The sequence below is a fragment of the Podarcis pityusensis genome (genome assembly GCF_964106645.2).
Source record: "Podarcis pityusensis genome assembly, chromosome: 7".
Taxonomy (NCBI): Eukaryota; Metazoa; Chordata; class Lepidosauria; order Squamata; family Lacertidae; genus Podarcis; species Podarcis pityusensis.
The window spans coordinates 88,663,161-88,897,020 of NC_138031.1; the positions used below are offsets into that span (position 1 = coordinate 88,663,161).

Below are 233,860 nucleotides of genomic sequence, written 5' to 3' on the forward strand. Positions count from 1 at the left end.
GTGCTGTTGAACCAACTGCAAACAGTGGCCACAAGGTTATCCAATTAAACTGATATGCAGGTAGACAATCATGAATAAGGTCCAGTATAGTTACGTTTTAACTTTAAAAGAGGAAACAAAAGGGGAATTGACCAAAAATAAAAAAATAAAGGGGAAGTTGAAAGGCAAAACTGAGTCAAATTCTCAGAAATGCTTTTATTCAAAAGAACAATATTAGTGGATCAGCTAGACAGAATGGCACAGATCAGGAAAGATACCACTAAGTCCAAGAGGACACTGGTGTGATTAATAAGGAAAGTAAATGAAGGTTTTAGAGACACAAAGCTTTCCTGCAAAAATTGGAAGCTTTGCCCCTGTTAAAAGAACAGAAAATAACACACAATTTGACAAAAGAAAAGCAAGCAGCCCACAGTAAGGGATGCACAACATCTTTTGAAGGAGCACATTACCAAAAATGCAAAGATAAACAACAAGTGTTTAAATACTGTATATTGGAAACAGGGAACCAGCTTGGGAAGCTGGGTGACAAGGGAGTCAAATGTGTGCTGAAGGAGGAAAAGGAAATTGCAGAGAAGCAGAATTAATTCTTTGCCTCTGCCAGTGTCTCCACAGTGGAAGTTGTAGGGCAGATCCCTGTGCCTGAGCTAAATTTCACAGAAAGGAAGTCTGAGGCACTGAGGCAAATGTTGGTGACAACAGACATTTTGGTGACAATAGACAATTTGTCAGTAAAGCTCTAGGCATTACTGACAAATTAAAAAGGAACAAATCACTGGCTTGAGATGGCTTCCACATATGTGGAATTGCTAATCATCTAACAAAAATGTTATAACTTGTCCCTAAGATCAGCTTCTGTACCTGAAGATTGCAAAGTGGCCATTGAAACATAACATTTTTAAAAGGTATCTAGGAAGGAGGTTGCAAAATTACAAATCAGTAAGTTCTAGATGAATTGTTGGAAAGTGTTATTAAAGATCAAATTATTGAGCATATAGAAGAGCATGTTCTCCTGAAAAAGAATAAGCATACTTTCTGCAAATGTAGTTTGAGTTTCGCTAACATTTTATAGTTTGTTGATAGTGTAAAGGAGCGTGTCAACAGAGATGTTCCAGCTGACATTTGCTTGGACTTACAAAAAGCCTTGAAATCCTGACCAGAAACTAGAAACCGCTGAACAAATTAGACATGGCATAAGAGAACAGAGCCTCTTTGGGCTTGGTATATGGTTAAAGAACGGGAAGTAGAACAGAAATAAATTGATAGCTCACAGTAGGGAAGTATTGGGACTAGAATTTTTTAACTTTTTCATATTTGATGTGGATTTAGGGGTGCATACAGATGTAGCCAAGTTTAGTTATGACACCCAAATGTTCAGGCTAGTAAAAGCTGGGGAAATGGACATTAAAATGTCAACTGTGGATTAATGTAAGTGTAAAGTGATGCATACTGAGGCGAAAAAAAATGCTGAACACCAATGGGGTCTGAGCTGGTGACTGTCCAGGAATGGGACTGACCAAAAAAAAAGGTGAATTCTGTACTAGGGATATAAGGGACATATAAGGGATTGGGGGTGGGAGTGGGGGTGGATGCCAGTATCATCTTGTTATACAAATCAGTGGTGCAACTGTGCAGAGTCTTCTACACACTTCAGAGGGAATATTGTACAGCTGAAGAAAGTTCAGAAAAGGCCCACCAAAACGCTCAAGGGGACAGAGCAACTTCCGCATGACAAGAAGTTGTGACATTTGGTGGCTTATTAGCTTAGAAAAAATGTAAGAGGCCGAGAGGGGGAGATATGAAAAAGGTGCATTATATCCTGCATAATATATGCGTGATACAGGGGAAGAAGGTGAAAGCTTTTTCTTCCTCCTAATTCTGAAGCCAGGGGTCATGGGGACACCCGTGTATTATCACGGCTACCAGGCTATGTATTTCCTCCAGAAGACTAGTTGCTGGGCAGCGAGAGTGGGCAAGCCGTTCATGCCCCACCTGGGCAACTCGTGGGGGAGCAGGATGCTGGAGGGAAGGAGCCTGGCGGGGAGGCGCCACGTCGCGCACACGAACCCGCTGGCAAAGACTCCTGTGCATTTTTGTGCTTTTATATCGTCAGCCGCCCTGATGAAGGGCGGTATAGAAATTTAATGAATAACTGACGTGATTGCGTGTCAGTTCCTCGTTTCTAAACTGCACAAACTGCCGGCCATCCGCCGAGTGTCTTGGGGGGGGGCTCAAGAGCGTCCTCCGTGGCGCCCCCGCCCCCCCCCGCCGCCTGGCTCTTGTTGTCGCTTCCATGTCCCCCCCATTCTTTTGTATGTAATTATTTAAACGGGAGATCCATGGCAGCTTTATGCTAATGCGGCAGGACAAAGCCGGGCGGGCTGCGAGGCGAGGGGGAGGGAGGCCGCTCGCGTGTCTCTCGCGTGTCCCTCAGGCAGACACAACAAGCGCTAATCCCCGCGAACACAAAGGCCTCCCTCCCGAGGACCCGCGCGGCCCGGGTCAAACACGGCGAGAGCCAGGCGCCCATTGTCTCCGCGGAAGAGGCGACGAGAGCCGCCAGGAGGCCGCGGAGGGAGGAGGCCCGGCGAAGCGGCAGCCGGGGAGGCGCAGGCCGCAGGCTCCTCGGGGCCCTGCTCGCCCGCCCGCCCGCCCGCCCGGGCCCCCACATGCCGCCGCCGCCGCCGCTTCGGGCGAGGACGCGCGTCTGTCCCCTCATCCCCACGATCACCGAAGGAGGCCTTCTGCGCGCGCTCTACACGGGTCGAGCGCCAACTCCCTTCGCGTTTCGCCAGGCAGACGCCGGGCCCCGTTCGGCCCCTCGCAGCCGCCTGGCGTGGCAAGTGTCGGCCCCGCTCTGGATCCGGGCCCGCGGCGAAGAAAAAGTTCCCGCCTTCCTTTCCTCAGAGGAGAAGTCGCCAGTCTCGCTGGGCTCCGTCCTCGGCCTCACGCCAGACCGCTGCCCCGCTTGCCGGTGGCCCTGGTTCACACGTGGCGGGTTTGAAGGCGGCGAGGGAGAGCCCTGATCCGCGATGGGAATTCCAGAGGCTCGGGTGGCTTTGCGAGTTTCTCTCCCTCCTGCGCTTTTCCACTAGTTGTGCGAATGCGAGAGTTTGCTGAGGAAGCGCGTTTGATGCAGGTCAGCGCGACGGGTGGCTTCCTTTGGCCCAGGTGGAAAGTGGAGCAGCTCCGGATTCACACTCCGATCGTGAGGATGATCTTAAATTTAGACACAACGCCCTTCAGGCTCGGGCCTGGGAAATGCAAAAAGGAAATAAGAGGAAGGGAAGGATTGGCTTGAGGGTGCTAGCAGGAGAAGCCCCAGTGAATCTGTTTTTGCTGGAACCTCAGATGCTGCTGGATCTTTGATCTGATCTGTTATATTCTATGCCATTTTTCATTTAAAGGAATCCCAAAGCAGCTTACAAACGATAAATAAGAACAACATGATAGAACATAATGGAATATCACAAATGCAGCAAATCCTCAGTGAAACAATTACAATCTATAAAACGCTAACAAAACAACAACTAAAAAATCAGCTAAACATCACAATTTTAAAGCAGTAGTCATAGTACGTGATTAGCACATCAATACAGTATTTATAACCTAAAAAACAACATTAGCAAAATAGCAAAAAATAAACTAAGCACTGTAAAGTTCATACACACTCTTCCCACCTGTGACTCATAAACGTTCACTCTCTTCAACACATCCACATAATGTCTGTGGCAGCACCTCCCTTCTGAAGGGCTGGAAGTGGGGCAGCAGAGGTGAAAACAACCACCCTAGAGGTGGCAAACACCCCCTAGGTCTGGTCCCTTCTGCCTCTGCGCAATGTTTCCTGCATGGTCCTGGAAGAGGCATCCCATTGCCCTCCTGAGGCACTTTGAACTTGCCCTGGAGCCATTTTTTATTGCCAGGGAGGCAGGCAGGAGGAGGGAGGGCATTTGTCAGCATCCCTGCCAGCCTGGTTCTTGCAGTTCTTGGGCATCTTTTCAAGGCTCCCCCTCCATTGTGGGAATGTTAAGGAAGGTAGGAGAGGATATATTGTTTTGATATTATCCTTCCTCACGCTAGTGAGCAGAGCACACTCCCTTTGCAACTTATTGGAAGCAAGTTGATGATTCGTTAGAATCCTTTAATTAAGCTATCCAGTGTTTCCCCTTTATTTCCCTCTTAAAATAATAATAACACAACACAGTCTTCTTTAAAAGTAAGAACAAAGTTTTACTCACATTCAGTAATCTGAAGGCAGGCTTTATTTTGTGGTTACAGTGAAAAGAAGTCTGAGCTACACCTCAAGACTTTCTGCTTGTGGGCTCCATCCTGTGTGAAGCTATGTTGAGCCATGGAGAGCGAGAGTCCAAGAGTGAGAGCAGTGTTTTTTTTCTGGAGGGACGCAGGGGTACACATACCCCTAAACATTTTGTGAATCTGTACTTTGGTCCATTTACTGTATTTTTCCCAATTTGAACTATAAAATGGTGATTTTCTTGAGTCAAAATGAGAGTACCCCTAAACATTTTTTGAGGGGGGAAAGCACTGAGAGTAAGAGTCCAAGAGAGAGATGGTTGTGTGGCCAGTCCTTTTATCTGGTCATCTTGGGTCACACCCATCTACCTGGTCATGCACAGGGGGAAGAAGCTCCAGAGCAGGTATGACAGGAAGTCCTTCCTGTCGAGCCACATTCCCCTATGTGTCCATTCTAGGCAACAGGAAAGTGTTGTACTTGACTGCTCCCACAAAGCCCTTCTCAGGCAATACAACATACATTTATATAAATAAAATTTATTCAAGCACCCAGAGTCCCAACTTGACATGAAGGTTCTGGAAACTCTCCATTGGTAGGGGCTTCGTCATGATGTCTGCAATCAATCTCCTTGGTATGGCAATAAGATAGTTCCACAAGTCCCTCTTGAATGGCCTCAGATCCATAGTGGTATCTCACCCCAATGTGCTTTGTCCTTGTGTGAAATTTCTCACTCTGGAAGAGCTTTAGGTAACTCTGGTTGTCCTCCATCAGACTAACAGGCCCCTTTCTCGCCAACCTAAAGTCCTTGGTTAGTTTATCGAGCCAGGCCATCTATCTGCATGCTTTTGGGGCTGCAATGTATTAAGACTCTGTGGAATATATTAAGAGTCTGTGGAAGCTGTACAATTCTGTATATAACTGCCCTATGAAACAGGACCATTTCCAAACATAAATACATATCCACCTGTGGATTTATAATCAGTCATACATGCAGCCCAATCTGCATCAGGATTACTAACAGCTGGTAATCTTAATTTACAGTTTATCGTACCCCATAAGTACCAAACCACCCTTTTCACACCCACCCAGTCATATTCAGTGGGAGCATTTAACTTTCTACTTAGAATTCCCACAGCACTGGCTAAGTCAGGCATACATGTATTAGTAACAAGATACAAAAGCTTTCCAATCTGTACTCAATGTTATCTGGCAACTGCTTTGAATCATCTTGATTCCTTAAAAAGTCGGTAGTCATGGGTGTGGCAACTGGGTACGCTTCTTGCATCTGCATGCTTTGGATCAGTTCAGAAATCTTTTGCTTTTGGCTAAGAAGAAATTAACCGCTTTCTTTTTCCACTTGAATTCCAAGTTAGTACTGGATCTTTCCCAGTTCCTTGACTTCTACATCTTTGCTTAAATGCTTCACAACCTGTGTGCAGTCTCTGTCATTTACTATGGCAATGGTCAAATCATCAGCGATGGCAAGAATATAAGAAAATTGTCCATTGTTAGACTTGGTGTACAAGCATTTGTCTGCGTGCTTTTGCTTGTGCCCAAGTTGTGTTAGCATTTTATGTAGCTTCTGATTCCAGGCTGATTCCAGCCTGTTTTAAGTCCATAAAGTCCTTTTTGCAGCTTGCACACTAAATGTGCCACATGTGGTTTAACAAAACTTTTAGGCTGCTTTATGTATATTTCCTCAAAAATTTCTCCATGCAAGAAAGCAGTCTTTCTGTGCCTCATGACCATTTGTTTAGAGGCTACTATGTTTAAAAGTATTCTTACGTTGCTATATCTGATGGAGCGAATTATGGAGTCCTTTGGGTGCCAAAAATGTCTTGGGCCAGTCCTGGGTGGTTTTCCCTTGGGTCCTCACCTCCCCTTTCTTAGCTGAAGGACAGGGCAGCCCTCGCTCGGGCCCTGCTCAAATGGGCTGGTAGAGGGAAATGCGAGGTTGATGGCAAGGAAGAAGGACCTGCCTCAAGCAGCAGCAACTGTGCCCCGTCCCAGGTGCAGCCAGGCCTGGCTTCCGGCTTTGAGCTTCCTAGGCCTCATATCCAACAAGAAGCCACTCCTTTCTCAATGTTGTGCATGCAGCTGGGCACCTGAAAAAACCTGCAGGGACAGTGGGACCTCCACTAGGCTTTCCGGGCTACAGCCAGGTCTCTGAGCCTGTAACCTGTGTGGAGAGGTAGCCCCCCTTCCCCACAGGAGCCTCTCCCGAGCAGGTGCCCTCCTTGTGGCCTTGGACTCTTTTCATTGTCTTATTTGTACCCTACCCTTTTCTCTAAAAAGAGACTCGAGGAAAGAATAGGAACAGCTAAAAACATAAAAGGGTGAGAAGGGGAAATAATCGTTTTTTAAAATCAATTAAACGTTTATAGAATTAAAATGATAAAAGCTACGTTTAGGGGAATACGACTCCCATAATCCCCGAGCACTGGCCTTTTTGCCCGGGGTTGACGGGAGCTGGAGTCCAAAATACCTGGAAGGCGCCGGACTGGGGAAAGCTGCCCTGGGAAGGATATGGTGAATCAGTGCAGAACGCGCAGAAGCGAAGCTCGGGCAGCCTAATATGCTTGACAGTATTAACAGTGCTGCGTTAAGAAAAACGCCTCCTAGGTCTGTGCCTTCTGCTTGTCTGGGATCCTGCCCCTCTGCAGACTTCGGCCCGGAACACTGGAAAGGCAGGAGCTGAGCGCTGATGTCTGGCTGAGCAATTGGGTCGAATACTGCCGGCAGGCTTTCCTGCCTCTTTCTTCAGCTGTCAAAGCCGGAGTCTAGCTTTTTATTGATAAAAAGTAGTGGCTGACCATCGGAGGAAGGGCTTGGATATTCCCTCGTGGCCACAGCCTTTATCTCCTCGCGGCACAAGAATCCTATTTGCTCCCGTCCCGCACGAAGTGCACACTTTGCAGTACTCGGGAGCTGTGTAAAGACAAGTTTTTATTTCTTTAAAAGTATTTGGTCCTAATAAAGTAGACCTTGTCAACGTCAGACCCCTCAAAGCAGTATGTATATGAAGGGAAGCAGCTCCTTGCGCAAATCCTTCCATATTCTCAGAGGCGCCCCCTCTTCCTCTATGGCACCCCGGCACTGGAGCGAGGCTAGACTTTGTCTGCTTTTAAAACTTTCCCTCATTGTGGCATAGTTCCTGTTGGTTTTTTAAAAACGTGAACACTCAAATCATACTCCACGACCCCCCCCCCCCTTTTATTCAGAAGCTGTCGTCTAGGCTTTAAGAGGGTCACGAAGCGCAGCCTCCAACTATTACTTCCTTCCCGGCTCTTAGGCTGCCACGACCCAGCGCCGAAGTTTAAGGACTTTAATATCCTCTCGATTTAGATGGGGTGTGCTGAAAGCTTTCCCCTTGGAGCTGACCAGTTTGTAATTTGGGTTGGATCCACTCTTTGCTATTCTCGAGGTTACAGGATTAGCGTTAAGGGATGGAAGAGAGATGCTCTCTGCATCCTAAATATCTTTTGGGCAGGTTAGGGGAGCAGCACCTTCCTCGCCCAGCGCAAACGGAGTCATTGGACTTCGGCCCGCTGTTTCCCAGCGCGGCAATTAACAAGTGCATTGATTCCGAAGCGCCTCTGCTCCTTCTGTTTGATCAGGAAAAGCGGGGCAAGCAGGAGGCAACGGGGCTTCTGCAGAGCAGGAACCGCTCCAGGTGCCCCCGCCACGCGCCCCTAACCCCCACCCGCCTGCTTTAGCTAGTTGCAAATTGAGGCCGCCACTGCTTGCACCTGCTCTGCAAAGAGGGTGCTCGGGAGCGTGCTTTCTTCCTTCCCCTGTTGTTGCGAAAATGCGTTTCGAGTCCTTGTACCAGTTTCAAGTGTTAATGCATTTTTACTGTATGCGACTGAAAAGCAACGAGCCCCGCCATCCCCCCAATTTCAGCTGGCCACGTGGAGCGGGTTGAAGGGGAGAATCAGCAGCACGACCACTACACAAAAAGAAAAGGGTCTTTTGAATCCAAGCGCCTCAATAGCTTTCAATAGATTCCCTTTGGTAAATACATGGCACTCGCTGTTTGAACCTGCTGCCTCCAAAGATGAATTCCTTGTGTTTTATGTGGGGTGGCGTTTCCCCCCTTCTTCTACATTTAGAAAGATGAGGGGCTTAAATAACAACAGCACCCTAATGCTTTAGCCCTCTTATCTGCAGTCTACACTATTTAAAAGGATCGTGTTTTTATGTTATTTTTAAATATAGCTGAAAATGGTAGAAGAGGCCACGGACATAGAATTATAAGTGGGGCAAGAACAGCGTTGTGCGGTGGGCATTCCAGAGGGCTCCTTAATCCGAATTAGGTTGCTGATCCGTCATATTCAAATTAGAGGGAAGGATATGCAGGGGGAAGGCCATGGAAGGGAACATGTTGGGAGAATATATATGGACTTCACATCAGAATCACGATTCACTGTCCTCAGCACCTGAATTTATTGCGGACTCCGAATTCAGCGACCTTTGATTCCTGCTGACGCAACAAACGGAGACCTGAAAGATCCGCTTTCCCATCTTTCATTCCTTTTAATCAGCTACTAAAACCATAGGCACAAATCCAGGGAGAACAAGTTCTGGGTAAACTCCGCGGAAATGAACGGAGTGCACAAACTGTTCCGGTCATCTTAACTGGGTTTGTGCAAAAGAAGGTCCGGCTGGAGTGTGTTCTGTTCCTGCGGGTTAGATTTTTATTAAAAGGAGCTCGGAAAGACTGAAATTCGCTAACAGCTGAGAGGTTTCAAAGCCCCCCCCCCCCATCTTGCTGTTACCACTGCTACAGGATAAACTAGGAGGCATAGACCAGTGTTACGTTTTCTGTGGGATGGGGAAAAAGCCCCGTCTCCTTGCCTGTCGGCGGCTCTGTCAAACCAAAGCACATTGGTGTTCTTGCTAACTTCAGCACCAGGGAGAAAAACAGCTCTGGGCTCGGGATGCTGCGAACACACCGGCAGGCAGGCAGGAGGGCCAGGAGGACTCCCCCTCGATCTTTCTTCTGTTTTAAGGAGCTGCTGAGAAAAAGCTGGAGAAAGTTGAGTCCTCGGTCCCGGCTGCTTCCTTGGCCTGTTGATCAGGATTGGCGGAGCCCCAGTTCCACCCCCCAACCCCCCAGGCAGGATCAGCTATGGCTTTGCTGCTGCGTCAACGGAAGGAAGCCTCTCGATAGCTCCTGCAGGCGTTGTCTTGTCTGGAGAGGGAGGGCACAGCTCCCCTCTCCCCTTCTCCCCCCTCCATGGTGGGCCCCCCAGCAACACGTGCCTCTTGCTCTTCCAGATTGGCCGCGGTTCCCTTTCAATAGCAAGAGGTTAATTTCCTTGACAAAGGTGACAGGGAGGCAGGGGCGGGGGGAGAGGAGAAGCACAGGGAGACAGGCAGACTCTTTTCTTTCGCCCCTTTTGGCTACTTGATTAGACCCCTTGATTTAGCATCAGATGTCAAACAGCAAAGTGCACGGGCTGGATTAAAATGTATGAGCCTCCTCCGGCCCCATCCTCTCCCTGTCTTTCGCTCGCTCCCTGCCAGAGCCACCGAGGGCGCCTTCATCAACTTTAAAGAAACTGTCAGAACGGCCCGTCCACCAGGAGCCTACTTAAACCAAATTAGCTGGGTTTTGAACCAGCTGATGCCCGAAACCCAAACGCGCTGGGCATAATCCAGGAGGAGCAGGAGGAGTTGGATTCTTCTGCATGAGCTCCTTTGACACGAAGCCCCTGGCACACTGAAGCGAGGTTTGCGGAGGAGACCTTCTTGCCGGGTTAGGCCTGTACTGTGGAAGAGCGCGAGTTTCGCCAAAAGAATGAAATTTGTTGCAGGAAGCTCACTTGTGCCAGGCGGGAAAACCTCTGATCGAAGAAGAACAAAAAAGCGCACTGCGGCCACTTCAGGCTGATGCTGCTTAGGCGGAAATATGGATCGCTTTGCGCGTCTGAGTGCGCATTGCAATACTGGCGAGCAAGTGTCACCTCGTAGCTCCTGGTGTGGAAAGAAATCTGTTAAGCACGGGACCTCCCTTGCAGGATCCTTTACCATAAACATCTTGAGGAAGTGGGAACGGGGAAGAAAAAAAGAAAAAAACCCCATCACATCCTTTTATTCAATAAAGGCTTTTTTGCGCTTGCCTACCCTACAATTCTGATGTGTATTCACCCCTTGCAGCGTAATCCTATGCATAGTTACTAACAGTGTTTTTTCCCCCTTTAAACATGTTTAGGGGTACTCTCACTTTGACTCCAGAAAATCACCATTTTTATAGTGCAGATCGGGACCAAAATACAAAGATTCACAAAATGTTTAGGGGTATGCGTCCCCCTCAGAAAAAAGCCCTGGTTACTAAGAAGTTAGCCCCACGGTGTTCAGTAAGCGCGTTCCAGATCCCAGCCTCCGGCGCGGAAAGGCGCGTGCCAAACAGGCCTGCCCCCCTCGGGCGCGAGGGACTCCCTGTTGCGCGTGGGGCCGGGTCCTGCAAGGCCTCGCACCTTGCCCGTGGGCGAGGCGCCGAGAAGATGAAGGCGGGGGGGGGGAGCAGGGCCGAGAGAGGCCGCAGGAGGAGGAGGAGGAGGCCCAGCGCGGCGCTGACCCGCTTTCTGCCGCGGACAAAGAAAGAGCCCGGCAGCCCCACGCAACACGGCGCGCGCGCCTGCGCACCTTGGCCCTCTCCGGGGCTGCTTCGCCTCGGCGCCTTCGCCTCGCCCCCCCCTCTCGGCGCATCTTTCCTCGGGATTTTCCTTGTCCGAAGCCCCCGAAACAATCAGCCCCCCCCTCAATTTTCGCCGCTCCCTCTCCTGCATTTTAAACACTCTCCTTGACATATTTCGGCTCCATTCTTCCCCTTTGTTGCTGTTTCGCTCCCGGAGCCGCGCTCCATTCTCTCCCCCCGACTCGGGCGCCCTCGCTCCCCCGGGGGGGCGGCATTGTCATGCTGATGGCTCTTTCGCTCCGGAGCCCCCCCGCCCGGGAGACACAAAGGCCCGGCACGTGCGCCTGCCCATAGAGGAGCAGCAGACCGTGGCGGGAGGCGGAGCTGGGCGTGTGCCGGGGGGGAGGGGAGGGAGGGGGCGCCAGAAAGGGAAGAAAGAAAGAAAGAAAGAGAGAGAGAGAGGGAAGCGCCCCAGCCCGCAGGTACATCTGCTGCCCTCCACCTCCGCCAGGCGCCCGCCCGCCCGCCCGCCCAGCGCGCCGCCTCAAAGCCCAGGGAGAGGCCGCGGGAAGCGCTGATTGGCTCCGGGCGGAGCAGGAGGCGCGAACAATGCTGTCCTCCCCCCTTAAAAAGCGGGCGGCCAGGCTGGGCGACTGGGGGGGCAGCGCGGCCAGGAGGAGGCGGCGGCGGCGGCGGCGGCGAGCGAGCGAGCCAGGAAGGCGGGAAGGAGGCGCGGGCGAGGCGCCCCTCTGCGGAGGGAGCGCGGGCGACGAGCGGGAGGAGACCCGGCTTGGGGCGCCGGCGCCGCTCCCGGGCTGAGGCAGGCAGGCGCCTTGGCACCTCCCGGAGCCGCCCGAGGATGCCCCGCGGTTTCCTGGTGAAGAGGAGCCGCAGACCCACGCCCATCTCCTACCGGACCCGCTGCTGCTGCCCGGCGTCGGCGGCCGCCGAGGGAGGCGACCCGGCGCAGCTCCTGGTGCCCCCGCCGATCCCCGCGCCGCTCTCGGCCTCGCAGCCCGCCGAGGCGCCTCTCCTGCTGGCGCCCGCGGCGCCGCACTTCGGGACGCCCGACGGCCCCGCAGCCCCGGCGCAGCCCCTGCGCAGCCCCGCGCGGGCCGTCAGCGAGGAGCGCAGCCTGCCCCTGGGCTCGCCGCTCTCGGCCGAGTCCTTTCCGGCGCCCGAGCCTCTGCTCCTGGGCCCCGGGGCCGAGCTCAAGCTCTGGGCGGTCGCGGCCATCGCCGCCGCCCCGCCGCCTTCCCCGGCTCCGGCGGTGGCCCCGCAGCGCAGCCATGGCCCGAGCCCCGGCGCGTCCAAGCGGCCTCAGGGCCGGAAGGCCAAGGCGGCGCGCAAGCTGCACTTCGAGGATGAGGTGACGACGTCGCCGGTGCTGGGGCTGCGCATCAAAGAGGGCCCCCCCGAGCCCGCCGCGACGGCTCCGCAGCAGCAGCAGCACCAGGCGGGCGCCGGCGGAGGATCGCGCGCGGGCGGCGCGCAGCCGCTGGGCGAGTTCATCTGCCAGCTGTGCAAGGAGCGCTACCCCGACCCGCTGGCCCTGGCGCAGCACAAGTGCTCGCGCATCGTGCGCGTCGAGTACCGCTGCCCGGAGTGCGACAAGCTCTTCAGCTGCCCGGCCAACCTGGCCTCGCACCGCCGCTGGCACAAGCCGCGGCCTCCCAGCGCCGCCAAGCCCAAGGCTGCGGCCGACGAGCCACCCGCCAAGGGAGGAGGCGGCAGCGGCAGCGGCAGCGAGAGGGACACGCCGAGCCCCGGCAGCGGAGGAGAGCCCGACGGCGGCGGCGGCGGCGGCGAGGAGTTCGCGTGCCCACGCTGTGCCAAGCGCTTCCGCCGCCAGAGCGCCCTGCGCAAGCACCTGCCCCTGCACCACGAGCCGCTGGACGGGCCGGCCTCGGCGCGGGAGCCCCCGGACGCCTGCCCGCCCGAGGAGGCGGGCGCCCGCCCCAGCCCGCTGAGCTTGCCCGGGGAGTGCCACCCGTGCCCCGTGTGCGGCGAGCCCTTCGCCGGCAAGAGCGCCCAGGAGCGCCACCTGCGCCTGCTCCACGCCGCCCAGGCCTTTCCCTGCAAGTACTGCCCGGCCACCTTCTACAGCTCGCCGGGCCTGACCCGCCACATCAACAAGTGCCACCCGTCGGAGAACCGCCAGGTCATCTTGCTGCAGGTGCCCGTGCGCCCGGCCTGCTAGAGGGAGCCCAGCCGTGCCTTCCCCCGCAGGGCCTGCGGCGGGGCAACCGCGGGACTTCGACGCCCGCCACGGGGGCAGCGCGCACCGTCTCGTAGAACCGCCGGCCTTTTTGCCCCGGAGCATCTCTGCGATGGTGCTTCGGGCTTCTCTCCGCCGCCCCCCTGGAGCGCTGGCTCCGGAGCAGCTCCCTCCTCTACGCCCCCACTGCACTCGCGGGGGCTGCTCCAGGGGCCAGAGCTTCAGGGTTGGCTTCAACTTAAGATTTCCCTTTTCTCTCCCCCCCCACCCGAAGTCAATCTTGAGAAATGATGGATGCCTTTACACTTCACAGGCTGTGAACTGAACCTTTCCCCCACTTGATTAGCTTTATTATGGCTTGTGAACCGCTGGGATCTGGCTTTACCTTTTCGCTGTGTGCTTTCTTCTCTTTTTTTAAATTTTCGATGTGAACAAAATCAATCTGCTTAAAGATATAACTTTGGTTAGTATAGCCACAAATGCCTTGACTTTAATCGTTGTTTGTCTCCCAAAAAATGTTGTAGAAGCTGCCTTAATACAATGACATGCCAATCTTTTTATGTTTGTTCCTTTTCGAAGTAGATCTCTATGTTGACGCTTATCTGTATATGTTGATTTATGCGTAATTGTTATTTATTCGTTATTTATTAATTATGGTGTTTATTTCTGACGTGCTTTGCCTCTCCCCCACCACCTCCTCCAGTTCGCCCCCTCCTGCCATTTCACTGTGCATTTTTAAGTCTTTTTTAAAGGGATCTGTTGAAAAGGGTTTAATTTTTATACCTAGAATAAACATACAACTGTAACCCTTCTCTTCTTGCTTCGAGGGCTCGCGGATAGCTCAGCTTCCTTTTAGATGCAATCTCTTTTCTACACAATTATTTTCTTAACTGTTAGCTATTTATAGAACGCTTCAATAGAACTGTTTTAACTGTCTAACTATTTACTATTCAAATAAAAGTATTTTCAAATTCAGATACACTTTATTCATTTCTGTTTTCATTTTACATTCATTTTGTACCGTAACCCTATCTACATTTCCTAGGAAGTAAGTCCCATGAGGTTTAAGGAGGCTTCTTTCTAACCGCATATGCATAGGATTGCAGCCTTATTTCCTATTAAAAATTCCTGGTTTTCGATTCATGGTTTGTCTGTTTTTAAAATAGCAAAAGCCAATCAAAGTTAATAATCCTTAAACTGGTGGGTCTGAATTGACTCCGTAATTATTTATTGTTCAGAGATTACCTTTTGATAAAGCGTCCAGATTTTAAAAAGCTTAGTAGGTAGGTTACAAGGTTCACAGAGCCTCAGCACTGACGCATCTCTTCATTGCCACGGCTCAACCTTGGAGTCACGCATTAAGGCAGTGAATGGAGGCGCCCCCACCCCAAGGGCTGGGGGGGGGGGCATCTTTCAGATCAGAGTGCGGGTGTTTTCGGGCAAAGGAGAAATTAAGAACCGCTAATGGCAGCCTGCGAGTTGGATTAGTTTTGCAAGCATCCTTCGGAGTTTCGAGCTCGCGATGCTGGGGCGGGAAGCGTCCTCCGGAGAAACGCCCCGCTGCGCTGCGGCTCATCCGAGCTTTTCCAAGGATGCTTTCGAGTGTTCAAAGTGGCGAAAGTTCGCCCAATGCCTCCTTCCTCTTGCCCTTGCCCTCGGGAGAAGGGCAGCGTCGAGGTGTCGCTGGGCGCCCCGGTCCCTTCCGCGGGGAGAAGCGCAGGGAGGTCCCTCTCCGCAGGCGCTTCGCCGCCGGAGCTCCGGGGTCAGCCCTGGACGGGAGGAAAGGGGCGATGCCCAGCGGTGCTTGTTCGCCACGGCGCCTCGCTTCTTTCGCGGGGCAAGAGGAAGGAAAGCCGCGAACCTCCTCCCCGCGGCAGCCCGGCTTCGCTCCTTTCGCCGAACTCCCGCCCCTCCGCCAATCTCGCGCAGCGCCCCCTCCCACCCCGGGCCATGGGGGGAGCGGGGGGGCCAGCCGAGCCCTCGGACCCCAGCGGGCCAAGTGCTTTCGCTTCTGGCTGCCCCACGGGCCAGGGAGACGCTCGCGGCGCTTCTCGTGGGCAGCCCGCTCAAGCTTCCTCAGAAGGCCTGCTCCAGATATGTGAAGTTGAGGAGGGGCGCGCCTGGCAAAGGTCACCAGAACGGGCTTCAAAATCGAACCCCCCCCCGCCTCCTCAAAATGGCCACCGCCGCCCTCCGAGGGGAGCAGCAGGCCTACGAGCCCGGCCGCAGGGGCGCCTCAGCAGCGCGGAATGGCGGGAAGCCGAGAGGCCTCTTCCCTCAGGCTTGGGAGGCGGAGTAGGCCCAGGCCAAGGGAGCAGCAGCAGCAGCGCGGGCCCAATATATTTTGTCGCCTGAGGAGAACCACAAAATGGCGCCCCCCTCCCTGCCGGGCAAAGAGAGGTGAGGAAAGATTACATCAGGAACAAGGGAGGGAGGTACTAAGGAGCGAGGATTCTGTGAGTCTACCTTGGGATCTGCTACCACCAGCGTGGATTTTGCTCCCTGAGGCTGCGGCCTCCCCTTGCCTCTCGGGGGGCCCTGAGGAGCCAGGGCTGGCTGCAAGGCGGGCGGGCTCTCCCTTGCCCTCTGAGCCTTCCTTTCGGGGCGAGAACAGAGGGACCCTCTTCCTCCTTCACAGGTGGGCTGGGAATGGAGCAGAGAAACGTAGCCAACGGGCATAAGAGAAGAGAATCCGCATTAGCTCTGTCTTCTCAACCTCATTCCTTTCAGGTTTGGCCATATTGTTGGTTCGGCACTCCAGGCAGGGAAAGGAGGATCCGACAGCCGTGGTGAGCAGGGAGGCCCCAAAGGAGAAGGGCCTTTGTAGCCAGGGGGGATTTGGACCCAGGGTCCAAGGCTTGCTCTTAGATATTTAATTTTTTTAAGAGGGGGACATCTGGAGTCTAACATGGAGAGGACAAACAGGTTGGCTACTATCCCTTTCTAGTAACATTTCTTGTACTTATTTATTTATGCCAAGTAATAGGTGATTTATTCTTCAAGAGCACCTGTGATCTGAAATTGGGGCAGGGTGGAGGGGGAAGGGAAGGAATGGGATTGTCCTCCTTAAATAGTGATTTTGTGAGCCTTTGTAAGCACATGAAATGAGCACAGGTGTTGGGCCCAATCCAGCAGAAGATTGTTCTTCAAAGTGAATAGAAGCTGCCTAGGCAGTGATATCTTGTGCCCATTGGGTTGAGAGTTGCTCAATTGGCATTTGCCACTTTAAAGCTGAGGATCATTATTTGTTCAACCTGTACAGTTTCCTGCTCAGTGCCACTTCATTGCTCGTTTGCAGTGGAGGACTAGGCTCACCGAAAGGAAGAGAAGATGAATTTTAGAACAGTTTCTCCCAAGGTTATTCCCTGGTTTGCAAAATAATGAACCTTTCAACCTTTTCTGAGACGCCCTTTCCTTTAGCATCATAGGGAGAAATTTCATGTCATCTGCATTGTTTTCCCCATAGAGTCAGCCCACAAATTCAGCTGCCAATGAACCACTGAGCCTAAAGTGATAGGCAGGCATATGTGTTCCTGACCTCAGCCACACATTGCAACTGTGCCTTCAAAGTACTCTAAAACCAATAATGGCAAAAATATTAATTTTTCCCTAACCAAAAGATGGAAATATCTCAGGGTGCTTTCAAGAGTTTTCACCTAGGACACCCCCTCTCTTTTAAAGAAGACCAGATGTAAACACGCAGTAGTCTGCTTTTCTCACCTCTGCAGCAGAAACTGTGCCTGCTTGAATTCCTTCTTCTAGTGCATACTTTAAAAATTTACAGGAAACCTTTCTTCCTTTGCAACATCAGAAACTGGAACCTACAAGAAGAGTGGAACTTAATGGTGGGGGAAATAGGATAATCTTTTATTGATTTAAAATATTTATCCCCTGCTTTTCGTAAACAAAGCTTAAGGTGGCTAACAACAATAAATTAAAGCAATTATAAAATAACAGTAAAATAGTAAAAGCAGCAAAATTAAAAGTACAAACTGCAATTAAGTAAGTGAACTTCTAGCAAATCAAGACCAAATCATGGAGAATGCAACCACTCATGGTCCAGAAGCCTTATCCTAAAAGAAAAGTGTTCAACAACCTAGTGCTAAAAGGGGGGCAAGATAAGTCTAGGGAGGGAGTTACGGAACCTGGGCACAGCAGGTTCTGACACACTGTCTCAGCTGAACATACTTTTTGGGACAATGACACACATTAGGAAGGTCTGAGATCAGCAGAGAAAATAATTGAAATCCATTGCTTTTAAAAACTTTTTTATTGTGGGGATTAACCTTAGAATGTGACACTTGTTTTGAGGTTTAGTTCTTGGGGATGTTTTCTTCACTTGGGGGCTTTAGCTGTGCAATTTCAGCAGCATAATGTGTGATGTGCTATACAGTGGCATCTCAGGTTAAGAACTTAATTTGTTCTGGAGGTCTGTTCTTAACCTGAAACTGTTCTTAACCTGAAGCACCACTTTAGCTAATGGGGCCTCCTCCCACCGTGCCGCCGGAGCATGATTTCTGTTCTCATCCTGAAGCAAAGTTCTTAACCTGAGGTAATATTTCTGGGTTAGCCGAGTCTGTAACCTGAAGCATATATAACCTGAAGCGTATGTAACCCGAGTTACCACTGTAGTGCTTCATAGTTTCTGATCAACAGTGTTAAAATTGCCACTATTAAGTTTTTTTGTTGCAATTCTATATATACACAGTTACCTGAGAGTAAGTTCTATTGAAATCAGTTGTGTACAATTGCTTTGAGGGATAGATTGAACAACACAGGTCAGTTTACTTCCAAATAAGCATGCATAGGATTGCACTGCCTATGGGGGAGGAAGCTGACTTAGGAGACTTGGTAGACACAGGGGAATTGCTAACTTCTGTTGTAATGACATGTCATGGTTGTGATGAACTGAATGCTTCTAAATATATGCAGGGGACTGTGTGCATTTTGAATTCACCTTTCAGGCACTTAGTTAATATACATGGAATAGTGCTTTAATAAGTTTACTTATCAAAGAAGTTACCTGTTGGCATGGAATATTTGTGTTCAGGATGGAAGAGAAGGACCTGCTCTGCTGATGTGCATTTACACACAGCATGGAGAGGCATATGGACTGAGGCTATATAAGGCTATGCCACTTCCTCCCCACCTCTTCAGTTTCCAGCAACCACCTTACCCTCCTAGGACTCAGTGTAGGAACTTTGCAGGTTGCCCAAGGGACCAAGTAGGAGCTTTTTGCCTGCATGCATATTGGCCTGGTGAGTGGTCTTCTACTGCTTTATTCTATACTGTATTTGGGAGACTGGTTAGTTGGTGGTGCCATTCAATTGGTTAATTTGGTCACTTATGGAGGCAGTGACATCACGGCAAGGCATGATGGAATTCATTTTGTGCTGATGGAATAGGACTAAAAGACTGGAATTACGATGATGCTTAATAGATCTATTGCCTGGTATATACTGTAGGGCTGGGTGATATTGCCAGCTAAACTTTGCTATATCAGATGTTGGATGTTGGAAGGAGGTGGGAAGGAAGAAGGCAGTTAATGTAACCGTGTGCAGCTTCTGCCTCTTCCTGGTGAGGCTGGGCGGACAGCACTGCTCTGGGTGGAGCGCAGCACCCAGAGTGCTGCATGGCATGGTAAAGGTAAAAAAAGACAAAGGACTCCTGGATGGTTAAGTCCAGTCAAAGGCGACCATGGGATTGCGGCGCTCATCTTGCTTTCAGGCTGCGGGAGCTGGCGTTTGTCTACAGACAGCTTTCCGTGTCATGACTAAACTGCTTCTGGTGCAATGGAACACCGTGACAGAAACCAGAGCGCATGGGTGGTGCTGTGGTCTAAACCACTGAGCCTCTTGGGCTTGCTGATCAGAAGGTTGGTGGTTCGAATCCCCACGACGAAGTGAGCTCCCGTTGCTCTGTCCCAGCTCTTGCCAACCTAGCAATTCGAAAGCATTCCAGTGCAATTAGATAAAAAGGGACCGCTGCGGCAGGAAGGTAAATGGCATGGCATGGTACTACAGAGCCGCTGGCCTCCCCTGAACTGCCAGCTGCGGCTCACCCCAATGATAGTCTTGCTGCACAAGTGGCAGCTGCTGGGAGCCACCATTCCACGGGGTGAGGAGGAACAGAGGGAGAAGGCAGCCTGCCAATGCTAACGCAGCCGGGGGGAAAAACGAACACACTGGAAGGCTGGCTGGCAGGCAGGCAGGCAGGCAGGCAGGCAGGCAGGCAGGCAAGCCCCACTCTCAAGGCCAGCAACTGGGCTAAGGAGGGAAGGAGGGAGGGAGTGGGTGAGCATCAGGCAGCCTGACTGAAGGGCGTGATGTTGGCTGCAAGCAGGCCGGGGGATTCGCGATACATTGCCTGATTGGAAATTCTGAAATCACTCTTGTGATTTTACATCTAAAATAAATGTATTGATACGTCGCCCAGGCCTAATATGCTCCATAATTTTAAATTAATCTTCTAATGCCACAATTAACTGCAGTAACTTGGAGTGTAAATGGCCTGGGTACAACAATTAAAAGAATAAGGTTTGCTTTAAAGCAAGATAACCCAGACCTTATTTTTTAAAAAAGAGACATTTTTTAAAAAAAGGAAACACAATATTGCTACAAAATCCTTCCAAGTGGAGGTGGAGATTGGTACGCCTTACAAGGTACTTCCAAAAGTAGAGGGTCAGCAATCTAGAATTCACCCAAACTTGAGTTTCAGTTAAAAGTTATACTAAGTGACACTAATGGAAGATTTAGCTTCTTCAAATGTCAGTTAGATAACTCCTGGCTGACACTGTGTTCTATTTACGTACCTAATACCCAACAAAAACAGTTTCTGGATGAAGCTTTTATATTACTGCATAACATAAATCCTCACACAATTGGCTGCTTTTCCTCTTACAGTGGTGCCTCGCAAGACGAAATTAATCCGTTCCACGACGTCTAGCGGTTTTTTGTCTTGCGAAGCAACCCTATTAGCGGCTTAGCGGTTTAGCGGCTATTAAAGGCTTAGCGGCTTAGCGGCTAAAAGGCTATTAGCGGCTTAGAAAAAGGGGGGGGGAAAGCGAAAAAAATCTCAAGACTCGCAAGACATTTTCGTCTTGCGAAGCAAGCCCATAGGGAAATTCGTCCTGCGAAGCGCATTGAAAAACGGAAAACCCTTTCGTCTAGCGGGTTTTTCGTCTTGCGAGGCATTCGTCTTGCGGGGCACCACTGTACTTCATTAAGACTAAAATGGGGAAAATACTTTGGGGAAGAATCAGAGGAACAGCTCTGGGAACATATTTGGGATAATAATAATATTTTTATTATTTATACCCTGCCCATCTGGCTGAGTTGTCCCATAAACTACCTTCAGATCCATCTCAATAAGAACTTGAGATAATGCTTTAAAGATGGCACATCACTGGTACATGTGCCCCAACAGATTATACAGAATTAATCATAACACATCAAATCTTTGCTGGTGGGAATGCAATTTACCTGGCTCTCTAGTACACATGTGGTCATTTTTGGGGTAGCCCTTAATTAGCAAAGGATTTTAGGTATACAAAAAACAGATTAGGGCTGAGCAATATCTGCTTTTCAACATCAGTGGCTAAACATCGGTCCTGTATACCTGAAGGAGCGTCTCTGCCCCCATCATTCAGCCCGGACACTGAGGTCCAGCGCCGATGGCCTTCTGGCAGTTCCCTCACTGCGAGAAGTGAGGTTACAGGGAACCAGGCAGAGGGCCTTCTCGGTAGTGGTGCCTGCCCTGTGGAACGCTCTCCCATCAGGTGTCAAGGCAATAAGCAACTATCTTACTTTTAAAAGACATCTGAAGGCAGCCCTGTTTAGGGAAGTTTTTAATGTTTAATGCTGTGTTGTGTTTTAATATTCGGTTGGGAGCCGCCCAGAGTGGCTGGGGAAACCCAGCCAGATGGGCGGGGTATTAATAATAATAATAATAATAATAATAATAATAATATTCCAATACTGCATATCACAATGTCTGAAATTGGAGATCAGGCGTGGGGATGAGCGAAGGAGCAGCCATGGAGATCAGATGGAGGTGGGAGGCGAGGAAGGGGAGTCACTTCCACTGCATGGTTTGAGTGGGAGGAGATAGGGATGGGGGGTGCATCAAGTCACGATCAGCGGGGCAGCCAGGGAAGATGCACATCCACTGTGGCTGCTGCTGCTTTCCTGCTGACTGAGAAAAGCCGCTCTGCCTCAGTGCCAGGGGAAGGTGCCACAGTTCCTTCAAGTGAGGGCGATTAGCTGCCCTGTTCTCCAACAGCGTGAGGGAAGGCAGCTCAGATCAGCAGTGTTATCGGCTGAGATCATCATGTGATATTGACGACACCTTGAAATTGGCTGCTCTGCTCTCTCTCACGCGAGGAGTGATATATTGCTGTGTATTGCCGGGTCAAAATTGTTACTGCGGTGTGATTTCAAAACTGGTTTGGGCCAATACATTGAAAAATTGCAAAGCGCTAGAACAGACCATAAAATTTGTGATATTACCATGCAAAAATGACAAATATTTAGTTGGGGGGAGGCAAGGGATGGGGCTGTGGGTGTTTTTGGACTGCTAATTGGGAACCACTGTCATAGGGTGTTTACTCTAACCCTGGGGTCAGCAACCTTTTTCAGCCGTGGGCTGGTCCACCGTCCCTCAGACCATGAGGTGGGCCGGACTATATTTTGAAGACAAAAAATGAATGAATTCCTATGCCCGACAAATAACCCAGAGATGCATTTTAAATAAAAGCACACATTCTACTCATGTAAAAACACGCTGATTCTGGAACCGTTCATGGGCCAGATTGAGAAGGCGGTTGGGCCACGGACCTTAGGTTGCCTACCCCTGCTCTAACCAGATCTAATGTGTTGCCTTCTCAATTGCTTTGGGGGAGATTTGTTGGTGTTTTTCTCTTGAGGTTTTGTGCTACTAAGAACCAAGAGGTGGAATCTGTGGAATGTATGCCTTTGTTTTGTAATTTTTATGTTGGAACTTGTTAGCAAATGATTGCCAATTTACTGGCCAAACAAGCAGGCAGGTAGCTCAATGTAGTGTTAATTAATTGGAGATAAAATACCATAGGTATCATAGAAAGTGGCCAAATTTTTATTTGTGACAGTGAGGACAAAGAGATGAATAACCACCCAAAGTTGGAAAGAAAATTTTCAGGGGCTACTTAGGTTATCTTCTATATATGAAACTTTAGCCAATACCATTTAAATTACGTTTTGCATTGCATTTTGCTCCGCCCTTAAGGCTGTATGCTTTTATTTTTGGTCTTATTGCTGATCTGTTGAAAATAATAAACTGATGATGAAGCAGAGGTGCTGACTCAGGAATGAGATGGGGGCCTGGCTGCACATGCACAACATAACATCCGGGCATCACATGTGACGCTGTGACATGCACAGCGCCGGATGTCAGAGGCGACGCTGTCACACACAATGTCCAGTCGTTGCACAGCAGCCTTGCTTCCATGGCATGTGGCTCCCCCCCTTCTTCCTGCCACCACCATGGTTTGGGGGCTGCTTCCCTTCCGTGGCAGGAGGAGGAGCTGAGCTGCCCCCGTGTTCCTGGCTCCTTCAATCTTGTGTGACCATGCGATGCCTGGACGTTGGCTGTGAGGCTGTTGTGTGTTATAGCTCAGCTTCTATTGACAGCAGCTCCTCCTCTCCCTCCTCCTGCCCATGTCATGGGCTGGGGGCTGCTTCTCCTGTGTGGCAGGAGGAGGAGCTAAGCTGCCACTGCTCAATGCCTGGACATTGTGTGTGATGGCGTTGTGTCTGGGCATTGCGTCCAATGTCTGGGTGTCACACAAGACTTTGTGATGTCATGCATGCTGTCTGGCAAACACCCCACAAACAAATATGGCCCCCCCCAAGGATTCATTACCCCCCCCATGGATTCATTACCCCAAGGTAACCCCCCCAGCAGTTGGCATGCCTGTGATGAAGTAATATTTTTACAGTAACAAGCATAGCAAGAATTGGGCACAAACAAAGTAATTTAAGTCCAGATGACTGATCCTCTTCACTAGCTGGTGTGATTATTAAAGCAGTAATGATCAGAACAGCAGTGGGAACAAGATAAATTAAACGAACAGAGTGCCAGGTGACCAGCTAATCTTGAATAAACAGAGCACCCACTTCACATTAAAATGGGGCAGCTTTGCTAACAGAATCCTTTGTCCAATGCTTTCAGCCATATTAGAGTTCTGTTGGATGGAAGTAATGGATGGAAGTAGAATGGATGGAAGTAAAAGGTCTGATCAAGCCACATTAACTACACCAAACTTCTAAGATCAGAAATTTTGCTTTGGCGTAGGGGTGACCCAAGGCACGGATATGGAGGCTCAGGACACAGGGAATTGTGGGGGAGAAAGAGATGGGAAGCTGTACCCTCTGTACTTGAGCACAGGAACTCTTGCTTCAGACTCCTTGCAAGTGAGGATTTACCCCCTCACTATTGTGATGTCAGTAGTTAATAGCTATAGAAAAAGGAACAACCATTCTAGTGATTAAAGGTTTCATAAAATAATTCAGGAACTCCATTTTACTCCCACAATTTCTGTTGCATTTGATACACATAGTCTAAATGATGTACGGTAAAAAACAGATGGATTAGGGATGGGGAACTTTAGGCAGTCCAAATGTTGCTGGACTGATGGCCATTCACAGTGGGGCTGGCAAGACGTGCCCAACAACTTCTAGAGGACCACTCCCCATCCCTGTGCTAGATTATGTGAGGTGGGAGTAGAAAGTGAGGCTTGATGGTGGATAATAGCAGCTATTCAGATCCTGTTGTGTTCTGTGAGCTGGAAGCCAAAAAGCTGGTTTGGGTGGAAAACAGAGACATAATTGGGGCCTCTGTTTTCCATCTGAACCAGCCTTTTGGCTTCCAAAAACATTTTAGCCTAACTCAGGTAGACTTGGGCTACCCAGACCCTAAAGTAATCTGCAGGTAAAGCTAAGAAACAGAATCGGGGCTGCAATTATCTAGGTCCCCGCCACCACCATCATAATAACTGCCACTACAAGATGGGGAAATGAAAGTCAAAACAGGCAAAAAATGTCTTTGCTTTTTTGTGTGTCCAAGGTGGAGGATGACCAATCAGCATTCTTTGGCCCCTGATCAAACTTAGTCATCACTGGGCTGTTTTTGGAGTTCCCTCAACAATATCTTGTTCTTCTGTAAGCCTCAGGTTATTTCCCAAACTGCTAAAACTTCTCTCCTGTGAGTGTGTGGTGCTTTTTTTGTTACATAAACATCGGCACCCACAGCCTGAACACTGGAAATAGAGGAAACGAAAGATTGCAGTCTATTCCTGCATGCATATGTTATCTGAGCCTATGGTTAGGGGGTTGAAAACCTCTCAGAGTCAGGAGTTTCTACCTAGCTAAGTCTTACTTTATGTGCATTAAAATACCCCAACTACTTTAAACCCCTGTGCATTCACCATCCATGTATAAGACAACACCCAATTTTTGACTTTTTTTAAAGCAAAAAACATTGTCTTATACATGGAAAAATAAAGTTAATCACAATTGGACATATTATCATCATGCTGCTTGCCTACATTTCCCAGAAGCGTGTGAATTTCATGCTAACAGAACGAAGTTCAGTGTTTAATTTGGAGGGTTTAATTTACTGTTTGCACCTCAAACAGTAAATTCCTTGGTAATCAAACAGTAACTTGATTCTAGTTCATTATTTCCTTGATTTTATTATTAGTTTTGTGTTTTAACTACTATAAAATATTGCCATCAGTAGCTTTCAAACAATTTTTACTAAGAATAAATAAATAATTGCAGACATGAAAATAGGTAGACTGTAAATTAATATATTCACAAGGTTTAAGTAAAATAACACCACCACCAAACTGTTGCCACTGGGGCATACAGTCTGAGTTGTAGTCAGGGGGGTGTCCCTTCCGATTAAAATACACATAGGGACATCACATTTTGAGATTGCATTTCAGTGTTAAACAGAGAAAAATAAACAAATTCTACATCAGATATACAGATTGTTTAAAGCAGACCTAACAAATCAAAGAAGTCACAGGGACTGGATGCACCCCCCCCCCTTTTTTTACTGGCCAAGGAAATCAATCTCACAGTCTAATGTATCTCAAAACTCTTAAGAAATACTTAAGAACCACCAAAGAGGACATAATTTTCATCTCAGTGAATAGCAGTAGTTGACTGAAGTCAGCTAAATAACTATGGCGGTGGGCTCAAAGTAAGCCTATGAAAGTTTCCGGATACATGCACCTTAGTAGTCAGAAATAGGGCTGCTGTATTCATTTCAGTGTCAAGAAATGCTTTGCATTTGCTGCAGGTGGTACTGATGCCACGCCGGATTGAGGTTGCTGACTTCAAAAGAGCAAGAATTCCACACACCACCAGTTCCTAACAATGTTGTTCCTGAAAGGTGTTACTTTTACTGCAAAGTTTAATGTATATTGCAGGCCTGGGAGAAAATGGCTTCAAGCTATTTCAATCTAATTTACTCTCAGGGGGCAATTTTTAAATGTATTTTTCATCCTTAAACCTTTATCACTGAGTGCTTTGGGTTGTGCAAAATTTTCAGTTTGTCACTAAAAGATATGTAGCTCTCAAAGTCTCCAGGTCACATATGAAATTAAGAATACTTTCAATCTGAAAGCATAGCTATAAGCAGTAGTATTTGGAAATATGTTATATAAGACACTACTGTTTTTTTCCTTCCACGCCAATGGAAAAAGAGGTTAGCTATTAGCTATAATAACTAGAAGCACTGTCTAGTGAACAGTTTTCCCCAACATGAAAATATGTGCAACAAAACAAAATTCATGACAAAATAACAAAGAAGAAAAATCAAGCTATCCACATCTAATCTGCAGCAAAGTGACAACTTGGTAAAAATGCCTAATGACAGAGAGCACCATAATTTGGTACTGCAATGAGTGAGGAGCCTCCAAATCCACAGCAATTAATGTTGCGGTTGGGGATGGGATGGTCACACGAGTATTTTCTACACAAAGTGTCTGGGCAAGAATTGGATAGGAAAGACCAGTGTGATTTGCATAACATGAAAATAATGATGGTTTGCACTAGCACAGCTCAGATACAGCTAGGTCAGATTGCTTAGTTGGATAAACATTTCCTTAGATCATCCTGGAAGTCCTAAGCAAGAAGGTGAGAGGGTACATGACCCTGAACTGCTGCACATTTCAAGACTGCATGAACCAGCTTTATCTTCATAATGTATGCGGATGGTCTGGATTGATTTCACGATAAACGTTATATTGATCCACATTTTTCCAGAAGGTCAACCAAGCAGTCTTTCTATACTGATCAAGTAGCAAGTGCTTCTAGACATGATTAAATCACACCACGCTAATCATGTGGAGTAAGAAAGTATTTAACTTTGGTCCAATTTTATCATGAATGATATTAAGAAACAGAAAGTGAGTTGGCATATGCCATATTTAACTTACCCAAAGTGAGATTTAAATGACCTAGTAATGTATGTCTTGTATATAAAACAACATTTCTGTTTTTTATTTTTACTACCAGTGTTTATATTATAACAGTTACTCAGAACAGTTATTGTTGAAGTGTACTTAGTTATGCACAGAAGAATGGTCTTTGGAAAGAAATAGTGGGAAAGAAATAGTGTGTATGAAGATATATTGAAAAGCAGAATCATCTATCCATATTTTGGGCACATTCCAACCAAAGTGAAGCTCTTTGCAAAGTTCCATTGATTTCAAAAGAAGAGAATTAGTAAACCATGCTCTCATCTCCCCATTGGCATCACTGGGACTTAAAAAGTACATCACTTGGCTAAATTGGCATTTCATCAGCAAACTAAAAATTCCACCTACTAAATTTCAAATTATAATGCAATTTAAATGTCACAACCAAGAAATTCATTGGTTTTCAGTTCTACAATCTCTACTAGTAAAACAAGAAAATAGGGTTACAGTTAAATGGTAAACTTGCCAAAAGAGCTCTTGACTTCATAGAATCATAGAGTTGGAAGAGACCACAAGGGCCATCGAGTCCAACCCCCTGCCAAGCAGGAAACATTGCTTCCAGTGGCAGAAATTATCAAGTGAAAAGCATGTTGCATAATTCAGATGATCCACATGAAAATGTTAAGTTTGAAACTTCAGGAATCATAATTTTATATGAAAATGTAGTTCATTAGGCGGTATCCAAATATTACCAGTTCCAGGAATATAGTTAATGAAAGGAGACTTAAAGTACCGTATTTTTTGCACCATAACACTCACTTTTTTCCTCCTAGAAAGTAAGGGGAAGTCTGTGTGTGTTATGGAGGGAATGCCTACGGATGGCATGCCTACGGATTTTCCTCCTCTAAAAACTACGTGCGTGTTATGGTCGGGTGCGTGTTATAGAGCGAAAAATACGGTATATGTCTCCTTACATTGTTTTCAGCTGTGAAAGTGCTTTAACTTGAAGATTTACTGAGAGTGCTCGCAGATCGGCGCAGCTTCCCAGAGAGCTTGTTTTTTGTGGCACTTGACAGTGTTGGTGGCATCTGCTCTGCTGGCTCTGTCCCCACAGATGTGGCAAGATCAGCACTCAGACTTGTAGTGAGACAGCCTAAAAATAAGGAAAATCCTATTAGAATCGAAAGGGTTTAAAAAAACAACATATATTTCACTGGTTGAGAACAATGTAAGAAGCATAATCCTTAGAGAAGTCCAAGAAATCCACGTAGAAACCATACAATACTTGCAAACGGCCAACTTATCTTCTTGGGCCTTCCTGCACTCCAGGTTCCAGCTTTTCTCTTTACAAGAAAGGGCAAGGATTTCCCATATATACAGGACCATGGCACAAGACCAGCCTGCACTGACATTGTCATCAGGATGATGGGGTGCTTGCTGGTATGCTGACACTATAATTACAATCCTCTCCAGAAAATTGGTATGGATTTTGATTGTCTGTATGTGAGAGTATCCAGAAAAGGTGCGTGTAAACAAACAGATTTAAGCTGTATCGAAGAAAAAGAAATCGTTTATTTTGTGTGTGTGCTAACAAAACATTTGTTATTCTTAGATGCAGGTTAAATACACATTCAGAAATATCACATATAGTCCTTTTAGGATTGTACCACTTCAGAGTGCAGGTGGGGACTGTATGTCTCTATGTCCATTGAATTAAAAACAATGCACATACGTAAGAGTGGAATTCAACATAATGCTAGAGAGATCATTCCATCAGCACAATAATATCTGCTTGCTGAACAGAACAGTCTCCCCTTTCCTCCCCTGCACAATGCTATGGGGGTTCACCTGCCTACCAGAGTGGTTTTGAGGGTGGTGTGCCAGGGGCTTCCTTCATTCTCTTCTTGGAATAGAGGCTTCCTTCTGCAGGCTTCCTTTATTCCCTTCTTATATCAAGCCTGTGGCATGGTTGGCCAAATCCAGTAGCTCTGGCTACTGAAGAGTGCACTGACATTTTGATGCATAGCTTTCATGAGGACTGCAAATCATTGTCAGGGAAGTCCAAAATTTGGCTGTGGCGTTGTAATGATTAAAATGCATCTTGTATTATTTAAACATGCTTACAGTAAGTTGCCAACCATAATAAAGCAGAAAAACTATGGCCAACATGTGTATTTGGCAACCTACAGCCTTTATGCTTATGAGATATTAATTTTTTACTACATATAATGCTTTAACAACACATATCCTTGTAGTAAACCACTTGTTCCTAATATTAACTCTTAACTTTTAAATGTTTAAGCTGTTAGTAAACTAATGAAGCTTTTTGCAGAAGAAATCTAGCCTTGAGAAAGCAGTTCAAGCCCTAGTAACCACAAGGCAACAGCATAGCAGGAAGGATACATTTGTGTGTGTGGTTATGACTGTCTTTTGCTTACAGTGGCTAAAAAGCAAATAAGTGAGGCTGGGGCTAGCGGATGTGAGGTGTGAAGATGCAAGCAATCTGGGCTGTACTACTTTGCAATATTGTGGCATTCTGGATCCTGAGGGATAGGACTTTGCTCCATCCTGTATCTCTATAAAGGTAGTTCTCTCTCCAGGCCAAGTTTGGAGAAGGCTACACAGCAAAACCCAAACAGGCAGCATCTCCTCTCACATCTCACCCTTTTCCTATTTTTCCTTGTGGGCTGGGATTTTTAGTGGAATAGGGTTAGTCTGCTTCGGTAGGATAATTCTTTCACTCTATTTCCCTTTCCCCAAGGGTAACCTCCCATCAGACAGAAGATGCCCTAGCTGTGTAAAACTAACTTAGGAAATAAAGCTTTTAAACTTCCATTGTGGGCTGGTTATTTGTCCACATATTCCATTGCAAAGATAGACCCCAGTTGTGGTTGTTCGTTACATTTCCCTGTCAAGAAAGATCCTGGGCTGTGTGTCTCAGGGCCCATCACTGTGGGCACACACAGCAAGGTGGTTGTTTGAAAATTATAATCTAGCTCTAATCCCCAAACTAGGTTGTACTACTGATGTCCCTTGTGCAGAGGCTGTGCTGTTAGATTATTTTTTCTTGTTTTAAAGCCGCTGAAAAAGAACTAGGGTGGGCACCTATATAAAATGTATTGTCTGCTTTAGGCTGCTAACAGGTAGGGTGATGAATTTTTGGCTGCTGTCACACGATGCAATTCCTAGACGATCAGCATGCACACACATCCATATAACAAAGGCAACATAACCAATGGAAGTGTTTCTGTGAAAAGGTTGGGCATGTCTATGTTATCTTGTATGTCTACACAAGCTGTACACTAATTCTGTTAAAGTAGTAAGCTGATGCCCTTTGAACAGATGCTTTTGCAAGCTGAAATTCAGGAAAATGTAAAAAAAGATACTGATGCCCTGGAGACAGCCACAACATAAGCCTCCTAGCTTTCATTCTTATTTCAACATTAGAAGTTCAAGGTATCCACTGTATAATTCACATGGTACCCTGACTTGGAATGCAAAACAAGCTCTTTCCACTGACTAATCTTTCAATATGTAAGCAAGTTCAAGTTATGAGACAGTTGAAGACAAATGTAATAATGTAAACTTGTGTTTGAGGCTGGTCTTTCTTTTTCATCCCCTGAATATTCTGAAGTGCCTTCTTCAAGGAATTTAATTAAGACCCCATCCCCAAATCTCCTCCTCACATTTCATTTCAGAATGTTGTGTGACACTCTGATTCCTTGAAGGACTTAAGACAATGTCTGTTTAAAATTACCTGCACGGATTTCACTGCCACTTATGAATTTTAGTCATATAGCCTTTTGGAGGATGACTGCCTGGGAACGTACACAAAATGGCAATATATAAACTTTAAATGTTTTTCATAAGCTCCAAGTCACTCATCCTCCAAAGGCCCATGTGACTTATATTCAGAACTTGCAGTGAAATCCTATGCCTGTTTACTCAGCAGTATATTCCCCCCTGTGCTCAAGAGGGCTTATTCTCTAATAAGTATGTTTAGATTGCAGCCTAAATCTCATCTTATCTCACTGAAAAGAGAAGCAGCATCTTTGCTCAACTCAAAAGCTAGAACACATTTAAGGAGGGTGCATATTATGTACGCAGTAGAGGGTAAGCATGCAACTTCTGTACTTAGTTCCCTGGCACAATTATAATCAATGCTCCAAGGAACATTAAAATGCATGCTGCAATCGAGCACAGTTGTTGCTACTGTGGCTTTGACAAGTCCCAGGAGACTTATGCAAATGCAAATGCCATTTCATCACCTCTCTCCTAGTAAAGAGCTTTTAAACAACGTTGTCCATCTCCTGCAACTCTCTCACATAAATATTTTTATTAATACTGAGTCAAACTCCTATATAGCAATTCCCCTGAGAGTGAAGAGGCAAAGCAAGAATCCCATCAACAGCAGATAACACTTCTGTGTAGGAGCCTAAAAGCCTCCAAACTCCCCACCCCCATTTACAGGAACAGATGAATGCAGCATTATATGTGTTGAAAATTAATGTTTTCAACTTTGTATAATTTTTCATCTTGATGGAATGCCAGGATGATTCACAGCCCAACCACATAGAATCATAGAATCATAGAGTTGGAAGAGACCACAAGGGCCATCGAGTGCAACCCCCTGCCAAGCAGGAAACACCATCAGAGCACTCCTGACATATGGTTGTCAAGCCTCTGCTTAAAGACCTCCAAAGAAGGAGACTCCACCACACTCCTTGGCAGCAAATTCCACTGTCGAACAGCTCTTACTGTCAGGAAGTTCTTCCTAATGTTTAGGTGGAATCTTCTTTCTTGTAGTTTGGATCCATTGCTCCGTGTCCGCTTCTCTGGAGCAGCAGAAAACAACCTTTCTCCCTCCTCTATGTGACATCCTTTTCTATATTTGAACATGGCTAACCTCCTCTTCTCCAGGCTAAACATGCCCAGCTCCATGATTTGTTTGTGTGACAGCACACTTCCCATGTGCTTTATCATCATGCCAGTTTACTACGAGAGGCAGCTTGGGATGAGATAACAGAAAGATCTTTGGACAGTGGGTCTGCCATAATGGTGTCACACAATTGGGCAACAGTTACAGTAGTGGCTATTTATCATAAGGAAAAATAAAAACAAACATGATATGATTCAACAGTCAGTATACATAGATAGCCAAATATTTCATTTTTGGGGATGAAAACTGTGTCCCAACCAACTGCATACAGATCATATGGAACCTTAAGCATTTTTTAACTCATGGTGAAATATTAAAACGGGCCTGCTCTTAGCTTGGCAATCCCACGGCATGTTTTCCTCACACCATTTCCATATATCTGTTTGCAAGCCAACTGGAAACACTCTCCCTCATGCTGTGGCCCTAGTTAACCTCTTTCCCACCCATGCTGACAGGTAGCTTAAGGCCTGCTCACTGGCTATTTTCCTAGGAGAGGTCCCATGTAAAGTAAGTGCCACTCACACTAAGCTCCAGGCATAGTACTTGTCTAGTACTCCGTTTCAGGGTTTGGTTTCAGGAAACAGAAGGCCAAAACAAAAATGATGGTGATACACAATTAGTAATTGTAGAAATGCTGTTTTAAAAGAAAGTAAATAGTGGGCAGGGCAGGGTGGGAGGGATGCAGATAGGGATGTGATGGAGTTAAAGGGTTAAAAATGGCTGCCAGTGGATCAATGATAAAGCATCCTAGTTTGTGTGCTCAGGTTGGTAAGATTTTAACCAGTCCCCAGGAGCAGAGCCATTCTCAGTCAATGGAAGTGCTGCAGTTTTAACTAGCGAAGACTGGATTCTTGGGATGGATTCCATTTCTAGTCGATTTATTCATGAGTACTGGACCATAAAGAAGGCTGATTGCCGAAGAATTGATGCTTTTGAATTATGGTGCTGGAGGAGACTCTTGAGAGTCCCATGGACTGCAAGAAGATCAAACCTCTCCATTCTGAAGGAAATCAGCCCTGAGTGCTCACTGGAAGGACAGATCCTGAAGCTGAGGCTCCAATACTTTGGCCACCTCATGAGAAGAGAAGACTCCCTGGAAAAGACCCTGATGTTGGGAAAGATGGAGGGCACAAGAAGAAGGGGACGACAGAGGACGAGATGGTTGGACAGTGTTCTCGAAGCTACAAACATGAGTCTGACCAAACTGCGGGAGGGAGTGGAAGACAGGAGTGCCTGGCGTGCTCTGGTCCAGGGGGTCACGAAGAGTCGGACACGACTAAACAACTAAACAACAACAACAACAAAGCATCACCAAACTACTCAAAAGGTGCCAGAGACAACAGAAAGCATTATCAGGGGCTGCTTTTCTTACCATACTACTCATTGTGAGAAGACAGCCAAAATTCTCCCTTCCGTGCAAAAGCATAGGAACCCAGCCTGTATGCCATCTGCTAGCTGGAATGATGTACTTTCATAGAATGGTTTGTGCCACTGTGACTGTGAATGGGTGCCTAATATTTCCATGTATGCGCCTGTCCCTCTGTCATAGCTTTTCATGCTGTCTACCCTGAGATGACTCTCAATGTTCATTTATCCTACAAAGATGTGCTTACAAGCTGCAACGGGTAATACTATACTACTACTACTACTGTTTATACCCCGCTCATTAAAAACTTGCCGATACAGGACTTCCCTTCAGATATCTTCTAAAGGTTATGTAGTTCTTTATCTCCTTGACATATGAAGGGCGTTCCACAGGGAGGGTGCCACCATTGAGAAGGCCTTGGTACCAATTCCTTCTCTTTCAAAAACCTTTTCCAGACAATGATCCTTTCCCATGTCCTGCAAGGCAACAAACTGCTAGCCTTTTTCAGTTCGGTGAGTGTGAATTTTGGAGTGTTCAGTATGTTTGGGGGAAAAATGAAAGGAGGCTAATGCCCTGGAGGCATCACACTGAAAACAAGGATTAAAGGCTACTGTAGTATGAAAAGGAGACACTTAACAATGAGAGGCAATTCTGTAAGAACAGGGAAAGCTGCCTTACACCAAGTCAGACCAGTCGGTTCACCTAACTCAGTATTGTCTACACTGACTGACTCTCCAAGGTTTCAGATAGGAGTCTTTCCCATCCCTACCTGGAGATGCCAAGGATTGAACTTGTGACCTTCAGCATGCAAAACATTTGCTCCACCACTGTGTGATGCCCCTTCCGAAAAAGAAATAGCACTCTGGAAGGCTAGTAAGTACACTAAGGCCCCAAATTAATGCAAATGTATACCATGGTAGCCTGTTGGCCCATGTAGAATACGGAACCTTGAAAATCAAACAGAAAAAAAGAGAAAGTGGGAATGCATGCCACTCTACAAACTTCCTTCTTCAACACTCTACTTTTTTGAGGTGGTGGTGGAAGGTAACCACCCTTATCACTTCATGACAAGAGAGGCAGTGAGTAGAGTTGCCACCTTTGGTCGGGCAAAATAAGGGACGTGGGGAGGAATTGGGGGACTAAAAATTACTTTACCTCGTGCAGAATGAAATCACTTCAAAGCAATCCATTGCAATGGGTTGTTTCCAATGCTGGTCATACTCATAGGGTAGAGCCAATGACCCAATGCACATTCATTTCAATGAGTCACATGCTCCCCACTTGATGAATGGCCAGCCAAAGAAAGAAAGAAAGAGGTGGAGATAGCAACAAATTCTCTTCCTCACAAAGCTTTGTCTCCAATAGGGTTGCCATATTTCAAAAAGTAAAAACCAGGATACCCTGAAAGTTGTTGAACTTTTTTTAGGAAGACCCCAAAATTGTTGAGCTGTAAGCATTCATAGAATCATAGAATTGAGGGTACCCTGAAGGTCATCTAGTCCAACCCCCAGCAATGCAGGAATTTTAACTAATGCATCATTTAAGGCACTCTTATACCACATTAACAGTCATGGAGTCCCCCAAATACCTCCAGTTTGTTTAGAGATATCTCTCTCCCAGAAATATAATCCTTGGAGTCCTCTGGGGAGAAGGACTGCTTGCTATCCCATGGTTCTTTCTCAGGTAGCAAAATGTCTTGGGCTAACCCAATCCTAACAGTCAGGAATGGTTTCCCTGAGCAGATCACCATTTGAAGTTTCAGCATTTGCCTGAAGTCACTAAGTTCTAGCAATTCTGTTGTCTCTGCTCCCTCCCTCTGCATTTGTGATAGAAGGGCTAACCAGGCTGGTCTGCAATACAGGGGTGTAAGAAGTGCTGGAAAAAGGCTGATTTTTGAAAAACCCCACAGCCAATTCTAACAATTGCAGGTGACATGTGCCATCATAAAATATGCATTTAGTTCTGTGTATGGGAAGGGGGAGAAAGTATATTTCAAAAACAATTAGTTGGTAGGACTCCTTACTGAACTCCCTGCCTCTGCTCTGCCAAACAAACTGTTTCTCAAGGCTGCTGCTCCATTATTGGCTAGCCTGGAGCATCAATCAGCCAGCTTTGGAGGGTAGGGCAGGCTCAACTTCCTAAGCAGCTAGCAAGTTAAGTTGCGAACAAGGCAAGCAGGTTTGGGTGAGCACACAAACGCCAATTTTTATATCTTCAAAAATGGGACAAATTGGGAGCCAAATGGGGTAGGGGACTCTGCACCCCCAAAACGGGAAAGTTTATTTCATAAGATTTATATACTACTGAACTTACTTTTATTCATCACGTTTTGTAATATCTCGTGGGAGAAACTGACACAAGTCTACTAGCAAGTCAAGAAGAGCCGTTGGCTGTTTGGAGGACAATATATCAGCAGTTCTGTAGTTTTTCTGCAGCTTTTATTTATTTATGAGGCCTACTTCACAGAAGTCAGGTTTGGAACATAGTTTTGCCCCAGGAGCAGCTCATGTTTGGAGCAAGTCATTGAAGGAAAATAAATTCAAGTAGCTTAGGCAATTTTAATATCTTATAACATGGTTCAGCTAAATTTTCACCTAGGAGTTTGTTTCAAACCTTTTAAACATTTATATACTCATACATTGTACTTAAATAATGAAAGTGAAAAAGTTTAAAGCAAGCAAAACATAGGCTGGATATGCAAATAGTTTTGTGCAAAATATGTAGATATTTGTAGAACTGGGGAGGTGCTTTGGTTTTTCCTTGGGGAGAAAAAAAGGGAGGGTGCAGTGTTTTACATTCCTGAAGCCAAGCAGTGACAGATGGTCAAAATAGCACAATTTCCCTCAAATGAGTAAGTTCAAGTAACAGTCATGCAATCACACAACAAGAGCACTCCTGTGCATATGAAAAGCTGTACAGTGCAAACAGGCAAGCATGTGCAGGAAAGGGCAGCTGCAACTTGTGATCACTTGCATAACATTCCATCAGCCTTTCAAAGTTGCACATTCCTTCAGTCAAACCTTTCTTCTGCCAATTGCTTAACTATGCAACCAGTCTCATTGCTCCCCTTAAACAGGTCTTGATTGATGGGGAGAAAACAGCTGCACAATGAGCAAATAACTGCAAAAGATAAAGTCTTTTATAAAAATATTATAATCCACCTGCAAGCCATCTGGCACAAATTTGACTTGAGCCTGCTTCTCCCCAGAAGTACGGAACTTCATATTCCAGTTCACTTTAGAGAAAGAAACAGAGCAGCCCCTCAGCCTCAGCAAAATAAACAGTGTATAAACATAAAAGTTACAGTGAGAAAGTGCTCAGTACAAAGCCCATTTATGCCTTCATCTCAATCAACAGAAAGCATCTCTACAATTCTATGCTCTAAAAAGAACACATTGGCAAAAAGGTGTTTTACAACACAGGTCACCCTCTGAGAATAATAAAATGCACAACCTGACTCAAAAACATAGTCCTAGGAAGCAATAGCTGCTGATTTCACGGGAACGACTTCCAAATAATGTGTTTAAGATCAAAGAATAAATGAGTTAAATTTGTATTACTAATGAACACATATTCCCCTCTGATACACAAATGCTTTGCTTCCCTTAGGGATATCAGTTAAGCGCCAAATCTTACAAAAAGATAATCTAACCCTGAAAAGTGTTTCAGCTGATGTATGATTGCAATGAGGAATCATCCATTAACCTGATGAGCTGGCCGTTTGACAGGTTATTCTGTAAGCCTCCTCATTTATTTGTGAGCTAGCTTTGTAAGAGTTAATTCAGCGCCTCAGCAACCCAGCCAGCCACTGAGCCTATCCAGCCAGCAATGCTCTGCTGCTGGGCAGCTTCCTTCCTTTTCAGGACTGCACTGGAAATTACCCAAACAAGCAGAACCAAGCAGACTGCAAAGGTCACACCTGGCGTGTGGCCAGCTCCGAAACCGCACCCCCAATTGCCAGGTTCAGGGCAGCCTGTGTTTTCCTTCCTTTGTTTCTTTTTTCCTCCCCCAGCTGTTCCATTCATAGGCCCAAGCTCAGCAATCTGCCCTTCCCAGAAAAAGAGCCCCTTATTAAGCTGAGCTAACTCAAAGGGCCAGCACAGCACGTGCCGCTCCTTATCTGCACCATCTCAAGATCCTATTCCATGGTGCTTAGGCAACAAAAAAAGTAAATGGACCTAACTCCCATTGGCTCCCCTGCAGCAATTCAAACAGAAGTGCAAAGCAACAAAGACATTTTCCACCATGGCAGGTGTTGGTGTCAGATTCCGCCTGAAGCAAGCAGGAGCAGAAGGGGGGGGGGTTTCCAGTGAAGCTTTAGACATGCAGGGGCAAAGAGAGCTGGATATGGGATTCTTCGTATTGCTGCTCGGGGTGGGGGGATACGAAGGGTCCCTTGTTGCTAGCACAGCACCCAGTGAAAAAGGAAGAGACCAACCCAGATAAATGAGAGATGTTTCAGTTTTATACAAGCAACAGAAAGAATCTGGTTAGTAAATTGAGCATGACGCCATGTGAGCAACCTCTTACCTTTCTCAATTACTGTAATGAGATCTTTACATATTTTAATCTAAAGGGAAAGAACACAAAATCATGTAAATATGGGAATAGAGCACCTGCTGCTCTAATGACAGCCTTGTACACATTACTTACACAGTTATTAATGGGAAAAAACACAAGTTGTGTGAACTATACTTTCAAGCGCCTATCATTTGGAAATGGAACTAATGAACATTAGCACTATTACTGAGTGAGAGGTAGGTGGTAAATTACTTCCACGGACAGATCCCACCACTGCTGGTTGAAAAACAATGAGACAGAAAATTACGATAGGAGAAATAAAAAAAGCCATCCCCTTCCTTCACAATGTATATATTATTTGCATATTACTGTACCATATAAATTATATTACAAAAATCTTCCATCATTTGACACTAATCAATTTTACATCCTCTATCAGCTTGAGTCTTTGCCAGGCAGCTATAAGGAACTTCATGCTAAATAGTCTAGTTATCAAACACAGACTTACATTTCAAGGAAAAACTATACATAGAATCATTAGCTTTCCATTTTCATACAATTCCAAAAACAGAGTAAAAAGTATTTTATGTACCAGCATACACAGCCTCGTTTATGTGCAAAATTGTAGCAATTTCCTAATTTTGTGCTTTCAAGGGTTAAGGATGTGTTTGATTGGTGAGATGCTGACTAGGCAATGACAAATTCTGTTTGATTTCATTATATCCAGGATCCTCATCTTATTGGGCCACAGACCAACCAGTTAAATTTGGCAACTAGGGAGAAACAGCATTCAAAAAAGTCATATATTTCATCCACAAAGCTTTTGTTTAACCCAAATACTTGCCTCTAGAGATTTGTGATGGGATTTTTGCTCTCAACACAAACCAGTATGTAAAGATGAATAAGCCCATGGGCCAGTTCATAACTGCTTTTTCCTAATCTTGATTTTAATTTGTTTTAGAATACATGATTGTAAGATGCACCAAGTATATCTTCTGTTGGAGCCAGAAGTTGGGGCATAAAGCAGGGGGAGGGGGTAAAAAAGGAAATAGAAAAGTAGGCAATAACAACAACACAAAAGTAGCATAACCTCTTCCACTATAGATAAACTGATTGGGCAGCTGCCACCTGTAATTGCACTTAACTCTCTATAAAAAGGAGCTCTCTATTGAAAAGCTAAGACACTGACAACTTTCTACACTCTACCTGCTGGAAGCACTTTGAGGAATTAAAAAAACAAACTAGTTTGTTTTTTTAATACCCCGCCCAACTGGCTGGGTATCCCCAGCCACTCTGGGTGGCTTCCAACACATATAAAAACATAATAAAACATCAAACATTAATAGTAACAATCTGATCTAATATAAAAAGTCCCAACTTTAAAATAAACAGCATATTAAACAATGCAACATTCAACAATCCATAAGAATCTAATAGTAAACAGTAAAATTAAGCATCACCAAATAATAATTAAACAGTTTACACTCGCCCCCTCCACTATGTTTTGGTGGATTTTCTGAGGGCAGGAGGTGCACGTGGGGAGGATTAGGAGGGGGAAACACCATTGCTGACAGGACTGGTTAGGTGAAACACAACCCGTATTTTTAATGTTTCTATAAACTGTCCAAAGAACTTATGGGTGGTATTGTTGGTATCCATTTGTCTCAAGAGACAATGGAGTGTGCCTCTGGGGGTGAAGTCAAAGTGACCTCCCTGGGGCGCAAGCCTGGGCAGTGTGTATGGAGGTCCTGGGCTGCCCAGGAAAGCAGAGCAATATGTTTGGCACCAGCGTGGCTGCTGAAATTGCCAGAAGAAGGCATACAAGGCACCACCCAAACATCTTAGGGACTCTACTCCCAGTTTATGTAGGGTTTACTCCTTAGCCTTTTCTCCCCCCAAAGATATCCCACAAGGCAGCAGAGGTTTAGGGTCAGAGTTTTCCTTCTCCTAGATTTGGCTCCCTTCCCAGGTTGATGAGCCCATCTGCCCCTCACTTCTCTCTACAGTATGTGCAGAAGCCCCCTTCTTGAACATTGGACCCACTATTGGCCTTCTCCCCTGAATCTACTGGAGCCTGTCTTCACATGCAGGGTAAATCCCTAACTCATGGAGGGTTTGAGACCCATCAGCTACCCTCACTTGGTTTAGCCAGCCAGCCAAAGCTGTTTCCCAGGGTGTGGCTGCTGTCACATGCTGACAGCTTCTAGGAACCACAGATGAGAATGGAGTACAGGGTGGGGACTAAAGGTGGATAAACTACCCCAGAAGGAGCACAAAGTATTCCCCACCAGAGGAACTACCCCTCCCCTAACACTCCATACACCCCTTGGATGGCATACAAATGGAATAAATAAACAAAATAATAAACACCCCTTCATTCCATGGCACAGGGACATAGATCATATTATGGAATCATGGTACTAGAATGAATAAAGCACTAAGAAAAGTGCAGGGTTTTTATTGCTGGGAAAGACCCAAATACATTTTTTCCTCTTTGAGCAGCTGCTTCTTGGTCCTTTAGAAGTCATAATTCTGTTTGTAATCAGTCTGTTGCCATAGAAATGAATGTGATAACATACATCCAGCTTTATGGACCTAGAAGATGGATAAGAATTACCATGGGGAGGTGATAGTATCTGATTGAACAGAATCAATTGAACTGGAGGAAAACAACTTTGCCTTTTATCTGGTTAAGCAAACATATTTTCTCCACTGAACCACTGAATTTGCTCCTACATATACAATAGGCAAAGAGTCTATTGTGTATTTGTGTAGCTTTTTCAAAAGATGCAACCAGTATATTACATCTGCAGCTAAATAATTTGGTTGTGGTTACTTCTGATAGGATATCCATAATACTCTGGCTTTGTTACATGGTGGAAAACATGACCCTGGAAGTATCAAGCAGTTGCAACAAAATATTGGCTCAGATTGGTAGTCAAAGCAAAGATTTATGGCAGGATAGTTAATAGAGCAGATTTCTACCCCTTTCTTACTTTAATAAAAAACATTCTCTCCCCACCCCGATGCATAGAATAAGAACATGGGGTGGATTCCCCTAATGAACCCCACTTGCACAATGAAGCTTACTCCCCTCTCCTTCTCTCACACCTCCAGAAATCATCTCAGGTGGGGGGGGGGGGCGTTCAGAAGAACCCACAGAACAGTATTGGGGAGGAAAGGGGTGGTTCCATCTGGCAAGTTGCAATGCTTGTACAGACAGAATGTGTCTAATAGCACAGAGTTCCATTCCACCCATGCATATGAATACTCTGAAGACTAAACTGCCAGTGGGATGTCATAACTTCATGGATGGAATTTAGTTCAGGCTGTCTTAAAAAGTTATGGGTGCCTTCAAACATCACACAATGGTCCTTCTCGTCCCTCTTCATTCCTTGCAGCCCCTCTTCCTTCCCCAATTCAGCTCCAGCCCCCATGCCTCCTCTTACTTGCCTCTCCTCCAAGCTAAAAAGACCCAAACGTTGCAACCTTATCTCAAAAGGGAGTTGCTTCAGTCCCATGAACATTTTTGTTGTGCTTTTCCAGCTCTACAATATCCTTTTTAAAGGGAGGTGACCAGAACTGAACACAGATTTGTATTTCAATTCCTTCCTGAATGATCCCTAGCATGGGATACACAATTTTCACAACACTGGATTGAGAACTTCAATTTTTTAGTTATTTATGTATGGTAATATTTATACCCCCATCCTTAAGTATGACTACTATCAGTGTTTGTTAACAAGAAAATAGTGATTTTTAAATACAGTAGATATACGCTTAGAATGTCAGTTAAAATCAATCTCAGTTAATTTCAGCTTTAAAAATGGAGCAAAAAAAGGTTTTTGCCTGACACCAAACAGATACTAAAGTTGGCACCAATGAACCTTCTGGGTGAACTCCATAACCAAAGGGCCTTTTTTCTTGGTGCCCCTGCTATCAGATATTAAATGGGCGGCAACTAGGAAAGGCTTTGGACAAAGAGGTCACTGATCAGGCAGGCACATACAGAAGGAGCTGGTTCTGAAGGTACTCAGATTCTTATGTAGAATTGGGCTCAGGAACAGACGGGTAGCCAGTGAAGATTTTTCAAACCTGACTGAATGGGTTTCAAAGTTGTCCCTGGTTAGCAGTCTAGCAGCAGCATTCTGAACTAAGTGAAATTTCCAGAAAGTCTCCAAGGGCAGCTTCATGTGTAACACATAGTAGTAATCTGTTCTGGGTGCAGCTCAGCTACCTCTGTGCAGTGGCAGAGTGTGCCCCGTGGGCGCCTGGGGCAGGTGGGGGCGTGCTGCACTGTGGGGGCAGGAAACACCGCCGGAGCAACTGTGACCTTGGGTTCCCTCCAGCTGGAGGGAGGCTGAGGGGGATCCGGTGGGTGGGCACTGCCCTGCGCCATCCTTCTCTATGATATAATACCAATGGAGAGGTGGGATTTATGAATAGACCCCGCTGCAAATTTTGAGATATCCCACTTGCATGAGAAGACTGCACCATGCCATAAACAGCACATTTGAGTTGGCACATTGGCTGCTTGCAGGGATGGGGGAGAAATCTGATTCAGTTTACATTTAAAACTGAGTTTTTCAAACTTGTTGCTGTTTAGTCGTGTCCGACTCTTCGTGACCCCATGGACCAGAGCACGCCAGGCACTCCTGTCTTCCACTGCCTCCCGCAGTTTGGTTGGTCAGACTCATGTTTGTAGCTTTGAGAACACTGCCCAACCATCTCGTCCTCTGTTGTCCCCTTCTCCTTGTGCCCTCCATCTTTCCCAACATCAGGGTCTTTTCCAGGGAGTCTTATCTTCTCATGAGGTGGCCAAAGTATTGGAGCCTCAGCTTCAGGATCTGTCCTTCCAGTGAGCACTCAGGGCTGATTTCCTTAAGAATGGATACGCTTGATCTTCTTGCAGTCCATGGGACTCTCAAGAGTCTCCTCCAGTACCATAATTCAAAAGCATCAATTCTTCGGCGATCAGCCTTCTTTATGGTCCAGCTCTCACTTCCATACATCATTACTGGGAAAATCATGGCTTTAACTATACGGACCTTTGTTGGTAAGGTGATGTCTCTGCTTTTTAAGATGCTGTCTAGGTTTGCCATCGCCTTTCTCCCAAGGAGCAGGCGTCTTTTAATTTCATGACTGCTGTCACCATCTGCAGTGATCATTTTCAAACTTACACTTTCCAAAACAATATGAGAACCAAAACACACCTATCCTTCAACATCCACACTTATCTAAATTTTGTGATGCAGTTTTCCAACCAATGTTTATAAAAATGCATATAAAAGGATGAGATGTGCATAAAAATAAAAATACATAATATTTAATTATTTTGGCTCCATGGAGAATTGCTCTTACAGAATAAAGACTGAGTGTTGTGACCTTCGCTTTTCTGGATGGCCAATAGAGGGAACTGCACTTGGAACAGTGTTTCTGTGTATTTTGTAAAACAGCTATAGAGGATGTTGTTCACATTATTACCTCTATATAAGGTTCCCCATGAAAAATATTTGAGTTTAGCCACAAAAAGAATTTCTGTGAGTTTCTGTGTGAGTTTCTGTGCTTTTTGCTGTTAGACAAGAAAAAATGTGTTTCTGTATTTGTGTTGGTAGAAATTAAGAGCACAATTCTGAATGTCTTTTTACTACTACTACTACTACTACTACTAATGAAAGTAGAATAAAAATGCATTATATAGTAGAAATTGCTTGCAAAAATGTGCACACTACTCAAAAATGCATACAAATATGCATTTGTATTAGGAGAAATTCTCATGAATTTGTATTAGGTATAATTAGGAGAAATTCTCATGAAAATGGTGTAATTCTCATGAGAATTAAAAATAAATAAATCACAAATTGCTGCAGAAATGTGAACTGAATTTAATGTTGGAAAAATGAGAAACAGGGAGAATGAAATTAATGCCTAGCTTCTTGTATGAATATACCTTCCAGCTTTAGGAAGACCTGATCCTTCAAGCATTTAACTCTAAGTTCTTTTCGCAAGGTAACCTCCATGCATAGGCTAAATCAAGGTGAGCCAATGCAGTGCCCTCCATGCTGGCTAGGACTGATGGGAGTTGGTGTCCAACAACATCTGAAGGGCATCATGTTGGCTACATGTAGAACTGAATGCATGGAAGAGGAATGGCACCTGCTGGCCCCATACCTGTGCTCTAAAAAGTGGAACTTACAAAAGCACAGCTGCCTATGGGAGAGCCAACGCATACACAGACTTCCTTTCAGATGTCACACTGACATGCAGGCCATGGCATCCAACATCAGCAGCAGGGCCAGTGGGCACATTATCACTCCCCATCAACATGCTTAGTTTATAGGTAAAGGGACCCCTGACCATTAGGTCCAGTCGTGACCGACTCTGGGGTTGTGGCGCTCATCTTGCTTTATTGGCTGAGGGAGCGGGCGTGCAGCTTCCGGGTCATGTGCTTCTGGCGAACCAGAGCAGCGCACGGAAATGCTGTTTACCTTCCCGCCGGAGCAGTAGCTATTTATCTACTTGCACTTTGCCGTGCTTTCGAACTGCTAGGTTGGCAGGAGCAGGGACCGAGCAACGGGAGCTCACACCGTCGCAGGGATTCGAACCTCCAACCTTCTGATCAGCAACCCCTAGGCTCTGTGGTTTAACCCACAGCGCCACCCGCGTCCCATACCTGCGTTTATACAAAGAGCTTGTCTTGGGAAACAAGTGCTTGTGAATGTATTGTAGTACAGGCAGCCCCCCCCCCTTTACATGGGGATTATGTTCTGAGGCACAGCGGGGGCAGGGGCAGAGAAATTGCATATCATTCTAAAAGCCTGAAAACACCTCATTCTGCCCCACTCCACCCTTTTAGTGGCATTTTAGTGACCTCTTTATGACATTTCCAGGTCACTTCCAGGTTTGGCCCAATATACATGGTCGCACACATACCGAACACGTGTAAACGAGGGGCTGCCTATATTATATGTTTTGTTCAAGTAATATTATGCTTGCATTTTTATAGAATTTGGTTTTCTGTATCATTCAGTAGCTGAATTACTGGATGGTGGAGGGGGAGACAGACCCATTAACTATTGATATGGAAGCCGTGGGGCACAAATTGCCTACTTTGGAGGAGTCAGAAGATGAAATTGTGTTTTTCATTAAGGGCCTCCTTACCTTTCCCCATAATTTGAGCGTTGTTTGGTAGCAATCCACAAAGCAGCAGCAGGGAAGCCTCCAGAATATCACTATTTTCCAGGTCAGATTCAAGCATATATTTCTGCATCTAAAGTGGATTAAATAATTATGTTGCCCTAGCTCAATAAATCAACTTTTAAACAAAATCTGGATTTTTTGCAGTTTGGAAAGTGATGGAGAAATGTGCTGAGAAGTGTGGGCTGAACAATGACTTACAGGAATACCTGTACACACATCAAATCAGGATAAAGGCAGGACAAATGCTCATTGTAGTATAACTGATCCATATAGAAATCAGAATGAATGCTGAATAACCTCTCTACATAAGCTTTGTGCTAGCGAATCAGGATGAATGCTAAGTAAATAGGTTGTCTGGACGGGCAACAAATGTATCATCCAAAACCAGCAGTCAGTATTGCACCTAGCCTACAAGCTGAAAAGCAGCCATTTTGTTAGGAGAAAGCTTATTTAGATTTATAAACTGTGCTGTGCAAAAACACTATCAAATTACTCAGTCAGCTTGAAGCTGCACGAGCTAAATTAACACCTGCCTGGTTAAGAGTATAGCTGAGAGAAGGGGGGGAAAACTTAGAATTTAAATTAATTACAAACTCCAACAACAATATTTAGAATCGGCTATATTCCTTTAAAACAAGTGATGTTTGCTGTGCTATAATTAAGTATCACAAGAATAGAGCTAATTATTATGTAGGATATACTTAAATAAGTTTGTTTTGCTTTAATGGATTAGAAATAGGGGAATATACTTTTATTATTTTAAGCAAAAACAACCTAGCATTCTGGACAATCAAATTTGCATTTAACGTAAGTCTTATGAACGTTGTGTGTGATATCCATAGATCCACAAAACAGCTATGCTATTCAATTATTCTGTAATAGTAAACAAATTATCAGCAAATTACAGTGAATTCCACAGTTTCTTCTTAAGTTTGGTGACAGCAGTCAGAGCGTGTATCTTGCTTCTGCAACTGGCAAAAGAGTTGCATTAGCTTTATTTTTTCTGAACATTATTCTTTATTTTTCAAATCATTAGCATGCACGTGAATGACCTCATGATGAACAGATGCACTTGGATATGACTGTGATTAGATCAGTCCTCTCAGCAGTCAAGTGTGCCCATTTCAGTTAACCCTCTGAAGGACCAACTACAATTTACATATTAAAAATGTGTTTTTGGATATGGATTTTCAGATGCCACATAACTTTGGCACATGAATTTTAGGTTAAAATGTTGTATTATGTAGCTCTGCATCAAGTTATTTCAGGAGTAGCCAACATCGTGCCTTACCGTGCTATATTGTTATTCCTTCCTAAGGTTCCAGGGCAGGTTACAACAATGTGAAATACAATATTAAAAACAGTATACAGCAACTTACAATCACAAAAATAGGGCGGGTTCTAAAAAAAATACACCTCAGGTGCCAAAGGTTGGCTTAAAGAGGTGTATCTTTGGCATTTACCAAAAACAGTATAGTGGAGGTGCCAGAGACGCCTCTGAGGAGTTCCACTTCCGAGGGCTACCAGAGCATGCCCTCTTCCCTGAGCTTCTGAAGGCAGGGGAACTCCGAAGACCGGAGAGGGTCTGTAGGGAAGGATATCTTTCAGATATGTGAGGCCTGAGACGCAGAGTTTTAAACATGGACATGAGCACCTTGAATTAGGCCCTGAAACAAACTGGAAAGCATTGTTGTTTTAAAACATGGTTCATATCTTATCTAAATGGAACCCCAGCCAGTATTCTGGTGGCTGCATTTTGGACCTACTCATTTTCCAGGGCAGCCCCACATACAGCGCACTGCAAAAATCCAATCTAACTGGAGCAAGGAGCGCAGTGGCAAAATCATTCCTGTCCAAAAGGGGCTATAGGTGGCAGACCTGATGTAGCTGGAAAAAGGCATTCCTAGCCATTGAGGCCACCTGAGCCTCCAGGAGCATCTACAGTGGTACCTCAGGTTATGAACGCTTCAACTTACTTTTTTCAGGTTATGAACGATTGTAACCCAGAAAGAGGTTGTCTGAGCTCTCAGAGGCCTCGCCGCTGCCTGGAGCCAAGCCCGGGCATCTGCGGGGCCTACGGAGCTCTCTGAGGCCTCCGTGAATGCCGGGAGCCAAGCTGATTGTGACTGAATCACATTTTCATTTTGTACTGTTTTATTGATTTCATTTTATAGATCAATGGCCTCGTCAGATAGTAAAATTCATGTAAAATTGCTGTTTTAGGGGTCGCTTTTCATCGTCTGGTTCCTTTTTGCATTTTAGTTTGTGTGGCTTTTTCGGTTTTTTGACTGTGACTTGTTCTTCATCTTATGGGACCGACTTGTGACTTCGCTTTTGTGACTGTGTGGAACCTAGTTCAACTACTGGTTGTGTGACTTCAGAAATGGATAAAAGCCCCCCATCCAAACTGACTATCATCAGTGCACATAAGAAAAAATATAAATGTTGATTTTTTTCATCTAAAATACTGTCTTATTTATTTTATAGTACAGTACATTGATTACTGCCTTCATTTTATGGATCAATGGTCTTGTTAGACAGTAATATTCGTGTTAAATTGCTGTTTTAGGGAGTGTTTTTCATCGTCTGGAACGGATCAATTCATTACTTTCAATGGGAAAGTCCACTTCAGGTTAAGAATGCTTCAGGTTAAGAACAGACTTCCGGAACCAATTAAGCACTTAACCTGAGGTACCACTGTATATCCAGAACAGGCTGTCCCACCATCTTGCAGACAAGAGAAACTCCTGTGTCTTTTCAGCATTCAGCTTCAATTTATTGGCCTATATGCAGCCCATCGCCTGATCCAAACACCAGCCTAACACCTCAACCACTTCTCCCAATTCAGATAGAAGAGAGATATGGAGTCTGGTATCATCTGCATCTTGACAACACTTCAATCTGGATTACAATTCAGATATTGTTGGATTACATTCAGCATCCCTGACAATTGGACATACTTAGATTACAAACTCCATAAACTCCAGCTAACAACATCTGGTTACTGTTGAGTTACTTGAACTTTTATGGAACATTGTTTCTGTTACTAAGGCTTACCACAACTACACAATTATGCATGTGTGTATTAGCTGCCTCTTTTCCCCTTCCCAGGCTTGACTCAGGGGATGGAGGAGCTGCAGCTAGGAGCATTGTGCCCGCAGCCTCTCTCCGCCCCTCAGGTCAGGCTGGGCGCATTGTATTTAGCCCACCAAGCACTGAACACTCTTACAAAATGAAGTTAAATGAAGGCACACATATGGATTAGAATTTTATAGGATTAAATTTAACTGCTCAACTGAATTTCTTCTTTATACTTTCAGAACTTGGGTTCAGAAAAAAAAGCTTATGACTTCTGTTATAAAATAGCTTCTTATCTAGATGCAGCTAACCTTCTGCATTTGAACACCCCCCTTTTTAATACTCTGCTGCTCTAGAAACCCTGAGATTTAGGATCTGGTTATGACTTAGGATCTGCGTATCTAAACGATCCTCTAATGCCATAGGAATCCGCCTGAATATTGAAGGCATTGTCAATCCTGTGTTCTCCAACTCTGCCTTTGGAGATGAGAAATGCCAACTGGGGAAACTGGCCTTTTCAGTGGTGCATCCCATTTCTGGAATTTGTTCCCTAACTAGGTTCATGCAGAGCCAAATCCTTATGTCTTTCTGGTGCCAGACTTCTAATCTTCTTTAAATCTGTTTAATGCTGTTGGCTTGTGCTGCTATTTTAGTTATCTTTTTATAACATTGTTGCACTTTGAATTATTTTAAAATATAAATTGCAAGTTGTTGTAAAGTTTTGATTTGGTGGGATATTAAACATTTAAGGCTTTTTAAAAAGTTAAATGCACAAAAATAGTAGTAGTGCTGGATCAATGATTTTCTAACTCGTGTAGGCAGTTCAGCCTCACTCCATAAGGATCAGCTATTTAAACCTCAGAATAGCAAAAGGGAATTATACAAAACACACAGGTGTGTTATTTAACATCTTGTATTAATCTGAAGCGGGACGTGGGTGGCGCTGTGGGTTAAACCACAGAGCCTAGGGCTTGCCAATCAGAAGGTCGGTGGTTCGAATTCCCGTGACAGGGTGAGCTCCTGTTGCTCTGTCCCAGCTCCTGCTAACCTAGCAGTTTGAAAGCATGTCAAAGTGCAAGTAGATAAATAGGTACCGCTCTGGCGGGAAGGTAAACAGTGTTTCCGTGCGCTGCTCTGGTTCGCCAGAAGTGGCTTAGTCATGCTGGCCACATGACCCAGAAGCTGTACACCGACTCTCTCGGCCAATAAAGCGAGATGAGCGCCGCAACCCCAGTCGGTCACGACTGGACCTAATGGTCAGGGGTCCCTTTACCTTTACCTATTAATCTGAAGAAGGATGCAAGACTGGTTCTTAGTTCACTGACCCCAATGCATCTAATTTTATTATTTCACAATGTCCAATACATACTAGAACTACACAAAGGTAGCTATGATAAGTGACTTAAAGTAGGTGATTTTTTAAAAAAAATTAGAGCTTTCTGTTGTTATTTTCAATTGTGTAACCAGCTAAATTTCTTGATAATATCCAAATTAGTATAAGAATTATACTTTTATGCAACAAATGACACAATTTTGTCTCAAGAGTATTTATGTGTGTGGTTTATTTCATAGCTGTTCCACATTTTTAATAAAGAAAATATTAATCAAAGCTTTACTTATAAGCTTTTCTAATGTTGTTTAGTATTCCAGTTCAACAAAGATCAATAGAGGCCATTCCTGTCTCTTGACGCCTCTCCAGGAAGCAGAGGTGTGATTATGTAAATAGCACTGGTTCCTCTTTGCTTCTGCCAGCTTGCTTATCTCCAAAGCCTTCTGCCTGCTGCTATTGGCGACCAGTACAAGTACACGCAAATACCTCTTATCTCTTAACAAAGCTCGAAAAGCTCAAGGACTGAAGCCAGTAATGTTAAACAGTGATGCGTGTCTGATTCTATTTGTCAAGTGATTCATTTCAGTAAATTTAATTTCTGTTATATTTCTTAGTTCAGATATAAAGATCAGTTAGAATGAGAGAAAGAAAACAGACACGCAGAACATTCACCAGGGTTTGAGATAATCCATCAACAATCCAATGCAGCATCGTAATATAATTAGAAAGAGTCAGTTTCACAAAATGGGTATAAACAGGGAATAAAGGAATTTATGTTTAGAAATCCATCTGGTTAACCTTGTGTTCTCCTTGTACATGAGAGCAATGGATTATGAAATGAACCATCAAAACAAAAGGTCTCTTTAAAAAGCACACATGTAAATATAATTAAAATAAACTCATTTAACTAACTTTGAAAGCTTTGTGATGTGTAGAACGCACACATACTGGCACTATGATTGTCTGACAAAACACTGCCCTTACACCCCACCCCCACCAGTGTTAATCCTTGGTCCAAGCATTGCAGAAGCATAATCCCCATTTAGCATTAGTAGCAATGGCTTCTACTGTGAGGAACTATTTTTCGATTAGTATGCACTGATTCACGAATAGCTTTTCCACAACATATTCTCAGCTCAGCAAGAAGCCCACACTCCTGAATGAACCAGAACACATTAGTGAGAGAAAGTTCATTAACCTTGCTAGATTCAGGGGTTAACAGGATAGCTGAAGAAAGGAACTGAGTGAACAGCTCTGATGCAAAACAAATTAAAATGAATGTCATCATTTCTTTTGATATTCATTAGCTAATTCAGAGGGAGAAAGCTCTTCTTAAATTTGCAACCATTTATCAGCGAAAAGCAGGTGTACATCTGCTGCTCAAGTGCTTCTCAGCGGTTAAAATAATAATAATAAAAACAACAACATGATGAGACTTACCACATCCACTAAGGGAGTAACTGGGAGAGGGAGAGAAGACCTGAGCAGCAAAATCCTCAAATGTCATTGCTTCTTTGTGGTTGTGGATTATTGCTTCAAGGTACAGAGCTCTTTCCTCATAACTGTTGGAAGCAGGTTAAGGAAATGCACTCTTACAGATACAAAGCCAAAGAAACGTATATTCAACTTATGCATTTTCCAATTAAAATCAAGCCACAGTTGTCAGAGTTTTGACAAAGCTACAAGATTCTAGGGACTTCAATAAAATGTATTTCTTAAAAAAAACAAAAAAACCCAAACATTTTTCTGACAGCTAAATATAAGCACTATATGAATGTAGTGTTTTTTCATTCTTCATTAAAAAGGCTGATGGACAAAATAAATTTGAGACCTTTATAAATGAGAAATGAAAATAATTATGTGACCATGAGGAAAATTGCCATAGCCAATAAACTCAACAGAAGCCCCACATATATTTTTCCTATATAATAGATCATTTTTTCAAAATGTAAATATATTTAAACTTGAGCTACAGATTATAGAAAAGAAAAGGATAAGAAAAATTAAAGTATGAAAACACCTATTATTCATAAGAATATCAAAATATACTAAAGTATAATAAAGTCATACTTAAAGCTTTTTCAGAAGATTCATTTGACGCATCTGAAATTTCTTATTTCTTGATGGATTCAATTCTCTCTTTTTAAAAAAAACAGAGCATGTATACACTTCAGTCTTAATTATGCTAACAACAAAGCATCTAAAACCAACAGTATTGCCTTTTAATTAAAACGCGGCAACCTGGAACACGCGCCATTCAAATGCATAATCAAAAACCAGTCACCAATAAAACTTACAAGCGTAACAAGCTGAAGCAACTTTCCAGCTGTCTTAATAGGACCCCCGCTTGTGATCGCTTTTCGAAGGGGGGAGTGCAAATCTCTCTCTTTGTGTGCAGCTTCTGTTTTCTTTGAAGGTGAATCATGCACTTCAAACAACAGGGTAACATTTTGAAAAAAAAAATCTACAACAGATTGAAGTATCTCACATACAACTTTGTGAATTAAACAATCAAACAGCCAGTATGAAATGTCATTCCCTGTCACTCAGTTTAAAAACAAGTTTCCAGAGTTTCCTAGTATTTTTAAATATGAGAAAAGAGCTTAGTTTTATGTGACTCCTACCATCTGAACTGAAAATTTCGTCATTATCGTTGTTTGAAAGGTATGTCCTTGAGGACAATCCCAGCAGTCCTTTTCAGTTATACAGTGTAGTATCCAAGTTAACTGATCACCACATTAAGGAACCTGACATGGAAGGGCCCCAAAATGAAAACATATTTCAAATAACTTTGTGTCTTTAGGAATGAAAGTGAGCATGGCATTTTGCAAAATATACCTGATGACATTTTTATTTGCTTTCTGCTTTCAAAACCCATTCCAGACAGTACAAGCAACTAGCCTCAGTGTATCTGGGGTTGCTTCACTGTTAGAGGCTGAACTCCTGGTGACTCTTGTTAATGAAAGGCTCCCAAACTTCCTATGAGAGGAGGCACACGCCTAGCACCTCTTCTAAAGGGACTGACTGATGCCATTCACATCTCATTATGAACATGCTTATTCTGCACAGCACTTGGCTGTTGCCAGGGCTCTCTACTCCACAGTGACACAGCAAGCCGCTGGTCCTGAACAGCAGGATGTTCGGCCTGAGTGGCCGTCTGGTGCACAGACTTTCTGTCTCTAAGCTGGCACGTGCTAGCGCAGCAGGAGAAGACCAAGGCGTGACAAATTACTGGAAGAGCTAAGCTAAACTTATGGCTGTAAACCACCTGAGCCTGTGGACCTCTGTGGACCTGCCATCCACTCTCAATTCCTCTTTGGCCCTTGTAGTATGCAGTCTGCTCATGGGCTCAGTTCAACGGAGGCAGATAAACTGGAAATTCTTTTCATGCTGCGCCTAATAAAATCCCATGAAAAAGACTTCATATCCAGCATAATAAATGGAGGAAATGCTCATGTATAATTTAAACACTGCACCCTAAGGCAGCAAGACTGGCAAATTAATTCAAGTTGTAATAAAATTAATAATGTTAAAGTATATAAAAATGTTCATGAGTAAAAAAATGATGAGCAACTGCATCCCTTCCTGACAATATTTGGAAATCAACAAATTTGCTGAATACCTAGATGTTTGCTTACATTGGTCCGTTTCTTTTACCATAAAGCAGAGATATTTTCCAATCAAAAAGCAATTTGAATAAAGCCTTTCTGCACACCCACAAGGTAGGGAGCAACATGCAACAGCAGTGCTCCCCAATTCCTCTTATTCCTCCTTTCTTTAACATGTTAACGTTTTATCCTGGTTTCTGTCCATTCTGTGCCAGATAACTAGTCTTGTAGACATTTAGTAACTAAGAACACAGATAGTTTTATAGTGTTTTCTGTAACAGAGAGACAAACTAAGGTCTACTCTTTGCTAACTTTATTGATAATCATCACCCAATGAATACTACCCATGGTACTCACAGCAGTAATTTTTTTAGGTGGGTTGATGTCTGCTGGAATAAGAATAGCAACTATTTTCTCCACTAAGCCACATGATGCCTAGAGGCACCCTTGTGATGAATACATTATTTTTTTACAGATTAGTGAGAAGAAAGTGAGACAAGGGTAATGGAAAGAGGAGAAAGTCATGCTGTGTGAGACAAAATGAACTTTGGTCTACCCTTTAGTCTACCCTACCTGCCATTTAGATATGAATACTGGAATTAACAAATCTGTTTAACACAGGTAGTTTAAATACGTGATTGCAGTCACAAACTTCACAAAACTATGGTGGTTATATGAAAGGCAGAAAACTCAAAGAAGAATGATACCACATTAACCTGTAAAAATTAACATGATTTAAACAAAAGGTATTGGAGAGACTGTGGACATTATTTCAACATAATTTTACAGCAATCAGAAGACTGCATCAAGCACTGTAAATAAATTCACCGTGTCATATTCTTAAAAAGTATCCTTCACAGGTTATTTAGATGTGAAACTTTGAATGCAAAGTACACAACCTTGGTTATGGTCCAGTAGCAACCACAACTGTGTAGTTTTAACTGAAAATCTTTTGGGGGAATTCTGTATGCACTTGGGATAAGTGCAATTCGATAGTGCTTAACAGATAACAGAATAGCTTAATAACAACGCAAGAAGTAATGACTTGCTCTCTTTGTACCACATAATCATTCCGCAGTTTACATAAAGGAAAAATAAGATGGCTCTGCAATAGTTTTAGATTTGTCTTCTTTAGTTGCTTAATATTTTTCTAAGAAACTACCAACACAATCACTCTTTAGCTGTAACTTTAGATAACTTATCTGAAATAGGAAATTAAGAATGAGTTTGAGAGGTAAAGGTCACTCCCCCCAAATCCCCCCCCCCCTGCTCCATTCACACTTTCAGGTTTGGGTCAAAGTATATTAATGTCCTATATAGCATGCATTAAATTATTGCTAATAAACATCTTTGCCCACCCTTTCACTCACCCAAAGATCTCCATCTGATGACCAAAGAAGACACGATACGGGATATCAGTGATTACTGCTTCAGTAGGCTGCTGTGAATATAGAGGAGTGGGACTCACAGAAGATATTTAACTATTCCTTTTATCTAAACTGTGCTGCTCAGGTGAAGCTGCTATTTACTATAGAGGGGGGAAAGATAGAGGGGGGAACCTGTGGCTCTATCTTTCCTATTCCTAGTGGAGCAAACAGCAACTTGGAGAAGGAGCAATTTAGATCAGGCAAACAATAAGGGAGCTAAAGGAACATTCTCTCCCTTTGTTTCTCTGGTCTTTACATCAGCATTATTGCATAGCTGCTTATTCTTATTCTTATTATTTAAAGCAGAATATCTTGATCATGGATCTTCCACACAACTGCCAGTTTGGATCCAACCAACTTAATTTCCCAGAAATATGAGCACTCAGGAACCTGGGTGCCTTTGGTTATGTACTAATAAGTCTTTAGATTTGTCATCTGGGCAGCCCAGGACCTCCATCCACATTGCCCAGCATGGGTGTAACCGAGGGGGGGGGAGGTAGGGGTGCAGCTGCCCCCCAAATCAATAATAATACTTAACTGAGGTTCTGCCCCCCCACAAAAATCCTGGCTACACCCATTCTGCCCGGGCTTGCACCATGGGGAGGTCACTTGGGTGCTGCTAACACAATAGTTTGACTTCACACCTGGAAGCTCACTCCATTTTCTCTCAAGACAGACAGATACCAACAACTGCTCAAAAGCATGCTGCACTAATACAGGATTTTCCCCAAGCTCCCCTTGTTCTTCAGTTGAAACAGCAAAAAGCTATTAGGGTTTTCCCCAGTGGTTCCCGGCCCAAAGAACTGCACCAGACAAGGTCTCTGCATAACTTTCACCAACAATTTTTTGGGGGTGAAAGCTTCCCTTGATACTAATTATCTACAGTGGGTATTTGCTTTTATCTAATTTTGGTGTAGTTTGTGTTCTATTTTGTCTAATTTTAATATACGTTTATGTGATGGATATGTTTTATATTCAAATATTATCAATTTTAAAATGACTGGACTAATACAATAGTAATGTATTTGCTTTAGAAACTAAACCTTAACTGAACATGGAGGTGTGCTGCTGTACACCAGATACTTCAGAGATGACTATTTTTCACTTCTGGCATCTCTCTTGAACAGTTTGTCCACTTGCACGATGGTCTATTTTGAAATGCAAGAGAGGCCACATTACAGTAAAGCTTCCTCAACCAAGGGGGAAAAATATATATAGTCGTACCTTGGAAGTCAAACATTTTGGCTCCCGAGCACTGCAAACCCAGAAGTGAGTGTTCTGGTTTGTGAAAATTCTTTGGAACCCAAATGTCCAATGCAGCTTACGCGGCTTCTGATTGGCTGCAGGAGCTTCCTGCAGCCAATCGGTAGCTGCACCTTGGTTTCTGAACATTTTGTAAGTCGAACAGACTTCCGGAACGAATTCCATTCGACTTCCAAGGTACAACTGTAGCTGCAATTGGGGACAGAAGTGAAGTCCTATTGCTTCGGTTATATAACAACTGTAAAAAGGGAGCAGGTGGCGCTGTGGTCTAAACCACTGAGCCACTTGGGCTTGCCAATCAGAAGGTCGGCAGTTTGAGTCCACGCAACGGGGTGAACTCCCGTTGCTCTGTCCCAGCTCCTGCCAACCTAGCAGTTCGAAAGCTTACCAGCACAAGTAGATAAATAGGTACCGCTGTGGCAGGAAGGAAAACATCATGGTGTTCCGTTGTGCCAGAAGCGGTTAAGTCATGCTGGCCACATGACCTGGAAAACTGTCTGCAGACAAATGCCGTCTCCCTCTGCCTAAAAGCAAGATGAGCGCTGCAACCCCATAGTCAAGTTTGACTGGACTTACCCGTCCATTTTGTGGTAGGAAGGAAGGACAAAGACCCACAGAGGCCATAGGTACAAACCTCTATTTAATACTGAATAAAATACACATAGTCCAACAATTTATGGAGTTGCCCCAAACAGTCCATGAGTGTGAAAAAGAGAAGACTGGACTCCGTAATGCTCCTATGATATACCCTCAATAAATATAATAGTTAAGTAGCCGATGGGGAGAGGTGTTCTTGAAAAAGCTGAGAATCACAAATCACTTGCCTGTTCTGCTGCCACACAAGCCTCCTGAAAAAAGCACTTGTGTATACCCACCCTCTAAATCTGAAGGGGGGACTTTCTTTTGATGGCATTAATATCTCATAAACAACAGCTTGTTAAATTAAGCTTTGCTAAGATGCAACAGGAAATAATGAGTTTTCCAACACGTAAGGCGTATCAAGTGAGATCTTAATGTGACTTACAGTTTTCAATTAGGTAGCATGATTGTGAAGTCTGCCATGGTAACTTCCCAGATATACAAGTACTAAGGGGGTTTGGCACCTGTAATCTTTGCCTATGTGCAAAGCAGGTGTCGATTCTCATGCAAGGCTGAAAGGACACCATTGTCAGAAAAAGGCTGCATGCTCATTCCAAAGGTCCAGAATTAAAGCAAACTGAAGATAAATCAGTGCATGTACAGCTACTGCTGGTCATGTTCTGCAATTATATAGTTTGTTATTTAATAACCTGCTAGGTGATAACTGAATGATAATTAATACATATAACAGAAACCAAACCTTACATCTTTGACTTTTATTTTTTGAAATTAAAAAAATCCTTCCAGTAGCACCTTTAAGACCAACTAAGTTAGTTCTTGGTATGAGCTTTCGTGTGCAAGCACACTTCTTCTTTTATTTTTTGAACAGCCTTGCTGAAATACATATTTTTCAAAATTCGCTAGCAAGTTAATGACCTTTCTAACAAGTTGATTATGTTTCATGCAGTTGCTTATTTGTCATTTGGAAGCATTACCAATATATTTTTCTTGACAGACTCCTGAGAAGAAAATATACTCCTCTATCCCAAAATACATCATTTGATTTTTAAAGGTGAACGAAACTGCTTTGTGGGCCAGAAAGGGCCAATGGACTCGCCATCTGTGAACTAGACAGTAACCAATTCAGGTTTGAAATCAAAGGATACCTTTTAACCATTAGAAGGGCAAATATAAGAATGCTACTAGGTTAAAGCCAGTTGGAGAAATTTGAGAGACCCTTGATTTTATATTTGAGTGCCACTGTTGTGACTCACTGTGAGTTGCCACCTCCCACTTCTCGTTTTTAAATATTTGATTGATCATATCTGGGACCATGAAGGAATGTGCTCCCAGCTCAATCAACCTTAAGATTTTCTCTTCACCAGCAATAGCAGCAGAAAGCCTATATGCCAGACCTAACCTATTAGCAATTACACAAATATAAATATTGATGTAATGGGGTGTGTGAGATACTTGTGGTTTCTAGACTGCTACCTAAAAATAAAACAGCTCTTGAGAATACAGACGTTCGCCAGCACAAGCTTGGAACACTTGGCTCACCTATCTAAGCCATTTGGAGCTACTGATCTGTTGATGTTCTGTATAGCTTTTTCTGTTCGAATGTTGCTTTCTTTTACATTGCCTGGCTTGCATGGCTCACCAAGCTAAACGATGACTTAGTGTGGGTTTCTCCTGGGGCTTGTGCATTTGTATTAGGCCATGGTTTGGTTTGCCTTAGTAGGACATGTGAACAAGGCTGCTGCATCAACCAATGTAAAGTAGATGTTCAGGGACAGAGTTACTGGTATACTAAAGTGAGGCATTGACTGAAGACAAGAATCACTTTTAGGGGGGAAGGCCTCAGCTTCTAGTCTCCTAGCCATACTGTGAACCCATGCTGTTTACGCCACAGTGACAATCAGAAAGGCCTGACAGAACACCTGGTCCTCTCGGAGTCTGTGTCTTTTTTGGCAGCTAACTGCAAAATTTTCCTACCAGGTGGTTACACTTCAATTACACTAGCTAGTCTTTCTAAAGTTAACAAGAACCGCATGAACATCTTTTATGCATTAAAACACAGTATGAATGTTGTTAATTGTTGCTTACTTTTATTTTATTTAACTCCTTTAAATTAAAATATTTCTTGATTGTAGCAGACATATATGTAGATAAAAATATAATCTGCACTGTTTCCACAATGATTTGATCCAACATGTTACGAGCTCAAAACATTAAAAACATTTCCTATTCTAATTTCTTATTTGCATTTGATTACGGTCTCAACACATTTTATTTATTTGTAAAATAGATATCCCACCGTTTGTGACAAGCAATCACATTCACACAAAACAATACAAATCGGCACAGTAAGCTCAGTCAGCAAAATAATAATTTTTACACTCGTGGAATCTCCTCCTGTCCCTATAATAAAAACGAGTGGCTCTGTATCTACTCACATCCCCATCAAAGGACTGGAGGAGTATACTGATTTTCAGCTGGTGCCATGGGAACCAGCTCCTAGGGGCCAAGGTCCCTTCGTCCCCCATAAAATATTAGAGGAGGCCAGCTCCCCCCACCCCAGTTGATGGGCATTGCCATTCAAATGCTGAGTGTACCACACCATGTGATCAATGATGTGAGGCAGGGCTTACTTGGCCCCCCAGTATTATATTCAAGTTGGCTCCCTGGGCTGGTGCTGAAAACTACAGTGCCCATACCAGCTGTACTTCAAGGGTGGAAGCACCTTCCACAGCTAGGATGTCAGCACTAAGAAGACTTTGGACTTCAGTTAGGGCTGAAGCAACATAAAGGGCCTGCCAACACATCTTAACACGAGGCCAAGAGAGGCACTTCTTCAGATAGCTAGATCCTAATTCATTCAGGGCTTTGTACAAAAGCACTAAAACCTTGAATTAAGCTCAGCAACATGTAGTCAGCCAATGCAAACTCTTCAGGACTATGGTTCCAAGCAGCTGAACCAGCCAACAATTTGGCAGATGCATTTTGCAGCAGCTGCAGCCTCTAAGCAATAAGAACCAAAGAAAAGTCCTGCTGGAATAGGTCAGTGACCCAACCAGTCCTGCATCCTGTTTCACAGTGGCCAACCAGATGCCTATGGGAAGCACACAAGCAGGACACGATCCAGCAACTGCATGGCCTCACCTGGCTCAGAAGAGAGTGAGGAATAAAGGTGGGGGTCATCCACATACTGATGACGCTGCAGTCAAATCCCCTAATCAACATGTCCAGTGGCTTCATATAGTGGGGAACAAGATGGAGCACTCAGGGCCCCACAGCATAGGTGCCATGCAGGTGAACTGCAGGACCTCCCTGGATAGGGTCTCACAGGTAGAAATGGAGCCATCATATCACTGCATTTACAGGTTCCAACCCCTGGAGGATACCATGGTAAATGGCATCAAAAACTGCTGAGGGAGCAAGGAAAATTTACAACCTTGCCCTGTCCTCCTGATATTGGTTAACCAAGCCAACCAAAACGGGGCCTGAAATGGATATACATAATCTGCTTCTTCCAAGGGAGTCTGAAGCTCGATGGCTACCACCTCAAGTACCTTGCCACAAAAGGGGATATTTATGAGTGGGTGGTAGTTGTCACATACTTCTGGGTCCAGGAAGGACTTCATGAGGGGCTGTACCACCATCTCCTTTGAGGCAGAAGGAACTATCCCCTGCCATATTTACCACCTCCTGGACCCACCTAGTAAATCCTGCTATCTCTCAGAAGCCATGGTGTGCAAGAGTTTGAGGTTTTTTACAATCAAGTAGTGTAAAGGTAAAGGTAAGGTAAAGGATGCCTAGATGGTTAAGTCCAGTCAAATTCAATTATGGGGTGTGGCACTAATCTCTGCTCTCAGGCCAAGGGAGCCAGCGTTTGTCCACAGACAGCTTTCCGGATCATGTGGCCAGCATGACTAAACCGCTTCTGGCGCAACGGAACACCGTGACAGAAGCCAGAGTGCACGGAAACACCGCTTACCTTCCCACTGCAGCAGTACCTATTTATCTACTTGCGCTGGTATGCATTTGAACTGCTAGGTTGGCAGGAGCTGGGACAGAGCAAGGGGAGCTCACCCCGTCATGTGGATTCAAACTGCCAACCTTGCGATCAGCAAGCCCAAGAGGTTTGGTGGTTTAGACCACAGCTCCCCCTGCGTCCCTTTACTAAGCAGTGTACAAGTTTTAAGAAATAAAGAGTTGATTGCCCACATAGAATATCAAGAGTTGATTGCTACATAGAATATCAAGTTTTAGAACCTAGCTCACAAATCTTAACTCACTGTTTTCTGTTGCACAGTGGTGCTGAGTGGGTGCAATGTGAAGGCAAGAAGTGGTGTGCTGGAAGATGCTTCTCCCTTCCACATCACATTTTGAGCTGCTAGGCCACCCATATCACGCTATCCCCACATCTCAGGTTCTCAAGCAAACTCAGGTATCTTGTAGGATACCTATTGGTGGAAATCTCAACATGGCAGCGAATGATTATTTTTTCATTCTTCAGGTTGTTGTTACAAATCCAGAATAAGAAATCTAAACTCTCATGTCATTCAATCTTACTGTAGTGCCACACAAAACCTATGTGGTGACCAAGCACCCAGTGAAGGGTGCTAGGAGAGAGCTCACACCCAGGTTTTAACCGATTGATACAATCGATAATAACATCCTTCTGGCCTGTCTAGAGGAGCTGGGGGCGCTGTTATACAGTGGTTCCACTCCTTCCTCCTGGGCCGTGTCCAGAAAGTGGTGGTGGGGGATAAGTGTTCAGAACCCTCGGCCCTCACTTGTGGGGTGCCTCAGGGTTCCGTCCTTTCCCCCATGCTTTTTAACATCTACATGAAGCCGCTGTGAGAGATCATCAGGGGGTTTGGGCTGGGTGTCCATCAATATGCGGTTGATACCCAGCTCTACCTCTCTTTTAAATCGGAACCAGTGAAGGCAGTGAAGGTCCTGTGTGAGTGCCTGGAGGCAGTTGGAGGATGGATGGCGGCTAATGGATTGAGGTTGAATCCTGACAAGACAGAAGTACTGTTCTTGGGGATCAGGGGGCAGGCTGGTGTGGAGGACTACCTGGTCCTGAATGGGGTAACTGTGCCCCTGAAGGACCAGGTGCACAGCCTGGGAGTCATTTTGGACTCACAGCTGTCCATGGAGGGACAGGTTAAATCCGTGTCCAGGGCAGCTGTCTACCAGCTCCATCTGGTACGCAGGCTGAGACCCCATCTGTCCTCAGACTGTCTCGCCAGAGTGGTGCATGCTCTAGTTATCTCCCACTTGGACTACTGCAATGCACTCTACGTGGGGCTACCTTTGAAGGTGACCTGGAAACTACAACTAATCCAGAATGCGGCAGCTAGACTGGTGGCTGGGAGCGGCCGCCAAGACCATATAACACCGGTCCTGAAAGACCTACATTGGCTCCCAGTATGTTTCCGAGCACCATTCAAAGTGTTGGTGCTGACCTTGAAAGCCCTAAATGGCCTCGGCCCAGTATACCTGAAGGAGCATCTCCACCCCCATCGTTCTGCCCAGACACTGAGGTCCAGCTCCGAGGGCCTTCTGGCAGTTCCCTCAGTGCAAGAAGCAAAGCTACAGGGAACCAGGCAGAAGGCCTTCTCGGTAGTGGCGCCCGTCCTGTGGAACGCCTTCCCATCAGATGTCAGAGAGATAAACAACTACCTGACATTTAGAAGACATCTGAAGGCAGCCCTATTTAGGGAAGTTTTTAACATGTGACATTTCAATGTATTTTTAATCTTTTTTGGAAGCTGCCCAGAGTGGCTGGGGAAACCCAGCTAGATGGGTGAGGTACAAATAATAAAATGCTGTTGTTGTTGTTATTCTGCCAGCTACTGATGTAAGTAAACGATTAGGCAACAAATATGCTCAAGGACGTGAAAAGATTGACAATCTTTCATCTAACCTGTGCACCACACTGTGACTTTTCATAACTAAAGGAACAGGCATTGTGTATAGCATCTACTACAGCACTGGGCTTCAGCTGATGGGTTACTGCCTAATTCCAGGTGGGTCACAACAGGACCACTGCCACCATGCAAATCCATGATAAAATATTAAGAAATGAGTCCCCTAAAACATGTTTCGGTCTGAAAAGGTTAGAGATACTTGCACTGTTCACCTGGAAGGCACCACATTGACCGTCCCTTTTGTAAATTATAGCATTTTACGATTCCTTGGACATTTTTATAATGGACACAGCTGTAACAATGTATTGAATGAGGCAATACACAGAACTGGGGGAAACCACAGATACTTCCATGCTCTGCTACAGTATTAAGCCTCAACGTTGCTCCCAACGTTTAATTTAACAAAAGTTCCAGGTGTTCTTTGATAGGCATCTTCTTGGTTTGACGATTATTTGATGCCACCATATTTTACGATTAACTATGACCACTTGTTTATATTCCTTCAAGCTGAAGCAAGATTTGACTACAGAGCTAGTAGAATGTGCATATATGAAGCAGACAATCTTCAGAGCAAAACAATGACCAGCACTTTTGAATGAAAGGAGTGAAAATGAACATTAGCACATCAAAGGCACTCTTCTGTAAAAAATGGCACAGCATACACTTTAATCTTTTTGACAATCTATTCATGAACTGAACTGAATTCCATTTCCGACACAAATGAGAATGCACAGCAGAAGGACATCTTTGCCAACAATAAAATAAACGCCATGCAGAGAGATGGTGCTGCAGTCTTTCAACTACTCAAACAAATTGGCAATCATTTTAAACTAAAAATACAGTGTCAGAAATTTCAGTTTTCATAATAAAAAAATTACACCAATATAGTTGCTGGTTATATATAATGTTTGAAGCTGCACTGTTTCTTATGCAGGGCCCCCAATTCAAGGAATCAAGGGGTCAGAAGAAAGCTTTCCCCTCTTGTTTTATGCGTGCCTAATGTTGTCATGGGACGCGGGTGGTACTATGGTCTAAACCACTGAGCCTAGGGATTGCCAATTGAAAGGCCGGTGGTTTGAATCCCCGCGACGGGGTGAGCTCCCGTTGTTCAGTCCCTGCTCCTGCCAACCTAGAAGTTCGAAAGCAGCCCAGTACGAGTAGATAAACAGGTACCGCTGTGGCGGGAAGGTAAACGGCGTTTCCGTGTACAGCTCTGGTTTGCCAGAAGCGGCTTAATCATGCTGGCCACATGACCCGGAAGTTGTATGCCGGCTCCCTCGGCCAATAAAGTGAGATGAGCACCGCAACCCCAGAGTCGGTCACGACTGGACCTATCGGTCGGGTCCCTTTACCCTTTACCTTTAATGTTATCAATGCTAATTAGCACGTCTATATCATAGGTGCTGGATGCACCCAACCCTACAAACTCAGCCAGATGGGCAGGATATAAATTTAAAAATTATTATATAATTATTACATTTAAGATCTTATTGGTGGGAAAGCGCATTAATGCTCGACAGAGACAAAAGTGTGGTGAGGAATGCTGGTAAGGAGGCATGGAGACAGTAGGTGGGGATGGTGTGGACTCTGGATCCAAAGCAGGGTTAGATTTTTCCTTTTTCTTGGGGGGGGGGAATGGCAGCCCACTGAATCACAGAATGGTTTGCCTCTTACTCTTGCGGACAAATGGCAGACTCAGGCTGTGCTGCTATTTTCAAGATCCAAGACGCAGCGAGAAGGTGAAGGAGCCTGCCTTCCGGTGCCTGGGAGAGGAGTGCTGTGCTGGCGCCAAGCAAAACACATACACATAGGGGACAAATGATCATTGCAGCAAGGAAAAAGCCTTGCAATGTGCCACATCCATGAGGGATGATTCTACCTGACATCTGCATAACCCTGATTTCCCTGCCTCTTTCCCTTCCTGAACGCGGGAGGAGGTTGCTCTTTCGCCTGTGCTGGAGAGGCTCTCGCTGCCCTTCTCCCACCGAATAACCTTCCCCATGGAAGCAGTTCCTTTCTCTCTCAGCGTTTCCCTTTCTGCTTCTCTCTCTCTTGTTCTCCGACACCTGTGAGAGGAGCACTGGTGGGGCCGCAATGGGGAGCACTTGCATGGGGGCGCCTGCTTTGCGCCCCCTCAAAAGCCCAAGCCCGGGACCACGGCCCCTCTGGCAGCCCCACACTATACCCCTGGTCTTACTGCCAGGAAAGTACATTATAAAAGTGTGTTGTGGGTCTTAAAATGCTGAAGAAGACTGGGCTAAAGTCTTCATTTAAAACCACATATCAAACACCAATAGTTTCAAAGAGCTATATCTAAAAAAGGAAAACTTCTCAAAATGAAAATTCTATGTTCAATTAACCCCATTGTTCAAATACAGATTCAACAACAGGACTAGAAAGTACATTGAGGAAGCAATCCTATGACTGAAGCCAGAGTAAGCATGCTGGTGTAAATTTAGCCAGCATAAAGTTACCAACAGAGCCAAACTCTGTTTAGCAGTGAGGCTGTTGTTGTTGTTGTGTACTCGTTGTCAAAATATCACAGGCCATAGATTATTTAAGAGCCATAGGCCTAGGTAAGGAAGAATGTTTTTGCCTGGTACCTAAAGACATGTAATGGAGGTGCCAGGCGAGTCTCTCTGGGAAGAGCATTCCACACTCGGAGCCACCACAGAAAAGGCATGTTCCCTTGTTGTCACCCCCCAAACTTTTCGGGGACAGTCACAAGGGAGGAGATCAAGGCAGGCGTATGACAAACTGTCTCAATATGCCCCAACTGGGCCAAAGGCTAAATATCGGGTGACTGCTGACTGAGTCATCCCAAGTCCAGCAGAGGGAAAACAATCCTTTAAAATAGTGTTTGTTTGAGTTACACTACCCTTCTTGCTGGCTTCATTTATGCCAGGTTACATGACCAAGTTGAGGGGTCTTAGAATCCATCCTAACTTCACTTTCTCTGGTGGAGCCCAACAACGGCTGGAGGGCACCATGCTGGAGAAGGCTGGCCAAGCTTCTATGCATAAACAGTTAATTTTTAAACTCCTGTGTAAATTTGTGATGGCCATAATCACAACATATCTGTATTTATATTTGGGGCATTGTTAAAATTTGTTATTGCTGTTTTTATGTTTTTTTATCTTTTATTATACTGTCATACTGAAATTTTGTACTGCTATATTGACACAATTTGTATGTTTATTAATTTGCTATGTTTTTTGTTTTTTTCCTCCCTCATATTGTGGGTTGCTTTGAATGCAAGTGTTTATGGGTAAGTAACATACACAATCTAATCTCAATGGAATTGAATTGATATGGAAATTTATTTATTTTTGACTGTTATGCTGAATTGGCAATTCTTCTATTTGGCTATTTTTGGGCAGGGAAGAAACTTTCTTTGTAGGAAAGTCATGCACAATCGCTGCCCTAGAAATGTCTTGAGATGAAAAGCACTTGCTTGGTGGGGGAAAGCCTGCTTGGGGAGGTTCTGGGAGGACTGAGGATTCTCTCCCCCCCCCCCCCCCGGGTTTTGGTATGCACAATTCTTTGTGTATATGCAGAACCCTTGGAACTGAAGCCTTGCATAAGATTTGATTGTACTGTATATACAGGGGGGGAAATACCAATAATGTAGATTTGAAAATAACCAATTCTCCAATCCTAGTAGGAACCAGAGCCACCTTCTGACAATAATCTCATACTAGAATAATACCTGGATAAGGAAATATTTTAAATTTTAGTGATGTTGTCAAGTCTCCTTTATCAGTATTGACAGTATTTTTTAAAAAATGTACATGGTGTAACTGGCAGATCCACATTATAACTACAGTGAATATGCGATGTTCTTTGCTTCAACAACATTGCTTTGTGTGTGGAAGGGGGAGCAGGAGGTGAGAGAGAATATTAATACCAAAAAATTGTTTTAAACTTGTACAAATTGTTGGCATTGAAGTCCTATTCAACAATTGGAAAATTACTACATGTCTTTTATAGGGCAAAGAACACATTAAGAGTTCATTAATTAAACAGTGCTTGTGGAACAGATGGAATGGCTATCTGGGTTCTAATTACTGTAAGTTGTACAGAGGTTTGCAGTCCTTAATGAGCTCAATAAAATGAATGATTACACATCAATCACAATTAGAGATACCTATAAGATGGGTTGAATAATCATTGTAATATGTCAAGCATGGTAAAACAAAGAACAACAGGCAACACAAAACATAATTAAGAATAAATAGTCCATCCCAACCTCTGGGGGGAAAGTGACGTATTTGCACAACTTCTTACCATTCATGTAAAGTCAAGGGGTGGTATTCAATTTTTTAAAAATCAGAGTACACTCATTAAAACAAACAAGCCTAATATAAGCATGCCCATTAATTTCAATGGTTCTAGTATGAGCAAAACTGATAATATAGCTCTACATTATCTCCTTCAAAAGAATAGGCAGCAACTTTTCCCTCCTCAGTGCATTTACATAGCTGAGGCACTTCTGGAATTTTGGCACCCCAGGCACTTGCCAAGCTTGTATATGTGGGTGGACCTGCTTTCCTGGCAAGTGGACGATTATGCCTCTATGACCTCCTCCCCATGGTCTGGATGTCTTGTTAGCTGCAGTGACACCAAGAGTTTGTGCTACTGCAGTAAAGACTGCCCAGGTAAAAAGGTGGTTGGGTATAAGCACACATGCCCAGCTGAAAACTTCATTTGCCAAAACTCACTCTTATTAAAGATAGTTTGTGGGAAAGTGGTTTCCAAAGTATTATAATGACATAAATCCACTTCTGCTACTCACAATGGAACAATGCTAGTCAACTATATGTAAATCTCTAATATAACTGTGTGATTTAGATTTTTTTAAAAATTACACTTTCCTTTTGAGTAAATTTGTCACTTTTCACTTAATCAGATGTACAGTCAAATCTTTCACATTTGGCCAAGAAGTTCACTCTTTACATTTGCAAAGATTTGTGATTAAAGCAGAAGCTTTTTAGCCTGAGGGGTTAAAAGTGTGGGTGTGGAAGTGCGCTTTTGTTAGAAAAATTAGCAATGCTATGAGTCATTGTGCATTAGCGGCAGAATAGTTTTGCATCTTGTATGAACCCAGACACCATATGCCATGCGAGGACCTATTACTTTATTCGGTGCCATTGCTGACAGGCAGACACGTGGATATCCCCAATGGAAAGACTGTCTCTTCTCTGTGGTGAGTACAGGAACCCAGTGATCTGAACACATCAGACATTGTAACTAGCAGCAGGAACAGCTGGTAAGCTAGGAAGAAGCAATGGCAATACAGAGCTAGAATGTTAATGAGAATGTGTGAGCTAAACCCCAGTGCAAGCCTCAAAGGAGTGGGGGGGGGACATTAAAAAACACTTTATATTAGGCAGTTCATGAAGCCCAACATTTGGGATTTTTCTTCCTGAAATCATAAATACTGAATCTGAGTTAAGCATTAGTTCACACAACTAAGAAACTGATAAATATTGTTCAAGAAGCTCAGGATTTGTTCCTGTCATCCTATTGAAAGCATATTAACCTTAACTTCTTTCATTTTCCAAATAAAATAAAATAAAATAAAATAAAATGGTACATTCCTGAGTCAGTAAAGCCTCAGCCAAGGCTTAGATTGAAGCAGATGCATGTCTTGCTTGTTTCAACATCACAGTTATAATTACTCAAGCTAGATCAAGTAAACATTTTAATGCAAAAAGCAAACAAAACTCATAACATGACAATGAAAGGACTAATGCATATAGAAGTAAATAATGTTTTAAATGCATTGCAATTTTTCACAATTGACTGCATTTTAACACAACAGGATTAGAATGATTAGTCATTTAGCAGTAGCATCAACAATGCCATATATGCTGAAAAGGGTTAAAAAGTCAAACATTTTACATGAATTTCATTCTATCCTAAACATGCATAATCTGGACTTTGGTTTTTGACAAAATGTGAAGATATTTTACCTGACAAGATCTTTGTATGCTTTTTATTATGTTTACTATGCTTTCACTGAAACTCAATGTTTTGAAGGAATGAAAAACTTCATTATTATAAAACCTGAGAAATCTTCATTGCCTTTACTCCCAAGTAGGCAAAAGAAGATTGCTGATATAAAGAATACAGTAGCAAGAATGCATACTATACAAGCAACCTCATTTCAACACAAGCTGATGCTAGTTTAGTATGGAAAAATTATACGCTCAACCCAAACAATATTTCTCAAACTGTGCACTCATTTTCTCATTTGATAGTTTAATTGAACAGTAAATTGGTCAGTGGGTGGTCACTTTTGAACCAGAATGAAAATAAATATGGACACTATGCAGTATAAGGAAATATGCAGTAAGTATATTAGCAAAGAACACAAAAATATTGTTGTTTTTAAAAGTTTGTTTCTTCACTTAAGCTTTGAGAATTCACATTTAATTGTTCTTATAATAACTCTTACATTAACAAGTACTGGTGCAGGTTTGGGCTACAGTATATGTGTTTCAGCTGAGCTGCAGTAGAGCACTTTCACAAATATTTCTCACACTGAAAAATATATTTCACTTTGGGGATTTTTCATTAATTCAGGAAATTCCCACATTATGAATTAGCTTATTTTGCTATTAATGATGTAATCACATAGCCAAATCAGCTGCATGCTAAGTGTCCTGACTACATCCTGTTTAGCGTGTGATTATTGACAGAGCAGAATAGTAAGTGAAACTATACCTAAAAAGAAGACAGCCTAAAAATGAAACAAAATGGCATTGAAACAGCAGCAGATGACAGAAAACGGTGAACATTTACTCAGTTTAGAGTTTTTTGTAGAAATACGTTTTGATTTAAAAAGTCAGAAAAGGAGAACAGCTAGCAAAACCCTAATTAATATGCTCTCAACAGGAGGGTATATCTTATGCTGAAACATTCTTTCTGGTAATCTAAATGGAAGGAGAGACAGCTCAATGATAACCATAGTTTGGTGAGGCTTGTAAGTGCCAGGGCACCTAGAAAGTTGAAGAGAAGGAACTGAAGAAATTATTGAATAGAAAAGGGCTAATTACTATTTATTCATAATTAAGCTCCCGAGCAAAATGCCTGCAAGTATTTTCTCCTTGTAAAATAAACATTTGTGGTTTTATCTCAGTATTATGTTAGATTAATGTACATATTTAAATAAATGGAACAGACATTTTATTCTGCTAATTTGGTTTGATAGTTCAGACTTCTCTAGAAACCATGTGCCCTGGACCACTTGAAGACTGGCTAGCATCCATGAAGATTTTCTTCTCTAATTCTTAGAGGACTACCCTCAGTTTGACAACCCGTCAGCTTGAAACCTCACTTGCTTTGTTTGGATAAGTATGCCGGTGGAACTTTACAGTTGTGTGACCCCAGCATAGGCCAGTAGAATTGTAGTGGCCAGACTAAGAACTGGAGTTCACTGGAGACAGAACTGACCGTGCAGAACATCAGGGTATCCAAAAGCTCTGAGAACAAATTCAGAAGCTTGCCTGATTTGCTGGATCAGCTCAGCATGTTCTGCCTGCCTAGCCTCCATTCAGGCAAGCAAGAGGCATTATCAGAGTTCAGCGACACATTCCAGCTAGGCAAAAACTCTCAAAAGAGGATGCAGAGCAGGGCCAGTAACAGGTGTGGCTGGGGAGGGGCTGGGGCTTGAGTAGCCTCCCAAAGGTCTGACAGAGAGGCTTGGAGGGCTGCACCTCTGGGGCTTGAGGTTCCCCATCTCTGCTTTAATCCTTTGCCTCCCACTGTAGTCCCAATCTGGATCCACCCACCCTGGCATTTGCATTTTGGAAGGGTAAAATGTTCCCGATACTTTTCCTAATGCAGACTGCAGGAGTGAAGCCACAATCCAGGCCTGGATTACACTGGAAGAAAAGGGTTAAAGCCCTCTAATTCCCATGACAGGTTCCCAGTCCAGATCAGGAGGCAATCTGCAGCAATTTATGAAATAAATATCTTACACTTAATCATATATTGCTTTACTCTGGCTTTGCGGGATCATAGCTGGCTCAGCCCCTCTCTGCCCTGTTTCATTGAAGTCTCAAATTTCAGTGATGCCCTGCGCAATGCCAAAATTTGGTGCCCCCCACCTTTCATTTTACATCACAGTTGGGGTGCCTCCTGAGGCTCCATGCCCAGTGCAACCAAACCAGTTGTGATTCCCTCAATCTGCCTCTGTCTGTTTCAGGGCTTTTGGTGGGCTTCTGCTAGCAGGTACCCCAAGGAAGCACTCCACCCACCTGCACATTCAACACTGCAGATGGAGGATACCTCTGCCCAATCCACACACTCCTTCCACCCCAAGTCCAGCACAAAGGGTGTCTGGATTGCAGAGGAGTTTCAAGAAAAGAGATTGATATGGCAGGAGAATTACTTGTATGAAACTGAAGTTTCTTTCATGGATCACAAGGTATGTATATATATACATGAACAAAACAGCACTTCTAAGAGTCTACTAATACAGTTGAACCTATTGGGTGGCTTTCCTCCATATTTTTTTGTTCATCAGTTCTCTTTAAATGAGGGGGCTGCTAATTATTGTGAGAGGGATTTTTAAAATTCACAGTAAAGATTATGAGAAGCAAACACACAAGAGTGAATGTTTTAAGCCTGACTTAGAAGTTCATCTGAGATTTCAAGGTCTAAACAGGAACAGTACCTAAAACAAGTGCAGATAATTTACAGAGGATTTAATTGCCTACCTATTGCAGGGGTATACTAAGGCCTTCTATGAAATGTAATAATTCTTGGCAAATCTACAGGACATACACAGAAAAATCCAATGTTAATACCACCCTAAAAGCTTCACATGTCATTACAGGCTGGAACAGATTACAGCTATTGATTGCTGCCTGGAGAATGTTCTCGCTGTGAGAACGGAAGGCGAGCAGCAGTGACAGACAGCTCAGCTATTGATCTACTCCAGCAGGGAAACTGCACTTCAAAATGAAGGTCAGTATTCCTTTATGCCACCAATTAGACCTACTATAATGTTCATCAGGACACTACAGAGATCGGTGAGATTGTTACAAACAATTCTGAGTCATATTTTATTTCCAATATGCATAGTTTCTGACAACAACTGACTGAAAACTACAGAAGGCAAATTATACTCCCCCAATGACGGCAGAACTGATAATCTTGGAAGGGAAAAATGCCATGTCCCATAAACTGAATGGGAAAAAGTGATTGCAATTTTTTATATATATATTCAAGACAAAATTACATGAAAGTATAAGGGTGAAATCCAATGCTGATGTTCCGGTTATGGAACAGTTTTTGATCCAGTGGAAAAATCTGGAAACGGAAGAGAAGGGGAGGCAATTTTCACCAGTTTTCTCTTTCCCCTACAGCTCTAATTCCATGCCACCTTCCATGTTGCTGTGGAGAGTCCCTCAACACTCTGCAACATTTTTTCAGTGAAAACTGTCTCCGCTTCTCTTATGTTAGCAAAGCAAAAGCAGCTCCGCAAGTGGCACCATACGATTGGATGCTTTTTTCTCAAAAGAGATCCTGAGGCATCAATAACAAAAAACAAAAAATGTAGCTCAACAATGTATTGTATAATTCATGTTTCAGAATCTCTCAATCAATAAGAATCTAGGCATACAAAGGTGTCTCAAGCTCATCTATTTATTTCGAGTATGGAAGAATTGGAAATGCTCAAGGAAACCAACTGGCCCATGTAATGTTTTCTTTCATAATGAACAAAATAATATTTCAGTGCCATTTTAAATACGATTACTGCTTCTCCCTTTGTTATTTATAATACTTTCACCTATCACATATTCAAAAAACCAAACTCAGGTGGTGAGTGTAAACAGGATTGTAGTTAAAATGGGGACACTGAGAAATAAGAGGAAGAAATCAGTATGATTGAGGAGGGAACCCCAAGGCTTTCAGAAACTTGAATGAATAAATTAAAATAAACCTTAAAATATTGCCCACTAAGAAGCAGATTTAGGGGAGCACACCCGCTTCACCCACAATGGGCAATGAGTTGAGAAGGCACTGTAGGGGGTGCTGCAAAAATGAGGATTGGTAAGTGAGAGGCGGTGGCGGCAGGGGTTTTAGCGTTGCACAGTGCACTGCTGAAATGTTAAAAGTCCTCTACTGCCACTAAAACAACCAAGCAAAATCTATTCCCTACCTAGGTAAAAAAAAACACACAACAGTAAAGGACCCCTGGATGGTTAAGTCCAGTCAAAGGCAACTATGAGGTTGTGGCACTCATCTCGCTTTCAGGCTGAGGGAGCCACCGTTAGTCCACAGACAGCTTTCTGGGTCATGTGGCCAGCATGCCTAAACCACTTATGGCGTAACGGAACATTGTGACGGAAGCCAGAGCGCACAGAAATGCTGTTTACCTTTCTGGTGCAGCGATACCTGTTTATCTACTTGTGCTGGTATGCATTTGAACTGCTAGGTTGGCAGGAGCTGGGACAGAGCAATGGAAACTCACCCCGTTACAGGGATTCAAGCCGCTGACCTTCCATTTAGGCCACAGTGCCACCTGCATCCCTACCTATATCTGTACCAGACTGATTATGTGGCACCCATGTCAGTTTCATCTAGGAATAACTGGAGCTGAACAGCCAGCCCCACCCCTCTTCAGATACCTTGTTTAGCTAGGTGCAGACTGGTAACTGCCCAGATCAGACAGTTCAAGTAAAGGAAACTTCAAGATAGTCCTGTCCACAGCCTTCTGAGAACATCAGAAGCCCATTCTCTCCTTCAGTGAGTAATTTCTAATGGATCTGATGGCAGTGCTTGATTCTCCCCTCCCCGCTCTCTCTTTCAAGCTGCCACCATCCACGATGGGAAAGAATCCAGAAGACTGCTGCAGTAGTCCATTAACTTTGTCTATATCTCCAGGCTGCAATAACAGAAACTCACCCAAGCAGTAGCCAGCGGCCATAGATAGTTCAAGTACAAATAGTGTCAAGGAGGACTTCAAATTCAACTGGATATTAGAAATTTGTGATCTAAACCTAGCTCACCAGCCATGTACGACAGGTTATTAGGAGGTTGATAATCACCTGGTTTTGCTGCCTAGCTGGGACTGCAAAAGCAGACAGGTTATCAAGCATCATTCAGGCCACAATACGTGACTTAGGGGCTGTGCAACAGGCTGCATGTTGTGCAGGTCTATTTTAGCTATTTTGTAAATAGGCCTAGGTGAGTCAAGCAGGCTAAGAAGAAAGCTTCTAAAATCAGTGTGCCTTGCCAAATGATATATACTGTATTGGCCCAAATATAAGCAGCACTTTTTTTCCAAATTCCGACTGTAAAAAGTTAAAGTGCGGCTTAAATTTGTGACCTTACAAAAATGGACTTTTACGATATCGCTGCTGAAACAGACATATGGTAAAACGGAAAAAAATATTTTATTGCCAATTTAGTGATTGTACGGTATCTTTTGTGGGCTTGGAAGATCAAAGGCTTAAATTGGCTCAGTTACAATTCTACCAACCGCAGCGATTGAAATTATTCTGGTCACTTTTAGCAAAATAGCCTCTACCATAAAATGAAATCTGCATTGATGTTCTGAGAAGTCTGAAAGTTGTCTCTCTCTCTAATATACAAATGCCAATATCCACGCTGCATTCCCAATTTAGAAGGAAAGATCCAGAAGCTGCTCTCCTGACTGGAAAGGGTTGGGGTGGCAGTGAGGGTGGTGGTGCCCTGCCCTGCCCCCCCCCCACAGCCCTGCCAAGTTTCCGGAAGGAGGCTCTGCTCTCCACAGGGGCTGATACTGGAAATGTTGCAAAGGGAAATGCATCTTTACATTCTTTATTCATCAGATTAGTTCAAAAATCAAACATGAATAATTCTAAAAATGTTGCCTTTGCTAAACGTAAGAAAAATCCTGTTGTATCATGTCAAAGGCTCATGTCTTCCAGCCTCCTGTATTCACAAGAGTCGACCAGATGCTATGGGAAGCGACAGCCCTCTCCCCAAGTAATATTCAGAGTGCTATGCAGATTCCCTGCAAGTGATATTCAGAGGATGCTCGCCATGGCAAGTAGCTATTGATGATAAAGACTTAATGGTTTCAGCAGAGTCTTTCACAAAACCAAATATTCTTGTAGAAAACTTACCTCAAAGTGAACAGGTGTAATTCCCAGTCCTGAACTAGAAACAAAGAAAAGGATACAAGCTCTGATACAGAGTTTTAAGGGACTTCACAGCTCTGCTGGCATTGATGCACGAGGCACGGATAAGATTTGGTAGCAGTTTTGCAGTCACAATTGCCCCATCAAACAAAGGACCAAAAAATGGTACCTGTCAAAATAAAATGCATTGTATCATTAAATCAGTATCTATCACTGGATGAAAGGCTAAGGGAAGTCAGAGTAGAATTACTGAAATTAATGAATTTAAGTTAGTTGTTTCCATTCATTTCAATGGATCTACTCTGAGTAAGACTAACCCTGGAGACAATGTAACATAGTACTTTTTATCAGCAAATGTGTAAAGTATTCAATTAAAATGTTTATGTATTATCTTTTGGGTACAAGTGTCTGGGTTTGGATGTTTCCTCAACTTGAATACAGATAAATGTATGTGTACACACATCCACATCCACACCAGAAGTTTAAAACACTTAAAAAAATGTCCAATAGCTCCCTCCCAATAACTACTCAGTTTAAGCTGCCTATTTGTGGTATCTCCAAAACAACTAGTGTCAAACCAAGGACTGCAACTGGCCACACTTACACTTTGATATAAAATGAAACGTCATGTGCAACAAATGCTCTTGAAAAGTGCATTGGTGTAAAGTATAAATAATGGAAGAATGTTTTCAGACTCATTTCATGTGTAAGGCTTTTTTCATATTTTTGTTTGATATGTATTTTGTTGTACCTACGGGACCGCCTCTCCCGGTATGCTCCACGGAGAGCCTCAAGGTCCATAAATAGCAATACCCTAGTGGTCCCGGGCCTTAAGGAAGTTAGATTGGCTTCAACCAGAGCCAGGGCCTTTTCAACTCTGGCTCCAGCCTGGTGGAACGCTCTGCCTCATGAGACCAGGGCCCTGCAGGATCTGATCTCTTTCCGCAGGGCCTGTAAGACAGAGTTGTTCCGCCTGGCCTTTGGCTTGGAGTCAGTTGATTCCCTCCCTCTCTTTCTTTTTTCTTTTCCTTTCTCCTCCTGTGATGAGGCTACATTTTAATATTTCAATATTTTAATGTTGTATTTTAATTTTGTTTTTAAGTTGTATTCATTCAACTTGTTTTTATTATTTTATTTATTTATTTATTTACGGCTATTAGCCCATAAAGTATGTACAAACATAAAAGCACAGAGGCATAAAGACCGATATATTCGGCACCAGAAGGTGAACACCATGATGCAGGGGTGGGTCATTGAGCAGAGCCAGATAACAGCTTGGGGCCCGGAGAGCTCCAAGGGACGGATCCCAGAAAAAGGAAAACTGAAGACGAGATCCGACATGCACTCTCTTCAAAACTGTCCGATTAGTTTTTGATGTTGTTGTTTTTGGTGGTTTTTGTGTGTGAGATAACCGCATTCAGGAATCTCGCCACCTGCAGAGTTACAGAAGGATCTGTATCCTGCAAAAGTAGTGCGGCATGTGACTCAGCAGGCCTGCCAACCAAGCGCAGTAAAGCAGGACCCAGGAATTTAGTCCTGGCTATGCTATGTAGGGGACAGTTGAACATTATATGTGGGAGAGAATCAACAGTTTTCCCGTCACACACGCATAGCGGAGACACCAAACCCTTGGAAAATCTGTGGCTCAGCAGGTTCGATGGAAGGACATTGAACCTTGCACGAATAAATGCAAGTCGGTGTGGTACAGATGAAAGAGATGACATGTATGATGGAAGGCCAAGTGGTGGGGTTATTCCGTGATACCTGGGGGAGCAGACACCCCCACCCCCGGCGAGGTTGTGTTGATTTTCAATGTCTGCTAATCTTTGCTCAATAAGTCTTTTGGCTGAGCGTAAGTTCATCTTTAAGGAGTCCGCTGGGGAAATTCCGATGCTCAGAAGTTTGGCATGGATTTTTCCTACCCACGGATTGACAAAGTCGTCCCGCCAGAGGCACTGAAAAAGGTAATGGTCGGGAAGCCTATGCCAGCTGGACAGCCAATAACCAAAGACTCGCTTCCAGATGACAGTCTCCAATGATGCAATCCTTAACTCCAGACGTATGGCTGCGTTGCTCACACACATGGGGAGTTTCAGGAGGCGACGGAGAAACTGATTCTGCAATGTCCCCAACGATGTTAAATTGGACCCTGGGGCCCAGAGCGGGGCAGCATAACAGAGGGTGGAAACCACTTTTGCATGGTACACCTTCAATGCAGAAGGGATGTGGGAGGCTCCGTCGGCCGCAAAAAATTGGAGTAGAGTATAAAGTATTGTTTTCCCTTTGTTTAGTAAATACTGTATCTGTGGCTTCCAGCTTAGGTTGTAGTGAAAAAAGACTCCCAGGTATTTAAATTTGAAAACCTGTTCTAATTGGACTCCATCTAACTTCCAGCTGTAAGTTTTCCGAGACCTGGTAAAGACCAGGACTTTAGATTTCCCATGATTAATTGTCAGATGGTTGAGTTTGCAATAAGCCGCAAAAATCTTTAGAGCTCTGCATAAACCGACTCTGGAGTAGGAAAGGATCGCTGCATCGTCGGCATATAGGAGCAGAGGGCAGCGAAAATCAGCTAGGCGGGGGGCATGAATGTTGGCTTGAGACTCATTCAGAAAGAGCTTCATATCGCTAATAAACAAGTTGAAGAGGAGTGGGGCCAAAATGCAGCCTTGGCGCACACCTCTATTTATTGGGACCTTGTTGGATAGGTTTCCCGCCGGTGTGAGTCTCACTCTAGCCGACGACCCATGGTGTAATTGGGTTATAAGCCATAACAGCCTTCTATCTATGCCCCATCTCTCTAATTTCTTCCATAGACAGTTTCTTGGGATACTGTCGAAGGCGGCCTTTAGGTCTATGAAAGCGACACATAGGCGCCCCCGACTCGGGGCAGAATATTTTCTGGCAAGATGATACATGATTACCATATGGTCAGTGGTCGAATAATTGTTCCTAAAGCCCGCTTGCTCGTGGCCAATCAAATTTGAGTCGTTTGCCCAATGGGACAGCTTAGACAGCAAAAATTTTGCATAGATTTTCCCGATGATAGACAAAAGGCTGATGTTCCGATAGTTCTCCGGGTCAGCAGGGGGACCCTTTTTATGGACTGGCACGATCACGGCCTCCTTCCATGACCTAGGGATAAGCCCCGTAGAATTAATTGCATCAAAGACTTTGGCCAGGATTTCAGCCCACCACCTCGGTTGCGCAACAATAGCCTCAGCAGGGACTAGATCCGGCCCGGGGGCTTTGCCCGTTTTCAGATCTAATATCAAGTCCATTATCAGGTCTGGGTTGGTAGAGGGCCACAAAGGTAGATGGTCGGCTCGGAATTCAGTGGATGAGTTGGATTCCTCTGCCAAGGAGAAATATTTACTCAAGAATTGTTCCCATGTGGGCGCAGGGATAATCGTCAGTGGGTACTTCCTTCCTCTTTTGTTTATCAAAGCCCAAAATTCCTGTGGTCTGCGGGATCTAGAGGCCGCAATCAAGGCTCGCCAACGCTTTAGATACCACTCACGTTTGGCCAGCTTTAAAGTCTGTTTGTATGCTCTTTTGGCTTGTAAATAGGAGGATGGTAGAGCCTGGGCATTAGAGTTTTTGTATTCATTATAGATGGAACGAAGAAGGGATCTTGCTTGTTTGCAAGAGGTGTTAAACCAAGGGGCCCCAGCACTGCAATGCGCTACTTTCGCCTTTTGAGGAGGTGATGTAAAAAAAGTGGTAAGGTTTGTTGTAAGAAGGTTAAAAAGTTTCAAAACCGAATTGGAATCTTGTAAATCAGTAGTTATTTGAGGTAGATAGGCAGTGATTTCCCTATGGAAAAAATCCTGGTATTTTTGGGCCACAGCCTCCGACCATTTGATCCCTCTTATTTTGGTCGCTGATGAGGTTTCCAGAGGGACTGAGTGTTTATAGTCCTTCTGGTACCGGAACACTGACAAAGTGGTCACTATTGGGAGGTGATCACTGAAATGTTGGTTTTCAACTTGGAAGGAAAGTACATTGACGGCCAAATTTGCGGAGATCAAGAAGTAATCGATAACACTGTTAGATGCTGGTCCCAGGTGAGTGAACTCCCCCGGTATATCGGGGGGGAAGGTGCCGTTCAAGAATACTAGATTCAGGCGAATGGCCATTTGGTAAAGGGTCACTCCAGCTTTGTTTACTCTGTTGTCCTTTGAAGTTCTAATTCTAGCATGTTCCAAGTCAAAGTTGTCCAAACATGGGGGAGTCCACCATTTGGACTTGGTTAGTAGGTCCCAATTTGTGGCAATTCGAGCATTAAAGTCTCCCCCAATTAAGGAGTACGAGTTAGGGCATTTGGTATGACATGACGATAGGTGATTTTCAAATGATTCCCATCTCCAATCAAGATCAGGTGCTGAGCCTTCGGGGGGGAGATAAACATTAGTAATTAGTAATGAGGACTTCCCTTCTGCGATCAGTCCAGAAAGAGCAAAAGGCGGGGAAGCCCGTACCAGAGTGAATTTGGCGCGAAGTTGGAGTGAGATCCCAATCAAAAGACCCCCTTTGGGGCGACCACCTTTCAAGGAAGGGGAGGCCGGAAGTGTTAGAAGATCAAAGCCGTCTATGGTAATCTCTTCCTCATCCCATGTTTCTTGGAATAGGATGATGTTAAATGAATTTATGTACGTCCTGAATTCGGGGTCTGATTTTTTGGTTCTCCAACCAGCAATGTTCCAGCTAAGTATTGATAATGTCGGGTCCTTGTGCTGTCCCGGTAATTGTCACTTTGAGTTGTTTAATGGGTTCTTGGAGGTAGAGCGAGGACCCATAAGGAAATCAGTAATTTTAGTTTGTGCGGATAAAATCTTCTTCTGTGTTGATTGAATCCGTGATTTGGTAACATTAACAGGCAGGAAGGGCTTTGCCGGGGAGGAAGAATTAGGCAAAGTTGGTGAGGTCGGATGCTGTTCATTGAGGTGAGTAGTAGCAAGTCTTTGATGGGCTATACTAGTAGATCCGTCAGAGTTATCAGTCTTAACCAGGGTAGCACTAAGAGGTGTTCCAGTCATCACTTGTAGCTGCTGCGCAGCTGGAGAAGAATTATCACGCAGATGTATAGAAAGACGTGAACGTGGGGATGGTACATGCATAGTCATTTCCTGGTGATCTTCAGACAGGGTAGATTCTAGCTCAGGCATTGAGGCAAAGGAATCATCAACTTCCATATTTTGATTGGACATAAGGTCTAAGACGGGAGTATTGAGTTTATCAACTTCCTCCACGGTAGAATGGTGCTGTTGGAGCTGTTGGTCAACAGGTGATTGCTGATTCAGATCAGTAGGGGGTAACAAAGTAGCAGGTTGAGAGATTATCAGGGCATTTGATGGAGACGCCTTGTGGGACGTGGAGTGCCTGCTCTCCTCTCTCATCGGCATAGAGGGATCCCCTTGCGATAGGAGTCTTTGTTTGAGTAGATCCAATCTATCGAGAATAGCCTGCTGTTCTTCTGAAGGGAGTTTTCCATAAGAGAAGATAAGATTTCTCTCTTCAGGGATATTCCAATCTCCGCTTGCAATTGGATCATTCCTCAGTGTAGCTAGATGGGCACTTGAGGTCGCAGATGGAACAGGGGGTACCCGGCTAGGTGTTTTCCCCTTTATTATAGGAACAGAAGGAGGAAACGAGCGTTCATTGCCGGTTAAGATGTTGGCAAAAAGAGGTTTAACACTCGTGTCCTTAAAGACTCTTGTTGTTACAATCTCCCAGGGTGCCAGCCGATCTTTCTGTCTTGCAAGGAGATGTGGGATCCTTGCAGACTGGAAGGAGAGCATAAATTTCCTTGGCCAGGGCATGGCAATTAGGGGTACTACAGATATAAGATCTATCTGGAAAAAAGGAATATTTAACAAATCACGTAGGTACCCTTTAGCCATCCTCAGGTTATTCCACCTAAGTCTGGGGGCGTCACGGGAAAAAATGGCTAGACATATTTTATTAGGTTGAAAAATCAAGGATTGCCTATTCCTTTGGGGCAGTGGCGGCCTGCATCTTGAGCTCTTAAGGTGAGATTTCTGGTCAGGTTGTCTCTTTAAGGCACTTACAAGCTGCACAGGAGATTGATGCAAATTAGATAGCTCAGTTGAGGAAGGTAGATGAGCCAGAAGGGCCCATGAAAGTTTATTCAATGACAAAGAAATCCCCTCCAATTCCTTGAAAATGAAGCTTAAAGTCCTGATTACCAGTTGTATTTGATCAGGTACTAATTCATGGGCAGTTTGCCCTAATGCGTCCCGTTTCAATGACGGAGGTGTAATTAGGGTATCAGGGAGGAGGGCTTCCCTATGGCTTCCATCCCCCGCTGGATCAGCTAGCTTTTCCGGCTCTCCTTGATCATACAGAGGCCAAAAGCGGTTGTATGTTTCGACCGCAGAAACAATTACTTGCTCTGTTTTGCTGTTATTGTTAGTAGATGGTGGGGGAGATTCAAGCTTCGACTGCTTTACTCTTGGAGGTGAGCAACCTTTCTCAGCAGATCTTGGTCGCTTGCCATGACCCATTTGTCGCTGTCTCACTAACTACGGAGGTTCAAAGTAGAGATAAACGGAGATAAAAGAGAGAACTTATCTTTTATGGGCGCAACTCCTCTGCTACTCCTCCTCCACTTCTCAACATAACCCAGTCTTCAAGGCGGTGTTACTAATCAGCGGCAGGCTTTCTCAGCAGAGGGTTTGAATATCCTTGTTGATATGTATATTGGCCCCAACAGGCCAACCGTAGAAGTAAAACGATTAAAAACTTCTAACAGAAGTAAAATAATTTAAAAGTCTAATAAAACAGCTATAAAAACGGCAGTAAAAGGCTATAAAAGGCTATAAAAGGTTTGTAATCCGGAGGGTTCACGAAGGAGAAGTTGTTACAGCCGCCATCTTCCTTCCCTTCCTCTGTTTTTATTATTGCTTGTTAGCCGCCCTGAGCCCGGCCTTGGTTGAGGAGGACAGGGTATAATTAAAAATTATTATTATTATTATTATTATTATTATTATTATTAATGTTCATGAAATGAAGTACTAACAAGAATTCTTTCAAAGAGTTAGTTCTATCATGCAATAGCAAGCTATCACTTAGCTTTGGAACACATTTTTAAAAGAAAAGCCTGACTAGCTTTTCAGATGCCTTATAATTGAATAACTTTCTAAAGAAATGCTTGCAGCAACTGATATTATAGTTTGAAGACTTGTTTATAGAATCATAGAGTTGGAAGGGACCACAAGGGCCATCGAGTCCAACCCCCTGCCAAGCAGGAAACACCATCAGAGCACTCCTGACATATGGTTGTCAAGCCTCTGCTTAAAGACCTCCAAAGAAGGAGACTCCACCACACTCCTTGGCAGCAAATTCCACTGTCAAACAGCTCTTACTGTCAGGAAGTTCTTCCTAATGTTTAGGGGGAATCTTCTTTCTTGTAGTTTGGATCCATTGCTCCGTGTCCGCTTCTCTGGAGCAGCAGAAAACAACCTTTCTCCCTCCTCTATGTGACATCCTTTTATATATTTGAACGTGGCTATCATATCACCCCTTAGCCTCCTCTTCTCCAGGCTAAACATGCCCAGCTCCCTTAGCCGTTCCTCATAAGGCATCGTTTCCAGGCCTTTGACCATTTTGGTTGGCCTCCTCTGGACACGTTCCAGTTTGTCAATGTCCTTCTTGAACTGTGGTGCCCAGAACTGGACACAGTACTCCAGGTGAGGTCTGACCAGAGCAGAATACAGTGGCACTATTACTTCCCTTGATCTAGATGCTATACTCCTATTGATGCAGCCCAGAATTGCATTGGCTTTTTTAGCTGCTGCGTCACACTGTTGGCTCATGTCAAGTTTGTGGTCAACCAAGACTCCTAGATCCTTTTCACATGTACTGCTCTCAAGCCAGGTGTCACCCATCTTGTATTTGTGCCTCTCATTTTTTTTGCCCAAGTGCAATGCTTTACATTAATCCCTGTTAAAATTCATCTTGTTTGTTTTGGCCCAGTTCTCTAATCTGTCAAGGTCGTTTTGAAGTGTGATCCTGTCCTCTGGGGTGTTAGCCACCCCTCCCAGTTTGGTGTCATCTGCAAATTTGATCAGGATGCCCTTGAGTCCATCATCCAAGTCGTTGATAAAGATGTTGAATAAGACCGGGCCCAAGACAGAACCCTGTGGCACCCCACTAGTCACTCTTCTCCAGGATGAAGAGGAACCATTGATGAGCACCCTTTGGGTTCGGTCAGTCAGCCAGTTACAAATCCACTGAGTGGTAGCATAGTCAAGACCGCAGTTTACCAGCTTCTTTACAAGCATATCATGGGGCACCTTGTCAAATGCCTTGCTGAAATCAAGGTAGGCTACATCCACTGCGTTCCCTTCATCTACCAGGCTTGTAATTCTGTCAAAAAACGAGATCAGGTTAGTCTGACATGACTTATTTTTCAGAAATCCATGCTGACTATTGGTGATCACAGCATTCCTTTCTAGGTGCTCACAGACTGTTTGCTTAATGATCTGCTCCAGAATCTTCCCTGGTATTAATGTCAGGCTGACTGGGCGGTAATTATTTGGGTCCTCTCTTTTCCCCTTTTTGAAAATAGGGACAACATTTGCCCTCCTCCAGTCTGCCGGGACTTCGCCTGTTCTCCAGGAATTCTCAAAGATGACTGCCAGTGGTTCTGAGATCACATCTGCCAGTTCTTTTAATACTCTTGGATGCAGTTCATCTGGCCCTGGAGACTTGAATACATCTAGACTAGCCAAGTATTCTTGTACTATCTCCTTAGTTATTCTGGGCTGTGTTTCCTCTGCTGAATCATTTGCTCCAAATTCTTCAGGTCGGGCATTGTTTTCTTTATCGGAGAAGACTGAGGCAAAGAAGGCATTGAGGAGTTCAGCCCTTTCTGTGTCCCCTGTTTGCATTTCACCATCTTCTCCTCTGAGTGACCCCACCGTTTCTTTGTTCTTCCTTTTGCTACGAACATACCCATAAAAGCCTTTTTTGTTGCTTTTAACCTCTCTAGCAAGCCTGAGTTCATTCTGTGCTTTAGCTTTTCTGACTTTGTGTCTACACGTGCTGGCTATTTGTTTGAATTCCTCTTTGGTGGTTTCCCCCCTTTTCCATTTTTTGTACACATCCTCTTTTAATCTTAACTCAGTTAAAAGTTCTTTAGATAGCCACCCTGGCTTCTTTAGGCACCTTCCATGTTTCCGTCTCATTGGTATTGCCTGACGTTGTGCTTTTACTATCTCCCTCTTAACAAACTCCCAGCCATCATGAACTCCCTTTCCTTTTAGTATTACTGTCCATGGGATCTCACCCAGCACTTCCCTAAGTTTTATGAAGTCGGCTTTCTTAAAGTCAAGAAATTGAGTCCTAGTATGCTTGGCTGCTCCTTTCCACTGTATAGTAAACTTCAGAAGAGCATGATCACTCGCGCCTAATGATCCTTCCACTTCTACCCCACTAATCAGGTCATCAACATTGGTTAGGACCAGATCTAAAATGGCTGTTCCTCTTGTTGCTTCTCCCACTTTCTGGACAATGAAGTTGTCTGCAAGGCCAGTGAGGAATCTGTTTGACCTTATGCTCTTGGCTGAGTTTGACATCCAACAAATATCCGGGTAATTGAAGTCCCCCATTACTACTATCTCCCTTCCTTTTGCATGCTTGGCCATCTGTTCCAGGAAGGCATCATCTATGTCCTCCGTTTGGCTTGGGGATCTGTAGTAAACTCCCACAATGAGGTCACTGTTATTCTTCTCTCCCTTAATTTTGACCCAAATGCTCTCACTTTGGCTTTGAGGTTCTAAATCTTGGATCTCTTCACAGGTATACACATCCCCGACATATAACACCACTCCTCCTCCTTTCTTGTCTGGTCTGTTTCTCTGAAATAGATTGTATCCCCCCATTATTACATTCCAATCGTGGGACTTATCCCACCAGGTTTCAGTGATGCCTATTATGTCATATTTAGTTTGCTGTACCAAGAGCTCAAGCTCATCTTGTTTATTTCCCAAGCTTTGCGCATTAGTGTACAGACATTGAAGTCCATTAATCATTCCCCCGTGTCTCTTATTTAAGGATTTTTTCCTCCCACCACTAGGTCTGCGTGCTGTTTGCTCCATTTGGTCTATGACATTTGGATGATCATCTTCATCAATTGATAGACTCCTACCTTCAGGAGCACTGTCTCCCTCCCCCACATTAGTCAGTTTAAAGCCCTCCTGACGAGGTTTCTGAGATTTTTGGCAAAAACATTTCTCCCAACCGTTGTGAGGTGCAGCCCATCGCTTGCCAGAAGGTACTGCTCTGGCAGGAAGGTAAACGGCGTTTCTGTGCGCTGCGCTGGTGTCAGTGTTCTGTTGCGCCAGAAGTGGCTTAGTCATGCTGGCCACATGACCCGGAAAAACTGTCTGCGGACAAACGCCAGCTCCCTCAGCCTGTAAAGCAAGTTGAGTGCTGCAACCCCAGAGTCGTTTGCGACTGGACTTAACTGTCAGGGGTCCTTTACCCTTTACCTTTATTAGCATTGTTAAGAAAACAAGGCAAAACCAAAATCCAAATCCAAAGGCTGGACTTCTAAAATACAACCATTACTGGAAATTGAGTCAGATATGCTTAATAATTTCATGAAGAAGAGGCAGGGAGATCTGGGCTAGACATGGATCTAGAATAGACATGGATTTGGGAGAATACAGCCACTAGATTAATACTGTCTGATTTAAAAAATAACTACTTTAAATACAGTATGGGTGGTATGCCATGTCATGTTGGCATTGGACAACTGCTCATGTGGGCTTCTTCCAACTTTTTGAATCTGTCTTTTTTCTGAGGGTCCTGGAGAGGGTTTCCAAGAATGACTATTGTATTGACGAAGGATGTAGTATGATTTTCTTTTTAATACTCGAGGAATGAAGGGGTATTTTGATGTTGTCTTAAAGGTATTGTAAGGTATTTGAATCAGAGCTGAAACTAGTCATTACTGGTGATAACAGAATAAATGATGCAAGGAAGGAGCTGTGGTCCAAGATAGGAAAAGAGGTGGTAAGGGAACATACTTTAAATGAATTCAAATCTCCAGGATCTGATGAGCTGCACCTAAAGCTACTAAAGGAGCTTGCGGGTGTATCTCAGAGCCTCTGTCTAGAATCTTTAAGAATTCTTGGAGGAAGGTGAGATCCTGGCGAACTGGAGAGTGGTCAAATGTTTTCACATCATCAAAAACGGGGGGCGGAGGGAGAAGACCGAGGTAACTACTGACCGGTCAGCTTGATGTTGATACCTGGGGAAAGGTTCATGAACAAATAATTAAGCAGTCGGTCTTTGAGCATTTAGAAAAGGATACTGTGATTACTGAGACCTAGCATGGGTTTCTCAAAAACAAGTCTTGACAGACAAATCTCACTTCTTTTTATTTCTTTTTTTGAAACCTCGGGTTACAGACGCTTCAGGTTACAGATGCTTCAGGTTACAGACTCCGCTAACCCAGAAATAGTACCTCAGGTTAAGAACTTTGCTTCAGGATGAGAACAGAAATCGTGCTCCGGCAGCGCAGCAGCAGCGGGAGGCCCCATTAGCTAAAGTGGTGCTTCAGGTTAGGAAAAGTTTCAGGTTAAGAACGGACCTCTGGAATGAATTAAGTACTTAACCCGAGGTACTACTGTAGTTACAAACTTGGTGGATCGGGAATGCTGTGGACGTATGTATCTTGATTTCAGTAAGACTTCTGATTAAGTCCCCCATGATATTCTTGCAGGGAAGCTGGTAAAACTGGGCTGGATGAGATAACTGTTAGGTGGTTTTTCTAGCTGGCTGACTGACCAAACCCAAAGACTGCTCACAAATGGCTCCTCACCATCCTGGAAAAAGGTGACAAGTGAGGTGCCACAGGTCCTGGGCCCGTTGTTGTTCAACATCTTTATAAACGACTTGGACGAAGGAATTTAGGTGATGCTCATCAAATTTGCAGATGACACCAAACTGGGAGGAGTTGCTAATGCTGCAGAAGACAGATTGGAGAACTGGGCCAAAACTAACAACATGAACTTCAGTAGGGACAAATGTAAGGTTCTACACTTAGGCAGGAAGATCAAGCTGCACAAATATAAGATGAGGGACACCTGGCTTGCCAGTATTACATGTGAAAAGGATCATGGGGTCTTAGTAGAATGCAAGACTAAGATAAGCTGACATTGTGGTGCAGCAGCAAAAGAAGCTAATGCCATTCTAGGCTGCATCAACAGAAGTATAGTGTCCTGCTCAAGGGAAGTCATAGCACCACACTTTTGTGCCTTGGACAGACCACGCTTGGAGTACTGTGACCAGTTCTGGGTGCCACAATTTAAGAAGGATATTGACAAGCTGCAACATGTGCAGAGGAAGGTGACCAAGATAATTAAGGGTCTGGAAACCAAGCCTAATGAGAAACAGTTGAGGGAGTTGAGTTTAGGCTGGATAAGAACAGAGAGGAGATATGAGCTGTCACATAAAAGATGGAGCGTGCTTGTTTTCGCCTGCTCTGAAGGCTAGGACCCGAATCAAATGATAAGGAACAAGAGTCTGACTAAACATCAGGAAGAACTTTCTGATGATAAGAGCTGCTCAAACGTGGTGGACTCGCATTCCTTGGAGTTTTTTTTAGCAGAGGTTGATTGGCCATCTGTCTTTAAGTGAGATTTCTGCACTGGAGTGGGTTGGACTGGATGACCCTTGAAGTTCCTTCCAACTCTCTACAGTTCTGATTCTATGAATCTAGGCTATCCAACAAGCCTAGAGCAAGATGACTTGCATTTTAATTCTATGACCTGCTATAGTGCAGCAGCTGCACATAGGATTGAACTGGAAATTTATGAATATTTATAAGGATTTTTAAGGATGTATGATAATTTCTAAATTGGTAAGTTTAGCCCTATTTAGTGTGTCCACCTAGAACTGCACAATGAGAAGAACCACTTCAATATTATTTTAAAACTGATTGCCATGTTTTTAGGTCATCTTGACATACATGGTACATGAAAATATATTTGGAAAGTTTTGGGGATGGAGCAGGATATAAATCTAAATAAAATGCACAGGAGTGTTCCTGAATGCCAGTGTCAGAGGAAACTCATCTGGTCTCAGAAGGAGGACTGCTTCCAATAGAGACTGTCTGTCTCATGTCTGTTTCAGATCTTAAAATCACTTAAGTAGTTTTGTGTACATTTTATGTGAATACATGATGAAACTAAGATGATTCCCCACATAGCAACTTCTACACTATTTTAATTATTGAGAATTTAAAAAAAATACTATTATAACCCATTAGAAAACACAATCAAGTTTAAACAAACCATGAGAGTGCAAAGACATATCTTCCATAGCAAGCAATATAGTTTAAAAAGCTGGTGAATGAGTAAATTATTGTACCAAATGGCTGAGAATTAATCTCTGATGACGAACTGCAATCTAACGAGGCATCTGTGTCCCAGGGAACTCTCCGTGTGTCCCTGGCGGTATGCACAGCATGTAGAGTCTGCACGGCATTCTTTGTCCGCTTTTGCGGGCAGCTTTTCGTCTCATTGTTTAGAATATCTTAATGCATCTGTGATGCGTGGAATGCATTCATACTGACAGACTTACTATTGTTTTCTCTCAGAAGCTTTGTTGAGCAAAAGACTGCATCGCAGTTCCCAATAATTATATTGGTTAATTAATCAAGACAAAAAAGTTTGCAAATCACTGCCTGGTTGCCAAGCAGGAGGATAAAAAATGAACACAATACACGCTGTAGCAATGTAACAGAAGTAACAGCTATTGGATGAGAGATTCTTATATAATGAAGCTATTAATACTAAAATGGTTAATGTTAACATTGCTCCAGGTGTCTTTCCTTAGATGCAAACAAAAAGGCTAACATTATGTATATAAAAGGCCAAATGTTACCATGGATCCTGAAACCTTACAGAGAAGCGACAGCTTTTTCATCTGATTAGGGAACACGATTTAAATACCAGGGACTGCAGCCAAACAGTCATTTCTCTCTACAAGCCTCTTTCATTCACTCTGGGGTCAGTAGCTGGTGAACAGAAGGTCAGACACATTTGCCCTGGAAATACCTGGATTAGTTTTATTGCATTGTAATAGTTATATTTTAAAAGGCAAACTAACACTAATTTTACAGTTTGGCATTTTTCCTTCTGCAGCATGACTTCTTTGAACACACAACACATTAGCAAAAAGGAAGCAGACATCCACACGCATGGCCTTTCTGTTATGGTAGCACATTTAGCATTCATTTTGCATTTGATATTCATATATTGAGCCTAGTATACTTTGTACAGAAAAAGGGTATATAAATTGAATAAATAGTAGTAAAATGATAATGTTAAGTAAAACAATTAGTAAAAGAAAAAAAGAGTTTAAAGTGCAATCCTATGCATGTCTACCCAAAAGTGTTCCCACTTAATTTACAGGGACTCAATATTAGGTAAGCATGTGTAGGATTGTAGTCCTAAACTGATTTGGTTTAAGATTTCAGTGTCTAAAGGGGTGATCAATTGACCATTCCTACTTTATTTCAGATGTCTTTGCTTTACCACTCCAAGAAAGCTTAGAGTCATTGTTATTTTCGTTTTGTTGTCAGGTGACAACACTTTCATTTTTCTATATCCATCTGCTTCAATAATAGAATTTTATTTATTGTGTTTTATTGTTTACAATTGTTATATTTTAGTACTTTCATCCTATGAAAGTCTCTCTGGGAACCTGATGGATGAAAAACATTTTCTAAATCAATCACATTTTTCAATAGCAGTAACTGATGAATTGATCTGTGATGTAAGTGTTATTTTATCCTTATGGGAAAAGGGACTTCACTACTGGGTGGCAGGACAGGCATTGATAAATTCAAGAAAATTGCATGTCACTAAGATGCAATGAGAGGTGCATCTACACTTCTTTCTGCTGCTGGCCTGGCTCTTATGATTCTGAGTGCATTTGCCTTTTAGTCATCTATACATCATCTGCTTCTTCATCTGTATCTATTTTTCTTTTTCTATGGTGCTCCAATGCCTCAGGGTAACAGCAAGACCTGTCCCAGGAAGCCTGACTAGGATTTGCCTGTCTGCCATAATCTTAAAGCATGTTAGGCAGCTGCACATTTCCCCCTTATTGAACAGGGCCATAGGGCTACTTGGATAAATTCTGAAAATCTGTGTAAACTTTGCAAAAATTGTAACAGCTGAATAGGTTAAAATCAGGCTCATCTGGATGTTTTGCAGTATGTTTTGTGCTGTGGAAAATGATAGACGACACTGGAGAACAAGGCGAGCAACTGTACAATGAGAGCTTCCTATCCAAAAATGGCTGTTTTTATTGGGTTTGAGATTGTAGCTGTTAAAACTTCATTCAGTATATATGCCCAAAGGTTTCTAATGGAATAAAAAGATGCATAACTGCATGCATGTCTAAAGCCCATTAATATATTCTAATCAAGGCTTTGGAAACAGCACCAGAAGTAGGGCTTTTTCAGGAGTGGCACTTGGACATCTTTGCATCTTTGAGCCCACTTTCTCCCTTTGTGGGTAAAGCAGCTTCAGATGAAAGCACTACCAGAGCAGCATCCGTAAGAGGCACCTTAAGATGTGTGGCCCCTGGAAATGTATAGTGTTGTTGACTATGTGATTGCTTGCCTAGCTAGAGCCAACCATTTTATGGATAAAATCCTATCAAAGGATTCTGGGACTGGAACTGTGGAAGATTAGTTTGGCCCCTGTGGAAAAGCCACCATGAGACCCTTCAGTAAGGAGTATCCTGCTTCTGTCCTTGGCATCTGCGTCTGTAGTCAGCCAGACAGCCCAGAGGTCTAGAAAACAATTCTACCTTAGCAGCCTGTGTCACACAGGTTGTTCTCCTCCATCATTAGAGAGTTCTCCTTCCTCTCTGTGGAAAACCTCACATTCCTGAATAGGGATAGATCTGTCCATTCTTGGTTTCTCTCAGTTTCAGTTCTCCACATTTCTGCACTCGTTTATGACTATTTATAGGGGATGGGGGCAACTCTCCCAGCAGAGGAGTCCAAGTTGTGCTTTCTGCTGTAGGAGAAGTAATCCTGAATGCTTCCTCCTCACATTTTCCAGTACAAATTCATGTCTTCCTCAAATTGAACTTTTTATGTCATTTGTGAAGAGCTACTCAAGCAGTGCAAGTTATGCATTTGTTAAGCATTTTATCATACTGGGTTGCATCCAGTAGCGTTTGTCTAACTCATGAAAGGCTTTCTGACCCAGTGAAGGCTTCCATCACCAGAAGGGAGAGACAAGTGCTTTTCACTAATTCCCTGCAGTCACCTGTGCCACCTCCCACTCTGTTCTGAAAGATCCCACCATCCTATGGAGAAGATTATTTATAGGTGTAAGAAGGGCTACAGGGGAGAGGGGGAATTGGTGGAAATCACCTTCCTTCCAATTTTGCTGATGGAAGCCTTGGATGGATTAAAAACCCCTTCATTTAGCGCAAGGGACACTGGATGATGTAACTCATTAAGTTCTTATAATAAATACAAAGTGAGAATACACAGCATCAGATGCTCCCATTCAACTTAGAAAAAGCATTCAGGGTTTGTTTCAACTGAGCTGTCTTTGAGCACTATTATAAACACTAGCCATGATACATAAAATAAAACAATCAAGAACATACCTCTGGTTTCTTTGTGATCTCTATGAAAAACATGTGATTCTTCATTGGATAAATAATAATTAAAGCATCTCCAAAATCTGTTGGTATAATACCCCTGCGATAATTTCTGGTGTGCTCAGACCACACAATATGAACCTCATCATTTCCCAAGTGACGAAGCTGAAACGGCAAATTGGCTTGCTATTAATCAGGGTGATGAACACAACTTGAGAAGTTGGACAAATGGAATAATGCGTCAATAAAGAAAATTGTACATTTTCTCCTTAAGGGAATCCATCTTATTCAAAATATTTATGGGACCCTGGCTAGAGAGATTGTCCTAGTTTGACGTACTTCTAAACTACAGCTTAGAGTTATGAGAATGTGCAGGAGCAAGTTCCACAGTCTCCTCTCCTCCTTTGGTGTGGCTGCGAGATCAAAGCTTTTGCCTCAGTTACATATTAGCCACAATTTAGCATCATGAATAGTTAATCTTAACTGCTGTTTGTTTAAATAAGCCATGGTTTCAAGTTGTCTTGTTTTAACAAACCATAATTAAACTATTGATTAGCCATAGTTTTTTGGGCTTGGACAGCAAGTGGTGCTTAATGTAAAACTGAACCTTGCTATGGCTCATTGTCATAAAACTAAACTGATTTTGAGTGAAATCCAGATCAGCTTGTAGGATTATCTTATATTAGTATGGTGCTATTCATAAAAGGCTGACTTTCAAGGTCGGAAGCATAGGTTTAAAACCAGAAACATTCACTTAGTGCACACACCTTGGGCTAATTCAAAAGCAGTTGGTTGGGAATAAAAGATAACATGATACTGAAGAAGCTAGTTCTTCACTTGCTTGCCATGGAAACTGGATATTTTCAGGGTCCTTATATATTGCAGAATTGCTGAAACCAGAATATTTTGATGAAAACTGAAAATTCTGAGGGTGGAATCTAATATAGTGTGAGTGGATGGCTAGTTGCAGAAGGAGGCTTCTTCTCTCCCTCCCCCCATGTGCCCTAGTAATGTGCTCTGGAGGACTGTGGCGTCCACGGAACTGAGTTTGGAGGCACATGGGGCCTAGAAGAGGAAGCTGAGAAACTGAAAGTCCTGTTGTGCAATAAGATTTCCAATGGGAAGACATGTTTTACAGATGTACAAAGTTTAACTAGGAGGAAGAAAATTAAACCCAGCTTAGTTTCATTAGACTTTAAGTGTGGTTAACAGCATAAGTTTTAGAGTAAATGTATCTATCTGACATATTAAAATAAGTGTCAACTGTACTATAAATTAGTTGGGTGTAGTAGCTATGATTCTAGTTTGAATATGACTTAAACCCCTCATCAGCCAAGAAGTATACTAAGAATATGTAGAAAAGCTGGTATCTGCTATATTCCAGTACCTCAAATTTGGATAGCTTAATTTTCACATTATGCAAATTATTAACTAATTATGCAGATCACATGGTAGTTTCAAGAATAAAATACTGCTCTAAACTCCAAGGACAAACTTGACTATGGCTTGCAGTTTCTTTGGAGAGAAACAAAGCACAAGGCTGGGTTCAGACGCACCTCAAGGCCAGACCATGGTTTACCTCCTGGCAGTGTGGGAGCAGCAGCAGCAGCAGGGAAGGAGTGATGCCCCAGCACACACTAGCGTGTGAAACTAAACTATGGTTAAAAGGTGAACTATGGTTTTAAGTGATGTGTGAATGAGCTCAGGAGTCGCTCAGTGTCACTTTTACAAGTTTTATAGAATGCTCATAGGGAAGTATTAATTCTAAATTGCAGATAATATTAAAAGGAGAAATAATATATACCTACATTTTTAACTACATGCATAAGCAGCCTTAGGTTTTTAATGTTTCAGGATTAGATAAAAGTGAGTGTTCACATGCCAAAGGTCGATCATTCTGATTGAATCTAATCTGAATTTTACTATTAATCATGTCCTGACTTAATTTCCTCAGCTACCATCTGTACATCAGAATCTAACTGTAATTTACTGGGAAAAAAACTTTCTTCAAGTCTTATGAAAAAACTGCATGTTCAGAACCTAGTTGTGCGACATTCCACATATCCTACTTAATTAAATAGCATTAAAAGCACTCTGCTTCAGCTATCCTGCAACATGCCTCCCAGGCAACACACCAATGCTAACAGTGGTCATGGTATACACACCTAATAGTCTGACCTCCTTTTCCAACTAATTGCATTACAGAGCCAGCTGGCTCCAGAAAGGAGTTGTCTGTGTGATTGAAGAACTTCTGCTTGGGGTAGGCATGGCTGCTATTTTTACTGAGTAATGGCCAGTCCTGACATCCCCATTGTCTGCCTGACAGAGTGCCCATCCTAAAATCGAAGTTTTATTTGTAAATTAACCAAGAAACTTCCTGCCAGAACAGCACTGCCTGGAGACTGATAATGTGTGCCTTTCATTCCCTTTCACTCTTACTGTATTCACTGCCAATTTGTTTTCTGCTGCCAGCCAGCCTTAGGCTATAAAAAGCCTTGTAAGACATAAGTGCAATTATAGTCCTAGAGTCAAATGAATTGAACAAATCCAATAGCACAGCTCTGTCTCCACTTTGCAAACCCCTACAGCAGTGAGATTAGCTGCTAAAAATCTAATCTAGCTATAACTAATGAATTTCTTGAGTAAAGGAGCAAGGGTTCAGCAGGGGGTTGTACCCAGCTTTCTGAACTGAGAAGCTCTTTGCAGCTAATTGTATATAAAAAAGCAACATACAGCTTTGACAAGAAACTATTAGGATGTTGCTATTACTATTCATTTCCATTGTGGCTGCAGGATGTCTGGATGAAACAGTAATACTATTTATAATGATAAATCATCGGATTCCAAAAGGTATTGCTGAATATGTCTTATTTTCAAAAGAAAAAAATATTTCAGTAATGACAATCATTTTGCAGCTAACACCATGTATTATATATTTTTAAGCACAAAAATGTGATTTCTAAATATGTTACGCTGTACTAGCATATGTATTAGGATATGTTCCTAATTATTTCACTTTATGACAATATGCATTCATTAGAATTCTCTACTTATTTTACAAAACACATGTGGGAACAACTACTTTTTATTAAAAATAGAATCTCCAATAATTATTGCTATGACATCTGTCTTATTCTGTGGGTCACAAAATATACCGCCTGCTGCAGAATGGTCACATTTAAAGGCAGCTTTTCTGGCCGGCAGGTGGTATGACCTTCTGTCATGCTATTGAGTTTGTCAGCTAAGCAAGTTGTTCAGAATTTTGCTTATTATGCTTGGAAACGGGCAAAGAAAAAAACAGGACACAAAACTGGTCAGAGTGCAAGTTATTACCTGAACAGCTCAAAAGACTCAGAGATATATTAAATATACCTTACTAAAAACCCAAAAGCAGTCTTAAAAGTGCCCGCTTCAGCTTCCAAACATCTGATGGAAGATAATCAGAATTAAATTACAGTCACCAGACTCCTGAAAATAAACTCTGACACAGTGTTTTGTGCTAGTTAACAGAGTGCAATCAACGTATGATTTAATTTTCTTATACCTGACTTTAGTAAATAACTATTCTCAATTTGTTTTTTTAATTATCTTGTAATTGTATGCACACGTGCACCAGTGTTCACAATTTATCACTGCTCCTTATCCAGATAGTAAGCACTGCTGAGTGTAATTTGTAATGACTATAATATGTAAATCAAAGTTAAAGTGTAAAATTAAACATTGTTTTAAAATAAGAAACTGCAAAGAAGTCAGGAGAGGTTAATGCAGAGAAGAGTTTCTGTGTAAATGTAGTATGTGGGTAGTTCTAATCAATGATCTTTGGGTGTTCATATGCATCAGAGTGTCCATAGGTCCCAACTCCCTGGGGCCCTGGAAGCCTGAGCACCCACAAAATTCCCTACGAAGGGGCCAGGCACCCACAAATTTCGGGCATGGCCCCCATGGCCCATGGTCGCGGTGCCAAGTTGGCACTCCTGAGTGTGTCCCTATTTTCATTTTTGAAATGATGGCGGGTATTGTGGTTTTTAGAAAATATACCGGCTAAAGGTGTGAAACGGAGAATGCTTCCTTGGTATTGTTTGATCACTTGTTTTGCAAGAGACAGAAGCAGCTGGAGTGGGGGAAGGGGAGATTTCACTCTCTGGTTTATTGTTTGTGGCATTTATACAGCCAGCCCAAAAGAGGATTAGAGTGGTTTGAAAGAGCAGACAAAGAAATACTATTAAAGAAAGCAAAGGTAAGTAGGAAAAGCCACAATATATGGAGTGTCTTTTATGAGGATCTGTGTCCCTCCTGTAAACAGTTCTGCAACAACAGATGGAAGAGACTTTCGTTTTCCAGTGCTGCCTTGGGGCACATGCCATTACTGCTTGGGAACATTACTTTTTTCCTCTTTTTCCTGTGAAAATCTGATGTTGCAGTTTCAGGAACAGGCAACGGAAGGTTTGTAGATAGTGCCAACTTCCAGATTGGCTGGGGTGGTGATGGTGTCCAGCATTAATAATCATTGCTCTTTCACTGTCAGCTACAAATGGAATTGCAACTGGGCCTCCACATGACAGGTTATATCGTACTTTCTGAGTATGCTCATCTTCCTATGTTCCATCTACACCAGCTGGTGTGACATAGCTGATGTGGGTGGGAAAGTCCAATTTAACGGAGTTGTCAACTAAAGCTCCATGCACATGATGAAAAACACTCTTTCCTGCCATTGCCACTAACCACATTCTTGAAAAGGCAATGTCTGGAAAGGGTTGTTGTTGTTGTTTTAAAAGGCATCATAGTGTTATGGTGCTATAACACACTTTAATTCAAGTTGCTTTTTTTCTAATATTGTAAAAAATGTAGCTGGAAAAGCATTTTTACACTAACTGAAAAATCAGTTAAAAAATAAACAGGGTAATAAAAGGTGCCTATTACATTATAGTCTACTTTCTGACAGTGAGAGCTTTTCAACAGTGGAACAGTCTCCCTCGGGTGGAGGTGGACTCTCCTTCCTTGGAAGTTTTAAAGCAGAGGTTGGATGACCACCTGTCCTGGATGCTTTGGTTGAGATTCCTGCATAGCAACAACTGGAAATTGCAGAGTTTGGAGAAAATGAAGGATAAAGTGCGAGACTGGTTACATTACGCTCAGATTAAAGAAGTTTTTAAAAATGACAAGAAACTAGGGTTCCAGGTGGAGAAATCGAAACTAGAAACAGAACTGTTAGAACCAAAGACTAAGGTACTTTCAAGGATGTATAACTTGCTGTTAAAATGGAATACACAAGATGAAATGGTTAAATCGGCTATGATAAGGTGGGCACAGGACATTGGGTATAATATCATGTTTGAGGACTGGGAAAGGTTGTGGAGTACTGGGTTGAACTTTACTGCATGCAATGCTTTGAAAGAAAATGTAATGAAAATGATATATAGATGGTATATGACCCCAGTCAAACTTGCAAAAATATACCACCTGTCTGATAATAAGTGTTGGAAATGTAAAGAGAGTGAAGGAACATTCTTCCACCTCTGGTGGACCTGCCCTAAAGTGAAGGCGTTCTGGGAAATGATTTATAATGAACTGAAAAAGGTATTTAAGTATACCTTCCCAAAGAAACCAGAGGCCTTTCTTTTGGGTATTGTCGGCCAAGGGGTGGTAAAGAAGGACCGGACATTTTTTATGTATGCAACAACAGCAGCAAGGATACTACTTGCAAAGCACTGGAAAGCTCAAGATCTACCCACACTGGAAGAATGGCAGATGCAACTGATAGACTACATGGAACTGGCCGAGATGACCGGCAGAATTCGTGACCTGGGAGAAGAGAAGATGGAGGAGGATTGGAAGAAATTTAAGAATTATTTACAAAAACATTGCAATTTGAGTGAATGCTAAGCAGGATGCTAGATCATAAATAATTGAGCACCACTAACTTAGATGACTTAAGATAATAAGTGAGATTGAGAAAATATAACCCTTTTTGAGAATTATAAGATTATAAATATATAGATGGGATACAAGAATGTAAATAAGATAATAAATTGCTGGTAAAAAGTTATAACGATGAAAGTGGGAGCGGGAGATGTGAGGAAGTCCAAAAATAAAATAAAATGTGAAAGTATGTTAAGATATTTGTTATACTGCTTGTTATATTTATTCTTATTGTAAACCCCAATAAATATTAAAAAAAAAAAAGAGATTCCTGCATAGCAGGGGGTTGGACTAGATGACCCTAGGTGTACCTTCTAACTCTACAATTCTATGCTTCTATGAATGTGTGCTGAACTGTGATAGTTTCCCTTGTCCAATGTGTCCTGGCCACATCAAAGTCCCACCCCTTTAAGAGGATGCAAGACTAGTGCTAAGGCAGCGTATGAAGGGAGTTGTAATACAACAACATCTAGAGAACACTTTGTTGGCTGATCCTGCACTAGCAGCATTTATACCTGTACAGAGATTGTACCAGTCTTCTGTTCTTTGGGAGAAAAGGGAGCATAAAGGCTCCCACAAGGAGCACTTTGGAACCTGCCATTACTGTGACTTTTGAGGTGGAAGAGCTTTTGTGAATGGAGGGGGAAGGATTTCATTTGATTCTTGCTTTTATGTACATCTTTTACATTGCTTGTAAAAGATTTGAAGCATCAGAAGGAACAAGTTGCCCAAATTTCACAAGTGCGCGACAGAGGTGATTCGTTGTTAACAAAGTACAACAGCCTTACAGGTATCTCACTGAGTCTGTACAACAGAGAGCTTCTCAGATACTTTGACAGAAAGAACATATTGCACAGCTTGAGAAGGATTTTTGTCTTTTAAATAAAGAAAAGGTGACTATGCTTCATATCAAGAATCAAATGGCAGCAGATTTAGAAAGACTTCTATATCGCCGTGAGTACCCAGGTCATCGGGCTTGAGCTTCTACAGCTGCTGTCTGCCATGAACCACCATGACAGGATTGGCAGCAACAGCAGCAGTTATGTTCTATGCTGTTGATAATACGTTATCCTGTTGTCAATTACACTGTTTTAAATGTGCATTTTGTATTTGACTTCCTTTAGTAATGCTTTCATTTGAAATGTTTAAGATAATATTTTAGTTTCTTGTTAATTATGTTGGTTTGAATGTATACTTTATATTTGTTATATTATCTTCAGTAATGTTTTACTCTGGATTGTTTTATTTGATGTTTTAATGTTGTTGTAAACTGCTTTGAGATTTTTTCTTAAAAATATGAAGTGGTATAGAAATGAAATTAAGCAAGCAAGCACCTCCGAAGTATGCCATTTTATTTAAGTTCTGAACCAAATTCTGTGCAATTCAAGTTCTGCATAAAACATTTGAAAATTTCCCTGTCCACATGATCCACAGCAAATATATTTAAATGAGCACTATATTGTAGGACTTTTAGTTCTATGCTTACCTTTTTGGTCAGTGAGTCATCTGAATCAGAGGGCATTCGTGTAGAAACATGGAAAATCACTTCTGCAGTAGATGTAGCATAATATGGTGCCGTTTGGCCTGTGCTGCCATTACGCTGAAGGCCCCCCATAAATCCACAGTGAGTTGAAAGATCAACCTTAATTAATCAAGTAAAAACAAAGAATTTACTCTCAATCTGCAATCCTAAGAAATTCCAATTAAACTAATGGGGCATCTCCATGCAAATAGGTTTAGAATTTACATTTAGTGACAATTCTAACACTGGAGATAGAGGTATTGTTTGCTGCATATTAAAATGTAGTATTTTTATAAACACTTAACTTCTCAAAAATACATTATTAAAAAAAGTTTCTTAGTCTTTCATTGAACTGTTTGACAAAGATAGCCTCTGAAATTGAATCATTTTTGTGTTTTTCTTGTGTCTAAAAATCATACAATTGTATCTTTCAGTGATCTCAATAATAGAGTGCGTAACATGAAGTTCACTTCTGAAGCTGACTTCAGCAACTATAGTTTACATTTTAGTCCCTGCAGAGCAATGGCCTGCGTTGTTTAATGCTACTCTGTAAAGCACCATGAGCATTGATGCAGCTTAATAATAAGTAACATTTCCCCCGAAACAGAAATCATAAATGCAACAGAATAGAATCTCTCACACATCAGCTGCCTCCAGACCTCTTTATCACAGAAGCCGCAGTTCAAAATATGTCATCCAACAAGCCACTTCCCATGTTCCAGTAAGAGAGCCAAGCTGTCATGTGTCAGGACCTGGTGTCAGGACCTGGCATAGGAGCCATCTTCACAGGAACCTTGGCCTCCACAATCTTTTTAAGCAGGGGGCCAAGCCCCCCACCCAATGTTGAGGGGGAAGAGGAGCCCCCCTCCGGAAGATGTGTGCTCCACCGCCTGCTTGCCCCCCCACCCCTGCCGCAACAACCAGGCCAAGGCCTCCACCATGAGGCCCCGCTGAGGCCTGCCACAGCCACACTTGTGGAAGCCCACCTGCAGCCCCAATGGAGGCCCTGCGGCGGAGGCCCCCACCCAGCTGCTGTGGCGGCCAAGCATGGAGCCCAACTTCCAGCACAAGGGCCACTGGGTTCTCACAATCTGGGGCCCAGGTCAGTGCCTCTGGTCCCTGGCATGTTTGTTTAGGCTCTACTTCAAGTCTGCCACTGGCCCTGCAAGCCGTGCATTGCAAGAATAAGTGGGCAACTGCCAGACAGTTGAGAAGTTGCTACATTGCTTCAAATATGGCAATTAATTCATGGCCTGACACTGATTTTATCACTTCAAAATTAAATATTTGGCTAATAATTACCTCCCAGCCAAGACCAGCAACAAACTCTTCATATGCTTGGCTTCCTTTTGAATTGGACAATATTGAACATTTATCTTCCTGTCCTTCAGCAATGTAAAATACTGCAATCTTGTGAGTTTCCCGGCTGCAATTGGAAATAACAAAAAACCCAAAGCAACCATAAATGAAACTATTAACATTGATTTTTGTAAATATGTGAATATTCTGAAAATGACATGTGATATGAAGTAGGGTCACGCTAAAATGTTTTTGAATGATTTTCAGGGGAAAGTGAACTTACCCACAGCAATGGTGGAGTTGGTAGCTTCCGCTTTCCCACCTGAATGGCCTAGACACAGGGTTGGGGGAAAGTGGCAGCAGCCTTTTCTTTCCTGAAATGCTTTTGAACAACACTACTTCCAGGGAATTCAGAGATAAAAGAGTGGCTGCTGATAAGAGCTCCGCTGCCAGAGGCAGAAACATCCCCTCACAAGATACTCATACCATGTGCCACCTACCATCCTCCCCACACCCAAATTTTACCCTCTTCACCATGACACTCCAAATTTTGAGCCATTTTTAAATAAAAAAAAATCACTCTGAACATTCCGCTTGGCCCTGGTGTCTTGCAGTACTGTATTTTTATTTATTAAATTTTTATCTCATCTTTCTCAAAGGAGTCCAGGGTGATAAACACTGAAGTGATATAAAACATGGCAGTGAAATTAAAACACTTAAAAATAAATACTTATATGCATCAGGCTTACAAAAGAGTAAAGTATGGATTTTCAGCTGCAACTACCAATGAAAATAGGAGTGAACTCTAGTGAAATAAACTGAGATAAAAGTATAATGGTGGCCGGCTGACCATGCCCAACTTTCACATACAGCGATTTGCACAAATCACTCTAAAACGAAAACTCTCTCTCTTTGGCTGCATCTGCATGTAATGCTAATCCATAATTTAGTGACACATGCAGGCCTAGGAAGGAACCACACTGCACACCCCCCTTCCCTCTATTCTACTCATGTGCCCCAATCTCCGCTGTCTTAAATCTTGGCTTGTCGTGTTGATTGGACCAGCGATTGTGACTTCTCTCTAGCTGCAGTCAATTTCTAAAACAGCCAATAAACCTGGCTTGTTTAAACTCTCAAGTTAGGTCCAGACTCTCAAGTCCCTGGTCCAGACAACACAACATGCCAAGAAGGATGGAAATGGAAATGCTGCCAAAATCCACCTCAAGGCCAAATAGTGGGAAGAGGGGCAATTTGGAGCACATGTGGCAAAGGTTTGCTGCAACTCGTTCCCCATCAGGTACATCTTTTTAACCTTGGTTTTGTGTGGTGTGCAAATGCCGCCTGCGTGCACCATATTTTAAGATCATTTAAAGAATACAGTGTATGGTATTTAACTAAATTTTACCCAGGGTAGACTCACTGAAATTAATTAACGCATATAAGCTAGGCACATTAATTTTAATTAGTCCACTCTGAGTAAATCTTAACTGAATATTATCAAATAAAATAGTAAATCAATGATATTCATAAAAGCAGAAAAAATATATTTCATTCTTAGAAACTGCCAGAGAGCCACAATCTGGCCTCCTTACTCACAAGAGTGATGCAGTTCCTATGTGCAGTTGGGCCCAGGACCAAACTTTCTGAATAAGAGATGTAGCAGATAATAATGCAAAGGAAGTCAGCCAAAGGTCTACAAGAAGGGTTCTGCTAAGATAGGCTCCACAAGGAGTCAATAGCACCCACATTGTAGGCAAATGCAATGTAATGGTTAAGAAGCTACATAAAATGGGTTACCAAGAATTGGATAGTCAACTTAGCAAAGATGCAGCTATTGGCATATGCTGCAACATGCTACAATTTTTGAGTGCATATACTGAAGGAGGTGCCTAAACAACAGTGTGCTACTTACATCTGAAGTCTTCAATTGTAATCAAATTGTTTTCCCATTTCTGCCCTCTATTTAAATCTGGCTTTTATATTATGTATGTAGTGAATCTTTATTATGGAATAATATGCTACTAATTATTGCCAAGACTCCTTTTGTTCCTTTATTTTAGAAAACATCTACCTCACCAAATTCATATTTGGTACTGCTTAATTCTCAATTAGATCTTTGCACCCTAAATTGACCAAAATAGGATTTTTGAGTGCAAATGGGAGCCACCAGTCCTGGTCACTTACTGCGCCCTGTCCTGGATCACCCTCTCTTCAAATGACAGAAAGACTAGAACATAGGAACTTACTAAGCCACCTTATTCCACTGCAGACCATTGGTTTATGTAGCTCAGAACTGTCTACACTGACAGGCAGAAACTCTACAGGATTTCAGGTAGGGAATCTTTTTCCAGTCCTGCCTGGAGTTGCTGGGGATTCAACCTGGGACCTTATTTAGGAAAGCGGATGCCCTGCCAGTGAGCTTTAGAGTGAAAGCGCACACATATACAGTGTGCTTTCCCAAGAGATTTATGTCAAAATCAGATTCAAGAGAATTAATCTGAGCCTTGAAAAAGAGCTGAAAGAGGAAGTGGGAAAGAGTATCATTCTTCCAACTTCCTTCTTCAGCTCTATGTACTTTTCAAGACAGGAAAAAAAACCCCTCCTCATCTCATGATGAAGGAAGCAGGGGATTTTAGAGGCTTCATGGACACCACGGAAAGGATTCGCAGGTACCAGGTTGGTGCTTATGAATTTTAGAGGCTTCATGGGCATCATGCTGTTGACCCTGGGCCAAAATACTGCTTGGAGAGCTCTAGTTTACACTTAGTTTACGCCCCAAATTCTACATCTTAAGCTTTTCTTCATACTTTTTCAACAAACTGAGTCAAAGTTAAAATTTAGACCCCCCACAAATTTAGTACTTGAAGCCAATCCAAAATTGTTTAAGGATCAAATGTGTTCTAATACGGAATTTCTTCAAAAATACCCACTTACAATTCCTATTTAAATTGGACCAGCTACAACAACATATAATATTTAAATAAAAAGAAACCTAACACATTTCAGTTTTCCATAAACATGAAATAATAAACTGGACCTCATTCTGTAAATGTATCCATTAGTAGTTGCCTAGCTAAAAACTTAACTCACCATTGCCTCGAGTCCAAGTTTTTCAGCTCTCTCAACAATTTAGAATTTTTCTTCAGTAGATGAAAGCTTTTTCTACGGATATATGGAACATGTTATGGTGGGAAAGCTCCACGATACATAAACATTATAATTTCCAGAAATCTCTTGAGTAACCAACAGGGAAAATTATAAAAGCCTTTACATTACATAATTTTGAAAATATCAATATATTTATTACAATAAAAAGCCTGAAGTTTGAATTGTTGTTTCCTCCACCTGCCAGTAACCCATCATTCCAAATCCATTTCCCAATCCACTACTATCTCCTGGGAATCACTCAGAATACAGAATCCAGATTACTTGGGTGAAACAGAGTCCTGCTGTGCCATGCAAGTATGAGGAGCGCTTGATTGACCAGTAAGTTCTCAATCCCTCTACTATTTGTATGCAACTATAAATATGTCATCTTTCCCTTTTCAAAGTAGAATATAACCCCATCCCACAAAATTCCAACTGAAAATATGGCAAAGTTGAAACCAGATCTTTCCAAATCATTCCCTACCCCCCTTACTTTCCTTTGCAAAGGCATGGGAAAACAGTTTTCTGACTGGGGAATGGTGGGGAGATCTCTTGAGTCAAATGGCATTTGAGAAACACAGAACAATACTAACAAAGAGTCTTGCGGTGCATTAAAAACAAACAACGGTATAATGGCATATGCTTTTATTAACTAGAGACCCTAGTCCAGTGATTCACAAACTTTTCTTCTCAAAGACTACTTGAATATTGCCAAGTCTTGACAGACCGATTATTTTTCTGCCTGTTGTAGCAATTGTAATGTGTTGTGCTAGCTGCTGTATGATTTTTAATTGTATTTTTATTGCTTTTTTATTTCTTATATATTGTATTTTATTGATAAATTTTATTCTATCAATTTTCATTTCATTTATTTGGATAAATTTAACTTCCTAATGCCAGCTTCCAATTATGCTACTAAATCTCTCTACTCCTTTCAAGCTTAATAATGCATGAAGAAAAACATGAAAGGATGGGAAAATTTGTTCTTTTTTTGGCGATGTATTTCCATTACCAGAAGCAAATATTTTATCAAGGCTAATTCTAGCCTCCCATCAGGGAAAAGACACAAAAGAATGGCAATAGCTTATTAGTGAGTTTATCTGGCACGATAAAAAGTCACAGTTTTAAGCTATTTCTATTTTATTTGTAAGCCGCCTTGAATCCCTGTAAGGGAAAAGGCGGGATATAAATAAATAATGTTGTTGGCATCCAAGAGTCTTGAGAGACAATGGCGTGTGCCTCCAGGGATGAAGTCAAACTGCTGCATTAACAGCACTGAGGTGACCTCCCTGGAGTGCAAACCTGGGCAGTGTTTATTATAAAGTAACAACAACAGTTGAGTGCAACTACTATGCACAGAAAAGGGGCTTTGCATTTGTGTTTCAGTTGTCCCATCTCTTGACTCTTTTTTACTGTTTCCTCTTTCTGACTGCTAATCCTGTCAACTCCTTACAAGTGGGCTCCTCTTTCTTCCTCTTGCTCTCTTTCACACTTGATAGATAGAACAGCCACTGCTCCCTCCTCCCTCCGTTCACAGTGGCTGTTCCTGCTGTTCTTTACAGACACGCTGCAGACCACCTGCATATTGAGGAGATTTCACCCCTCCCATACCCAAGAATCTCCTGATCATCTCCTGATGGTCTCTGCTGACTCTCCAGAGAGGAGAAGGCGTGTCCTGCCTATCTACTTATTCTGCCCAGCAACATATCTGTGTGTGTGAGAGAGAGTCAGTCAGTCAGTGTATCGGAGAGAGTGAGAGTGTTGGAGATCCTAGAGATAAGATTGCTGCTAAGAGCAGCTGCAGACTCTCAGTGTAGCATTGATTTATGCTTAGAATATTCAGCTCTGTATATAGCTTTGTATCATAGTTGTAGTTATAGAATAAAAGGAAGATATTTTACAGAGCTGCTCTCCGAGTGGTTTATACTCTGCAAGACTCTGCAAAACTCTGCTGCGCAACGACTGTATTATTGAGACAGTGAATCCGGTGCTCTCAGCTCTAAGCTGTGAGTCCACAGCACTGTGACCTGTTCCTGTGGGAAAAGGAGGTCTCTGGCGGTGCTACCCAGCTCGCCTAGCCCAGTCGGGGTTGAGGTGCATGAGTCCAGTTGGCGCACTGGCTCTAGGGCGATGCTGACACATATATCCTGTGGACCACTGGCAGTGTGTGGACCACAGTGTGGGACCCCCGCTGTACTAGTAGTTATTATTATTATTAGTAGTAGTAGTAGTTTCCAAGTCACCTTCAAAGGTAGCCCTACGTAGAGCGCATTGCAGTAGTCCAAGCAGGAGATAACTAGAGCATGCACCACTCTGGCGAGACAGTCTGCAGGCAGGTGGGGTCTCAGCCTGCGTACCAGATGGAGCTGGTAGACAGCTGCCCTGGACACAAAATTCACTTGCGCCTCTATGGACAGCTGTGAGTCCAAAATGACTCCCAGGCTGCATACCTGGTCCTTCAGGATCACAGTTACCCCATTCAGGACCAGGGAGTCCCCCACACCTGCCCGCTCCCTGTCCCCCAGAAACAATACTTCTGTCTTGTCAGGATTCAGCTTCAATCCATTAGCTGCCATCCATCCTCCAACCGCCTCCAGGCACTCACACAGGACATTCACCACCTTTACTGGTTCCGATTTGAAAGAGAGGTAGAGCTGGGTATCATCCGCATACTGATGAACACCCAGCCCAAACCCCCTGATGATCTCTCCCAGAGGCTGCGTGTAGATGTTGAAAAGCATGGGGGAGAGGACAGAACCCTGAGGCACCCCACAAGTGAGAGTCCAGGGGTCTGAACACTCCCCTCCCAACACCACTTCCCGGACATGGCCCAGGAGGAAGGAACGGAATCACTGTAGAAAAGTGCCCCCAGCTCCCAACCCCCCCCAACGGTCCAGAAGGATACCGTGGTCAATGGTATCAAAAGCTGTTGAAAGATCCAGCAGAACTAGGAAATAGCTTCCACCTTTGTCCCTAGCCTGCTGGAGATCACTGACCAGCATGACCAAAGTGGTTTCAGTCGCATGACGAGGCCTGAACCCTGATTGGAAGGGATCCAAATGGAAGATTTGAGACTGGGCAATAATTGGCCATGATGGCTGGGTACAAAGATGGTTTTTAATAAACATGGTAGTATTTCAGACACCACAAAACTGTTGGTTTTGTTGCAGCAGAATATCACAGCTGCCTCTCAGCAATTTGTTACAATGAAAAACGAGCAGGCATCACACATAGCTGGGTTCCTGAAGAAAAATCAGGGTGACCGGAATCTGGCAATTGTCAAGGGTTTCCTTACTTATTGTACATTCCTGTTCCCAAATGAGGCCACAGGACAAGTTTCAGCTATAAGGAAGCATCTCTTCTTTGTCAAAGCCAGTCATCTTCTAACTTGACTAGGGGAAGGAGACTCCCAGAATGACCTGTCAAAGCAACTACCCCTTAACCCCGAGTCAGGGGTGTAGGAAGGGGGGACAGAGGGGGTGGGCCGACCCAGGTGCCACTATGGGGGTGGGTCTGGGTGACAAGATGGCCCCTGCCTCTCCCCAGCTGTAGAGAGGCCACTCTCGTGTGCCATTCATATGGGCTGCCTCTCACATGGCAACTGTACAGGATGTCGCGCAGTCCGTATGGGATGCCGCTTGCACGGCATCTGTACGGGGTGCGGCAGCCTGTATGGATGCAGTGCAAGCAGCAGCCTGTACGGATTGCGCATGTGCGGCATTCCGTACGGAGTGCGCATGCGCGGGATGCCACACATGCGCAGTCCGTACGGGCTGCCCCGTCCCAGGTGCCGGAGAGGGTTCCTCCGCCACTGCCCCCAGTCCCACTAACAGTGAACTGTTGAAACCAGCATGGCAATACAAGATATGTAGACAGGGACATCACTCTCAGGCTCCAACTACCTCCTGCACATAAATCTGAGTCTGTGGCCTAAGCCTAAACACTCAATCTTAAGGAAGCAATCCATTAGTTTTTTAGGTAGATTCTTTCTTGTTGGCTTATTAATTGCCCTGTCCCTTTTTTGGGGTCAATCCATACTGATTGTACTAGGTAGTAAAAAAATCTAGAAAGCTGTAGGTGGGAGACTTTTTGGAAAAATTGTCTGTTTCTTTCCCAAATGGTTAAGATACAGTGGTGCCCCGCAAGACGAATGCCTCGCAAGACGGAAAACTCGCTAGACGAAAGGGTTTTCTGTTTTTCGATGCGCTTCGCAAGACGAATTTCCCTATGGGCTTGCTTCGCAAGATGAAAACGTCTTGCAAGTTTGTTTCCTTTTTCGTAAAACCGTTAATACCCAGGGTGCATTGCTGGAAGAGGTGCAGTTGCGACTTGACTTCGAGGAGCAACACACTGCACGCGGTGTGGTAGCCTTTTCTGAGGTTTTTGAGGACTTTGCTGATTTTTGAAGCTTTTCCAAAACTTCTTTTGCAGCTGTTTGGTAAGTTAAACTTTTAAAACTTTTTTTTGGGGGGGTTGGATTTTGGGTTGGGGTGTTTGGAATTCAAGGACTTGGTGTTGGGGAGAGGTTTGCAAGAATCTGGGAGCTTGTGTGGTTTTTTTCTGCATTTTTATGATTTTCTGTGACCATTGGGGCACTTTAAAAAAAAAAATTTAAAAATTCTGGGTTTGAATTTCTGTGTGGTGGGTGGGTGGGGGGACAGTTGAGGAGGGGTTTGCAAGAATCTGGGAGTTTGTGTGGGGGTTTTTTGAATTTTTACGATTTTCTGTGACCATTGGGCCATGTTGTTTTTTAAAAAAAACAAAAAAATTCTGAGTTTGAATTTCTGTGTGGTGGGTGGCTGGGGGGACAGTTCATTTTTTTTTTTTTTAAAGAATATTTATTCCAGTTTTAAAGTTACAAAAAATATAGAAAAAACAAACCACACACCTCTTACAAAAAACAGACAGTAAAAAAGAAATAAGAAAGACAAAAAATCACAGTAAAAAATAACAAAAATCAAATTAGACCATTACAACCTTTTTCCCTTTTACTTGTTTCCATGACTTCCTCTCACCTCCCTGCTTTGTATTCTAGTTTAAATCGTATCTCCAGCAAATCCTTCTAACCTTCTTTTCTTTTACTTATTTTAACATTCGAAAATATTTAATTCTCCACTATCCTCATTTTACACTTCATATTTACTTATTCCATTATACCCTGTCTGCCAATACGGTCTAATATTCTTCTCCAACCTTTTTCTAACATTCTTTTATATTACAGTGTTTCTGAAGATATATTTTAATTTTTTTCCAGTCTTCTTCCATCAACCCTTCTTCCTGATCTCGAATTCTGCCGGTCATCTCAGCCAGTTCCATATAGTCCATCACTTTCCTCTGCCATTCTTCTCGGGTAGGCAATTCTTGTGTCTTCCAGTATTTCCCAATAAGTATTCTTGCCGCTGCTGTCGCATACATAAAAAAATTCCTATCTTCCCTTCGCACCAATTGGCCGACCATGCCCAAGAGGAAGGCCTCTGGTTTCTTCATGAAAGTGTATTTCAATACCTTTTTTAGTTCATTATATATCATTTCCCAGAAGGCCTTGATCTTTGGGCACGTCCACCAAAGGTGGAAAAAGGTTCCTTCATTTTCTTTGCATTTCCAACATTTATTGGCTGGGGGGACAGTTCAGGAGGGGTTTGCAAGAATCTGGGAGTTTGTGTGGGTTTTTTTGAATTTTTATGATTTTCTGTGACCATTGGGCCATGTTGTTTTTTTTCAAAAAAAAAAAATTCTGAGTTTGAATTTCTGTGTGGTGGGTGGCTGGGGGGACAGTTGAGGAGGGGTTTGCAAGAATCTGGGAGCTTGTGTGGTTTTTTTTTAATTTTTATGATTTTCTGTGACCATTGGGCCATGTTTTTTTTTTCAAAATTCTTTTTCTGAGTTTGAATTTCTGTGTGGTGGGTGGCTGGGGGGACAGTTGAGGAGGGGTTTGCAACAGTTGGGGAGGGGTTTGCAACAGTTGGGGAGGGGTTTGCAATTTCTGTGTGGTGGGTGGGTGGCTGGGGGAACAGTTGAGGTTTTTGAAGACTTTGGTGATTTTTAAAGCTTTTCCAAAACTTCTTTTGCAGCCATTTGAGGATTTTGAAGACTTTGGTGATTTGCAGCCATTTCGTAAGTTAAGTTAAACTTTTAAAACTTTTTTTGGGGTTTTTGGATTTTGGGTTGGGTGCTTGGAATTCAAGGACTTGGTTCAGGGTTTGAATTCCTGTGTGGTGGCTGGCTGGGTGCTTTTGAATTTTTTGGGTCTGAATCACTGATTTTTTTTTCTTTTCTGAGTTTACGAAGCTAGGAGCTGTGCTGCCATGGGACCCAAGAAGACTGCTGCTGCAGAGGCCGGCGAGAGGAAGAAGGAGAAGGTGACGCTGGAAATGAAGAAGGAGATCATCCGGAAGCACGACGGTGGAATGCGTGTGACGGACCTCGCCAGGGAGTACGGCAGGAACCCATCGACCATCGGCACCATCCTGAAGATGAGGGAGAAGATCCTTGCGACTGATGCAGCCAAGGGAGTCACCAGGATCGTGAAGAACCGCCCAGCTGTTCTGGAGGAGGTCGAGAAGTTGCTCCTCATCTGGATAGAAGAGAAGCAGTGTGCAGGGGACACAGTGACTGAGGCTGTCATTTGTGAGAAGGCCAAGGCCTTGCACGCAGACCTCATCCGGGAAAAGCCAGGAACCTCAGGCGAGCCAGAAGTCTTCAAGGCAAGCAGAGGCTGGTTTGACCGGTTCAAGACGAGATCTGGAATCCACAGTGTGGTCAGGCATGGAGAGGCTGCCAGTTCCGATGTTCCTGTGGCTGAAGACTTTGCCTTGGAGTTCCTGGAGGTTGTGAAGACGGAGGGCTACGTTCCACAGCAGGTCTTCAACTGCGACGAGACCGGGCTGTTTTGGAAGAGGATGCCCAAAAGGACTTTCATCACACAGGAGGAGGCCCAGTTGCCTGGCCACAAGCCCATGAAGGACCGTCTGACCCTGCTCTTCTGTGCCAACGCAAGCGGCGACCTGAAGATCAAGCCCCTGCTGGTGTACCACTCAGAGAACCCACGGGCCTTCAAGAAACACAAGGTCGACAAGGAGCAGCTGAGTGTCATGTGGCGATCCAACAGTAAGGCTTGGGTCACACGTGTGCTGTTTGTGGACTGGGTCAATCTTGCTTTTGGCCCTGCTGTCAAACAGTACCTGCTGAACAACGACCTGCCGCTGAAGGCTTTGCTTCTGATGGACAATGCTCCTGCTCATCCTAAAGGCCTTGAAGAGGACTTGTTGGAGGAGTTCAGCTTCATCAACATCATGTTCCTGCCGCCTAACACCACGCCACTGCTCCAGCCGATGGATCAGCAGGTCATCGCCAATTTCAAAAAACTCTACACCAAGGAGCTTTTCAGGCGATGCTTCGAGGTGACTGATTGCACCACCATCACCCTGCGGGAATTCTGGAAGGACCACTTCGACATCGTCACCTGCTTGAAGATGATCACCACGGCCTGGAAAGGGATCAGCCAGAGAAATTTGAATTGCGCTTGGCGCAGCCTGTGGCTGGACTGTGTGGCACCAAGTGACTCTGATGCACCAGAGTCAACAGTGGTGCAGGACATTGTTGCCTTGGGGAGGACCATGGGCCTGGAGGTCACAGAGGAGGACGTCAGTGAGCTGGTGGAGGAGCACGACCACGAGCTGACCACCCAGGAGCTGGTCGAACTGCAGGCATAGGCTGTGCAGGAGCAGGCCTCGCTGGAAGAGGAGGAAGCAACTGAGGGACGGCTGTCCTCCAAAGAACTGAGGGACATTTGCCTGAAGTGGAAGGATGTGCAGGCTTTTGCAGAGCGGAACCACCCTGACAAGCACGCGACACGTGACCTTGCGAACACTTTTGATACAAGGGTCATGTCTTCTTTCAGGGAGGTGCTGAAAAGGCGGATGAAGCAGCAGACCATGGACAGGTTCTTCAGCAAGAAGCAAAGAGTGGAAGAGGAACCTTCTTCGAGTGGTCCCCCAGAGTCTTAGAAAATGTAATGTACCCTTTTTTGATTTTTAAATGTTTTTCCTGTCATGTTTAGAAACTTAATTTATTGTTCCTTCAATTTTTGAAATGCTCTTTACAGTATGTGTGACTTTAAAGAGCAGTTAATAAACTCTTGTTGTACCAAATTTGGCTTTGTTTGGACTTTTTTTGACCATAGGAACGCATTAATTGGATTTCAATGCATTCCTATGGGATTTCGTGCTTCGCGAGACGAAAAATTCGCTGGACGAAAAAACTCGCGGAACGAATTAATTTCGTCTTGCGAGGCACCACTGTAAATGCTTTCTATTAAGCCAACTCTCACTCTCCCTAATCATATTTCTTTTTCCTAATATCCATGGCTTGGGAGCCAGAAGTGAAGATGAAAAAGGAAGAAAGAAATAAAACAAGAGAAAAGAGGAAAGAAGTTAGAAAAAATTAACCACAGAGAATTAAAAGAATCTCTGCAAATCTGGCCAGTCTGGGAGCCCAGAAGCACCCTCCCTTTCAAAAGATTTTCTGTTTTCCACTGGGTAGAGGTGCTTTTCTGAAAATGGGGACTTCCATTTGGATGGAAAGATAGTATTATTTCTAATAATAACAGTAATCTAAAACCCTACTTACCTTTTGTCCCAAGAATTCATTCCCAAGTCATTTAGCAAGAGCCTACATAAATGAAATGGCGCTTGGAGCTGGGCAGGTCTTGGTGCCTTTTGACTTTCAACTTTCATACTGAGATTGAAACTGCATCCATGCGCATACTCATTTTCTATGCAACTCTGCTGCATTATTGCTTCTAGTATATTTTTCTCTTGGTCATGGTTCATGACATATGGCGATGGCGATGGCTCATTCAATTTTAGTTGCGGATGTAAAAGGCACTCAGGACTACTATTGCCAATCCTCTCCAGCAATTTATCAAGAGCATCTTCTCCTTCATATATTTGAATGAAGTCCATTGGAGGCTCAAAGTTCTGCTTATGATTGTCCAAAACTGCAGTGGATATTCTTTTATTTTGATTTGGTAGACTACCAGCTAATGGTCCATGCATCAGCCTTCCATCCCATGAATACTTCCCTGAGATATCTCTAACAATTACTCTTACTTCTGAGAATGCTGCTGCTGGTTCATTGTCTATCTCCTTTTCAGAAGGAATTTGAAGATAAGATATAAGAGTACTGTCATTAAATACAAACAGTTGTAAATTTGGGCTTCTGAAAACTTCAGAAGACAGTTCTGAAGAGTCCACATATGAGTTGTTGTGATTCTCACTAATAAGGCTGTGAAGAACAGCAGGTCCTCCATTCAGGGGATAATGGCTCAAATTGTTTACTAGATGTGCCATTATCATTCGTGCAGTCAAAGGTATTAATTCCAAACTCCTCCTCCTCCTCTCTGAAAGTAATAAAAATAAATAAGCAAAATAAGCCAACTAAAATATGCACAAAGATCAAGGTAAATCATGTTTATATATGGCTCTGAAATTTGGGGGATGATGCATACTCTGATTTGGAGTCAATCAGCACAAATTTTAGGAGCAATACTAGAACGATCTAAAAGCACATCATCTGCAGTCTTGAAAGTAGAGAAAGACCTATTCCTAATATATTTGAGGATAGTGATTAGCTTATTTACTCACTGGTTGAATATTAAGCCAGTGATGCAAATGAAGAATCAGGAATGTACTCCAATAAATTGATAAATAGTAATTTATTATCATTGTTGTTGTTTGTTGTTGTTTAGTCGTGTCCGACTCTTCGTGACCCCATGGACCAGAGCACACCAGGCACTCCTGTCTTCCACTGCCTCCCGCAGTTTGGTCAAACTCATGCTGGTAGCTTCGAGGACACTGTCTAACCATCTCGTCCTCTGTCGTCCCCTTCTCCTTGTGCCCTCCATCTTTCCCAACATCAGGGTCTTTTGCAGGGAGTCTTCTCTTCTCATGAGGTGGCCAAAGTATTGGAGCCTCAGCTTCACGATCTGTCCTTCCAGTGAGCACCCAGGGCTGATTTCGTTAAGAATGGATAGGTTTGATCTTCTTGCAGTCCATGGAACTCTCAAGAGTCTCCTCCAGCACCATAATTCAAAAGCATCAATTCTTCAGCGATCAGCCTTCTTTATGGTCCAGCTCTCACTTCCATACATCACTACTGGGAAAACCATAGCTTTAACTATACGGACCTTTGTTGGCAAGGTGATGTCTCTGCTTTTTAAGATGCTGTCTAGGTTTATCATTGCTTTTCTCCCAAGAAGCAGGCGTCTTTTAATTTCGTGACTGCTGTCACCATCTGCAGTGATCATGGAGCCCAAAAAAGTAAAATCTCTCACTGCCTCCATTTCTTCCCCTTCTATTTGCCAGGAGGTGATGGGACCAGTGGCCATGATCTTCGTTTTTTTGATGTTGAGCTTCAGACCATATTTTGCACTCTCCTCTTTCATCCTCATTAAAAGGTTCTTTAATTCCTCCTCACTTTCTGCCATCAAGGTTGTGTCATCTGCATATCTGAGGTTGTTGATATTTCTTTTAAAGCAAAGATTATGGGACAATGCACACAGTGACTTGCGATCTCGGTCACACGCAGTCTGTAGTCCGCTGGCAGCTGGAGTTTAATATGGGTATGTCTTTGAGTTAACATCTTACATCAAAAACCTAACAGTACCTAACTATCGAAGGCTTTTCACCAAAGCCAGACTGAATGTCTTCCCCTCTGCAGTGCTGGATGGTAGGTTGAGAGGAGTTCCCTACCAGGACAGACTTTGCTCGTGTGCTCAAGACATCGATTCCATAGATAATATTTTGTTACATTGTGCGAAGTATGAGCAGGCCAGGGCTGAACTGATACTACCCTTTGCTGGTGCCTTTCCCGGGAAAGTCAGAGGCTCACTATGTCAGGCTCCTACTGGAAGACCGGACAAAAGCTAGAACGTTGGCAGTGGCAAAGTTTTTATCGGTGGTTGCAAGAACAAACGAGCCCTATATTCCAAAGAAAGTGCTTGATTAACTTGGAGGTAGACTGTATGAGCTCTGTATTAATTTGTAATGTTTTGTTGGGTCTCTGGACCGTAATAAAGATTGATGATGATGATATTTCTTCCGGCGATCTTAATTCCGGCTTGGGATTCATCCAGCCCAGCCTTTCGCATGATGAATTCTGCATATAAGTTAAATAAGCAGGGAGACAATATACAGCCTTGCCGTACTCCTTTCCCAATTTTGAACCAATCAGTTGTTCCATATCCAGTTCTAACTGTAGCTTCTTGTCCCACATAGAGATTTCTCAGGAGACAGATGAGGTGATCAGGCACTCCCATTTCTTTAAGAACTTGCCATAGTTTGCTGTGGTCGACACAGTCAAAGGCTTTTGCATAGTCAATGAAGCAGAAGTAGATGTCTTTCTGGAACTCTCTAGCTTTCTCCATAATCCAGCACATATTTGCAATTTGGTCTCTCGTTCCTCTGCCCCTTTGAAATCCAGCTTGCACTTCTGGGAGTTCTCGGTCCACATACTGCTTAAGCCTGCCTTGTAGAATTTTAAGCATAACCTTGCTAGCGTGTGAAATGAGTGCAATTGTGCGGTAGTTGGAGCATTCTTTGGCACTGCCCTTCTTTGGAATTGGGATGTAGACTGATCTTCTCCAATCCTCTGGCCACTGATGAGTTTTCCGCACTTGTTGGCATATTGAGTATAGCACCTTAACAGCATCATCTTTTAAAATTTTAAATAGTTCAGCTGGAATATCATCACTTCTACTGGCCTTGTTATTTGCAGTGCTTTCTAAGGCCCATTTGACTTCACTCTCCAGGATGTCTGGCTCAAGGTCAGCAACCGCACTACTTGGGGTGTACAAGACATCCTGGGGTGTACGAGACATCCATATATTTGTGGTATAATTCCTCTGTGTATTCTTGCCACCTCTTCTTGATGTCTTCTGCTTCTGTTAGGTCCTTACCACTTTTGTCCTTTATTATGGTAATCTTTGTATGAAATGTTCCTTTCATATCTCCAATTTTCTTGAACAGATCTCTGGTTTTTCCCATTCTACTGTTTTTCTCTATTTCTTTGCATTGCTCATTTAAGAAGGCCTTCTTGTCTCTTCTTGCTATTTTTTGGAAACCTGCATTCAATTTCCTGTATCTTTCACTATCTCCCTCGCATTTTGCTTGCCTTCTTTCCCCCGCTATTTGTAAGGCCTCGTTGGACAGCCACTTTGCTTTCTTGCATTTCCTTTTCATTGGGATGGTTTTCGTTGCTGCCTCCTGTATAATGTTACGAGCCTCCATCCATAGTTCTTCAGGCACTCTGTCCACCAAATCTAAATCCTTGAACCTGTTCCTTGCTTCCACTGTGTATTCATAAGGGATTTGATTTAGATTGTATCTTACCGGCCCAGTGGTTTTTCCTACTTTCTTCAGTTTAAGCTTGAATTTGCTATAAGAAGCTGATGATCTGAGCCACAGTCAGCTCCAGGTCTTGTTTTTGCTGACTGTATAGAGCTTCTCCATCTTTGGCTGCAGAGAATATAATCAATCTGATTTCGATGCTGCCCATCTGGTGATGTCCATGTGTAGAGTCGTCTCTTGTGTTGTTGGAAAAGCGTGTTTGTGATGACCAGCTTGTTCTCTTGGCAGAACTCTATTAGCCTTTGCCCTGCTTCGTTTTGAATTCCAAGGCCAAACTTGCCAGTTGTTCCTTTTATCTCTTGACTCCCTACTTTAGCATTCCAATCCCCTATAATGAGAAGAACATCCTTCTTAGGTGTCATTTCTATAAGGTGTTGTAAGTTTTCATAGAATTGGTCAATTTCAGCTTCTTCGGCACCAGTGGTTGGTGCATAAACTTGGATTACTGTGATGTTAAAAGGTCTGCCTTGGATTCGTATCGAGATCATTCTATCATTTTTGAGATTGCATCCCAGTACAGCTTTCGCCACTCTTTTGCTGACTATGAGGGCCACTCCATTTCTTTTTCGGGATTCTTGCCCACAGTAGTAGATATGATGGTCATCCAAACTGAATTCACCCATTCCCGTCCATTTTAGTTCACTGATGCCCAGGATGTCAATATTTATTCTTGCCATCTCATTTTTGACCACATCCAACTTACCCAGGTTCATGGATCTTACATTCCAGGTTCCTATGCAATATTTTTCTTTACAGCATTGGACTTTCCTTTCGCTTCCAGACATATCCACAACTGAGCGTCCTTTCGGCTTTGGCTCAGCCGCTTCATCAGCTCTGAATCTACTTGTACTTGTCCTCCGCTCTTCCTCAGTAGCATGTTGAACGCCTTCCGACCTGAGGGGCTCATCTTCCAGCGACATAACTTTTATATGCCTGTTGTCTTTGTCCATGGAGTTTTCTTGGCAGGGATACTGGAGTGGCTTGCCGGTTCCTGCTCCAGGTAACTTCCCTGGTATCTCCAAATAAGCATTCCTCCCCAGAACGCCTGGAGTGTGGGGTAAAGTGCTGTAGTGATAGAGGCAATCAGGTGGAGATACCATGCACAAGTGACGTCTCCTGCTCATCCAAGCTACCTCCATCTAGCTATGGACCTTCTGATATCTTAATAGCGTAGGCTAAATAGTAAATGTGTTGTAGCTAGATAAAAGTTCTTGCAAAACACCCACTTTTCTCAGAGACAGCTCTCTAGAACTGTCTCTTAATGTATTAAAGCTAAAATGTCTTCTTGTTCTTCAAAGTAGATCCTGGATTCAAGAGGGTGACGACAATGGCAGCATTAATCAAACCCTCCAGTTTTATGGTTTTAGCTCCATTGTTTTAAATGTTTTTAAACGTTTTACAGTTTAGGCTTATTGCTGCACCATTCTTCCCACCTTATTCAACTTACTTCAAAGTATTTATTACCTTCAGCAACAGTGAGTAAGTTGCTCAGATCCGCAGAAGACTGAAACTGCATGGGTTCAGAATTCCTAACATTTCCAAGTGGCAAAAATGGATCATAGATATCACTAGAGAGGTCTGCAAGGCTTAAAAGGTAATGACTTTGCTGTGTATATGTGTTTGAGCCATGAACACAACTATGCAGGACCTGGAAAAAGCAAAAAGAAAATGAGAAATAGATTGTAACAGAAAATACTACACTAAACTGTTGTTCAGTAGGTTGCGCGTTGGCCATATCCAAAACTCCTCCAATGGTACCACAAACATTAAAAAAAATAAATGTGACAAATAAATACTTGTTCTTGGGAGCTTCAACTAGAAGTTGAAGTGAAGCAGACAGAAGGTACTGGTCTCTTGGCCCGACAAAGGCATGCCAGGCCCCTAACACTGACATTGAGCCAGGTCAAATGCAAGACCTTATGCTGTCTGCTAATCACAGGGGCCAAGACCGTACACTTCCATTCTCTTTGTGCCTGAAGCAGGCTCTAAAGCATGAATAGTCTCAGATAGTTCACTTGATTCCTGGTTCAAATGAAATGACAATTGCATTAGGGATGGCATGCCCAACATTTTGTCCTGAATAATGTCATCACAGCAGGATGCCACTTTTTCAGGATCTAGGTCTATTCTGCTTCAGCCATGTCTGAACCAAGCAATAGTGGAAAACCTCTAGGCATCAGAGGTTGGTCACCAAGCCCATCTTTTCTGTGTCTGATGTCGTATATGACATCAGCCATGGTGCAGTTCAAGCCAAAGCTGCTGCAGAAGACTGCACTCTCAATCCTTCTTTTCCAACCACACTGAATTGAATCTGGGGCTCCAAAGAAATAATTGGGAACACTGCTCCCAATTCTTTTTTCGCAGCTGCAGACTGACGTTACAATCACCCAACACCATATTATTTATTTAAAAGCATTTCAGTATCACTTAATACAGGGGTCGGCAAACTATGGCCCCAGGCCGGATCAGGCCCACCTGGGTCCTAAATCTGGCCCATGTCGTGAAGTTGGAACCTGCTGCGAAGCTGAGACTCCCGGCGATGGCGATGGGAGGAAGAGGCCAAGCGGCGGCGGCTCTGCCACTCAAACGCCGCACCTGGTTTACCTCAGCAGAGGTTGATTGGCAGAGACATCCCCACGACATGCTGAGGTAAAACAGGCACGGTGTTTGATTGATATAGCCGCTGCTGCTTGACCTCTTCTGCCAGCCGCCGCTCAGCCTCTTCCTCCCGTCGCTGCCCTGGTGCTCCTGTGAGCTCGCTCTGCCTACCCACAAGAAGCAGCGGTGGTGGTGGTGGTAGCCCCTGGGAAGGTAAGTGCAATGGCTGGGGCTGAGGGTGGGGAGAGGACTACTTGCCCCTCTCACCTCTTCCTCTAGCTCCCCCCCCCCGGTGCCACTTCTCTGGCCCGCCACAAGGTCTGAGGGACAGTAGACCAGGCCACTGCTAAAAAAAATTGCCGACCCCTGACTTAATATTTCAGAAATTTCATAAGTGGTGTATAATCCAAAAAACAAAGAAGACATCATTAAAACAATAACATGGGCCCACGGATGTCAGGTGAGTGGCTCCGCCCACTTATCCTCCAGCTGGATCCAACCCCACCCTTGAGATAAAGGAATCATGTGGACACACTGAATGGCATGGTTCCTACTCATGCCAGTTGATCGACTCATTTTGTTTTCTTGAAAGTTGATTAAATGTTAAAAATGCAGCACAGTGAATAACAAAATAAAATTATATATAATGCTTGGCAATGTTTAATTCCTAACGACCTTTGAAAGCGTGTGGAGGCTTGTTTGTCCAGAAAAAAAATGGAATCGTATAAAATAATGCATCCATTTAAAAACAGAGAATACCAATAGTTTGAGTACATTTATAAATAAGATTTTGCTTTTCCTAAATAAAGCATTTGAAAACAAATGGTGGCTGGAAAGATCATTCTGCCTGTTCTGCAGAGAGCTCTCTAAAGAGCAGGCAGATGGATTTTTATCTCTGCATCTTAGCACTAAACACCACAATGCTAAGAGTGGAGATAAACCTCTGCCTGCTCCTTAAAAGGCAGAATTTTCACCCACCCCAGGACTGGAGCATGGTCGGGAGAAATGCTGCCTTTTACTGCTAAAGAGCACATGAAGTCAGGTAATTGGCTGGTGGACACCATTTCTCCCTAATGGACTTAATTAGGTTCATGGGCTGGGGTTCTCTACTGCTACTGTAGGGGTTAGTTTCCACTCAAATCCATTGAATCAAGCAATCTGAATAAGACACAAAATAAGTTAACTTTTCCCCCCAGGATTAATGGATTTAATCAAATCTAGCTCAAAAGCAGACAATATCCCACTAATATTATAGTTTACTGCTTAATAATTTTGCCTTTGATCATAACAAACAACACAATTAAGCAATAGGAAGAGAAACATGTACCTACCCTATATATATAATCAAGCAATGGAGCTTTAGAAGAATGTTGATCTTCAAGACTTGAAGTTAACACAGGCTCCAGCAGCATTTTCATGGGTAATGTCATACACCAGTCCAACAAACAAAGCAATAACGAAACTATAAACTAAATCAGAAATATGTAGATTACATTAGTTCTACTTAGAAAATACGAAAACCTTGATAAAGTAAGGGAAACCACATATGCAAATGAATGCTGCATGTATGCTTCCTTGAGCTGATTCGTCAGATACTAAAAGTCAGTCTGTTACCATTGGTGTTAATATGAATAAAGATGTATAATGGATTGTATATATTTGTTCCACTATAAGTCTTCACAGAAATATTGACAGAATTTAGCCCGTGTTAATTACTGCAAGTTTTCACCAGATATATGGAGCACTATTTAGGAATATACCTGACTATTCTGGTGCATCAGGTATGTGCTATATGTAATTAATATAAAAATAACAGATCCTCAGCCTGGATTCAGAGGAGCTATTTAGGAAACCTAGGTTTGAGACTGCATGTAATTGGTAGATAAAAGAAAATGTAAATAAGTTTCCTACTACAATATTAATATATTTGGCGAATTTAAATTTCTTAAAAATCAGAACAGATGGTTGATCATTCTTCTAATTAATAAAAAGTTTTCCATTTTTAATGCTATTGCCACTTTAAGCCATGCTAAAGTCAAAACGTGCCTGACAACATCAGGATATACTAAGTCAGGGGTCGGCAATTTTTTTTAGCAGCGGGTCAGTCCACTGTCCCTCAGACCTTGTGGCGGGCCAGAGAAGCGGCACCAGGGAGGGGGGAGCTGGAAGAAGAGGCGAGGGGGGCAAGCAGTCCTCCTCCCCACCTCCACCCCCACCCACTGCGCTTACCTTCCCAGGGGCTGCCGCCGCCACCACCACCTCGGCTGCTGCTTCTCGTGGGTAGGCAGAGCGATCTCGTCCGCTCCGCTCTCTGGCCCACAGGAGCACCAGGGTGGCGGCGGCGGCGGAAGGAAGAGGCCGCGCCTGGTTTACCTCAGCGCAGCGACGTCTCTGCCAATGAAACGCTGCTGAGGTGAACCAGGTGCAGTGTTTGAGTGGCAGAGCCGCCGCAGCTCTGTCTCTTCCTCCTGTCACCATCACTGGGAGTCTTGGCTTCACTGTTGGTTCCGGCTTTGCGTCGTGGGCCGGATTTAGTCCCAGGTGAGCCTGATCCAGCCTGGTGCCATAGTTTGCTGACCCCTGTACTAAGCATATCTGGATTATATGGATAACAGGGGTTTGGGCTCTGGCACTGACAGCCAGGGGTAAGATTTGGGTGAAACTCTGCAAAAAAAACTTGCACAAGTTGTTCTGCTTGATGTTGAAAATATTGATTTCTTAATGCTGGGTTCAAAAAAATAGGGGTTGTTTTATACATAGGGGCGTCTTTATGGGCTAATAGCCGTAAATAAATAAATAAATAAATACATAGGGGCGTCTTATACACCCAAAAATAAGGTATTCACTTGTGTATGGACAACGTTGACATGCATAAAGTAATTGAGTTCATACACTATATAGCTCCAGAAAAGTATTTCAGCTTTGGGGTATAATCTATGTTTATGTAAATGCTTATTCTTGTTGGATTTAGGATGTGCTATCTTTTAGAAAAATAGAATTGTAGGATGGAAGAGACCCCAAGGGTCATCGAATCCAACCCCCAACAAGGCAAGAATTGCAACTAAAGCATCTATGACAAAGGGCCATCCAACCTCCTGAGGGAGACTATTCCACTGTCAAACAACTCTTACTGTCAGAAAATTCTTTGTGATGTTGAGTCAGAATCTCCTTTCTTGTAACTTGAAGCCATTGCTTCAAGTCTTACCCTCCTGAGCAGGAGAAAACAAGCTAGTTCCCTTTTTCATGTGACAGCGCCCTTGAGATATTTGAAGATGATTATCATATATCCTTCTCCAGGTTAAACATACTCAGCTCCTTCAACCATTGCTCATAAGGCTTGGTTTCCAAACCCTTGATCATCTTGCTTGGCCTCCTCTGCACACGTTCCAGCATGTCAACATCCTTCTTAAATTGTGGTGCCCAGAATTGACACAATATTCCAGGAAAGTTTGTTTTCTGCTGCTCCAGAGAAGCGGACACGGATTCATAGAATCATAGTTGGAAGAGACCACAAGGGCCATCGAGTCCAACCCCCTGCCAAGCAGGAAACACCATCAGAGCACTCCTGACATATGGTTGTCAAGCCTCTGCTTAAAGACCTCCAAAGAAGGAGACTCCACCACACTCCTTGGCAGCAAATTCCACTGTCGAACAGCTCTTACTGTCAGGAAGTTCTTCCTAATGTTTAGGTGGAATCTTCTTTCTTGTAGTTTGGATCCATTGCTCCGTGTCCGCTTCTCTGGAGCAGCAGAAAACAACCTTTCTCCCTCCTCTATGTGACATCCTTTTATATATTTGAACATGGCTATCATATCACCCCTTAACCTCCTCTTCTCCAGGCTAAACATGCCCAGCTCCCTTAGCCGTTCCCTTAGCCGTTCAGTTTTTAGTTTTACTGGTTGTCATTGTTGTGTTGGAGCAGGCTTCCTCAACCTCGGCCCTCCAGATGATTTTGGCCTACAACTCCCATGATCCCTAGCTAGTAGGACCAGTGGTCAGGGATGATGGGAATTGTAGTCTCAAAACATCTGGAGGGCCGAGGTTGAGAAAGCCTGTGTTAGAGTCATGATTTCAGTGATCTCTTTTGTAGTTTCTATTGGTCCATTCACTAGCCAATGGGGGTTGTATTGCAGCTGATGTACTTCTACAGAAATGGTAACTTTCCTTTCCAGGTTTCCTTCTTCTAGTTCATGCGGCTCCAGTTTCCTCATCTCTGACCAATTTTCTGTTGCGCTTGTTGAGAAATAGCATTATTATTTCTGGAAGGTGTCTCAAAGGGGATCAAATCATCCTGGAGCATAGCATTGGTGTTTCTGTCAGGTTTCATTGTGTAGGCCAGGCATGTCCAACTTCAAGTAGGCTGTGATCTACTGTCCAGTATCAAAAACTGGCACTGATCTACCACACTCTTCCATTGTCATTTGGGCAAGGAGTAAGGTATGGGTGGCCAGGAAAATCCCCTTTCTTTCCTTAGCACAGATTTGTGTTTCGATTCCATTGCCTTCTTCCACGTATTGCTGAAATGGAGGCGACAGCTGATTAAGCCACAGGCCGCTCTGTATGGAGGAGGAAGGAAAGGTGCTCTCCTTTTATCCAGCCTCATTCCGAATGCGGAACATCAGCACCCCCACACCCCACTTTCCTTTGCTCCCAAGGGGGACCACTGTACCCTTTCCCTGCAGCACCCAGCGAGGGTTGCCCAGCCCAGAGCAGCCTCCTTAGCAGAGCGCGTGGGAGAGTGGGAGAGGCGCGTGCTCCGGAGCTCATGGGACGGCGAAAGCAGAGGCACGACCTCCCTCCTCCAGTCACCTTCAAGCCCCATTCAGCCTGCCGGCGCGTGCTCACGGGACAGTGAAAGTGGAGGCACAATTCTCTCTCTCCTGCAGCTGCCTCCCAATAGCATGTGCTCTGGAGCTCACAGGAAGGCAGAAGTGGAGGCACAACTCTCTCCAGCAGCTGCTTCGAAAGCCCCATTCAGCTCCAGCTGCAAAGGAGGAGCAAAGGCTGCCTGGCCATAGTGCAGTCGACTGAAATCCATCCAGGGATGCCACAGGATCCTTTCTCTTGGATGATCAAGAAGAGCAGGTGACAGCAAAGGCTGCAAGATTTTTAGCTGGGGCAATCAGAGTAAGATCCACTATTTGACTACTGATTCAAAACCCTAAAATGTATTTAATATAATTTACTTTTTATTTCTATTCTTTGTATATCGTATTGTTGTTTTATTGCTATGGCCAATGGCTGACGCAAATAAAGATTCATTCATTCATCTAGCGATTGACCTGTTGGACATGCCTGGAATGGTGCCACTGAGTCTGGGTCCAACTCAGGATTGCTCCGGTCTATTAGTCTTTCTCTTAATGTGCCCAGTCTTTCTAAAATAGCTTTTTGCTCGGTTTGAGGTAATTGGTTGTATGAACTTATTAAGTGTTCTTCTTCAGAAATTCTAGAATTGTTAAGTAGGTCTTGAACATAATCCTTCTCCATGGAATTTACTGGAGGAAGGTGTAACTTGACGCACTGATGTTTATTGCTGGAAGAAATCAAAGGCACTTCTTTTAAGGTACGGTTTTCAGTCAGACAGGATGGCCCGGGGTTGTATCCTTCCATGCTGAGAGTTGTTTAGGGTCAGGAGAGGTTTCTTCACTGTGTCCAGAAAGACTTGGTTAAGTGACACACCAACTCTGGCCAAAAAATCTTTCCTCTTTAGGAGCAGAGATGGGATTCTATCTGACCTAAATGTTATAATGCATTTTTGTGCTAAAGGATGGGCATATAGAACTTTAATAAATGATAGGTCAGGCTCCTTTGCTGATAAATGGAATAGCATGCTAAGGTCTTTCAAGGCCCAAGTTTTTGTGTTCCACTGAAATGTATTTTTCCTGTAGGGGTGAATGGTTAGGGCTATCCTATTTGCCTGAAGGATTAAATTTGAATCTTTTGGGGAACTTCTGACTATGAAGAGTGGAAAAGTTGACCAGCTACATTATTATTTGGTGTTTGGTTTAGGAGGGAATATTTTTTCAACAGATAAAAAACTATTTATCTTATTTGAAATGCTTCTGAACTCTATAAAGATATTTTTGACCGTTAAAGCCACCAGATCATATTGTTCAGCAAGGAGTGCTCTATTACTTGGTAGAGAGGTGGGGTTTTTAATTTCTTCCTGGCCACTTCCACCTGTGTGGTTATTGTTATTGTTAGTATTACTGGTATTTTCAGCATATGGTTGCTGGACTTTCTATTTCTAGAACCTTGAATCTATTAAAGGTAGGAATTGTAGGTTTATTATCATCCAATATTGAGCTATCAAATCCAAAAAAGCTCACCCATTTTGAGCTGTTTAGTTCGGTGGTGGGGTGGGAGAATGGTTAGAATTACTTCATGGGAACTATTGAGAGCCCATTTCCTTTAGCTGCTGATTAAACATTAGGGTACATTCATAAATTGCATTCATCTCTCTCTATATATATGAATATGTGTGATCAAATGCTGTATCTACAAAAAGTAAGTTTAAAAAGAATGAATTATTGAAGAGAGAATATGTTATCCTAAAATCTGTTATCTTAAGTTAGACCAGTCCATCAGGAAAATAAAAAGCCAAGCCAAGCAATAGTTAATAAATAATGGCTGCTAAATGCAAAACCACAGAACAATAGACCTCATCATATAAAGAAATAATTTATCTGTATGAGGCAAGCCAGTTCAGATGTACAGTAAAGCCTGGTGTTTATCTTTAAGGAGCCTCAAGGGCTCAGATTTTGGTAGAATGTGCTAATGTCCTTTCCCTTTTGTTCCAGACTCCTCGGGGTCTCCTTTCACTGCACAGGTCTTACTCTTTAAAGCAGCAGACCACACTTCTTAGTACTCTATTAAGCTCAAACAGAGAAAAGTTCTAGCATATTCTCCTTAAGTCCCCAATCCCACTGGATGTTCCAACTGAACTCCCAGCCTGCACGACCCAGTAGGTCCTAAAGGTTTTTGAAATTGGCCTTCCTAAAGTCCAGAGTGCATGTCCAACTGCACTCAGCTTTCCTTTGCATCTGTATCATGAAACCCAGGAGGACATGATCACTTCCTTCCGAGTGCTTCCAAAAAGTGTATTTTCATGGTACGCTTACTGATATTAAAGGCTGCGGGTGTACTAGTCAGTAAATAAGTCTACTAGAATATTTTTGAAGAAAAGAGATAGATGATAGACAATTTTTATTATTTATTTATACTAGGGGTTGGCAAACTACGGCCCCTGGGACAGATTAGGCCCACCTGGGTCCTGAATCTGGCCAGTGCTGTGAAGCCAGAACCCGCCGTGAAGCCGAGACTCCTGGCGATGGCGACAGGAGGAAGAGGCTGAGCGGTGATGGCTCAGCCACTTAAACGCCGCGCCTGGTTTACCTCAGCGGCGTTTGATTGGCAGAGACGTCGCTGCGCTGAGGTAAACCAGGCACAGCGTTTGATTGGTAAATTCGCCGCCGCTCGGCCTCTTCCTCCTGCCCCTGCCCTGGTGCTCCTGTGGGCCAGAGAGCGGAGCGGACGAGATCGCTCTGCCAACCCATGAGAAGCAGCAGCAGCGGTGGTGGTGGTGGCGGGAGCCCCTGGGAAGGAAGGTAAGCTCAGGGCTGGGGCTGGGGCTCTTCTTCTAGCTCCCTCCCGGTGCCACTTCTCCAGCCTGCCACAAGGTCTGAGGGACAGACTGGCCCACTGCTAAAAATTTTTGCCGACCCCTGATTTATACTCTGCCTTTTCCCCAGGTCTAGGACCCAAAGCAACTCACAAAAATTAAAACAAAAATGGAAAAAACAGATAGCTAAAAACATATACAAATTATAGTTAAAAAGTAATCAAACTACTATGGAATTAAAACAATGTAAAAGGAAAATTATTAAAATGCAGACAGATAAACAGCACAGCATTTTGAAAAGTTCTTTCTTTAAAAGCAGCTAGTTCTGCTGGAATAAAACAGTCCTCACCTGCCAGTTGAATGGCACCCATCTAACCTCTCTAGGAAGGGCATTCCAAAGCCGTCTCTTATGTCCTCACCAGGTATGCCTGTGAGGGTGGTGGGACTGAGAAAAGGGCCTCCATTGAAGATCTCAGAGCCCAGGCGGGTCCATATGGGAAAATACAGTCCTCAAACAGCTTAAACCTAATATGTATATATACCTTACACAATAGTTATAAAAGGCACTTCACTTTATACACACACTTGTGTTTTTTGTGCCTTTGTTTAAGAGGTTCTCTTTTTTGGTCTGGCTGTGAACAAATACCATCACCATCAGTCCAATTGTTTTGAAGAACTGCTAATCATTTTTGCAGTTTGAAGAAAGAACCAGGTCACAGCTTTTCAAGCCCAGATGACTAAGGGTATGGCTCTATAGCAACAGGTTTTGGATTAGATTTTTCAGCCTGGGAAATATACACTGTATGTTTTCATACTCCCACCCACCACTGGATCATGGGAACAGTGTTTAAACATTAACTCCACAGTAAAAACCATCATACCAGGACAAACCATTGACAGTTTAGTATTCCATACCTTTTTATCACCTTCCACGGAGGAGTATTCTGCACTAGGCAACAGAAATGCAATTGTGGCCACAAGGATCTGTGTAAATCCAATTTCAGAAGGATAAATTTACAGATATGTTCTATTTTCCAAAGTTATTCTCGAAGCAGGTGTCAAAAGTGTTAGTGAAATTTGAAGTTGACCTCGTTCATAAGAAAATAAACACCTTCCATCTCCCATGTGTCCCATTTATCTTTCCCTCCACTTCTCTAGTACTACAGAAAAGGGGGGTGGGGAGAATAATCTTTCCAAATCTTACCAAATTTTACAACTAGAAACACACAAATTAAGCACACATCATGCAAACCTGCTTACTCTGCTTACAATTTAAATCTAGTTTTAAAAAGTCATCATGCTTTGGGCTGACAATTTAGCTAATACCATATAACTAAATTACATCAGTTGTACCTGTAGATGTATACTAAATATATACTTAGATCTGTACTCTGTTGTCTGAATAAGATAGCACCATATTTTTTGTGTGTATAAGACAATGTTTTTCACTAAAAAAATTAGTCCAAAATAGAGGGTCTTCTAGCTCTAGCTGCTGGTTCTGCTTGGACCCCTTCTCCTGCTCCCTATCGCTAGCTATCACTCGCTCACTTGCCCTGATTTTCCTGTCTATGTCCCTCAGCGGTGGTGAATTAAGGGCTTAAAAAAAAAGCAAGCTTGTCTTATACATTGCAGTGTGTTATACATGGTAAGTTTTTGTACATAATTAAGCATAGTATATCTGTTAATGAAAACTACACACAAATTTTAAAGAGATAAACATACTTCAATAATTTTTCTGGGTAGCGAAGATTTGTATTTCTCAAGTTTTTCCCAATAGGAGGTCAGTAATTGAAAGACATCACAGGCTTCCTGTGCTACCTGTTTGTTGCAAAACTAAAGAAGAAACAAAACACCAATAACGAACCAACAAAAGGGAATACAAACAAACTGGAAACATTTCAGATACTCCAAATAGTTACTACAGATTCTTGTTTAATTAGTCCAGTTTGGAGAACACCCCTTCCCACAATGAAGAGTTAATGCACAGTAGGAGAGCAGGCTCATATCTGGAATGTACAAAACCACTGTCAACCCTATGTTCAGGACTGATGCAGGATAGCCCCAGTTGAAAGACCACAGATATCTCTGTGTCATAGGCCTCTGCTCCCAGGCTACCTCTCTCAGACTCTGCCTTTATGTTGATAACTTTGATTTTAAAGGTACAACCATCTTGTCTGAACATGGGCACTCCTTCTGTGTTCCATAGTCTCTCCCGGGTGTACTCATTGCACTGCTGGACTGGTGGTGCTGTGAAAAGCATTTGTTTCCTCAAGCTCACGTGTCTGTAAAGGTCTTGGCTCTGACTCTGCAGGTGCTGGTGTTACGGGAGATGGCTCTGTGAGCTCCTGTCAGAAGCAGGCTCAGAACCCAAAACCCTGTATGACTCCATAACTGGAGATGCTACAGCCTCAGACTCTGAACCTTGATCACTGCAAGATTCTGTCATGTCAGCCAGCTACTGATCTACTGAGTGTGTTAGAGGACTGAGGACTGATTGTTTGGTAAAGGAATCTGGAAATTGTAGGTTTGGGGTATGTGCCTTTCCTGAGGTAGGCTTAATGGAGAATTTTTTTCCTTAAGGAAGGAAATAAGGAAAGGGATAGAAAATAAAAATAACTAGTTGTCTTCTTTTTCCTCTTATGAAAAAAAGTGTGTGCGCGCGTGAGAGAGAAGAGCAAAAGAATGAACTCAACTCAGAGCTTTCACCTCCTACCTGTTACCTGCTACCCAGGCATAGGCAGTGTGGAATGCCGAGTGTTTGTGCAGATATTTATTAATATGCAGTTCATGCCATGTGACCCTGCCTATTGTCAAGAGGAGGTGCTGTCTTAGATGACTTCCTTCCTCTGGCACCTTGGAAACACATTTTTTTGTTTAGTTAAAAAAAATCATGTCAAAAAATTCTATGCTTTCCTCAACATTTTCATCAGAAAACAATAGATGCAGTGAGAAATATTGGAATCAAGTTGTTCGCTGCAATGCAACAGAGACTTAAATTGGAACGTTTCTTTCAGAAATGTCTCAGCAAGCATTTTATTGTCTTAAGTACATAGCAAATGGTTTAATTTACAAAACGTCATAATTTGTGTTGACAGATTGAATTTGAGAATCTTCCAAACAGCTTAATAAAATATTCTAAGTATTTAAAACACTCTTTGGTTGAAGTCAAACCCCACAATTTTGCACAATCAAGTCATACAAACTTGTGTCATACTGGTACCTTTAGTGTCACACCTAAAACATTTATTGCATCCTTTACTTGGGGGTGGTTTGTACATTGCACAAGTTCTTCACATATCCAAAGCCCAAGGCAGCAAAGAGCTAAGCACCTTTAAAACAAGAAATATACAAGTCAGTAAGCCATCATGTCCCTCTTATTTTTCAGTTCTATGAACAACTGAATTGTAAAAAGACAGCAACACATGTGGATTCAGATGGTTGCTGTATTATGTGACAATCTATACTCTTATACAGGACTTGATCCTAAATCCAACTATAGTTCTGGCACAGCAGCTTCCTTTGGTCTTGTTTGGCCAATGATTCCTATGCTAGTGCTGTTATAGCGACATTAACAAAGGAAGCATCACTTTGTCAGACACTGAATAGAGTCAAGTGGTATATAATAATAATAATAATAATAATAATAATAATAATAATAATACCTTTATTGTCAATGTACAACCTGTGTACAATGAAATTAACCGAGCCTCCCCCCCCAACCACTCAATTTCATTGCACTCTGTGTGCTTGTCGCACAACACACCAGTCAGTTGCACTATATTATTTTCCGTTCAGCAGCCTAACAGCCCACGGATAGAAACTGTTTTTTAGCCTGTTGGTATGACTGATTATAATTCTATATCTTCTGCCTGAGGGTAGAAGATTAAAGAGGTGCTGGTTGGGGTGTGACTCGTCCCTAAGAATTTTTCTCGCTCTCCTAAGGCGATGTCATCTAGCGGGCTCAAGGGACAGCCTATGATATCATGTGCTGTGTTCACCACCCTCTGTAAAGACTTTCTGTCCGTGGCTGTCAACGTACCACACTGTGATACAATATGAGAGGACACTTTCTATTGTGGACCGGTAGGAGGTCATCAGTTGTTGTTTAACACTGTTCTTTCGCAAGACCCTGAGGAATATTTCCAGTTGTAATCCACTTTCTGGGTTTATGACTGCACTTTAGTTACAGTGGACAAAGTAACAATAACATCAGGCAATTATAACCCTTCTACACAAATAATTTATTCTTCAATTTATATTCCATAATATTTTCTGTTCTATTCAGTATTTTACCTTGAAGCTTCACTTGGTTCATTTGCAGCATTCTTCAAAAGAATATTTATGAGGTAGCACTACAATAAAAAAATCATGACAGTAAGCAATTTACTTCAAACAAATATATTGCAGAAGTACTCTAATTTCTACCCTTAGTCAAATATAATAAAATGGAGCAAATTTCATTGATCTCAATTTTATTACTTAAAATATTTAAACTGTTTTGTTTTGTTAACCCATATGTAATCATTCTCTCTCTTGTTCTTAGTGGAAATTCTGCAATTAATTCATTAATGCAATTAATTCACACCCTTCCTCTCAAAATGCTGCCAAATATACAATGGGCTTGCCTATCCTTTAGGCAACTGGTATGTTTTGTAAGTGCAAGTAGATAAATAGGTACCGTTCTGGTGGGAAGGTAAACGGCGTTTCCGTGCACTGCTCTGGTTTGCCAGAAGCTGCTTAGTCATGCTGGCCACATGACCCGGAAGCTGTCTGTGGTCAAACGCCGGCTCCCTTGGCCAGTAAAGTGAGATGAGTGCCGCAGAGTCGGTCACGACTGGACCTAATGGTCAAGGGCCCCTTTACCTATGTTTTGTATTTGTTTTTTTAGGGGCTGAAATCTGATTTCTACACATGCTGCAGCCATTTCTGCACTTACCAAGAAACCTCTGTAAGATCCTGAAGAGGCATGAGAGTAGGGGGGATGAGGGCTGGGGAGATCAATTTGTTTGGTGGCATTCACTGTCACTGACCCAGTACAAATTTCTTGCCCCATACGCAAATGCTTCCTCCAGGAATTGCAGGCTTGGATGGATGCCACTTTTTAAAAAACCTTCTATTTTTTTAAACTTCCTATTCTCTTATTCAACTAAACAAGTTTAGTTCAACTAAACTGCTCAGTTGAATCTGCTGCGCACAAACCTTCCTTACCTCAGTACATATAACATACCCTCTAATACGCTGAGGCGGAAAACTGCACTGCACGTCTTTTGGGGCTGTGCTCCCACACAAATCATATGACATGCATGAGATCACAGCCCTGAAAGACATGCTTTTTCCAGGGGCCTAAAATTGTGCGTTTTGGGGCACCGTGTGAGATCATGACCCCGAAAAAGCACTTTTCGGGGTGAGGACAGCACAAAATCACAGCGCCCCAAAATGTGTGGTTTGGGGTGCCATGCTCTTGTGCAACAAAATGGGATGTCCCAAAAGTTGAGAGGTATGTGATGCTCTACATTCAAAAACAGCTGGGGAAACCAAGGTGAGATAATGAAGTAGCCAAGTGAATATATTGGAAGATACAGTATCTGCAGTGTATCTCTGGCAAATAAGTATTTTGAATCTTGAAAAAGACCCTCTGTCCTCTCTTCTCTATTTTGTAACCATGACATTTTTAGGTGCCTTAGCTTTAGTATGGGGGAGGCTCCTCCCACTAGATGGGGCAAGGCTTCTCCAGTTTGCATAAGCCCCACCACAAGAGTAAGAGAGAAGAAATGGAAGGTACACATGACTCCCCCAATTTGTAAAATAGAAATCAGCTAACAGTGAAAACATTTACTTTGACACCTGTAGTTCCTGTGATGATTTCGGCTTCAGCAATGGGTTGCAATAATGGAATTTCTTGATAGAGGTTAGGAAAGCAAACCAGAGAACCAAGAATGGTATGTGCTTCTAAGCGTGGGGCCTATAAGCAAAACAGAAAAAGGAAAAGGAAAAAAAAGTAGGTAATCTTGTCAATTAATAAAAACCCAGTAACGTTTTCTCCAGCATTGCAGGTGAAGCAGAGAAAATAACTCATAACCTGCATAAATATTCTATGTCTGCTGCTTATTTTAATTTTAGCATGCTCCTTCTGCAAGGAAACGATGAAGGAAGGATTAGTATTGTGATAACTTGATGCCCTGCATCTTGGAGACATCTCACAGGCTGCAGATGGAAACAAGACACTAAAATAGGTTCCTCTCCTATGGCAGGCCCCCACAACACAGTCCAAGCTGACCAGGAAGGCTGCCAAGCCACTAGAGAGGGTTTTCAGAGGGTATAGGTGGCTACAGGGGGAGGAAAAATAGTGCATGTGTGATGCCTTCTACATGCAAACTTTGGATCAAACCGAAGTCTAAATATATACTTCTAGCTGCTTGTAAATCTAGTGTTCTTATTAGGCCTGCAAGGAAAAAATAATAATTTCCCCATTCATATTAAAGTTTCATTCATTTCATTTTCCATTTGTTTTAATTTTGTTCAACCCCCCCCCAAAAAAACCCCAATTTCAATAGGAATTCCCACCTGCCTTTCTTCAGCTACTTTTAACTTAGATTCTTTTCATTTAAATGACACAGGGTTTTGATGCATTCTGCCATCCCTCCCTAGGATTAGAGCTGCCAAATTTCAGATAAAAATGGGGACACTTTGAACTAATTTGTTTCATTTTCATTTTTTAAAAAAGATTATTCATCTCTGGTGTCCAGATGGCAGCGAGGCCCAATTTAAAATTCTTCTAAAAACATCTATATTTCAACATGATTTTCTTTGCTGGCTTGGATGACCAGCTAAACAGCAAATGTAAAATACCTTACAACAGAGAGGTTGCTTAGTACTGGCAATCAAAACAGAAAAATCCCAGTGCAGGCAGTATCATTTCACATGTCGACTCTCCTATACAAACATGGCTATAAAAACGGGTCTTGCCGCTTCATTTCACCAGCAAACACAAGTTATTATAACTCTGAGTATATCTGGTTATTTCTAAAGACATATATGCTCATATGACAAGCTACCATATAATTAATGAGCATTACATATACCAGTAAGATTGAGGCCCAATGTGGTTACATTTTTGAATTAGCAAAATCTGTATTTACGTGTATCATGTTGTCACAATGTCAAAAAATCACAAGGAAGATACACACCTACATGTTTCATCAAAGGTAAACTATATTAATAGTGTATGGTTATTATTAATGTACAAATTCCCTTAAACAACGTAAGTCCTCCATAGCTACCATCTTCAGCTGTACCCCACAAACCTCTATGGCAATATTCAGCACTAAGAAATGGTAAGGCTGTCCCTGTTCATTTAGTTCTCATGATACTATGCTTGGGCTATTACTGTATCTAACATGGATATTTTAAAAAAAACAGTCCTTGCTCCAATCCTTTACAGCACATATGCCAGTACACATTTGTAATGTTCATGTATAACAAAAACTTAATAACATTCTGAAACCCAACCCTTGCTTTTAGAGTGCAAATGTGCTGCAGTATTAGTGGGGATATGATTTCTCACATTTTGTCCTTTTGATGAAACACCTTTGCAAGACTAGGATGTCACCTTATCCTACAATTTCACACATCAGCTGCCATGCTGTCTGCCCCAAGAGCCCAGTTTCACATTGTGCTAATGAGTCAACACCTGTTAAGAGTAGAGAAATCTGAACCTTGCTAACAATTGTGCACTCTCATAGGAACAGGACATCGAACATTGCCATACTTACCTCCAACATGTTTGTACTCAGGACTCTGGATGCAGCTGTTATGAAGTCTCCTATTAGCAAAGTGAAGCCAGGTAAACCCAAGAAGAAAAAGCAGGGGGGACAGTGTCTGATCACAGTATTTAAAACATCCTGAAAAGGAGAAAAGGTTTAAATTTTTGAACTTGTTAAGGCCAGATTAGTTACAAACACTAAGAACTTTTCCAACTGACAGCAGTGTCATTATTCCATACCCATGCAATGGTTTCAAACATTTATAATAAAAGGATTCTTCCTTCTTTTACTAGCCTAGATCCAGCATTTGAGTTGAAAAGCGGCTGACCCATACTTAGATGGACCCAGGAAGAATGTAGAAATCTGCCTTATTGGTCAGGCTGTTTGTTCATGTAGTACAGCAATAGAATCATAGAACTGTACAGTTGGAAGGGGCACCAGGTCTCACCCCCTGCAATGAAGGAATCTCAGCTAGATCATACATGACAGATGGCCATCAAATTCTTTTAATAACTGGAAGAGGAGAAAGGGAAAGATTACATAGGAAAAGCTTTAATGAGAAAATGAAGCATTTTTGCTATGAGCTTCATGAGCGAAATCAGAAGTTACAAAAACAGGAGCCACAAAAACTTATAGACTCATTCTACCTGCAGCACACAGAGATACATAGTGGGGAAAAGATTGCCAAAGTAGTAACTCATGAAGGAGAGTCATCCACCTTCCGAAAGAGTCTATTCACTGTCAAACAGCTCTTACTATCAGAAATTTCTTCCTGATGTTTAGTTGGAATCTTCTTTCTTATAACTTAAGGCCATTGGCTTGGGTCCTAGCCCCCAGAGCAAGAGAACACAAGCTTGCTCCATCCTTCATGTGACAGCCTTTTAGATATTTGAAGGTGGCTATCACATCTCCTTTCAGTCACCTTTTTACTAGGCTAAACATACTCAACTCCCTCAATGGTTCCTCATAAGGCTTGGCTTCCAGACCATCTTGGTCACCATCCTCTGAACACATTCCAGCTTATCCTTCTTAAATTGTGACACCCAGAACTGGACACAGTACTCCTAAGGTGGTCTGACCAAGGCACAATTGTTAGGTACTATGAATTCCCTTGATTGCGACACTATACTTTTGTTGCTGCAGCCTAGATTGGCATTAGCTTCTTTTGCTGCTGCATCACACTGTTGGCTCATCTTATGCTTGTGGTCTACTAAGACCCCATGATCCTTTTCACATGTGTCCCCAGGTGTCCCCCATCTTATATTTGTGCAGCTGGGTACAGAACCTTACATTTGTCCCTACTGAAATTCATGTTGTGAATTTCAGCCCAGTTCTCCAATCTGTTAAGGTCATTCTGAATCCCGATTCTATATTCCCTAGTATTGGCTACACCTCCCAGTTTGGTGTCATCTGCAAATTTGATGAGTATCCTCTCAATACCATCATTCAAGTCATTTATAAAGATGTTGAACAACAATGTGTGGACATTATGTACTCTGACTGGAAGCAGTTCTCCAGGATTTTAGGCAGAGGTATTTCCTATGATCCTGTTAACTGGATTTGGCAGAAGCTGAACCAGAAACTTTCTGCTTTGCAGGCATGTACCACTGAGTTATGGAATCAATGATGTCCATTTGCCTTGTGTAGTCTGTTAACTTTATTGTCTGTACAGCTATTCACAGCCCATGTCATGTTTTTCTTTTCACTGAGGTCTGTTCCTGTTCTGAATGCTCCAAGAACTTGTACTTTAAAGAGAGGATTAGAAAAATTCATGGACGATAGTACTATCAGTGTCTACTAGTCATAATGGCTATGTTCTACTTCCCCTGTTGGAGGCAGTGTTGCTTGAAATCTTAAGGTGGAGGGAAGAGTACAATTGCACTCAGGTCCTGTTTGCAGGCTTCCCATAGGCATCTAGTTGGCCCCTGTGAGAACAGAATGCTGGACTACATGGGCCTTTGTTTGAACACAGCAAAGTTCTTCTTACGTTCTTATGACTTCAGTGCCTAGCAATCTGGGATCTCTTTGTCCACCTCAAGATAAAAAATAATGGGGGGGGGGGAGTGAAAATTGGTGAGCAGAGGGCATTAGTACACGCACAACGTGCTTTGCCTCTTGAAATCCTTCAAGGAACTGTCCATTCATCATGGTTAACTAGCTCTTCCAGGTTCTGCTCAAGTTCTACTTCTTGCTCCTGAAAAGAAAGGCCACCAGACCCTGTTTAACAGGGAGACTATTTGAAACCGAGCATGGAGGGGGCAAGAAACTGCTCCAAACTGAAAAGGAGGACTTACTGGGTACCAGTTTTGCCACCAACAGTTTTGATTTTATTCAGCCTCTTACTGACCAGGAGTACTACCCATATCAGAATATCAGAAAAATATTCACCTGTCTAAGACAGGATAAAGATATAAGTATTAAGTAAAGGGATTAGTTTGTGTTTTTTGTTTTTTTGTTCCTTAAAAAAAAAAAAAGAATTCTGCAGTGCTACTCTCTACATCCAAAATCAGTTTCACTGCCTATGCCAGAGTCATATTACAGAGCAAGGAAAGAAGAAAAAGAAAAATACACATTACAAGAAAAAGATTAAGAAAAATCCTTCTGAAATGAGAATCTCACATAAAAATCAGTTTGAGTAGTAAAATCATGTCAAAAAATTATGTTCTCCTCCTCTGAATTAAGTTTTCCAATGTGTAAGCAGTCTCCAGGTCTTACATATGACATTTGCTCCTCAGGAAATATTAGAATATTACACAACATTGCTACGTTGTATAGCTGAAGCATGAAGATTGCAAAACCTCATCTTATAGTATCATAAGCCAACCTGATACATGTTTTTACACAAATATTGTTTAAAAGGTAAACACATTTTAGCATCATTGCAGGGAGCATTTTCACCTTTGAAACACTACACAGGTTAATGTTCAAACTGGTTTTAATCACTTCCCACAATACATTTTAAAGGCAATATCAGTCAATGCAAACATTCTAAAAGAATGAGCAGATGGATGCTGGAGCTCATAAAGTGGCTGGTAAACTCCTGCTCTGAAAACAGAACAAAAGACCCACCTTTTCCATAATTAAGGGGCTGATTAATGCATTGGGCTCCTCACAACACACCTGTAATTACTGAGAGGTAAGTATTGTGTTGTGCGCCTAGTGTCTGAACAAGCCATGCAGCAGCAGATGGGACGACATCTCTATTGACATATGCTGCAATAAAAAGACTCATGAATCTTGGCATGAGAGACAACAGAGAGTAGATTTTTTTAAAGATTAGTAAGTACTAACCCTTGCTCTATTTTCATGCAAGTTGTGTCTACATAACAAAAAACTATTTTCAACTCTTCGAATTTTACCAGAAATATTCTGGAACATACCCAAGTAGAATCATGTGAAGCCACATCTTTGAGCATTCCAAAAACTTTACCTCTTCATTTTAAAACATACACAAAGAGAGAGAGAGATAATAGGGCACAAGTATTCTAACTTTTTCTTTTAATCCCATTATCTTTTAGTAATTTTGTTGAAAGATAAAGGACCAATGGACACAATTCACCAGGATGTTCTCCTGTCTAGGACCCACTGAAATGCACTCTGTTACTTCCATGGCCGAACCCAGGATGGTCCTCCATTTACCATCTAAGTTGTGGCTATTCAAGACCAATAACTGGCAGCAGCAGCAGCAGACAAGGGGTGATACTTCCTCTTTTAGTCATTATTATGAATTGTTGTAAGATTTTTATATTGATCCTTATAATTTTGTACTTACATATTGCCACAGTTACATCTCAGGGGAATTATTTTAGCTGCCTTAAGCATGGCAATAGAAAATCAGAATACACATTTATAATAAACACCAAAGAAATAAGTTCTGGCTCAACATCTTTAAAGGTTCAAGTCATAAAGGTGACACAAGACATTCTGTGCATTATAGTCTTTCAGGTCTGTTAGTGTGTCTGGACCCACATGTGCACAAACACGTATTTTGCACACCTGTTCACATAAAACACTAATTTGTGAAATTATCAATAAGATTCTTGGGATTTTAACAGGAGATAATTGTGCATACACAGGATTGCACTGACTGTACTAACACTGCTAATTTTGAGAAATTTATCAATGACCATTATTAGAGAACTTGCTAGGGTAATAAGAATCACACCGTTGTAGTCATTGCAATATTTTTTAACAAACGGGTAGTTGTGTTTAGGGATAAGCTTGTGGCAATATGCAATGATTTAGAAGCAACAACAGCATTTAAAGATAGAGTAAAAAGGATTAATAATACAAGGCACAGGTTAACCCACCCACATGTTGTCTGGAACATATGCTTATTTACTGTTGCATAAACAAAGGAGAAAGGCTAGAGGCAGAAAGTCTCCTAAGGCTGGAGTTATGAGGTAGAGTTTTAGAGATCCCACTTTTCTATATAACAGCAAAAGACCCAGGAAGGGAGAAAAGTTACTTGTAAAGTAGCAAGTGAGAGCCAGAGGTGGCCATGATTATGGAAATAGAAAAGGTAGAGATGGGAAAGGGGACTAAGATGTAGCAGTTAACTGTCCTAGATTAGAAGGAACTGGAGGAACCCTTTATATTATGCTTTTTGGACTAGTTGCCAAGCAACTAGATAGGCTTGGATGTTTCAAGAAGGATTTAGTTGTTTAAGATAATCCTTCCACTTGTCTAAATGGTGAAAGGTCCTGGCTTTAACCAGGTGGCTGACTACTCAACTAAAAGTGACTTCCCACTTTCCACAACCACCAGTTCTCTGGATTCTTATGAATCTGACAAGTCTTGCTTCAAAAATAGAAAAATATTCCCCTTTAAAGAGACACTGGTGGGTGCTTTTCCAGAGTAGTATTAACTACTCCAGAAACAAAATAACTAACTCAGTCCAGAAACAAGGAGCATTGGGAAGGAGAAGGTGAGGAAGGAAGAAAGAAGGGGAGAGAAGTCAGCTGCAATGAACAAGCCAAGAACAAAGCTTGTGGTTTGAAGAGAGTCTGGCTTTGGACATAAGGCTAGGCTGCAACAAGGCTTTGCTCCCAGTAGTGAGGGAGGAGAAGGAGAGGACTGAAACACCTGAGGTATCAGCAAAATGCAATAGCATGCTGTAAGTTCACCTGTAGTGGATCCCATTGCCACCAAAATGTAGCAGATCCCACCACTGCTACCAAAAATATAGCAGATCCCACCATTCTGCCATCAATAATGGCAGATCCCACCTACTCTTTACAAACACCATGGGTTATTGTATTGGTTTCTGTGTGAGGATAAAACCTTGATACTTGGAGACTCAGGCAGAAGTTGAACAAATAAGAAAGATTTGTTATCTGGACCAAGTTGGTAAAACAAAGGAGATAAAGTTCTTTCAGGAAACAGTTAACTTATTAATAATTATACTAAATCTACTGGATGTTACAGGTTTCTAGAGAAGGTAGTAAACATGCAGCTTCTTTTAAAGTTCAGTTGCTTATTTTCAGGTATTACTCTTCTGTTAGATGTTACAGGTTTCCAGACTAGCTGATAAATGCTTAGCTTATTTCAAGTTATTTCACTTCACTTCCTTAACTTAGTTTCACAGGTGTTACAGTTTATTACTTTGGTTCTTAAACAAGGTGGTACTTTCTGTCAGTTTTCCAACTTCTTATCAATCACACTCCTGAGGTACTTCTAGCAGACCCATGGGACCACCACATCCCTCTTAATTGGTTTGGGAGTCTTCTCTTCCTAGAAGATCTCTCCCCTCCTGACTGGAATAAGATCCAAGCAGATGGTATCCTCACAGCTCTGCTTCTCAAACTCAGTCCTCCAGTTAACTCCTGTCCGAATATTCTCCCAAGACGCTAAACACAGTCTTCCTGTCTAAGTTCAATTTATTCCCTATGCTGTTTAATACCTGTTTAATACCTACATGAAACCGCTGAGAGAGATTATCTGGAGGTTTGGAGTACGGTCAGGGGTCCCTTTACCTTTACCTAAGCTCTGGGTTAGATTACTGCAACGTGTTATCCGTAGAGCTGCCTCTGAAGACGGTTTGGAAACTTCAGCTGGTGCACAATTCTGTGGCCAGGTTAAATAATCTATGGTCTGTGAAAGTGGGGGGGAGTGGAGTTTTATTTTGATGAATATTTTATTAATGGTTGTCAGTCAGTATGTTTTTTTATTATGTTTTTATCACTGAAGTTCTGTAATGTGTTTCTAATGTTGTACACAGCTCTTCTGTTAAAGGGTGCTATATAAATTGAAAAAATAATAAAAGTAATACTTGTTTCTAAAGCTCTTTATTATATTATATTGTTGTAATCCGCCCTGAGATGTTATGGTGAAGGGCAGTTAAGGAACAGTATGAATGAATGGGGTCTGGCTATAATAATTATTATGGACTCATGCATAATATTGTCCTTCTAGACCACAAAATTACTCCCCTTCATGCTTATGACATCAGTTTAGCTCTTTGGAAAGTACCATAATCTTTTCACTAGGATAAATATGCTACACTTTGCAAGCTCAGACTAATCTTTGCTGACTCCTTGGAATCCTCTCCAATTTGTCTGCATGCTATGTAACATCTGCTAACTTAAATTAAACAAAATAGCCCAGCTAAGTACTGAAAAAAGAGAGGCGCTTTGATCTCCTGCTATGCATATGCCATTTTTTAAAAATCAACTCAAGAAGACCACCACCCCTTTAAAATAAATAAGTAGGTAAATAAGTAAATAATTATGTAAATAAGTAAATAAATAAATAAAACCACAGCACACTTGTCAGTGGTATGAGCCAAGTATATTGTATTTGTGTGGCAGAAACCATAAAATAATTAAGAATCTGTTTGATAATGATTTTTGACAAATCTATATTCCTAAAGCTTTAGAGCAACCTGAAGAGCTGAACAGCAGATAAAAGCAAACTAGAAATTTAACAGTCAGTTTTAGTACATTTTTATAGCACATGGTGCCAATGTTAAGTTGAACTTCTTCATCCAACCTCTGGCACAAGGCAGGACTATTCAACATTAGACCCTCAAACATGAAGCCAGAGTAAATCAAGTAAATCACGAGTAAATCACAGAGCAATCCTCAAGCAAATACAGGGCAAAAACCTTTAGACAGGGTCACCAATTAATCTGTCAAGAGAAAATTCCTTTAATCAGCAACTCTATGTATGCCAGATTCTTGACTCAAGTTATACCAGTCTCTGATACCAGGAAAAATCAATATAGGCATGTATTCAGGTAAAGCAATATTCCTCTGGTTAACAGTAATAACATATAACAAAAACTTCACTCTTGTGGTTTATCACCACAACAGCTACTCACTTTGGGTTTTAGTAAAGCAAAGTCTAATTTGTCAGCGCCTAAACGATATCGAGCATCAGAACAACTTGGCCACAATAAGGAAATTTTGCCCATGGTATAACTATTTTCCACCTTCCTGTTTCGACTCTCTGGCACCCTATCTGCATAACCTAGCAATTCTAAAATATAGGCACACTTTTACTCTCACAAGATTGAATGTATTGCCCTTGGCTTTACTTGAGAGACGATTCTAACAGATTCCACACAAAAAACGCTTATGTCCCTGTGGAGATGGCAGTACCAAATCAGGGGCACATGCCCTTCTGGCTTGCACTCTTGATTAAGACTTGAGGAATGAGATTATCACCCCTCTTTTATTGTCCATTCCGGGTCGCCCAACCACTGCCACAGTGTCCTTTCTCTTGGCAGATCAAGATGAGCAGGTGACAACAAAGGTTGCAAGGTTTTTAGCTGGGGCAATCAGAATAGGATCCACTATTTGACTATTGATTCAAAACCCTAAAATGTATTTTATATAATTGACTTTTTATTTCTATTCTTTGTATATCGTTTTATTGTTTTATTGCTATGGCCAATGGCTGACGCAAATAAAGATTCATTCATTCATTCATTCAATTGGAAAGACGAGACCATTGGCTTGTCAGTTCCTTCCTATTTCTACATGGCGGAAAGTAAGCGTTAATTAATAAAATGTTAGAGTGGATGGACTGAGTAGCAAAGATTGGGCTAAAGGAGGCCATGGAGCTGGATATTTCAATTTGGGGGCAAATGAGGTTATATATATATATATATATATATATATATATATAGTCAGGCCTGCTTGATAGTGACCATTAGGATTGATTTTGAATGCTGGTTCATGAAAGGTACTGAATCCCTCTAGTACGGGACTTTTTAAATGCCAGGTTTCCTGCAGGGCTAAACAGTCAAATTGGCATAAATAATTGTTTAGGTCTAGGCCTCCCTTCTTATTGTCCCAGCCTGCAGTGTTCCTTGACAGAATATGATATGGTGTTCTGATATTCAGTTGAATCAGGGCTGATTTGTGTCTCCCGTGTGGCTAGGAGTTCAGTTCCCATCAGTCTGGGATCAGGTGTCTCTGTAGTTGGAGGCAGTTCTACTCAGCATCTCACTGCAGGGAATTATTTTTGTATAGAGAAACTTGCAATTTTACATTTTATAACCCAGGACACAGGTTGTGACCCAGGACTCAGAACAAGGTCTGAGGATTTCTAACATCCTTTCCCCACTTATTAAAATACCATGTGGATATTAAGTGCATCAAATGCACTCAGGAGTAAAGTCAGATCAAGCTGAATGCATTTTCAAATTCTGTAAACCAAGAAATTAAAGCTGCAACATCCAACCACAAAGTGAATTTGCCATTTACTCATTGTGAGCGCAATTACATTATAGGCTTGCAGGAAGCATTCAGTGCACACTGCTTTTGCAGACCAATGAAAAGAAAGTAATTATTTAAGAATTAGATTTACTGAATTTGTACGTTATGGCATTCACAGATAGTGGGAAGATTTGGATTCACCCATTTCCACTTAAGATTAAAGATTTTCAACCTTTTTGAGTCCATGGTTCCCTTAATCAACTGCATTCTTTCTGTGGAACCCTGTGGGGCTCAGGAGCCCAGCTATGTCGCCTGCAGAGCTGGCAGCCTCTCCCCCATTTTCGAACATCTTCCCTTGTGCTCCCTCAACTTCCTCTCCTCTCCCCTGTTTTTGGGACTTCTCTGGGCAGCTGCTGCTGCTGTCCCTGGTCTCTGAGCTGCCCCCCCGCGCCCCAAAGAGAGGTGCCTCCCAGAGGCACCATTTGCCTGCGGAGCTTATAGCCAGGGTTACTGCAATAGACAGCTGTGCAAGCTCTTGAAAGGCAGAGACATGAGAGGGCATCAGAGGAGGGAGGGAAGGAAAGGAAAGGAAAGGACAGAGGCCAGTGTTGTCCGCAACTCCCCTGATCATCATTCAAGGCAACCCAGGGTGCCACGGCATACTGGTTGAAAACCACTGACTTAGATCAATAGTCACAAGATGTCTGCAAATATGACCTTTCTGAGGGATAAAGCCAGTTGTGCAAACCTACCCTGAGTTTAGCAAGCTTTAGTCTAGTCCTGGTTGGAAGTTATACACCATTCTCTTTTGGATCACTTTGACTAATTATTCAAAAGTTTGTTCTAATCATTTCCAAGTGTCAAAGGCATATATGACCCACAAATAAGCCTTCATGGGGACTTTCTCAAAGATAAGCCTTTGTGGCTCAAATTTACGTCATGGACTAAGACTGAGTCAAGGTAACCAAACCAACTTCTTTCTGCTGAACATTTCAAATATTTAATGATTACAAATATGCATTTTATGAAAAAATGTGGTGAACTGGCAATTATGGAAAGATTTTGCCTCACAGGAAAGCAGCAACATGAGCATCTGTTTTATGCTTAAGCGATTTTGCCACACACACACACTCAGATAGTTCAAATACACTAGGTTGTTTCCTTCAAAATGCAATTCTATAAAAGCAAACAGCATTTTGAAGCTTAGAGCCTAGTAAATCAATCATTTTAACTGAATGCTAGGTACACAGTAACTAGAAAACCACAAGCAGTAAGAAAGGCACATAGCGATGGCAATAGAAATTGATTTACAATTTGTACAGGTCCCCCCTTTCCTCTTTCATAATTGATCTATAAATGTGTAAAATAATTTTGGTTCATTATGGTTCCAAATTATTCAACAATTACCTGAAATGAAAATGTAAAATGAGAGATTTGTCTGGAAGCATTTCTATTGTTTATATAATTGCAGTATAATTTAGTGTAGATGTTGTTATGGAAAAGGGCAGAAAGAACCAGTGCCATTCAGAACGATGCTCTGTAGTGTCATAAGTGGGAGGAAGGATCTCCTGTTTATGTCAAAATAAAATGGACAAATTCTTTAAATCTCTATAAATACTGCAAACAAAGTACTGATTAAAATAAAATATTGCAAGATCAGTTAAAAATATTCTCTCACTTGATTCAAGTTCACAGAAAGGTCAGTTATAAAAGTACCCCTTTCCTATTCTTGTTCAACCTATTGCCATGTATATATGTAACTTGATAACCTACCATCTGTCCTCAGAAAGACTCTGAGTTGCTCCTCACCATGAACAAGCTGGCATTTTTGCAGATTAATTCCTGCCCTTAATTATGTAGAAAAGGACAAAATTTCAGTCATTGAAGAGCTTAGCATATTTTCCTTATAAAAAGGGAATGAGACATTTAAATTAAGTGGCAGCTGTGGTGGGATTTTTAGAACTACACTCTACTTTCTCAACTTCAGATCAGGCTACACAGTTCATAAACTGTTTGTTGCCGTTCTTAAGTATTTTAAAAACCCTCTATGATAGACATGGTAGCGAAGCAACGTCAACATTTAAAATGGCTAGCAAATCAGTCTGCTAAATATGATACACCCAAGAAACCAGTTAAGATCTTCCAAACATATAGATAAAAGGTTTATCAAGAACAAATATTATGTGGGACAAATTATCTGACATATCTCAGTTTGTATAATAAATCTAGCTATTTTCTGTACACTGTCTCCATTGTTGGGCATTTTAGGTTTATAAAGTAAAATTTGCTATTTCCTCTGCATTTAACTTAACTTGCTTGTATAGATTACAAGCCGTAAATTACATGAGGCTGCAGTGTTAGGAGCAAATTCTAAGGAGGCCAACATGAAAGTCTTCCACTGCAGAATTTATGTCATTTTAAACCCTGTAAGTGATTCAATTCTTTCCTTGAGCCTTACAAACAAATACATAAAAATATTTTGAACTACATAAACACCTTTGACTTTTTTTTTGCAAATTGTAATTAAACAATGCATTACATGGATATATGGAAAAGTGCTATTTGCATAACATGGATGTCAAGGTGTCAGAATTTGGCAGTTTAAATTCCCAAAGTCCTAGATCTGATCAAGAGTGCATATGATTTCTCAAACAGAACGCAAATACTACAATGACTGCATAGGAATATTCTCCTAACTATAAAGCTTGTTGCTAGAGTAAATGAAGAAATGGCAGAAAGAAAAAGAAAATCAGCTATGAATTCTTCCCAAGCATCACAAGCCTCCATATCATCCGCATTGGCAAAAAAAAAAGAAGGAAAAAAAAAAGGTCAGAAAGCCCTTACATGCAATTCACCAGCACCAGGTTACCACTGGACAGAATTATGGAGCACAAACCAAATGACTCCTCCAAAGTAATTTGGTATGTCAAGATTACGTCATAAACTACCTCAGTGTACACGGGTTGGGAATAAAAATGAATGCAACAAGGTATTAAATAGCTATTACAACTACACACTACTCACACACATAACCAGCATATACTGATCACCATTTAAAATTATTCTAATACAAAATGATAAATGATTTTACAACAAAACTGTTTATACCACATTTAAAATAATGTTCTTGGACCTTGTGGTGAAGGGTGGGTATTAAATAAACAAATAAAGTAAAACAATAGGGTGTTGGGTTGTTGTTGTTTTTACATATCAACAAGTATACAAACTGCCAAAAATTATTCATATAGATGAAAATTATTTTGCTAAATTCACCCCACACACCATATAGAAAATTTACTAAAGGCACAAAGTAGGATGGTGTTCACAGTCATCTCATATTTACTGCAATGTAGAAACTTGGATCACATTGGAGGGTATCTTTTGTTGTTCAAGACGAGATCACATTTTACCATCTTCAGATTAGCAGAATGAAAGGGAGCAGTATTTAACTGAGTTGCTACAAGGATGGCAACAGAAAATGGACATGGCTTTTTGGTTGCTGTCCTTTTGGGGCATCATGTGTGGGGAAATGAGTGAGGGAGCGATTCTAGTAAGAAATGCGTGGGAAGTGGGATGGAACTGTAAATTCTGGCCCTCCTGGTAGGCGAGGGACACTTATCAGGACAGGGGCGCAGACGTCCAGCCTGAGAAGCAGGCTTCTAGCTATGGTGGATAAAAAGTTTAAATGGAAACTCTTGAATCTGTCTAGTGTGGAAACACATTCGAGGGAAGGTTGTTTATAGTGCTATTATGATGAATTAAGTAGCGAAGAATGAGCATGGAGTAGCTCCTACTTTTGTACTTATAGGATGTATTTACCATTACAATCATTGCCCTAGAATACTTAATTATAATTTATGTCTTGGTAGGTTTAGAGGATAACATTTTACTATTTTACTGGTAAACTCTGTTATCCATTAAAATTTTTATGAATTATGAAATGACCCTGAAGTACCCAATGTCATAGCTGGTGATGTGTTTGTTGTGGAGTTAGTTTCAGTTCATGCAATCAGCTGATGTGGACAAGGTACTTGCGGCTATACAGTTGACTCTGTGCCCTCTTGACTCCTGCCCTGCCTGGTTTATTAAACCTATCAGAGAGGGGTTGCCTGGTTGGGTCCAGAGTGTGGTTAACACTTTACTGCATAACAGGGGTGATGCCTGCTGCCTTGAAAGTGGCAGTGGTGTGCCCACCCCTAAAGACACCAGCACTGGACTCGTTGGACTAGAGTAACTATAGACCAGTCACAAATATCTGCTTCTTGTGCAAGGTGGAGTAGAGTTGCAGTGGGGCAGCTGTAAGCATTCTTAGATGACACAGTTTGTTTTGATAGGGCAAGCGGGTTGGCTCCTGCTGCTCAGTCTCTCTGCAGCTTTTGACCCCATGGACCATGGCATCATGCTGGACCAGCTCCATGAAATGGGAATTGAGGGAAGTATTATAGTGGTTCTGGTCCTAATTTTAAGAATTAATTTAGTTTGCGTGCGTCCAACTGACACACGAACGCTGGCGTGCGGGACCTTCTGGACCCAGAAGTGGGCAGAAAGTAGGCAGAATGGGGGTTGGAATGGGGGCGGTCTTATGTAGTCTTATGGTTGATGTGTTTAAGGTTGGTGTGCAAGGTTGAAGATAAGCAAGGTACACTTTCCTTCTATGTGATTTACAAGAACCCCTCCTCATTAGAACCGTCGGTTGAACTGACCCAAGCAGGATGATTAAGGTCTGTGTGGAGATAAACTTTAACCAAAAGTATGCTTTATGGAGATCGAGAAGCAATAAGAGCTTTTGGGAATGGCGCAGCAATTAATTCGGAGTCGCCATCTTGCCAAAGGATTTATAGCCGGGAGGAAGAATGGACTTGTTTTCAGACTGCATTCCTAGTGAATCTCCTCAGAGGTTTTGAGAAAGGAGGCAGATTGGTGAAGATTAATGATGCTAAGACTGTTTTGATGTATGGAAGTGATGTTATATGGAAAACGTCTGGATATGGCTACTGGATAAAAAATAATAATACCCACGTAGGATTACAAACTGTTCTAACCAGCTTGCGGAGACTATCAGAGGTCACAAAGAGAAAGGAAAAATATATGAAAATAACAACAAGAGATGTGGAAAAATAATAAGAAAGGACTGGATAGTACTGTGAACATCATAAGGTTAGATTTGTGGACATTAAAACAGCAGTAAGAAGTAAGAAGTTGATTGGATCCCTTCGGAACTTGAAATATGGGTACCCCCAACAAAAATTTAAAATTCGGCTGTGTAATTTGGAATTTATGTAATTTGGTTTGATTTGATGTGATTGGTCGGTTAATAAAAAAAATTCTTAAAAAAAAGAAGATAAGCAAGTTACAGCAAATATCAACATGTTTCAGGAAATATTTTGCAATTACTAAGAGATATCAGAGACCTATAGAGACCTATATCAGAGACCTATATCTTCTGACCTATAGGTCAGAAGGTTTCTATGACCTATAGGTCAGAAGATAAACCAAAATTATTCACAACAGTATATTTTAAGGATTTATTTGCCTTTTAAAGATTTAATAATTCAGTTAACTAAGCTCAGCAGTGGAGAGAACAAGTGGGACATGCAATGTTGCAGTCTATCCCCATTCGCTAGGAGAGCTCCAGCTAGCCTGGGACAGGAGCCTTATAGTGCTGTTGAGGACTAGGGGAGGGGGCAGTTTGAGGAGGTGCAAAGGAAAACATGGCACTCTGAAGGCTTGCAGCTATAGGGTTCTGGTTAGCATGAGGAGTGCACAAAGTGGAAAGGTTTAACCCTTCCTTTTTCAGAAGCAATTCCATTGAAAATTTCTCTGTCCCATGTAAATAAGAAGCCCGCATATGCTTTCTAAACAATTGTGTTTATTTACAATCTTTTTACCCTGCCACTGAAAAGCTTTCTAGAACATCTTGCATAATATCAAGAAAAACAAGCTAGTTCATGCCCACAGACTTACAACCTATAAAGACGCACGGTATGCTAAACATTTTCCCCTACAGAAGCACGTCCCCTCCCACAGGGCAGAAGCAAGAGTTGCCCATAGAAAACAATGGAGAAATCCAAGAATTTAGCTTAGGCAGCACATTTGTCATGCCAAAGCAGAATCAATACCAACCAAGACAACAGTTCCTATCTTTGGCATTCAGTGTGAACCCAGGAGTCTCCTGTCCCTGAAAGAGATTAGTTTCAGTATAGTTTTCTTTTATTTATGCCCTCAATATTCCTTAAGTCTTGGGAGCTCCTAAGTCGGTGCTGGTCTTTTTCTAAAAATGTTTTTCTTCATGTTTTCTACTTGTATGTACAGGAGACTCCCCACTTACACAGGGATTATGTTCTGGGCCTCCGCACACATCAGTGAAATGCACGTAAGCGGGGAGGACCCTGGAGAGTCCTACAGGCTTGTTGAAGCTGCTCAGTTGATGCAGCATTTAGATCAGAGGTGGCTAACATCTGTCCCTCCAGATGTTGTGCTACAACTCCCATCATCTCTAACCACTGGTCATGCTGGCCAGGGTTGCTGGAAGTTGTAGGTGAGCAACATCTAGAGGGCCACAGGTTAGCCAATTTAGATAAAAATACAGCAAGTATATATGCATTGGACACTGTTGAGTTTTTACCATTGAAAAGCAAAAACGCAATGGGCTCTTAGAATCCCATAGCTACCAACTGGAAAACTTGAAGCCAAGACTGCCACCAAGAGGTATAAAAGAGATTTTTTTTAAAAAGGCAGTGGCAATGTGGAACAATACTGATATGGTTTATAACTTAAAATTTGCACTACTGAAGATTTTTGTAATCTATTACCTATTGAAATTAGTGGGAATACCTTTTTCTATAGTACTTTTCTTAAGTAGAATCAGTTTGTGTCTTAATCTACCTTGCTTTTGATTGGTTGGCTTCTCCTCTCTATTTTGATGTAGAACTCTCAAATCTCTCTTTAAACTCTTCCTTTTTTGTGCTCTGTAGAGCTCCTTTACTCTTGGTCCTCTTTTCTTTACTTTCACTTCCTGCTTTACCATTGGCAAACCTGAAACTGATTCACTTTCTCTGTCCAATATGCCACCTTCAAATCTTGTTAACTCATTTTTCCCCTACAGCTTTCCTTGAAGTTCTGCAGCCTTATCTTTTCTACACAATTAAACCTCTTCTACCTAACATGATATACTTATTTCCAAGCTCTAATTTTTTCCTTCACCTTGTCTTACTTGCTTGAGAAGCCTCCTGAGCATAAATATTGCCATTTAAAAGTGCTGTGTAGCACCTACCTCACACCAGGAACTAAATAAAAGTGAAATAATGGCTATACACACAGGTCCCACTCACCGAACACAATGTGTTCCCAGGAAATCATCTGTAAGGCGGGTGATTGCATAATGAGCTGACAATTTCAATTATTTCCTATGGGAACAATTCTAATTTGTGATCTTTTCCCCTTCCCCCATCATGGTTTGTTCCTAAAATGGCTTTAGCCAACCGGCAAAAGAAAGACAAAGAAAAAAACTGATTTGTCCCATCTCTCTTTCCACTTCCTCTCTCATATATATGAAAGAATGAGAAAATGGTTGCCACTGACCAACAAACCGCAAACAAATAAGGAACGATGGGAGGGAGGGAGGGAGGGAGGGAGGGGGCAAACTCTGGCTGTTTGGCTATCTGAATCTGCAGTGTGTATAGTGAGGTTTGGGCAGAATTCTTTATGTTCAGATAACTGAATTTTCACATAATGAATGGACAGATTGCAGGACCTGCATGAAATAGAGACACCCAGAAGCCATTTTTGATGGAAATCTCCAAATCATTCAGTTTTCATTAGTAACCAAAGAGATAGTGGCTTGGATCTCAATTCCCCATGCACCAGTAGGAATGTCCCATACACAGTGCCAGCAAAACAAAACAAAACAACTAGCATAGATTCCCCCTGCAGCTCTTTGCTGCATCACACCATCATACTGTGGTGGGCTGGGGGAACCTCCAGAAAAGGGGGAGTAGGTTGGAGGGGAAGGGAAGAACTGGTAAATCCTACCAGGGGTTCTTCCACAGGGTCTCAAACCACACTGTGGCTCGGGATCCAAACCTTCGAAAGCATGTTAAATTAATGCAGTTCAGTTTTCAGAACTAGAAATATAGTATTTGTACCTGATCTTTACTAGTTAATCCAATATGCATGACAAGATAAAAGTGCACCAGGTAGTCAGGATTTGGCACAAAATCTTGGCGTCTAGCCATCATAGCACATATCAGTTTGTAGGCTTGAAGCTTCCCTTCCTTATATTCATCTGATAAGGTCGTAGCCTAAAATAAAAGAGTATGTTTTGTGAATAAGACAGCTTCTAAATAATCAGAACATGAGTATTGTATTACAATATATGAAACGAAGACAACTGTTCAAGACATCCTTCTCAAGATGATAAAGAGCACATTTTAAGTTACATTTTCTATGATTTGGAACTTTTATGGAACTTAACGTCAACATTTCTCACCCACAAACAAAATAGCTTTGATCCAGCAAAGGCCTCAGCTAATAGAAGGTGAGGGTTGCAATTTTCAGATATTCCTCCTCCACTGCAGCTCCGGGAAGACTGTTCTAAAGGAATGAGGGACCCTTTGGAAAAACATAGGAGTGTGTGGCTGCAGTGGAGAGAGAGAATCAGCAAAAATGGCACCTGCCCTTCCATCCATAGAAGCCTCTCTGAATCAAAGAACTTTCCATGAAGAGAACAGCACAAATGCATATAATCCATTATTAGGTTTGATAATTAATGTTTTGCATTATAAATAAAATACCAACACTAAGGAAGGGAAGTTGAGGACAGAACAGCACACTTTATTATAAAAATAGTAGATTAAAGCTTAAGTGCAACAATATATTCTTATTTACATCCCAATTAACCAATTAATTTGCACATCACAGGCTGGTTGCACAGAATTCACTAAATTACTGTAGATGCTGACTCTGCTTTCATTACAGGACTTCAGGCATCATTCAAACAGGGCACAAGGCAACAGTCTCCTCTTTCTCCATAATGTGAATAGAGCGATGTGCACTCCTGAAGTTTACTCAAAAATCCTTAATACAGAGTAGTGGTCACATGTAGGCTTCTGTCACTGAAATCGCAGCCCTCGTGAACTTTTTGTATTTAGGTCAAATCCAAACTAATGAATATATAAAAAAAAGTTTCAACATACATTCAGAAACAAAAGAATTTTAAAGGCTTATGTTGATGTTATGTTTAGATTTGTATAGTCAGTACACTGGTACTTCTGGTTACATACTTAATTCGTTCTAGAGGTCCGTTCTTAACCTGAAACTGTTCTTAACCTGAAGTACCATTTTAAGCTACCACGTGATTTCTGTTCTCATCCTGAAGCAAAGTTCTTAACCCAAGGTACTATTTCTGGGTTAGTGGAGTCTGTAACCTGAAGCGTATGTAACCCGAGGTACCACTGTATAGCTACATGTACATTAAAGGTAAGGTAAAGGCTAAAGGGACCCCTGACCATTAGGTCCAGTCGTGACTGACTCTGGAGTTGCGGCGCTCATCTCGCTTTATTGGCCGAGGGAGCCAGCGTACAGCTTCCGGGTCATGTGATCAGCATGACTAAGCCGCTTCTGGCGAACCAGAGTAGCACACGGAAACCCCATTTACCTTCCTGCTGGAGCGGTACCTATTTATCTAGTTGCACTTTGACGTGCTTTCAAACTGCTAGGTTGGCAGGGACCGAGCAAGGGGAGCTCACCCTGTCGCAGGCCTTCGAACTGCCGACCTTCTGATCGGCAAGTCCTAGGCTCTGTGGTTTAACCCACAGCGCCATCCGCATCCCAACATTAGAGGTAGCTACAAAATTAACATAGTAAGGCATTCCTTCCTCCATGTTTAAGAAGCAATTTGGGAGTTTAGAAATATAAGACTGAAGGTAAACAAAAGCAGGATACAAATGAGATTGGTCCAGACCAAGGTGCATGAAAAACTTACCTTGAACAACCACGATGCAAATATTCTGAGTGGAGGAATTAAAGTAGGAGGAGAGGGAGTGGATTGGTTATCCAGACTGATAGCAAGATTGTCCCTTATCTAAATAAATAAATAAATAAATAAATAGTAAGACATACACAATCTTGATGAGCTAAAGTGAATAGTTTTTCCTTCTTAACCTCTTCAGATAGGATCTCACTCTTTTCTGATTGTTTTGGAAAATCCCAAACTAAAGAAGGCCCTTTTCTCATTAATAATCTGTGATGCATGAAGTTTGGGAACTAAAGCGGCTGTTGTAATGCTTCTCCTTTCCTTTGGAAAGTCCCAATAGGTTATCAGGCTGCCTTGCAGGATGCCCCTAGTATTTGGTTGACCCCTGTGAGAACAGAATGATGGGCTAGACAAGCCTCGAGTCTCATTCACTAGGGCTCTTCTTATGTTCTTACCTCCTGAGGTATATAGTGGGGCTGCCCTGGGTTACACAGCACACTGAATCATGAGCTTGCTAATCTCAGTTTCTGATTAGTATGGAATTTGTTACTGTAGTCCAACTAATTTGAACAGCTAACTTTTGTACAAATTTCCTTCCTATCTCAAAACAACGGAAACATTATTGAATTTTTGAGGGCTTACAAATTAGGGTTGGTACAGTCGGGAACATTATTTACAAGCACACTTCATCCCAGTACCATTCATCTGTTTAAATATTAAAATCTTCACTATGGTCTCAATGGGTAGTTGAAAATAAGCTTTTAAACATTTAACATACAATATTCATAAGATTTTAGACAGGCTGGATCTAGACACATCAAATAAGCGTTTCCGAAAAACGCATTGTAAACTTTGTATGAGAAATTGTTTTGGCAAAAATGGAACACTACAATGCCATCTGGTGCCACAGTGTTATAATACATATAAAAAGGTAAAGGACCCGACTGTTAGGTCCAGTCATGGACGACTCTGGGGTTGCGGCGCTCATCTCGCTTTACTGGCTGAGGGAGCCGGCGTACAGCTTCCGGGTCATGTGGCCAGCATGACTAATCCGCTTCTGGCGAACCAGAGCAGCACACGGAAATGCCATTTACCTTCCCGCCGGAGCAGTACCTGTTTATCTACTTGCACTTTGACGTGCTTTCGAACTGCTAGGTTGGCAGGAGCAGGGACTGAGCAACGGGAGCTCACCCTGTCGCAGGGATTCAAACTGCTGACCTTCTGATCGGCAAGCCCTAGGCTCTGTGGTTTAACCCACAGTGCCACCCATATAACACATATAAAATGCTTTTTCTTTACCAATCTAGTCCACAGATTAAACAGTTAAGGTATTTCCTGTTCTATTTATTTTAGCATCTCACATTAGTCTACTAACTCTCCATTAGACAAAGTCTATAGTAGCAAACCTTACCTTTGCTAATTTGTACCATAGCGCAAAGAGATACTCAAAAACTCTGGCGTGTATTTTAGGACACTGGATACTGTTCACATCTCCAAGAATTCCCAATATTCTTCGCCATAACACAGCAGCAGAATCAGGATGCCAGCCTATGAGATTCCCACCAGCAATTATACTGCAATCATCAGCAAGAAACTCACTGCTGTCTAGAAGAGAAAATTATTTGTTATTAATTACTAGCAAAATACCCAGGTGTGTCCTAAAAGGAGAACTTTTGTACAGGAGGGCTGGTGCATCTCAGTGTGAATAAAAACATCCCACCTTCCACACAGGATCTTTGCCACTGCAGGCTGGATGCCCAGTGGTCTGATTCACATGTAACACTAAGTCAAACTATGGCTTAAGCAACAATGAGCAAGCATGTGTGTACCAATCGGCTGTGGCTGCTTTACTCCTCTCCAGATCCTACTACTACCAGGCATACGGGGCAACCATATTTTTCTCCATACAGTTACTTGGGAAGAAACTGTACGTTAGCTTCTTGCAAGCATTTTAAAATAGCTTTAAAAAGAAAGCATTAGCTCCTTTGCTGCTTATGCTAATGTGGGATGGAATGCTGGAAATCACAGGCATTTGCAGGTTGCTTTTTGGGGTAGTGGTGGGAATAAATATTCCAAATAAATAAATACGTAGGCTTCCAGTTCCAGTGCCTTAAAGGAGACAGCTCCCACGACAGTGGGAGATCGTTGGTGAAGAAAAAACAAGGATAATTGCGGGTAATTATCCTTGCAAGTTCCCTCCAGGGTCAGGGGGAAAGGCCTTCACTCGCAGTTTGTCTAGGTACCTGGCTCTCACTCTGGCATGGAATGCAGGAGGCAGGGAGGTGCTGAGTGCAAAAGCACTCAGCCTGTCAATAACCCTCCTACCCGCTATTAAGAAGCAGAGGTTCGTCTGTTAATTAGTTTATTTTGGACTAATGTATAGACGCGTTCTAGAAGAGATGAGATCATAAACTGTGGAACTGAAGCAGCTACAAGGTCTTTAAGGTTTGAATTTGAAAGAAGTGTAAAAGACAGTGTGGGGGGAGGGGAGCCTACAGCTTCTTTATATAAAGTTTTCTTTTTTACATTTATGATTCAGCAACCCTCCCTAGATTGTTAAATCAATTTCTACAAAGAGCAAGTGAAGAAAAAGGAAACTGGATTGCAGATATGGAATACAACATTAAACAGAACTGTGTGCGCAAAAAACCCCAAAAACCGAATTAACATTAAAAGGACTAGGAATTTAATTTAATTGTACTATGCTAATTATCACTTTGTGAGTATGGAATCTGAAAGGTATGTGCTATTTATCTTTGGCTGAACAGAGGAATGAAAGGAACCTGGAAACTTGCCAAGGGCACTGGCAGTATAACAAATCACTCCTCTTCCTAGGCTGGGAGGAAAAACGGCGAAAACAGGTTACTGACTGGGATAGAGTGACTTTGCAGCTATTGCTAAAGTTGCAAAACAAAGAAGCACAGGACTGAGTGAGGGAGAAATTTAATTGGACTTGTTAATTATCATTTTGCGAGTATGGAATCTGGAAGGGATTGAGTAGGGGAGAAGTTTCTGGAACAAAATTGGGATATCAGCTCTGCTCAAGGCATGACAGATTGCAGCAACAACCAGGGAAAGATTGACATACAAGGACAGGAAGAAACATCATGGACAGAATAAATGTCACACACAGGAAGAACAACGATACATTATGAGATGTTCACTTGTAGTCTTACAAATTACTTAATGTGTCAACACAAATAGAAGTTATAAATATTGCAGCTGTTGTATAAGGGATTACTATTATGATGGGAATGTGATTGAAACCAATAAGATTTTGGAACACAGAAACAAAGTAAATCACCATCAATTCTAGCATGTGGGGGGCCACCTAAATTATATAATTTGGCATCTGAATGATTTGTATTAGGAATTGTATTATAATTGGGCATTGTTATAATGAGGCTATTATTGGATTATTGTAATTAAAAAACTAATAAAAATTATCATTATAAATAAATAAATAAATAAATAAATAAATAGCTAGCTAGCATCTGGAAACAGATATACATTTCTGGTAGATATAGAGAGCCAGTGTGCCTAATGGTTATGAGTGTTGGATCTGGGAGACTAGGGTTCAAATCTCAGCCATGAAGCTGATGTAATAAATAAATAATAAATATTAGATATAGTGACTGAGAGGTGAAGAGGCCTAAGTAGAGCAGGCTTTGGAGAAAATTATATTCCAAGTCTACTTGCTGTTGGTTCTCAACAGGTAAACCTGCTGTCCCTCTACAGGTGGACCTGGCACCTGTATGTCTCCTCTACACACCACTGAAACCCTCTGTTATTTCCCTGGCTTTTGTCACCTCCTCTAGCCCTTAATTAACTGCACTGCTGCTACTATCTTCACAGTCCCCTCCCCACTACATTTCCCTAAAAAAGTCAACTCTCCCACTCCAAAATGGCAGGTTATCTACACTGCATTATCATCCACAACTAATCTTCTTCCTTCAAAAAGTGGGTATTATAAAACTGGATTACTTTGCATCCACAGTCCTGCTCCATGTAGTATGGGTATAATAATGATGGACTTTATTTGTCCTGACAATTACATAAATGTGTGAGAATGGTCAATTTGTGAAATTAATCAAGTTTCCCCATTAAGCCAAATTTCCTTCCGAGTGTCCAGCATTGTCAATGAAATCAGTACAGCAGCAGCTCGGGTTACGTTACCCTCAGGTAACGTAAACTTCAGGTTGTGAAAGCGACAAACCTGGAAGTGTTCCCCCCGCGCACATGCGCAAAGTGGTCTACTGCTTCTCCTCGAGTTGCAAAAACCTCGGGATCTGGCTGGACCTCCAGAATGGATCCTGTTCACAACCGGAGGTATTGTATTGAAGGTTTGGCACATATGACTCCAACTATCCATTTTCATCCTATAATAATTTCAGCCTATAATAATTTTCAGCACATGTCCTATTTAACATGACTTGTTCACTCAAAAGCAAAGTCATTAACACAAAACAATTTGTTCTCAAAAGGCACACATCTCTTTAGGAGTACATTTTCACTCACATCAACACTTACATTTCTAAGTCTAACACAAAATTAATGTTATTCTAGAAGAAATCAAAAGCCACACAGATAACAAGGGGCAATAAAACTGACTTCATCACAGCTACAGTACTTACTAGAACAAAAAGCACAGGAAATCTTGAAGAGCAGAACAGCTTGTTTTTCTACTGATGCACTTATTTATCAGAAAATTTCTCAGACTTGCTTACTTATAACATTTTTTCACTCTGGTTCTTGGCCAAATTGTCTCCCACAGCAGCTTACAAAAACGAACTGTAGACAGACCCTGCCTTTAGGCTTACAAGCTAAAGACTTGAAATTAGTGGGTATTCAGCACCCTCTAGTGCTACAAAAGCAACATATCCAATACAGTTATGATACCAGCAGACAATAAAGGTCAAGAATTGTCTTACCCTCCTCAGAGCACCAACCTTCTGAGAGCTTTTGTCTATTACATAGGGAGGACGATAAGGAGTCTCTAGCATGTCTAGAACAGCTATGTGGCTCAAGAGTGAATGTACACAGGTAGGAAAATATATTGCTCCCAAACAGAAGCAGTCCAGTCTGGTGCAGCTCAGCCAGTTGTCTTGTGTGTTGGACGTCTCCTACTGAGACACTTAGGAGAGTTGGTTCTCCGCCCAGAGTAGGAATAATGTGCTCTCCTGCTGTAGATCTGCTGATCTGGTCCCACCTTCCCTGTTGATACAGGAGTGAACATTTGTGTTGTCCATTCTGATTAGGATGCAATAGATGGGCATGCTGTGGAAAAAGGGTTGAGTGGCCAGACACTGCTTTAAGGTCAAGCCAGTTGATGATGTGCTGTGTGAATCAACGGGTGTCCAGTCTGCCTGGACCAGTCACCCCTCGCAATGCATCCCCCAGCCTTGCACGCTGGCATCCAATGTTATGGTGATCTTTAGGGGACCTCTGGGGGAGGGATTCCTTTCCACGGGTTAGCATCCCTTGTTCACCAGAACATGGTCTCTCATAGCCATGGAGGGATCAAGACATAGATCAAGACATCCACCTAAACATTAGGAAGAACTTCCTGACAGTAAGAGCTGTTCGACAGTGGAATTTGCTGCCAAGGAGTGTGGTGGTGTCTCCTTCTTTGGAGGTCTTTAAGCAGAGGCTTGACAACCATATGTCAGGAGTGCTCTGATGGTGTTTCCTGCTTGGCAGGGGGTTGGACTCGATGGCCCTTGTGGTCTCTTCCAACTCTATGATTCTATGATTCTATGATTCTAGTGGTGCTTGCTGTGAATGTGACCACAGGTGTAGAAGAAGGAACCACTGGAGTGGTCTCACATGAAGCTTGGCCCACAGAGTGACTTGTGAGGAAGCTTGGCCCACAGAGTGACTATGTATAGATCCAGGATACAAGCCAGTAGTATGATGTCCATCCTATTGGAGGACATCAGGAGCTTAGTTGCTACCTTGATTGAAAGGACTACCAGGCCCTGGGTAGTATCTATCAGTGCACCAATATGTATGAGGAGGAGGTGGCTGTTATCCTTGTTGATGAAGAATCTGTGAGTCTGGCAAGTCCTCATAGTGTTCTGAAGATGTGGTTGCCCCAGAGGGGGTGGTGAGCCACCAGGGCAACTATTGTCTTCATGAAGACTCTCAGAGATCAGGGCAATCTGAACAGGAGGGCCCTGAATGGTGAGGGCCAGGCATAGGCAAACTTGGCCCTCCAGATGTTTTGGTACTACAACTCTCATAATCCCTGACCACTGGTCCTTAGCTAGGGATGATGGGAGTTGTAGTCCCAAAACATCTGGAGGGCCGAGTTTGCCTATGCCTGGTGTGGGCCAATGAAGAGTCAAAGACACTTGTGGTACTTGGGTTGAATAGGAATGTGAAGGTATGCATCCTGTAAGTCTATGGAAATCATGCAGTCATTGAGATGAAGGGACTGCTTGATACGTCCTAGGGAATCCATCTGGATTTTTTGGGGTAGATCACTCAGCTGTTGAGATATTTCAGACTGAGTACTGCCCTCCAGGCTTTGCGATTTTTTTTGAGAACTACAAAGAAAATCGAATAGGTGCCTAACAGGTGTTCTTCTGCAGGTACTGGCTCTATTGCTGATGAGATGCTGGACACATTCCCTCACAATCTGGCATTTGGATGGGGATGCAGAGAGGAGTGATGAACTGAGCTTGAGGGTGAATGATGAATTCTATGCAGTAACCATAGGACCCATTGAGCCATCATTGAGTGCTGCCAAATATGTATGAATGCTTTTAGGCAAATTCCCAACTTGACTGCTAATGGCATCATTGGTGTCTTGGGGGGTTCTTGGGAGGAGTGAAGATGTTGAACTTGTTTCCCTGTTGACCTTTTGGAGAAAAACATGGCTTGTTTCAGGTTTGTTTTGGCTTGTGTTCCTTCAGTCTGCCTTGCTGCCTGTAGTGACAAATGACTGATTTGTTGGAGAAGCACCGTTCCTCCTGTTGGGTTACGATAACTTTTCTTTTATCTTTAGAGTCAAGAAGAAAGTCTTTGAGTGTTTCTTCATCGAATAGCATTGATCCATGGAAAAACACTATGGAGAGGTTGATTAGGGAAGAAGTCTGCTTACCACTGTTTAAGGAATAAGGTACTGTATGCTATGACACCTGCCACCATGGAGCATGCTGAAAACTGTGATGTACCCACGGTGGCATCTGCCATGAATACTGCCCCCCTAGGTATCTTGAGTAGGGTGTGGCAGATGTACACAGGATCCTGTTCTGGAGTTGAGAGAAAATCCTTTACTCATGCATGAGATGCATGAGCAAATGATCACAACAAGACTCTTATGCCAGATCTCAGCACCTTAGATCTCCTCACCACCATGGATCCTATTACTACCTTATGTTTCTGAACCCTTCTTCTTAATTTCCTCTTTGATAGTCTAAGCAGTTCCTAATGAACTGATCTTATGGGTGGAAATGTGGCTTCCCTTAATTTCTTCTTCCAGGTAGGAACCTTCTTTTTATAATATTTTTATTAAGTTTTTTTAAAAAAATAAAACAAATAAAATTCCAATACACATTATAAAAAAACTTTTCTATTTTCTATTTCCTAACCCATTTTCTGTTGTTATTCTCCCCCCACCTTGCTGCAAGCTATCATCACTCTATTTTATCATAATCATAACATAATAATCTTGAATTCTTTCTGTTGCTCATAGTTCGAAAGCTGGTTGCAAGTTCTTCATATTGTAAAATTTCTTCAAATAATCCAAAAAGGGCTTCCATTCTTTAAAAAAGAGTCATCATTAAATTTTCTTATTTTAGCTGTTAGCTTTGCTGTTTCAGCATAGTCCATTATTTTACTTCTCCATTCTTCTTTAGTGGGAACCTCTTTGTCTTTCCAATTCTGAGCACAGAATTTGGTAAATAATAGCTGCTTTGGTTAAATACATAAACAATTTAACCATCCTTTTTGGAATTTCCATCTGTATAATCCCTAGCAGAAAAACTTCAGGTTTTCTAAACATCTTTTTTATCTCATCATATATTACCGTATTTTTCGCTCCATAGGGCGCACCGGACCATAGGGCGCACCTAGTTTTTAGAGGGGGAAATCAAGAAAAAAATCTTATTTCCCCCCCAGAGCAGCGTACAGGCTGCACGCAACCTCTCCCTGCCGGAGGGGTTGCGCGCGGCTATGGCACAAGCCAAAACAGCGAGCGGGATTGATCCCACTCGCTGTTTTAGCTTCCTCTTTAGCTGCGCGCAACCTCTCCTGCCGGCTTCGGGTTCCTTTTGCTGAAGCCAGGAGAGCAAGACTGGGGCTTCAGGGGGCTATCCCTGAAGCCTGGAGAGCAAGAGGGGTTGGTGTGCACCGACGCCTCTCGCTCTCCAGGCTTCAGTGAAAGCTATGCGAAGCTTCCGGAGCGGGGAGGGAGCGCTCCCTCTGTGCTTCGGAGGCTTCGCGTTGCTATCGCTGAAGCTAAGGAGCCTGCATTTGCTCCATAGGACGCACACACATTTCCCCTTAATTTCTGGAGGGGAAAAAGTGCGTCCTATAGAGTGAAAAATACGGTATTTCCCAAAACACCCTACCTTTTTTTACAAGTCCACCACATATGAAAAAAGAACCGTCTGCTTGTTTACACTTCCAGCAGTTATTAGAAAATGTCTTATACATTTTAGATAGTTTATTAGGTGTTAAATACAATGTAAACATCATTTTCATATATTTCTATTTTAAAGCATGGCAAGCAGTGAATTTCATGCCTACTTTTCACAACTTTTCCCAGACATTCATTTCTATATTATGTTCTAAATATTTAGCCCATTTTATTATTTCTGATTTCACCATTTCACCTCCCATTCTAGTAGTAATTTATACATTTTTGAAATCAGTTTTTCTCTTCCTTCAAGCAAAATCTTTTCAAAGTTGGAACTTTGGTTTAAGGAGGAGGTTAAGGCAACAATGATTAGATGAGCACAGGACATTGGACGTCCAATAACGATGGCCGAATGGGAAGAGCTTTGGAGAACAAATATGAAATTTAAGGCGTGTTATAACATCAAAGAAAATATGTTAAAAGATGCAGCACAGATGGTATCTCACCCCCTCAAGACTATTGATGATGTATAAAAATTTAGCGACTACTTGTTGGAGGTGTGGTAGGAGTAATGGCGACATGTATCATATGTGGTAGACATGTAGGAAGATCAAAGTGTTCTGGGGCTTAATTTACGAGGAGTTGAAAAAAATGTTTGGAATAACTTTTTTAAAAAGACCAGAGGCATTTCTGTTAAGCATTGTTGGCAGGGACATCCCGAAGGCCTTTAGGGAGGTATTCTTACATGCAACGGCCACAGCTCAGACTTTGGTGGCAAAGGGGTGGAAGGAACAAGAAGCCCCCACAATAACAGACTGGCATTACAAGCTACAAGAATTTGCTGAAATGGCGCAGTTAACAAATACCCTGAGAGGCAATTCAAAACAAAAATTTATGGAAAAGTGGGATAGATATAAAACATATGTTCAAAAATACAGTAAAGGTTCGCTATCTATGCTAGCATTTGATTGATGTTGCGAGTGAGACTGAGTTGAGAAATAAGACTAAGAGCACATATTGATATAGGAATGTATTAGATAATATGTAAAGAAATACACAATAATAAGAGTACATTCATTTGTAAAAAAGGAATATACAAAGGAAAGACAGGAAGTCTAGTGTGTTGGTACGTATATGATTTTGGGGGGAAATTGTTTTTGTTTTTTCTCTTTGTTCTTTCTTTCTTTTTTTGTTTGTTTCATTTTCTTTCTAGGTATATAAAATTTGTATATATTTTTGTATACATATTGGAAATTATATTATAGTAAGTCCTGTAATGTAATATGACAACGTTTACCGATGTAATATAAGAATGTTAACAAATAAATAAAATGCAAATTCAAAAAACAAAACAAAAAAACAGTTGGAACTTTGGTCCATGAAACCTTTTAATAGATCTTTTTGAAAAATACTCATTAATTTGATAATATGGAACAGGTAGAAACCTTCTTGGGCCTGCTTCCCCCCAAGTATCTAGGAAGAGGAGGACTGGGGTGAGCCCCTAAATAGGGTATTGAGAAATTCAGCAAAGATGGGTGGGGTGGGGAAAATACCAACTTCAATGTGCATGGAAGGAATAATATCTCCCTTTACCTATACACATTTTGCATAAGGGCAGTAATTTCTCAAACTGATTACTAGAGCAAAAGAGTGCTCTTACAGAAAGCCTAATGCGGTTTACCTTTCCCCAGTACACTTTTCATTAATATAACTTACCTTCTGCCACACAAATTCCTGCTCCAAAGAGTTTGGCTTTCTAAAACTGTACATTTTATGAAGTCTAACATTATCAACTCAAGAAACCATACATAGGTGTACATATTTGTGGTGTGTGTGTTATACAAACCACCACACATACACACAACACACTTCCTTGAGCATACATACCTGTTAAATTTGTGACACCTGAAGGACTCAGATGCAACCACTGGCACGCATCATGATCAACACAAATATCAGCTGGGATATTGACATCAGGGTTTTCTTCACATGCTTGCCAGGGAGCTAATGTGATATCTACTTCATTATTGTATCCAATGGAGGTATCACTGCTAACACTTTCACCTACATAGCCAAAAGTGATGAGTAAAACAGTCATTTGAAAGAAGACATTTTTAAAACATATGCATACACAATAGTGACATCAGCATATTGTACCACAAATCACTAGCAAAGCAATAAACACCTCTTTTACTGAAACTCACTCTGTTCTCCTTCTCTGGGACTTCCATGTGATTGTTGCATGTCTGCTTTGAGATCTAATTGAGATGGAGGGTTGCTTGCCTGTGTGAAAAAAATACAGGAAATTGTTTGGACCACAATTTATTTTCTTATCAAATTGTCTCAAATTAATGGAGGCATGTACTTCCAAATAATTGCTGAAAACACTTGCAGATTAAGGGCTGGAACACATTATTTGGAGGACAGCAGTTGTTGCTAGCATCAGCTTCTTCCCACTTTTTGTGAGTTGGGCAGGGGATTGAGTGTATGCGTGGCAGCAGTAGCAGCTGGTGGGGCTGTGTGGGTGGTTGTAGGCACAGTGTTGGGAGCATTGGCTTGGCTTCACTGCTGTGTCACACTGTGTCACTCCTGCTGCCCTCCCCCTCCTCCTCTTGGTAATCAACAGCAACACAAATTGTTGGGAAAGTCAGGAGACCAAGAGCTCTGGTGAACTCAAAATCATGCACACTATTTTGTGCTATTTTGGCTGACTTAATGAAGACATTGCCCTAATAAGGATTTTTTCTCATGGCCCAAACCTTTACTTTTTAATGCACATTAAAACTTACTTCTTGGGCTGTATTTTCCTTGTTCATGGACCTCTCAGTTCCTTGAACACATTCAGCATCCAAAGTTAAGTTCTGTGAGCTTTCTGTTTTTCTAACTGTGAAATGGAAAGTAATATTTTAATTCTTTAAAAAATACTTCATTCAAATATTGGGATTATCAGTTAACAAATAAATATGACACGCTAATCAAGCCATTGTGTCAGCTATGCACTTAGACTATTTTATTCTAATTTCAATCCTCATGCACAAGATATTAGCATACTCTGGCAATCCAAAGTTTGCTTAAGTACAAAAAGCAATTTAGGGTGGAAAACCCTAATGGAGGTGGGGGAAAGTAATGAAAACAGACTAATGAGGATTAACTATGCTCAGTGGGTATGGAATGCTGACCATCTATTGAGGGACAGCACAGAAGCTTGGGTAGAGGGGCAATGAAATTGAGTGGCTGGGAATGGAGGAGAGATGAGAAAAAGAAAAAAAGGAAAAAACCTTGCCATTGTCATCATTATCCATTATATTGGATAATATTTCATAGAATCATAAAATTGTAGAGTTGGAAGTCCATCTAGTCTAACCCTCTGCAAGTCTTTGTTTACACTATTTTTAAATGTTTTCAGGGATGAAAGAGAGCTGGCCACAGCAATTAATGAAGAAATCCAAAATTGTCATGTAGCTTCAAATGATTTACAACAACTCTTTTGTGTTGTCGTGCCATTGGGCACCTCTTGTACATTGAGACTGGGCTGAAGCTTAGAGAATCCAACAATCTTGTGTTGTTATCCATTGTTTTAATCCCTACATTGCAGGCTGGGTTGAGAGAATAATATGCAGCAACCCTGCACTGGAGTTCACTTGTATATCCCGACTGCACGTTGGAGTGAATAGGTTAGCACTGCAACATATACCACTTTTAGTTAACATTGTGGCCCAGAGGTGAAGCTGAGACAAGTTTTGATTCCCAGCCAAAAATCCCCCATACCTCTCAGGTTGCAGCAAAGGTCAATCTGCTTATTTTGTCCCCCAGACCTCCTCCTCCATCAAACCAAACATTTGGTTGCATCCAAAATCTCCATGCTGCCTTGACTTGCATGCAGACTGGTTGTACTTTGAAACATTCAAAAACTATTTTTAAAATGTGCATGAATATGACTCAAGTTACTTCTGGGACTCCTATCCAACACTATCTTCGGACTCCCCTCTCCTTATAGACTCATGTGGTACAAGGGCAACATTTTGCTGCAGGCCCCACTTGCAATCCATTATTTAGCAAACCTCTCATAAAAAGTCTGGGTTACATATACAATATTATTAAGAGGAGGTACTTAAATGAAATGCTTTTTGGTGGGGGGAGGGCTAGAAGCGAGTAGGAATGCAAAAGCATTTTATTCTGCCTGCATTTTTAAGTGAATGGGCTTAATTTTATTCTCCCAAACTAATGCACTGATGGGAAAATAAAATCATCATTTGGGCCTCAATCTTCTCCAGATTTTACATTAGAGCTCACAGCTCCAAAAAGCACCGAAGTTTTTTTAAACACACACCCACCCAACCTGTAAACCACCCAGAGTGGCTGGGGAAACCCAACCAGATGGGCAGGATATATATAAAACAAAACAACAACAACAACAACAACAACAACAAGACAAAATGTGCTTGGAAATGAGTTTTTAAAAATAGCTTAATGCAAAAACAGGATGGAACAGAGTTATGAATGAACATGTGAAACTGGCTGGTCCATCCATCCCTGGGGAGGGAGGGGTGCCGCAAAACAGCCTATTAAGGAATAACCATGATGTTTTCACTTTTTTGTAAATAAGGAAAATAAACATGGAATACACTTGCAAATTGTTTTAACGTCATAGCTGATGCTAGTTAAATTATAAACCAAATAGTCAACATTAACTAAATTATTACATTATTTGTTGCATTAATATTAAAACATTTCAAATTTTTTTTTGCTTTAACCCGTTATATTTGTATTCCTCTCATGTCTTGAAACACTAGTTACCTAAAATGATATGACCACCAAAATTATTGAACATGGGATTAAAGGGATTCATAAACTCTATAGCATGATTTGCTGAAACTTGTACAGCTTATTCATTGTGAACTGAGAGCATACTCCCCCTCCCCAACATAGGCTTGCAAGTGCAGACAAGTCCTCCTGAATTCAGTGGGGTTTACTTCCAAGTCTGTGATCATGGGGTATAAACAGACAGACAGACTGGACTATATTAAAGCAGTTGATCGGTATTGTTGCAATGTAACAGACTAAAATTAATCTTCTTGCAAAGTTACCATTATAAGATATACTTTTATTACACAGTGAACATTGTGGTGAAAAATCACAGTTGTTGCCTTTTAAGAATTCTATTATACAACAGGCATAGTGATAAATTCATGGAGCTATGAGAACACAGCACTTGCCATTGTTGCACAAAACATTTCAAACCAAAACAAGAACTAACTTCCTCATTGAGGCAGTTCTTATTACTTCTAAATTACCTTGGAAAACGTCGGAATTACTTTGGTCTCTAATATCCGAGGTGCTACTACTTCGAGTTAATTGTTCTTGGTCTGAAAATGTGCCATTACATTCTGTTCCTTCTATATTTTCTGGCTGGCGATATTCAAGTCCTGTTCCATTTTCTGACTGTTGATATTCTTCAGCTTCTGTAGGTATTGGTACAAAACTATTTCAGTCATATGCCAATTACAAATGCCCATGCCTATAGCATCAATAACATTGTGAGACATTCAAACCATTAATACATTTGTACCTCATTATTAATTAGCAGAGAAAACAAAATAAAATGTTAACTATTAGGACTGATCTAACATGAATTTGGGAATCCTAGCTAATAGTTCTCTGCTTAAAATTATGGGAAGGGCTGTGATTTCAAGGCTAGAAAGGGTATGAGCAAAAGAGTTAACACATCTATTTGGATGCTGTTTCTTTCCTTCAAATCAAGCTCCCTATTTATAGTGGAAAAACAGAGTTGTGTAGTGTCTTTCACAACCTAAGTTTTGCTTTATTGCTTTAATAATCAGGGTGTTTTGAGTGAGTATACTCTGTGGTAATCCCCCAGTCTCTTAAAATCCGCACTCTCAATAACGTGCTGAGAAAGTGAATTCTGCAACCTGTTTAAATTATGCTTTTTGAGCAAATTTGTATACATTTCTTCAGTTTGCATCATTTATTCTCCTACTGTTGCTCTTGGGGAGGCGCAAAGAACCAAGCAGAACACTGATCTGCAATGTAAAACTTAAAGATTACTTTCAGGGATTATTATTCATATATATATAATATAATAATTATATTATTTAAAAATAATATCTAGAAGCTATTTCGCTTTTGCTGTGGCTCAATCACATTAACATGCACTGATATTTCTACCAAATATAAGCATGATTAGAGGAGTCCAGAATGTTAAAATATTTTCCTTCCCACCTGAACGGTTCACCCCAATGTTTCAGCTTGATATCTCATCTAGCTATTTGAAGTTTAACTGTTGGAGCCTCAGAAAATGCATCAGCATAAGATATGGTGGCATAGATTGAAATAGAAATGTGAAGTTTTGGATTCATCTGGTTCATGGCACAACTTGATTTGTGAACCCCACTTTAACCCCATGTTCTGTCTCATATGTATTTTGAATGCAGGGGGAAAATCCGTATTTCTAGAGTATGAGGTAATTAACAACAACAAACAGGAACTGTAGCAAATGTTTCCTTGGCCTAACATGTATATCCCAAAGAAGGTAGTTCCTTAACTTTGGAGGTTTTCATTTCCTTTAGTATTGTTGGTTTATGCTGGTAAGTACAAAGTACTTTTTTATTTTCTTCTTCCTTTATCTTTCTTATTATAGTAGTTTAGCTAAGATACCTTCCCTCAATTTACTATTTTGTCATCTTTGTATGTGTTTTCTTTAACTGGGCAAGCAGCCTGATAACTATGCTAATAGGCTATGCTATGTTAACATTTTTCTCTTGTGGGGATGCTACTTTATAATTTTGCAAGTTTCATAAAACCTTTAAATGTAATTCCCATTGTCATTCACATACTCAAATTCAATAGCCTGTGATCAAACAAAAATCTTTGTCAAATCTATATTAAAGAAGGACCTGAGTTACAAAACTGCTTTGCCACTTTGCCATCAACAGATTTAGGAAGTGTCATAGATGCAGCAATTCCAACAACTCCAGTGCACTTACATTTCAGCTGATTAGAAAGTCAGCTTAATTTTTAGGATTCTTACAAAGCAAAACATACCTAACTCCACACAACTAACAACAAAAAATTGTCATGAAGACTTGAGCTACGGAAATGACTGTACATGAAGATGGAGGCACATACAATAGCAAGAATGGGTGTATTTTAATTAAAATTGACCTAAAGAGGTCAAACATACAACAGACTTCATGGTCATAGATTCTTACACTTATTAGAAGTCAAATTGTTAGGCTTGCTAAAATTGTGGAGACAGCAGAGTTCATTACACAGAAGAACTTCTTTGAACCCCAGTTTTCCTTGGTGGCACTGTGGTCTAAATCACTGAGCTTAGGGCTTGCCGATTGGAAGGCCGGCGATGTGAATCCCCATGACGGGGTGAGCTCCCGTTGCTCGGGTCCCAGCTCCTGCCAACCTAGCAGTTCGAAAGCACGTCAAAGTGCAAGTAGATAAATAGGTACTGCTCCGGCGGGAAGGTAAACGGCATGTCCGTGCACTGCTCCGGTTTGCCAGAAGCGGCTTAGTCATGCTGGCCACATGACCTGGAAAAACTGTCTGCAGACAAACGCCGGCTCCCTCGGCCAGTAAAGCGGGATGAGCGCCGCAACCCCAGAGTTGTCCGTGACTGGACTTCAACTGTCAGGGGTCCTTTACCTTTACCTTTTCCCCCCTTGGAAAATCCACCCACACAGTCAATACACAAATGTCACCAAATGAACGTGAAGGTGGAGGGAATGAAGAGACAGTCATAATGCACATCTTAAAAGCAGAACTGGTGCAGTTGAGATTGCTCAAGAATAGGAGAACCAGGAGGAATTTGAAAAGGGCTATGAGATTAACAAGGAATCCTGAGAACTTGAAAGCTGCGCTACAGAATTTGGAACGTTAGGTGACAGATACTTGCATTTTGGGTAGAACTATGATATTACACACTACTATTTTTGACCAAAATACAATAATATAAATAAAGTTCAGAATACTGTGTGTATGACACAGGAAAACATGAATACAGAATACTGAGAAAAGAAGCAGCTTTAAATATCATACCTGAAAGTGTGTGAGAGTAAGAAGTGTAAGAGATACCAGGTAAGAAAGAGCTCACAGTATGAAGGAGTAGAGGTACACTTTTAGTGACTGGCAAAGCCTCACAGAGATGAGCGCAGTTGCTGATAGACTGACTTCGCTTAGCTTCCAGGGAGAAATAAAGTGACAAAAGTAAATTCAAAACAGTAATGCAATACTTCAGTTAGAAGGATACTTTATTTAGCAGAATATTGCATTTAAAGAAAAAGAGCGAGGGAACTGAGAAAATTCTTAAATGTGAATTCCCATGTACACGTGGCATTAATTTTCTATCAATGTAAATTAACAATGCAAAAGGAATTCATTAAAATGTAATCCACAAAAGTGCACATTGTTTACTGAAGATGCTACTTTTTTTAAAAAAAAAAAGACAGTTTACTAAACCTCTCACCAGAATGGATGCTAGAGCATATAAAAGATACTTCCTGCAGTCGTTCTACAGCCTGAATTATTCTAGACTTTTTTTTAAGTTGGCTAATTGCAAAAATGGTTCACTTGCAAGAAGTATTATTTGTCTTCGATGTGATTCATTTGTCTGTTGGTAATGTCAGAAGCATATTTTGTGCCCACATGGTCAGTTACTCTTGAGCAAATGGGCTATACCATCACCTAAGAATATGTGGATATCTGCAGGAAGATGACAGCAAATGCACACCAGTGGCGGGGGGACAATAAATATGATGGAAGGGCAAAATGGATCTGTCTGTCTTATTGGAACTTCTAATTTACTCTGTAGATTCTCTGTAAATAAATATATTTACTCAGAAAGTCTACCAATTTAACTAAGATTTATAACAAAGCAACTAATTTAAAAATTGAAACCTTAATTAAAATTTTCATTTTTTCCCCATTATGTTTCAAAATAATTATCTTCACAAAAACAAAAAAAGTTTGGTTTTTTCCAAATGGAGAGCAGTAATAGGAAAAATTTGTTCTCCATCTTTTGGAAGTAGGGTTTGTGCAGGTGGGAAGATTTGCATTTAGCATCTGAATGACAAGAAAAAATACAATAGTCAAAAACATTTCCTAGGGTGGAGATGCCACAACCTCTTAAACGTTTTGCCTATCATGCCCTTAGTAGAAGCACTGGAAACTAGCCAGAAAAGGGGAGCAAGATAATTTGATACAAGTTATATCAGAGCTTCCTTGAGAAATAGTTTAAGTAAAACAATCAAGATGGCTTAAGTGAGCAGGCTAATCTACACGCTCAGTGCAGTGAGGCAAGCAAGGGTATTTGGAAACAAGGTGTCCCAGCATTAGCCAATGTGGTTTTCTTCATAAGTTGTTGGACTACAGTTCCTATTTGCCCCAACCAGGATTGTCAATGAACAGGGATAATGGGAGTTGTAGTCCAACAACATCTGGAGGGATTGGATTGGATATCTCAGGGGTAGCCAGAGAGTGATGAGGAAACAGTGTTGAGTTGACAAGGAACCAATAGAAAAGTGAGATGAGAGTGAAGGTTAAAGACATATTAATGAGTGGGGGGAAATCTATCTGTACACCTTCAAGAGTAACCAGTGTAGATGTGTGCACATGCTAACAAAATTTTGAACACACTGTTAGAGGACCAGGAAAGTGATTTACCAGGAACTGGTACTAGCACATCAGGACCAACCCTTCACCAAGTGAAAGAAACTGAAAAATGTTTGAAAACACAAAGAACATTCTCATTCTCTCTCACTCCAGTAACCAACATGCAAAAGAGTTTACAAGCTTGTTTCAATGCATGTAAACTTGACATCCATAGTCTCTTTCTATGTCTCTTTCTGATTAATTATGAACTGCAAAATAAACTTGAGTAATAATAGTATTTTTATTACCGTATTTTTCGCACCATAGGGTGCACTGGACCATAGGGCGCACCCAGTTTTTAGGGGGGGAAATCAAGGAAAAAAATATTTCCCCCCCCCAGCCCCAAAGAGCAGCGTACAGGCTGCACACAACCTCTCCCTGACAGAGGGGTTGTGCGCAGCTATGGAAGAAGGCAAGGCAGCGCGCGGGATGGATCCCGCTCGCTGTTTTGGCTTCCCCTTTAGCCCCGTGCAGCCTCTCCTTGCCGGAGGGGTTGCGCGCGGCTATGGCACAAGCCTGCATTCGCTCCATAGGACGCACACACATTTCCCCTCAATTTTTGGAGAAGAAAAACTGCGTCCAATAGAGCGAAAAATACGGTATTTACTGAGATAAAGTGAGGTATATTTCTTAAAAGAAGGCTCAGGATTATTATGTTTAACTGAACATCCAAAGGTTTTAGAATATTACAGGAATGCTTATATTCAAGCTTCTTTTCTAAAACTATGAATTTATTCTGTGTATGCATGCTAATACTAATGTCTACATACTCCTAAATCCATATGACAAAAACTTACTTTTGTATACTACAGTGTTGATGGTTTCCAATTTCAACTTTCATTTTAGCTTGGCAAAAAGAAATATTTATTTAGGTATGAGGTTTCAGCAACTCACAGGTTCTTCTCCAACACTGTATATATTTGTGATATTCTTTTTTTCAAAAATGGAAATGTTTAACTTTAAAAATGTCATAAATACACCAAACAGTGCAGCTGGTTCTGCTACGTTTTTCATACTGCGTGTTCTTAATGAAATTCAGGTTTGATAAGCAATTCAGTGTTACATAGTTAGCTATCTGAAAAAAGACTGAAAGAGTAAACCATTTACTGACTTCATCGTTGAGGACAGATTATAATCAGAGGCTGCAGGTGGTAGTTTTAGGCTTGAATTCAGAGTAGCAAATGAAAAAGCTCCATCCATTTGTGGAAAGCCTGGCAATCCAGCAGAGGCTGCTACTCATGGAAGAGGGAAGAGAAACCATGTATTCATCCTTCTACCTACAGCCTCCTATGACACCTCAACCCTTCTTTTGGAGAGTTCTCCTACCCTCCAGGAGCTTAACAACAATAATCTCTCCAGGAATGAAATTTCACTTGTGAGATCTCTGGATCCAATCCTTAGTCATTAAACTACACTATGCCAGCTTTTAACATTATGCTGTGAACAAGTATCATTAACACGGTGAGTTGTAGGTTATATGGCACTGTAATAATAAACAAAAGGTCTCCAACCCTATATCAGGATACATAAGTTTCATAGGTTTACATCAGTGATGGCCAAACTTGGCCCTCCAGCTGTTTTGGGACTATAATTCCCATCATCCCTGACCACTGGTCCTGTTAGCTAGGGGTGATGGGAGTTGTAGTCCATCTGCAGACAAACTACCCTTATTCTACCACCTTCTAACTGAAGAGCCTGTTGCACCATAAGCATTTTCTATCATGAGGTCCCACCTCCAACAGAAGCAATGTCTGAATTTACCAACTGACTGATAGAAGTCTGGATGATTAAGAATGCATAGGTTATTGTTGGAATGGGAAACAAGGGATGAGTTGTTAAAGTCTGCTATGATGCACTGGGTGAGACAGATGACATAATATAGAATTAAGGGGGGGGGGATTGTGGAAAAGCTTGTTATACACTGAAATAGAACTTTATGAAGAGGATATATAGGTGGTTTCTAACCCAGAGCAAAGTACCAAAAATGTATAAATTGGAGCCAAGTACCTGTTGGAAATGTCAGGAAACGCAAGTTAGGTTCTATCATATGTGGTGGACTTGTAAATTAGCTAAAGATTTCTGGGAGATGATATATAATGAAATGAAAAAAAAATGCTGGATGGTATACGCTCAGAAATGAAAAAAGAGAACAACACCAACAAAGGAGGAATGGTAGAAGAAATTGATGGAATATGTAGAGTTAGCAAATTTAACTAATGTAATAAAAGAACAACAAGGAGATCTAAAGGAAGAGTGGAAAATGTTTGTAGAATATCTGAAGAATCACGGTAAATAAACTAAAACGTTAGCAGGACTAGAGTAAAAACAGTTTAAAGAAATAATGAGAAGGGAGAGAAAAAAATCTGAATTAAATAAATTATGCAGTACTATTGGGTAATCAAGAAGAACCATGGATTGGGGGGGAGGGGAAGTAGTTGATTATTGTATGGTTGTATTGATTGGAGTGTAAAAAAACGTGTATTGGAAAATTATATAAAAAAGATGATGATGTCTGGATGATTAAGGAACATGAAACCCCAACATGAAAAAGACCATTAGGTAAATGGGATTTCAGTGCACTTAAACAGATGACCTCAGGTGGGACCTGAGCTCCACCCAATGGTTGAAGCAAAATGGTCTTTTCTCTGCACATGTAACAGTGGCCTCAAGTGGGACCTAACATAGCTCACCCATCTAAGTTGGAACCTACAGGAAAGAAGAAAAGGGTTTGGGGAATGTGTAATAGCACACACCTCGCAATAGCCACTTCCAAAGAAGCAAATCTTATAATGCTTTACAAAGGTCCTGGGTCTACAAATTTCAAGCAAAGGAGCCTGCAGGGAAAATGTTGCCAATGTAGCTACTGCTCTAGCGGAATGAGCAAAAGCTTTAGTTAGTGCTGATAATTTAAGGCCGGTGTAAGCTAAATAAATATAAGCCTTAAGCCACCCAGCCTAAGTAGATGTGGACACCTTCCAGCTCAGGGAAGAAGAGTGGGGAAAAAACAAAACGGGAATCCAACTGGTGGAATGGCTTAGTCCTAGAAATCTACACCTTTAATTGCCAGGACACACCTAATGACTGCTAGGAGTTTTCAGAAGTGTGGACAGAAAGAAGTCAGCTACTGCTGACTGTGGAAGCGAGATAATTCCAAGGGGGGGGGGCTAATTTGAAGGATGTTATTCCATCCTTATGGAATAACACAAAGGTTCTTGTTCACTGAAAGGGCATTAAGCTCAGATATTATTCAAGCTGAGGTGACAACAACCAAAAACAACACTTTGAAGGAAAGCAAGAAAGAGGCGCAGATTTCAAGGCCCAAAATGCAGCTTCTGCCAGACTGATAGTACAGTGTGTAAACCCTAAGAGGGGAACCTGTACTGAACACTAAGAGATTTTAAGATAGCTCCACAAAGAAAATGTTGAAGGAAAGGGTGAGAACTGAGAGGCACAGATGGGAAAATGAATAAAACAAAGCTACAAGCTTGAACCCATAAAGTTGCAGAGGTAGGAAGGAACCAGTTCAGTGAAGGCAAAATCAGAAACAGGGGGTTCCAAAAGAGGAAGCAACCTTTTATATTGTTTTGTGTAGTGATTTTGCCTTCAACCACTAAGTGAAGCTCATATCCCACCTGAGGTGACTGTTACATGCACAGAGAAAGAATGTTTAATTTCCCCCATTATCTCAACAGCAAAGGTCCAGTGCCTCACAGTCACACCCACCATGGTAGAGATAGCTGAACCAGAAACACTCACATGGTTGTTAGATCATGTACACTGTGCCAAATGGCAATTAGCTCAGGGTGGGGGAGGGGGCTGTCAGACACCTAGAAGGCCATGCATCAAGGGCATGCAGGTACAGTCTCAGGTGTGCGACTCCATGAACAAAAATAATAATAAAAAAGAGTAATTACAAGGCAAGTCACATACTCAAACCACCCAGTATCAAATAGCAGAAACACATTCCAATTACTATGAACATAAAATCACCAACATTTAAATTTTTTATTGATGATGATGATATTAAATTGCCTGTGCCTAACCTGTTGCTCTCTGACGCACTACATTCCTTGCTTTCTCAACTCCTGGTACTCCTGAGGTGGTAGCACTCCTAAACCTCATTGGTTCCACAACTTCAGGATGATTTCTCCAGCTTAAAGAAAATGATCTTCCAACTGTAGTTCCCTTCTGAGGTTCCAAATTGCCACCTTTCAAATAATGGAATACAGAGGGAAAGTAACTGCACTGTGTTTTATAATGAAAACAATTCAAAAGGAAAGATTCTAAATGAACAAATTCATCTAGTTCAGGAACATAACATCAGTTGATGCATCTCAGATTGAAAAAGAGACGAGAGGATGAATAAATATTATAAGCAGGCTCTTGATTCAGGGAAGGCATTTCAAGATAGTGATTCAACCAATGAGCAAAGGCTATTTTGGAAATTAACAAGGAGAATATGCAGGAGATGCATTCAGTGGATCTTCTTCATAGAAATTAGCATTCATTAAGAATTCTCAAAATATCAAACACACGGACAAGACATTCATTTGAATGTTGGCGAAAAGTAACACTTCAGCATATTCATGCCCAAGTTCTTATACAAAAAAATACAAAGTGTGGCGGAAGAATGAAAAATATTAATCCCTTGTAGCACGGGAAGTGAGAGAAGCCACCTCTTCACTTTCTTCAAACACTAGTGTTTTAGGAAAGCAATTATGACCATTCACACTTTCCACAGTAAACATATATATATATATATATTGATAAATATTAGTGTGTCTGTAAGCAGATGGCTGCATACTGGGGAGCCACAGACACATTCTTCTGTGTGCTTACAGACATGCATCTTACTGTTACAAATATTTGCTGCAGAGACATATTGAGAATATACAGCCACCCACTTGCTACAAAAAGGGTAGGTATTCATAATGGCACAGTCTGCTAACTTATGGGGGTATGATGTCCCAAAGACAAAGAAATCAGTCAAATATATAAAACGGGCTCGAAATGTACTTTTGGCAAATATATAATTCTTTAACTAAGCCTATTCCTGAAAGAGGATGTTCCATATTTTCATATAATAGAACATTTCAAATTAGCAGTGACAATTAATAATAATAATAATTTATGTATTCATTCATACATACATACATACATACCCCTCCCATCTGGCTGGCCTTCCCCAGCCACTCTGGGAGGCTCCCAACATAATATTAATAATAACAATAATAATAACAAGATAAAGCATCAAACATTAAAAACTTCCCTAAACAGGGATGCCTTCAGATGTCTTCTAAAAGTCAGATAGTTGTTTATTTCCTTGACATCTGGTGGGAGGGTGTCCCACAGGATGGGAGCCACTATTGAGAAAGCCCTTTGCCTGGTTCCCTGTAACCTCATTTCTTGCAGTGAAGGTGAGTAAAAGGTGCCATCCAACTGTCCACCAGAAGGCCCTCATGCTGGACCTCTGTGTCGAGGCTGAACGATGGGGGTGGAGACGCTCCTTCAGGTATACTGGGTCGAGGCCATTTAGGGCTTTAAAGGTCAGCATCAACACTTTTAATTGGGCTCGGAAACGTACTGGGAGCCAATGTAGGTCTTTCAGGTCCGGTGTTATGCGGCCACTCCCAGTCACCAGTCTAGCTGCCACATTCTGGATTAGTTGTAGTTTCCGGGCCACCTTCAAAGGTAGCCCCACGTAGAGCGCACTGCAGTAGTCCAAGTGGGAGATAACTAGAGCATGCACCACTCTGGCGAGACAGTCTGCAGGCAGGTGGGGTCTCAACCTGCATACCAGATGGAGCTGGTAGACAGCTGCCCTGGATACAGAATTGACCTGCGCCTCCATGGACAGCTGTGAGTCCAAAATGACTCCCAGGCAGCACACCTGGTCCTACAGGGGCACAGTTACCCCATTCAGGACAAGGGAGTCCTCCACACCCACCTGTCGCCCCAAAACAGTACTTTTGTCTTGTCAGGATTCAACCTCAATCTGTTAGCCACCATCCAACCTCCAACCGCCTCCAGACACTCACACAGGACATTCACCGCCTTCACTGGTTCTGATTTAAAAGAGAGGTAGAGCTGGGTATCATCCTCTTACTGATGACACCCAGCCCAAACCCCCTGATGATCCCTCCCAGCGGCTTCATATAGATGTTAAAAAGCACGGGGGAGAGGACAGAACCCTGAGGCACCCCACAAGTGAGAGCCCAGGAGTCTGAACACTCATCCCCCAACACCACTTTCTGGACACGACCTGGGAGGAAGGAGCAGAACCACTGTATTAACAGGGCCCCCAGCTCCTCTAGATGGTCCAGAAGGATGTCATGGTCAGTGCTATCAAAGGCGACTGAGAGATCCAGCAGAACTAGGAAACAGCTTTCACCTTTATTCCGAGCCTGCCAGAAATCATCAACCAGAACGACCAAGGCAGTTTCAGTCCCATGATGAGGCCTGAATCCCGACTGGAAGGGATCTGAATAGGCATGCCTGGAGTTGTTCAGCAATCACCTTGCTCAAGAAAGGAAGATTTGAGACTGGGTGATAGTTGGCCATATTGGCCGAGTCCAAAGATGTGTTTTTGAAGAAGCAGTTTACTAACTGCCTCTTTCAGCGGTTCTGGAAAGGCTCCCTCACAGAGGGAAGCATTCACCACCCCGCAGAGCCCATCACCCAGCCCTTCCCGACTCGCTTTTATGAGCAAGGATGGGCAAGGATCAAGGAGACAGGTGGTTGGTTTCACTCGTCCAAGCAGCCTGTCCACATCCTTAGAGGTAACAGATTGGAATTGATCCCATGCAACTTGACTAGACAGGACTCTAGCACTCTCCTGCCCTGGCCCTGCTCCCACAGTGGAGTCCACCTCTTTCTGAATCTGAGCAACTTTATTTGCAAAAAAACTTTGCAAAAACATTGCAGAAGATCTTGCGGTCCTTACTGGGCCCCGATGGCAAAGGTGGTTCTGTTAAATTGTGAACCACCTGAAAGAGTCTCCTGCTGCCGTTTTCTGCAGATGCAATAGAAGCGGTGAAGAAGGTCCTCTTTGCCGTTGCTATTGCCACTTGGTAGGCTCGACTCTGAGTCTAACCAGTGTCTGGTCTGATTCAGAATGAGTTTTCCACCACCAGCGCTCTACCCGTCTCAGCAATTGTTTCATCACCCTCAGCTCTGGGGAAAACCACAGGGCTGTCTGGGCTCCATGCAATCGGAGAGGACACTTCAGAGCCAGACAGTCAATAGCCCTGGTTAACTCTGCATTCCAGTGGGCTACCAGGGAATCAGCTGAAAGGCCATCAACATGGGATAAAGCATCCCCTACCATATCTGGAAACCATTTGGATCCATTAAGTGGCAGGGAACACCAGGTCACACATGTCCGTGATTATGAGTTGGCCCAATTTATTCAGGGACAGCTTTCCATGAAGTCCCGAGTGGCCCCTTGTTGTGTCGGCATGGATGTTAAAATCCCCTAGGACAACCAAACTGGGTGTCTCCAGGAGAACAGCCGCCATGACCTGAAGCAGCTTGGGCAGGGAATCCTTGGTGCAGCGGGGAGGTCGGTAAACCAGAAGAAATCCTGTACTGCCCCTATTGCCCAACTTCCAGAACACTCAGAAAACTGGGTCTTCCCAATAGGACGCCTGGTGAAAGTAAATGACTTCCTAAAAATAACTGCCATCCCCCTTCCTGCCCACATGACCTGGGTTGCTGTGTGTAAGAGAAACCTGGTGGAGAAGCAGCGGCAAGAACAGTCCCATCTGCTTCATCCAACCAAGTCTCTTTTACACATGCCAGATCAAGTCGTGGTTGACAGCAGTCTTATGAATCATTGAACTGGCACTGCACAGCAGCACCTTCAGGTCATGTGGGTCTCCCTTGCTGATTCCAGTATCCTTCTGGTCAAGACCAGACCTGGTTAGTCTTCAAACAATGACTAAACCTGCCTCCTTGGTAATGATGTGGTTTGGTTTTAGCATAGCTCCTCCTCCAGCCCGTGATCACTATGACTGGGTGTCCCAGTGCATCCCTCCGTGTGGAACCCAGCCACAGCCATTCTGTTGGCTGGGGCCCCCTCCCAGGCAGCCCTGAACCTCTCCCCTTAAGAACAGAACACAAACCATACAATAAACCAATAAAACAGTAGAACCGCCCCCCAAAAAACCAATAATAAAAATTTACAATTATACTAAAATTAAACAAATCCCCAGTCCCAACCAAACATCCATCCCACCCCCAACAAAACAAAAATAAAATTCAAAACATCACAGATTAAAAACTATTTAAAACACCTTAAAACATTTAAAAGCATCCTCAACATTTGCCCCAACCCCAGAGACAAGACAAAAGTACTGCTTCTGAAAACATCCCATTGTACAAGAAGTATACAATGTAGATAAACTTAAACTAGGCTTTGAAAGGTGTTTTAATTTAAATGAGGATATAAAAGCTATCTGTTCTTCAGATAGTAGAAGAACTGCTCATACGTACTGGAGAATCCCAGTTCCAATTATATTAGCCATTGAGTAGATAAGAATAGGTAAACAGGAGTTTCACTTTCTGATTCTGAAGTGCACAGAGAACCCATCTTAACTCATGATACTAACAAAGCATTTCAAACTTCAGTTGTTTTTATGTAGACGGGAAATTGCAAAAACCGCATCACAGAAATACAACATGTATATGATCACTGTACTTATAATTTTATGTATATAATTTAATATAAATGATTGTGTTCAAATTCAGGTTAAAATTAAAGTTCCAGCACTTCAGCCGCTGCTAAGTTTCCAACACAGACATTCAGATAAGCTACATACTTCTTGCCTACACTCAGTTTGAATATATTTTGCTCTTTATTTAACGCTACATCCGATCAGCTTCAAGACACATGAAAATCTCCTGATTTTGTGTGAGCTCATTTACTCTATGCCAATCAAAGCTTGAGAATTAAGTCATAAAAGCTGGTACTTCATTTGCTGCTGTCAGGACAGTAGACGAAGAATGTATGCTGAGTTGCAAAAAACACGGCTGAGTGAAGTAAGGCTGAAGGAAGATGAAGTGCAGGAGAAAATAGAAAGTAACTTGGGGTTAACTTTGCAATATAGCAGTAGATTAACATTTATTATACATAATATATAATCATATTTGCTGTGACTGACAAGCTCTTACAGCTAAACACACACAACTGTTAGAATTTTAACTGAATCAAGGTTTACCTTTTCCTCGTTGTATTTTCTCTTTTTGCTCACTTAGCTTATCCAGTGGCAGATTGGTCATTTCAACACCATACACTGTCCTTGCCAAAACAGATGTAAGAGAATCCATTATGTTAGTCCATTCAGTTATTAGTTCTTCCCAATCTGTAAGGGATGACAGCACACGCAGTAACTCATCCCAGAGCTCTCGAGATATATAAACACTCAGATTAGCACGAACCCAGGCCACAATGAGTGTCTGTGTTGGGGAGACAAGAAAGGGGATTAGAGTGGTGAATAAGTTGACTTTTCATCTAGAATTTGACAATAGAAAAAAGGATACATTTGCAAGCAAAGGTAACCCCCCAACAGTCAAGGCAGCATCACTAATCCATGTTCTAGATTCCAAGGGAATAAAAAAAGTTGCACTCAGAAGTAGTAACTTTTCCACAGCCTAAAAGCTTGTTCCATTATCTATTTTTGCAGTCTGAAATGTTTCAAATGTAATATAGGCTATTCATTCAATCCATTTATTCATATTCTGACCAATAACTCCTAATTCTCCTTCTTAAGATACAAGACCTATAATACATTATTTGCAATTAAATTGCCAAAAACTATTCAGAACAAAGGAAGGCACTCAGAGTAGAGTCTTTGGAATTGTTGAACCTAACTTAGCCATGTTAATTAATTTCAATAGATTTCAATATTTCAATATTTCCATACCCTTTAAGCATTCCTGTACTTTATTTTCTAATTCCAATTTTTAGACAATTCTTGTTTTAATATAATGGAGTTATTAAGTTCAGCTGAACACTACTGCTACCAGCCTATCATTTTCCCAAGGAACAACATTACACTCTTTTTTTCTTACTAAAAATCTTTCTGCTCTAACTCTCACACTGTTAGAGGCAGTTTTCACACACAGGAAAAGTTAAGCACTCTGTAATTACAATTATTTCAAGATGACGGCTCATACCCGAAACAATAATCCTGCTAAACTTTGAGCAAATGTATCCTTTACTTGGTTCTCTTTTGATCTATTCATGACAACTTCTGTTATCTTAAGTAGTATCTGTAGCATTTGCTCCCTAAGACAAAATAGAAAAACCACATGTTAAGAAATAAATCCCATAATTTTATTTTACATATGAAAAATACACAAAATATATTAACAAATGTGATGCTCAGAATAATAACTACATTCCCTCAGAATAATTTTGGCACTGCCATGGTGTTCCAAAAAAGATCATTTGGGTTCTGCAGAAGACATTTACGTGCATGTAAACATCCCGTGGGACTTGAGCCCTCCTGGTGGGTGAATCACTGCTCCAAATGGAATTCTCAAAAGAAAGGAGACACAGAACAGTGACAGCCAACCAAAACCAGAAGAATGAATAAATAACAACAAAGAAAAGGAGAGAAGGCTCCGGTAATATGTTGTGTGTGTAGAAAAACAACAAAGCCAGGCAGCTCAAGGCAAAGTCCCATACTGCAGAGTGAGGCCCTGAAGTCACCTGTTTACATGCACAGAAATCCTCTTTGCAAGAATGAACCCAAACGGTCTTTTCTCTGTACATGTAATGGAGACCGCAGGTGGGACACAGCGGTGACCCATGCAAGGCAGAAAACTACCAAAGAAACAAACAAGGAAAAGGCTGCCTAGTGATTGGGCAGGCTGGGCATTTTGTAGTGCTTGATAAAAGTACTGGCTTTGGTCCAGGTGGAAGCTCTACAAATTTCTTGCGATGCAGCATTCAGAGAAAATCCTGCCTGTAGCACTAGCTGAATGAGAATCTTTTTGTAGATGGTGGCAATGTAAGGCAGGTGCAAGTTAAGAAATACAGGCCTTAAGTCACCTAGTCAAAGTAGAAGTGAACACTTTCCAGCATAGGAAAGAATGGAAAGTGGGGGAATGAGAATATCTGACTGGCAGAAGGACTTGATTTAATAAATATACACCTTCAATGCACTTCACACATCCAAGGAATGCCAGGCTTTTTCTGGGGGGTGAGGTGAACAGAAGATGGACAGAAAGAAAAAAAGGGTCTGCTCCTGCTTGACGTGCCTGTAGGAACATGCAGACAGGCCTCTACTGGTTATGGTGGCTGCTAAGGGCAAGTCTCCTTTGCGCCTTCTGTTCTGAGATACGCGGAGCAGATCTAGTTCTTGGGGAAGGGGGGGGAGGACTCTGGCCAACTCACTTGGCTGCTGCCCAGATTCTAACACACCTGACACTTGCCTCTGTTCACTGCTACCTTGCTCCTGTTCTTCTTCACCCATTATTTCCAACTCCTCTCCTTTTCTTCTGGGGTGTGACCTGTCTCGAACCACCAGTCCAAGACCTCGTTCTCTTCCCCTTCCCATTCTCTGGAATGCTCTTGGGGTGGTGGTCTCTACCACCACTCCTCCTCTTCCTCCTCCGGCCAGTCCCTGACATTACCTGTGTTGTGTTCTGATCCATGTATATGACACACTAAGTCTATGCCAATAAAGGAGATTGATTGATTGATTGATACTGTAAAGCACCCTGTGATCCTTGGATGAAGTGTGGTATAGAATTGAAATAATAATAATTAAAAAACACTGATGATTCCAAAGAGGAATTTCAAAAATTCCATTTGGAGCAGCAATTTTGTCTTCAACCACTAGGTGGAGCACAAATCCAAGGTGAGGACACTTACTTGCCCAGAGAAAGATTGATATCACAACCCGAACAAAGGAAAATAGCACTTTCCATGCATTTTTTAAGTATGCTTATTAGATATGGAAAATAATAAATCAACACAGTAAAAAGACACTCTGTATCCATGAAGAACTGCATTAAACCAGAAGTTAGAAACCTCCAGCCTATGGGCCAAATTTGGCCTGCCAGGTCTCCAACGACCCCCATGTAGATAATATATTTTTGGAGATCTTTCCCTTTTAGAGTTAAAGATGGGGGGGGGGGGGACAACAACCAAATGTCATGATTTCAAAACTTATTTCTATGTAGAAAATTTCAGATAGGGTTGTAAAAAAAGAAGGTACAGTATGTTTTATAAATTTATACATGTTTTAAAATTCTGAAATATTCAATGCTGGCAGCCGAGCCTACTTAGAAATAAGAGCCGTTAAGTTCAACGGGACTTGTTCCTAGGCAGACTCAATGTTTTAGATCCTTTTTGATATATGTTGCGCATGTCACACATAGAGGAAATACATTAAAAACATACCATGTCTTTTTATTCATTGGAAGATCCATAATCATGCGCCTGAATATACTCAAAACTGCTCTGCATGCACCAACTTGCTCCTTCAGGAGTGCAGGTATTTCAGTACATGGCTCCAATAAAAATACATTTGCAGAGTTTGTCAAGAATACCTTAATATTTTGAAGGAAGGAAAGAAGAAACAAAGGGGATGGTGAGAAGAATAGAAATCAACAAATTTTATTCAGTTATTCTAATGTTAAACTACATCCTGTTCAGAACACTTAACATGGATTCTCACAACCACAAACAGGAAAGACCCTTTACATTCCTTTTATGGGAAAAGGCATACAGAGTTTGGTTTTCAAAACGTTTTGGGACCACTCACCACCATATTTCATCCTAGTGGGATATATGATTGCTGGTGAGCCACAAAACCTTTCTACAGGTGGCATTTCTCTTCCTAGAATAAATTCAGGAACTTTCTCTAAAAGACTTTGGGGGTTCTAAAACATTATTGTCTTGCTCCAAGATTATTAGAAATAATATCTGATAGTAAACATAAGATAAAAAACAAATAAATAGTTGTCATCCCTTTTTCTTCCCCTTTGCCTCCCAATAAAATACTTTATTTTTTGAAATTTGTCTTTATTGATTTTAAAAAGCATTTCTTTAGAATTTCTCACTAAAATCTCCTCATGAGCTAGACATTTGTATTGTTAAAACATTACACAGTATTTTTGTTTTGTGTCCCCTGGACTTTGGTAAAGTTAATCCAAAGGTCTTTACTGTTTAATATTTCTAGAATTTAGCAGAAGGAAAGGGTCTTTAGCATTATAACTTAGAAACTCCCAAGGCTCCTGGGCAGCCTAGAGATTCTCTAGGCTAGGATCAGCCTAGAGAGCATCTTATTATACTTCTTCTTTGGAGGGCATACAAAAACTACCAGTAAAAGTAAAAACTACCAGAAAGCCTCTCAACTACCGCCCAGTTCAATCGCATCAATTTCCAGATTTTTAGCAGCTTGAAAGAAGAGTGCGGCCCAATAATACTTTCAGTGATATTTGTCCAAAGCATTCATCTTCAGACACAGAAATAATAATACTGGAAATAGAAATATTCTGCTCCATTGGACTATCGTGATATCCCGTAAATGTTACCTGTAGGGTAGCTTGAAGCCCTGCTTTGACATTCTTGTTTTCATCTTCTAATATACACCCTCTATTGACTGCATTAGAGAAGGAATGAGATCTTCCCCAACTAGATGACCTTTTATGTCCAGAATGGCCAGTTGCAAGCTTCAAAAAAGAAAAAAACATGACAATATGCACTGGTTAAGACCGCATATCAAATTTATTTTAAAATGGTTAAGATGTAATAAATTAAATGCAGCAGGTCAGCCCAAGAGGTACAAGCAACTTCCACGGCCCTTGAAGCCTTTCAAAAATCTGCATGTCATGTCTTTCTCCAATCCTAAACATGCTTCTGTTGGATGTAATCCCCAATGAAATCAGTGTTATTCCCAAGTTCCAATATCTTTTTTAATTAACTAGTCATAATTGTATCATATAAACACATCCAAATGCTCCTTAAACTATGACATCCCTTCATGTCAATGCTCCCACCAGGAAAGTCAGTGTTGTCATGAGTAGGCGCCACACAATTGGGCAACACATGTTACCGCTAGGGCAGGCGATATCAGGTTTTCAACACTGTGATGTATCACCAGCTGAATACCATGATATAGTGACACACTGTGGTGCTGGAAAGGAAAGAGCATCACCCCTGGCCCCACAAGGCGGCAGGGTGAAACCGCTGCCACTCCTGCTTCAACCAGCGCCTGGTGCAGAGAGGGAGGAGGCAGCCAGAGAAGGAAGTCAAGGCGCCAGCCAGCTGGCAAGTCCCACCCACGATATGCTGCATGATATATGTAACTGAATGCATATAGCTTTGTTGGTAGAGCATGAGACTCTTCATTTCAGGGTCATAGGTTCAAGATTCCTGCACTCCAGGCAGTTGGACTAGATGACCCCCATGGTCCCTCTGCAATTCTGTGAATACTTCTATACGTCTAATATATTAATAGGAAAGGGTAAGTTCATTACTTGCAGTATTCACAAGCCAAGGAAAAAAGTACATTTTATTACTCAGATGTTTTATAATTTATTCCATCATGACATTTTCAAAAAGGTGCAGCCAGCTGATGTTTTATCAATTGGATTGTATCCAATCGTATTGCTCAGCTGGCAGGAAGGCTTCCACCATCAGAACAGGGAGGGAAGCAATTTTCAGTCATTCCTTCTTCTCCACTCTCATCCCACCTCTAAATCTGATCCAGCTGGGTGACACCACTGATACAACCCATTGAATTGTTACCTTTTGTACACTGCTTTGGAATCTCTCTGCATGAAGGGCAGCATATAAATATTTTTAATCAAATAAATAAATGTCATACTATCACACAGAGGAATATAACAAAAACTTGGGAAGAAAATATCCAAAAGTGGTATATTTGTCCTTATTAGGAGGTAGTGAGTATTTGATCTGTTTAGTCCTCTATGGAGTGTAGGAATAGCTAGGACGGGAACAGGCACATTATTAGTGGTAGATAGCTAGATGAAAGGCCACAAATGAAACTTTGTGAAGTTCTATTATTCTTAGCCTGGCTAGTCATCATAAAGCACACAAACCTCAATTAATTACACATTATAAACTATCCACCTATTTAATAAAGGCTGGTAGCATACATGTTTGCCTTCTGTTTCTGCTGTTGGATGATCTAAGACGTCATCATCATGAACCGTTTCCTTCATATCCGGTTCTTCCATGAACACAGGCTTCTCTTGGAGTATCCACTTCCTATATACCTTCACTACTTTTTCTGTTGACGATATCTCAGATGAAGGCAATAAAAAAGCCTAAAATGTCAACAGTACACATTACTGATACATAAGAGAAATAAAGTACACTTGTACAGATTGAAAGTACATTACAGATGAATGTCTGCAGGCCAGAAGCAGCTCCTGGTGCTCTCCTATCAGGCCTGCAGCATCTCCTCCTTGGCCCACTGCAATTAGGCTTGGGAAAAACATTCTGCTAGAAGTCTTTTTCAAGCCTTACTGTGCTGCAAGGAGGAATTTCAAGGACTTCCCCTCCCAAGCTGCAATTTCCCCCCTACCCATGCCACAATTAGGCTTGAAAGACACCTTTTGGGTACAATATAAGTTTCCCCCCTCTAATAGATTGGAGGTGGTAAGAGTGAGTGTACTATATGTGTGTGCTACACCCATCTTAGATCAGAAGAGAGCTATCCAAAACATTTTAAGATGTGGTTACGCCACTGCAATGCACCGCTTCAATACATCAAGCCAATATGCAAATAATTAAAAAGGAGCATTCATTGCATAACATGAAAATTATGCAATAAGGTCACAGATCAAGAGAAGCCAACCTTGAGGTTCTCTTAATATAATTTTTACTATAGGATAATGAACCAAGAGATCTGCAATCTTTTAAAAAAATGATCAGCCCTTTAAAAGTTTTTGAATCCCAAATGATTCTCTGATTTTACAAAGCCATGTGTTAGTAGTATGGACATTTTTGTTGATAGAACAGACCCTCTACAAATTAGGCTACAATTCTATGCATATTCCTTGGAAGTAAGACCCACTGAACATACAGGCTTGGACATCCATGTAAACAGACAGAATTAGACTTTACATCAAATAAATTATGTGACACAAAACAACCAACCTATTCAGATATTTATAACAGGTACATTGGTTTGGCTTTATACTTTTCTTCCTCTACTGTGTCATTGTAAATGAGGATTCATGTTATTTATCTTGGTGTTGGTTCACAAATTCCACATCACCTCACTATAAGTTAGATTTCTTAATCCCTTCATGGTGTAACATAGGGATCAAAAATACAAGTACAGTGGTACCTTGGTTCTCAAACTTAATCTGTTCCGGGAGTCCGTTCAACTCCCAAAACGGTTTGAAAACCAAGGCACAGCTTCTGATTGGCTGCAGGAGCTTCCTGCACTCCAATCAGAAGCTGCAGAAGCTGCGTCTGACATTCGGCTTCCAAAAAACATTCGAAAAACTGGAACAGTCACTTCTGGGTTTGTGGAGTTCGGGGGTTGATTTGTTCGAGAGCCAAGCCGTTCAACTACCAAGGTACCACTGTATTTGCCTCTGAACATTCGAATATGTAAGTAATGTCCAAGTTAAACTAAATAGTGCAATTCAAAAGTATGTCAGAAGAGGGCATATTCCACCTAACAATATTTAAGTTTTCCTTTTCTGAAAAGCTAAGAGCAGGGACAAAAGCCCAGCTCCTTGTTTTTCACCTATTTCTTAATAGAAAAAGCGGTACTTTTGACAGGCAGCACATTTGGCATTTTTGTGCACTTTATCTCTCTTTCCTACACTCACTTATTATTTTCACTATAACAGTCACACTTGTATATCCCACAATTTTCTCTCTAGAGAGAAGCAAAAGATGTTTAGCTGAATTATCTCAGCCTTTATTACAACTTTAACCTTTTGTACCACAATCCTAAGTTTATTCAGAAATAGGTCCCAGTGAAGTCAATGGGAGTTACTCCCTAGGTACTTGAGCTCAGGATTGCCACCATAGCTTTATTGTGCTTTTATCTCCCATACACCTCTAGAAATATTTTACTCATACTTTCCCAAGACCTCAGAAGAAGATTACATTGATTTATTTTACCTTGACAGCAACCTACAGTGATGAAGGTTAGGAAAAAGAGAGACAGAGTGGCCCAAGTCTTCCTAGTACATGTCAGGACTGGGCAAGGATTTAATGTGGAAATCATGATCTAAACCTAGCACACTACTACATTTCCACAGCATACATACATTTACCCAGAACTAACCTGACGAAAGACTTCATTGACAAAATTGACATAACCTCGTGTAGACAAAAGGATCTGTTGCACCATCTCATAGACGGCCCGGTGTTGTTCTTCAATACTGCAAAAACTGGAATCACTGAGCCTCCTCTCAGTCAACGTGCCATTAGTTGAATGACTTTTCTCCTGATCCAATACAACACTGTTCTCTACTTCAGAATTTTTATCTTGAATTGCACCGCCCACACTCTTAAGTAACATTGGGGAGAGGGGAGAGAGAAGACAGCAAATTATAATTTATAAACTTAATATGTAGTGGCTTAGCATTATGTGTGAATCTTTTACATAGTTCAAGATACATTTGTTTAAATCCATGTTTAAAGCCACATTTCATTTTTTGTAACTGCCAATTGTCACAAAGATGTTATTCTACTATTAAAGAAAAGCTTATTTCCGAAAACATTCTATGTAATTATGGCTAACAGTAACTCTCAAAACGCACAAACAGAATAGGTAAAGCCCATGTAAATATCACAGTTCATTTAACAAAGCATTAGCTATAACATTCCAATTTAACATTTTTTAAAGGAATACAAACATGTATACAATTTACAACTCACTTGAATGATTCTGGGCAAAACGTCCCCTCCATTTTTAGAATTCTGTGTTGGTGTGAAGTACTTCTTTTCCAGAAAAAAGTTTACAAGCCATTTAATAAAGGCTACACGAGCTGTCATGTATGGTATTTTTGTGCTATAAATGTTTTCATTATTACAAGCTACACTAACATACGCTGGTTTGGGTCGCAGGCCAGGAATGTCTGTAAATCAGAAAACAGAAAATGTAATTTTAAAAATTTTGACATTGTGAATTACATGGTTCACAGTGTCATTTTTCCACTCAGTGAAAACAATGAAGTCACCTTTCTCAGAGAAAGCAATATTTTGTACAAGTGTTGAACTCCATGTTTGAAACATTACAAAGCCATATAAATGATCATTCCTCAGGCAAAAAGTACAGAAAGGGTGGCTTAAATTTAGAAAGTCGTCATATATCACTTGAACGATCTAAAGTGTCACAAGTTTCACATGTGAATTGTTTCTCCCACACGTCCAGCTTTCTACTCCTACAACTTGATTATATAAAAAGACATAACACTCAGGTTGTTTTGCCTTTAGCTTTTAAAGAGAAGTGAAGCTTTTACTACACCATTGTTAAAATCATGCCTATTGAATAAAAGACAAAGGTTGCAATCCAATGCATGCTTACCTGAAAGGAGAACACATTTAGGTCAATGGGCCTTCCTCCAAGCAAGCATGTTTAGGATCAGGCTGTAAGATCCTCAACCCTAAACACATTCACTTCCCTAAAGCATTCTTGTAACCCTTACAGCAACCCTCTAAGGTAGGTCAATTTTATATCATCCCCATATTGCAGGTGGTTGGCTGAAGCTAAAGAACCGTGACATGCCTGGTGTCCCCTGATGGGCACCCTTCTCCCACTCCCATGGTTCTCTGGATCAGAGTGAACATATTTAGAACCAGAGCGCATAGTAAGAAAATATATTCAAATGCGTATAAAGAGACATTAAGAGACGCACGGAAAATATACGTATCTCACACTTTATTTGGAAAAAATAAAAATAAAATGGCTACTCACCAAGCACAGGTTTGTATACGTTGGTTAGTTTTGTAAAAGAGGGAAATAAGTGAGGAAGGTAATACTTTCTGAACAATGCAAATAGAAACTTAAATCCAGTATCACAGTTCTCTTTATTCTTCCATTCCAAGCTCGCAGCCTACACCAGAGTAAGGAGTGTCATGTTAATACACAGCATACTGAAAAATAAGTCTAAATGAAACACTTTATATGAGCACTTAAAAAAATGCACTGCTCTCCAATCCCATATTTAGGCCTCAAGACATACGAGTTTAAAAATCAGGCAGACACTAAACAGAAAGTACTTGGTTACTGATGTAACTTTGGTAGCTATTGAAAACACCTCTCTTCATTATCTTCTTGTTTGAACAGTCAATACAGACAAGATCTTGGCTGATCTTAAAAGTCATGTTGGAACACAGGGGAAGAGGCAGTGCCTATGACCTATGAAGTGCACACATTAATAATGAAGACACTAGATACTGATGAACATCCTCAGCAACAAATTATGGAATTGTGTCCTTACAATATACTCTGCTTTGTTATCTTGTGCTTATTTAGATATGCTGTGAGCAAGTGAATATATCATCAAGTTAACCAACGCTGAATAAGCAGATTTACATGTAATTACATGTAATTACCTGGATTACCATATATTTTAACAGTAGCTGAAGGAAGTAGCATGTTGGGTCCTCAGCCGTTTTTTCTCCAGAAACATGTGGTAAAAGTGGAGTTATTTCTTCAGGATAAATCTTTGCTAAGATAAAAAAGAAGTAATTTTGAAAGATTTAAGACACAGTTGCATAAACACCTTCTTTTTTTAAAATGAAAAATTGGGGGTGGGAGCTCAGTCAGCTCAAGTAGAGAGACTGCAGGCACCAGAATCCTCCACTTTCAGATGGCTTTCCTCCTCTCCGGTAGAAGAAAATCCCCAGGATTATTGTTCAGTAAGGTATAAATACCCATGCCTATAGGGGCCACTGGATCTAGAGCAGCCCAGGACTTCATGACAGCTATGGGGCTGTCTGCAATGTCAAACACATGCAGCAGGCTGACACATTTTAGATTTCTTTCTCACCCTTCTGAAGCCTTCATCTGCTGCACTAGATAATACGAAAGGGCTCAGGATAGTACTAGCCACAAACTTGAGTTCTTTATTGCTATATAGATGAGGGTGGGATCCTTTTTAGATAAGGATCCTTTTTCTAGGTGTCCTTTTTCCTTTCCCCCCTTCCAACTGACACCCTCTATGTTCTGGAAGCCACTGAGACTAGATCCTTATTAGACTTTTGTGGGACTTTTGAAAATAAATCATTTTTCTTTTCAATTGGGTAAATTTATATGCTTCTGCAAATCTGGGAGGAACTCAAGTATGCAGAAACTACTGTGTCGTTTTTAGGTGACCCTCTGTAACTGAGAAAGTGACAGGCACTGGGCTACTAAAGGTTGATATCAGAAGGAATAGGTAGCACCTGCAGCAAAACTTTGCAGTGTATCCTAACACAAGAGCTTCTATTCAAGGTTCTAGTTAGCCATGTCTTCCTCCAGGGTATCAAATTCCATTCCTTTCCCTTGCCAATTTCCCTTTTTCTTTTCTAAGTAACCCTCAGTATCCTGGGGCTACTGAGGACCCCTCAACCATGCCCAAAGGAAGTACCTATAAGAACATCTGGAGACATTTCCTAATGTGAGAGAGAGAATGCCACTACTATGATGAAACCTGCAAAAATACTTGCACACTGTCTAAAAACAAAAAAACCCACACTTTTTTGTTTGAAATTGTTTTTTCTCAAATGCAAATTTAGAGAGATTCAATCTATGGATTGACTAAAATTCATATGATTAATCAACAAAGTTTCTTTAATCAGGTGACAGTGCAACTAAAAACTTAAGATACTTGAGAAAATATCAGAATATAGCAAAAACAAACCATCAGTGTGACTGGGAGGAGGGCTAATGAGAGTATCGAGTGTACATGGACCTCGTGAAGACATCACTGCAGGAAAACCAGGAACGAGGCAAGCAAAGGTTAACAGTTGCTCTTCTGCACAATTTGTCTGGAGAGCTTGTAACCAGAGAAGAAACAGTCTGATTCCTTCACATCTTATCTAGAAAGAAGACACATTTTAGAAAGCAATATAAAAAGAACAGTCCAGCAACGCTGGGAAAATAAGAAATAGTCTTAACACCTTAATAAAGTACTTTGTTGTAACTACTTTCAACCATTACTGCCATAAAGGGTCACTGCATTCACTTTGCAGAGAAAGAGTTTTCCCTTTGAAGAAGTTTGCCATCAGTTGTTTAATTGGAGAAAAGATTTGGCACTATAGTTAATTCTGCCATATTTTCCGAAGTCCAGGTTCCAGACGGAACCGATATGACTTCCATTTATGCAATATGACTTCCACCCTCTCCTTCCCCTACACATGCCCCATGGTGTCCCCAAATCTGTTCCGAAGGACTGAGGTAAACCCCAGAAAAGATTCAGCAGCTGTGCAAGGGGAGGAGGGGAAAGTTCTGTTCTGCAAATGAAAGTCTTTCTGCTTGCACAAGAAGCTACTTTGTGCTATTCTGAATACAACCCATTGTTTCCATATTTTACAAGAAAGACTGCAATGACTGAATGAGTAGCTTTCTTACTCCTTATCCCAACCATTATTCCATTATTCCAAGGATATTGGAATATTAAGATTGGGACTTCCGGGGGCGGCGCGAACGGCAATGGCGGTCCTCTTCTGAACGGGAGAGGAGGCTCCACAGACAACGGGTCGTCCGCTACGGCGAAGCGGAGACCCACTCCGGAAAACCACAGGCAGCAAGAGCCTGTGGTCTTGAGGCTCGGTGGGCGCCTTAAGTGACCCTCCAAACGCTAAAGGAACCCCGTAAGGGGCTCCGGAGCGTGGAGGGGGGTTGCGGCGCTGAGAGCCGTTTCACAGTCTGCGGAGCGAAGCCGCGCTGCTGCTGCCGGTGAGCGCTGATCCCTTTTCCTGTCAAATTCGGATTCGGACGAAAATCAACTTACTCGTGAGTAAAGACTGAATCACTTGAAATTAGAGACTTTAAATCAAAAAATCTGAACTTGGTTGAACTTGGCTGAAAGCGGAGAGACGTGGAAACAGGAAGTCCGTCTTCCGCTGCCATTGAACTTGAAAAAAGCAACTAGCTGGAGGAGTGGAGGCTGAAAGAAAGAGTTTTTAAACTTTACAGATCTAAGCATCCACTGAACCTGCAATCTAAAGTAAAGATCTTAAGTTAAAGATTTGGAATTATTATTTGCACTTGACTTTCCTCCTTTTATTGGATTACAATCAAAAGGTGAAACCCAGGGTCCGGAGCTGCCTGAGCTTTGAGAGACTGAGCTGTCAGTACTGCAGATTTGGATATTGTATATTGGAACTTGCAACAATCTGAGGGTATTGAGACCTTCTAATTTGAAACATTCTTTTTGGAGACAAATAAGCACTGTCTGTAACAAAGTGATTATTTATTAACTCTGCTAAATATTTGTATCTGAAGGTTCCTGGATACTAAACTAGACTCTGAAAGACATTTTAAGCTCCCTCTAGAGGATTGGATTAAAACAGTGACTTTACATTTACATTTACTTTCGATTCCCTTGTTGTTTGCTTGCTCTGGGCCTTTCTATTCCCATGGGAATAACTCAGTGTGACCTTGACTGATAGATAACGTTGGAATGAGTGGCACAAGAAGAAGAGGAAGAGTTAGACAAACAACTTTAACAACTCTAACCTCAGCCTCGCAGACACGCAGATCATCTGTACCTACTTTGCCCTCAGAAGTAGAAGTAGAAGAAGTTGCCTCGTCACAGGCAAAAGAGGGAGAGGGTGAAATAGAGCAGTTACAATTGGAAGATATGGCCTCAGGAGTATCTGCTTCTGTTTTAGACAAAATCTTTGAAAAATTGGAAGCTTTGGACAAGAAAGCAGATGAGCAATCAGCAAAGATCGACAAAAATACAGAATGCCTAAATAAATTAACTATACAAGTGGCACAGAATACACAAGCAATTGGACAGTTAACGGAGGCCACAGCAGAAAATCGGAAATTGGCTGAGGATACCAGACAAAAATTGGAAAATTTAGAACAAGAGGTAAGACCACTCACCAAACAAGTTGGGGAACATCAGATCTATCTTTCTATGATAGAACTGCGAAATCGTGAGAATAATTTGAGGATTAGATCACTACAAGAGGCAGAAGAAGGAAATCTAGCTGAGTTTTTGACCAAAGAATTCTCCAAGTTTTGGAATTTGGAAGAAAAGGACTTTAAAATTGTGTCAGCTTTCAGACTTGGAAGATTTACAAAGAAGGAGAGGCCCAGAGACTGTTTGATAACATTGAGATCAAAGGAGGAAAGGGACAAGATTTTGGGCCTACACTACGGAAAGTCACTGGAGGTTTTGGACAGAAGAATTGAAATTTACAAAGATATTCCAAGACAACTGTTGGATCTTAGAGCCGCCTACTCTGAACTTGCCAAACTACTAAGGAGCAACGCAATTCCATTTAGGTGGGAATTTCCCCAAGGAATATCGTTTACCTTTAGAGGGAGAAAGGTCAAAATTAGAACACTGGAAGAGAGAGACAAATTTTTGTCTACACACGGAGAGGACCTTCAAAAAGGAATTGAACTACCTTCTGGGCCTGGGGCAACGCCAGCACCAACACCAGCACCTGGGGAACCTGAAGATCCAGAGAAGATACCACCCCTGGAGAAATAACCAGATCAATTCAGGATGTCTCTGCAATTGTTGAGTTGGAATATTAATGGTTGTAACATTCCGGAAAAAAGGAAGAAAATATTTCATATATTAAAAAAAGAACAATTGGACATTATTTGTTTACAAGAAACATATGTGACGAGGCTCCACAGAAAAGTGTTAATAAATAAAAGATTGGGCCAGGAATTTATATCGTCGGATAAAGTTAAGAAGAGAGGCGTGGTGATATATGCAAAAGAGAGCCTGTCACCCAAATTCTTATTTAAAGATGAACATGGAAGAATTTTGGCTATTGAGATACAATACCAAGGAGAGAAACTGTTGATATTAGGAATTTATGCACCTAATGAAGGGAAATCGGAATTTTACAAGAAGCTGCAGGAGACAATGCTGGATTATCTGGACTACAACAACATCATAATGATGGGAGATATGAATGGGGTCGTATCAACTAACATGGACAAGTCACAAAGTCAAAATGTTACAAAAGACGGCAGACTACCTAAAACCTTTTTTGAAATGACAGACAACATGGATTTGATTGATATTTGGAGGACAAAGAACCCACTAGGAAGAGAGGGAACATTCTTTTCTGAAGCCCAACTGACCTGGACAAGAATCGACCAAATATGGATCTCTAGAGGCCTGGCACCTAAGGTCAGAAAAGTGGAAATCTGCCCAAAGACCTGTTCCGACCATAATGCAGTAAAGATGGATATGACACTACTACCAACTGGATCCTTTAGATGGAAGATGAATGACAATTTGCTCAGAGATCAGGAAATTACTAAGAAGGCCCAAAAAGTTTTGAAGGATTATTTTGAGATAAATATGAATACTACGGTGGAAAAAAGAATTGTCTGGGACGCAAGTAAAGCTGTAATGAGGGGATTCTTGATACAACAGAATGCAGTAAAGAAAAGAACACAAAATGAGAAAAAAGATAAGATCTTGGATAAAATAAAAGAATTAGAGAAGAAATTAAGAGTGAACCCGAAGTCACAGCCAACTCTGAGAGAAATTAAACTTTATCAAACACAATATTCTAAACTGATAAATCAGGAAATCGAATGGAAGGTTAAACTAATGAAACAAAAAACGTTTGAGTCGGCGAATAAATGTGGAAAACTGCTAGCTTGGCAGTTGAAGAGAAGACAAAGATTAAATACGGTTACAAACTTAGAGATTGAAGGAAAAAACATTCAGAATCCAGTGGACATCAGAAAGTGTTTCCAGAGATACTTCAAAAAACTATACACCCAAGGGCCGCAAGACGAAGTTGAGATTAAACAATTTTTGGCAAAAAATGGACTATCCAAATTGTCACAAGAAAATAGGACAATCCTGAATTCTAAAATAACACGACAGGAGATTGAACAAGCCATTCAGAACATGCAACTTGGCAAATCTCCAGGGCCAGATGGGCTGACCTCCAAGTACTATAAGACATTAAAAGACTATTTGATACAACCTTTGATGGAGGTCAGCAATGAAATTATGGAGGGGAAGAGGGCACCGGAGTCGTGGAAGGAAGCGTTTATCACATTAATACCAAAGACGGAAGCTGAAAAGACACAACTTAAGAACTACCGTCCCATCTCCCTTTTAAATGTGGATTACAAAATATTTGCAGACATTTTGGCAAGTAGATTTAAAAAAGTTTTAAAGGAAGTAATCCATAAGGACCAGGCAGGCTTTCTCCCAGGTAGACATTTGTTTGCTAATACAAGGAACATTATTGATATCTTGGAACTTTTGCAAACAGATATAAATACAAAAGCAGTTTTAATCTTTATAGACGCGGAGAAGGCCTTTGACAACATCTCCTGGAAATTTATGATGGGAAATTTAAAAGAGATGGGAGTGGGACGGGGTTTTGAGAATGGGATTGAGGCGATATATTCAGAGCAGAAAGCTAAACTGATAGTTAATAATGTGGTTACAGAAGAGTTTAAAATTGAAAAAGGAACTCGACAAGGTTGCCCTATCTCCCCTTTGTTATTCATTTCGGTTCTGGAAGTGCTATTGAATATGATTAGAGGGGATCGGTTGGTGGAAGGAATTCAGGTCGGACAGAAACAATACAAATTAAAAGCTTTTGCAGATGACCTGGTTTTGACCTTGCAGAAGCCAGAGCCTAGTACGAAAAGAGTATTACAACTGATTAATGACTTTGGTCGGGTGGCTGGATTTAAATTAAATAAACAGAAAACTAAGGTTTTGGGAAAAAATTTGACTGATACAGAGTCAGAACGGTTTCAGAATGAGACGGAACTCAATGTGGTTAAAAAAGTAAAATACCTAGGGGTAAACATAACAGCAAAAAATCTAAGTCTATTTAAGGACAACTATGAAAAATGCTGGACAGAAATTAAGAGAGACTTAGATAGTTGGTCAAAATTGAAACTTTCTTTGTTAGGCCGAATTGCTGCTATCAAGATGAATGTATTGCCAAGGATGTTGTTTTTATTTCAAACACTTCAGGTTTTGGACAAAACGGAGTGCTTTCAGAAGTGGCAGAGAGATATTTCTAAGTTTGTCTGGCAGGGCAAAAAGCCCAGAATTAAGTTTAAGATATTAACTGATGCAAAACAAAGAGGGGGCTTTGCCCTGCCAGACTTAAAGTTGTATTATGAAGCCGCAGCGTTCTGCTGGCTAAAAGACTGGCTACTTCTTGAAGACACTGATGTGTTAGATTTGGAAGGGTTTAACAATGCTTTTGGATGGCATGCATATTTATGGTACGACAAGGTTAAAGCAAATAAGGCCTTTAAGAACCATATTGTCAGAAAATCACTGTTTAATGTCTGGACAAAATATAAAGACTTGCTGGAAAATAAAACCCCAAGGTGGCTTTCACCTTTGGAAGCTAAGGCCCGAAAAAGACCCAATATGGAGGCTAAATGACCAAAATATTGGGAAATACTAGAAAAAGATGGAGACAACTGGAAATTGCAGAGTTTGGAGAAAATGAAGGATAAAGTGCGAGACTGGTTACATTATGCTCAGATTAAAGAAGTTTTTAAAAATGACAAGAAACTAGGGTTCCAGGTGGAGAAATCGAAACTAGAAACAGAATTGTTAGAACCAAAGACCAAGGTACTTTCAAGGATGTATAACTTGCTGTTAAAATGGAATACACAAGATGAAACGGTTAAATCGGCTATGATAAGGTGGGCACAGGACATTGGGTATAATATCATGTTTGAGGACTGGGAAAGGTTGTGGAGTACTGGATTGAAATTTACTGCATGTAACGCTTTGAAAGAAAATGTAATGAAAATGATTTATAGATGGTATATGACCCCAGTCAAACTTGCAAAAATTTACCACCTGACTGACAATAAGTGTTGGAAATGTAAAGAGTGTGAGGGAACGTTCTTCCACCTCTGGTGGACTTGCCCTAAAGTGAAGGCGTTCTGGGAAATGATTTATAATGAACTGAAAAAGGTATTTAAATATACCTTCACTAAGAAACCAGAGGCCTTCCTTTTGGGTATTGTCGGCCAAGGGGTGGTAAAGAAGGACCAGACATTTTTTATGTATGCAACAACAGCAGCAAGGATACTTCTCGCAAAGCACTGGAAAACTCAAGATCTACCCACACTGGAAGAATGGCAGATGCAACTGATAGACTACATGGAACTGGCTGAGATGACCGGCAGAATTCGTGACCTGGGAGAAGAGAGGACTGAGGAGGATTGGAAGAAATTTAAGAATTATTTACAAAAATATTGTAACTTGAGTGAATGCTAAATAGGATGCTAGTGCAAAATAACTGAGCACCACTAAATTTAGATGATTTTAAGAACCAGAGCGCATAGTAAGAAAATATATTCAAATAATATTCATTATTCCATTATTCCAAGGATATTGGAATATTAAGATTGTATTGTTTCTGGCACCAGCTAAAGACTTTTTTGTTTCAAGCATGTAATCAGACATACAATTTTTAATTTTATCTTATTATGTATAAACAACTGATGATTTTTAGGTTTACCTGCTTAATGAACATTTTATGTTCTATGTAAACCACTTAGAGATTTATAGATGATTAAGCAATATATAGATATCCTAAACAGGCTGTATCTCTGTGCACCTTGAAAAAGAGAAAGATCCAAGGAAGTGGAATTGCTGAGCCAAGGAAAGAAAAAAAACTCTGCACAAAAACAAAATGTTAGGTACAGAACATCTCATTGCTCAAACAATGGAAGAAAGAGGGGTAACACCAGTGCCGCAGCAACTAAAAATTTTTATTGCACTCAGGGCTGAAGACTATTTCAAGGTCATCCACTGCACTTGTGTACCATACCTCTTACTGCTCAGGATTCCCGGCTTTCTTCTACCCTTGATATACTGCTTTGCTATCTTTGTTCTGAGCTCTTGCCTATGTTTGGACCCTGTGTCAGTCTTGAAATATCGGAAATTTCCAAGTTTTCTTACAATACATCTACTTATTTCTTGACCTTAAGTCTATCTGTATCATTGCTTCTTAGCACATTTCAAAATATTAAAGTTGTCTTGTTTATACTTCTGTGATACATTCAGGGCCTTTTTTCAAGCTGGAACTCACTGGAACTCAGTTCCGGCACCTTCCAGGTGGACACCATTGCCATTATAAGAGAACAGAGGAGGGTTCATGCTGAGTTCTGGCACCTCTTTTTTTAGAAAAATAGCATTGGGTATGTTCATACATATTTACCACTGTACAAATACAGTGTTCCAGGCAACTAGATCCTATCAAATAAAACTTCAGTTTATTACTTTGTTTACCGATTCTAATTACAAGTGTGCCCACAGCAAGAGACACCCCATTAGCATTGTCAGGTGGGTTGCTAAATCTGTAGTGGATCTGCCAACTCTCTTTCTAGCCATTTTACAAAATTCTGCAAGCCTAAGTACACTGCTATCACCACTACTTAGATAGAAGGTATACCAGTTTCCACAGCATGTGATGGCACCCAGTCTATTAGAGGCTTTCATGCCACTCTGTGGGGGCTACTGAAGACTGAAAAGTCCTATGGCAGGTCATATCTTCAGCTGGAAAGGATGTGACAGGTCCACAACAACTCCAAAGCTTAAGAGCCACTCTCTTGATTTCACAAGTGGACATGAACTAAATACCTTACACACACAGCTACACAAAAGAGATGAGAACATGCAATACTTGAATCCATCATTCTCCACCATATTCTGAAAGACAGCTTTGAACAGTCTAACAAACGATTGCTTCAAATTGCAAGCACAAGTTTATAAGCAGGTGTGGCTGACTGCATGCTGGTGTCATATTGCTCTAACACAGAACATCTTTGTTCCTCCATTTTTTTAAGCTGATGTAAAATAGCTCTATCACTTGCTGCCCTACAGACTGTAGCTCAGTAACAGAACACATACTCTGCGTGTATAAGATCCCAGGTTCAATCACTGACTTTGCCAGTTAAGAGGATCAAGCAGCAGGTGATGGGAAAGGCTTATGAGACCCTGGAGAGCCAATCCGAGTCAGAGTAGACAAGAGATGAGGAACGTATGGTCCTTCAGATGTTGTGGGACTCCTACTACCATCAGCCCCTGCAACAATGCTCAGTGGTCAGGAATGATGGGCACTGTAGTCCAGTAACATCTGGAGGACCAGTTCCCCATCCCTAGAGTAGACAATACTGGGACAGAGGGACAAATAGTATTGCCTGATATAATGCAGCTTCCTGTGTTACTACTTATTTTATTAAACTTTTTATATCCTACATTTTGTGAAGCATTTGTGAATAGAAGATGGAGCCCTAGTTTTTCTGGGCTACATTCAGGTTGTATGTGCCAATCTTTTCATTAGGCTTCATAATATTGTAGTATTCTTCTTCAGTGTATCTGAATAAGTGTGCACGCACACGAAAGATCACACCAAGAACAAACTTAGTTGGTCTCTAAGGTGCTACTCGACAATTTTTATATAAATATTTCTACTGCTACCTAATTGTAGCATCACTATAAGATACAAAGTAACAATAGCTAAAGGTTAGAAACATTTCTGCAATGGGAACACAGGTAGAGGATGGAAAAAGGTCCCTGCTAGCACAGGAGACACCTCCAAATTATAACAGGACCATCTTGCTTTCTGAGTTAAGACTCCTGGTTCCTCTAAATCTCCAACTGTATATGAGCACTTGAAAGAATGAGCAGTTGAAAGCAATTAACATGTACATAGCTTAGGAACTCAATTAAAACAATTAAAACAAATGATACATATTATTAATGGTTCAGTCTCAGTTCCTTGGGTTAGCATTGAATTGGAACCGTCAATACCCTCCCTTCAAGGCCTGTCCTTTCTCAAAACCTCTTGGGCGAGCATTACAAAAAACAACCCATTTTTACAACTAACATTTAAAGAGTGGTGTAGATGGCAAATACATCTCCCCCCCCCCCCCCGAAGTCACCCTTGACGCCCATTCTGGACCATCCAGCATTCTGTTTTGATGATAAGTATTATCAATATCAATGCTGGGAACGAAAAGGAATATATAGGATCAAAGCTACTATGCCTATGTCAGCATCTTTATCAAAGGGCAAACTAAAAGATAGCCCACATAGTAAGCTCCAACTAACCCACGTTCTCTTTTGTCCAGTACTGCAGCACAGAGAGGGTCACTGCCCCTGACTCCCTGTGAGCTACTTTGCATTAATGTGACCTTGAGTAATAAGGGTATAGCTTCTAATATATACAAAATTCTACTTAGTAAAGTATCAGGCTCTTTCCAGGGGCTACGATCAATGTGGGAGAGTGATCTGGGCCTTCGGATAGAGGAACAAGCATGGGAAGCAATATTGTCTAAACCCCCACTTAAAGCTATCTCTGCAAGAATACAGGAAGCCACACTGAAAACATTGCTAAGATGGCATTGGACTCCACTCCGTCTATCTATAACTGGCAAAGGCTCCTCCAGTTTAGGTTGCATAGTTCAGAGATCCAAACCTTTGATGCTATTTGCATTATTACCTCACAGGTACTTTCCCCAGACCCAGCATTGGCACTCCTATCCTTGGAGTGTGGGACTAACTTATCTATCATGCAGAAATCTCTTGTGCTCATGCTTCTTGCAGCAGCCAGACTGACAGTGGCTGACCATTGGAAGTCCAAATCATCTCCTTCTCAGGAGTGGCGGCTAGCGAAAGTATAGGGAATTACAATATCAGAACACCTGACATAAACCAAGAGTCCATAATGGTTCATTGAAAATAGATCCCTTCTACTCAATATGGCATGTTTTTTTCCTATGCTAACTCAACTGAACAGCCCACTTGTTTTACATACAAGTATGTGGAGAGGTTTTATTAAGAACTTAATTGACCCACCTTTTTCTCTTTGCGCAACAACTGAAAGTGGCATTGTACTTTCAGTCGTTTATTGGCTTTTACTCCTCCTCTGTATCTGTGTTTTATTTTTTGTACTTTTAAATCTATTCTTATTCACCATATCCATAATTTTTATTGTATTCTGTATGTGTTAATGCCAATAAACTTTTAATTTTAAAAAAAGGAACTCAAAGAGGGTAACAAGGGTTAATAGGTAAATAGGGAGAAGTACTGAATTTCACATGTTGATTTGAATTAACATGTTGGTTTGTAAGCTTGGGTTGTAAACTTCTAATTAACAATGAATTTAAAACGAGAGTTGAAATACCTTAAGACAGTTTCCAGTGTGCAAAAGTTTCTTCAAAACTGAACCTGAAGAGTAAAAGAAAAAATACAGTAGAAAATGATGTCTTCAATCAGCAAGTGAGTTCATTATGGCTGTTTATATACTAACCCAACTGTGCCATACTCCAGGATAAGGGTCATGACAAAGGAGGTGTGTTCCATATTTTCCATTGGCCACATCAGCCTAAGGAGTTAAAGAACACACCAACTCAAACCTGGTCAGCTATACAGCTTTATTTCAGATATGGAGCTTCACATCCCTGCTTCCACCTATGTTGTAGATTTCTTTTACTGATAAGTAAAGCCTTTCAGGAGGGCTTCACTCCTGGGGCGCGATTCCGTAATTCCTTCTCTGAAGGTTCCAATCCTCTCTTTTCCACTCCAGTCTTCTCAGAAGTAAATCCCAAAATGCAGGGACAGTAAGACCTTCCAAAGTAACCTTGGTGTTCTGGAGGAACCTCTCACTACTGAGTGTCTTCCCTCAATGCCTGGCTTAAGTCCAGAACTCCTATGCTTCCACAAGGAGAGGGGCTGGGGAAACCCAGGAGGCTGCAATTCCATTTATGGTCTTGTCCAATGGGGCTTAAGGGGATAGCCTGCAGGTGACCTCTGGCAGGGGGGTGAGAGCCAAGTCTTCCCAATCTCCTTGGAGAAGCCTTACTAAGTTTAGGGTCTGCCTATTGCAACCTGTTCCCTGTATCGTGCCCTTCTTCCCTCCTCCATGTTTTCCCACCCTCTGGTCTGCCTAAGGCATGATACCCAGACTCCTTCCCTCCCATCAGTCAGATGACTGAAAATGCCCCACTTTGCTCCTCCTCCTTCCGAGGTAGAGACTTCAGGCACTGCCCAAATGTGGTCTCTTCAGGAGCTGTTGCCTACTTGTCATCTGGTGGTGTGATGGGCCAGCAAGCCTCAACATCTCTTCACAGCAACTTATTCTTACAACTTCCATAGAAATACTTAACATTTATATCTAGTTCTCAGAAACCACAGATAAGAGGGCAATGTTCTTTCTGCACAGTATCATTTCAAACTGCAGATGAGGGTTCACCCTCATCAGCATGCAGAGGAAATGCTTATCTGGCATTTGGAAGTTGAATTGAGTGTTGGGAAATTGAAACTCGATCCTGACATGACGTAGGTGCCACTGTCAGGCAATTTTTCTGTCCATTGAGATGGTCTTCAATCAGTGCTTGAGGGGACTACACTCTCTCTAAGAGATCAGGTGTACTGTCTAGGAGTGCCATTAGTGCTTGGTTGGGTTACTCATTAGTTAAACACCATTTGCAATCTAGCCATCACCCCAATTGTTTCATGCCCTTGGGGTCCTTAATGTCATATTGTTTATGCAGAATGGCACTTATTTTAGCCATGACCTTAATGACTTAAGCCAAGGTCACAACTTTATGTATAAATTAGGATTCTTTCAGGACTCTATGGAAGAAACATAATATATGTCACTTTGAAATACTTAAGTTTCTTTATACATGTTGGCCAAAGTAATTACCTGGTATTTGCCTCTCCCCATATGAACCGACCTGGACCCTGCAATCATTATCTCAGCGCCTACTTCATGTGCCTCCTTGACGAGAGGTCCAGAGGATGGCAACATGAGAATGGGTGTTTTCTGCAGTGGCTTCCTGTTTGTGGAATGCTCCCCACAGGGAGGTTCACTTCATTAAGGCACCAGGTGAAAACATTTCTCTTTAACTAGGCCTTTGGCTGATTAATGTTCTATGGCATTTTAAATGTGTTTGTGGGAGGTGGGTTATTGGTTTGTTTTTGTTCTTGCTTTATTATGTACTGTATTTTGTGTACTCATTTTGTATTTTTTGTTGTGAACTGCCTTGTGATCTTTGGATGGGCAGTATATAATTTTAATAAACATAATAGTAATAACTAGATTACTTATTGCAATGTTTTGGTACTGCAACAAATTACTGCTATTAATATTCCATATTTGATTTAACTAAATTATAGTACACCTGTATCCTATCAAGTTTCCTGGAAACAATCTTTTCCAAGTGACATGTGAGGAAAAGTAGCAAAAAGCAGGAAGAAACTGTCGCCAACACTTGCTGCTGCTCCTGATCTTCCCAGGTGGGCTGAGCTCCTCTTCCCCCTCACTGAGGCCGTCAAGCTCACCTTTCCTATGGCAGAGCAGCAGACCAGCTGGGCTCTCCGAAGGCGACCTGCTCTGAGCGAAGTGACAAGCAGCTGACAAATTCCAGCTAGGCCTCAGAAGTACAACTTCTGGCTGTACTACATTCACTTCCAAGAAGCATGGGTCTCCATGATTTTTCAACTCAGAAGCCACCTGGACCTCAAATTTCCATCCAAACTGGTCATTAAGAAGACCAATGAAACATTAAGAATTTGGGACTGTGTTATTTTTATTGATTTGTAAGCTGCTCAGAGCTTTTCCTACTGAAGGGTGAAGTATAAATGCTCTGAATGCATTAATGTATGTTTAGAGACAATGATAAATGGTAGTAATAAGAAAAGAGTACCATCTAGCTCCATTAAAATCATTTGACATTTGTACACTGGCTTTAGTGAAGGTGGAGAAATGTAATAAACTGAACTAAACTATAAAAAAAATTCTTTAAAAAATAATAATAATTAAAGCCAAACCTCACTTACCTATGCTGTGGAAATGCCACCGATAGAAAATTCTTTCTGGAAGTAGTTGTAATATTTTCTGGAGAACACAGATAATTCATATTTTATATCATATTGACAAAACAGCTACTTGGCATCTAGTTTACATCACTTAAGTGCAATACAGATTAGGGTTTTTTAGAGAGGGTCAACGCTGTCAAATAATTTCTTTTACACTTAAGCCTTCTGTTGACATGGAAAGAATCTCTTCACCAAAAGTATAAGAATCTTAGCAGACACTTAACTCTGGAATGTACAACATTGCTCAAAATTATTCATTATTGATCATTGTTAAGGAAAATTAGTTAAAACAAGCAGTCAACTGCCATGTGTTTATGCTTTATGAAGCAGCTAGTACTCAAGCATTGTAAATACTTATGTTCAGGCAGCTCTGGCAATACATAATCTTAATGACAGATGACATTTGGTCGGTCTCTCTCTCTCTCTCTCTCTCTCTCTCTCACACACACACACACACACACACAATTCCTGCATTGCAGGAGGTTGGACTAAATGACCCTTGGGGTCCCTTCCCCTCCAACTCCACAATTCTATGATTCTATTATCTATATTTTTACCTGAGAGCTATTAAGAAAAAAACAACTGTCTCATTCTACTTCTAAATAGGCTGGGCTCTGCTCTACGTTACAAGCTTTTCCCCATTAAGGCTGGCTCAAGACATTTTGCTCCTGCGGACAAAATGACACCCACTCACTCCCCATTGAGTGGCCAACTGGAATGGCTGCTGAATCCTACCTAGTTCAACACTAATAACAAAGCACTGCACTGCTCCTGAGATGGATTAGCAGGGTGGAGGTCAAGGTGCTTTGACACACAGCTCTTTCTCCAACAGAAGGGTATGGTCAGGGAGCTCAGGAGGAAAAACTGAGGCAGCGGTATGTAGAAGAGGTGGTGGGTGGGTGCAAAGGAGGCAGAGGCCCAGGGGTGTAGCATGGGGGGAGCTGTCAGGGCGATGGCCCCAGGCATATTTTTATGGGGGTTGCTGCTCACACTGCCCTACCAGCCCTGTGCTGCTTTGCAAGGCTGGGATCGCAAAGCAGCTGGGGGCTGGCAGGGCAGTGGGAGAAGGATGCAACAGCCACGAACCCTTGTGTCCTTCTCCCTGCCAGCCCTGAGCCACTCTGGAAGGGTGCGATCACCCCAGCCTCACAAAGTGGCTTGGGGTGGAGTTGCTCCTGTGGTGTTGGCGGCAAGGGCTGGGCTGCCAGGCTCCATTCACCCTCCGCGCCCTGTCCCGGGTGCCACCAAACAACGCCTTGCCACTGCAGAGGTGTGCATGCATGAGGAGGCAGATGGGCACGGAGGAAGTGCAGGTGGGTAGGTGCAGAGGAGGGGGCGGCAAGTGGGAACGCTCCTCGGAGGCCACAACTGCCGCCTGAGGCGATGGCCTCACCTCGTCTCATGGGTGGGCCAGACCTGATTTGGAGTATGATTTAGTTGAATATCACCCACTGTCAGTATGCTATGCTTGTATCCTTAACACATGATTTTGCACACCTTTAGCTGACAAGAAACATATGCCTTAGGCATTTGTGTCTAACAAAAGCGAAAGGCCTCTTCCAGTATAAATATATATGGCAGTGAATTCCAAACAGCTAGTGACATTTTGTTTTTATTTTCAGAGTAAAGATATACAAAATAACTTAAGAAACCCCATGGTGCAGAATATTCCTTTTTATGCTGTACTTTATTCATATGGAAATCCATTAGCACACTTGAAATAGAAATTAGGTATTATGTCAAATAAATACATCAGGGAAATCTGTCAGTTCTTTGCTTCATAGGCCTCTTTCCTCCAGGCTATTGCATGACTAAGAATAATATGAAGCATAACTTTGACATAGACAAGCTGCTTTGATAAGCAAAGGAGTTTTTTTAAATCTTAAAAAAAATTAAATGTGAACATATTTCTTACCAGATGATACTTCATTTAATTACAGATAATCTAAAGCATTTAGATGTTATACTAAGAACTGCAATAAGCCTCTTTTCTCATATCCAGCATTATGTGGCCATCCCAATTTGGGTTAAAACAAACCCAAATACCTTATTAAAACTTCAGCAGCAGCCAACCTCAGGCTGAGCCTTAAACAGAACCACAGCTCAAATGCCATTAAGAGAAACCTCTTTAGTTGGAAAGTTCCCTGTCTGCTTCAACAGCCATGATGGCAGCAGGGAAAACTGTGGGTCCACTGGGGCCTCTGAGCTGGAGTCATTGGAATCAGGGGAGAGCAACACAAATTCCTCAGGCCAGCCAAATGGGTTCCGCTTGCCCCACGGCTTCCAGGACAGAGGCACACTTGTGGTTTGCTCTAAGGGCAGGACCTCTCCTATTCCAATTCCACCTCTGAATCCACCACCTCACCACTGAAGATTGTGAGTGGGACTGTTGGTTATAACACCCATTATTTGCACCCACATTATGTGAATAGGTGTACTATTTTAGGTTTCTTTATTTAAAATGTTTTTACTCTACCTTTTTATTTATAAGCCATTAAAAGACAGCTTACAAATTTGAAATATAACATTATAATTATTTAAAATACAAAAATAACATTATATAATAGCTCAGATTAAAATAATAGAATCATTTTACAGTAGCATCCTCCAGATTAAACACTTAAGGCCTGAGGACAATGTCCCGTGTATAGAGTGCCATGACTGGTAAGGCACTTCCTCTGGTGATTACCTACCTGATCCTTGACACTGAGAGCTCTTGGAAAAGGGTCACAAATGACCATCTTTGTAATTGTGCATATTTGTGTTAGAGGAAGTGAACCTTTACATATCTAGGCTGTAAACTGTATAGTGTTTAGGATTAAAACTACAGTCATACCTCATGTTACGGACGCTTCAGGTTACATGTTTTCGGGTTGCAGACCGCGGGAAACCCCTAAGTACTGGAACGGGTTACTTTTGCCACTCATGCCTGTGCAGAAGTGCCAAATTGCGCCAGTGCCTGCACAGACGCGGCGCTTCAGAATGCGAACGCTGCGGGTTGCAGACGTGCCTCCATCACGGATTATGTCCACAACCCAAGGTTCCACTGTAGCACCTTTGAATTGTGCTTGGTAACAGACCAGAAGCCAACAAAACTATTTTAAAATTGGCAAAATTTCCCATTAGTTCAGTTTCATTTGACAGCCTAACAAGTGTATTTTGGACCAGTTGTATTTTCAAGTTAAAACTGCTTAATTGTTCTATCACTTGTGGATTGAATTGGCACAAGTAAATGTTACCATACTACATGTGTTGGTTGGCTTACCAATGCCAGGATGTCTGCTATCTGGGGTTTTTTAATGAGTGGTCAGGTCTATATGTAGGATATACATATATCCTTCATACAACTGATGAAATGGACTTTAGTCAACAAAACCTTAAGACAAAAGTCATTAGTTTTTAACATGCTACAATAGTGTTATTTTTGTTTCAAAGTACAGGCATCCCCCACTTACGTGCATTCTACTTGTGTGCAACCATGAATACACACAGAGCTGGGAAATAAATAAATAAAGAGAATCATACCAGGAAATGTCGAGAGAGAGCTGGAGAGTCCATGTGGCTTACCAGGAGCCCTTCCCTGGGGCCCTAAGAGACATCAGTGAGGGTGGAGGAAGCTCTGAAGAGACCTGAGGCACAGCAGGCCTTTGTTTAGGCTGCTTACTTTCCCCGCCCAGCAGCTGATGTGCCAAGCAGCACAGCAGTCACAGTTTTTCTGTGTGTCCTCCAGCCAACCCCAGAGCTTCAACGCTAGATATTTTGGTTTGGACTGGAGAGAGAGCAGGAGAGAAAGCTAAAAAGCAGAGGCTTTATAGAGACTTTATAGAGGGTGCTCCCCACTTTACACTAGTTCAGTTATGTGAGTGGGGCCCCGGAGTGTAGCCCCCGTGTAAGTGGGGGGGACGCCTGTAGTCTTTAAAGGCACCTTCCCCCTCCCATATAACACACTGCAGTATATGCTACAAATCGTCCTAAAACTGTGTGTCTTGCAGGAGTTATAATACCATTTTATGCAAAAGGTCGGTACTAGCTGCACTGAGGGATTGCGGATGAGAGAGAAACTTGGTAAGAGAGTGACAGGGAAACTGAAAGATCGGTGAGCGAAGTGTCTGAGGACAACCTGACACACCAGCTTCTACATGTGAAGCACTGGATAGCAAGTAGAGATTGAGAGCACTGTAAACCCACACACTTTGTGAGGCCATCTGCACTTTCTTACTTGGGGGAATTCTTAGTTCTCCAGTGATATTCTTCCCATCTTTCTGCCAGGGCCAGTGGTTCCTCTGAAGCAGCTATGGTTAAGGGCAGGCATGAGTTGTGCCCTTGAGATACACCACACATTTACTTTTAATGCAAACAGAAGAATTATTCATCTCGGAGACCTAAGATATTTAAAGCTAATTTGTGAAATGTTATTAACACCACTCACACATAAGCAAGTGTATAAAAATGTACAATAATTATGTAAATCTGTTTACTCATCTGGGATGTAGTTCAATTCTGATTCCAGATGCCAAACATTAATAATCCTAATTAACTGTTTAACTAATTAAAATAGAACATGGGGGAAGTTTTATTCCTGCTGACATAGGGTGAAATATGCCAACCAACCAACCAATTAACTTAATTTGCTAGGGTATAGAAACACAAATGTTTAATTCAGATGACATTTACACTGTTTCTCCATCCTGCATTTGCTCTGAAGGATCCATAATGGGTTTATAACAGCTCCTTTCCAAAGGACAATTCTAATAATAACTATAGGATAATACTATTAAGTTATCAATTATTTTTCAACTGCTGGAAGTAAGCATTCAGATTACACAGGATTTCTCTTTAGGCTGAATGAATGAGCAAAACTAAACACACATGTCAGATGGTTATGGCAATAATAACCTGTCTGCAGATTTTTGAAAGGAAAAAAAAGTTGTAAAAAATGAAGCAGCCACCATTAAGAAATCATTAGGCCTTGCTGAGAGGATTCAAGTAAATGCCTTCTAAGTATTAAAAACGTTTAAGAGACTTTTAAAGCCAAAAGCAATATAACTAAAAAGTAAGAGCATGCATCTAGAACTATTCAGATTGTATCACAGATTGTATCACAAACCATTTGAAGCAGTTAAAGCAAAATAAAGTATTTTATTATATGTTTGTTTACAGTATTTGCATACTGTATTTCAGACAACTGTTAAAGCAGTTTTTTATAGATTAGGGAACTAACACAAAGTTCAGTTGGACTTAGGCTACAGAGGCACTTTAGGCCAACCAACAAGTGTGCACCTCTGCAGCTTGAGGGTTCTTACTGGGGCTCACTGCGCTGTTCCAAGCTGGCATGTAAGGGAAAGGGAAGAGTCGTAGTTCTGTTAGCAGGAGTACCAATAGATTCTTTTCGGCACAGTACTCTATACGTAGAATGTGAAAAGGGGACACACATTAGTACAATATACTTTTGTGTTATATGCAAATTTGAATCCTCTTTCGCAAGTGGTGTACAGAGCCAAAAAATAAATAAGTGGCCACAAACAAGAAATAATTTCCCCCTTAATAGTATTTCCAGGCATTCTTAATGGTATTTCCATACTAGAATTTCTGCCTGCCAAACAGCTGTTATAAAGGCAAAAGAACCCTGCTCTCCCCCAGTACCAACCCTAACCCCAACAAAGAACAAAGAACTAAAGTTTCATGAGGTATAAATTGGTTGTGCTACTGTAGGATCAGGAATCGGAAACCTGTCTCACTCTGGATTATGTTGGGCTCCAAGTATAAACTGCTGAAACCAAGACAGCTGTCGGGGGACTGCCATCAGAACAGGGAAGGGAGGCAGAGGGGCAGTTGGGATACAGGGAACCTCCGAAAATCTTGAGCAGCAGTTCCTCTTCCTGTGGTGGGGAAAGCCACACCTCCCGGGTAAAGGGGGGGGAAGGGCTAGAGGATGCTGCTGGGAGCCTCGGCACCGCTCCTTGCCAAGCCGGCCAGGAGGGAAGCATACCTCTTCCGTCGCCCACCTTCCACAGAGGTGTAAAATGCAAAGGAGGAAGGAAAAGGCTGGGGGTGACTAAACTCTTATGTTGGGGGAGGACCCGGAAACGACCACTCCCGGATTCTGCAAGCGATTGAGGCAGACATGAACTGATGGCTCTACACTGTAAATAGTTTTGCACCAAAATAAAACCTGTTAAAGACAGGTCGGAGTCCTGCCTGGTTACTCACGAGCAACCACCACTGACACCTGACAAGGGCCAATGGTCAGGGATGATGGGAGCTGGAATCCAGCAATATCTGCAGGGACACATGTCTCCCATCCCAATACAGAACATGCATCAACTGAAGTAAGTGGAACAGTACATGAAGTGCAAAGCTAGGTATGGTATTTCAGATGGTTGGTTAGTGGTGATTAAAATAAATTTACAGCAAAAAAGGTTCAGATGTCCATGCTTAGATAAATTCAAGATTAAACTGTTTAAAAGCAAGAATCAGGTATTATTTATAGACATAATAACTACAGTAATGCAATCAGCACAGGTCAAACAGCCACCGTTTTATTTGTTGTTGTTTTTAGCAAAAAGAGTTGGAATCCCTAATAAAAATATATCCTGTTGTTGTCGTTGTTATATTTATTTACATCCCGTCTTTTTTGCTGACAGGAACGCAAGGTGGCTTACAGATAACAACAACAACTAAAAACCCCAATCGGGCTCATTTGCTAGGTGGGAAAGAGTGGGATTATTTAAGCTCAGGGACTTCTACACTTGTCAAAAGCCCCTTACAGCTCCAGAAATAAAATTTATATTTATAAAGATATACCATGTGGCTACATAGACATTCCAGGATCAAATCAGAAACTGGGATGGCTTCTGTAAATCTGGGACTGTCCCTGGAAAATAGGGACACTTGGAGGGTCTGGATTATACAGAATTAAACGTAACACATCCAGCCTTTGCTACTGGCTAGGCAATTTGCCTGGTTCTCTAGTGCACATGTGGTGGTTTGGCCCAAAAATTATTCTCTTTTGGTAAGCTTTTCAGACAATTAATCAAATGATGGGGCAATTGCTACAAGCAGACCCAAAATGAGCTGTAATACCTTATTTTACTTCAAATTGAGAACATAACAAATAAAGACCCCATCCTCCATTTATTAGCAGCAGCTAGATTTGCGATTGCAAAGATATTGGAAAAATTTAACTGCAAATCTTTTTGAAGCCTGGATTTTGCAAGTATGGGACATCATGCTAATAGATAAATTAGCTATTTCAGAAAAGGAATATTGATCTGGGGGTGGGAAAGACTCACACCATCTATATGACATGGTATCCTTTTTCGTTTTTATTAAGACAATCAAATATGGTTTTCACTCTCCATCAACTCATAGAACTTTATGGAGAGATACTTTCATTTGATTGCCTTTCTTGGAACATCTAAAACTACAACCAGCAGCTGCTATTTTTCTTTCTTTTCTATAGAACTATTAGGCCCTGTTTTCCTTGTATGGGTATGTTTTATTACAGTGGTGCCCCGCAAGACGAATGCCTCGCAAGACGGAAAACCCGCTAGACGAAAGGGTTTTCCGTTTCTGAGTTGCTTCGCAGGACGAACTTCCCTATGGGCTTGCTTCGCAAGACGAAAATGTCTTGCGAGTCTTGAGATTTTTTTTTCACTTTTCCCCCCTTTATCTAAGCCGCTAAGCCTTTAATAGCCTTTTAGCAGCTAATCCGATAAGCCGCTAAGCCTTTAATAGCCGCTAAACCGCTAATAGCGCTAATCCGTTAAGCCGCTAATAGGGTTGCTTCGCAAGACGAAAAAACCGCTAGACGAAGACTCTCGCGGAACGGATTAATTTCGTCTTGCGAGGCACCACTGTACTTGAAATTAAAAAAAAATTAAAACAACAACAACAACAACAAAAATCATAGGGGGGAACCATAATGAAAAAAGAGTAACAGAATTCTCTCTCTCTCTCTCTCACACACACACACACACAATTAAAACATACAGATCAGTACAATAAAAATATCTCAGCACCAGCCCTTTTCTAAAGGCCTGTTGGAACAAAGAAGTGTTTATCTGCTGGTGGAAGGACAACAAGGAAGGAGCCAGTTTAACTTCTCTAGAAAAGGAGTTCCAAAGTCTGGGAGCAGCCATCCAAAAGGCCCTCTCCCGTGTCCCCACCAAGCGTGCCTGTGAGGCTGGCGGGAACAAGAAAAGGGCCTCCACAGAAGATCTGAGCCTGAGCAGGTTCATCTGAGGGAAAACAGTCTTTAAGTGGGAAAACTATTAACCCCCTTTCCCCATGTTGCTACTAGAATCCATGTGAGAGCTCCCCCAAATCAATTTTCTTTAACCAAACCAAACCAAACCAAACCCAAGAACACTACCACCAAGAAACTGGATGAAAACATTGGACTACACTTCATGGTTGTCATACACTACTGTCTATCAACGCCCACCCCCTTTGCAGGGTTTTCTAAACTATAATACCATCTCCACTTTGCAACATGGATTTTATTTGCATTAGCAAAGCAATTTTTAAAATGTTTATATGTTGAGACAAAAAATCCCACATTTTTACCATGACATTAAACCTGAGTTAGAAATAGCACAAACACCCGGCTTTGCTGCTTCCTTTCGCTTCTGGGCAGATATGCTACTGCTCAGTCTAAGCTACACTACAATCATGAATTTTCTAATTACTTTCAGTGTACAACAATCACTTATAAAGAATAAGCAAATCCCTTCAAAATGAACCAGGTGTGTGGGGTGGTGGTGGCTTGGTTTCCAGCCAAGGTGAACCTGTGAAGCTTGTCCTCCCTGGTGAATTATGCTTTTTAGAAGCAGAAGTGACCAAGGAACAGTGACACATTGAAGCCAGAAGTAGACTCCCTGTTTCAGCACAGGTCAGGAGTTCTTTATCCATTCGCTACAGACAGCTCTTTGGTCTTTCAGACAACAAGTATGGAGAAGGGCCAAGTGCCTTGCAAAAACGCCAATCATCAATCACAGCTCCGACTTCAATCATTGACTAAAAACACTGAAGTGGAAGTGGCTCATCTCTCAAAAAGCAATAGCCTTGAATGGTGCCTACAGATTTTGCCTCATAGCTTTTGCTCTACAAGAGTTAGAAACTCAATGCCCTTGCAGGACAGACATAAAATGCAGGGAGTCTTCTAATCCCACCTCACACTTCCAGTTAAGTCACTGGAAGCGTGATAGGGACTAGATGTCAGGCTATTTTTCTTTACATTACTCACAAACTGAATGTGAGAAAGAGAGGGTCTGCCCACAATTTAAAATAGAGGGGAAAAAACATAAATCTCACTTTACAGTTTGTGAGGAAATAAATGTTTGTCAGAAATGTAACTTATTCACTATAATCATGAAGGAACCATAATGTTGAATAGTACTGAAATGTGATAACTTACTTCAAAAAGAAAGAGAATGGAGTCCAGCTCCTCCCTTTGTGACTTATTCCCTGGGAGAAAAGGAATGTTTCCAGTCAGTATGGATAAATACAATACACTACTCTGTTAATAAATCCCGTCAGACTGCTAGCTTTCAAATTCAGTGCTCTGCTAGCATATCTACTACACTAAGGAATGCAACAGTACGAAGGAGCAGTATTGTAAGCGTACAGTGTCAGAAAAAAGTTAAAGATAAATCTAAGCTTCTTTCCTTCAACCGTTTGCTCTAATAACTGACAGCCCACGAAAAGGCTCTCTGTCACACACGTTATGTCTTAAGGAATATTTAGTGAGTAGAGAAACTGGGATGTAATGGGAAGCAAAATGAAGAGGGGTCCAATCTTCAGGAGAAAAGGATACTGGCCTGGTTTTCATGACATGGTAACTCAAACTATGGTTTTCCAGGACTGTGAAAATGTTCAGGCTCCCTGGAAGCTTTGCTCTTCCCTGGTCCTTTTTGTTCCCACCCAACACTGAGCAAGGTTTAGCTTAGCATGTTCTCCAAACTGGGTCTTGTGGTTAAGCCCTCTCCTCAGCAACCATGAGCAGTAGCCAAAAACAAACTACGGTATATATTAAACTTTCTATAGCAGCATACAATCTATCCCTAGACCAGCCATACTTTCCTTTTTAATAAACTGAAGTAGAATTGTAGAATTGCAGAGTTGGAAGAGACCACACTGTCATCTAGTCCAATCCCCTATAATGCAGGAATTTTTTGCCCAATGAGGGGCTTGAACCCACAACCACGAGCTTAAGAGTCTCCTGCCCTACCAATGAGCTATCCTAGGCCCGTGTTATCTTGTTGTTTTGAAAAAAGATATACCACTTAACGATTCTTCTCAGCAAATTAAATTTTTGCAAAACTCACTCTATATAGTATTTGTGTTTGATAAGTTTAGATATTTACATTTCCTCATGGGTAATTTAAAAAGATATAATAATGACTTATTTGTAGCTGAATAGGATTTAGATTTTATCAGAAATTTTTAATGGGGTGCCAGAACTTGGAATTGGAGGCTCCTACACTCCTCCTTATCAATTTAACCTGTCTGGTCCCAGGGGCTTTGTACAGCCACAGGGCAGCAATTGATGCAATCAAAATAACTGAGATAATTTAACAAAAGCTTTACTGAAATGCATATAAACACTTAAAAATGAATACACATAGGTCACACTTCCTAAACGCTTCCTATGTAAAAAATCACTTATCCAAACGCGAAGAATTAGTACCCCAAACTCACTATACGCACACCACATATTCAAATATATGAACACAAAACATTTTTTATTTCCTTGTTTCACTTTTGCAGGTTGGCTGAGGAATGGAGAGAGAGGGACAGAGGGGGAGCAATCAGACAAATCAGAGAGCATTTTTTCCATCCTCCTTGTTTGCCTTTTAATTATTTACTGTACTATATTAAACTCTGGTGATCTGTACTTTAGTACAGTTTCAGAGGGTTTTCCAGGGGGGCAGGGGGGCTTTGGAAGTCAAAATGTTGCAGTCATGAACACATTAGAAATGTCCCCATAGGAATAAGTGGAAATTATTGATTTGTTATGCAAATGCTTGTCTAACGAACTATTTCCAGAGAACACATTGTGTTTGGATAGCGGGACCTGTGTGTATTAAGTACAATCACACAAGTGTGTAAAGGGAATGCAAATAAAAGTATCTTACACTTCTAAGGACATAATATTTTAAAAGCAAAAGTTTTGCCTCCTTTTTGCAATCACATAAAAATGTGTTTGGGGAGGGGAAGATGTGCTTCTTGTGCATGCTAAGCAGGGCTACATCTTAACAAACTGTCACATACTACAAATAAATAAATAAATACCTTTCTTTTTTTTTGAGCCCCAAACTAGATTGAGTGGTTTAAATGACTTGCCAGGAGTCTCACAACCAATTTTTTCATGAGCTGACAACAAAGTTTGAACAGCTGCAACCAAGTTTTCCAAAGGATGATGGTGCTAGCACTTGCTGTTAGGTTTGCTGAACTTTCCTAACATGTGTGAAGATACTATGGAGCATTTGAGGGCTTTACATCCTTTAGCTCTTACACAGATGGATGCTGAAAGGGGGAAATGGCTGTTTGAAACAACAACAGAGGTTTAAATAAAGCAGGGATGAAGGACACTTTTTTAAAAATTTGAAACAAACCAGTTTTAACAAGGAGAAATAGAGATGGCTGACACCAAAAAGCTAACACAACAGAGCCTCTCCAAACTGTTCTCACTGCATTCAAACCTTATTTTGAACTACCACTTCTCTCTGCTCAGTATCATGCCTACTTGCTCTACTCAAACCTCTGCATTGTTAAAAATCGCCAGTCTTCCCCTCTGTTTTTCCTGTATTGCTCCAGTGTCACGGCCACTGCTGTTTGGCAACCTGCCTTCACTTTGCCCTGCCCCACCCAACTGTGATTCAGGCAAATTCAGGATTGTAATGAGGCACCACATGTCCTCCAATGTGGGCTGTGTGGTGACATTCTTACATTTTTATTATATAGAGATATGCCAAGGAATGGATTTTGGGGTCTAGTATGTATAGGTCAGTATTAAGCAACTTAAAAGAATATACTAACAAACAAAGCCACTTAAAATTCTTACCTTTTTGTTTCAAGCTAGTTTCCAGTGTTATGAAATTTTCATAGAAGATAAAATAAATCTGAGAATAGTTAATCTCAAAAAACTGTTTAAGTTCACTTCCCTCTATAGCATCTGTAAAAGTAAAAAACAAAACATGTGTGGAAAAGGAGAACATCATCAGCATAGAAATTTAGAATTAAAACCTCTACAGAAAAACAAAGCAGCAGGAAAATAACACTAGAAGTATTAATAGAAATTCATGGTACAATCTATAAGGTGGCAGTGTTCAAATGGCTTGATCTTAAACACACCTAACATTCAAGACTTCAGCTACTGAAGTCACATCTCTTTGCAACCTCCTGAATAAAATAAATGTTACCTATTTTTTAAGCCCTTATTCTAGATCCTATAATCAAAGTTTCACCTCATATCACTATATTGAAACTATAGCCACTGGTCTGCTTGCCTTAGATGGGTAAAGGCCTCCCCTAAGCAACCATGCAGAGAAGCTATTATAAACTGTAAAAGAACAGGACCACTCTTTCCTTCAGATTGCCAATATGTCACAAAATATTGACAGATATATGCAGATAGGCAAACAAATAAGAAGTTTGTAAGCTAGTCACATTTGTAGACTTATTTGCAAGACAGTCTTACCCTGACCTTAAGGTGAACATTCAGATAATCAGAAGTTTAGATAAATAGAAAAAAAAATTAAATCCTCTTACATCCCTTCCAGTGAGATTGCAGTGCACGATAAGTTTATTTTCATGTGTATCTCCCCTATTAGATCAGGAACCATTCACACAAAATGGCGTGTGCAAGTGGTTTCCAGGCTGGACAACTGCACCAGGCATCAAGACACAGTCCCACATTTCCCAGCACTGGATCAGAAATTATTGGTACTTATGACCTGTGGAGAAACTAGGCTGCTGTATTAAGGTTCCTCACAATGCATTCGCTTTGTCATAAGGCTCCATAATTGACTCCATCAATTACATCTTCTGAAGACACTTGCTCTTCATGCACTTTACTGTAGTGTGCCTTTCCACCATCACAGTACATCATGGACTAGACCAAGCTAATATATGCACAGATTATGTGCAGGATGAGATTAGGCCTAATGACCCTTCACCAAATCCAGCCCTATGACCACAACATACACTAACCATCTGTGTGATCTATAGAAGGTGGGGAGGAGAGTGTTGGAGTAGTAGGGCCTTGAAGACCAAGGTGTAAATGGGAAGAAAAGAACCATGTACACCAACTTAAGCAACATGGAAGGAAGGTAGGACATTAACATAATATATATTGTCGTATCGTTCCTCCTGCAGGAGGAAGGGTAGGATATAAATTTAATAAATAAAAATGAAAGAAAAAAAATACAGTTCAGTTTTAGGGAAATTATAACCCCGCTGAGCATTGTCCTGCCACCTTCTCTGCATTAGGAAAGAGATACTGCTTTGGGAGATTAAAGTGGCAGGCATGTGTACAATCTTCCAGTCAAATCAGACAATGCTTTGTGCCCAAGGCAGGAACACAGGGACATAGTCACCTGCAACAAAACAATGGCCCAACTACTGAAATAAATTCTGTGTAGAGCTTCCTTTAAAAATTATTCACTTATAACACAGCTGTACAACTTTGCAATGGATTCTGGGCTTGTAAGAACTGTTTCTTATTTCCTATACAGCTATAAGGGGGAGGCACTCAACATATTTTAGGCCATGGTCTCTCATATCAAGCTCCCCATTTGCAGCTACTGCCTTTTAACAAACCCTGTGCATGGTTTTGTAGACTGGAACTGTGAACCCAAAGAGCAATGCCCACTACAGATGCACCATGAAAGATGCTCTCCAAAGAGGCTCATCTTCCTTGGCCACCCTTGCAACTGCTGGAAACTTAACAAAGGCTTGCTGTTCAAATAAATAAAATTAGATTCTACCACACAGTAGTTACATATGTACATAATAGTAAAGTATGATTTAGCATTACTGTAATAGCCTAGGAAAGCATCAGGTTCACAAGCTCCCCCCGCTCCTTCTCACTGTGACTGCAAGGAGGAAGTTGGAAGCTTTCACTTACATTTTTTAAAAAATAACTACAGTTATTACTCAGAAGCAGAACTAATTTGAACAATGGTTTATTTAACTAAACATCAATGTCTGGTTCGCTTATTTCAGTGAACCACAGTTAAGACTAGAGATGTCAAAAAACTCCACTACACATGGGAGTAGGAATTCCTGCAATTCACATGTTCATTTGAGGTCAGGAACAGAAATCATACAAGTCAATACAAGCAGTATTTGCTGTAATTTTTAGTCCTCAAACATTACATAAATGATAATTTTATTTACTGCATTGCTTCTGCCATTTCCCTTCCATCTGTGGCCAATGCACCCTTGGAACAGTGTGCTTCTCAATTGATAGGATTAATACGAAGCATTTTACATATAGAATTGCAATTCCAACTTATATTAATTATATCAGCACCAAACATTCTCATACCAATGCTTTATTTTTATGTTGTGAACTGCCCTGAGATCTACAAATGAAGGGTGGTACCATAAGGGCAGTGGCAACTAAAAACGATCTAAACTCTATGCGCACATCTACATGCGCCCCATTGTATTTTAAACTTAGAGAGGTCAATGAACACATATCTTATTTTAATGAATTGACTTTTGCACAGCTTCGAAAAGCTTTTACAGAGCTACGACTAAATACAATAAGCTCTGCTTATAGAGATGGGAGACATAGAGGCATACCAAAAAACGAACATGTTTGCATTAGGGGATGTTCTGAAGTAGAGGACCTTATGCATTATATCTTGCACTGTCCGTTATATAATGATGCAAGAAAAAGATTTTTGGTACCTATAATGACAGGTACCTGGCCAGAACCCCCTTGATATGATGTTATATCTCCTTGCAGACACAGATAAGTATGTGACCTGGCGGGTAGCACTTTTTGCAACTGCTGCTAGGAAAATTAGAGCAAATTATATAGCCAAGGTAGCCATTAACTGTAAAGGAGATGAATTTATTTGATCCTATCTATCTACCTCAGCTACCTCTATCTTTGTCACCAAACTCTGAGTATAAATTGCACACTGTATTAATTGATATTGTTTTTAAACCTTAATGACCATGTGATGATTTTAGCTTATGAATTTTATTGTTTAATGTTTTTATTTGTACATTGGGGTACTTTTATAGCTTTGTTTAGAGTATGTAATGTTTTAATAATATAAATGTTTTAAGTCTTTTTTTACCAATTCAGTATATTTTCTTTTAATTGTCAAATAATTCTGTGTACATTGCGGCAGCCTTTGGCTATGTGCAATAAAACTGACTGAGACTGGGGTGGTATATAAATTAAATAAATAAAAAAAATCTATAACTGGCTCCAAGTTCACATGCAAGCCCAGAATATAGTGCAAATAATGAAATACAAAGTAAACACTGTGCTTGTATTAACTTTCCCCGCATGAGTATAAAAACCCACCTATATTTTGGCCACAGGTCCCAATTAAGACCATGGGGCCACACCTACCCGGCCTAGGGCTGGGTGATATCAGCTTTTCAACATCACACTGTATCGCTAGCCAAACATTGCGGTTGGGGGGGAAGTGCACTTGCCTCAAGAGCTGAGGGAGTTTTACCCAGGCTCGCAGGCTGGGACAACGGAGCTAGTTTGCGCTGCTCAGCTAAGAAGAGGTAAGGTTCCCCCCCTCCTGCTCAGACAGGCCCAGTGCTCTCACCACTCGTGCATGAGCGATGAGAGCATCAGAGCTCCTTTAACTGCTCACTGCAGGGAGCGGCAACCATGCTCCCCTCAGCAGAGCAGTTTCACAGAGTCCCCGCCCCGCTGGTGGCTTGCGGGAACCAGCACCGGGCTGGAGACTCCTTTAAATGCTCAACTGAGGCAAGGGCAGATGCACAGTCCTCAGTTAAGCAGTTTAAAGATGCAGAGGGAGGAACAATCTGTGTTGGCGCCTCATTGATACAGCTTGTTTCTCCCTCTCTGTCATATGAGGGCAGAGTGGGATGGTGGTTTCACTCAGCACTATATCTCTGGTGAAACTGCTGCCACACCTGAGTCCCTCTGCTAGCAGCGCCCGCTGGAGGAAGGAACTCTTAACGCCCTTCAGCGGACACTGCTAGCAGGGAGACTCAGGAGCGGTGGCGGTTTCACCAGCAATATACCGTTGAGTGAAGCCAACATCGCGGTCTGCTCCTCATAACGGTCCTGGGCAATATATCGATATATCACCCAGGCCTAACCTGGCCCCACACCTGATGTGACATCAGGTGAGGAGCAAGTGAGAATGAGCTGCCAATGCACAAGCAGGAGCCTTCAAGTGCACTCCTAATTTGCATTGGTAAGGGAGATTTGTTGTCACCACCAATCCACTGAGCAAGACAGCTGGGATCAGCTGTAATAATACTGTGTTCCCCACAGGGAACTCCATAGCAAACTGATCCTTGAAGTCACTAAGTCAAGCAAGGATCCTTTGCAAGCCGCTTGCAAACAGCCCTACTTAGTGCTTTGAAGCAGAAAAGATCAGCTGATTGGTGGCACTTCAAAGCACTATGCAGGGCTCTTTACAAACCCCATCATCTGGCATCATCATTACATCGGCCACTGACAGGCGGGTGGCTCTGTCCAACTGTCAAATCTCATGTGCTCCATTGCCACATATTTGTACCATATCTAAACTACATTTCCTATTGTTTTTATCAGTGCTCACTCTCAAGTATGCAGTGTTTTATGTTTTGAATAGAAAGCAGAGGGATTTATATTCCTAAAAAATAATCCAAAAGACACTGAAATTTTAGATAAGGCTGTTTGGAAACAAACGGAATGCATAGCTAAATGCTCATCTTTATAAACAAATATAAAAATTGCGCCGAAAAAGATAATTTCCTGAGGGTAAATCAGATTGATTCTATTAAGTTACCCCACTGATTGATTGATTGATTGATTGATCGATTATTTAATGGATACAAGCCCAGACTTAAAACAACAACCAGATATTTAATTGCCTGAATAGGGCAAAACAATCAGACAAAACAATGGAGATTTGGAATAGGATCTACCATTTCTTTTGGGGACCCAGGGCAAATAGCAGCTTGGAAATGGGGATTCTCACCAAGGAAATAGCTAAAGTTTCCATATTTATTTAGTTATTTCATAAAATTTATACACCACATCATTGTCAAAAAAACAAAACAAAAAAAACAAACCCCACCTCAAAGCGGTTTACAAAAATAATCTCCACCAACCAACCAGATTGACCACGAACAAGCAGGGTTCAGAATTAAACGCTCTACAACTGATCATGCGATAGTTCTTTACCATCTGGCACGGAAGTACTCCTCCCCTCCCCGGGGCTACCTGTGTGCTGCCTTCTTAGATCTTAAGGCAGCCTTTGACAGCGTTCCTAGAAATATTCTTTGGGAGAAACTTGCGAAACAGGGCATCGATAGAAGACTCTTATGGCTTATAAGTCAGCTCCACGAAGGTACCCTTGCCAGAGTGAGACTTACTCCTGCGGGCGACCTCACAAATTCGATACCAATAAACAAGGGAGTGCGCCAAGGATGTATATTGGCTCCCTGCCTATTCAATCTATTCATCAGCGACATGCGAGCACCCCTAGTCAACTCATCTCCAAGTACACATGCGCCTAGACTAGCGGATTACCGCTGTCCACTCCTTTTATATGCGGACGACGCGGTAATTCTATCTTATACACGTGTTGGACTAACCAGAGCTCTGAAGATCTTTGCCACGTATTGTCAACTCAATCAATTAACCATCAATCATGCTAAATCTAAGATTCTGATTTTCGCCAGAAGTCGGAGATTATACGAATGGAAGCTTGGTGGAGCAAAAACAGAGCAAGTCCTAAAATTTCAATACCTAGGAGTTATTTTTCAATACAATTTGGGGTGGAAAGCACATATTCAACACCTACTTAACAAGGCCAAAACTCTGTCATATGCGCTCCTCCGATTTTTCTTTTCGGATGGAGCTTTACATGTTCCCTCGGCCCTAAAGGTGTTCAAGGCAAAAGTGGTTCCCGTGCTTGCTTATGCTGCCCCGCTCTGGGCCGTGATGACAGACCTTGCTCCTCTTGAGACTCTGCAAAACCAATTCCTACGTCGGCTCCTAATGCTCCCCCTGTGCGTAAGCAACGCAGCCATGCGACTAGAATTGAAGATCGAATCCTTAGAAACTTGCCTGTGGAAGCAAGTCTTCAATTATTGGTTATCATTGTGGCATAGATTACCAGACCATTACCTTGTCCAATGCTTATGGCGAGATGAATTCTCCAGCCTTTGGACTAGTAGAATTCATGCCAAACTCCTGAGTTATGGAATCTCTCCCTTAGATTCCCTAAAACTAGATCAAATCACTGCTCAAAGACTGATCCGCCAAAGACTGGATGACATCGATTTACAGCGAAATTATACGCTGGGGGGAGGTGTTTGTTCGCCCCAGAACATTGGTATCACTTTAACTTACTGCGTTCCATCATACCTCTCCTCCCTTTCGACTGTTGCCCATAGGCTGGCCTTCACCAAAGCGAGGTTTAACGTTTTTCCCTCCAATGTCCTGAGACATAGATTCTCAAAGGGCCAAGCCTCCGCCATGTGCGAATGTGATAAGGAGACGCCGGAGTCGCTTCAGCACATTATGTTCACTTGCCCCTTATTCAAGGTGCCACAGGCAAATTTGTTGGGATCAATCATACAGAAACTAGAGGGTACCCCACCAAAATTCCACCTTGCCCAAATCTTGCAGGATAAGGATACCCATACGACCCTGAAAGTGGCTAGGTTCCTGGTCGCTGTCCTTACCCAAAAGCGTTGCCAAGGAGCACCACAAACTAATTAAGGCGTAGTATGCCATTCCATCTTATACTATTTTATTGTTATAGTAGTGTTTTAGCGGCTGTTTTTTCCCACGTGCACAGGCTGTTATTTATGTCTTGTTTTTATCTGTATGGGCCTACGGCCGTAATAAATTATTTAAAAAATTATTAAATCTCCACCACTCACTTGAATCCAAAAATCCACTTGAGGGTCTGGTGGATGGAAAAGCTCACTGAAAAAGTAGTGCAGATATAATAGGAGATATTTCCTTTTCAATAACTTGAAGTTATTTGAAGTAAGCAGCTGGGAAGTTCAGTGGGGCAGCTGCTGACTTGCAGTTTCAAATGAACTCAGATGAGCTGCACATACTTCTGGATGAGCCATCAGGAGTTAGAGAATTACAGGAAGCCCAGGTCAAGTATCAGGCAGGAGTCAGTCATATGAGAATAACATTACGTACTTGTTTTAACTGTTAACATTAAATAATTTGAAGAGCAAGCAAGGTGAACTGAAGTCATTGCCAAACTATGGGAACTCTTATCAAAAGTATTCTGTGCCAGAAAATTGCATGCTTTTATTTATCTATTATCTATTTTGTATTCTGCTTCAATTCATCCTTTGCAGGATGTACTAGGGTGGTACCGGACAAGGAGAAAGAATGTAGAGACCTTGAGGGCCATCAAGAGTATCAAGGCAGGAGTAATAATGGAAAAAAAGAAGAGTTTGTGTAAAACACTGGGGTTCATCCTGACAGAAGCTGTGCTAATAGATTCAACATTCTTACATGAACCAACAGAACAGACTGAATAATTCATGACTCGATATAAAAGGAGACAGACAGCACTTTTTCTGGGTTAACACATGACTAAGATGAGTTAATGGAACAAACATTCACATTTTAACTTGCACTTAGCTCCATCAAGAAGATACTATTAGATCTCAAATAGACTTCAGACACACTCTCAAACTTTTTTGAGACATATATCAGTGCATCATACAATGCAGGTAAAAGGCAGAAGCAGCTTTAAGTCAATGGAGATCAGGGGCCATGAACTGGCTTCAATTCTCCAATTGTAATATTGGTTACAAATGAATATGGCAAGAAATGTACCCCTCCTCAAACCCCAATTTCTTGCACACAGCTTTTGGCTCATCCTCTTCATTTTCATCTCTTATCTAGCTTTAAGTACATGTAATAGTTGGAACTCTGAATGCTTTCCTGCACAGTAAAGACTACCGGTACTTCCCTTCACCCAACTGCTGATGTGGTATCCCATTTATGAAAGGTTCTACCCAGGCAGGATTCCCTTTGGTCAACGTTTATTGGGCAACCTTTTAATTTGCCCAAGTTATTTAACAGAAACATTCAGATTAGTTTTTATGCTGGAATTTTACTTGTTTCGTTTATATTTTATCCTGTTCATTTTAAATAATGAATTACCATATTTTTTGCTCTATAAGACTCACTTTTTCCCTCCTAAAAAGTAAGGGGAAATGTGTGTGCGTCTTAAGGAGCGAACGCAGGCTGTGCAACTATCACAGAAGCCAGAACAGCAAGAAGGATTGCTGCTTTCACCGCGCAGAGATCCCTCTTGCTGTTCTGGCTTCTGAGATTCAGAATATTTTTTTCCTTGTTTTCCTCCTCGAAAAAGTCTTGTGGTCTGGTGCGTCTTATAGAGCGAAAAATACGGTATGCTATTCAAGCTTTTATCTTTTTAACCACTCTGAAAGTCTCTGAAAATCAGGATTTTTTAAAAAGAGGATATCAATAATTTAGAATACAAACACCGTGATTTAGTTCCGGTTGCAAGTACTTTCATGTTACGAGTTGTGCCAGGAGGGAGATGCACATCCACATGAAAGAAATACAGTGCAAATGAATAACATCAACATCTGGACCAGATTTGTGACCAAAATTCCTTATCCAACAAATGGTATGTATGCAGAAGTCTGTGGATCTACTTATCTGGATTGGTGTGAAAATGTTTCAATGCATCTGTCTTACTGCCTGAGCTTTACTAAAACACCCAGTTCTTTCTCACAACTTGTACATCTGGCTTCCCCTACCTAAATGCAGAAGTTTATATTTATCTCTGTTGAAATTCATTTTGCTAGTTTAGTCCCAGTTCTCCATCATGGAGAAATAATCTTGGATCTTATTTCTGTCTTCCAAGTATGTTTGTTTGTTTATTGAATTTGTGTTCTGCGGTTCTCAGGGTGGTTCACAACATAATTTGTTAGCTGCCCTGAATACTTGAAGAGCATACATTCTACTACTTCATCCAAGTAATTTATAAAGATGTTAACCAACATCCTGGACAGCATCCTGCAGAACCCCACTTGTCACTTATTTCTAGGTTGACCAGGAACTACTGAAATGCACTATTTGGATACGGTCTATTAATCAGCTACAAATCCACCTAATGGCACCATCATCTAGCCCTATTTTACCAGCTTGCCAACAAGGATACTGAGGAGCCTTTGTCAAAGCTTTTATACAATGTCTACAGCACTCCCATAGCCTACAAGACTAGTAACTCTTATCAAAAAAGGAGGTAAGGTTATTCTGGCATGGCTGACTTAAGAAACCCATGCTGGCTCTCTGTGATAGTGAATATGACACAGACAGATCACTGGTTTTCACAGAATGCTACGTACCACTACATATTCTGTAGCTAAGAAAAGCTTGGTTTGGCTGCAATCCTAAACACACTTACTAGAGAGTAAGTCTCACCAAACACAATCTGCAAAGGCTTGCACTGAATATATAGAGTAAAATCAATGGAGAGCCACTCCTATGGTCTGGTATACTTCCCTAAGTCAACCTCTGCATCCATTTACAGCTCCTTCCACCCCCTGTCTCTGAATAGAAGAGCCTAGAATCTGGATAATGTAATCAGCTTCCAGAAGAGACTGCCATGAACACCTCTAAGTATCCCTAATACATTGTACCTTTTGTGAATTGTAAATGTAAACCACTATGGGAGTTAACCTTGGCCACAAAACAGATTATAAAAATATTTATTTTTTCATCCAAACTCTCTGCAGTGCTCCTACCTACAAACCCAATATACTTTCCTGTGAATTCCTGGTTTTCCTCTTGATGCTATTAAACAAGTTAATTACACACATCAAGACTTCACAGTTTGGTTTATTTTGTTCTAAAATCTTTGGAGAATAAACCAATGTATATTTGAATAAGACAGTTCAGTTCAGATAATTGGAGCCAGCAGGTATATTGCTGCTTCTTTAGTAATGCATTTTATCAAGGGCTTTCTGGAACTTTAAAACAGTTGTAGACTACAAATTGGGTTGGGAAACATACAGTACAATCCTATACGTGACAACTCAGAAGCAAGTTCCATTGATTTAAATAGGCCTTAGTTCCATGTAAATTGGTATAATCTTTAAATATCCTCAACAAGATATGGTTCAGAACACTATCTAAATAGGCCTCAGTAATTCCAGCACAATATTGGTCTAGCTTTGATTAACACGGCAAACCTATGTGTCTAAGCCAGGCTTCCTCAACCTTGGCCCTCCAGATGTTTTTGGCCTACAACTCCCATGATCCCTAGCTAGCAGGACCAGTGGTCAGGGATGATGGGAATTGTAGCCTCAAAACATCTGGAGGGCTGAGGTTGAGGAAGCCTGGTTTAAGGAGAACTACTGCAGCCTGCAGGTAGGAGCTCACTCAATTGGATACACCTCCCAAAACACACAAAATTATCCACCTATAAAGCTAGATTCCGTGGAGAAGGTATCAAGCTTAGTCTCCCCCTGGTTTTCCATTTGCAGGTGTTTTTTCTAATGGAGCACTGAGACAGCTGAGTCCCACCTGCAGTGTGAAGCAGCACAGCAGGGATACACTGTGAATTAGGCCATTATCTTATGCAACTTCCTGGAAGATCAGTGTTCTGTTTACTCATAGGAGGGTGATAAAGTTAGGTAGAATGGATGTTTATTTTACTCAACAACTCCCACCTCCCCCACTGCTTGACATAATCCAGCCAGCTCAGATTTCAGAGCCAGTGGAACTGCTTCAAGACTCTGCAAGATGGTTCAGCCCATGCTGGCAATAGACAATCCACACAACTGACAGGGACCATTGCAAGATCAAAACAAACTGTGAAATTCACAGTGAATGCACATGGGGTGAGTGCAAGAATATTATTGTCCCCGAGGAGAAGACACTGCTCATATTTCCAGTCTAGCTGAGAGCGCAGAAAGTGGCTATGTTGGGCATAACCCTAGTTTTAGATTTCTACAATATGCTTTTGGTTCAAGTTTAACTAACAAAGCTGGAACAATTGAACAGAGAAACCAGTTCCTTATCATGATCTAGTTACATCAAGATTTGTCTTTTGCCTCCTGGCAACATGCAATACCATGAATCAGGATTCACTTTGAAATTTAAAAAACCACTTCTTTTTAAAACTGCAGAACAAGCCAGCAACTTTTTTTAGTGCATGTGAGTTTGAGGCACAAGGATGTTAACCCTATCATTGTCCCTTGCTTACAATACACCTGCCATCTTTTTTATCTCCATGTAGAGCTGCTGATCCCCATACCCCATCACAACAATGTACGCTAACAAGGTAGGTTATGAGGGGTAATCCAACACACACTCCACACAAAGGGGGAGCTCTTTGTGAGAAGAGAATGTAAACAACAGAGTTAGAAGAGGTCACAGGCAAGACCTTAGGTGCAGACATGAAACATGGCAAGACAAAAGCACTAGCTGTAGAGATTGGTTCAACTTAGCATGCATTCATAACTGCAGTGAGTGTTTAAAGTACAAAGTAAAAAATAGGTAAAGGACCCCTGGATTGTTAAGTCCAGTCAAAGGCGACTATGGGGTGTGGCGTTCATCTTGCTTCAGGCTAAGGGAGCAGGTGTTTGTCCACAGCTTTCTGGGTCATGTGGCCAGCAGGACTATACCGCTTCTGGTGCAACGGGACACTGATGGAAGCTAGAGTGCACAGAAATGCTGTTCACCTTTCCGCTGCCGCAGCACCTCTTTATCTACTTGCACTGGTGCACTTTTGAACTGCTAGGTTGGCAGAAGCTGGGACAGAGCAACGGGAGCTCACCCTGTTGTGTGGATTTGAACTGTGTTTGAAGTACACCATGGTCATGGTATTGCTTTCCTTACAACAGCAAATTCTTTCCCACCCCAATGCATATATGGGGGCTGTGAGAATCATAGAATTGTGGAATTGGAAGGGATCCTGACAGTCATCTAGTCCAACCCCCTGCTATTCAGGAACGCTACCCACAGCCATCCCTGGGTGAGCTCTAACCACCAACCTTTTGGTTAACAGCCAGATCCATTGACCCACTGCCCCTCTGGAGGTTGGCGGGGGGGGGCAGGTAAGCGCCACATTATAACCTATCTCTGGGTTTGGTTCGGTTTTGCCTGTCTGTCCGATTGTAAGTCGCTTTGGGCTGCCCTGGGCAAAGCAACTCGCCAGTGGCATTAAGTAGTGATGGCTGTGATAATGACGACCTCACACGGCAGGGAGGGGACCCGGGGCATCCCGGCTTCGTGCCCTCCAGCGCCGCCGAGCGGGGCGACCGGGACCCTTCTCCGCCCGCCCCACTCACCCATCAGCGCCCTGAGGTGCTTGAGGCGCGTCAGGACGTCCTTCCGCGGGTCCAGCGCTTTCTGGGTGGACTTCTTGACATCGGCGTGGCCCCTCCGAGAGAACATCGCCGGGCAGCTGGGGGGGGGGCGTCGCCCTCGCCGTCAGCGCGGCAGCCGGGAGACAGACCCACGGGCGCCGCGCCGCCTCCACAGCCAGGGAGCGAAGGGCGGGCGCGCGGGCGAGCAGGCGGAGGGAAGTGGGCGGGGCCTGGCCCGGACTGCTGCCCGCCTCGGAAGCACCGCCGCGGAGGTCCTTCGGCGGTTCTCTTTCGCGGGCGCGTGTCGTGGTTGCCTCTTCTCCGGGGCGGGCGGGGGGGGCGGACCAATGCCGGCCTCGCTTTCTCTTCACCCGACGGCGCAGCGCGCGCGCGCCTCCGAACAGCCAAGCCCAGTAGCGGCGGCGCAAAGGGCGGCCACCTTTGGAAGCTTGGCTGGCGCGAGGCATGCTGGGAGTCGTAGTCTTTGCGGAGGAGGCTCTTCCTCGCGCGCTTTTGTCTCGCGGCGCGGAAGCAGTTTCCGTCCTTGCAAGCCTGCAGGCGACATCTTTGATAAAAAATTATATGGAACACCCTTCCTTAATTATTGTACTGTTAATAGCTTGAGGCGCTTTTTAAATGCTAACCTTTAAAAGTTTTTACCTATATTTATTGTTAGTTTATTCAATCTGTAGAGCTAAAACTGCGGTTTGCTGGCTCTGTGCACTTTTGATTAACACAGTATATTGATTTACTTGGGAAACGAGTCTTGCAACTGTACTGTGGAAATAAAATGCGCAGTGTTACGAAGTCCTGAACGTGCTTCTGAGAAGGGAAGCCCCACTGAAACTTGTGACTTGTCGAGTAGCCGTGCTTTCAGCTAAATTGAGCAAGGAACCATCTTATTTATCATCATTTATTATATTTGTATACTGCCCTTCATCCAAAGATCCCAGGGCAGTTCACAACAGAAAAATACAAAATGAGAATACAAATACATAATAAAACAAAAAGCAAAGCAATAACCCCCTTCCCACAAACATTTAAAAAGCTATAGAGTGTTAATTAGCAAATCGCCTGGTTGAAGAGAAACGTTTTTGCCTTCAGATATTCTTTGGCAAATCATGCTGCAGGACCTTATGAGATGGTGTCTGACTCCTGTGAATTCAATGGTCTTTGAATGTCATGTTTTTCAAATGGTATCAGGGATTTCGTAGAAGCCAAAGAGGTAAATAATGGAACAATGACTGAAAGGCAAATTCTCACACATCGTGTTACTGATCGTCCTTTGCAGTCTGGAGCTGCATGGGAGTATTGGCTGTAATCTAGGTCTCCTCACTTCCAAAAGGGTAGCAGGCCCATGTGAACAGACCAGGGTCCAAGGCAAGCTGAACATTTCCCAGAATGGGCTTCCATGGCAGGTGTGCAAGGCTTCCCTGGGAGTAGAATTTGTGCGCAAGGGGCTCCCTGTATGATGACAATTCCAAATCATTTATTTCCTGTGAGATGTGCATGCCTTCTATCAGATATTGTGTAGGCCCACAATTTGTTTTCAGTGCACAGCTTTTGAAATACAATTATTTAAATAGGCCTAGTGCTGTGGGGTGGGGGCAATGGAGACTGAGACTGAGAGGAAAGGCCTGGACCTTAAGAAGAAGTGGACAGGAATAAGAGAAAGGCCCTCGGGGTGAAGGAAAGTGGGTTGTACCAACAGGCAAACTTGAGCTTTGAAACACCAGGACGCCCATCGAGTGATGAGGGTGCTCCCCTCCCCCAGACCACCTCAGTGGGCTGAAGTTCATCTGACATTGGCTATAGGGCTGGGGTTGTGCCTTCTGGAGTTTTCCTATTGCCAAAGAGGGGAATATAGCTAAATACAGAACAAATGCATGTTTGCAGTTTGCCAGCAAGCAAGCAGTGAAGGAATTGGGTGGCCTTCTGCAGGAAGCCGTTCCACACTCTGTGGATGAAACTGTTCTCTCTCTTGTGGCCCCTGCAACACTTCTGGTGTCACTGCGTCACAAAGCAGAGCCTCAGTTGTGAACTGAAAGACCAAGCTAGAAAAGATTTGGGGAGATATGTGGCTTGTTCTTCTTTGTTGATGTTTTTAAGTCAAAGGGGGCTGATTTGTTTCTTGGCTGCAGCACTACATTGTCCTTTTCGTGGTAGAAATCATGTTGAGGGCCAGGTTAACCCCTCCCCCTTAAAACCCCCCAGTCCCAGTCCATATGGGGCCCCTTTGAAGCTGCTTTTAGTGCTGGAAGAAACTGAAGAAATCTAGTGATGAATCTCCTAGTACTGATCATATAGCATGCATTGTTTTAATATCTATGTTTTTGGATCAGAATGATTTAGAAAAGAGTCTTGAACATAATGTTTTCCCTTTCATGACAGTTGCATTTATGATACACATACTGCAGTGTCTGTCCATAAACATCCCATCTTGGAAAGTTATTTAGAAGCCTCAGCTGAATCCGCCCAGTTCAACAAAAGGTCACCTGTTGAATGTCACAGCCACTAACATTTGTATTTTCTGACTAAGTGCGCTCTGTCTGTCCAAGGCCCAGCAAAAGGGGGAAACAGCTTTTCACAAAACAAAAACAAAATTCACCTGTTGTTCTTGTATAACTGGAAATTCAAGCAGAACAAAAGAGACTGAGCCACTGTTGTTCCTGGTGTACCATCTCCGCTTTTCTTTATTTTTATTCTACTTTAACCAGTTTATAACCAGTTTTTCAGGTGAGATTTTCAAAGACGTGTGCAAAGAAATATTTCCAAATACAGCATAAAATCATAAAACCAAAGCAACTATTGCAGGGAGGAAAGTTAAAACGGAAGAGTTCTGAATTCAGAGCAGCAACTAAAAATAAAAGCCTGCTGAAAACAAAACAAAAAAAAATCTTAACTGTCTAGTTGTACCCTGTGCAGGCCATGTATATGGGTGTGAACTTTCTTTCAGATAACCAAATGCCAAAGTGTTTGGGGATTTAAACTGACCCCAGAAACGGTTAGGTGCCTATGAAAAGGAAACCAGATTGTTATTAAAAGTATATTTAATAGAGTGGCCTGTTTAGCAATGGTTGCTTTATTAATACAATGCAGTTTTGACAAGAAAAAGAGGTTTTATTCACCAAAACATCAGTTTGTTGCTGTTTTATCGGCTGCTGATATTAGGGTTTGACTATGTCTAGTGCTCTTTTACTGTTTGCTCTAAATGCCCTGTTGTTTTATTTTGTTGTTCAATTGTTTTATGTTATCTTTTACACTTTTACTCCAACCCACTCCATCCCACCATGTTATTTGATCAAATTATCCAAGTATGTTTGCCTTTTTATTTCTAAACTAGCCTGAAAACTAAACAACACCTGGCAGAGAGATGGTTCCAGAGCTTGTTTAGCAGTGGCTACCCACATCATATTTGCTGAGACCACCAAAAGATTCCCAGTGCCAAAGTTTAAGGAACAGAATCAGGCACTGAAAATAGTTTTGGCAGTCCCACTGTCTGTCAGCAGGTGGGCCCTACTGAACAGGTTTTTCTGATGGTGGCAGCTACTGTAAGCTCTGGAACCAGCTCCTTGCTGCAGTTAAGATATCATCCATCTATGTGGCTGCCTTTGAAATCAGGTATTGTTTGGCCTTCTTCTGTTTTGGCAAAACGACAAAAGGATGGGAGTATTCTTCAAGTGTATCTTCTCCAGCAGTTTCTCCCATCTCCTACTGATGTTTTACATGAAGTGTGGAACACGGTTTGTCCCATTCCTGTGAGCCCTATTTCTGTGGGCTCTTTGGGTTTAGCTTCCTCAATAATTATGCTAATAAGCCACATTCTGCCACGTAATACTTGGATCTGCAACTTGGATTTTTCTACTTCAAATTAACTTAAAAATCAGCAAGAGTGAACAGAATTGGTCATATGGAGATAAACATTAAAAGAACACATTTTACTTTGATTTGCTATCTACTGCATATATGATTATATTTGCATATGAGTCCGTTAGGGAAAAAGGGTATAAATAAAAATATAAAAACAACAACACCACCTCTGGTTCTACCAGATGTGACCAACATACAAGCTTTGGGTAACTACAATTATCTTCTGTGGAAGCAGTAAGTAAAATGACTATGCTAGAAAGATGACTTTCTGACAGATACTGGAAGAAGGTAGTTTTTTCTGAAAAGCATTGAGTTGCAAAAGTTTGCAGGCAGATAGCTGTGGCAGAACTGACAACCTTTTTTTGGTGTAACAACCCAGGAATCTTGAGCAAAAAAGTGTGAGTGGTCTGTCAGGACACTGAACTCTTCTCTTAACAGTGATCCTGGGAACATATCATAGATGCTCAATGGTATCGGAATACTTGTTTCATGATGGTCCATGTAAATTCAAGTATGTAGTTCGTGATATGACACATGGCTGTTTTTATGTCAGATTTCACATCGAGGGGTAGGAAGAGGTGCTGTTATTTGTTTGGCATTGCCCAGTTCAAAACAGGGGACACTTAAATCAGGAACCCCCTCGTGTGATTTATGAGGTGACACAGTCACATGAGAGGAGTATATTATGCCAGAAGCTTCTTGTTTGAAGTTACTTAAGTTGTAATTTAAACAAGTGATACAGAGTATTGCCTGGAACTGTTGAAAATGAACTGGAGAGCTGACATGGCAAATAAATGCATGTCCCATTTCTTGTGAAGCTCAGTGCAAATGTACTTTAGCACTACCTAAACCCTGAGTCTTACCTCAGCATTAATGCAGCATCAATAGTTTGGACTTTAATACCAATAAGTATTGCCACTGCAGAAAGACAATTTAGCATCCTTTGAAGGGTAAACTCTTGGGTGATGAAAGGAATAAATGAGATACCTCAGTTGTACGTGGTGTGCTTTATAAAGCACCTCCGTAGGCTGCAGCAGAGGAGCAGTAATAAGAGCCATTTCCTCATATATTAATTAATGTCCCACTGCTACTTGGGATTACTGTTGCTTACTGCTTGGAAGGTAATGTGATGCTGAAAAACATGAAATAAAACTAACAATTGAAAAATATGACTAAGAGCCAAAAGCTTTAAGAGGGGGGTTGTTGGGAATACTGTTAGTTCTATGTTTTGCCCTTACAATGTATAAATCACTTAAAACCACTAGGCATAGTACTTTTAAAAAAAGAAAAAGCAACAGGCCCCGTTCACATGCTTTCAGTGTAAATGGCATGTTATATAGACTACTGCCAAACCCATTTACCTCTTACCCACACACTTCCACATAAACGTTTGGTGAAAGAATTATGTGATGTCATAACGGGAAGCTTTCCCTACCCTTTGCAAATAGCAGTCAGTGTGTTTCTTTTACCAGCTATTACCAAGGAGCTGTGCAGCCAAGTGCTTCCCATAACATTGCGTTAGGCCCTGAGAAAAGAGGTCACAACAGAGGCTCTGCCCATGTACACAAATTCCATGTTGTGGGA

At 42.1% G+C, this 233,860-nt stretch overlaps 2 protein-coding genes and 2 long non-coding RNA genes across 12 annotated transcripts; 3 read left to right on the top strand and 1 right to left on the bottom strand.

The window, feature by feature from the left end:
• The first annotated feature begins 11,311 nt into the window (after nucleotides 1–11,311).
• INSM1 (INSM transcriptional repressor 1) lies at nucleotides 11,312–14,088 on the top strand. The gene has a single exon (XM_081015191.1). It carries the CDS (start codon nucleotides 11,755–11,757, stop codon nucleotides 13,093–13,095), a length of 1,341 nt encoding a protein of 446 aa, XP_080871317.1. The 5' UTR covers nucleotides 11,312–11,754; the 3' UTR covers nucleotides 13,096–14,088.
• Nucleotides 14,089–14,214: 126 nt separating this feature from the next.
• LOC308482261 lies at nucleotides 14,215–60,968 on the top strand. The gene is made up of 4 exons (XR_013989163.1): nucleotides 14,215–15,513; nucleotides 15,844–15,902; nucleotides 53,096–53,241; nucleotides 56,905–60,968. It is a non-coding gene; the product is annotated as an uncharacterized lncRNA (long non-coding RNA).
• Nucleotides 24,822–228,555, bottom strand: RALGAPA2 (Ral GTPase activating protein catalytic subunit alpha 2). 9 transcript variants are annotated; one of them, XR_013989159.1, is made up of 42 exons: nucleotides 228,389–228,555; nucleotides 215,919–216,029; nucleotides 213,270–213,319; nucleotides 203,813–203,870; nucleotides 201,153–201,196; nucleotides 190,670–190,847; nucleotides 189,381–189,496; nucleotides 188,740–188,878; nucleotides 187,701–187,900; nucleotides 187,105–187,329; nucleotides 184,949–185,119; nucleotides 183,362–183,499; nucleotides 182,226–182,374; nucleotides 179,990–180,101; nucleotides 179,032–179,269; nucleotides 173,857–174,021; nucleotides 168,203–168,343; nucleotides 165,430–165,597; nucleotides 162,925–163,019; nucleotides 162,340–162,418; nucleotides 162,023–162,199; nucleotides 152,963–153,156; nucleotides 151,561–151,659; nucleotides 149,723–149,878; nucleotides 132,925–133,053; nucleotides 130,989–131,114; nucleotides 129,446–129,504; nucleotides 128,373–128,481; nucleotides 126,875–126,985; nucleotides 126,068–126,136; nucleotides 118,863–119,000; nucleotides 116,398–116,581; nucleotides 111,155–111,926; nucleotides 102,470–102,541; nucleotides 99,383–99,506; nucleotides 98,045–98,200; nucleotides 90,646–90,804; nucleotides 74,013–74,140; nucleotides 50,453–50,574; nucleotides 37,414–37,453; nucleotides 35,904–36,003; nucleotides 27,633–27,731 (listed from the first exon to the last, which is right to left on the bottom strand). XR_013989159.1 is itself a non-coding variant. In XM_081015120.1 (41 exons), exons 1-40 carry the CDS (start codon nucleotides 228,492–228,494, stop codon nucleotides 37,449–37,451), a joined length of 5,772 nt encoding a protein of 1,923 aa, XP_080871246.1. In that variant the 5' UTR covers nucleotides 228,495–228,554; the 3' UTR covers nucleotides 27,594–27,731; nucleotides 37,414–37,448. The 9 variants fall into 9 exon arrangements, 8 of the variants coding, with proteins under 8 accessions (XP_080871243.1, XP_080871244.1, XP_080871249.1 ...); XM_081015120.1 differs by lacking the exon at nucleotides 35,904–36,003 and having other exon boundaries at nucleotides 27,594–27,731; nucleotides 228,389–228,554; XM_081015121.1 differs by lacking the exons at nucleotides 27,633–27,731; nucleotides 35,904–36,003 and adding an exon at nucleotides 36,038–36,118.
• Nucleotides 65,606–73,610, top strand: LOC308482263. Its single transcript, XR_013989165.1, has 3 exons — nucleotides 65,606–70,265; nucleotides 70,677–70,807; nucleotides 72,658–73,610. It is a non-coding gene; the product is annotated as an uncharacterized lncRNA (long non-coding RNA).
• Nucleotides 228,556–233,860: the final 5,305 nt, after the last annotated feature.

Excerpts from the sequence above, each read along its gene's own strand:
- RALGAPA2 (XM_081015117.1), bottom strand. The coding sequence starts at position 228,494 with ATGTTCTCTCGGAGGGGCCACGCCGATGTCAAGAAGTCCACCCAGAAA. Across the intron at positions 189,497-190,669 it reads TCCTCCCAGTCACACTGATG|CAAAGATTTATCCTGAAGAA; the intron begins GTTTGTTTTTGC and ends TTTTTATCTTAG. Across the intron at positions 185,120-187,104 it reads TCAATGAAGTCTTTCGTCAG|GCTTTTTTATTGCCTTCATC; the intron begins GTTAGTTCTGGG and ends TTGACATTTTAG.
- INSM1 (XM_081015191.1), top strand. The coding sequence starts at position 11,755 with ATGCCCCGCGGTTTCCTGGTGAAGAGGAGCCGCAGACCCACGCCCATC.